Source organism: Lutjanus erythropterus, chromosome 21 (genome assembly GCF_056507025.1).
Source record: "Lutjanus erythropterus isolate fLutEry1 chromosome 21, fLutEry1.hap2, whole genome shotgun sequence".
NCBI classification, from domain to species: Eukaryota; Metazoa; Chordata; class Actinopteri; order Lutjaniformes; family Lutjanidae; genus Lutjanus; species Lutjanus erythropterus.
In genome coordinates, this window is record NC_139337.1 from 23,771,531 (window position 1) to 24,054,164 (window position 282,634).

At 40.4% G+C, this 282,634-nt stretch overlaps 14 protein-coding genes across 51 annotated transcripts; 11 read left to right on the forward strand and 3 right to left on the reverse strand.

The window, feature by feature from the left end:
* Positions 1-4,159: 4,159 nt before the first annotated feature.
* Positions 4,160-11,056, reverse strand: chpf2 (chondroitin polymerizing factor 2). The gene is made up of 4 exons (XM_084747561.1): positions 10,373-11,056; positions 8,712-9,276; positions 7,852-8,034; positions 4,160-6,223 (listed from the first exon to the last, which is right to left on the reverse strand). The coding sequence occupies exons 1-4, from the start codon at positions 10,642-10,644 to the stop codon at positions 4,949-4,951; spliced, it is 2,295 nt and encodes a 764-aa protein (XP_084603687.1). The 5' UTR covers positions 10,645-11,056; the 3' UTR covers positions 4,160-4,948.
* A 1,728-nt stretch (positions 11,057-12,784) lies between these two features.
* Positions 12,785-19,264, forward strand: abcf2b (ATP-binding cassette, sub-family F (GCN20), member 2b). The gene is made up of 15 exons (XM_084746779.1): positions 12,785-12,937; positions 14,064-14,214; positions 14,384-14,596; positions 14,880-15,062; positions 15,301-15,472; positions 16,560-16,655; positions 16,735-16,837; positions 17,072-17,167; positions 17,378-17,497; positions 17,635-17,724; positions 17,810-17,920; positions 18,007-18,069; positions 18,262-18,390; positions 18,668-18,871; positions 18,994-19,264. The coding sequence occupies exons 2-15, from the start codon at positions 14,076-14,078 to the stop codon at positions 19,111-19,113; spliced, it is 1,839 nt and encodes a 612-aa protein (XP_084602905.1). The 5' UTR covers positions 12,785-12,937; positions 14,064-14,075; the 3' UTR covers positions 19,114-19,264.
* A 1,344-nt stretch (positions 19,265-20,608) lies between these two features.
* LOC146307699 (uncharacterized) lies at positions 20,609-33,178 on the reverse strand. The gene is made up of 17 exons (XM_084746780.1): positions 32,850-33,178; positions 31,125-31,231; positions 30,885-31,021; positions 29,936-30,096; positions 29,609-29,767; positions 29,061-29,514; positions 27,844-27,945; positions 27,041-27,131; positions 25,187-25,410; positions 24,835-25,077; positions 24,365-24,463; positions 23,977-24,170; positions 23,163-23,337; positions 22,904-23,060; positions 22,647-22,800; positions 22,254-22,365; positions 20,609-21,916 (listed from the first exon to the last, which is right to left on the reverse strand). Exons 1-17 carry the CDS (start codon positions 32,868-32,870, stop codon positions 21,741-21,743), a joined length of 2,766 nt encoding a protein of 921 aa, XP_084602906.1. The 5' UTR covers positions 32,871-33,178; the 3' UTR covers positions 20,609-21,740.
* A 9,424-nt stretch (positions 33,179-42,602) lies between these two features.
* Positions 42,603-89,141, forward strand: slc4a2b (solute carrier family 4 member 2b). Of its 5 annotated transcripts, XM_084747536.1 has the most exons (25): positions 42,603-42,787; positions 47,929-48,010; positions 57,532-57,706; positions 71,237-71,402; positions 71,533-71,756; positions 72,917-73,041; positions 74,017-74,237; positions 77,150-77,286; positions 78,049-78,138; positions 79,204-79,384; positions 79,478-79,613; positions 80,689-80,890; positions 80,976-81,084; positions 81,197-81,381; positions 82,188-82,401; positions 82,487-82,693; positions 82,873-83,021; positions 83,144-83,338; positions 83,777-83,995; positions 84,176-84,265; positions 84,411-84,577; positions 85,612-85,865; positions 85,961-86,130; positions 86,453-86,626; positions 86,981-89,141. In XM_084747536.1, the coding sequence occupies exons 3-25, from the start codon at positions 57,647-57,649 to the stop codon at positions 87,059-87,061; spliced, it is 3,756 nt and encodes a 1,251-aa protein (XP_084603662.1). In that variant the 5' UTR covers positions 42,603-42,787; positions 47,929-48,010; positions 57,532-57,646; the 3' UTR covers positions 87,062-89,141. The 5 variants fall into 5 exon arrangements, with proteins under 5 accessions (XP_084603662.1, XP_084603661.1, XP_084603663.1 ...); XM_084747535.1 differs by lacking the exon at positions 42,603-42,787 and having other exon boundaries at positions 47,761-48,010; XM_084747537.1 differs by lacking the exon at positions 42,603-42,787 and having other exon boundaries at positions 47,761-48,010; positions 80,979-81,084.
* Positions 89,142-91,252: 2,111 nt separating this feature from the next.
* On the forward strand, positions 91,253-92,610 carry LOC146307701 (uncharacterized). Its single transcript, XM_084747283.1, has 4 exons — positions 91,253-91,483; positions 91,692-91,796; positions 91,903-92,004; positions 92,119-92,610. Exons 1-4 carry the CDS (start codon positions 91,292-91,294, stop codon positions 92,206-92,208), a joined length of 489 nt encoding a protein of 162 aa, XP_084603409.1. The 5' UTR covers positions 91,253-91,291; the 3' UTR covers positions 92,209-92,610.
* A 947-nt stretch (positions 92,611-93,557) lies between these two features.
* LOC146307702 (uncharacterized) lies at positions 93,558-100,123 on the forward strand. Its single transcript, XM_084746869.1, has 4 exons — positions 93,558-93,960; positions 98,223-98,333; positions 98,426-98,527; positions 99,711-100,123. Exons 1-4 carry the CDS (start codon positions 93,769-93,771, stop codon positions 99,795-99,797), a joined length of 492 nt encoding a protein of 163 aa, XP_084602995.1. The 5' UTR covers positions 93,558-93,768; the 3' UTR covers positions 99,798-100,123.
* Positions 100,124-102,617: 2,494 nt separating this feature from the next.
* Positions 102,618-103,828, forward strand: LOC146307703 (B-type lectin plumieribetin-like). The gene is made up of 3 exons (XM_084746871.1): positions 102,618-102,683; positions 103,230-103,323; positions 103,456-103,828. The coding sequence occupies exons 2-3, from the start codon at positions 103,234-103,236 to the stop codon at positions 103,714-103,716; spliced, it is 351 nt and encodes a 116-aa protein (XP_084602997.1). The 5' UTR covers positions 102,618-102,683; positions 103,230-103,233; the 3' UTR covers positions 103,717-103,828.
* Positions 103,829-107,830: 4,002 nt separating this feature from the next.
* On the forward strand, positions 107,831-108,752 carry LOC146307704 (B-type lectin plumieribetin-like). The gene is made up of 3 exons (XM_084746870.1): positions 107,831-107,892; positions 108,123-108,216; positions 108,345-108,752. The coding sequence occupies exons 2-3, from the start codon at positions 108,127-108,129 to the stop codon at positions 108,612-108,614; spliced, it is 360 nt and encodes a 119-aa protein (XP_084602996.1). The 5' UTR covers positions 107,831-107,892; positions 108,123-108,126; the 3' UTR covers positions 108,615-108,752.
* Positions 108,753-114,097: 5,345 nt separating this feature from the next.
* LOC146307705 (B-type lectin plumieribetin-like) lies at positions 114,098-115,498 on the forward strand. The gene is made up of 3 exons (XM_084747016.1): positions 114,098-114,162; positions 114,803-114,896; positions 115,089-115,498. Exons 2-3 carry the CDS (start codon positions 114,807-114,809, stop codon positions 115,353-115,355), a joined length of 357 nt encoding a protein of 118 aa, XP_084603142.1. The 5' UTR covers positions 114,098-114,162; positions 114,803-114,806; the 3' UTR covers positions 115,356-115,498.
* A 3,353-nt stretch (positions 115,499-118,851) lies between these two features.
* Positions 118,852-120,089, forward strand: LOC146307706 (B-type lectin plumieribetin-like). Its single transcript, XM_084747084.1, has 3 exons — positions 118,852-118,982; positions 119,397-119,490; positions 119,683-120,089. The coding sequence occupies exons 2-3, from the start codon at positions 119,401-119,403 to the stop codon at positions 119,944-119,946; spliced, it is 354 nt and encodes a 117-aa protein (XP_084603210.1). The 5' UTR covers positions 118,852-118,982; positions 119,397-119,400; the 3' UTR covers positions 119,947-120,089.
* Positions 120,090-128,859: 8,770 nt separating this feature from the next.
* Positions 128,860-169,907, forward strand: nrbp2b (nuclear receptor binding protein 2b). 3 transcript variants are annotated; one of them, XM_084747285.1, is made up of 18 exons: positions 128,861-129,566; positions 162,437-162,559; positions 163,679-163,780; positions 163,877-163,966; positions 164,304-164,344; positions 164,430-164,524; positions 164,680-164,703; positions 164,814-164,900; positions 165,880-165,935; positions 166,027-166,122; positions 166,410-166,542; positions 167,091-167,193; positions 167,286-167,336; positions 167,426-167,561; positions 167,803-167,856; positions 168,069-168,132; positions 168,654-168,709; positions 169,183-169,907. In XM_084747285.1, the coding sequence occupies exons 1-18, from the start codon at positions 129,447-129,449 to the stop codon at positions 169,267-169,269; spliced, it is 1,518 nt and encodes a 505-aa protein (XP_084603411.1). In that variant the 5' UTR covers positions 128,861-129,446; the 3' UTR covers positions 169,270-169,907. The 3 variants fall into 3 exon arrangements, with proteins under 3 accessions (XP_084603412.1, XP_084603413.1, XP_084603411.1); XM_084747286.1 differs by lacking the exon at positions 164,680-164,703 and having other exon boundaries at positions 128,860-129,566; XM_084747287.1 differs by lacking the exon at positions 164,680-164,703 and having other exon boundaries at positions 128,860-129,566; positions 164,823-164,900.
* A 3,573-nt stretch (positions 169,908-173,480) lies between these two features.
* Positions 173,481-182,915, forward strand: LOC146307708 (poly(U)-binding-splicing factor PUF60-like). 10 transcript variants are annotated; one of them, XM_084747046.1, is made up of 12 exons: positions 173,486-173,546; positions 174,117-174,213; positions 174,446-174,541; positions 175,414-175,503; positions 176,022-176,072; positions 177,161-177,322; positions 178,256-178,348; positions 179,531-179,744; positions 179,826-180,058; positions 180,699-180,831; positions 181,900-182,147; positions 182,238-182,915. In XM_084747046.1, exons 3-12 carry the CDS (start codon positions 174,464-174,466, stop codon positions 182,535-182,537), a joined length of 1,602 nt encoding a protein of 533 aa, XP_084603172.1. In that variant the 5' UTR covers positions 173,486-173,546; positions 174,117-174,213; positions 174,446-174,463; the 3' UTR covers positions 182,538-182,915. The 10 variants fall into 10 exon arrangements, with proteins under 10 accessions (XP_084603174.1, XP_084603177.1, XP_084603169.1 ...); XM_084747047.1 differs by lacking the exon at positions 173,486-173,546 and adding an exon at positions 173,617-173,634; XM_084747048.1 differs by lacking the exon at positions 174,117-174,213 and having other exon boundaries at positions 173,481-173,546; positions 179,826-180,016.
* An 852-nt stretch (positions 182,916-183,767) lies between these two features.
* On the forward strand, positions 183,768-270,651 carry scrib (scribble planar cell polarity protein). 23 transcript variants are annotated; one of them, XR_014772732.1, is made up of 48 exons: positions 183,768-184,849; positions 216,670-216,787; positions 219,835-219,913; positions 220,907-220,996; positions 223,172-223,228; positions 224,182-224,245; positions 225,338-225,412; positions 225,623-225,767; positions 227,568-227,686; positions 227,828-228,027; positions 228,522-228,688; positions 229,303-229,430; positions 229,537-229,662; positions 230,110-230,295; positions 230,393-230,761; positions 233,369-233,431; positions 237,109-237,198; positions 237,290-237,367; positions 237,494-237,811; positions 239,243-239,323; positions 241,932-242,180; positions 242,329-242,349; positions 242,732-242,842; positions 242,930-243,106; positions 243,189-243,305; positions 243,640-243,828; positions 244,705-244,824; positions 245,813-245,869; positions 246,446-246,502; positions 247,468-247,548; positions 251,935-252,381; positions 254,101-254,175; positions 254,333-254,386; positions 255,261-255,314; positions 255,680-255,802; positions 257,287-257,397; positions 257,767-257,817; positions 258,249-258,395; positions 258,759-258,918; positions 259,014-259,233; positions 259,343-259,432; positions 260,678-260,860; positions 262,397-262,546; positions 263,118-263,257; positions 263,404-263,441; positions 263,956-264,030; positions 266,228-266,404; positions 268,521-270,651. XR_014772732.1 is itself a non-coding variant. In XM_084747527.1 (47 exons), the coding sequence occupies exons 1-47, from the start codon at positions 184,691-184,693 to the stop codon at positions 268,655-268,657; spliced, it is 6,180 nt and encodes a 2,059-aa protein (XP_084603653.1). In that variant the 5' UTR covers positions 183,768-184,690; the 3' UTR covers positions 268,658-270,651. The 23 variants fall into 23 exon arrangements, 2 of the variants coding, with proteins under 2 accessions (XP_084603653.1, XP_084603654.1); XR_014772737.1 differs by lacking the exon at positions 263,956-264,030; XR_014772741.1 differs by lacking the exon at positions 262,397-262,546.
* Positions 270,652-270,684: 33 nt separating this feature from the next.
* Positions 270,685-280,462, reverse strand: kif9 (kinesin family member 9). Its single transcript, XM_084747529.1, has 20 exons — positions 280,366-280,462; positions 278,989-279,160; positions 278,423-278,529; positions 278,107-278,337; positions 276,932-277,015; positions 276,708-276,800; positions 276,312-276,459; positions 275,637-275,701; positions 275,464-275,541; positions 275,278-275,346; positions 274,844-274,948; positions 274,691-274,746; positions 274,481-274,568; positions 273,783-273,892; positions 273,343-273,483; positions 273,014-273,222; positions 272,051-272,230; positions 271,885-271,943; positions 271,585-271,668; positions 270,685-270,847 (listed from the first exon to the last, which is right to left on the reverse strand). The coding sequence occupies exons 1-20, from the start codon at positions 280,459-280,461 to the stop codon at positions 270,761-270,763; spliced, it is 2,262 nt and encodes a 753-aa protein (XP_084603655.1). The 5' UTR covers position 280,462; the 3' UTR covers positions 270,685-270,760.
* Positions 280,463-282,634: the final 2,172 nt, after the last annotated feature.

Here is a 282,634-nt window from a genome sequence, read left to right on the forward strand (position 1 = left end):
TCCAGGGAATTTACTCTGAAACATTTGTCTTTTGTAGCCAATCAGAACCCTCAACCTGTTATTGTATTTAAGTCTTAAACCCAGGTCTGGAGGATTGTGCCCATTTCTACACTTTTTATGTTACATGAAGAAGAAAATGAAGTTTTTTTTTTTCTTTTCTAGAGATGTGAATGTAAATATGTTTTTGCCCCTGAAGAGGGCCAGCTGTACAGTATACGACAGACTATCTGTGTGTGTTTGTTTTGGGGCGGGGGGATGTTTGGGGAGAGGGGTGGGATGGAGGGGCTGAGTGTCCATGGTGCATTATGGGAGCTCCATGAGTTTTGCATTAGTAGGGCAGGAATGTTAGTGTTCCTCTGTGTACTATCTTGGGTTGGGGTGGTTTATTTTAGGTCCATCCCGCTAACTATCGTGGGAGCTGCAACAAAGACGACCTCCCTTTGCTTTCAGTCTCAGTAGCTGTACCACATGATATAATCTGCACCCGTCTCCTTTTATTACCCCTATTTTTTTAATGACACTCGACTTGTATGTATATGTTGTAATGTCAGATGGAGGATTTTTGTTCTGTCTCAGCAGTCAGTTTTTAGCTGGAACCTTTTTCTCTGGGTTTCTTTGCACTGTGCTGTTAATTCTGTGTCGGGACTCTCTTTCATCACGGGTGAGACCCTCTTTTTATTATCCCAGCAAACACAAAAAGCGATTGGATGACTTCACGATGACCTATGCATGCTCCATGGACGTAAATTAATACATCTGACGAGACAGTGTGTGTAAATACAAGAAGCTGGCATAGCAGTCTGTGTGACGACGAGAAGAAAAAGACTTGTTGAAATGCCTTCTGGAAACTTTTTTGCCAAAAATGACATGCCCTACCAGCAACTAACTGTAGGTGTGATCTTTTCTGAACTGTGTTTTTGTTACTAAGTTATATTAACTGCACTCATTAGAGGAGAAACAGTAGTCATTGGTAGTATCTTTAGTCCTGTGTCTGACCTGGAGTGATGTGTCTTTGTATGGCCAGGGCATTCACAGTGTTGTCATACAGTCACTGAGTCACTAGCACCCTCTTGTGGAGGAAACTAGAAGCTGCAACTCCTGGGTGACCTCAGCTTTGAGCACTGCAGTTATCAGAAGAATAGCTGATGAAATGTTAACAGACTACTGTGTCTCCTGTTCCCTACAACCCTGACATACTGTTGACATGTTTGTCCCACTCCCTGCATGTGTTTGTGAAGAGTGGGATCTGCTCTTTCTCTCTGTTTACACACTGTTGTCAGAGCGTCACCAACAGGGAGATCATAGTATACATAATACTGTATATCTGTAAAGAGCAAACTCGTTTGGTGATTCTACACAAAAAAAAATAAAGAAATAAAGGGAAAACAGCTGTGACATTGCGAGACAGCCTGGATGTAAATAAAGAAGCGCTTGCCAAAGTTTGTAAATGCCATGAAATCTAAAGTGTCTTTTTTTCCCCCTTTTATCACCACCTTATGTCGATGTGTGGGCATTTTTTGTGCCCATAGTTAGAAACTTGACGTATCACAACTTCCCCCTGTAGGTAAATGTCATGTTTTTGTGTTTTGCTGCAAAAATGTCCATATTAATGTGCTAAACTGAGCCATCTTTAAGCTACATAACTTACAAGTGTTGAACAGGGAAATGCTTAAATATGCTTCAAAGATATAAATTCAGCTGATTATTCAGATATTTTTTGACAGTTTTAGATCCAAAAGCTACAAACTGGAGAACTGAGCCTGCAATCGTTTTGTTTACATGTGCATTAGTATCCTTGTTCTGCTGCATTTCATTATATTTGGGATACGGCCTTTACTTGCAACATGAAAAACTTGGTCAATGATGTCCATGTATACATGATCATAACAGTATCCAGGTTCTGATGGTCTGACAGCAGGTCAGTACTGATTTCTCCACCATGTCAGTCGTTTTAAGATGGTTCAGAAACCTGGATCAGGTGTTCACATGTGCAGAATATAATCTCTTCTCTTACAATCTTAATACTCCAAAAACCCAGTCATAACCATGATACTAGTCAGGGCATAACGGTAATGTTTTACATTTACTCAAGTACTGTACTTAAGTACAATTTTGAAGTACTTATACTTTGATTAAGTAGTTCATTTTTATTTGACTTTATACTTCTACTCCACTATATTTCAGGGGGAAATATTGCACTTTGTGCTCCACGTTTATTTATTAATTGAGTTAGTAGTTTACTGTTTTGAATTAATACAAAATATTATCAACAAATAAGGTATGATGTATTAGATATCAAGCTACACAACAGTGTATAAAGTAATAAATTATCCCCACCTTTACAGCTTCAACATTAAAATCATGCATTAGATTATAATTCAAAATTATATTAAATATGTTACTCTGAAATGAGGTATTTTGCATGATTAGTAAATTTACTTTTGCTATTTTAAATACATTTTGATGCTAAAAATAGTAAGAGAGCATTTTTCCACTGTGGTATTGCTATTTTTACATGAGTAAATGATCTGAGCGTAGCTTCCACCACATGACAAGGGGCCCCAACTTCACAAAAACTGATGAAATGCTGAGATGTAAGCCAACTGTATAATTAAAAAAAAAAAAAAAAAATTAAGCTTTAGCGACCTCTAGTGGGGGTCGGGACCCACAGGTTAGGAGCCAAAATGTCTATACAGTATGACCTGACTTGATATGAGCACACATTCCAGATCTGCAGATAGCTGAGCTTTTATCGCTGCCATGAAAGCAACATATGACCACCTGTGGTGTGGTCAGACAAACCTATGTGGTAATTATAGCTACATGATAAAACTGGTTTTAAAAAATGTTGAATTGGCAAATATTTAAGAGGTGACATTACTCAGATGTGCCCTTTGATATCCAAATCTTTGCTATTTTAAACCACTGCAGCACTCCCCTTCATAAATTAGCCCATTTCCACATTTCTGCTATTAGCTGTGGGTTCTGAGAAAAACTATGTCCATTTATGCAAATAATTGTGCAGCCCTGCTAAATTAGCCTTCACTAAAAGAACACTCTGATTCTCTGCATCAGTGAAGTGTTGATTTTGTGCTCAGGCTCATTGGTGGGTTAAATTTTGTGCATGAGCGAGGCGTTCCTCAGAGGTGGCAGACAGTCATTTTATTGTTCACCGACCTCACCACAAGGAAGCAGGTGGAGGCCTCTCCACGGCGGACTGCAGCGGCGCTCTGACTCTGCTGCCCCGCTCCCACCTCAGAAAGAGCCTCTTTCACTCTGCTGCTGCACTCTTCTCCCCAGCCGGTGGAGAAGTTTAGTGGGTGGGGGAGGTAAGTGGGCCTCAGTGCAATCGTCTCACCCCTTTGGAGAGGAGGAGGAGGAGGCTGCGTGAAGTAGGCCCATTCAGCCTGTTCAACCATCTCGCTGTGAAGGTTAACCGACCACGCCACGACCACGGCGGACCTTGGCTAGGTAGAGGCGACCCTCCCTCTGGGCACTGGGTTCACTTCTCTCCCTAAAGACATGTGTGTACAGAATACTCGCCAAAACCCAAGGAGGCCCGGGCTGGGGTGGAGAATTACTGGCTTAATGTGAGGAGACGAGGCGGGGCAGGCTGCCTCGGAACAAACTGTTCACTGCCTCCAGGCGCTGCAGTAAAGCTTTTAGGCAAACCGGCAGGACTACTACATGTATTATTCTGAGCATGAGCGCACCATCACTGCCATACTGGCTTCTCTTCAGCTCTGCCGAGCAGATGACAAATACCTCCAGGAGCGACTATTCAAGCATGCTGCACACAGATCCTATAAACAGTTGTCTTTTTGTCTAATGAGACTGAATCAAGCATTTTTACACACTGTGAACAGGAGGAATGAAGAAACAACTCTGAGCAGAAATATCACTCTTTAATACCTCTTAAAAAAAGAACATATATTAAAGAAAAGGCAGCCAACGGCTTCAGCTTGTTTCCAGTATTACTTTAAACATCTTCACTGTGGAAGACTTATGGCTCAAGTTTTTTCTCAACTAAACATTAAAGGGATAGTTCAGATTATTTGAAGAGGGGTTACCCGAGGTACTTATCCATGGTCAGTATATTACCCACAGTAGATCACAGTCTCCATTTGGAGAAACGGGAGAGTGCCAGCATGGAAGGTAAGTAATGCAATCAACAAAAGGTATTTTAAACTAACAGACTGAGGCAGCAACAGACCAGCGACTCCAGTGTTCTGCTCGGTAAAATTACTGATTTTGCCTATGGAGTTTGGTTGGTAAGGACATTTCCCCGTCACAAAAGGCTGACTGAAAGCAAAATAAGAAATCTAGCATGCACTTAAACTTACACTGAGTCTTTTAAACAGGCATATTTTAAGTGGCTAAAACACCTTTTGTAACTGACCCTTCACTCAGCACTTCACGGGCTGTTCGACTGCCATCTACTGTAGGTCATTCACTGACAATGGATAAGTACCTCATACAACCCTACATCAAATCAAATAATACAAACTATCCCTTTAACAATGAAGGCCTTTGTTCAAGACACAGACTCTGATATTCTTTTAAAAACTGGAGTATAAATATTTTTGTTCAGCTCCTGTTAGAATACATCAATGGCAGAATACAAGTAGTCCACGTTCAGGGGGTTGTGCCAGAAGACTCCCTGACTCATAATTTATCTAGACATGACAGATTCAAAGATGTACTCTGAAGTACTGAGCAGAGAGATTTTCAGCTGGAGGAAACATGTAAAGACTTATGCATCAGCACACATTTGCTCCGTCAAAGTGTCCGTAAGCATGACGGTGGTGTTCTGTAGCTAATCTTGACCTCTTTCTGCCAGTGTGTGGATACAAAAGTACCATATAACAATTCACATTATTCCTTTATGAGTATCCTTTAGTCCAGGCAGCATGTTTGAGGTCCCAGCACTCTGAAGAGATCCTGACCTCTAGGTGCTGTTGGCCTGCTCTTGTTCAAAAAGCGCCATGGCGAGATGTGAGCGTGACCCAAGACCCTCTAGGTTGCTGAGGACGCAGCGGTGGTAGATATCCTCACTGAAGCGTGGGTTGCACGCTCGTCGCACGTATTTCTGGATCAGCGCCGGCTCTACGGCTCTGAACACATGTAGTCCCGAGTAACGGACAAATATGTCGTACACGTCCATGCTTTCCAGCAGCTCCTCGTTGTCCAGGATGTCAGCGGCCATCTTGGTCCGCGCAGTCATGTAGTCTGCGTTGTAAAAGCAAGCCTCATCAAAGACGTGGCGGTCGAAGTGTCCGTCTCGCAGCGACTCTGAGGCGAAGGAGGAGGAGGCAGCGGAGGGCTGCTGGTCACGGTAGACGACGGCGGGGCTGTACTCCTGGAAGTGGATGGGGAAGAAGACCTGCCAGTTGCTGATGGCGTTCATCCTGCAGCGGTTCAGGAAGTCAGCGTTGACCTCCGTCCACACGCTGGCGAGGAAAAACAGCGTGTCTACTGGGTGCTTCTTAGAGATGATGTCCATCAGCTTGACCTGCGAGGGTACCTCTGTCTTCACACTGATCCAGGGGATCTTCACGTCTCCATAGCGCTTCTCCACCTCGCCAATCATCGCCTTGATGCCAGCGAACACATCAGTCTGGCTGACTCGCTGAGCATCAAACGGGTCGTAGATGAACAGGAAGGTGAGTAAAACGTTGTCGTGGGTGTCCAAAGTGTTCATCACGTACATGTCGAGGAAATTACTAACATAGTCCTGATCCTGGGCGGTGACAGGCAGGATGACCTGCACCCGTGTCGCTTCCGTCACGTATGGCATGGGGATGATCTCAACTGCACTGAGAGGACGCAGCAAGTTGACCCGTTTGGCGATGACTTGACTGTGGTCTTTCTGTGTGTAGGCCTCCAATGCAAGGTCTAGCACATACTCCATACCACGCGTGGGATCAAAGCGTCGGTAACCGTTAAGCAGACGCCGCTTGCGGAAGCGTAGCTGGGGCTGGTAGCGTTCATTTAGACGTTCCACTGCTATCTCCAAAATTGCGTTAACGTCTGCGCGGTCGGCCCCTCTCATTTCACACTTGGGGGAGCTGTCGATGCACGAGTAAATGTGCTCCTCAGTGAAGTACTCCCAGTTTATTACCTCAAAACGGGTCCTTGGCTTGAAGGGAGGGTTGATTCCAATAGGCCACGTGACTCCGGCCTTACCCTCTGGTGTCAGGTCACTCAGGTTGTTGATCTGCATCTGATGAGTAAACACAAAAATCTGTCAGATGTAAAAACTAAAAGAATGCACCTGCGTTCACATTTCACATCAGCACTGGCAAAACAGTTTGAAGGATAAGGAGGAAAAATCCCAGAATTACTTTAAAAGTAAATAACTGAAGCTCCCAGTGTGAATACAGAACAATATGGCAGGTGTTTTTACAGCGGCTTTATGTTTTTCTGACTTTCCATATTCCTCTAATGCCTTATACTCAAAGCTCATAATTTCAGCGTTTTCTTGCACAAGGTGCAATGGGCTTCAAATTCATTATTTTCACAGGCTTAAACCAAGCACTAAATTCACCATTCTCAAGTCAGATCTAGCTTAAGCTGCACTTACATTAGATGGAAGTAATGTTAACAGTTTTAACATATTACTTGTTTCATTTTGTGGTTGTTACAGGATGAGCTATATAATATTTTCCCAAAAACGCATTTAAAAATAAGGCTCAAATGCAACTTTATCATATATATCATATCATCAATTTTTAAGACCTGTCAAAATCATTTCTATTTGCGTTGCTTTCAACTATACCAGTCATGTAAACAGCATATTGTGTTTGCATATTCTGAATGGAGCATTTTCTGTTTAAGATAAGCAGGACAAGCTGGTAGTATTTGGGTTTTAGGAGCATTCTCTGGACATGTATAAAGGCGCACTTGGAAAATGTATGTCAATTGGGGTTTTTAATCACCGTTTGGGAAACGTTGTTTTGCCTGTTTACAGTCTGCTCTGTCTCAGTTTTTAAAGAAACCAACTAACACTTTGCAAGGCTGAGGTAGTGATGCATGTTGAAAAGAAAAGCCCTCATTTCTGGTCAGAAGGAGAAACAACATTAAATATTATCAAAGACTTTTTGGAAATGCACAAATACCACAGCCTTTTCAAGAGGGTAATTGAACAAATGAACAAGGGAGGCTGTGTTCACACAGTCAAACAAGTCCGCCACAATCAGAACATAATGCAGATTGTTTTTATTTGTTAGCTTTACAGATAGCATTTGATGTCATTCTGGACTATAACATTTATTATTAAGCTATATATTCCATATTCTTAATAATAATAACATCACAATCTTTGACTCCCTAATATTGGTCTCAATATCAGCCCCCAAAATCCAGTAACAGTCAGGCCCTATTAAGAATATTGTATTTTTCTGAATAAGGGGGAAAAAAAAGAGAAGATTTCTGCATGTAAACAGTGACTGTCTACACTTTGTAAATATTTCACTTCCTGACATGTCTGATTGCTCTGTGGTGTAGAATTTATTTCAAGTTAAGTCAAAACAGCGCTAATGAACCATCATTAGCAGGTTCTTTAATGACATAATTAGGATTCTCAGGAAAGTCATTTTCACAAGATGATGACGCTGGAATGTAACACTTCATGCCGCAGCAAAACACCCGATCCCTTGTCTTGGCTTTCTGACATGTTTAAATATTGTATCAGTCAGGAATTTCTGCCTCGGCTCAAAAAGTGGGTGTGGTGGAATCAGAAAAGAGAAAGAACAATAATCCCTCACATAACTACCTCCATCATCACAGACGCAGTCCAGATCAGATATGAGTCACACAAGCAAACTTACAGCAGTGTCAAGTATTACAAACCTGCAGCTGTTGAATCTGTTGGTAGGTCCAGTCCAGCTCGATCTGGCTGAAGCGTTTGTGAAGGCGGTACATGAGATTTGGTTCTGATATAGGATGGACCGTGAAGGCGTTTTTAAACTGAATGCTGTCTTCACGCTCTGGGTCTGCATTTTTCCCGAGCTCGAAGTAACGATAAGTCATCTCCTATGAGTCACACAAACACGGACAAAGACAAGAAATAGTATGTATAGTTAGTATGAATATTCTGCCCATAAAACTGTACCAAATATGTTAAATTGATGGCTTTAGATGAAAATAACTGGCAAAACATTTCTGACAAAATTCATTTCCCATTTACGAGTAACAAAATAATGGAAGCTAATTTTAAGTTTATCCATTAATTCTATCTCTCCATCCAGCACCCGTTTGAAAACTGAAAATAGTTTGTGATTAATTTAAAAGTTGCCAAATAATTAATCATCAAAGCTCTACTTATTTAAAAAAAAAGCTGAAAAAAGTTATGGACAGATTAAGTTATTGTCATTTACAATTCTGTCTTGGTTTTTACTTTGTCTTTAGTGCAGTCTCAGAAAACAAAATAATTAAGTACACATTTGGTTGTTTGTTCTTTGGCTTGTTTGTTTTTCTGTTGTTTGTTCGGTTGTTTACCTGGTTGTACGGGGCCGGGGGGAAGGAATGGGAGATAAGAGGAAACTCAGTGTACTCTGTTATGCATCTATTTACCCAGTGGTGCTAGCTTTGTTACACCCTTTGGAAATAAAAAGATTCTGGAAAAAAATGTATAAAACTACTGTTTTGTTTTCTAAGTGTGACGCATATTTCTACTGATGTCCATGCATTAGTCTGTGTTTTTTTTTTACCTGGTGCACCTCCACACAGCTGAGACCCAGGTAGTCAATAATGCAGCGGCCCAGCCACTCATCAGGTCTCACACTGAGGATGTCATTACGGCAGGTGTCAAGGTGGGGCTGCAGACGAGCCAGAAGACTGCGGGACAGAAGATAGCCGTAGCCCCCGTGGCAGTAACGTGCCTTCTCCTCTCCACCAATAAACTCCTCCGCCCTGCCCATGTACAGGTCCTGACCTGCACTGAGGTGTCCCACCAGCTCTGACAGACGATCTGCCTGCATGTACGTGTCATCCTGGGCCAAGAGGAACCAGTCGTAGTCTGAGCCGTAGTGCTGATGGAGGTGACGCACCGTCTCGTACATCAGCCACACGGGACGGTCGTCGCCGTGGGCTACCACGGTCATGCCATGAGGCACCTTTGGGCTGCGCAGGCCCGTGAAGAAGAAGGTGCGGTGGAAGTGGTGGGCGACTGTGCGATTCACCGCCACGGCCAGTGTGTTGAGGGTGGCCCGGGAGGTCAGTACGCCCACCAGCAGGCGCTCTCTGATGCCCAGCTCAGTGTGAATATATCGAGTTCTGGAGAGGTGGACAAGCAGAAATAAATGTTAAGAAAACAAACAGAATAAGGGTGATAATTTCTCACAACGGTCAACTTGTTTCCATCACAAGAAATAGAAACGTCAACAGCCTCAAACTCATTCATATGAAGGTCTAAAACTATTTTATATTTGTATATTATATATTTTATAAACTATATCATAAGACAAACAGTAAAAGACAAGATAAAAGATTCTGATTGTGTGAAGCTTTTTCCAGCCAACACTCTGCTGTAGGGATTAAAATAAGACATGAAAGAGGATGAAATCTGTGGATCAACAGGTCTGATCTCCACAGCTGAGTTACTGTAGATCTGTATGAAGAGATCTGACTTATGCAATCTCTAATCTATAGGCCCCATACACTGTATATCCCACTCGGTGCATTTATCTTGGGGAGATTTAAATGTAATCCTATTAAACAGAGAATTAACATGTAAATCCTCTGGATTCAAACTGTCTCCAGTTTCTTAAAACAAATCTGGTGAGATATAAAGTAATGTGATGCCTCTTTAACATATCTGTCTCTATATTTGCTGACTATAAAGCCTGCATACATGTGTTCTGACAGAAAACTCTCTTTATACCATTGACAGACTTCTCACAAGATTATTTACATCAGAGAGGTTGTTCAACACACTCCTGGATCCACATTCTTTACATACATTTTATAATTGTATGAAATCTCAGAAATGTCATCAAATTTTGTATTTAATGTAATTTTTTGTTCTGTTCTGCACATGCAACATCTATTCCATGTATGTCCATCCTGGCAGAGGGATCCCTCCTCTGTGGCCCTCACTGCCACACTGTACAGATTGTAAAGCCCCCTGAAGCAAATTGTGATTTGTGATACTGTGCTACATGAAAAAAAAATGACTTGACTTAAAGTAAGGTGATTAAACAGCGCAGGCACAGTAGCAGTGCGAGATTAACATATAAGTACAGGAACATGGTAGATAAATACAAAGACAGTAAATCTAAAAATAAACCAGTACAAAAACAATACTGTGATTTGGACAACATAGCTGTGAGTACTGTTGGGTTTTGACAAAGACAATGATTTCAACACTCACCTGAGGACTTTCTTGTGTGGCTTGTTTGGATCCTTGTGATAAGGGACGATACGTGGCTGGAAGTCTTCATCTGCAGCTCCATCTCTTGAGTCTCCCTGGGCATCTCCTCTGCCCAAGAAAAGCCTCCCATTGCCCAGTTCATCTCTACAGGAGTCGTCTGTGTCGCCTTGTGTCCAAGACACCATCAGAAGGCTCAGACTGCACCCCAGTGACAGCCCGAGGATGAGGGGTAATGCAGGCCTGAACAGGGCCAAAAAGGAAGACAGACGCATATCTGGCAGTTATGAGCTACAGTAGTTAGACTTGATGAGGCAGTTCTGGAAAATTTTACTATGTGCCAGCTCTCCTGCCAAGAAAGAGCCTATGTTGAGGGAAAGTGACTTGCTGACACTGACAGAAAATTGCCTTAAATGTCACATAATGTCTCTTTGCTCAGTCCCATCCTGCGAGGTAGTCCTTATGAAGTTTCTAATCAACCTATTAAGAAAGGATTAACCTATATTTGAACGTTACAATGAATTACACATTTGTAAAATGTAAGAAAGGCTGTTTTATCTTTAACTTCATTATTATTGTAATGTGCAGGTCACAGAATTAACTTTTTTTAGAGGTGCAACGACTGACCGATTATTAATCGACTATTAAATTAATCAACAACTGTTTGAGTCATTTTTTTAATTTAAAAGAAATGTCCAAATTCTGAAGTCGACTTCTGAAATGTTAATATTTTTTGGTTTCTTTCATCCTCTTGTGACAGTAAACTGAATATCTTTGTGTTTTTGACATTATAAGATATTTTAGGATGTCACCTTGGGCTTTGGAAAATAGTGATCAACATTTTTCACTATTTTCTGACATTTTATGGATCAAACCACTACTCGATTAATAGAGAAAACAACAACAATAATAAATTAATCGATAATGGAAATAATCGTTAGTTGCAGCCCTAATTGTTTTCCCTTTTTAAAACATATAGCAACAAAATAACAAGAAATAGCTGAATAATTTACCATTTACGTTTATAACATCTTAACAGCTGTCCAACTAACCAAGCTGGTTATGCTAGTCGCTGTCATGGTACCTATCGATCGTTACTCCATGTATTAATTACCTTTTGCGCTAACGCTAAGTTAATTAGCTTAACTAGTTTTGGCTAATAGCCACTTGTAAAGTCAGCTAACTAATGTAGCAAGACGCTAAAAACGCCACCTGATAAAGTTAACCGTTTGAGTGTGGCGTTACGTTAATAGAGTTGTTCATCAACTAATTTAAAAATATCAACGCGCTAAATCTGAATTTATAAACGGAATAGTAAGTTAACGTTATGTGTCGGAGGAACAAACATCAAAGAGCAAGCTAGCATCTTAGCATCTTAGCATCACGTCCGTTGTTTCAGTGCAGATATGTCGCTCCTCCAATCATCTCCACCAGCACCGACTTGAAGGCACAATAGATCCAATTTTTCAGCGTCGTCACATGTAAAAAGCCATCAGGATAGCGGGGCATACATCGTCCATTTTCTTCAGCTTTCACTTGACTTCCTCAAATATTCAGTGCCACACACACGGAGAGAGAGAAGAAACACCGTCCCTCTCCTTCACGTCGTTTCACCCTCATCATCATCACTGAGCGTACAGTCAGCAGCGGTGGAGAGACTACTGAAAATCAGTACTCAAGTACAAGTACTGTTACATTACTAAAATATTAATCGATTTACAAGTAAACGTACTGGTGTCAGGAAACCATTTAAGAGGAAGTGAAGTCAATCAAAAGTTTTTTTTGTTTCTTCAAATATACTCTCAGTGCTCACAGTCAGGACTCTAAATGTTGTGCATTTCATAGCTGAAAATGCTCACAACCGATCAATCATTAATAATTAATAATTTGTATATTTATTTTAAAATGCATTTCTATATTGTGTCATCATTTTCATTTTTTTTTCTAAGTCATTAGCCTATTTTGAGAAAGCTTCCCATTATTTTGAGATTCTAATTCATTATTTTGAGAAAGTTTCTCATTATTTTGGGATACTAAGTCATTCCTTTGAAAAAGTTGCTAATTACTTCAAGGCGCTAAGTCAATATTTTGGGAAAGGTAGTTATTATTTGAAGATACTAAATGATTATTTTGACAAAGTTTCCTATTATTTTGAGAAAGTGTCACATTTAAATGACAAACTGGATCTCTTTGTTTTTCATTACAATGACTGGAATGGGTTTCCATACTTATCAATAATGTAAAATATTATAAGTATGGTTGATCTTATGATGATCATCTACCCATCACACCAGCCTTTCACTGTAATATCATTCTTATTAACTTAGCCCATGATTAAATAGTCCCAGCCAATAATTAAACAGTATTTATATATTAAATGTCCTACTAATTTAGCAGTAAAGGGATATTTTACTGCAGTCCCACGAGAAGGGGCGGGTACCTCAGTTCTCACCGCCCTGTTTGTCCATATATGGTCCGTCTGGCGGTTTGGCGATCGGCTACATCCACCCGGCGAAAAGTGGACACGAGACGTCGGTGTGCTTCAGAGACCAGTAATTCGTTACCAAGGTAAGACCGGCATTTATGGCGTCTGACAACTACGGCTCAAATTGATAACATATACAGGTGTCTGTTAAAATAGATGTAGCCTTGAAAAAGACTCGTTAACCACCGAATTAACCGCCTTCAGACCTTGTCGTATGTAGCTAGTTGGGCCTTGCGTCAAGTTAGCTTTAGCCGGGCTGTGTGTCGAAGGGACCTCTAGATTTGTGAAACTCTCGCGAGATTTATGCGCGTTATTTCTTTATTGTACCCATTGTACAAATTAATTATGTTAATTAGTGTGACAGTCCTGTGGTTGAAAATATGGTTAGGTTTAGTGACAATAAACACTTGGGTAGGAGGGGGGAAATCATGATTTGGTTTAATAAAATAATCACTCTCGCGAGATCTTATGCGCGTCTGGGGTTCTGTTCCAATATCATCCCTTTAGCGGTTCCGGCCTGCCACTAGCTAGCCACCGTTGTTAGCTTAGCTAGCGCGCTAACGCAGTCAGTAGCTACTTTATCAAAATTGATGTGATATCCTTCCTTTTGTATGACATTCTATCTTAATCACTTAACACAACAGTTTGGGTTCTGTCGTCGGCTAATTCACCGTGAAGGGATAAACATGTCGTTAATATAAGAGACATCAGCTACCGTTAGCAACAGCTGGGCTATCAGGCTTTATAATGTTAAGAGCCCAACGTGCAAGCAGGTGGGACTGAAAAGGACCAAAATGCGGTCTTGGTTAGCATTACCACCATCACCCTTCTTCACGTCGACTCTTTGACAGCGTTAGGTATTTAATAACGCGTTAGTACTTCCTTTATAAACAGCTGTTAAGTTAGCGTTACGTCGTGAATTAATTTACCGGCACATTTTTTGTCACTGGTCAGTCGTCAGTTGTTCGATTCAAACGCCACTTTCTGTCAGCGATTAGCTAATTTCACCCAGATAAATTCTCTCATCTATTTGACTGGTGTCATTAAAGTATCCCTAAAATGTAATTAAATTCTCAATCAACTGAGAGTTTGGGTATTGTAATGTCTTTCCTGTTTTTTTTTTTTTTTTTTTTTTTTTTTTTTTGTAATAAAATTATTTATTATTATTGCTTCACATGTGTCCTTTTCTATTTTCTGTTGGTGGTTAAGCCTTACACAACCATGCCATCCGACTTAGCCAAGAAAAAGGCAGCAAAGAAGAAGGAGGCTGCGAAAGCTCGCCAGCGGTCAAAGAAACCTGATGAGATAAATGGGGAGGCTGAACAACCAGAGACCCAGCGTAATGGAGCAGAGAGCAATGGTAAGATGAGGACTCCTCTTTGGCTAAAAGTTAAAGGCTTTGCTGATATTTACTAGGCATTTATCATTCCTGACATCAACTCTGGTGTTTACATGTTACTGTTCTACAGTAGGTTCATGTGTAGCTTAAAATGTGACCAAAATGGTTGACAGGATTTCATTTTCCCCAGGTGTTGCCAGTTTGACAAAGGAGCTGGATGAATTTGAGCTGGCAAAGACAGAGGCACGGGCAGTGACAGGCGTCCTGGCTTCACACCCCAACAGCACTGATGTCCACATTAGCAGTTTGTCACTCACCTTCCATGGCCAAGAGCTTCTAGCAGACACCAGCCTGGAGCTGAACTCAGGCAGACGCTATGGGCTTATTGGCCTTAATGGCACAGGTAATTTCATCTCTTCTCATCAGTGGCCTGTACGTTTCCCCATACTTAATGCTATTTACCTTATTACTGTTACAGAAACTTAAATCCAAAAAGCTGCACTCCTTCAACACAAAAACATCATCCATGTTATTAATTCACTACACTAACACCTGTTTCACCTCACACATTTGCTTTTTTACAGCAGTTCCCTCAAGTAGAAATGGGATGAATGTTGCACATAATGAGTTTTTGATGCCACATATGATGAGCAAAATTAATTGTATTCCCTATTTATATCTGCCAGGAAAATCCATGCTGTTGTCAGCCATTGGGCATCGTGAGATTCCCATTCCAGAGCACATCGATATTTACCACTTGACCCGGGAGATGGCCCCCAGCGACAAGACCGCTCTGCAGTGTGTCATGGAGGTGGATGAACAGAGGATTATGCTGGAGAAGGAGGCAGAGAGACTTGCCCATGAGGACTGTGAGTCATATGTGATGTATTATGCAAGAACTGCAACTGCAGTGGGGAAAATTTATTGTCACAGAGGCAACATAGTTGAGAGATTGCAAACAGAATTCTGAAATAAACAAGACACACCCTTGTTGTAGGTGACTTGAGCAAACAGACTTGCAGCAAAAATTAGGGAACCTGTCTCATCTAGAGCAGTCTGTGTGTATATAGTAAATAATACTAAATATCTTCTCTCTCCCCTGCCTAGCTGAATGTGAGAAACTGATGGAGCTGTATGAGCGTCTGGAGGAGCTGGATGCAGACAAGGCAGAGGTGCGAGCCTCTCGGATCCTCCACGGTTTGGGTTTCACCAGTGCTATGCAGCAAAAGAAACTGAAGGACTTCAGTGGAGGATGGAGGATGCGCGTTGCTCTGGCCAGGTAAAGACAAAGTGCTTAGAATCACACCATTGACACCTCAATTCACACCAGTGACAAAATGTGACGCATACTTCCTCTGTCTCAATGGTTTGAATTTCAAGAGCTTGTCTTGATTAGTTAAATGCTGCATCAGTGCTTGTCCTGTGATGAGTCTAGTTTTGTGGCATTTTTTTTTTTAGGTTGTAGGAATTTTCTGAGTAAAATAAACAGTGTAACTTGTAGCTACAAATTTGTAAATGTGCATTTTGAATAACATCACTACCCAGTCAAATTGTATATAATATGCTGCCAAGTTGAGCTAAAATGGGCTAATAGAATTGCTTCTTAAACGAGATTAATCTGGTTCATGGTTTGCTGTGGAATTAATACATTTTCTCAGTCAGACTGTGAAACCTAATGAAGCTGTTGGTCATAAAAGCTGGTGGCTACAGGTCCTGTTCAAAAAGTCTTAAAGTGTCTTTAATTCACATCTTACTAATGGAAGGCCTTAGCATGTGTTAAATGGGTGTAAATACTGTTTTGGAACATCTAAAATATTTCACTGCTGTAAAGCACAGTCTTAAATTCACTCCAAGCGTAAAAGTGGTATAAATAACTTTTTAGCATAGCAATGGGAAATATAGCCTCATTTCAGACTCTTCGATATCATTAAAGACAATAGAATTTTCATTAAAATATGTTTTGACAAATATTCTTAATCTCGATCAGTAGTCATTTTGCCTTATTCATCATTTTGATCTGACAATATATAATCAATCTTAAAGGTCTGGCTATGTTTTCACATTTGATGTTTAATTTTATCGCAACATTGACTTTAAATTTAATGAAACTGTTGCAGTAAAAAATGTTAAAATGAACTCACTGATACATGTAGACATGCCATAAAAGGCAACGCCACCCATGGAAGAGTAGTAGTCCATATTTGGATAATGTCCCTAATTGTCATGTAAAACTGATTATATTCAGTCACCCATTAGCTTTAGAAGAACGAGAGGATGATGGAGTATGAAATTAAGCTGTTAACCTACTCCAAAAAAAAAAAATTCACAATGAAAATGTAAATTTTTAATGACTATCCTTTGTGCAGAGCTCTGTTCATTAAGCCCTTCATGCTGTTGCTGGATGAACCCACTAACCACTTGGATCTGGATGCCTGTGTGTGGTTGGAGGAGGAGCTCAAGTCGTAAGTTCACATCCTACTTCATCAAAGAAATGAGTCCAAATGGGTGATCTGTGTTGCTCATCCTCCTTTTTGTTGTCAGGTTCAAACGAATCCTCGTGCTCATCTCACACTCTCAAGACTTCCTGAACGGTGTGTGCACCAACATCATACACCTGCATCAGAGAAAGCTGAAATACTACACGGTGAGAACACTTGGCTGAAACCACTGCTGGTGCCTTAAAGCAAAATTAAGCAGCACAGTGCTAGTAAGGAAGTTGGCCTTCACATTCCTTGGAACATCCTTACAGAATACCTCGAATGGACTTTGCCATATGTGATCTCATAAGGCTAAATAAGGAAACCAGGGGTAGGCTGTTACTAATTGTGTCAGTGTGCCGCTGTGTTGCATGACCATGCAAATCTATTTTTGCTTCAAGGGTAACTATGACCAGTATGTGAAGACCAGAGAGGAGCTGGAAGAGAACCAGATGAAGCGCTTCAACTGGGAACAGGACCAGATAGCACATATGAAGGTAAATGAGAGACACCATGTGGTGGAAAGTTTTCACTGCACAGGGTGGATAGTTCAGACTCTTCAGTCCGTGTCATGGCCTAACATGAACCCCCCCCTGTTTTTTTTGTTTTTTTAGCATTAAAGTCTTTTAAGAAGCATTCATTAGTATGCTTTGTCATTAACAGAACCGAGACCTGTGCTTACTGATCTTTTTTACATCCCTCTCTAGAATTACATTGCCAGGTTTGGTCACGGCTCTGCAAAGTTGGCACGACAGGCGCAGAGCAAAGAGAAGACACTGCAGAAGATGGTGGCCTCTGGCTTGACTGAAAAAGTTGTGAATGACAAGGTACTGTGATGTGGTTTGGAAACTGCTTTCAGTAGCCTTGTAGTTTGGCAAGAGTATTTAGACTTCTGGCCCAGTGACCCATATTTTAAGTACATGAATATTGTCGTGGTAATAATGCCTGCCTCTGTCTCCCACAGACTCTGTCATTTTATTTTCCTCCCTGTGGGAAGATTCCTCCTCCTGTTATCATGGTTCAGAACGTGAGCTTCAAGTACAGTGACAACACAGTGAGTATAGTTGATATTACAGCCTGAACTGAGCTGCGGTCACTAAAATATAGACACATACTCAATCAGTTAACCTTTCCCACAGCCGCACATATATAAAAACCTGGAGTTTGGTATTGACTTGGATACACGAGTGGCTCTGGTGGGACCCAATGGAGCAGGGAAGTCCACACTTCTGAAGCTGCTGATGGGAGAGGTAGGTACAGTATATTAGTTTCCTTTTTATAACACAACAACCTGCAATTGCCTTGAGTATTTACACTTATTCTCTTCTTTTTGTAGCTCCTACCCACTGATGGCATGATCCGCAAACATTCTCACGTCAAGATTGGCAGATATCATCAGGTAAAACACAGAGCCTGTTGACAGCAATTCAATCATGCCAGCATGTTTAAAATGTAGTGTGTGACCTGACGCTTCTAACAACTAGAGAGCATTAAAGGGAATCTGCTTGAGGGCAAAAATTATGCTCTGCTAGACCTTGAAGTATGTTTGCTATCAAATTAAATGTCTTCTGTGCATCTGCTTATGTTACAGCATCTGACAGAGCAGCTGGAGCTGGACCTGTCTCCTCTGGAGTACATGATGAAGTGTTTCCCTGAGATCAAGGAAAAAGAGGAGATGAGGAAGATCATCGGTCGCTATGGGCTGACAGGAAAACAGCAGGTAAAATTAATGGGTTTTGTTTCCCATTGGGACAGGAATCTATTTGCCTGAAGTAAAGTTTTACTTGCCCCTGTGCAAATTGGCAGATTTATTAGTTGTTATCAAATAAAAAAGATTCAAGTTAATTGTCATGTTTAGTCTAGGGCTACAGTTTGTATTAAATATCAAAATAGTGGGAAAATGTCATCCAGTTCATTCAGGTACAGGCTGTTTTTTTTTTTTTTTTTGGTCCTTTGTGGCAACTATCCTCTACATTTACACCTGAAATGTCTTGCAGGTCAGTCCAATCAGGAACTTGTCAGATGGTCAGAAGTGCCGGGTGTGTTTTGCCTGGCTGGCCTGGCAGAACCCTCACATGCTGTTCCTTGACGAGCCCACCAATCACTTGGATATTGAGACCATTGATGCACTGGCAGAAGCAGTCAACGAGTTTGAGGGTGGCATGATGCTAGTTAGCCACGACTTCAGGCTAATTCAACAGGTATACATTTAGCATTCAGTAATACTTTTTTTTTGGTTGGAAATGACAAAAACTGTTAAACAGAAGATTTTACTCAACCAGTTGCAGCTAACACCACTGTGACCTTGATCTCTTTTCTCCAGGTGGCACAGGAAATCTGGGTGTGCGAGAATCAAACCATCACAAAGTGGAACAGGGACATCCTGGCTTACAAGGAGCACTTGAAATCAAAGATCGAAAAGCAGCAGGCGCATGACATCTAAAGCAGCATCACACTCTGAGCCACTCCTTTATCTTGCATCATGGATTTGACCTGCGAGCTCCTCCTGAGGGGACGAGCAGCGTTTGCATTGCAGGAAATGTGCTACGTAGAACTGAAACAATCTCTTATGCATCTTATTGGACACGTCTCTTGTACATGTTGTACTGTATTTACAAACCAACTCCCCCCACCCTCTCCCTTCACCTCAGGCTGCACTCTGATTGCCTGATTCACATGAAGCATCTCAGTGCATTTTGGAATGCATTCCATTGGCTGTCCTCATAGAAAAGTTTTATTTTTCCAAATGTTCTGTTTTATCCCAACATGTATGCAGCAGCTTTTAGGTCATAATTCTATGATATTTAAAAGTTGACTTTTGTTTCTGTGTAAAAGAGCAGTTCTGCCTTATTTAACAATGTAATGCAATAAAGGTTTGTCTGAATAAACAGAACATAAAAACACCACATTTAGATTGAGAAGACTTTATTTTAAACGTAATGAATACAACACTCGTATCCAAAAATCAAAAGTTGTTAGGGAAAATAAACTATTTTACATCTCTGTAAACAAGAGAACAAAACTTGAAGTGATTAAAGAAGTTGCTTTGGATTCTGGCTTGTGAGCCCCACGGCTGCATAGATCCATCATCTTACAGCCACTACACTACACTGTGTATGCTGTCCTTCAGGTAACTGAAAATGAGCTGTCCAAAAAATATTGGCATTTTCTTGGTATAACTAACTCTAATAAAAGAAGATAAAATGACAGCCACTCCTAAAAACTACCAACTAAATCCAATACATCTCCAGGATGCATTTAAAAAGGAAAATGACTTTAGGTGAGTTGTGGTTTGCTGTAAACTAATAATATCCAGACAGGTGACATCACAAGTTGGGAAATTCCATTTTGAGCTCTACAGTAAACCTGTGTTCATGTCCCACTGGAACTGTGTCAACATATCTCAGTGTATGTCTGTGTGTTGCTACCACCACGACAAAACAAAATGTAGAGTTTCTCAACAAAATTGTTTTAACAAGGTATTTTTCATGTTTAGCTACCAATATGTCAGGACAATTTAAGTCCGAGTTTACTAATCCTGCTAAAACTCAGATGACCCTTACAGAAGAACCGTAAGCAAAAAAGGCAGACCATGAAAAAAACAAAACAACAGAAATTTAAGAGTGAATGGAAGCAGGAGTTTGAAGCTACTACAAGGAACGTTCATGTTTTGTCGATTTGGGAGGCCCCCTTGGATAAAAGCGTTACTGTAACCAAAAAATAAATATCTAAATAAAAATCTCCTCCTGCTTTTTAATGACTCACATACTTCTCACTAATTTTACTGGGAAAATGTAAACCAGTTTGTTCCATCTGATTTCGAGAAGAACGTGACCTTTTGGCAGCCATTAAGAACATGTGGACCAACAAATTAAAGGGCCAATGCCTAGAAATACTGGCAACTGTCCTTATATATAGCCTACTATTTTTTTCAACCATACAGCAAGAAACCATTTTATCATGTAGCTTGTTATATTGTTATTGAGCTTTGCCGCGACACAAAATCTGCGCATCTCCTAAGACACATTTCTCGTCTTGACAAACTGGTGTGTTCTTGTAACAAGACACTGCCATGTTGTTAAAACGAGAAAAATATACAGTCAATCTGGTATGGAAGTGAGGCAAGTACATAAAAGTAACATTTTGTTAGATTTTCAAGAGATATTTTGTCATGGTGGCAACAATGCCCTGCCTTACAGAAATAATGCATGTTATTTTTATTCTTGTGGATTTAGAAACAATCAAGCTAACAGGATCCGCTATCTCTGGACTAGTATTACAACAAACTGAAATGAGTATTTTCATCATCTTGGTGCACTGACATCTGCAGCAGTGGTTTGCTGCATGATTAATTATGCTCTTGAATACTAATATTTCTTATTCATATAAAAAAAAAAACTACAATAGTTCTAATAAATGTCAGGTGGTTGAATTCAATTTATCCTAATAAATCCAACATGACATGAACACAGCTCAAGATTCAATGTTAGTTTTAATAACTGGTGTCAGAATGATTAATGGAAGACATCTGCCTTCACATCCTCCTAACACTTTTTCTTCAACCATATTTTGCTATTTTAGGTTTTCATTTAATTTCTACATATATCAGTCTGTTAGTCATTACAGTCTGAAAATACATGCTGTGTTATAAGTTACATTTCCAATATTTAATATGTTCCTGCCAGTCAGCTCAAAAAGTGCCAACCAGGTTGAACACAGATAGTTCCAGCCTATAAGGCTGCACATAAAGCTTTAAAGTTTGTTAGCTAGAGTTTTCCAGAGACAAAAGGGCTGCAGGGTATGCAAGTAAATACAGATTGATTATATATACGTAAACATTTGAAATGGCCTAGTTTTCAAACACAAGGCTCCTGTTTAAGGTTTCAACTTGCTTGCGTGCGTGCGTGATTGACTGATTAGTGGCACTAGCTGCAGTTGAAACAGTGCAAGTAGGAGGAGTGTTTTTAAGAGTATCCTGCCGGCAGCATGTTTCAGGGGCTAAAAGGGGACCGCAGCAGTCAGAGGCGTGTTCAGGTGCAGTATGTGGGGACCAACCGAGGGGGTTCGTGCTCACTGGGCTTCCCACTCCTCATCTGACACCTCATCATGGGGAATGGTGCGGGTGTTGCTGGCGCGAATGCTGCTGATGTTGGTGAACGAGAGGAGGTTCGCAATACCCATGAGACTCACGCCGGTGCCGTCCAGATTCACCTGAGCCAGATGCATGTGTTTCAAGAACTTCAGACCTGAAGAAAACATAAAAAATGCAAATGTTCAGGCAAGTAAGAAAATTAATAACAGTGGTTCCCAACCTTTTTTCTTAAGGGGCCTCCTTTCTATCATTGAGTAAACTGATGACCCCTGACAAAGAGACATTTTTATGGATATTTCATATTATATTGAGTGCATAACAATAACTGTCCAGAACAACTGACATACTGTACAATTAACCAAAAGGTTAACGCAGGAATCTTGTGTGAAACAAGTGATTTGGACTTATTTTGAGCCTCCAGGTTGGGAACCAGTGATTTAGGAAAAACACGTTTGTTGTGTTGAGTTGATGATTGTAGATTTTGACCTCACCGTGGTCTGTGATCCGTGTGCGGCTGAGATTAAGTTTAACAAGGTGATTGCAGCGGATCAGACCTCTCCTCACTACTGTGTCTCCCACCTGAGTGCTGGCCAACCCCAACACCTGAAAAACACAGGAAAAACACCGCCATCATCAGCAAATATAATGCAAATAAAATGAAATTATTTCACTGTAACTCATTACTGAAAACTTACATTAACACTACTGGCAGAGGAGTTGCATGTAGACTATTTAAGACATACAAATTAATCTGTACGCAAACACACGTCCAGGGTTAAAATTAAAGAGTAGCACATATAATTTCTCTACAATTTCTTAAACTAACCCTGTGCTGGGCAACTGACAGATGGGGAAAAATACTCGAATGTCACCAGTAAACTCACCTGGAGGTGCGGCAGACAGGTGATGAGTTCGGCCACTCCTCGGCTGGTGACTGCCGTTCGGTCCAAACAGAGCTCCTGCAGCTCCTTCAGGCCACGCAGTGAGGGAAGCCCTACATCTGTCACCTGAGTGTTGCTAAGCGACAGCTTCTTCAACCTACACAAAGCACACACAATTTCATAATCCTGTCAATATCCGTGCCGCAGTCTTACCGGAACAGCTGCATGTATTGTACAGTACTAGAGAACAGTTGAGTGACCTGGTCATGTTGGAGAGCTGGCTGACTCCCTGGTCTGTGACTTGTGTGTAGTCTGTTAGGTCCAGTTCTGAGAGCAGAGACAGTCTAGAGAGGAAGGACAACCCACTGTCTGTCACAGAGTGGCGTCCAGGGAGGGTCAGCTGAGTCAACTTTAGACCTGAGAGGAAAGAAGAAACTTCTGGTAAGCGTTTGATTCACCACAGATTTGTTTCACTGCGCCTACCTGCTTATTTTTGAACATTCCCATCCAGTTACGAACCTGAGATGATCTGCAGAGCTTGATTGCCGTCCGCTACGGGGATTCCTGCCAAACTGAGCGATGACAGGGCGGGGTGGGAGGCAAGGTGCTCCAGAGAGCTTTCTGTCACACCTGTCCCGTCCAGGTTGAGAGTCTGCAGGCCGGACAGCTGTGCCAAAGCTGACACATCCCTGACCTGCCAGAAAAACACCAATCAATACAAAGAAATGTCATGAGAGAATAATAAAAATGATAAACTGTTGAAACTGGCTGTTCTGTGAGTTAAATGAGTAGTTCATACTATGTATTAGAGTAAGTGTATGCTGACAGACAGCCTTTCTTTTTTTTGGGCTTTTTTATTGACTGGACAGCATTAGATAGACAGGAAATAGGGGAGAGAGTGGGGGTAAGACAAACACCAAAGCAACAGCAAAGGGCCAGAGGCAGGAATCCAACCCACAGCTGCAGCTGACAGCCTCTGTACATGGGCCACATGTTCTACCAACTGAGCCATCGGAGCAGCAGTCAGACAACCTTTTCTGACAGGAAACCACTGTTATATAAGACAAACATTGTTTTTCTCCATAGCAACCGGACTCCACTGGCAAAACCAGTAATTTTACTGGTTACTGGAATGCCATCTGCAATCTACTGTAAATAATACACTTACTATACTACTACTTCTAATCTTTTATCAACAATGAAGGTACACTGTTTTCTGTTTTCTTCCTTTCAGGAATCCCTACTATCTAATCATCTAACCTCAGACAAATCCACAGCAAAGAAGCCCAACTATCCCTTTAAGATGTTAGCTATGCCACGAGAGTCGATGTACCTTCGTCTGCTTGATGCTGAGGAGCCGCAGTTGTGGCACGCAGGTGGGCAGGATGACCAGAGTGGCCTCAGTCACAGCCGTCTGGTTCAGGCTGAGCTGAGAGAGGCAGGATGGAGCTGACTGGAGATACAGCACCATCCCAGCATCCGTCACTTTGGTCTGGTCCAGGGACAGGAAACACAGGCCTTTCAGTCCTTGTAGACACAGAAAGAAGGAAAATAATATGTTACTACGTGAAAAAGCCATGAACGCTAAATGCAAGTACTTAATACAGAGCAGCTTATGTTGGGATCTGGTGTTCTTGCATGTAGCTATGATTACTGTACCCATTATCCCCTCTACTAACAGTCAGAAGCTTGTTCATGAGACAGTTTGTAGAAATCCTGACCTGTGATATGCTGCAGACAGGAGTCAGTGAGTTTGCTACAGGAGGCCAGGTTGAGGTACTGGAGTTTGACCAGGCTGGACAGGATTGTCAGCCCAGAGTCTGGACAGAACGAGTTGAGGAGATTGGAATGAAACAGCACAGACAATGACCAAATAACAAAGTTAAAGGGTAAATAAAGTACTTTTTCAACCTGAACCCTTTTCCCCCCCAAGAGTGACTAATGGGGACAACAATTTTTGAAATTGGCCCTGTATTGAGCGTGACTGTTGCAGTCGGTCAGCCACATAACAGCCTGCAAAGCTCGGACACTCAAACACTCCTGCCTCGATTTTTTATTCTAGTATTGTATTGACAATCCTCATCACAAAAACAAAGGGGTCCAGGTTGAAAAATACTGAAATTACCCTTTAAAACATCAAAACTAATACATTAAAATCCTAGACACTTTATCCGGGAATAAATTTAAATACCCGTGATGAGAGGTGAGTTGACCAGACTCAGGTGCTTCAGTGCTGTGAAGGCCCGTAGCTGCCGAAGGAGCTCATTGGTGGAGTAAGGGTAGCAATTTAGGACAAACTTCTGCAGCGGGCAGCCGAAGAAGAGCTCTAGTGTGCGTGGACGTAGGAGCCTCTCACGGGACATGTGGTTGAGCAGAAGCTCCGCGAGCTCCGGGGTGAGGCCTGCCAGACTGCTGCTGTACTGCATGCTGGGAGCTGAGAGAGCAACGACAGAATGACGACAGAGAGTAAATAAACAAAGCATTGAAACGCATTTTCTGGAAAATCTGTGTCTTACAACTGAGTGTTCTACATCGTCTCTTACCAGTCATGAGGTGGACAGTGGCGCGGGTGGCCAAGGCACATAGGGATGGCACGCTGGGTGTCCTGAAGGGTCTTTTAGGGGGTGATGGTTGTCCCTGCGAGGCACGGGGGTCTTCTTGCTGTGCAGCTCTTTGCAGACGCTCTACTGCAGCCAGACCTGCAGCTACAGGCGCCACCCGACCTCCAGCATCCTCAGGCTCTGCTGGGTCATCCTCCGGAGCCTCCCTGAAATATACAAACAAAACTGTCCTTTACACCCATGTAAATCAGGGCTGTTTAATTATTTTAATTATTTAATTATAACTTCAACTGGGCCAGATTTTGAATCCAGAAATTTTCAGCAACTCTGCGAATAGTTGTGACAAGGGTAAATTTTTAATAGCAGATGCTGCTGTAGCTCTCTCTGCAATTTAGTGTCCCTCTCCTCAAAAAATATATTCTACTGAACACACTCATTGCCAGTTAAATACAACAATTTGGCATTTGGAGATGGAAGTAACATTACAATAAACAAGTACTTGCTAGTCCAGGCAGGTTTAAATGGTTTTCATTGTCAAATCGATGTTTTAAGGTTGACACAGATGTATTTTTGGTAGAGCACTTCCCTATTTGTGACTGAAAATAGCCTGAAATTTTGAAATGCTACTAAGCGTGGTAAGAATGATTTGGGAAAGATATGATTGGCATCGACACGACATCCAAAAATATCCTGCTTCATTGGTACTGCATATCTCTCAAAAGAGAAGAGAAGAAAGCAAGATGGGTCACTCGTTAGTTACTTCCATACTTTATATATGTTGTTTACCTATTGTACATTAGATTCAAGTATTTAAGTACTAGTACTTAGGCTGACCACTCCAAGGTTGCTTTTGGGCTGAATGTGGCCCACAGGCTACCAACTGAATAGGCGGAATATAAATCTTCACAGATGCTCTGAGATGCCAGCAAAATATGGTACGTGTTCCATGCCGTATCATATCTAGTTTTCAATTACCAAAAGTCTGTCAGAACAGATTTCTGACGTACAGCTGAGCCACAAGAGCTGAAAATACTTCACCACTCTGTAACTTCAAGACTGTTATTAATCATCTTTCTCAACCTTCCTGTCTAATGACTCACAATGACTCATCATGTCTAACAAGGAGCAAACTTAAAAACAAATTTTTAAAAAAGCAGGTCACTGTTGGTACCAGTTTTTATGGCATTAGTCAGGATAACAATATAATTAAGGCTGTAACTAGCAATTCATTATCACTTCATCTGTCCATTGTAACGATTAGTCGTTACAATAAAAATGCCCATCACAAGCTGCGTTTCCATCCAAATGTATCACAAATTTTAATTGAATTTCAAGTACATCTGCAAAAGAAAATGCAAAGAAATTCTTGTTTCCATGCATCACCTTTAAGCAGTTATTATTAGTTGATCATGGAGATTTAGTAGTGTCAATTCTTCAGTCAGAAAACCATAATACCATGGCAGCAACAAGAAAATGTAATTAATAGCGGCCAGTCGAATCTCAAATGTAAAACAGCCCACGGTGACATCTTCAAATCTTTTGTCCTAAAAGAGACCCAAACCCCAAAATGTTCAATTTACTACGATATAAAGCAGAGAAAAGTGGCAAATCCTCACATTTGAGAAGCTGGAACAATTCAGTTGTCAAAATAGTTGCCAACAGAACTTAACGATAAACCATAATGAATACTTATTCACCATAACTTGCTGCAAAATACTTAAGAATCAATTGCAGTCCTGTGGAAAATTTTGGAACTGTGACAAACATAAAGTTGCATCACATTACATGCATCACAGTTCCTACATTATATTACTGCCAATCTGTGTAGACACCCACCTGAGTCGATTGCCTTGCTCAGGCCAGTGGTGCCTGGGCTCAAATTCTCCTCGGAACCGGTTTTCCGGAAAGAAAGGCAGCCTCGGCATTCCTGCAAAAATGACACAAGCAATCATTGTAATCCATGAGGATATTATAACATCACCGAGCTGAAACTCAAAATAGTCACTGACATCAAATCCAGCCACATATATATAAAGTACAAGTCACTTTTTGAGCATTTATCTAGTCCTATTATCTTAACATTGAAATTGATAGTTGCATTTTCATTTCCCACACCTCTAATCAACATCTTCTGCTCTTGATCTTTGAATCTCTGTTAAAGCTTCAGCTGGATTCAGCTCTGTTCGCTCTCTGCTCTGGCACACATTCAGAATGCTATATCACAACCACATGCTCTGAAAGACAGAATATAATTGGCTGGCTGGCTGTAAGCACCCTGGGAACTCAGTTTTCCGTTGTTCTGACCCTGTGTACTGTATGTTTGACAGAAAAGGGCATTCACCTACTTATTTCCTAATCCTAATCTTTCTTACAAATGACACACATTAGTAGCTCAGTCGGCCTAATGTTCTGTGTCCTGGGAAACTTATGCAACATGCAATATGAAACTCAATGAAAGTGACTCCAACAGCTCGAAGTGAGAAGCCAGCGTCATCTGTTTCTGATGGCAGAACAAAAAGTTCTATGCGGATGAAAAAATGGAGACATATGGAGGGGGGAAAGAGGGGAGGAGGAAGCAAAATGTAGGTCAAATGAGGGACGAGGTGTCTGCAATAGCTCCCAGACACAGAGAGCAGTACCGTCAAGCAAGTGAGGTGGTTCTTCCTCTCCTTCTTGTTCCTCATCAACCTCGATGCCAGCAGCTTCCTCAGCATTTCCAGGAACCAACCTCTGGCCTCGTCCTGTTACACAGCACCAGGAATGTCATCTGATGACTCAACAGCTATTTACAAGGTGTCTACATGTATCACCAAGTTAATGTAAAACTTTTATTGTCACAGTTTAGTTCAATTAATGGCAAATTTTACAATAAAATTAAACACAAACATGAATAGCAAACACCTAAAAGACTTTAACAGGATAACGGAGGCATTCAAATTCAACTCATACTGATTTCTCCAATGATTAAATGTACAGGCATTTTAAGTTTGCAGTGAATTTTACACCACACTCACAGCATTCCATAAATAAATATAAAGACCTCCCCCAAACAGAATTTAAAACTATATAATGCTTTTTAAGGCCTTTTATTATTAAATTGACTTTTAGACTTTTTAAGACTTTTTAAGGACAAGTGGCCACCCTGTATTTATTTCAAATCATTTTTAATATTCTGGTTTGTTAAAATATTGAAAGTATAGAGGTACAATGTGGAAGGAGCTATTTTGCTTATTTATTTCACAGTTGGAGCATTTTCACAACTTGGACTGACATGAAACTCTTCTGGCTGAATCACCAGAACAAAAGATGAACGACTGCATTAGAAAGAATGTTGTTCTTTGATTTCATCTGGAACAGGTTTACTCAGTGTTCCCAACATGAAAAACCAAGCAAGGTGAAGCAGCTTTTAGTTTCTGTGTCCCCCACCTGTGGAACAAACTTCCTGAATATTGAAGGTCTGCTGAAACTGTCAGATCATTCAAATCAGGGCCCAAATCTTTATTGTTTACTCTAGCTTTCAAATAAAGTAAATACATAACATCTTGTGAACATAATTTGTAACTCTATCTGTTTGTTTCGTCTTTTGTTTTGTTTTTTATCTAAATGCAACTTTAGTGTTTGTAATGTCTTATTTTTAATGTATTTCAATGCTACTGTAAAGTACTTTAAATTTCAAAGAAACATTTGAAACGGTGATTCAGATGAGAGAGAAGCTGCAGCTCCTTCAACTTTGCAGCTCTATAAATAATTTGTGTAGGCTGCTGCAGTAATACAACTGTACACAACAAACAGGCTTTGATGTATTAACATTTGTGAGGTACAACAGAAGTATTTTTGCACTGGATTTAATACTTACCCCAGAAGTGAGACGGACCAGACAGGGAAGGACCGACTCCAGGTATCCCTGCATAATTCACTGCCTCTTCCCACAGCTGGTTGGGTAGTGGTGGAGGTGGAACAAGGTCCTGCCCTCCCGGCAGCTCCATTACAGGGATATGAGGCTGAGGAGACACATCACACGGAACCTGCTCATTTTGTCCCGGCGCAGGGGGTGGATCTGCAGGACTCTGAGCATCCTGCGGCGTCTCTGGAGGAGTGGTCTGAATACAAAGAGCAGCGTTGGGTGTGAGGCCGAGAGAGTGCAGCGAGCAAGCGAGCTCTGCCTCCCCGAACCGTTTTCGCGGGAAACCTTGGAGGAGGGAGAAGGAGGGTAGGGAGGGGTGACGTCCGGTGATGTGCTCCACAACGCTGCGCAGAGGAGCGTCAGCTGGGAAGCGTTCACGCATGGACTCACCGGATGGCAGCCGAATCTGCAGCAAAAAACACGAGTTTTAAACAACCGCAATTCTGTAGTTCGTATCGACTTCATGCACGCACAGAAACCTGAATTCTTCATTGTCTCACCATGAGGACGCAGTTGTTATCCACATTAGTCTGAATCTTTCCTCCAAGCTTTTGTCCCTGACCACTGGGAGGAGACATCTTTGTGGCGGCATTGGTCTGGATTTTCTCCTGCACTCTCCTCCGATCCTCAATTATCCGCTTCAACACCAACTCGCGCTCCTGACAGACCAACATACATAAGACAAGATGTTCAGGGTTCTTATCTGAGTTTATAAATCAGGCAACCGACTTAAAATATGTTGTTTTCTGCATGATAACAAACAAACTGCCAGTCCAGCTGAGTTGGCACCGTTTGGCACCATAAATCCTTATTTTCAGCACGCTGACCTGTTTCTTTTGTCTTCTCTCTGCTCGGACCTGCTGAGCAACACGCTGTCTCTGCTGCTTCTCAAAGTCACTCTTGTCCTGTTTGATGCGGGACTCGACCGGTAGAGGGTCTGGGGACACGTCGCAGGGCTCTGATGGTCTCAGCACCAGTGAAGGGGGTTCTGTTAAAGTAAAAAAAACAACAAAAACAAAACATACACTAAATCTTACACCCCAAAACATTTTTTTTACGTGTTATTCAAAATGTCAAGTTCATGTTTACAAAGAATCAAGGTGTAAGGAACATTTCCACTGCATGGTACAGCCCAACTTGACTTGGTTTGTTCTGGTTTTCCAAATTTCTAATCCAGGTAGATTCTGGTACCTGCTACCATTGTGGTATCACCTCTGTCAAGGTTTCAAGTGAACTTAGCTGGTACTTTAAGGTGCCTACACAAAATAGCCAAACTACCATCAACAGAAACTACAACTTTTCTATTCACTCAAAAATGGCAGCCCATCAAACCGTGTTCTATTGACGAAATACCAATATATTAAGAACACTATCCCTTCATACTCTCTGTTTTAAGAGTAGTGTAGTTCCTTTTTGTCTGTGTAGTGAGGGAGTGACTGGCACACAGTGATGGTTAATGCAGCTGAGCAGAGGAAATGGTGAGTCACTGGTCATAAATGTACAGTGTAGGTTACAGTTTCTCAGTGAACGGGAAAGGCTGCAGCTTCTCAAGACCAAAGCACTCGTGTGTGTGTGTGTGTGTGTGTGTGTGTTGTTTCCCAATTCCTGGAATAGTGTCGCTATGACAATCAGCTCCTCCTACACTGAGGGAGTATAATCTACAGTGGAAAATGAAGTATCAAAAGCAATAGAGTAGAGTCAAGCCCTAGTATGCGGTGGAAATTCAGCTTTATATATGATCATCTATCCTTCAAAGCGAAATGTTTGTTGTTCTACCTCTGCTGTCAGGAGATGTATGCGTCTCTGAAGTGCTCGCTGTCTCTTTGGGTGGGTTGAAAGCAGAAAATGCTGTCTCAGCTGGCTGTGATGACTGCTTGACCAACCTGTGCCGTGGATATTGACCCTGTAAGAGCCTGTCGACATATGAGAGAGACACACAGAAGTCATTTACTGAAAGGAGCGGCCTATTAGAAACTGATGGGAAATTCTATTAGTATTTAATGAATGACAACTCACCACTCAGCTGCATCTGGCACAGAAAAATGGCCCGCCTGTACAGCTGCCTGGATCTGTTCCTCTGTGAAACCCATCTCACTGAGGGTGAGGAATAACTCCCCAATAGTCTGCAAAACAATCAAATCAAACAGGCATTAAAACGTCTTGTAAACACTGGTTGACAAAATCACCTTTATGGTTGTTTTTCCCTTATCAGTGTTTGCACAAACAGTGGCTACTGGCGCACAGTTTATCAGATCACAGATAATCAAGATTACTTTATTGTCACTTTACATTTTCACTCAGGTTAACTAACCCAGAGTTAGTGTTGTTGATGTGTTAAAACATTTTAGGCTTGTTTTATTTACTTTTTTCTGCTCATGGTTTCTATTCTACTTTCATTATTGCTTTGAAGATAAAAAATAGGGAGGACTGCACTGGGTCAGAAAGTGGTGTGGGTAATATGAAAATAAAAATCTGAGGCATTCAAATTGTAAGTCTAAAAATCTGTTATTAGGTCATGGATTACTAAATGTTAGTACTTTCCCTTGGGAGTTTTGAGAAGATGGTGAAAAATAGATATCATGTAATAATGCATAGAATAATTGCAACTGAATGACATCTCTTCTGACATACTGTACCCGACTCTCCCTTAAATACCAGTCACCCTCTGAAATCAACAGCATAACCCAATGTATTTTTTAGAGCTGAGAAATGATTATTGATTAAATTAATCAGCAACTATTCTGATAACCAATTAATTGGTTTGAGTAATTTTTTAAGAAAAGAAAAGTCAAAATACTCTGATTCCAACTTGTTAAATGTGAATATTTTCTAATTCATTTACTCCACTTTAGAAAACAGTGATTGACATTTTTCACCATTTTGTGACATTTTATAGACCACAGAACAAATCAATTAATTGAGAAAATATTACTGGCTAAGGTAACCATGTATTAGATTATTATGTGCATAAATTATGTAATTATACATGACTTTTATCATCTTGATATCCGGCATTATATATCGGCCATCGGCTGCCCTGCTCTCCAAATATTATATAATATATATCAGTCGACCATTACTGTCTATCTATTATCTAGCTATCTATCTGCAGTTTGTCAGTGGCATTACCTGACATGCATAGCAGCATTTATAATACCTTTTACAGTCACTTTACACCTATCTATACATTACTTAACTCATTTATATAACAACTTATATATGCCATTACTGTTCAATATGTTACTATTGTTTTAGAAATTAGCTCTGCTTTGATTCAGGTTTAACAACTGCAAGTAAACTTGGTTATAATAGAAATGTTAGCTATGTTGTAGTGTAGATTGGCTACATGTGGACAAATAAATTTGCCTTTGTCCGTCCTTTATTATTACATCTGACTGAATATGACCAGCAGTTTCGACTTCAAAGTCTCTCATTCTGACACTAAGTCTGTGTTGTTTCACAAAGTTTGTAGTTTAGTCAGTCTGTCAGGACAAATGCATTAATTTACAGCAAAGTCAGCGAATTCAAACTAAACAACAGATAAAAAGCTAACCTACAGCTAACGCTAGTATGTTGTTGTGCCTTTGGTACTGTGGCGGCTGTCAATAAACAACGTTAGCATCACAGTTAGCGCTAGCTGATGGAGAACGATAGCGAGGCTAAAGCTAAAGCAGCTAGCAGGCTAACATTAATGTACACTGCAGCGTCGTGTCAACTGCAGCTCGGTCATTTGCAGCTTACCGGAGAGGCAGCAGAACTCATGTCGATGTTTCAGCAGCAACGTAGATGAACCAAAGTCAAACTAATACTAATAATCAACTTTATAGACTTCCTGGTCGGGTCTGTGCGCAGCCTGCTATGCTAGCCACACTGACCTCTCCCCCTTTGACTTGTGGATTGACGGAATATCAACACGAAACCAGCCTATCAACACCGAGGACAGCAGAGATTTCCTCCACAAATCCCATCTACTGCTCGATGATCGACAGACACAAACTCCAACCACTGCCTTAACAGTAATATTAATCACCTAGCTATCTCCGAACATACCACTGTAATCTGTGGAGACAGATTGTTGTTGTTTAGGCATAATTACAGACTAAACTGCGAATAAAAGTGAAAGTTAACTGTGGAAACTCCCAAACATGTGACTCACTGATGAGAACGAAAGAAAGACAGAAAGTAAGAAAGACAGAAAGAAAAAAGAAAGACAGAAGAAAAAAAAAACGCATGTGTGTGATTATTATACACTATTTAACAGGTGACACTCCTGGCTTCAGTAGCAGGAAATCACCAGTAGGTGTCACTCTGTTCATACTGCTGTGACCTTTGCACCATGCACTCTGCACTTATTCTGTAACCAGCAAATCAATGGAGTAAAAACTTTATTGCTCCAGTCAACTCTGGCATTCTGCATACACATGAAAAATGAAATAGAAACAAATATACAAATGGTTCACAAAAGTAAAAATAGAGCTTTTCCTTTAATGTTGCATATGATGATTCTATGACTTTTAAAGGCAAGTGAAAATACTTTAAATTACTTTGAATAGCCCTTTTCAATACCAATACTTAAAATGCACTGCAGGAATATTAGGTGATAGGTTACTATTTGTGAAAACAAATGTCACTATGTGAGATAAGCTTTTCGTAAACTTGCAAATGAATAGAGTACGATGGCAGACTTCACAAATGTATCTGAATAACTAGATCTGAAGTCGGGCCTGTGGGCCCATGTTGGCCTGCCATAAGGTGATTTGGCCTACTAGATTTTTCTAGCAAAAATAAAAAATAAATAATTAAAAATATTACTAATTTATGTTTTTCATTTTTTTGTGAGGTAAAAATACTTCTTAAAGAAACATATGAGACATGTGACCCTTTGTGCAGGTATTCAGTCAATTAAGGATCCTAAAATCATGTTCACTCAACTTGGTCTCACTCCATATTTTTCTTCTGGTCATAACCTCCCTGCACCTGCAGTGGCTATTACATGTGGGGCCCACCCCACAGCTTAAGGTCCACTGCCGTAGGCAGTCAACAAACGCAAGTTTATTCAAAGAGGGAGCAGGAAGGCAGTAAAAAAAAAAACAAAAAAAAACAGGCAGATATCATCTGCAGATAGACTGAACAAGGGGTGGGCCACTGTAGCTAGGAAGCACAATTGCTGATTTAGAAAGAAGCTAGTGGAGTTGTACTGTATACACACAAGTCCATAATGTGACTAATGTGGGGAAATGAGGAGTAGGTGTGCAGACAGGCGATGTCAGCTGACTACAGAGGAACAGGAAGGGTTGAGGACTACTGCTGGTCAAGAGGTGTATGACATGGTTTGGTATGAGAGTAGATAGTTAGCACTGGCAGGCATGAGTAATGACCAGAGAATGTAAAAAATAAATTAAAATGATGCTGTTTATAAAGCTGGGAATATACATGATATAAGCACAACACTGACAAAAAGGTTTTTTGACACACTTCAAAATGTGAACTCAAAACAAGTTGGTAGGACTTAAGAGGCCCAGTGTGTAGGTATCTAGCAGTGAGCTGGCAGATTGCAAATAACTCATCTCAGTCTCCCCTTCTAGGCATAGACAAGAAAGCTATGGTGGCTGCAAAACTAAATGCAAAAAGTTATCTGGCAGGTCTGGGCTACTGTAGAAACATGGCAGCCTCCTTCATCCTCTGTAGGTAAGGGGCTGTAGATATTCTAAGGTAACAAAAACACAACAATTCATCAGGTGATTATACCATATTGAATATTTAATATATGCCATATTCTGCCAATAAATAGTAATAAATCTAAATATTTCACAGTTGATCTTTACTTAATTTACTTCATCTACATTTGTAATCAACTTTTCACAAAACAGTTTATTCTTGCTAAGCTCGATGCTCTGTTGGGTCTTTGTTGCTTGCTTTGACTTGCAATCATCTATTAATTATTGTTAAAAAATAAAAGTTCTTTCTTCACTTTGACAACACAAAACTTTTGAAGACTGTATAGTACACAATCAATCAAAAGCTTCATAGTCAGTATGGGGAAATTTTCCTTTTTTAATTTTTGACTTACTTTAAATATTCAATCCAAACCTCTTTTATTTTTATTTTTGCGCTCTCTCTCTTTATTTCAGAATGTCGACACAAACAATGTGAAAAATAAATATCAGCATTATATAGACAACAATGAGAAGACAATAAAGTCAACACAAGTCAAACAAAGTAAATAAAAGAAATTTGAAGTTAAAATACATAAATTAAATTACTAAGAAAATTTATAAAAGTGAAAACGCGTGACTGTCATAGAAAGTTAATTTAAATACACCAGAGCTCTTGCGAACAATAGTTTTGATAGCTTTTTGTTTTCTGTGGAGTCAATCACAGCTTCACATCGTTTCATTTCCTTTATTTAAACAATAAGCCAAGTTTTCTGCCATTATGTTGCATTTGAACACACACCAAATCACGTTTTCAGCACGTCACTGCGCAATGACGTCATTAAGTAGCCACTCGCAATCATTTATTGATATTTAATATTTTATGTCTGTTCGTGTAGCTGGAGGTCATGTGTGTTATAACGGAACGAGACGCTCCGTCCGGCCTTCATCAGAAATATGATTCATCATTCACGCAGGCGCAGCGATTTCTGTCTGGAGGAAAATGACGACAATTTCCAAGAATTTAAAGAGTGAAGCCGGAAGTTTATCAATCTTGGTTTCAAAATAAAGATATTGAAACAAATCAATATTTGCGTCGTGGTGTAACGTGATGTTTTGGTATCTTTTATTTAATAATAACCTCGTTCTTGAGTTTGATATTATATTTTCACCGTTTTAAATAAAGCATTTGCTTGTTTTTTTGTCACAACGTGTTTTATTTTGAAATTTATACCGGAAATGTAGTTGTTTTTATTTTAGCGCGTTGACACCGGTTGAGCAAGTCATTCACAGAGAGTTTGAGGTGAGTACCAGGCACCGGTGAGTAAATAAGCCAGAATCTGTGTATGATTGTGAGCCTCAGAAGGAATTTGCTTTATGGAAAACGCATTTTTGATTTGAGAAATCGTTATTTTGAAGGTCACGGACTGGTCTTGACTGTTGACTTATTTTCCTGTGAGGAGAGGCGACATTGACAGTTAACTGCCACACATGCACTCAAAGTGTCCGCCGCTGCTGGTGCTGCTGCTGCGGGTGCTGCTGCTGTGCGGCTGACTTCGCTTTGTCCCTCGGCTTGTTACTCAGGTAATGGAGGAGGAAAAAGTCCCGTAAATGTGTTCCGACTTACAGTTCTGTTGTGGTTTAAGGTTTTAGACAGACTGCTGGGACGTAAAGGATGATGTTAGAGGAGTTCCTCATCATAGCAAGCTAGCGGTCACTCCTCCTGACAGCAGCGTCTGGGTGAAAATGTGATGAAGAGTTGTCTGGGTTTGGTCCTCATCGATTTTATCGTGCGGTTTTGTCTCGTGTCTCTATTAACTGGACAAGGCTTTCAAACAGGAGACTGGGAATGTGGGCAGTGTCGCTCGTTCATTCATAATTCATTCATTGCTCAACAGCAGCGTGGCATGTCTTTTGTTCAGAGGGTGACATAATTATTAAGACCTGTCACTGGCAAGTTAGTTTAAAGGGACACTTCGCCGCAAAATAAAAAAATACATGCTGTCTCTCTTTAGAGCTATTTATCCGTCCATTTATCTGTTTTGGTCTGAGTTGCAGAGTTTTGGGGATATCATCTGTACAGGTGTCTCTGCCTTCTGTCATGTATATAATGGAACTAGTTGGCACCTGATTTGTGATGCTCAAAGTGCCAAAAAAGTACATTTGAGAAACTCAGGAGCAATGTCTCTTTCCAGACGTAATGACCCGGTTACTCAAGGTAATCCACAGAACTTGTTGTGAGCAGTTTCCTGTACACTGTAAAAAGTCATACAGGAAGATGTAAAGGGAAATCAAAATTGTTTGTGATGTTTATCAGTATGACTGAAGAGATGTAGATTCAACTTAATATATTCAGCTTATTCGACATGTTTTCTCTGTATTAATACAAGTTTATTTGAGAATAAAAGTTTGTTAAAATTTTAAGGCAGCCCAAACACTATGTGTGGACTGTATTTGATATGAACCTGCAATAAAAAAATATTCTTTTAAAACATTAATTCAATCAGTTACATAAATGACTAATTGTTTCGGCACTAGATGGAATATAACTCAATGCAACCTATGATTCCCAACAAGAAATCCCAGGTTTCATCCCGTTAACCTCCATTTGAGGTTTTTGTTCTCTGCTTCTATTGTACTGAGGAGATAAAAGAGTGCGACAGACTAATGAGCGAGCACAATATAGCATTATGCAATAAAGTGCCCCCATAATCCTAAAATGGCTACAACAATTTACAAAATCCCAGTGTCCTTATTAAAGTGGCATTCCTAGTCTTACTGACCGTCACAAAGATGAAATATTCAATTTCTAATGATAAAAAACAGAAATGCACCCCAACTCAACTCATTTGTGATACTTAAACAAGCAAATATTTGGTGATTGTTGTTTTTAGAGGGTTTGTTTGTTTTTGGTATTCTGTTCCCAAACTGGGGGTTGGGCCCTCACAGGAGGACAGATATAGGCTGAAGTTGATTTCACGTTTGCAGAGCAGACATTCAGACCCGTCAAATGCAGATGAAACTAATGACATTAATTGCAGCCATGGAATAATTACTGGAACGGAGCCATAGTTTGTGTTCCACCTGTGCTTTTCCTGCTGCGTCAAGTCAAAGTGTCTGTTCTGATGAAGGTCTACAGTATGAATCTGATTCTGGGAAGAAAATTAAAGCTGGTGACGCTCATGAAGGAAACATGAGGGTTCACCGTTGATATAGCAGTAGAGACTTTTTATTTTAAACTCTGTCTTGTCAAATTTTGATTTTACGGGATAATTCATATTATTTGAACTGTGGTCACAAGAGGAACTCAGGCTCATTTGTTGTCAGTGTATTGCCTATGATAGATGACAATCAGCATGTCCCCAGTTTGCAGCAGGAATACTGATGTAGGAAGCTAAACAATGCACTGCTCTGGAGTCAGCAGCAAAACTTATTTTAACCACCTAAAAAAAGGCAAATATTTAGAATAATTTCACCACTTAATTTTCCTGTCAGACAGCCTTTTCTGACAAGAAACAACCATTATATTAGCCAAATAATACTCTCTCCAAAACAACCAGGCTCCATTAGCAAAAGCAGTAATTTTACTTTGCAGAATATGGGAGTTGCTGGTCTGCTGTTGCCCCAATCTTGTAGTTCTGCGACTGTTCTTGCTAAAGGAGTCTGGTTGACTGAGAAAGAAAAATATTTGGCTTGTGCAACAGTGGTTTCCCACTGGAAATGCTGTGTGATGATGGCAAGGTAAAGTGGTGAAAATCATCTAAATATAGCGTACACTTAAACTGATGTATGAACTGACATTTTTTGCTGGTATTCCTCTCTGCTTATGGAAAAGTACCTTACCAAACCCCACTTCAAATAATCAGAACTATCCCTTTAATTCATGTCAGCTGATTAATCACTTTAGCACTAGTTGCAACTTTATAAGGAATTAACCCCAAACCCCACCAGGTCCCTGCACCCCAGTTTGGGAACCATGGTCCCAGAATTGTTCAACTGTCACATGGTTAATAGATGTCAGGACCTGCCCTCTGGCAGGATGGAGGAAGGATATGTCTAATCTGCTGACTCACCAGTATCATCTCCATGTGCACTGCACACTGCACTGAACTTTGATGTAAAGCTGAGACACAGGATGAAGTGATTATCTTTTCCTAGACAGTCTTAAATCTAAGTAAATCAAACAACTGTGGCGTTTTTTTTGAGCACTTCAAGGACTCACACAACAGTGGAATCTGAAATGTTTGTCTTGGTGAATCTGACCTTGTTCGATCTTTGGAAAAAAACGAAAGCAGTCAAATTCCAGAGCGGTTCAGTTTCCTTTTGTCACATAATCCTGCGCCGTGCTTGAACACATCAGATAGATCCATCTTATCTGTGTGATCACAATCTCAGCTTTTATTTGTTTTCCTTCGCCTCAGTGGAATACGTCAAACACACTTATTGTAAACTGATTTGTGACAACAGCGGCGTGTTTTGCTGGAGAAGCACAAATAGCTGAGCACAGTGTCTCCACATTCCTGTCGTGAATTGCTTGGTCATGCAGAAGGCAAGGAAGGAAAAGGGGTAGATAATACACTTTTTTGCCATGGCCTCTCTGCTTGCTTTTCATGTTTATTTTACCTTCCCCTCTGAAGATAGACAGACCCTGCATTTTGTCAGTAAACCCATCTAGCCTTAATGTCTGTCAACACTATTGTTTTAAGTCTGTTTACTATTAGAAATTGTTGAGTCACATCATTGTCCACAATCAGTTTGCTTGCTTGGCTTGCTCTGCTCTAGCCTACTAAGTTGCATTTAATTACCAATAAGCGCTTTGGCAATACATCTTGGAACAGCATAGTTTGGGCTACGTCCTCTCACATTAAAACGCATTAAGCTGTCTGGAGTCTGTAGCCTCTTTAGAGCATCTAATTATAACTACACAAGACATGCTGAGGCATCCTTGCCAGTCTCTTCCTTGGCTGGTATCGTCCTCTCCCGTGAGGCTATAAGTTTAAATTCTCATGCCTCATCTCACCCTTTACCAGCAGACACAAAACAAACCGTAATCACATTACGTTGTTTCCCAGGAAATGAATAAGTGGCTGATTTGTATTTGACCGAGTTCTTAGGCCTTTGTTTGGGTTCTGGGAGCCCGGGGGATATTTTATTCCCGTCCCAGTCTGAATCTCATGAGGGTAAATACAGTTATTACAAAGTGCACCGGGTCAAAGCTCCACAATTACCGTGTTTCTGTGAGAACATGGCTTTACCTTTTGTGCAGCTGGTGCAACCCGAGCAGGCCTGGATGCAGTTTTGACAAGAAGGTGCCACACCCTTACACTACTGGACCAGTCACTGGTGTCTGTAAAAAAGGTCTTACTGATCAGTGGAGGTTAAAACAAAAGGTCAGGTTGTGGTTGTGTAAAGAACACACACAGGAGACCTTAGCCAACTATTTAGCATTCCCCTTTTATTTTATTTTCTCTTGGATAGATTGTGATTTCCTTTGGGTGATATGCCAGGGAGTTGTAATTCTTCTGCAGACATGATTATTTATTTTCCATTTACAGAAATAGAGGCCTTTCAGCAGACTTTTGAGGCTGATACTGCAGTTGAAAATTGAGACTTTAAAGCTGTATAAATCAATACCTTTGTATTATCTTAGAATCAAATGACTATATGTAATGTGGACGGGGTCACTTATAAATAAACCCTGAATTGCCACCTAATCTCTAAAAAACATGGCTGTATATGAATGCATCTGCACTGTAGGCAAGGAACAAAATTTTGGTATCGGATGTGTTCTGGCTAGCATTAACCAGTCGTGTTTGAGCGTCGTGGTCGCATGCAGGTAAACAGTCTATGAGGAGAGCAAAAGAGGCAGAAAGCACTGGGCGAAATGCAATCCCGAAATCAGCTATCATCTGATGACAATTTAGTTCATTATTAGCTTTTCTTTAGATATGCCAATATTCATTTGTATAAAAAAATTAGCCTCCAGCTCCATGCTTTTTCACAGCCCTGGAGTATTGGCTGTTGCCCCCAGAGGCTAAATTATCAGACGATATGGGATGAACCAGCGGGTTCTGAAATCACTGCTTAACTCTACAGTTCCTTCCAGCTCTACAGAGTGTTTTAGCATCTTTCAGCTAATTGTTTCGGTTTTATGACTCACACCTTCACTGTTTTGGTTCAGTCTCACTGCTCTTATCCATTTCAGCCACAGCAGGCACCTGTTTTCAGTTGCAAAAAACTGATAATCTCATGGTACACTGCTGCCCAAATGATAGTTGCTCTGTGTCTGCTGGAAATGTAAAGCAGGATGATAAAAGTGGTATGTCAGTGTTGTGTTCACATTTTGCTCTGCAGGCCCTTATTTCTTTGAAGCTCCTTCTGTTGCCATGGTAATCGATGTCCAAATCCATCAACATCAAATGCTGCACGTTCTTTTGTTTGTGTTTTCTTTTGAAGAGTAGAAGGAGACGTTGTGTTGACTGCACTGAAAAGAGGGGTAAGACTGATAAAGATCAAGACATGGAGCAACTCAGTGACTTTTAATTAGTCTCACACACCCCCTCCTCCAAAATAAAAACCTGGTGTATGCTCTTGATACAAGCACACAGAACAGCATCCGTGAGCAGAAAACCATCCTCACAAAGGAGCATTTCTGCTCCACCTGCACAAATGTGGTCCCACAAGCACAGGGCTGTGACAAGCAACCATCAGTGCGGGAAATTGCCACCAGCCATGAGTCCAGTGCTCTTAATACATGAAAGTGGCTGGTAGATTTCAGACACAAAGCTATGATTTACTATTGACTGACAGGCGAATTTGAACTTTTATCTATCAGTCATTTGTAGATGTTCATAGACTAAAAAGTTAATTTCCCACCCTGGCCACTATACCTACAGGCATGAGGCAGCGACTGAATAATAAACAGTGGCTGATGTCCTCTCCTGTTCTTGTCTCTGCATGTTGAAGGAAAGCATGAGAGATATAATGACCACAAATCTGAGGGACTCACTTAAGCTTTACAGCCCTAGAAATAGTATTTGGTACAGCCTTAATTTGAACAACTTGAAGTTGCAGTCTACAGGCACACTCCCACTCGAAAAAAGAGTTCATGTCGCTTTGACTAAGTCCAGTGCAAATTATGTTGACTCGCATTACTTCCCACCCTCAAACTTATAACCAAATAGGAATACAGAATAAACAAATGTGAAATACATTACATTTAGTGGTGCTTAATTTTGGCCTTAGCTGTTTGAACTTGTCGTATTTTAACTCACTGATACAGCTTGTTATTCTGAACTGTCTCAGATGTCCTGTGCAAGGACATTTTTCTCGTCTGCAGGCAGTAAAAAAAATGCTGCAGATTGTTTCCATTTCAAAATGCCTGTTGGCCTCCTACAGTACTTGAAACTCTCTGATCCTCTTCAAGGTATAAAAATGCTTGAGCGGTGACTGTTTTTTCTTTTCTGGAGTGGGGGACAATAGGCAGGCATTATATAAGCAGCCAGGATTTAGTTTCCTCTTCAATCCCTCTTCACCCCAAAGACAGGTGCTGTCCTAGCTTCAGGCACAGCCGCTGCTGCTGGCTGCCGAAGCCTCTGACGACACAAAGACTGAGCGAGATAGAGATGGGCACACATCAACTGAGTGCAGCTGTTAGCTGTGTGAGACTGGAAGTGTTCCAGTGACTGCATGCACATAACTTAGCACAGTCATGCTGAAGTGTTGGACACTGCCAAACCCCGAGCGAAGTTAGTGTGGCCACTGGGCTGTGAAGAGCAGAGCGGGGAGGTAGAGACGTCTGCATGTTGAGAGACTCACGACGTGGCTGGGTGACTTCTAAACTGCTGCTGAGCTATTTCAGGCTTAAACACTCAGAGGCAGCAGAGGCGCAGCTATCAACATACACCACCGCCAAATCCCCATAGAGATCCACAAACAGGGCAGCTATCAGTGGTATACACAGCTACAGCAAGGTCAGTCTTTGCATTGCCAGGCTGCACAGGAGACTTGAGTGGGTGTCTTTGGGTGAGTTTCCGTCAAGTTTTGGATATATGCAGTTTTCGTTTGTAATGGTCACCTGTTTTGTCCTGGCTTGCACCACTTGAGTGTGTTTTATTTTTATGTGGAGGAATATGGCCTGCCTGTCTTAAACTTGAAGGAAGAGAAGAATAACAGGAAGCTGGAGGGAGAATTTCCGAGTCGTGGTAACGCTTTGTATAAAAGCTAGAAAAACTGGAGGCAGCGGGATGTTATTGTGCAAAAGAAATCTCATTAAATATTATTTTTAACTTGCATTTCTTTCAGCAGAAAAGACATGTTTTGACATGTACACGCAATGATTTGGATGCAGTACAGATTGCTCTATTTGACCACATTTAGCCAAAAACATGATTTAAAGGGATAGTTTGGATTATGTGATGTGAGGTTGCCTGAGGTGCTTATCAACAGTCAGTTTATAGATAGCAGTCGACACGCCCCCAATTTGGGAATGCAGAGGGGAGTACTAGCATGGAAACTAAGCAATGTGCTGCTGTGGAGAGGGTCAGCAGCAAAACATATTTAGCCACCTAAAAAAAACGCCACCAGAACAATAAATATCATACTTATAGAGTATTTTCATCACTTTACCTTGCTGTCAGGCAGCCTTTTCTGACAGGAAACGACCATTACATAAGCCAAATGTCACTTTCTCCAAACCAACCGGATGGGAAAAGTCAGCAGTTTTACATCACAGAACACAGGAGGTACTGTGTCATGACCACAGGCATGTTTTCAGGTCATCCCATTATTTTGAACACGATATGTCAACATCAGATGAATGTTCACTTGGACTCGAGGATGAACTGGTTACATTTTAGTGGTCAAAGGTCAAAGGTCACAGTGATGTCACTAAACACATTTTTGGCCAGAACTCAAGAATTCATACACTAAAAATTACACATAAACATCTAACAGGACAAAAAAAAAGACGAGGTAATAACGTTTTAGATCCAAAAGGTCAAAGGTTAGCTTTGCTGTGACATCATAGTGTTCAGCTCTTCATCAGTCCTCTGATCAACACCTGCTTCAGTTGAAATCTTGTGTCTGCTCGGGACAGCGTATGTGAGGGGGTCTTGTTAATGCTTTCAGATCTTAGCAGTTTGCATCTGGCAGTTGTGGTGGCATTGCAGAAGGTGCTTCACCTTCAAATAATCTGAACTATCCCTGTAAAGTGTGACAGAGACGCAAGAATGTGGCCAGTGTTTCTATTCTGTGCAGGTTATGCGATGACAAATAAGCATGTTGTGTGTTGCTCATGTCAAGAAAAAGTTGTCAGTCGACCTTACACACACGGAGTCACACCTCTTTATATAGCCCAGTTGACTTCAGTGGATAATGCTATTATCAGAACACTGTTGGGATTGAGGAAAGCCCCAGACTTTGAAGTGGACTTCAATTTTAGCTGCTTGCGGCTTTGACTGTGTTTCTTTTCCCCCCGCAAGACATGCATGTGACTCCTCCGTGAGCTCACATCCCTGGGGACAAACAATTATATCTCACACAGTCACACACACACACATACACACCGGCTCCTCCTGAGGTTGGGTATTTCTTTAGCCCCAAGGCTCATATATAAGCTGATGTGGAATGCAGTTCTTGATTATTTGGCGAACGGGTAAGCAACTTGTTTAGATCACAGGACTGTTCTTTGTTCGCTGCAAAACACAATTAATCTGGCAGCTTTTCTGACTTTAGGTGGGATTAATTGTGTAATAGTATTGATTCCTCCATGACATGACAAGTTTATTTTTCCACTGCCAAGTACACTAAGAACCTGTAGCATGCCAGGCTGTATTTAAAAAATTACCTTAAAACTGACATATTTTGCCAGCGCAAACATGTGAACTCCAACATTAGTTAAACCCAATATGACAAACATAAGACGCAGTGTGGAAATTTAAGCATCCATTATATCAAGAGTCACTATTGGTTAATAATTAAATATATGTTAGGCAACATGTCATTGCTTTCCCATTAATTTCATACAGAGTGCACACATATTCACAAATGAATAAACATCCTGTGCAAATTTGTAAACATGCCCAAAAACATGTGGTTAATGTGTATTAGTTTTATTTCCAACTTGAGCTGAAAAAGTTTTGACATCTACTGCATGCAGCCCCAGTAATTGTTGGCATTGCTTATTTCAGAATATCGATTATTTTTTCAAACTATTACAAATGCTCAGAAGCTTCCTGGCAACGTTTGCAAGATCCTTTCATGAGAAGTCAAGTTGCCCAATGTTCTAAAGAAAGCCAGTGCACAGTGACTCATTGCCTGTCTTTCAGTCTATTTGGAAGGAGGTTTATTTGCTTGCTTGTAAACAAGGCCTTTGTAGCGCTCCTTTTCATGCCACCCCTGGCATTTTGACGTTGAAAGCCTTTTCTTCACCAGCTGGTCACCTATTGTCTGTGTGTGGCAACATGAACTGATGTCACTCCTGCAGATTTACAAAGAGATGATGTACTTTTTCAGATTACGTACAGCATTGCCATATGGGAAACTGTTTGTAATCCTCTTGTGGTCAAAGGGCCACACAATGTTTTTGCATGTTTTGGCCCATTATTGCTGCCAAGAAGTTTTGAAGCATGTTATTTATGACATTTGAATGCTTTTTTGCGAAATGGAAATAAATATATCAATAACTATAACAGGGATTGTCTGTATCAGAAAAATGAACACTTTATCAACATCAGCATTATAAAAACTACCTAAAAACTGCTTTTTAGTTTGGCCAATTTCCCATCATCTAACTGGAAGGAGGCAGAATTTATGACCTATATTGCAGCCAGCCACCAGGGGGCAATCAAGATGTAGTGGCTTCACCTTTAGGGAGCAGTCATGTTGTCCATCCTCTATATAAAGTCAGTAGTCTAGTGCCACCATAAAGTTGACATTTGAGATTTTGAATGAAATGTCTCAACCACTATTGAAAGGATTACTATGATTTTTTTCCCCCACACATTCAGGACTTTAGATACTGTGCCAATAATGTCCATGTGTCCAATAATTTGGTTTATGATCAAATACCTGCAAAACTAATCATGTTCGCATTAGTCCCAGCTTGCTGTATTTAGAGAAAATTAGCAGGCTAACATGCTAAGCTAACATGGTGAATATCATAAACATTATACTCGCTAAATGTCAGCATTTTTGTCTTTTTATTTTAAGCATGTTAGCACACTGATCATAGCATATAGCTCAGTGGCACAGGGCCTAGGGTCGTAGTGCTAATATCGATGCTAACGTCAGTATGCCAAGTGCTACGTTTAGCAGGTATAATGTTTACCATACAGCCCACATTATGACTTATTTTAGCATGTTAGCATGCTAGTACAGCATCAAACAACTTTTAACATGTAGACTAGTAGTTCTCAATGGGCAGGCCTCTGAAATATTTTGCATGTCTGCCGACATGAAATACATAAATTACATTTTAATCACTGCATTTCAATACTTTCACTTTCAATAGCCTACATTTAATACACTACTTGGCTACTGCGTCAAACTGCACCCCCTAAGCATCTGTTTGGTTAGGAACAGAAACTTGTAGAAAGCTGCTAGTGGCACTTTGAGTGTATTATTTTGGTGAACAACTTGGAGTTTAGTGTGGAAGTGAGATGGAAAAACCACCATGGAAAAACCTGTCCTGTGCAGCCCTCATATGATGGTTCCCTAAATTGTCACTAATCAGGGCCCTTTTCCACCAAATTAGCTCTGATTCTCCGTTTAATATTCTTGGAACCTTGGTGCTATCCAGCCCACACCTCCACCAGTGTTGAGTGGAGCCGTTGTAATCAAGGATGCCATCAACAGATGGCGTTGCACAGTGCACATCAGCCTGTAGAATGTGACACTTTGGTCTCTGAGGAAAAACCTGCTGTTCGGCTTCTGAACCAATTTATTTTTGGTGGAAATGCTCAGAACGGTTCAAAATTGGGTGCTTGAGCTGGGACAGGGCCAGCTTCATCAAAACTCTCCGAACCCCTGATTATTGTAGACCTTCAGGGTCAGGATCCTCACAAGGGGTTGCATAATAACTGGTTTAGAGCTGCAACAATTAATTGATGAATCAATTATTAAATTAATCACCAACTACTTTGATAATCTCTAAATCGGTTTGAGTAATTAAAAAAAGTAATTTTTTCTGGTTCCTGGTTTCTTACTCCTCTCTGACAGTAAACTGAATATCTTTAGGATATGGACAAACAAGACATTTGATGATGTTATTTTGGACTTTGGGAAACACTGATCAATATTTTTCTCCATTTTACTGACCAAACAACTAATTGATTATTGAAGAAAATGATCAAAAGAATGAACGATAATAAATACTTGTTACAGAAACAACTGGAATTCTTCAACTGACAACATTGTGACATGAGTAATTAATTGATTAAATGAAACTGATTGATTCAATCAACTGATTGATCAACTGATTAATCAACAGTGGAAACAGTCGCTAGTTGCAGGCCTAAACTGGTTGTGAGATGATTCACAGAGGGGGGAAAGCAGAAAAATGTATTTCTGCTCCCAAATCTATGCTCATCTTTTTCAAATGTTTCTTTAATCCTTCTTTTTTTGTGAATTACTGGATAGTTGTTCTCCTTCAGGACTGTACAAATTATCCTAATAAAGTCCTGAAAAGCACCTTTGATGACGAGCTGCATGAAGACATTTCTTTTATTTTAGACGTCACAAGCCAAACAGATTGGGACTCTGGTTAGTCTAAAACAACAAAACCATTGTTATGGTTTGGTGAAGACTGATATTGATCATTGGGGTTGAATTTCCACCACAAGCTTGAGGTCGTGTGTGTGTGTGTGTGTGTGTGTGTGTGTGTGTGTGTGTGTGTCTGAGCAGCAGCCTCTGACTCAGTGTTGAATGGGTCCTGGAGTCACATGGCTACTTGTCAGCAGGCTGGAGGAGGAAACATAATCCTGAGGAGGAAGGCTGCTGCTATCAGTCCGTGCATGTTGGTCAGAGAGAGCACTCGGCTTCAGACGAGGGGCCGGACCTGCACACGATCGGCCGAGGCTCACGCTCCACATCTCTAACTCTCGCTCCTTTTGTCTCCCTATCTCTGTTTTCTCCCTCTGTTTGTTTTTGCGCTGCACTCTGACCAGAGCTCCCGGGTCTCTCTTCACGGCAGAGTTCAGAATTGCACTACAATGTCTGCGGTGGCTTCTCTGCTGTAAGCACACGAAGGTATGATATGATTATTGTGGATCTCTTTTTGTATTTCATCACCTATTGTCTTATTTGTCACAGACAATGCTTGTTGTTTTTGCTGTTTCATTTACTATCTATTTAATTCATTCATTATTTATGAGGGCTTGCTCTCAATTAGAGCTGCTATTTGTCAGGTCAAGTGTAATCAAACTTAACAAGACTCTTCCTGTTAGTGCCACACTTTCTTCATATCCAGTCGATGCGAGGAGAGAGTTGATCTGACTCAGACTTCAACCATGATGATCTGCAACCAAACAACTGTAAACACATCCTGCTTAGTTCCACAGGTTGCACACTAGAAAAAAAGAGGCTCAAACAAGCCACTAGAGTTTTAGGAGCACAAGCTTTTCCACTGTTATACAATAAATCCTAAATTAGAGCCTTTAAAAGGCATTTTATTGCAAGTGATGGCCCTATAAATGCTGTGGATGAATCAGAACTGACCGCACACAGCTACAAAAAATATATTGTTTGTCTTCTTAAATCACTGTTTGTTCGACCCGCTTCTGTTAATCACGCCTGTTTGTCTATATCAGATCTTGCATGTTTCTTAAACAGGTGATAACGCTGTTTATTCTGTGAAATTATAGCTGCGTTCAGATCGTCACAGCTTGTTACCGTGATAGATAAAACATTAAGGCCACCTCACGTCACTTGGAGCTATCGCAATCAGTGTTTCAGGGGAAAAAAAAAATGCCTTGAATATGCATCGCCTGCTAAATTGAAACAAATGAACACATACCATCTTGTTTTCTGTAACCTCAGTTCTCTAATGAAACCTTAAACCACTCCTTTCCTCCCTGTCATTGTCCTGCTTTTATAAGTACAGGCCTCTTTTGTCGGTTGAGGTTTGGACATTGTGATCAAGCTCCTATTTCTGAACAGGCATTTTTATTGGCAGCTTGTGCATTTTTTTATTGAACTGTTCTTTAATTATGCCCCTTTTTTTTTTGATAGTTTTGTAGATGAGCGTGCAGTCTGTGGCCGCCGCTCACGTGCCAAACTGGGCCCGGTCGGGGTGTCCTGGCTCAGATCAGCGGGTTAAGAGGCATGTGGGCTCGTGTCGTGAGTTCGAGTGAAGCTCATAACCTCTGTCCTGTCGTCTGACTGTCTCGCTCCTGTCCCGTAATGTCATTATGAGGAGGGACAGCAAAAGATTTTTAACCTATAGTCTATCTTTAACCCCAAAGGTCATATGAGATTACAGTAAAAAAGTGGAGCGAAAAACCTCCTGACAGTTGCTTCTCATACATTTTTGAGAGGGTCAATGTGCATTTTGTGCTGACTCATCACTCCCGTAGGCCCCTAATGCAGAACTCTGTGTCCCAGATTTCTGTACCTTGTCATCGTTCGCTGAAAAAAGTACAGGAGTTCAGTGGAATCAACTGAATGTAAATGTACATGTTTTATTCATTCATTCATTCAAAATTTTAATAATTACAAATTACCTCAAGTTGTCATTTCAAATTCAATCAATTTAAAAATTTAAAGCGTGCTGAAGACTAATTTTTTTTAAGTTAAAACAAATAGTTAATTTAAAGTGAGTGCATGAAAATTAAGAAAGAAATTATGAAAGACATTTAATAGACCGAATTCTGACCATTTTTCCTCACTTTTCATTCTGCAATGTGCTTTTATATTCCTAATAAAAAGGGACGAATGCTCTTCTCAGGAGAATTCAGAGAAGATCTGCGAAGATTAGTCAATCAAAAAGAAATTATTTGCCAACTATTTTGATAAAACGATTAACTAATTTTTTCAGTATATGATAATAAATGAAGAGTCTGAGCTGTTGGTCAGACAAATAAAGCAATTTAAAGATGTTGTCCTGGACTCTGGGAAATTATAATTGGCTTTTTTCACTTTTTTTTTTTTTTTTTTCATATTATAGACTAAACAATTAGTAGATGAATAAAAATAACTGGCAGATTAATCGAAAATAAAAATAATTAGTTAATTTCAGCTTATACAGATGGAGGAGGAGGGATGAGTCACAGATCTTCATAATGACAAATAAAAGCCTGATCTTGAGTTGTCACCTTCCTACAAAGGGACAGGATGACACAAATGTCAACACATTCCGATAAATTTCAGACTAGATCAATTTAAGTAAACCTGATAGAACCGGCACGAAGATAACAGCAAATGAAGTATTAGTTCCTCAGAATTATTGCTTGGTGGCTCAGAAACTGTAAATAACAGGTTACTCCCTATCAGCTGCCGAGTCAGTAAAACAGGAAGTGTAATGATTTTTGACAAACATGTGGTGGAGCCTCTGCTTGAGTCACCCTCTGAAGGAGTTGAGTGTATTTGGCTGATATTTTCATACCTTATAACTGAACTTTGTGACATCTGAGGCTCCTATGCTGGATACATTTACAGTAAGTTAAACAGAAACTGTGCTGTAGTTGGCCTTTTTGTCCTTGGTCAAAGGTAGCATCTTCACCACGTGATCCTGATCGTATACTCTGCTCTTAATGTCTTCTCTCTCTGTAGGAGGGACACATGAAGAAGACGGGCTAAGTTAACGTACAATGTCACAGGGTAGGCATTGAGACATTTTGTATTAACTCAGATTATCTTTGGAATATAGGTCCAGTTTGTGATTTTTCTGTCAACTCTGTCTGACATTGACATTATGGACATTAGAAAGAGTCCAAGAGAACCCTGTTTTTTTTTTTTCTATATATATTTTTATAAGTTTGCAACTCCTCCTGACAGGCGTCAGTCTGTAGCAGTCGCCTTCTTCCTGTTTTCATACTTACTTCCTCCCAGAGGATAGATTTCCCAAAGCCTTGCCTGCCCTCTTACACATTTGAGTGAGCTGTGAGTAAGTCTCGCATGGAAAAGCTTGGGAATGAAAAAAAAAAATAAAAAAATTCCACACTTTGCATCTTCTTTTAGGAACAATTTGCGAGTCAGTGGGCATCTGGATGTCTCTGGGAAGACATGATGAACTTCTTCCAGGGCTGACACGGAGCATCTTGCCCTCACTTCCTTGTGCACTGTCAACACTCATCTCTGTCCTTTTGGTCATTACATAAGAGGCAGCCAGTTCCTTTTTATTCAGTCTCCTGAAAGATTCCACCTGACTACAGACAAAAAAAACATGCAGATCACTGAGGAGCATTCTTTTTTAAAAGTCAAGACAGTTGCAGTTGGTATCATCGACTGTGTGCACGTGCACAAAACATGCAGGTTTTTGCCCTTATTCCAAATTATTTTCCTGCATAGATGTTCACATGGCTAATGAAAATGAATATTCCACTGATGTTCCTGTCGACATGCAGCCGTGCACGCTCCAATTATGGAAAATTGGAGCCGCTTGAGCCATTTTGCATTTTTGTGTCAAAAAAATATTTTTTTTCACAGTTTCCCTCTGTTTGACTGTGAACACAGCCTCCATCTTTGATTTGATTACCACCCTCTTGAAAAAGTCAGCATTTAGTGCCCATATTTAAAAATCACATGATACCCAAGTCTGCCATAATGTTTAAAAGTAGGTGTGTTTCTCCCTCTGACCAGAAATATGCGGCTTTCTATTGTGCATGTATCTCTACCACAGCCATGCAAACTGTTGACTGGTTGGTTTGGTTATAACAGGCAAGAAGCTGTGAACAGACGGGGGTAAAAAAAACTTACAGAGACGGATATTCTGAATGCACTGTAGTATTGGTTTATTTAACAGGGGCTGTTTTTGTCATCTGTAGTCCCTGGACAGATGAGTCACCCTAAACAAACAGAATATATCATTAAAATTACAAAGTTATTCATCATTTGTCATTTATACAAGGAGAGAGAACACTCGTGTTAATAGAAACAGCATTTAGGACACACTTACCATTTAAAACATGCAACACAAAGGCTCAGAAAACAACACATGCAAAGCATAAAAAATAATGTTAATGCAAACATCGACTCCACACAATCCCCCCACCCCTACACCTAAGTAGCTGCACCTGGCTTCTCTGTTTTGCTAGCCATGGTAACCAGCTACATCCGACTTCTACCATGGGCTGGGCATCTCCACTAATGATATGTATGGCGTTCCTCAGGTTTATGACATCATATACCCACCCTGACTGAATGGATTTTTTGAGACTACACTTGCTCACTGCAGTTTCAGAGTACTAAATGCTCAGTGTTTACTGCTTATTTCGCTCCTGATACATCTTGTAACACATGAAAAAGACCACATGGACGTGTTAGATAAAAATGTGATATTCTCCTTTAATTGAAAAAATGAATGACGCTTAATTTACGTTATACAAACAGAATATGCTGTGTACATCACCTGTTTAAAATTCAGTATATATTCTGAATAGCAGTGGGAAGTTATAGTGTATGTATAAATGTGGTCATTGTTTTCTCCTTCTGATCATTATTATCTGTATTATTGCAGACATGCCCTGAGGTAGATAAGCTGGTTCCCATGGTTTCTGCTCAGGATCCCAGGGTTCTGTAACTTTATCCCTGTGTAGCCGGTCCTGCCTCTTCCACAGTGGTGGGGGTCTAGGTTTACTGAGAAAGTAGCCTTCAAACACGCCCGATCTGCCTCCAATAGTCTCCTTTATCGCTGTGACTGTACTGGATTGCAACGTCTCAGTGTAGTCAAAGTTGTTATTATGAATGGACCAGCTGCTGGTATGTAATTAACATGTGGTGCAGTGATTACCATTGTGGCAGAGAAAACAAGGAGCGCTGCCAAAACGTTGTGCAGTCTGCTCAGTGACTCACTTTCAGATCCCTCTGGCAGGTGATGTCTTTGTTCGGTCCAGAGATACAAGCTCATGCCGTCTGCTAAGTACCAAGATTTTTATATTAGACTAAAACTATACCTACAAAACTTACTAAAATAAAAAAAAAGTATACACGAAATGTCTATTTTTAGTATTTTATTACGAGCAGGAGGAGAAATTGATGCTTATTGAGACTGGCAGAACCCTTAAATGGTTTCTGTATCCCGGCAGATTTTGTCATTTCACAGTCTGTGAGGGGGAGGAGCATTACGTGGCTCCACTTTATATCATGAGAAACACTGAAGTGGGGTTGCAGTCAAGTACTCGGTTCATGTGACTTGATGCCAGCAGTCAAATATACACTCATTATTTGTGTCATGATCCAAAATGGCAGCGCAGGGGGACGAGAGAAAAGTGTTGTTTTGGGGATTTTATTTCAGAAAATATTGTTTTTCTTAAGGATGATTTTGTTATGTTCCTGTTTTTTGGTGCAGATGTCGATACTGATGTTAGGGAGTAAAAAATTCTAATAAGAGAATATATTCATAAACACACATTTTTTTGCCATAATCCCTCAAAATTGATTAACACATGTGACAAAGATATGTATTGGAGGACAGTAAACATGCATATAAATCAAAATATATGTAGTTATTAAATCTGAATTAAGATAGAGGATCAAATATACACAGATAAAAGCCTATAAAGTTAACAAATATGAACAATCTGCATTATATTCTGTTAAAAAAAGTTTTAATTTAGAAGCATATCAGTCAACATATTTCCTCATACCAATATAGACCAGTATAGATGTATAGCCAATATCAGCCCGATAATATTGGTCACCCTCTAACTGAAAATAATCAATAAAAACTAAATTTAAACAAGCAAATCCACTCTGGAAACGAACTGAAACTAAACTGAATCGAAAACATAATTAAAAATACAAACTAATGAAAAATACAAAACTATAATAACTCTGCTAAATCCTTCTGCACTGTATTTAATCTCTTGTCATTGATGGTGCTTTAATGAAACATGTAGCCTCTGTACTTTGCTGTCAACAAGGTCATTGATATGATTGTGCTCAGGCATCAGGGAGGCTTATCGCTTCTTTGATATCTGCTGTCAGAGAGCCAGACGGGCTTTGGCAGAAAAATGATTTCTTATTACCGTGACACTGAAAAGTGAACCAAAAGAGGGCCCTCGTTGACTTGTAGAGTGAAGAAAAACCACTGTTCTGTTAGCAGTGCTGCAGGTTAGACCATTCCACTAAGAAGTCTGAAAGGTCGAAGCTGATGACGGCTATCTGGGTGCTTTGTATATTTAACAACTGTAAAATGAGTTTTATCGTTTGCACCAAACCGATTTAAATGTATCATGTTTAGCAATACATCCTCAGTGTTATTTGGACTACACTGACATATACATTATTATTAATTCATGCAAAAGTTGGTTCAGCTTTGAAGCCTTACAATATAGCTTAATTGTATTAAGAACTAGCCTGCCAGTAACCATTTTCTTGATCCAGGGGTCTATAAAAAAATCACATTTCCTGAAACGCAGCAGAGCCAGATAACACAGTCCAACACACCAAGTCTTACTTTGGCTGACTAACAGCCTGAAAACCAAAAATATTCACTTCCAACCATAGAGAACTAAGAAAACCAGCATATATTCACATTTGAGAAGCCAAAACCACTCATTTTGTGGAAGTTTTATAAGGCAAGGCAAGGCAAATTGATTGATAAAGCACAGTTCATACTGACTGGAAAGCCAGAGTGCTCAAGACTAAAGCACGAAACAACACCAAATGATAAAAACAATAAAATCAAGCAAGCAATAGCGATGAAAACACTAAAACAAACAAACAAATCAAATTTATTTAAAAGCTACTAACAAATCAAATTAATCAAAGTTGAAATATGGCCAAGTGCACTGTCCAAATCACACGAGCTGCAGAGCTGTGGTGCTACACAGATTAGCCAATCTACAAATCTTTTTTTTTTTTTGGCACAGACCGCAGCAAAAATCACTTCTACATCATTTTTATATTTTTTCAGTGAAAATAACATGCAAAAATAACCATTTCCTCTAAAATCATGTGATGCAGTATCTGTCAAGATGATTGCAAAATGATTCGTTCAACCCTGATTAAAAGCAATGGTAAACAGGAAGGTCTTTAGCTTGGATTTGAAAGTATTTAGCAGTGCCTATGTCTCAGATTTGTGCAGCATAGAAGCTAAAGGCAGTTTCACCATGTTTAATTTGGACTCTGGGAACAGCCAGTAATTGACCTGAGAAGTCTGCAAGGTTCATACTGGGTCATGAGATTTGAAAAGTATCTTGGACCTAGCCTGTTTAAAAATAGTTGCTGGTTAATCTTCTGTTGGTTGACTGCTCGATTATCAAGATCTATGTCTCTGTAGATGACATTTATGTGTTTTATTGTCCTCTTCATTAACATGTCGTGCAGTCTCTGCAAAGCTCCACTGATTGTGTTTGGATTCCTGTGGTTTTATGTCGTATAACGGAGACTCTAGAGTGACGAAGGTGGAGGTTAGCTGAGACGCGTGCCACCGCTTATCACAGGGTCCTCTGCACAGTAGCACTGTGTTATCTGGCCCTTATCTGGCTCTTAATGGTTAATGACCTTGAATGGCGGCGAGGAAGTGCTGCAGGGCTTTAAATCAAGAATCATAGAACGTGAAAAGAGTCGGATGGTCATTGTTTTTAAAAGCACGTTGGTGTATGTACCTCTACTACTTCTGCTATCGTTGCTCCTCGAGTCTAATATAATTTATGTCTGTTTCCACTCCGTCATAGAAACAACATTCAGTTTAGACCGTTTGTGTTTCTAAAGTGGGTTTGAGGGCTCAGAGGTACTTGAGGGACTTCCAGGAAATCCTGAAACTGTTGATTACTTAGTTAGACCATATGTCAGAGTACAGACAGTGTTAAGACAGTGATGCATGTTGCGTTCTGTTTTGTTGGCTTTGCGCTTGTGATTTGAAAAGCAAAAAAGTCAGCGCTTTATGAGGTCAAAGTGCTGACTTTTAGTTTTAATTTTAGGGTATTCATATCCACAAAGAAATTGTAGCACATTTTAGCCATGCTAGCAGCATGGATCTTGGTGACATTTGTCGCTTGACTGAACATTTTGGTCCAGACTAAAATATCTGTAACTACTGGGTGGATTACCATAACCATTTGTACAGAAATTCATGTATCCCAGAGCAGAGGTTCTCATTCTTTCAGCCAAGGAACCTGTAAAAGATAGAAAAAATTAAAAAATACACTGGGGAGCCCTCATGTATCCCTTGTAGAGGGAGCTGGTTTCCATCCTTAATAGTGTTTGACTGGTGAGAAGAAGATTTGTATTCATAGTTATAAAGAATTATAAATTATTAGAATATGAAAATTAAAATATTAGTAATTGAACTCTGAAGCCTTTTGTTATATATATGTTATGCCTGGGCGATATAGCTGAAAAATGTATCACATGAGTTAAGTTTCATATCGGCTGATGCTGATAATTATTGTTCATGTTGCTCATGACTGACAACATGCTGTGTGCTCCAAAGGGTGAAAGTGGCTTAGGTGGTAAAATAAGTTAACTGATTTATGGGTTTTGGTTGGGACGGTGTTGCTGCACAGTTTACACACAACTGTGCTCTGATAGTTGTCCATCTGTCCGTCCATCCCTTCTTATAAGGAGTCTGGTCACAGTGGCAGCAGGCTGAGCAGACATCCAGATCCCCAGCAGTACGTTCTAGCCAGTAGACATGTAATATATAGACGCCACATTGACCACTTTGGCTCGTTTTTGCAGTACGTCAATGTTGCCGCCAGATTGGCCTGTGAACACACACGTGAATGGGCAGCTGAAGTTTTTCTGCATAAAAAGCTCTACGTTTATATTTCACAGAGGATTTCAGTGAGTCGATTTTATATTCACGGTTCTATGATCCACATGTAGTAGGAAAAGAAAGTTGTTTCCTAACTATATGCACGTATGCATATATGTTGAACGTATGCATATATGTTGAACTACTGTCGATCCCCTGACTTTTCATCTACCACTATCACAGCAAAATGTTTTTTTATCTAATACTTTTATGACAAATTAAGTGAAAAACCAATTAAACTTCCATCGGCCCTAATTGTACTTTGTATTTAGTGTTAATTAGTAAATGTTACAAACCAGCTAAACTAATAGCGAATGTGATAAACATACTTGCATACATCAGCATGTAAGCATTATCATCGTGAGCATGTTAGCTTATGCACATTAGCATCAAACTGCTGTGTAGTACAGCTTCCCAGAGCTGCTAGCATGGCTGCAAACTCTTAAGTCTTGCTACAACTTGAGACACAGTAATTAGGCAACATAACATAATGCCCAGTTGGACAAAGGTCAGGTGACCTACTTGGACAGCCAAAAACAGGCCACTTTTCTGCCAAAACACAACCTGTGAGTTTTTGTCTACATGTTGAAGTATCATAAAACTGAAGGACAGTGTACTAAAATGCTGCACTGCTCATGGATAACTTCATTTTCGTTGTTTCATTTCATCTAAAGTGCTGAGATCAAGAGCCAAACAATGAAAAACACACCACCGTCATTACACTTTCTGACTGCACTTCATATTGCGGGATTACTGGCCCACAGCTACAGAATCTCAGTACCTTGTTTGCCTCATGTTATAAATTTAAAGCTTCATATGGACTAACCCTCAGATCTGTTTCTGTCTCAAGGTTATGCTGCCCAAAAGCTGTCTGAGTCCCAGTGAGAAAGAGAAGGGCTAAAGCCGCACCAATCCAAACCAGCTTTCCACAGCCTCTCCAGCAGCGACTCTTCCACCGTGGAGCCATGAGCAACCCCACCGCTCCCAAACAGATTACAGCTGCTGTGGCATCAGTTATTCACAGTGTAAGTCCGCACGACCACATACAGAAAAGCCTCAGTCTGTCCCGTCAGGTCAGGCTGCAGCGTAGACGGTCACATGATGAAACGCGTGAGGAAGAGTTGATGACCTGGTGACAAACCGGGTTAAATCAGGAGGAGGTGATGCTCACAATTAGCAGTTTATGTTATTGGAACGTTGTGTAAAAACAGACTGCAATGATTTGCAAATCATTTTCAACCAATTTTCAATCGAATACAGTGCAAAGACAAGATATTTAATGTTCAAACTAATAAACTTTTTTTTAGTAAACATATACTCATCTGAAATTGAAGCCTGTAACACATTCCAAAAAAGTTGTGACAAGGTCATCAGTAGACTGTGATTAGGTATGAAAGAGGCATCCACGAAAGGCTGAGTCGTTCACAAGCGTGGATGGGGCAAGGTTCACTACTGTGTAAAAACTGCATGGGCAAACAGTTCAACAGTTTAAGAACAACATTCTCAACACAAAACTGCAAGGAATTAAGGGATTTCAACATCTACAGTCCGTAATATCATTAAAAGATTCAGAGAATCCAAAGAAATCTCTGTATGTGAGGAGCAAGGCCAAAACCCTACACTGAATGCCTGTGACCTCTGACCCCTTCAGGCAGTACTGAATTAAAAATTGCATTTAAAACCCACATAATTGTATACTATGCTACATGTCTCAATAAACAGTTTATTGCTGCATCTACAAATGCAAGTTAAGACTTAAGACAGTTTTGGAGATCGTGGACAACATGACTTTCAGGCTAAAATGGAAAAGGACCATCCAGATTGTTACCAGCACTAACTTCCATAGCTAGCATATGTGATGGTATGGGAATGTGTTGGTGCCCTTGGCATCATAGCTAATTGTCACCTCTGTGAAGGCCCCATTATTGCTGAAAGGTCCATACAGGTTTTGGAGCAACATATGCTGCCATCTAGACACCATCTTTTTTAGGGTCAACCATATTCTGCATGTGTTTCAACCATTTGGCTTCGCAGTAAAAGATGAAAATGTGACAGGGACCCTGGACTGTTGAGCACCTGAAGTTGTATATCAAGCAACTTTCACTTTCAAAACTTCAAATTTATTGTCCTCAGTTCACAAGCACGTACTGAGTGTTGTCAAAAGAAAGGTGATGTATCACAGCGGTAACAGTCTGACTAAGCAGATGCACACTGTGGATGTAAGTCTGCCATTGCTTGCTTGGTTTCAGGTGGAAGGACATCCGCTATCGACGTTTTCAAAGTCACCGGAAAACATTTGAGCTGCAATCTACAGACTGAAAATGACAAAACAAACAAGCTAGCAGCTGCTACTTTTTCCTTTGCGGTGATTTAGCTATTTTGATACCAAAGCTTGCCCCCCGACGTGTAAAAGTTCTGCTGAAACAAGTCCTCCTCAACATTATTTTGCAGTGGCACTGTTGCTGCATCCTGGGCTTAACTCCGCCCAAGATGTTAGTGATTGGCTTAAACAAATGCAAACAAGACAGGGTACATTTCCCTAGTGCTGAGCACTGTGGAAAGAGGTCTGGCAAGCCCCTTTTTTGGAACATGTTGCATGCATCAAATTCAGAATTAAGTGTAAGGTTTATCAGTCTGAAAAATAAATATTTTGTCTTTTACACAGCGTCTCAACTTTTTTAGATTCTGGTTGTATGAGACTGTAGTTACTCAGCTCCTAACTTGCCTCAACTTTGATTCATATTTTCTCTGTGCTGGGTTTATGCTGCATCAGCTCCCTCAGTTGCTCCCTGGCATCGGAATGTGTATTTTGGACAGGGCTGTTCCCTTCAGAGCTATGTGTGTACAAATCTAGTCACATCCCAGGGCCAATTCCCTGGCAACATGCAGCATTTCTGATTGCAAAAATAAAAAATGTTCAGAATAGCTCAAAAACACTTAAGAGAGTTGTTGAGTTTCCCTTTTCATTAGAGGCCTGAAAAATGTTGACGGTTCCACAACTGAAACCGTTTCCTTCCTCTATTCTTTAAATCGATGGGTTGGCAGCGTTGGAAAGACTAAAATAATATTGCTGGCATATAATGAAAAACATAATTGCATGGCTGCTGGAGGGATTGATGTGATAAACATGCTGCCCCGAGGGGTCAGCGGCCAAAGAAAGCAGCATTCCTTAACTTAAGAGGCTCTCATCCAGGTCATCTCAGGATGATTTAGATGCTGCAGCAGAAAATATCCCAAGCTTAAAGGAAAAATCCACCCATGAATAGCCTCATGTTGTTAGATATCATCAGTTAGCAATGGCTCGAGAATTCCAGGAATTATTATTTTCAATTGCATTCCAGAAATTATAAGGATTGCATTTTTTTTTTTTTTACCGATTTACCCATATTTCTCAGCCTTTCATGTGTTCTTTGACTTGAGCTAAGGATTTCTACTTTACTAGAGTGACATTCAACAGCCAAAATTGAAGAGAGCTCTCTGTGCTGTGGGTTGAACATGTAGGTGAGTGGAAATAGTGGTGTTTATAGCTCAGTGGGAGCAAAAAAGAACAGACTTTCAGCACAGCTACAGTGGGACACTTCTGTTGACGGACTTCTGATGAGCTTTACCGTTTATTGGACTGATGAGAGATTATTTCAGACTCAGTTTTATGTCCAAGTAGGTTTAAAAGTACAAGGAATTATGCCTCGGTGTTTTGGTGCTATAAACCTAGTAAGAAAACAAACATAAAGAAATATAAAAAGCAAGGATCACAAGTCAAGAGGAAAGCAAAATATTATAAAAGAGCACATTCTTTAAACTTCTCTATAGACATGGTCATGGTGTTCTTTTACGTTATTCTTCACTGCAACACCAAAGTAGGAAATGCTTGATTCCCCTTAGCTTTGCATTTATGGTCAGCTGCTTCCCTTTTCCAGTTTTGCACAACTATGTGACCATGTCATGCCAACCCTTGTATGTACCTGCATGCAATCTGGAAGGGGGATCCTCGCTGAACATAAACATGAGTGCTGTCCAAGTTTGAAATCCAACTCCACTAGTTCAGGCACAGAATGCAGAGTATTTAGGAGGTGGAAGTGGACATATGACGCTGAACTACTCATCCATGAAGGATGTGGAGAGGGACTGGGAGGCCAGGGATACTGCTACTTCTCATATTTTCTTTTACCATTTGGATGGTTTATTTCTTTGATTCTTTGCCAAGATTTGTATAGTAATGTAATGGACAGTTAGTATTAAATTGTGTAATTTAGTAGTCCAACAAAATTAAATCAGCATCAGTTGAGTATAACACAAACAACTCCTGCAAATTTAATGGCTTTATACCAAATTCACAACACTTCAACTAAATATACTTAATATCTTAAATTAAGTGAGAAGTACAACATTTGAAGCACATTTTTGTCTTTCTGTAAACTATGTGAGGTTTCCAAGAACGCCCATGGCCTATTACACCCACACATTTGATTTCTGTTTCAGTTGCATGCATTGCACAAAACAGTCTTTACACAAGATAAAAGTTGTACTAGCTGTTGTAAAGATGACCCGGCAGAATATTATGTAAAGAGCCATTAGCTTTTTTTTACTGTATCTTTGAACTCCTTGAACTCAAACGCATAGAGTTGACTGACGCATTTTAAGATTTTCTTTAAGGTCCGCTCAGAATCAGTGAGTCTTTATTGCTATTTATAGCCCGTCAGACAGTCAACTGCCATAAAACTTAGTGAGATTGTGGACTGGAGTATGAGTTGGCACTTGCCAGCAGGGAGCCTGGTCACCAAGAAGCTCTCCGAAGATAAAAATGTTTGCTGTATGACAGTGCCTCAGCAGTTATTGGTTGTTCTATTGGGTCCAACTCCCATAGTTAATTATTATCTCCTGAACAATGTGTGTTTGTGTGCGTGTGTGGTCAGGGAGAGTTCAGATAATCCTGTTTGAATTTTTTAAGGGCTAACATTGTGAAACGAAGTAATGTCTTCTTCTTCCTACCCTGAAGATCAGCCCTGGTCATGTGACAGGGGCTAACTGAAATGGGAAACAGGTCGTCTTCCATAAAAGTGTCCGGTGCTTTTTACTTTTACTGTTGACTTTGGAAAAGCAAATACAGCTATCTTGTTGTATTTTGAGCCGCAGCAACACACCTCTGTGTAATTTGATGGACTACCTGTATGCACTTAAGGTGAGTTTGTTCAGTTTGAACACTGAGGACTCAACACGTGAGTCCAGCGCATGGTTTCCTCTCCATTTCTCTGTGTGTGATATTTAGTCTTCTTCTTATCATTCCAGATCATTACACATTATCCTAAATAGTGCAAATAGAGATTTTCTAAGCCTATATGTTGCTTACTTTGGTTCTTTGGGTAAATTTAACCTTTACACGAACTCTGCAGCTGGTTAATGTTCAGTCTTGTTCTTGTGCTTGTGAGATTCATTTTGCCCACAGCTCATTGACTGTTCTCAGGCATTAGAAATCCAGGGTAATAATTACTATGTAATGTCGTCTTAATGGGTCACTAGTTACAGATAGTCACCTCTCTAATGTCAGCAGGTGCATTATGAAAGGTTTCTCAACAGGAGAACACTAGGAACAGTTTTCTTTAATTAACAGGAAGAAGTCATATCAAGAAACATGCTGTGCTGCCATCTCAGTTTAAAACCGTTCCTTTTTGATTTTCCTCTCATACAGAAAGGTCAGGGACAGCTGCAGAACAGAAACACTGGAGCTGGTAGGATTCAGTGTCTAGTCCATGACTTTTAAGCAGTGCAAACAACTGCTGCAACCGTTATGTGAAAACTGTGTAAAACATCAGTGTCCACCATATTCGTTTTTTTTTCTTTAAAGAAATAGTTTCACACACTCAGAAGCATGCCTTTTCACTGTCTTAATGAGAGTTAGATTAGAAGATTTATACCACACTCATGTCAGTACAGCACTGTAAATATGAAGCTAGAGCCCTGTTGGCTTAAAATAGCATAAAGGCTGCAAACGGAGGAAAACAGCTAGCCTTGCACTGGCCAGAGGTAACAAAATCCATCTTTCACCACCTCTAAAGCTCTCATATTAATTTTGTGTCTATGTTGTTTGTTTAATTAATATAAAATATGAAGTGTAAAAACATCAGGTTGCAGTGCTATGGGGGTTAGGTCTATCTGCCAGACAGTTTTTTGGCTGAAAGTCTTTGGTCTCTAATTAAATGATCTATAGCACAGGGTCTAAAGTGCATGGTGCAAATAAGGTGTGTCTGTCTACTTTTGCTGGTTAAACAGCACATAATCTTCAAAGTAAGGCATAAGTTATGTATTTTGTCTCTTAATTAATCATAGGTGTGTTTTTGGCGTAATATGAATTAAACCAATCATAGAGTTACCTTCCATTCCCCTTAAAAGCCAGGTTCTCCTACACCTGGTACATTGCTATTTAAATGCCAGGTTCAGAAAGTTGGTGAAGCAAATGGTTTTCTGCTGAAGAACTGGGTCTGCTTGCATGCAGCAGGAATTCTTCAGGAAAGCTTCCTGAGGTGAAATAGGCAAAGATGTAACGGTGAGTGTGTCCTCGTCTTCTGGCATTACGAGAACTGGCACACACTCCTAAAAACAGTATAATGATATCAGGAGACGGGGATCCTCTGTGTCTTCCATCTCCAGTAGTAGCTTTAAATAGCAGGAAGATATTGCACCATTAACTTTAGGTTTTTGTCGCTCAGTGGCGCGTCAATCTCTACTGCCTCAAGATAACAAGGCATCAACAATGGGCCTGACCACACCTTATTTTAAGACTCACACCTATGGGTGCAAACTACTCACACAATGTGGGGGTGTAAATGACAACTGTGTTGGTCAGAAATGAGCAATGACACATTACACTGTCATGTCATTCAGTTAAATAGGAAGCTACGACCAGCTGTCCTTATCTTAGGACAATTTAACACGTTGTTCTTTGCAAAGACTAAGCAAGCAAGACTTAAGGTGTTAATTAGTGAACTTAAGATATGCTGGTTGGCAGATTTCGTTACCTTTGGACAGAGCTACGCTAGCCGTTTCTGCCCGTTTCTCCAGTTTTTATGCTAAGCTAAGCTAGGCACTGCTGGCTGTAGCTCCATGTCTACCTGAAAATTGTATTAATCTTCTCATCTAACTCTCAGCAAACATACAAAAAGGTATATTTCCCAAAATATTTAACTCCTCCTTAAACCAGACTGTGTCCACAGATGACTCCTCTATGCAGGTTCAATGTCAAAGTAATTTTCCTTACACAGATTGTGTCCTCATAGTTTTCCTGGACCCCCTAGGCTGGGAACTGCTGGTCTAGACCTTGACATGCACCCCAGCTTCGCTGTCATCACGTCTCCATCCATGCGTTTACTGCAGTGGTGAACTTTGACATTATAGTGCTCTTATCGGTGACAGTCAGTGAGACGGCCAGTATCCAGTACTGAGCCATCCAACCTCAAATAGAAGGATGAGTATGTTTCACACCTCCAGCCTATCATCGTGTTTTATTACTAGTTTAACATCATAGTCTTCCTGTGACAAGCAACTAGCAGCCACTGCAGAATCCTCCTAACTCAACAGACAGTTTATCAGCTGATCATCTTTAACTTAGATAAAACAGAGGTGTAAAAAAACACCATCTCAGGCAAATTATATTGGCTACTGAAAACCCTGGTTGCATAACATGAAATGATAAAGATGTTGACTGCTGAAAGCCCAATGTCCAATACAAATATAATCACCAGACAGGAAGCAGAAACAAAGAATATTTTCCAGTCTCAGACTGTCTGGAGGAGCTCTTTATTAAATTCACAGTATATGACGTATACATCTGTATTTGATTTTAAGCAGCGCAAACAAGCCATTTAATTTCTGATGTCATAGGAAGGTTGTGAAAATCAGTGCTTGCATACAAAACTCACAGTTGGCTGATGACAAAACTGGGTTACAACTCACACACTTTCGCAGAATAATCATAAACTAACTCGGGGCGTATTGTGTAGTCGGATCTCCTTGCAAACTCATGCTAAGATATGTAGGAATGCAATGACTCCTCATCAGCCACACGGTATGACATGATCACTGCAACATCCGCCAGCCTTCCCCCCCTTCCCCTCCACAGTGCTGACTGTGTGGGATTTGAGCCTACCTCACGACAGCAGATAATCTCCTCTGCAGCCTCCACACACTGTCGAGTGTCCGCCTCATTACACAACACAACCACTGCACACGCACACTACTTTTTAAAACTTTGCAAACTGTGTTGTTTCACAAACTACTAGCTAATATTTCAACAATAAGTGCACCAATTAATTCAAACATATTTATGCTAAAGAACATTAAATTTGTTTTGTTTTTTTCTTCAGTCTGTTGTGGCTAAAATTCATGCTCACTGGTGAGTTATTTGCGTTTAAACCTCTTTTGTCCAAACTGAAGTATCTCAACAACTATTGGACAGATTGCCATGAAATTTGGTGCAGATGTTTGTGCTTGTTGGTATGTAAAAACTTTGGTGATCCATTAACTTTCCATGTAAAGCCATCATCAGGTCAACATTTTAATTTACTCAGTTACCTGCAAAAGTAATAACACTCCCATCAGCCTCAGATTTACTTTGTGTTTTGTGTTAGCAGATGCTAGCATTGTGATTGTTAGCAAGTTTGCATGCTGTCATTAAAGCATGGGTCTTCAATGTTTTGCAGGGCATGGACCCCTTAGCTGCAGTAGAGCAGGGACCCCCTTCTGCATATATTGCATTGAATATTTCCAGGTCTTCTCTTGTTGGTGACTACCTGTAGCTGCTGAGTCAGCAGTTGTAGCCTGGCTAGTGTTAGGTGTGTTAACGTCACCCTCTGCACTTCCGCCGGTCATTGCTGAGGTGGAGGTTATGTCAGAGTCTCACCCGTGAAGTTGCAAAATGATCCACCAGCATGTCTGTACACTTTGGATACTATGTTGGCCAATACGTTTCAGTAATATGTAGCTAACTAGTTTGCCATTATTGGTAGATCCTGCACAATGACGTAGTAAGTTAGCTAGCTCACATGATTGCAAATGGATTCATGCATAGTCTATTGTTAATGTTGTATAAAAAATATATATACTTTTTTTTTTGCAGTAATTTCTGCAAGTTCAAATGCAATGTAAGCCCATGAAATAAGGTCTGACCCAAACCTGTCGGGTTCTGTTGGGTTCTGTCGGGTCTGGGCACAGATCTCAAGCTCTGAATTCAAAGCATTTAAGCAAAAAAAGACAAAAAATTGTATTACCTGTGTTTCTTTTGTGCCCACTAATATTCATTCTGCTTGGCACACGCTGCAGGCTTAAAATTTCAAATATTTGCTTCTCGGCTACCTGCTAATTCCCATAAGTGAACGTAACTTCTTTTCTGTTGTGGTCTTATTGATTGCTTGTAAAGGATAAGTGTCACTGTTATCAGGAGTGATGAGAGTGCTCTTGTTGCAGGGTACAACACGTCTGCACGAAGGCATTTCAGTGTGCAGATTAAAAGTGAAGTGACTAAAGATGGTGGAATCTTTTCTAAAAAGGTTTCACATATAACCGTTTTTATTTGGTTAATGAATTACTAAGATCAGTTTTTGTTCACCTGTCAAATGATCAACCACAACTATGTTTCTTTCAGTCATTTGTTATATAGGAAGTTGTCATTATTTCTGGCACAAGCAAAACTTTAGTCACTTTTCAGTCCAGCCTGTTACTTAATAACAAGTCCACCATCAATATTAGCCATAAAAAATGCATCCTTTGAAAGTTGCAAGATGTTTAGTTCCTATGCATTTATGTTGCCCTTCAAGGCGCATTTACTAAGAGCACCTTGGTCAATATTTAGGCTTCATGTTGCAAAGGTAAAACGTGGAGATGAATGTCAACGTCAGGTTTTGTTCCTGGCTGTTCAAACACGGCTTGTCCTTTCATTCAGCATTTGTCCTCAAAGGGGGAACGAGAGTCTTGTTTATTCTGCCTTGGCACAATGAGCGGGCTGGTGAAGGTGGCAGGTTGGCCGATAGGGCTCTGATTAAGGCATCACGCGGCTTTGATAAGCAGGGAGGAGAGGGATATCTCCTGCCTGCGGTTCTTAATAGACGTGTTGAGGGTCAGAGCTCCAGTGTTGTCATGGTGGAGGGCACCGCCGCTTGTTGCCACCAAAAACGCTGATTGCGATTAAGCTCACGTTGCCATGAGCGAGGTAAGTCCCTGAAACTGAGAAATACTACTCTTAAAGTGAAAATTTTCTTCATTGTCTGGTCAGTTTTTGTTTTTGCTTGGCTCCCTGGCTGCGGCTTGTTTTTGCACATGGTTTCGGTTGTGGAAATTTCTCTCGCCTCTTTGAGAAATCCCTCACACATCTCTCCCACCTCTAGGGATTCACTGTGAAACCATGATATGAATGAGAGCTCTGTAAAAATAAACTGCCGGATAGGGTAGCAGCGCACATCTGGATAGGATACGTGTGTACTCAAGGGTTTTGGATCAGTCATCTAATTAAATATTGAAGTATTGAGATTCTGACGTGAACATGGGGTGATACCTGATTACAGAAAGGTTCTCTTCTCAATTTGTGACATGCTTTAATGAAAAACTGAACTTGAAAAGAGCAACATTTTACCATTTAGGGACTTTTAATTTGGAAAGAAAGTGAAAGAAATCAGAGCTTTTTATGTCTTTAGTGCTGAATTGTCTTCTTTTGCTGAATTGAACTTTTTTTCTCTGATCTGTCAGGAAAAAAATTTCTATGAGGAATTGAGCTTTGGGTCAATATTCAATGAGTGCCTGGCATGCTGACCTGTCTCTCCTTTTTACTCATGAGTCTCCGCTTGTCCACAGTTCAGTGCAGGGTCTCTGCTTCTTTCTGTCACCTGTGTGTCGGAGAATAGAACTCCACATGGTTTTGTGGGTCATGGGAACCATTTCTTCACACTTCCTTTGGACATTCCTTCATTCATGAACACATGTCGAGCTATGTGCATGATGAACCTTTGAGTTTTCTGCTCATATTTTCGTCTCTTGTCGAACGCATTGTGTTAAAAGTGGAACAATTCAAATGGTACCTTGGTGCACGACAAAGTGCGTATAAGTAACTAACAGTTCTTGTTCTGTATGTGATGTCTTGATTTTTGGTTCTTGATGCAGTTTGTCACGCTTTTTGAAAAGAAAACTTTGCAGTGTTGGGAGAAGTATAGACAGCAAACCACAATGTAAAATTACTCTGCAACAAGTCAAAGTATCATTGATAACGCCTGTGTTTACTCTACTACTACTACTACTACTACTACTTTTTCATATCACAATTGCTGCCATGAAAAAGGTTTGTACTGATGCATTAATCCACAAGCAGCATTTTACTGTGGCTGGTTGAGGGGGATCAAGTTTGAACTAGTTTTAACTACATTGTATATCATTAGATAGTCCAGGAGTTCCCAACATAGGGGATGGGCACCCTCAAAGGGTCACAAGATGAGTCTATGTGGTCATGATGATGAGTGGTGTAGCAAAGAAAACAGTTTTCTGTAATCTATGCTATATTTGTGAAATATTGGATGATTTAAAGGCAGAATAAGTAGGATTTGTCCGTTGCTGTGTGGAAAACCAACCAGAAAGATAGTAGATTGTTGAGTCTCATTTCAAGGATGATAATTTTTGACATTTTGGGTTGGTAAAGCGTCCTGTGCACAGTAAAATAATGAGAAAATAAGAAGGTTTGGGTGGAGGGCGGGGTCTCCATAGATGCAGGCGTCACCACACACTTCTGGTGGGTCGAGGGTGATGATTGGGAGGGATAATTTTTGTTTGACTATACAGTCTTTAACCTCTTAGACCATAAGAACCACTGTGTGGTTCGGGCTTGGCTCCACTCAACTCTGCTCGACCTGTCTTGGTTTTCCAACGTCAAAAATTGTGGAGAGAACCTGATACTTTTTTTGGTACCATCTCAGTTGAGATTCCCAGTGAGCTGAGCTGATATGACATTGGCGTGAAAACACTGCAGACCACTGACTGTTTGTGCCACATTTAAGATCTGTGGCATTTAAAAAATTAAATGTTATCATAATATTAATAATACACATATGCAAACAGTGAGTAAATCATCTGTAATAACTTATGGACTCTCTCTCCACCTCCATAGTTAAAGTTAAAGATGTATTTGACTGACAGCATAATTATTATTATTTTTAAAATTTTCTGTCAATATTGCAATAATATGAATACTCGCCTTGTTAATCATGTAGTGAAAATCTGATATTGTGACAACCATTGTACCACACAGTAGAAACAGTTTAACAGTTATTTCAGTTAAACCATCTAAAATATTTAGAGAGTGATTGTCTCTTTGATGGAACTGTAAACAACTAAAAGACACCTGAAATATAACCAATAAGACACTGTTTTATCATAAGAGATTACAAGCAAATAATCTTTAACAAGCTATTGTAATTTTTTAATCTTATGAAATGTTTCCTCTTAAATCTTAATCTGTAACTAGTAATTTTATCTGTCATTTAAATACAGTGGAGTAAAATGTATATTTCCCCTTTGAAATGTAGGTAAGTACTGTACCATAATTTTGAGGTACATGCTTTTAACTTAAGTGTAGTGCTCGAGTAAATACTACTCTGTAATTTTACATATTTTATATGTCATTTGTGTCCTCTTTTAGCAGCCTGCAGTGTATAAACTGAAAAAGTGTGAGCCAGAAAAATAAGCAGGAGCTGAGGTGGGAGAGGAGTAATTGTATATCATGACGTGCTTTCAGTTACTCCCTGCAGCACTGGAGAAAACTTAATATATGATTGACATGTTGGGTGTCCTGAGAAACATTTGTGGGAGCATCAGATGACTTGTGGCCCCTGAGTTTTGCCACAGGAAGGGTTCACTGCAGGATCTGAGGCCTCTGTGCAGTAGTCATGGCAACATTTACCGTACCGTGAGGTGGCTACACCACGATCCTGTTAGCCAAAGTAGATCCACTTGCTGCATCGCTCCAGCTAATCCTTATCACAACATCCCACCGGCAGAGCCCGGCACAGCAGGGCCCAGCATCCCGCTGCAAGAAAACAGATCTCTTATCACCCACATGATCCCTGTCACACCACCGCAGCGTGGAAAAAGAGAAAATGATCAATGCATATGGCTATTGTTTCCAATTTAAGGCTGGTTTTCAGGAAGGCATGCATGAGAGGACTCGTCATATGATGTCCTGACTGTGGAGCCAGAACTCCCTCTAGTGTCAGTTTGAGTGAAAATCTACACTGCAGACTAAGTAGGTGTTGAGTGTGTACCCAAAACTGTCAGTGTGCAGACGCAAAAACTCTTAGTGTTTGCTTGTGCTGCTGATGGACACTTTTCTCCTACAGTGCAATGCACAAAAGGAAAGTAGAAGATTATCACAGCTGGAAAACAGTAACAACTAATTGGGGCTGGTGAAGAAACGATAGCAGAAACACCCGAGAATACAAAAAATAACTATTTATTTAGTGGGAAAATATTTTCCTCCCTCTCTGTTCGGTTCAGCTGGCAGAAGCATTTTGGCAGTTTTGTCAAGACTGTCTTTGCTTGGTGCACATATTGCATCATTTCCTTTTGGTATATATAAAAAAATAGTATGGGTGTTTTCTTGTATACTAACTGTAGAAACAGTGTATAGCAGGGGGGCCCAACTTTTATTCCTTGGAGGGCCAAAACTGAAACTTAAAGGTGCTTCATGAGCCAAAGCAAACACTTTGTTGTTGTCAAGTTGCAAATACTACTCGGATCCGAAGTTCTCTTAATCTGCCGTGCTCAGATTATGAAATTAATCAATAATTGGGTATACATAGGCCTATTAAAAGAACATCTTTACCTCACAAAGGAATAAAGTCTGTACACAGTTACAAATAATTTGATTTTCTTTAAAGTTTTTGTCTTTTAAGGCAATGTTTCATCTCACCTGAAAATTATCCTTCCAGATCAAAACGTTTCCTTAAAAGAGAATTAAATTATTTATTTGGAGTCTAACAGTGTGCAGACTTTTCTCTTTTGCACCTTGCATTTATAGTACCGATTAAGATGTGATGAGTCTGGAAATTTTGGGCTTTGGTACATTGAAATTGCTTGAAGTCTCTCTTACTGCTGTACAAATCCTGAGTATAAAGATTAATATACTTTATAGAATCTAAAATATATACAACTAGTATGTAGTATGGAATTGGAACATTCTGCATTAAAATGTGTAAAAACGACTAGACTTGTGTGATGAAGTTTTTTGGTTGCGTGTTCAAACCCAGAAAAATTTGTACAAGGTAACAGTGCATGTCATTGTTTGTCTGTCAGTGGCATCTGGGGAAACTCGGCATGTCAGAGAATAAGGAAGGAAGTCATGACTAAACATAACATTAATTATCATCTGTAAAGGTTGTTTAGCAATGAAGAAAACAACTCACGCTCCCATGGTACTTCACAGCATCATCAAACTATATCTTTTGCTGTTGTTTTGATGTAAGAGACCCCTAGCAGCAGAAGTTACATATCATTTTAATTTATTTGTTCATTTATTGTTTGTGTTGCAGCCAGAGGCTCCTGCCGCCTCATCACTACACGGGTCTCCACGGCCTCACGAGGAGGATGATGGGGACCTGAACAAAGCTTTGGGCGTCCAGCGTTTCCAGCAGATCCTCAGCCCTGCTGCTGTACCTGATGAACAGCACCACAACTACCATGAGGAGGATATTGAATGTGAGCACACGGTGGTCTCCTTGTTTTTCAAACATTCAAGCAAGCCTGGGAGTTTATCAGCAGGCACTTTGACCTGTTATACAAGTGTCAAATGTAGTAACCTTTAAACCCTGTATCTTCTTCTGACCAGACCACCGTCACTCCTCTCACCACATCCACCGACCTCTGTCCAAACTGCCCCCCGAGGGACGCAGGAAGAAGAGCAACAAGAAGAGGAGGAAGGACAAAGATCACAAAAGCAGCCATGCTCCCAGCAGCGGCCCCATAGAGGAGGGAGAGGATGAAGAGGAGGAGGAGGAGGAGGGGACGGAGACAACTTCGGCTCCGGAGTCGGAGAAAGTCAAAGATGTGGAGGTAATCAACTCAACTTCATACTTTTACATACTTATAGTAGATTTATAAGTGAGTGTAAAAACACTGAGGAACTGACTTCTGTACTGAAACATGGTCATCTCCTTCATATTGCCTTTTTTTTTTTTTTGAGTACACGAGTTCTGCGTTTTTATTTTGTCCAGCCAATAGTCCAAAACCCCAAAATAACTAGTTTACTGTTACGTAAAGCTAGAAAAAGCTGCAAATCCTCAAATTTTAGATGCTGAAACCAGCTGTTTTCTGATAATTTTCAGTTGCAAATCATTTAATCAACTAATTTTTTCAGCTTCAACATAAATGCACTTTTTTTTTTTTTTTTTTAGCAAGGATCCATTATAACTTGTCAAGAAGTTATGATAAAGGAGGCAAAGTTGCACCATAAATATATTATTCTCAAGAAACTCCCCCAGCATAAAATTTGTCATGACACTAATTTAAGTACTTTTTATGGCAGCATATGCTGTAAAGTACTGTAATCATTAAGCCCATCATAATAAATCAATCACTTTGTAATTATCCTGCACCAGCAGATAAAACCAGCCCTCTGACGTCTTGGTCAGGCCGTGGTCTTGGTTTTATCTTCTTGCAGTCCAGTTAAAATGAGAATCCCTGTTAATTCCGGTGTAAAGGGAGGTCAGACTGTTTTGTATGATTTGCATTAAGATGTGAATGAATGAGCGTTCATTGTTCAATATTCTGATACCCAACCTGCTCACTCGCTGTTGAAGCACCACCATATTTTTCCTCTATGAATATTTCAGTATCGCCTTAATCATTCATCAGCAGGTTTCATGTTTGGTTGTTATTAGTTTTCACTAAACAAGACCAGATTTAACCTGATTATAATCTGACTGAATACTATTTACTACCACTAAATTAGTAGAACATGACTGAGATAACTTGTTTTGTTTTAATTTAATTTAATTCGGGAAACAATACAATATAAAATAACAAGAGGCAATGTAAACAATCCTAGCTTATCCTGACACCTCTAGGTGGATCGATTCTTATAACATGAGCCAACGGGAAGGCAAATCCTGTAAGTTTTGCCGTAATGTCAATAAAAGTGTGCCAGGATGTATTGAGCGTTTTTACTGGTTTTACAGTAAGCAGTGCTCTCACACTCTGTGTTCCCTCCACAGTTCTTTGTTTCGGATGAAGACCATGTGGCCAAACGTGACAAAGAGAGTCCCCACTCAGCTCGCGAGCTGGACATCGTACCGCAGTCTGCGGAGGGAGCAGATCCCGAAGATGCCTCTTCCTCAGAGTGAGTCTTTGACTAGATTAAAAGAAAAAAGATTCTGGTTTGTAATCGTGCTTTACCTGCTGTGATGATTGCATAACGCATGTTTTTGCCATGTTGTTGAAATGTTCTGATTGGGTGAGGCAGCTCAGGCACACGTCTGATTGGTCAGTGAAGCACACACTGTACGTTACCATGTCTCAGGCATCCAGTGGGCCTGCTGGGTTTGATCTGATGGACCTGAGTAATCCCCTCCTCAGAGACACATATATCACCTGTCGCTATAGACGACACAACACACCTCAGTAGCCCCAGGCAGGCTCCCCCTATGACATTTACATGTTCCACTTCATGAGGGTCTCATCTGGGCTCGGATAAAGCTGCGTATACACCTGTTGCTTGTTTTCAGTCGATCGGAGAACAACCTAATAATAACAGAGGATTTGCTTTATAAAAGATTCTGATATATGGGGGAAATAATTGAGTTTTACGGTTGTGAAATGCTGCAGACACCTGACGTTTAAAAGACGGTGAGTTCATTATGCTCATTTCAAAAGTGCTTTGAGGGATTTGTATCGGCTGAGGATCTTTTCTTGGCACATCTGTGTACTTTTTTAATAGTTTTTTTGTGCATTTGAGCAGAGAGGTGCAAACGTATTATATTTGGAGCAGCATTAGAAGAGTCTAATACATGAGTCAGAAGATTATAACCAACCCAAGTGTAGAGATGTTATTCCTGTAGTAACCAAATCACCAAGTATTGGGGGGGAAAAAGAAATTAACTATAAGAGGAGCACAGTAAAGGGGAAATGTTTGTGATTCAGTGGCAATAAGATTTTAAAAGTCTGTATTTTTGTCTGTATGTTTTAAGCGTCACATTTAAAATAATTGTGGGGGAAAGTGTCCAATCAACAAAATAAAAATAACTTAAAAACAATCATTCCTCTCTTAGTTGTCGATTGAGCTACAACTTGGTCTCGTTTTACTCCTTTTATCTAGTAAGCAATCCTCACCCGACGCTCCCAGCCCCACTCTCCAGGCAGCGCCACCTGAACACATACCACTGTCCCGGGTGTCCTCCGCCAGCCGCAGCTACGACCTGCAAGAGCGCCGGCGCACAGGCAACATGACGGGTGCTGAGCAGGCCAAGTACCAGCGCATCCCTACTGACGAGAGCGAGGCTCAGACGCTGGCCTCTGCTGACCTGGACGGCATCAAGAGTGAGTTTATATGAATCCTCACTTTGCAGATTTTTTGTTTAACTTGCTTTGTGGTTTGTGTTTTTTGTTTCTTAAAGGGGCTATAATCCACTAAACTCTGTTTTTGTATCTATTGTTTGGTTTACAACCTACGACTTTTGATTCGCTCTCAACCCAGTCATCAGTGTCAGCTACCTGTCTAACTACCTGTCTAGCACCAAATGGCAGACAGTCACAATTAGAGACTGTTTGGTGAACATAGTAGAGCATTTAGCTGCTAAAAAGTCAGATATTTCCTTCAGGAATTGGTGGAGACTAGTGTGGCATCCCTAGGCTAATTCACAAGATCTCTGTGTTAATTTTTGATTTCCAAAGGGTTTTATCAGTGGGTGCAGACCAAGATGCTTCTGGATCCAATTGCATTGCATGCATGCATGTCTGGTTGCAAACTTTCTCATATTACAGCTAAATGGTTCACCACAATGTGTTTCTTAAATCATTTTCAATGAGAAATAGACAATGCAGTAAGAGAATCTCAATTTATATTTGATCAGCACTGCCTAGTTTTCTCTTGGATTTGTTGATGCTCAGATTCCTCCAGAAACATCAGGGCTGGGGGGCCACTGCGAGTCCCTCCTACTGTACATAGCAGTCGGCTCCCCGCTGCCCTGTGACGTCCCCGGCCCCCCGGCCCAGCACGGGGTCTTGTTCAGGGCCGGGGAGATTTACGTCAGGGAGCCGACCTCTCAGCGGAGAGCAGCAGCTTATCAGAGAGTGTGGCAGACAGGCCCGCATTATTAAATTAGCCGTTCCCGCTGTCAGCTGAGGCCCCTGGACTCGGGCCCGAGCCAACATGGTGGCTAATTGTGAAACCTGGCCCTCAGATCACAACCTTGAATCATTAGTGGACTGAAAGTTAAGTGGACCAGAAGGCTAAATAAGGAGGCTGTGGATGGAGGCATGAGTTTGACATGGGTTTGATATTGTTATGTGACACAGAGTCGAGCCTCCTAACACATTCATCACCAGTTCTTCTCTGCATCTTCTTTTATCTGCTTCCCGCCACCGCAAATCATCCTGGGAAAGTGTCTCTGTCTCTGGCTGCCGGTCAACAATAGGAATTATTAGATCACTGTCCCTCCCCTTTTGTCCGACCTGAGCGATTTAACACCTCCACTCGCTGATGCATTCTGATGGTTTCAGCCCTTGTGGGGTCAGGCGCCGGTCAAGAAATGTCAACTTTTTCCACATTTGTCAAAACTTGCACAGGTCGCATGCAGCAGGTTGAGCAGCGAGGGGGCACGTAGTCAGACAGCCGTGCCAGCGATAAAACCAACGCCCACCACAAACCCTCCTCTTTCCTTCAAGAGCTGTGTGCCAGTCAGGCCTCATTTTACTCCAGGACCTGCCCAAACCTCAGACATCATGGGGGGACAATAAAAGCTAGAATGAACAGGATAGCAGCTCAGTTATCACTTTGTACTTGCAATGACTGCCTAGGCTTTAGATGAGTTGAAACATTGATGAAGAACCGTAAAAGCTTCATTATTTGTTTCATAGGACATACAAGCCCTGATAAAGGTAAGATAACTGGAATTCTTGAAGGGAATCGCACTAATTTCTGTACCTACCTTTATTCTTGATGTAAGATTATTATTTTTCTGTGTAATTGTGGTTTTGGACACAGAAGTTCAGATGCTTGATGCAGCTTTGAGAATTACAGTGAGATTTTTCGAAGCATTTTAACGAGGGCTGGGTACTGAATTTCAATACTTTTATGGCACCAGCCAAATTGCTTCAGTGTTATCAAGTATTGCACAAATGCCTTGTCACTTAATACCAAATATCTGTGCCTAAAGAATAAATCTAATCAGCCTCAGTGAGATATTAAGTATGCAGCATGCTTGTAGCACGATCTAATAATGCTGATGATTGGCTTTCTAACCAGGAAAAACACTTGTTTTTTTTTTTTTTGTCACCAGGTTTTTGAACAACTTCTTTCTTTTAAAATAAGTAATTGTATCGTCACATTATTTTCTTGTTGTTAAAATGGATTTAGTATTGAAAACAGTATTGTTCAGGAGCCAGTATTGAAGCCAAGATATTTATAACCAATTTTTGATCGATACCCAGCCCTAGTTGAAACTAAGTTTTGTGTTCTACTTGAATGAATCAGCAGAGTTTTTGCCAGCCGGTCCATTGATCTTTGAACTCGATTCCTACTCGCAGTGTCGTGTTGTGTCTTTGCCATCCAGCGTCTCTCCACATCCTTTTCAATGCCTGTCGTGCTGCCAGCCTGAGTAACTCTACTCCCTGCTGAGGGACCACAAACAAAAGCAAAGTGGCCTGGCCCTCTGTGACTCGGTGGGCTGAGATTTGAACTTGGGGTGCAAGGTCATCGATGTGTGCACGCCAAGGGCTGCAGAAGCACTAAATGAGATAAATGTACTGTTTATGTACTGGGCTGAGATTTAATTTTCAGATATGTTAAATGGAGAGCATGTTTATTGAGTTATATATGCTGATGATTTGGTTATAATTTACCGTTTGTGACTTAAAGGGACAGTTTGGATTTTTTGAAGTGAGGCTGCATGAGGTGCTTATCCATAGTCAGTATATTTCGTAGAGTAGATGGCGGTCAACATGTCCTCAGTTTGTAGAAGCAGCGGCGCTGTATGAAGCTAAGCACTGGACTGCTGTGTACGCTAAATTTAAAATATTTTCACCTCTTTATCATGCCATTAGACAGCATTTTCTGATGAGAAATTGCTATTATATAAACCAAATATCTGACCCTGTCCACAGCAATACATTACTGACCATCCTACACTTGTAATCTAAGATCCAAATTGTTTCTAATCTGTCTTCTTTGGAATGTATTCTTTAACGAATCTCACCCTTCCGCTTCTTTCCCCCACCTTCTTCGCCATCAGGTCACCGTTTTGAAGATGTTCCCGGCGTGCGCAGACACCTGGTCAGAAAGAGCACCAAGGGACAAGTGGTGCACATCGGCAAAGACCACAAAGAGCCGACCACTCGCAGCCGTAAACAGGACCGAACTCCACATGAGGTGAGACGTCCCAGGGCTCTCATTGTCATCAATCCTCTCTAACTTCAAAGCAGGACACGTGTCAATTAAAGTCCGATGATGTTTGTTTCCTGGTTTTAACTAATTTCTTTTCGGTCTCATCAGTACCTATATTTATTTTGTTAAACATGTCCTTTGTCATTTCACTTTGGTAGATTCACAATACATACAAAGAGCTAGAATCTTTTAGATATTTTCCAGTAGATTATGAAATCAGAAGTTTACAAGTGCTCCTTTCCAGCAACAACAAGTCCTGTGTTTTCATTTTAATTTTCTACTTTAGACTTTGCTTAATTTGCCCCAAAAGTGACTATAAATCGTAGTAAATCCTGGGACATGTTTTCCCTTCTGTCCCTCTCTCAGATGTGGCTCTGCCTCGTCTCTTTTGTGGAAGGGACAGGCAGGGAAGGAGACAATTAAAAATGAATGAATGAGTTCTTTCCTTTCACACATGGAGAGGAAAAAAGAGGGGGGAGAGGAGCTGAGGTAACTGGACACTGGGAGCTCCTGAGAAAGGGAGAGCTATGTTTTATTAACACACTCACACACACACACACATTCTCATACACAGCAGCCCTGAGCCCCCAGCAGCCCCAGTAAACAACAGGTCCCTGTCAGGTGTGTGTGATGGGAGGGAGAGTCACCTGTGGGTATGTGTGTAAACGTGAGGGTCCCGTCCTCTTTGCTGCTGCTGTCGCTGCTGTCAGTGTTTGAGTCCTCTCCTGCACCGTCTTGCTCCTCCAGCCGTTACCGGTGGTTCTGTACCGCTCCGCCTCGCGGCTAGAAGGCGTCCTGCTGGACACGGACACCGGTCAAATGGCTCGGTACCAGAAGGTGAGGCTGGGTGACCGGCCGGAGTCAGGTTTGAGCCGTGTGAGCATGAGTTCACGGGCATGCAGCAGGTGTAGTTTGGCACAGGATGATAAATTAAGGAGCGTTTTTTGAATATTTGACAGCGGATTTGACTGACCAGCATGGTGTTCGTTTAATAACCTGTTAACAGATATTTGATGCTCAGAGATGCAGAACAGATTGCGGTCTCTGCATTCAAATTAAGTTTTTAAGATCTCATTGGCTGTTTTTCTGTGTTTTTATGCAACGTTTTCTAAACTGAACATCTGCTGTAGGGTAATAACATAAGATTTATCTTTTGTGTGTTGAGTGAATTTAAATAAATCACTTGGTATCCTGGTAAGCATGGAGTCTGTTTTCTCTTGTTGACATGCAAAATTTTGCAAAAGTTTGAGTGTATCAACTGGCTAAATACAAAGTGCTTTGAAGAAATTAAAGGGATAGTTCTGATTTTTTTGTAGCAGGGTTTTATGAGGTACTTATCCATAGTCAGTATATTACCTACAATAGACTGCAGTCAGAATCATGTAAGGGATAATCCAGTGATCAGGTCATTATTATGAAGTTAATCCCAAAAGGGCAATGCACGGCGGGGTCTTGAAACATCCGGAAGGGGATTATTTCACAGCTTCTTCAACCTACAGCTACAACCTGCTCACTGTACATTATCCTACTTATTGCACTGCTACTTACCAAAAAAAATGAATAATTTTACAAAAATATTGATTTGAAAAATGATTTTGTTGATTTAAAAATGTTGATTTCAATGACTCATCTTGTATTCATGGGTAATTTTCTGTTTTATGTCTAAAATACATTTTTGTGCTGATCCTGCTCACCGTTGTACAACTTCGGGGCATGTCAACCACCATCTACTATAGATAACACACTGACTATGGATGAGTACAACCCCACTTAAAAAAATCTGAACTATCCCTTCAGGTTGAATATTTGGCACATGCTGAACGGTGCATGTTGTTTTCTGTGGATCTTTTCTGCCGTATCTAACCTCCACCTGCGTGTGCCACTCTGTGACCTTGTTTCCAGGTGTTTGTGGAGCTGAATGAGCTGACCATGGACAAGAACCAGGAGATGCAGTGGAAGGAGACGGCTCGATGGATCAAGTTTGAGGAGGACGTCGAGGAGGAGACCGACCGCTGGGGGAAACCTCACGTGGCCTCGCTGTCTTTCCGCAGTTTGCTGGAGCTCCGAAAGACCATCTCACACGGTAAAAGTTAGAAACCAAGTTAATTGTGGACGTGATGTAAAAGTCAGTGACACGGTTCGTAGAGTGCTGAGCTCAGTACGTGTTTGACCACAGGTGCCGTGCTGCTGGACCTGGACCAGAAGACTCTGCCTGGCATCGCCCACCAGGTGGTGGAGCAGATGATCATTTCTGACCAGATCAAAGCCGAGGACCGAGCCAACGTCCTGAGGGCCCTGCTGCTCAAACACAGGTGACTCACAGCACCAGACTGCAGCAAACAAGCAGGGATTTCTCTTCAAGAGGATATTAAATACCCCCTGCATTCAAAAATGTTTTTCCCCTTGTTCCTTGTTCCTGTTCTTTCAAAGGCCTTTTTATTGATTGTCGATAACAAATACTCACCCATGTCACATTTGCCAGAACAAAAACAAACACACAGACAACCACAGCTAACCTCAGAAGATATAGACTAAATTATGGATAAATAAATTCATAGACAAAAAACACAGAGGAAATATCTATAATATACTTTAATAGTAGCAGAAAAAAGTAAATAAAAGAATATTAAATACTAAGAGATTACTGTCGTGGGGCGCCACACTTTGTAAAATTTGTTGCCCGAGTGGTTTTTCTCCAGATTGATGCAGGACATAACGTCTCTAATCCAGTCTGAGTGGGAAGGAGGGGCAGAATCCCTCCACTTTAGTAAGATGGTACAGAAGTAAAAGCCAACACGTTCAGTTTTGCTTTCTGCAAATCCGAGTCTGGAGCAATGCCAAAACTGGCAGTCAAAGGATTTGGGTTTTCTGGAATAGTTTGAAAGACTAATGTCTAATACTTAACTCTTATTACCCTTTCAATTATTTTTGAATATTTTTGCCTTTTTTGCCCCTGCTTTTAACCATTACAGCGTGCATAATGACACAAGACATTTTGACTTGATTTCGGGAAATTATTGCACCATATTAGATTCTGATTGGTCAATTACAGCATTCTAAGGTATGTTATTTCTGAAAAGCAGGCCATTGCTATGTAGCCATGCAATATGTGGGATAATGTACCGTGAAAACAAACACCTTCAGTGTGATTTAAGACCCCTCCACTTTATGTCAGGTCCTGCACCACCCTGTTGGCATTAATTTTGCAATAATGACTCATTATTCATTATCCCTTATTTTAATGTTTGTTTGTTTGAGTAGCGATTAAACTTTCTCTACTGCTCTCACTGCTGCACACCCCCTGGCTGCTATTAGGTGGCTTCATGCCTGGGCTCTGCCTCTCTTCCTCCTGCTCGCCCTCACTGTTCCTCTCCCTGCTTCCCCTAGTCACCCGAGCGATGAGAAGGAGCACACTAGCCCTTTCCCCAGAAACATCTCCGCAGCCAGTCTGGGCAGTCTGATAGCTCATCACCACAGTGCCAATCACACCCATCAGCCAGAGCCATCGGTGACCGACCCGCTCATGGGCACCACACACACAGTGGGGGACACCGACACTCGCATCGACATGGAGAAGAACGAGGTGCAGGTGAGTTTAGTTCTGAAAGAAAGTCTCAGTTACAAACATTCTTCGCGATCATCATTTCACTTCTTGAACTTCCTTCCATTTGCAGCAGAAGGAGCCAAACTTGGTGACCGGGATGCATCGGTCCAAATCCAAACATGAGCTGAAGCTGCTGGAGAAGATTCCTGAAAATGCCGAAGCCACTGTCGTCCTTGTGGGTGAGTTACCTCACACTAAAGCATCAAAAACCACACACGCTTAAAATACTTTATTTTTCACTGTTGTGTAGTTCTGTCTGTGTGTTGATTGTTCTGTTTCGCCGTCTTCCAGGCAGTGTGGACTTCCTGGAGCAGCCCACCATGGCGTTTGTGCGGCTGCAGGAGGCTGTGGAGCTGGAGTCCGTCCTCGAGGTCCCTGTTCCGGTCAGGTTCCTCTTTGTTCTGCTGGGACCCCCCACCACCAGCATGGACTACCACCAGATAGGACGCTCCATCTCCACACTCATGTCCGACAAGGTGAGCGAGGTGGAGACATCGAAGGATTGACCCAGAAACCCAGATCACATCTTTCATTTCATTTTTATTTTTTTCCACTCATGTAATGCACATTTCCAGGAAAAGTTAAAAATATATAAAGCTGAAAGAGCACTCAGATGCTTTTGAGTGATTTATTTATTTATTTATCAAAGTTTATATAAGATTTCACCTAAATAAAATTTACACACGAGGAAACACACCCTATTGTTGAGAATAAAGCAATAATGTGTATTAGAGGTGGCACTGGCACATTTCAGTTTTTCCATATTATGCCTGGATTACAGTTCATTAGTTCACGTCATTAATCAAGGTAATTTATTCATCATTATAGAAAACACAGAATTTAACAAAGGAATAAAAGTTTGCATTCCCTTCATTTTCATGCACCTTCAACCAGGGCTGGGATGATACACTTATCTCCTGATTCGATCACAATACACAGTTGTTAATTTGATATACATTGCAATTTGATATTACGATTAATTGCAATTTTTGTTGTCATATTTTTGCCAACTTTCGTGGGAAAATAAAATATAATTATCCAGGAGTCAAAAAAGTTGTACAAAAAAAAGAATCATGATACTTAAGTTTGAATCAGCTTCCTTCATTTCTACCTTCTGTCTTATAAAAAGACAATCCTGCATATTGCTTTTGCTCAGTTTCTGTTCATCTGACGTTCAAACAAGAGCTAAACAACAGTAGTTTAGAAGAGAGATATAGACTAGAACCCCCTCGTTAGTTGTTTTATTGGTTAAATTTGTTTTTACATCTGAATCTTCATCCAGCAATTCCACGAGGCAGCGTACCTGGCAGACGACAGGCAGGACCTGCTGAACGCCATCAACAGCTTCCTGGACTGCAGCATCGTGCTGCCGCCGTCAGAGATGGGAGGTGATGAGCTGCTGCGCTCGGTCGCTCGCTTTCAGAGGGAGATGCTGCGCAAGAGGGAGGAGCAGGTCGACAAACTGGCCAAGGAGCCTAAAAGCCTCGAAGAAAAAGGTCAGCGTCTCCTCACATGTCATATCTGTGGCCTTATTAAAGCAAGCTGTCAGGTGATTGCTAACCTGCTCTCTCCGTCACACAGAGGCCCTCCTCACACCTCTGAAGAAGTCAGACGATCCTTTAGAGCGCACCGGACGCCCCTTCGGCGGGCTGATTCGAGACGTGCGGCGCCGTTACCCAAAGTACCTCAGTGACTTCAAGGACGCCCTGAACAGTCAGTGCATGGCTGCAGTTATCTTCATCTACTTCGCTGCCCTCTCTCCAGCCATAACATTCGGAGGCCTGCTGGGTGAGTTGATCATGAGAAAGAAGAGTCGAGTTTCGATGTACTCACAGCTGATCGTCTCACATGTCAAATCCCTTTCACGTTCATGTATTGATTGACAGTTCGCTCTATGATCCATTGATGGACCTTTTAAACACTCTCTGTTGTTATGGTGCTAATTAGTTGTCTTTGTCTGTTGCTAGGTGAGAAGACGGAGGGTCTGATCGGTGTTTCTGAGCTGATTGTGTCGACTGCAGTGCAGGGTGTGATCTTCTGCTTACTCGGAGCGCAGCCGCTGCTCGTTGTGGGCTTCTCTGGACCGCTGCTAGTCTTTGAAGAAGCTTTTTACAGTGTAAGTTTTAGAAAAATCAGCTCAATAAGGACTCAATTAAAAATTCAGATGTGTTTTGATTGATTGCTGCTGTGAAAATTTTCCAGCGGATGAAGAGTTTCTTCTCTCTGTGTCCTGTTCAGTTCTGCAAAGCAAACGACATGGAGTACCTGACGGGCCGCGTCTGGATCGGGTTCTGGCTCGTCATCATCGTGGTCGTCACCGTGGCCTTCGAGGGAAGCTTCCTGGTCCGTTTCGTCTCCCGCTTCACCCAGGAGATCTTCTCCTTCCTCATCTCCCTCATCTTCATCTGCGAGACCTTCATCAAGCTCGGCAGGGTACACCTGAGACTTGAAATAACAACTCCTGATTAGAAAATGTTTTTGTTGGCGCGCTGCAGGTTCACGTCCCCGACACTAAACTGAACAGACTGATCTTTGGACAGTGTTCAAACCTCGGGGTCGAAATGAGTATGTTTTTCTACCAAGTTCACCTGAAGTCTTTTGAGATTGATTGGCCTTGAAAGTTAAATGGATTAAAAGTTTTAACTATTATCCAGGATTATGATTTTGGAAGGTTTGCTATTTTTAGGCTTTTATGGCACAGACTTGAAAGGTGTTTGGCTGCAGGATAATCTCATTTTCCACAAAGTGTGGTTGTGGTATCTAAAAGAGTGATAAATAATAAGATGGTGCACATGTGCGGGTACGCGTTTGTGTGTGTGTTCTGTGGTGAAATGTTGTGCATTGATTTGAACCCTCTGTTTCGTCCTGCAGATTTTCAAGGAGCACCCGCTGAAACGCTGCTCCCTCGACAACGGCACGGCCACGGCAGAGAATATCACGCTGGTCCAGAGCAACATCACGCAGCCGGTGACGGTGACGGTCCGAGGAGAGCCCAACACCGCGCTGCTCTCTCTGGTTCTCATGGCTGGAACGTTTTTCATCGCGTTCTACCTGCGAAAGTTCAAGAACAGCGCGTTCTTCCCAGGGAGGGTGAGGAGATAATAAAGATTTTATTTTTTTTTTTCACTGTTATACAAACAAAAAGTTATACCATTAGTTGACAAAACAGTCTTACAACAAGGTCCATGTAGTTCTGGAGCTTTTCAGCAGAACCTTTTTCTTTATTGTTGTTGTTGCCATTTCTGCTCAAACATATCTTTTGTGGTTCAGTTTCGCAGAGTTATTGGAGATTTCGGTGTACCAATTGCCATCCTCATCATGGTCCTGGTGGATTACAGTATAAATGACACATACACACAGGTAAGATTCAAATACTACCACTTAATCTTATATAAATGTTTGACCTTTAACTTTAACTTGTTTTCCAAATACTGACATCACAGACAATCGTCTTCTTCCTCGTTGCATTTTGTCACTCTCATTCCTGTCGTCGTCCTCTGTGCAGAAACTGAGCGTTCCTCGTGGTTTCTCTGTGACGAGTCCCGGTAAACGTGGCTGGATCATCAGTCCTCTGGGTTCAAATGGTGAATTCCCCATCTGGATGATGTTCGCCTGCTGTTTGCCCGCTCTGCTGGTTTTCATCCTCATCTTCATGGAGACTCAGATCACCACGTGAGTTATTCTGTGATTCGCACCGTGCAGGAACATCATCAGATTATGACACCATTGTGTCCCATAATAATAGTTTGTTTTGATTGAAGGTAAAATATCATTCACCAAATGTCTGCTCTGCAGACTGAGACTGATATAACAAGATTTTAAAGTCTTATGGTAATGTAGCAATTTCCAGAAAAAGGCAGTTTTACAAAACAAAAAATAAGAAGGCAGACAATTTGAACATCAGTAGAAATATTAAAGTACCAGTTGTTGTTTTGCAAGTCGCAAGTCTGAGTCCTAAACTTTGAGATTTTAGTCCTAAACAAATTACAATGTAATGCCATTTTAACAAAGATAATAATATGCTATAAAATTTCTCAAGAAATTTTGATTGTGTGTTTCCCCATAGTAATATAGTATTAATAATAAGTATTACTAGCTGTAGCTGTGCTGTGGAGGTTCTTCTAGGTCCATCCCTAGTTTCCTGTTAACAAACTATGGTAGTTTGGGGCTTTTAATTTGAAAAACAAGCCTCACCCTGAGCTTCCTGTTAAGATAATTCACTTGGGGGCTTTTATTTAGAGTTACTGATGTTGCAACATAAAAAAGATGCAATTTTTTTATGATAGTGTATTTAGTTAATATTTTAAATAATATTTGAAGGACTTAAAAAGGATTTTTCACTATGTTTTTACATATTACGACTGGTTATTCAGTTGCCAATGAAGTGAAAACTGGCTAAATTATTTCTGTATACACTGCTGTAACATTCAGATTCAAAAGTAGAAGTCTAAATTGGGGCAGAGTCACACAGTTTTATAATATCAGTCAACATATTGTCTAGACTTCAGTATTTTGTGTTTCTGAATTACATCGTGCAGAATATAGATGGAAAAGACAGCGTTTGTTGAAGATGTGTTTCTTAAATCAAAGTTTAAAAAAAACCCTCACAGTTGGCTCAGCAGCTGTCTGCTATGAACACATCAACAAACTCGACCTTACGTCTGGTTGACTCATCCAGACCCTGTTGTTTACGTCTGTGTTTGCAGGCTGATAGTGAGTAAGAAGGAGCGGATGCTGGTGAAGGGTTCTGGTTTCCATCTGGACCTGCTGCTCATCGTGGTGCTGGGCGGCTGCTCCGCTCTGTTCGGCCTGCCGTGGATGGCCGCCGCCACCGTTCGTTCGGTGACCCACGTCAACGCTCTGACTGTCATGAGTAAGGCCGTCGCCCCCGGAGACAAGCCTCGCATCCAGGAGGTGAAGGAGCAGAGGGTCACTGGGCTCCTGGTGGCCATCTTGGTTGGTAAGTGACACTGAAATCTCTTTTCTGCTCTTTACAGCTACTGAACATTTTAAAGTGTATTTAACACTTAATTTCCCACTTCTTCGTCTGCACAGGTTTGTCCATTGTGATAGGCGACCTGCTGCGTCAGATCCCCCTGGCCGTGCTGTTTGGTATCTTCCTCTACATGGGTGTGATGTCACTGAATGGTATCCAGTTAACAGAGAGGATGATGCTGCTGCTCATGCCACCAAAGTATCACCCCGACCACACCTACGTACGCAAGGTGAGATAATTCTTCTAGTAATAAGCTAAATTATAAAATCTAAACATGCAGGCAGCGTTTTCAGTCACCCGTAAACATTTTCAAGATCTTTTAAGAAATCTGTCTGTGTGGAATAAAATATATTAAATTATGTTGAACAATTTTAAAGTTCTTGCACGCCAGAGAATCTGACTGACAGGAGCATCAGATCAAAAAACAGATCCATGACTAAATGATGCAAGTCATCTATCTACATCTTAAACCGTCTTAATTATATATAGTGAACAACAAAATCTCTCAACAGTTGTTTCTTTGTATAACTCTGTAAACCTGTCTCCTCCAGGTCCGTACGCTGCGGATGCATCTGTTCACCTGCATCCAAGTGGTGTGTCTGGCGGTCCTGTGGGCTGTTATGTCGACCCAGGCGTCGCTGGCTTTCCCCTTCGTCCTCATCCTCACTGTCCCCGTCAAGATGTTCCTGCTGCGCCGCATCTTCACCCCCAGAGAGATTGCATGTGTAAGTGAACCACAAGAGGGCGCAATGTGCCGCTTTATACACCTGCACCACTGCCTCTGCTGCAGCAGTGTCACAACAGAACTGTGGTTTAAAGTTATAACAGGAGATCATTATTATTAATTAATTAATTATGTTGCAGTTACAGAAGAAGAATCATATTCTATACTTGTGAATGTGTCTTTTAGATACCACAAAGATAATCTTGAACCATCTCACAAATCACACCACAGACCAAAATATATTCATGATGCCTCTGAGTGAGACCAATTCTTTTAAGAAAATGTTCTTATGTAATATGTGAAATGAAAAATATTCAAACCGTTAACCCTCATGTCTCCTCTCTCTCCCCTCCAGCTGGACGCCGACGACGCAGAGCCGAAGTTTGACGAGCGCGACTGTCACGATGAGTACTCGGAGATGCACATGCCTGTGTAACCTGCGACACGCCTTCGTATCACCACTCAGCTCCTGTTAGTGGACACACCAAAAGCTGTCAGTCACGCTACCGACCGTAAAACTGAAACACTCACAATCTAATGCCACATCACTGTGCACCGCTGACACATTAGCGTACAGTATGTCGGAGGCCTGGTTGTTATCTATTTATCAGATTGTTGTTGTTGTTGGGCGACTGAAATCCAACTGAGGAGATCAAACAGATAGTTCACTCATAATATACTTTTTAAAATATATATTTCAGGGGACAAGAGATTCCAAATCAAATAATCTCAAGCTCTAAATTAAATTACCATAGATGATAGATGTGCAAGACTGATTAATTTTTAGCCCTGAAAGGTTGCTCTGATTCACATTGAATATGTGGAGGATAAATGGGATTTATTCTTTTATATTAACATGCCGAGTTATTGCTATTCAAGTGTGTCGCTTTTTTCATGTTTTAAGCTCACTAAGCGCCTTATGAAGGAATTAAAAAGGTATACAGAGAGGTGTTTTTTTCCTCATTCTGTCTTATTTTAGACAGCCGATCACTTTACCCGCCTCCGGAAGCTCGTAGCACTTTTTTTAAAGACACCAAATCTGAACAATGACTGTATTTTATGTGATCATTTTATCTCCTTAGCGTCCTCTTGAATCCATTAAATATCAGTGTTGCTTTAGTTTGCTTCTTGAATGAGCTCCTGTGAGTGATTTTTAGCCTGTTTTTCTTTAAAAATACATTTTTTTTTTGTGCTCAAACGCAGCAGTTGAGTTGATAGCTGGGCTTTTATGTCAAATTATCTGCAGTGAATTAAGGTCACCAGCAGAGGGAGATCATGCAGGACTGTGATGATGATGGCATACCAAATACAAAAAACAAAAAACAAAAACAAAAAAACAGAAAAAATGCAATTTGTCATTACACTAATGCCATGACATCATATTAACACATTTTTAGGAGAAGATTAACACAGTGGCATAATAATAAATATACTCTAAATGTCTCCACGCACATGTTTAGGGCACTAATGTACTAATGTTTTGAGGTCTCACTTGGTGTGGTTGATTTATGGGAATCACTGTAATTTATTGGTTTCTTTGTCTAAGTGCCAAATGTCTCGTGTAAATAACGTTGTGATCAGAATAATAAGCTGCAGTCCAGCCATCTCACATCTCCTAACACTGTTGTTAGCGTAAATTAAGTAAATTTCGTAGTCTAACATTCCTTATTTTATCATGATTTCGCTCTTTTTTTTTTGGCATCGACTAATTGTTTAAGCGTTTCATTCACGTTCATGTGAACATGGTCGACCAAATTTCCACACAAGCTGTGTAGACAATCTCAATATTCATGCATTACTGCTGAGAGGGAAGGATTTTAAAAATATATATATATGTTTTTTTCTTGTTTTGTGTCATGTTGTATCAGTGTGACATGGATTGGTTAAAGCTTTGACTGTGTCAAATACCTTAAATTTTCGGTCCTCTGTTACTCGCGGGTGTGTGTGTGTGTGTGTGTGTTTCAGACACTTACTTTCCCCTCTGAACTGTCCCATCTCAGCCTGACTGTCGTTTGTGATCTTGTGCCTGTTTGGTGTCACAAAATCTCAAGTGCCTGTGGGACCATGAAGTGATCAGCTACAAGTGTCTGTCATGTTTGTAAGGAGATGACACACGTGTTACAATAGTTTGCACTCATGAATCAAACATCTCTCCATTATTTATCTGTTGCAATATGAGGCATTATTGCTGTTTTTGAAGATTTGTTTGTCACAGAACCTTTTGTTTTTTAAATGTACACACACATTTGGCTGCGTCATGGCCATGGACAATGAAGGAGGGTGCTGACGAGAAGTAGGCAGTGTCACTTTTATGTTTGCTTATTGTGCCTGTGGATGGAGTGAAGGTAATCTGTGTGTATGCCAAAGTATCTGTCAAAGTCGTGAAAAATGCTGATACGCTGATAATGTTGTTCCATTTCAAAAGCAATACAAAAGGCAGAGAGGCTATTGCTGATGTTCCCTTGTACATTAATGGTTGAAATATTGATGACAAATAAAAAGTTATTTTCTATTTATCCCGACTGTTTGTTCTGTCGTGTTGTCTTTGGACAGATTAGTTGCACACATGGTTTGCCATTTTGAATTTTGTCTAGATCTTTTTGTTTTTCTGACTCCTCCTACACGTTTTGAGCAACCACCCACGGTACCAAGCTGGAAAAGGTTCTCAAACTTTCTTCACTACTGTATCCCCCTTTGAAATAATTCTAAATAATAATAATAATTCTTTTTCACTCTTCATTTTCACTTCTTTCTCTTTGTTTCCAGTTGTTCTAGGCTCATATCATATCATATCATATCATATCATATCATATCATATCATATCATATCCTGAACACTTTGTGCTTTGCAGCCACATTTGGTGGCCATGTGTAGATATGATGTATGAGTGACAAATTTGGTGCCATTTGGCTGACTTCACACATTTGATTTCACACTTGGTGTGTGTAGCGCAAGAACACTGGAAGCAACATTTCGGGGAATCAAAAAATTGGTACATGCTTCAAATTGGATTTAAACTATGGAAGGCAAGTTTATTTATATATTCAGACACAAGGCAACATTAAAAGAACATTAAAATTGCATTAACAAAAGCTAAAGCTTGGTTTTGAATCTCCAGATGATCTGACGGGTCTTTGTGCTTCATAACGTACAAGCAAATCAGAGATGTATTTAGGCCCAAGACCACAGACAAAATGACTTTAAAGTCTATCCTTTGACACACAGGAAGCCAGTGCAGTGATTTCAGCACTGGTGTGGTGCTCCACTTTCTTGGCGTCGGTGAGGACTTGGCGTTCTGGACGAGCTGCAGCTCTCTGATTGATTTCTGGCTCAGACCTGTGAAGACGCCGTTAACAATAGTCCAGCCTGTTGTTAACAGGCTGGACTATTGTCCAATAGAAAACCTATTAAAGAAGGTTTTCTGCATCTAGTTTAGACAGAAATCATTCAATTTTCGTATGTTTTCAAGGTGGTAATAGGCTTAAAGACTTAGCAACGTAAATGTATAGCATATAAACAACATTAAAAGCAAACATTTTTTCCATGAGGACTTGCTGTACTGCTTCTGACTGGCTTATCCTGATATTCTTACCCTAACTCAAACCTCCTCACGCCTTAACCTAATCAATCCAACCAGCAAAGGCAGCGAGTGCCAGCCAATCAGAGGCAGAGTTGGGCAGGTCATGATTTTCTCTTCCTGGATAAAAAAGTTGTGGTGTGGTCTGTAGCCGTTCACAGTTTAAGGCCAATAAATGTATTTTTTCAAGATAAAACTGCACATTTTAGAGTGTCCTGTATTTGCCACAACGGCCCACTAACATGGATTTTAAAGGGATAGTTCACCCGAAAATGAAAAATCAGTCATTATCTACTAACTCTCGTGCCGATTGAAGGTCAGGTTTAGTTTTTTGGCCCAGAAACAGTTTCCTGAAGGAAAACAGCATTGCAGAATGTCCCAAACAATTTAAGTGAATAGTGAAACTAAGCCTGTTCTTCAGTTAGTATGAGGGTGAGTAGATAATGATCCCTTCAACAAATTTGTGAACATTTGACAGAAATACAATGTCTGTATGCATAAAATTTAACTCATGAAAATGGGAGCAAAGTGTTGCATTTCAACTATAAATTTGGAGTTTTTAGTGGTTCAGGTTTGTGCTCCTCAACAGGGAAAGGCTGATTGCTTAAAGTTACTTTCTAATACCACTTACACTACCTATTAAGTGGGGCCAGACTATGAAAAAATGTATGCACAGGTAAAATATCTGCAAATATGATCGTTTTCCCAGTTTGAGAAATAATATTTAATTAAAATTTTACAATGATGATATGAATTTGACTTTTCAATCAAGAAATGTGCTTCAAATAGACAAAACAGGACCAAATACAGAAATGTGCTGCAATTTGCACAGAATGCAAAGGAAACTAGTTAAAACCTTTTCAGTGTACTGAGCTCTCGGGGCATCACATTAAAATCTCATGTTAAAATCTGCTGTGAATCAAAATAATCAAGTAAAGACAATCAGGGCTTGGAAAAGTGTTTCCAGACTGTTTTCCCCCCAGGAGAAAGAGGGCTGGGTGTTCTCTCCTGCTCAGGAGAACAACACTTAAGTGGGCGGTCCGACGCCCTACCCACTCACCCTCATAGTTGCACACACAAGGGAGAAAGATGGCTGCTTTGTTGCTGCTCTTCAGCGTTGGAGCCTTGTTGTTTTGCTCCAATGCACAGGAGAACAACTACAATCAACTTCCTGCAGGCTTCAAGAAGGGAGTGGACGTGGCCCTGGAGAAGCTGCACTCTCACGCAGGGATCCAGCACCACTTTCTCTTCTTCAGAAGTGTCTTACAGTCAGACATTGAGGTAGTTTCCAGAATTTCTGCTTTTCAGAGTCAGTATGTAGAATTTTGTTGTGCTGTGGCTCACTGTGGGATGTTTTCCCAGAATTTAGTGATTAAAATCCTCAGGGAATAGTCTAATTATCAAAGAATGTGATGACTTTATCAGAGAAAGTCCCTGAAGGCAGTTGAGAATTATTCATCCTCCTTGTTCTCTTTCTTTTCTCTTTCAGCCTGGCTTTGATGTGAAATATATCTACCACCACTTCTACCTTAAACCCACCAACTGTCCAAAAGGAACCGCTGACACCACAGGGTGTCAGTTCAGAAACGACAGAGTAAGTTTTGTCTGATTAGTGAACTCAGTAATATGCAGGATTGAAAGGCGGGTGCCTGTTCTAACTTGCCTTTGTGCTGTTTCTTTGTGTGTGTGCATTCATGCAGCCGCTGATTGACTGTGCAGTCTGTTACAAAACGTTTCAAGACAACATTGAACAGGAGCCCAAACCGTATATTCACTGCGTGCACAAAACGGCCCTCACACAGGTCGGTCTTTTCACCGAGAGCTCACTTTGACCCGTGTTAATGACCGCAAACATGGCGCACAACTTAATGAGACCGTTTCTGTTGTGTTTCCATTTATTTTCCTCTGAACTGCAGGAGATGAAGACGACCAGGGTGAACCACTGCAACAGAATGGCTTACAGCAGTGGAGCTCCAACTCTTCTGGCATCAATAGGAACAGAGTGAATGCTTGGAGGACTCATTTAGTTTCTACTGTGACACCTTTCAGCATTTCTTTGTGCCTTTTTTAAGCTATTCTCATTATGTTTAAAGATAGGATATGCAGGATTTGTCAGTTGTTGTTTATAAATGGACCATAAAATAGCAAAATAATCAGAAAATAAGAAAATACAGGCAGAGTCTCTGCAGATACAGACACCATCACTGACTTCTAATGATAAGTGATGACTAAGAGGGATTATTTTTATTCCTTGCATTGTATACCTTTAACTAAAAGCAGATTACTACTTTAATTGTTAATATTCACACAACCTTATGAGTGTTCTTTCTGTAGTATGGTATGTTTAAATTACATATGAGTGAGATTTTTGTGTCACTAACTATCATTAAAGTTTCATGTGTGCACAATCTGTTTCAGTTTGATGCTGTATGTCAGGTATATTCAACTTGCTCTGCCCATCAGACACTTGACAAAATGACAGGAGGCAACGGGCCAGTCAATAAACAAACATCAGGTCCAAACCCCCGGTTTTTGAACCACTGGTAAACTACTGAACTGTTTACAAAGCAGGTCCATCTAGCTCCACATTGACTTCAAACTAATGAAAAATACAGTCATTAGTGAATAACTTTGATTTGGACAACAGCTGAATAACTTCACGTCTCCTGCGACAGGTTTGCATTTGAGAGAAAATGTGACAAGTTCTCCTAAATCACTTGTCAGTGAAGAACAAATCTGTTTGTACGTGTGATTCTTGCTTGAGGCCCAATGACTTGTTCATCTGTGGTGTTTTTTTCCTTAATCAGGTTCTACCTGTTATAAACTTTGGTCACCAAACAGTTAAGAAACGATCTGCTAGTTAAGAAGTTTCTGTTCCTGTACTTTTACTAAGGATTCAGAATGCAGGACTGTTATTTGTAATGTAGTAATTTACACTGTCTTACTGATAAAATCTTACTTAAGTATATGAACATTTGTCCACATCAATGCCTCTGCTTTATACAGATCAACAAGTGTCGAAACGGTTTGATTTGGTGGTCATAACTGTGACTCAGTGTGACTCAGCATACTCAGTTTCATTTCAGAATGAACTGTTTCTTTACCAGCTACATAGTAAGAAAAACCCCGTTTCCTATAAGTGACCCACTTTCTTGTTAATGCAACAACAAGGGAGCTAATGAAGCGCAGCCAAATGAGTTCAAGCCAAAAGGCTTTTCATGGCACATTGGGTTGTTTCCAGGAATTTGGTGACTAATCCAGGACTCTGTTGTAATAACATTTAAGGGTAGGAGTGTAATTCCTCCTCTGGCAGGCAGTTTCTTCTGTCAAAACTCCCCGTGGAGAATTTGTTTTCTAAGACAAGCTTTAATCTGCGTCCACCGGGGATTTACGGGAAGTTGCAGATAGAAAGTAAACAGCTGGTGCAGAAGGCCTGTTGATGGTCAGCGTGTTACTCACACACCCATAATAGGACTTGTTTTGCATGTGAGTATTGATCCCACAGGGAGAGGCGGGTGTTAACCCTCTGAGCCGAGCTGCTTTCCTCTTCACACAATCGGAAGAAGATGGCTGCTGCGTTGGTGCTGCTGATCTGTGGTGCAGCTTTGCTGTACTCTGCCGAGGCCCAGGATCCATACGATGAGCTGCCTGATAGCTACAAGATGGGAGTGAACCTGGCTTTAGAGCAGCTCAACTCTCATGCCGGGGTGCACCACCATTTTCGCTTTTTGAAGAGTCTGGAGAAGTCAGACATTGAGGTAAAGCTGGCATCTGTGTTTATGACTTAATTCTCAGTTCTTTAAGCAGTTCTTGGCCTGAAGAATGAAGGTGTATGTTTTGATTTATAACATTTTCTGTGTGACAACTTGTTCATAGTAACTTCAGTGAACATTAATGACTCAGCAGATTTTTAAGAAACTTTTTCCTGAAAGTCCTCAGGAGATAAAAAAAAAACATCTAATTAAAACAAAGCATCCAAATCTTTAACTGTAATCTTAATAAGTTAAAAAAAAAAAGTGAATGAAAGTAGGACGAATCTGAAGCAGAAGTCTGGCTTCCTGGAAGCATCTGCGTTTAGGTTTTGGCAGCGTCACTCGGCCTGCAGGAAATTCAAGCGCATACTTGTTTTCACATCTGCTTTAGGTCAAGTGCACTTCAAGTTTCACCATGTTTTCAGCAGGGCTTTAGTACTGGCAAGGAAACTAATGATAAGGTGTGTCTTTGATGGAATGAACAGATTAAATAAATGAACAAAAAAAACAAAAAAAAAAAACACGCCCATTTTCCCACTGGTGTTAATTGGCAGAGTTTCCGATTTTCCTGCTGAAGTGTTTCAGTTGTTTGCTCTGAGAAAATCCCCCGGTGAAATATGAAACAGCCATATGTTTATACTCATCAGTCCGACAAGACTATAGTATCATTTATGAAGCGGTCGAGGCAAATATGAGCTCATATGCAAAGCAGAAACTGTTGGCATAAATAATTTAAACCTGGCATCCTGACAGACAAGATAAACTCTCATGAGAAGAAACGTTCTGCTGGTTGTACAGCAAAACCATGCATCTAAAATGTGGTGATTTTGAATTTTTCTGATAAAGATTAAATAGTTGAATAATCCTTTATGAATATGAGAAGGTTCTCCTACCTCTTAAGCTAAACAAACTATTTAAAACCTCTCTTGAATTAGTTGCAAAAGGTATCACCACACAGCTGAAAGCAGAGATGTTTTTCTTTTAATTAGATACATTTTTGAATGCAGGACTTCTACTTGTGATGGAGTATTTTCACAGTGTAGTATTAGAGATCTGAAAACTTCTTCCACCACTGGATGCTATGAAATTATCACTGTGAGTTGGCAGCGTTTAGGTTTTTTCCTATTAAATGGACACAGCAACTTGGAGAAAATCCACCGCTGACATATGAAACAGCTGCAAATCAGCAACATGTTTCTACGCCTCGGTCCCACGAGATTATCAGATCACAAGTAATTAAGACAAATATGAGCTGATATCCGAATAAGAAACCTCACATAAAGAATTTAAACCAGACATCCTGACAAGATAAACTCTTATGGGAAGAAACGTTCTGCTGGTGTTGCACTGTGCATTTGGTTTACCTGCCATATATTAAAAAAGTTGAATGATTTGATTGTTTAAATGTTTAATATTTTTTCATTTCGGAGCAATTTCTTTTCAGCTGCACAAGGCAACTGTGTACACTATGGGAGCCAAAAGTCAGGGAAAAGCAACTGCATTAAAAGTTTAAACTTGTTTACTCCGAAATCCTGTGACATGATGCCAAAAAATTAAAATGCATTAAAAAAAATTAAATCCATTAAAATGCAGGTGGTACAATTAAAAAAGTTGAAAAGACACCAATTAAAAAGTAAAGACACCTGAAAACGCTGCTTAAGCGCAGTATAATAGTAAAGTAAGTTTTTTCACATTGAATGGTTTCAGTTAGCTTGGAGAAAATCCAAACATGAAACAGCTGCAAATCAGAAATATGTTTCTACTCCTCAGTCCCACAAGACCGTAGTATCAGTTATCAAGCAGTTAAGACAAATATGAGCTGATAATCTGCAGCACAAACTGTTGAAGCATGAAGAATTTAAACATCCTGACAGACAAGATAAACTCTTATGGGAAGAAATGCACTGTCAGTTTATGATATTTTTGCTTGCACTGTGTGTTTGGCCAGGAGTGTCTCTCTGTAACCAATACATCAAGTACAAATCCAAACATTTGCTGCACAACAGCAGTTCTTAAATACAGGAAGGTCTAAGCCTCCCTCATTTGTTGATTCTTGCTGGAGTGCTTTTGTCATGTGATGGGCTTTAAATCCCCAAACAAATGGAAAAACAATGGAATCAAGAAGGATGAAGTGAGGAAGATTGGTAAATTCAGAAATAGATACAAAAACACCTGAATATTGATAGGCCCGATCATATCAAGGGGCAGGACCTTCCACTTTTCTATGTTTAGTTTTAAGTTTGTGACCATATCAACATAGTGGGAAATGTTTGGGATTTTGGGGTATCTTGAGTGTCTGAAATGATACTTTATGACTTTAAAGTGCAGAGCGTTAAGGAAATCTGAGTCTCTACTGTCTGATAGAGGCATAAACTCACTTTTACCTCGTTTGTTTATGTAGCCGAAGAGCTTCCTGAATGATTCAACAAATTCTACTGAGCAAGGTTGCATAGATATAATACTGTATCATCTGCATAGAGGTTAACAAGACTTTCCAGGTTTCCTACCGTAATACCTCTGATATCAGGGTGACCCTTGATTCCTACTGTGAGGGGCTCGTTGGGGAGACAGTAGGTCTCCCTGTCTGAATCCACATTATAGGTAAAAAGGCTTGGATTTATCATTATTAGTGACTGTTTCTTCTTTGCCTTTCTTTAGCAAAATACATATAATTCATTTGCCTCGTGAAGGGAGTCTGGCAATCTGTTGTTGGTGATATAGTGGAGCCGTTAATCATGCCGAATAGAGGGGGCATAGAGCATTTGCCAGAGAGAAATACCTTGATTGCCTCAACCAGCATTATAATATTTGATTCCAGGTCTGACATAGATGTCTCAACGAGCTTTGGCAAACTGGGGGAGTAAAATAAAAAACGGCAGAGCAGTGTCTGCATTTGTGGCTTAGTCAAGTCAAGTCAGTTCATTTCCATAGCACATTTAATAACAGGTGTTGAGCCAAAGTGCTTTCCACCCAAGGCAGATGGGAGAGGATCTGCCTGATAGAGGAAATAAATAATACATTGAAAGTGTTTGTTTGAAACTCTCGCCGGTGAAAGTCCTGTGGTGTTTGTGACTCTCGCGGGTGAAAGTCCTGTGTTTGTTTGAGCCCTCCACCCACCCCACCTCCACCACATGTGGACTTTGTCGTTCCCTATACTTCTCCTGTCATGCGTTCCTTTGCCCACTAAAGATCGCTGCCTAACAAAAAGCGGAAATATAAATTGGAATAAGCTTCTTGCACAGCCGAATGATTTTCCTGGCGAAGATGTGCTGGTGTGGTGGTATCTGTATCTGTAGAAACCCTCTCCTCTGCCTGTATTTTCTTTGGCCTTTTGCCTTTGTTGGATGGACAGGAGGAAGAAGACAGGCCGGAAGGATGGGAGAAAGAGAGGGGACGACATGCAGCAAAGGGTCACAGGCTGGGATCAAACCAGAGTCACTATGCTAAGGACTCATCCTTAGTACATGACGTGGACATTCTACTAAACCAGGGCGCTCCACTGCCTGTGTGTTTTCTTCTTAACCTTTGGGCAGTGGTGTGTAGCCTGCAGCCAATCACAGTACAGGCATTATAGGAACAGAAACTCAACTGCTCTAGTCTCTTAAATGTGTCAGTTATAGCACTATTTATAGCACGTCAGATGCCTGATCAGAAAAATACTGGACCTCAAATTCAAACGAGTTCTTGTGACACATAGATGATGATGATGAGGATGATTGTTATTATTATAATTATTATTATTAGAGTTAACCCTGGGATAACTTCACCCTGTTTCACATGCACTTTGTTAGCCCTTTGCAAATTTAGATTATCAATTAAAAAAAAAATTATAAATCAACAAAAAAATTATTCCATATTATTGTAGGTTAAGCTACCCCTCTACCCTTAAAATTAGTCCCACCTCTACTACCTGCTGCATTAAAATAATTTACACATTAATGCATCAGAAATTATAATCCAGTAATATAATACATATGATTCTGAAATGGGATGTTCTGCATAATGGATACTTTTACTTTTTGTACTTAAAGTATATTTTGATGCTAATACTTCTGTAAGATTTCGATTTTAAATTTATTTACATACTTGTAACAGGGTATTACATCTATACTTACATACTTCTTCCACCACTGCCTGTATGAACTAACCACATTAACCATTTTAACATAATTTGTTTCATTATATGAAAACGACTCTATGCTGACTAGACTAGACTTTACGGTACTGATTTGTGTCTCATGTTAAATTGATCCTGTGTTCTGTTGCAGTCTGGATTCGGTGTGAGGTACCTCTACCACCACTTTCACCTGAAACCCACCAGGTGTCCCAAAGGAACGACTGACTCAAGCCCTCAGACGTGCCCCTTCAGGAACGACAGAGTGAGCGAGAAGCATTCATTTCACATCTGTGCACAGTATTTAAACCCTCATCAGCATCCTCATGTTGTTTTCTGTTTTTGATGACTTCCCAGCCACTGATGGACTGTGCAGTTTGCTACAAAACAACAAATGACCAGATAGAATCGAACCCTAAGCCGTACGTCCACTGCATCCAGAAACCAAGACTCACACAGGTACTGTTATCCAGACTGTCTTGAAATTGTTCATGTGGCAGGATTTTGTTAGAAAATCTAAATTAAAACACAACATATTTCTCTTCCATGTTTGATTTCCTTTATCTTCATCAGCGGTGCCTGAGGTTGTTTCCAGTTTCCTGTATGCTCTCAACCAAATTTACTTTTTAAAAACTTTCAATATACTCAAATCTCTCACGCCTCTTAATGTTTACTCTAGTCTTGGGTAGTATTACCGCTGTGGGGAAAAAAAAAGTTGAGAGTCTGATAAATTCCCTCAAGTGATGTCACTTAAATCAGCTTAAATCATCAGTTATAAAATAAAACAAATCTGAGGGTGTGGAGTTAAAAAGAAGTGAGGGTTGGGTAGCGGTTTGAGGCTGCATTAGCCACCACCAGCTTAACAAATTCCCAACCAAACTGTTGGCGGTGGAGTTGTAGGTAATGTAGGTGCCAGGTTTTGACATGGGAGAATGCGTGAAGATATCTCTGGTTCTGTGGAATCAATGTTGAGCCTGGTTGAGCCTGACAATACTAAATTAGTAGAATACTTCCCCCCCCCCCCCCCCCCCCCGCTTTCCAAGAGTCAGAAACTAATAAATTCCTTTGGACTGTTTTTTTTTTTTGTAAAACTGCTTTAAAAGAGGAATATTAGGCAATCTTGGCTCAATTGTTGAGTGTCTCTGGGATCAAATAACATCATCCGGATCCCATAGACACCCAGGAATTGAGTGAAAACCCATGATTCAGGTCATATAAACTTCCAATTGTTCTCAAAAATCAGGCCTTTGAGAACAAATGTAATCCAGTGGAGTCTTTTTTTTTCCTCATTTAACCCTCTTTGGTTTAAGGTTCCCCAATTTAGAAAAATTTAAAACACCTCCTAAGGAGCAACTTCTCTGCATCTCAGATTTCGTTTGAAAGTTGTTTGAAAAAAAGAAAAAGAAATCACTGACTTGGAAACCCAAAAGTCAAAACAGCAGTTTGGTTCAGTTAATAATATTAATATATTAATAATAATAATAATATCCTGGTTTATTGGAGATGAGATGTGCGACGTGTGTATTTTTAAAGTTAGAAATTATATTAAAAAACAAACAGATAGCCTTGTAGTCTTTGTTGTTTTCTTCACCCCACATAGTGCCTGAAGAGACATTTTAATGGTTATGTGCTCTTGTTTCAGGAGATGAGGACAACCAGGACGGAGCACTGCAAAAAAATGGCGTACAACAGTGGAGCCCCTACGCTGCTGGCTGTGTCTACTGGCTAATAAACATAACATTTCATTGCAGAAATTACCTGCTTCATGACATGTAGCCAAAGCATCTGTAGTTAACCAGTTGCATGCTTGTGTTATTATAGTGTTGTAACTCTGACATGCCGATTTCGTAAAGATGTCTCCCCCAGGCGTCACTTGTAATATAGAAAATGCAAACCAGCCAAGTGTCTCATTGCCAGTAATGCTCTCATCAAACGCTGGTGATTCAACCTCATGTAAAGGTCGTCTTTGTCGTGAGAAATTTATGTCTTCTGTGCTCGTGAGCTCACTGTATTCCAGGTGTAACGTGTAATAAAAGAAGAAAAAATGTTATAGCATTTATCATGTTGTGTTTTGACTTGTTAGAGATCAAGATTGTCAATGGGCCGAATTCTTCATGAGGCACTGCTCCTTTTCCTGCGTGGGATACATGGGTGTTGTGATAACATGACCAGCAATAATAAAACCACAAATTAATACTCTTCAAAATCACACAAACACTATTAATCTGTAACGACTGACATCCACCTCCATTCACAGTATTTGGCATTTAGACACAGGAAATAAGAGCCTGTGAGACACTTTCCAACATAAATTCAGCTGTATCAACATGCAGCAGCCCTTGTGCAGCCCAGAGGGATTTCATTTTCATACCTTTTTTTTTTTTTTTGGATGGCCTCTTGTTGAATCTTCAGAATTTTGACAAACCATAAGTCACATTTTGTAGGATATAATGCTGGTAATTATCAGCTAGTTATAGTTAAAAGTTGGGTTTTTTAGGTTTCATAGAAGATGAACATGAAAACATAGTTTAATAAACACATCTGTGATATTGTCAACACAAACTGAACATTATGAGCTAAAGATAGATGCCATTCAGCTGCATGTTAAATAGCCTACTTTTACTCGGGATGCTTTAAGACCTACGACAAGGAGTTTTTAACTGGTAATGAAAAAGGTTCAATTAAATACCGATGCCTCTCTACGTTCTTGAAGCAAACAAGAACGTCCACGAGGCAGTTGGCTGTTTTGTTGTTCTTAATGCCTGCAACAGGGTTGGCTTCTCCTTGAAATCAGATGAAAACGAGGCTGTGTTGACATTTTAACAAGAAAAATTCATTTGAGTCGCACGTTAGCCAGTTAAGGGGCAGTGGGAGGGATTTGTCTGCAGATAATTTTATTTTTGACGTTATATTTTGTGGTTATGGCAGAGAAAGCATGTGGTCGAGGTAAAGCAACCCTGTCAATCATTTCAATTGGCCTTGTTGAGCATTTTAATTTGACTCGCCATTAACTTCATAAATTTTCATTTCAACCTATATTCAGTTCATTCATGCAATGACAAGGCATTTACTGGTCAAACTGAACTTTTTGTTGTTGTGACAGGGGCATAATTACCACTGTGATACATCACCTTTTCTTTCAACAACAGTCGGTATGCTTTTGGAAACTGATGGCACTGATTTGGAAATTTGGAAAGTGAAATTCTTTCTCATTCTTGCTTAATAAATGACTTGTCCACTCAACAGTCTGGGGTCTCTGTTGTTGTGTTTTGTGCTTCATAAGTCAGTCAGTTTAGTACCTGAACTCTTTTAGTATGATACCACACTATTGTCACACATGCAGAATGTGTCAGCCGTGTTTCTGGATGTTTTTTTATAAATGATTTTGACTTTGCACGGTAGAGTCTCAACTTGTAGATGTTGTGATGAACTGTGTTAACTGTGTTTTCCAAAGCTTTACAGAGCCCATGTAATATCCTTTAATCCCTAAATTCCTTGGCATTGGTTCTTAAACTGTTGGACTATTTGCCCACACAGTTTTTCACCAAGTAGTGCCTCCCATCTCAGTCTTGCTTGTGGACGACTGAGGCTTTTGAGGATGCCTCTTTCATACCATCATCACATTCAAAGTGAGAGTATATTTACTAAAAACAATAAAGTTTATGAGTTTGTGCATTAAATATCTTGACTATATTCAACTGAACGGATGTTAAAGAAGATTTGCAAACCATTGCATTCATGTTTTTATTTATATTTTATATTAGGGTTTATACCATTCTATGAATCTTAAAGAAAATTGACTATACTATGCAAAACTTTGCATACACCTAGATAAGAAAATTTATTCTATAGCATACAAAAACACTTCCCCGGGTTGCATCTGGCACCTGTTGCATTGCAGGAGACACTTCATCAGTATGCTGTGTGCACTCTATTGGAACTTGGAGCCGACACGGTACATAGTGTACTCTACACAATGCACAGACCAAGGGGATGTGGAGGCAGTCAACAAGGGTCTTTTTATAAAGAGAGAGAGAGAAAAAAAGCTCCCTGTTACATAACCACACTGCTACCTCAATTGCTGGTTACTTATTGGATAAAATAGAATAAAACGTAAAGGTCGGGGTAATCAAAATGCAGAGCCTGCACAGAGTTCAACACATTTGATAAACTAAAACCATAACCTATAATTATGACCATAACGATAATTATTTCCTATGCAATAAAAGTATCTCTACTGATCACCATTCATCTGTGGTGACGCCCCTGGAGCGCTTTCTTGTGCAGGCAAGCCTCCATGTAGGTAGCCAAATAAGGTATTGATCACTGATTCATAACCATTTATGACACTCCCCTTCAAAGATCATGGCATGAAAGCCCAAACCCATGAATGCATTGTGTGATGTCTTGGGGGTCAGTTCATCTAACCAGAAGCAGACTATCCATCAACTGGAACGTTGAGTTCTTGTGAGATCATCACAACTCCTCTCTTTGTCACCCCCCCTTTTTTTCTCCACCCCCAGATAAAGTATATAAAAATGCAGTGAATTTAACGTCCTTCCCCTCTCTCCATTTCCTCTCCTCACAGACTGACCAGGGTGGGACACTCAAGCCTGTAAGTAATCTATGCTTTTATGCTGATTCATGCGTTTCTGTGCAGGATTAGTTTATTGCATAAAGGAGACATTGCAGTTTTCAATGCATTTTCAGTGTTTTAGACCAGCAGTTCCCAAACTTTTTCCTCAAAGGACCCCTTGTTTATCATTGAGTAAACTGACTTTTATTAAAGTTTGCATAAAACAAGTGATTTGCATGTCTTTTCTGCAGATTATTTCCTGTGAATTTTGCATCAGAGATGAGTTTTTCTGTTATTTGTAGGAACTTTTCATACAATTAGCTGTATTATATATTGCTTTTATTTAAAAAACAAAAAACAAACTCATACACACTGAATGAGCCTCTTTTATGACAAATTTAGTTTGTTCTCTTCCCTGATGCTTGGCCACAGTTCTTTTAGCTCTTTGGTTGTTTTAACAGAACAAAATCATGAAAAAACGTTATTTTGCAACTCTAAAAATTATGAAGACCTCCAACCCTCCTTTAAGCTTTGGCAACATCAGTTTTTTAGATGGATATAATACAGACTTTCTTCTTGTTGCAGAATCATGAGCAGGAACTACTTGTCCAAGAATGATGAGCTCCGCAAGGGAGACTACCTGATGTCCAACAATGGGGAGTATAAGGCTGTTTTCCAGGTGAGTAACGTAGAAAACGTCTATTTTTTACCAGGATACATACTGATCTGTGTTAAAGTAAATGCAAACGTTAAAAAAAATGTAAAATGAACATTACGATCACAGTCAAATGTCTCTTTTTCATGCCTGCAGGAGGATGGCAACTTTGTCGTCTATGGCTGGAACCCTGTGTGGTCTTCAGACACTGCAGGAATGGACGTTGTGCGCCTGTGCATGCAGGCTGACTGCAACCTGGTCATGTACAACAAGTGTGAGGAGCCCAGGTGGCACACAAACTCCGCCAAATCCAAATGTAACATGTGCCGTCTGCACCTGACCAATGATGGAAAACTGGTGTTGAACAGGGAATGTGACGAGATTTGGAACTCCGCCAGCTCCAACGGCATGAAATAAAGAAGTGATGCTTTTGCTTGTTAAGATCATCTTTGGATGGCAGCGTGAGCTAACAGTAAACCTGCCTGCTTTGTAAACTGAATCAAATAAAAGAAAAATCTGACATAAATAATTTTTTTCCCCCCATCTTTTTGTTGTGAGCTATGCGCAGGATAAAGTGGGTCTCTGCATCTCAGCTCTCTGTACAACTTTTCACATAAAACAGAGTTAATGTTTAACATTTTACACTGATACGCTGCATGATTTTAGCTAATCACTCAATAACACAAATAAATAATGAATACTGGGAAAAGGGTGTGGTTGAAAAAAATTGCAGAGGACAGATGGAAAAAGGGTGTGGCCTCAAACCTAATCCCTGTTTATTCAGTGTTAAGTGCCAAATAGAAGCTACTGGACCCTAAGAAAATGAGCACAAAGTTAAGCTGAGACACAGTGACACCTGCTGGACATGTGTGAAATGTGTCAGCACTCTTGTAGACGTACTTTCATAAAATATATATATATGATATATATATATATATGAGTTACTACTCAATGTTATGTGTGTTTTTCATCATTTCATTTCATCTTCAATGTTAAATAAATACTCTGCAGTTTTACTTTTTACATCCCAATTCCAAAAAAGTGTAAAATGCAAATAAAAACAGAATTCAATGATTTTTTTTAAACTATATTTAGTTGAATATACTACAAAAACAAGAGGTTTTATGTTCAAACTGATAAACTTTATTGTTTTTAGTAAATATACACTCATTTTGAATTTGATGCCTGCAGCATGGGCCTCAAACAATGGGACAGGGCAACACAAAAAACTGGGAATGTTGTGGAATGCTCTAAAAACACACATATGGAACATTCAACAGGTTAATTGATGTCAGATGATAGTATCATGATTGGGTTTTAAAAGGCCATCCATTACAGGCTCAGTCATTTACAAGCATGAACGGCGTGAGGTTCAACACTTTGTGGAAAACTGTGTGGAAAAATATACCAACACTTTAAAGGGCAACATTTCTCAACACAAAACTGCAGGCATTCACAGGAATCTACAATCCATTAATCATTAAAAGATTCAGAGAATCCAGAGGAATCTCTGCACGTAAGGCTGAAAACCAGTCTGTTCTGGGCAACATGGCAGCCTGGTGCAAGAGGATTTGGCGCCCCCTGTGGATAAAAATGGGCCACACAAAGGTAACAGAAACCATGATTCTAATTTTAAGGTGATTATACACTAATGAAACTATACTTATGAATGTTATATTAAGTTTCTGCCATATTCTGCCAATAACCCCCCTAAATCTTACACACTGGACTTTTAAATCGAACATTTTGTTTTGGGGGCTTTTGGTCAGACAAAATAAGGCATCAGCTTAAAAATTTTATGTTAGTTTTCACTAATTTATGACCTTTTTTGAAACTCAAATTAACAGAGAAAATGAAAAATGAAATGAAAATCGCTAATTGGAGTCACGCTTAAAACAAAAATGGCAAGAAACAATAAAGAAGTAAATTAGAGAACATGAGTTTACTTTACTGAAATAACACTAGCTTTATGACTGAATATAGATATTTAATACACAACATGATCTTTGTCTCTTTAGCACTGACAGAAGGAAATACACCTGAAGGGAAACTCAAACCCTCTCTTACTATCAGTGTCTGACAGAGGCACTGGCAAAACAGGTTTACATACATTTTAACTTATCAGAATGTTTCAGACGTTCATTTAAACACATATATCTGATTAACTTGTCCGCCATACAAAAACGACTTGTTGCAGTTATTTGATTATCAGGTATGTTATTAACAAGCCCTTGATGTGCAATTTACTTTCTCTGTACAGCTTATTTACATTTTTCAGACAGAGCCAGACACAGACAGTGGAAATGTTTTACCAGTGTCTGCAGTGCACATGCTTTATGTCAATACACTGATGTCCTCTGAAAAGTACACCAACTACTACTCTCTCCAGCTTTCTTCTACATTATTGTTTGTTTTATGTATCTGATTTATTCTAGATATCCTACCAATATAATTGAAGAGAGGTTTGTGTGTCTGTGTGTCACACCATTCCTCCAATCCCCTCCACACTTTCCCCCCAAAATGTTAAGGAGGCCAGCCTTTCCATTTGGTGTTTTGTATGTGTTGTAGGTGTTTCATATTTAATGTCAAATAAATATTCGCCAATTTTACTTTTTACACCAATTCAGAAAAAGTTGGAACATTGTGTAAAACTACTACTACTACTACTACTACTACTACTACTACTGAGAGCACTCTTCATGATTAGAATTATTTTTACTTTACATTTTTCTATTTTTTTATGGACAAAGTTACAAAGGCAAATCCCTTGTCTGTGAAACCTGATACTGAGTCTGATTATGCCAAAAAATATTTATTTCTCTTCCTGGTATGTAGTGATAAAGCTGCCAAAATCAAATAATAATTTCTCAGATCTGCTTCCTTAAATGATAAGCAGAATACAGGTCACACTGCCCCCGTTTTTCCCCTCAGTGCCGTTTCACCCTTCAGCTGCAAGGCCTTGTCTCTGCTTCATTCACAGCCTCTCGATGATATGTGAAAAAAAAAGGCATGAGTGGATGAAGGAAAGGGGGTCAGGGATGAAGGGATGAGGGAAGGAAAGACGGCCATGGACAGATGGATGGAGAGGTATGATGATGGGAACTGGAGAACCAGATCTGGGAAGTGGAGGGGTTGAGACCCTGATCGGGGGTACTGTCTCTTCATAAGCTCTAATGGTTGAGCATTATAATAAATTATTTGTTCTGTGTTATTCTAAACAATATAGATAATATTTGGATTATTATATGCCTATTTGAGCCCCCTGAACCAACACAAAGTCACGTCCTGTCACTGTCATGTAGCGACACCAAGAAACAATGGTTCTTTTGAGAGAGACTGTGGGATTTTTTAAGAAAGCTGATAATTTCCATAAGTTATATAAATCAGATAAGGACAGATAGTGATGCAGGGAGACAGCCCGGGGTAGAGGAAGTATCAAGACATATTTTGTTTTGTTCCTCCAGCTGTCAAGAAATGGAATTCAGCATTGCCATGGCAAGAATGCTGTGCATCAGACGATACTACAATACTTCTTCCTCATAGTCCTGCTAGCTGTGCTGTGGCTCACATATCTCTAAAGGAAGGTCAAAGTAAGCATGCCATCAATCAAACGACAGTGCAGTACTTCTTCCTCATAGCATTATGTGCATCAGACAACACTATGTTACTTCTTACTAGCTACAAGAAAGCCAGATATGACCTTAGTGACACACTCTCACCAGCCCCTTTTACGCGGCCTGTTCAAAGCAGGACCGTCTGTAGAAAAGTTACGGAGGCAGAATGGGGGGACCGACTCTATTGTGAAGTTTGGCAAAATATTGCTCAGCTCCAGCAAAACCAATCAGCTGATTGCTGATTTGTGGAGAAAGAAACACACCCATGTCTACCATCAGTGGAGCTGAGGTGGAACAGGTTCTGAAAAAAATCAACATCACTGAGAACCTGTAATGGACATCACACATGTCCAACCTGGTAAACAAATGTCAGAAACAGCTGCATGTCTTAAGCAAACTTAAGAAGGCAAAATTCTTCTTATCAACATTTTTGTATGGTGGACAACTGTAGTTCTTATCAACTACAGAGTGGAGCGACTGAAAGCATCCTGGCTGGAAACATCACTGTTCACAACTGCCATCAGGGCATGTTCACGACCCAAGACAGAAAAACTTCAGAACATCATCGGTACCCGTCTACCAAGCAGCAGTGAAATCAGGAAGAGAGGGTGGAGCCCAGAGGACACGAGGGCCATTTTCACACTAGGTTCGATTGATTTGTACCATGTTCACTTGCTCAATAAAGAACACTTTCGATACATAATCCTCTGCACAAGGATGTTCTTTAAGTATATGATATACCTACAGAAGGTGTTTTCCCAGGTGTCTCTTTTTCTTCTTCCTGTTCAAGACACTTCTCAGGTGTGCAAGAGATTTTTTTGACCTTTGCCAAAAAATGAAAAGTCATGCTATGGAGGGAACTCCTCTCCCTCCCCCTGTCCTCCCCCAGCTCAGACGATATAAAGCTAGAGTCGACGGCTGTGAATTTTACCTCCTTCACTTCTGTTCACAGACTGACTGGTGCGCGACATTAAAGACTGTAAGTACTCTACACTTTTGTATTGACTGATAGATTCATGCATTACTGTGCAAGAGTAGTTTATGGAGAGTTGGTGCAGGATGCGGTTAAATCAGTTTGTAATCAGGCTCATTGTGCTTTTAAACTAACATGACCTCATGCAAATTAATTTCAAGCCAACTAAAAATGTGTTATCAATGCATAATATGCGTTTTAGACAGAAATAACATCACAAATGTTCTCTGTTGCAGAATCATGAGCAGGAACGGCCTGTCCAATAATGACGAGCTCCTCGAGGGAGACTATCTGATATCCAACAACGGGGAGTGGAAGGCTGTTTTCCAGGTGTGTAGCCAGATGCTCATCAAAACCCACGTTTACCAGTCATGTGTAAAGTTAAATGCTGAAATACTCTATATTTTGTTGTGATATTGTTTGGATGAAAGTCCAATGTCTCTGTCTCTGCCCCACAGGGCGATGGCAACTTTGTCATCTATGGCTGGAAGCCTGTGTGGGCTTCAGACACTAACGGATCAGATGCTTTACGCCTGATCATGCAGCCTGACAGCAACCTGGTCATGTACAACCGCTACAACCTTCCACTGTGGGCCACCGACACTTACAGTCGTGGGGACTACGCGTGCCATCTTCAGCTGACCAATAACGGCAAACTGATAATTCACCGCAACTCTGAAGAAATCTGGAGCTCTGCTACATCCAAAGGCAGTAAAAAATATAAATAGGTCCAATGTCACAACATGACAAGCCTTTTAAAACTGAATGATCTGCAAATGCAAGTAATCTCATCAGCATAAATTACAGTAAATCTGCTTGCTATGTAATTTGGAATCAAATAAAAGCAAATTTTATCAATGTATAAATGTGTTTTTTCTGTTTTTGTACTGTAAATTGCCTACATGTTGGGTGAATATTTAATTGAGACTAGACTTTTTGACATCTGTATAATTTTACCAACAGCGTGTGAAAATATAATATGAAATTAAACAAAAGTTGGACCACAGCTTTTCAGATAGACAGAGGCATTTTAAACAAGAGAGCTATCAAGTGAAAGCTTGTTGGGGAGATAGACACTGCTCTAAATTAAAGGAACTTTTAGACAAAAGTTTGGGGAAACTATGTTATATTTTCAATATTTTGAAAGCAAGGAAGTTTGTGGAAATATTCTGATGTAGGCTAATGTTTGTGGAGACTGACTGTCTCTTGTTATTGACAACTCATATATAAAAACACATGGAAAAGGCCATTCAAGACCAAGCCTGTAACACTATTGCCAACATTCAGGCAACATTTTGCTCATTTACTTGACATCTAGTAGTGGTGATACACAATCTTATTAGTGTAAAGAGATTTTTTTCCATTTAAAAATTTTACCATTAAAATTAAATGATTGTTAGACCGTTAAAGACGGCATTTTGTATATTTCTTACAGAGAGTATCAGGACAGTCTTACATCAGATAGTGAATTACACTGAATGCATAATGTTTCATACATCATGTCATATTTTCACAGCTCATTGTCAATAAATATTGTAAAATAAGTGTTGTACTACAAGAGACTTACACGCTGGCAAAGGTTGAGTTATGTGAAACTCTGAATGGGTTGAATGGATCCTGGAAGTTTATTTACAGCAACAGCTACTATCACATTCAGAGGAATCTTGTCAACATGAGTTCTTTGAGTGATTTCCAAACTTCTTCCAGCATGCCCCCTTTCAGAAGCCAAAAAAGTTCACACCTCGCCACGCCGTGATTGTTATTTAACGGGCAGATAACATCCCATGATTGTTTACCATGTTTGATTTTAGGCGGATTCTCCTGTTCAACAGGTTACAGCTGTAATGATGCAACAGATAGAGCCTTTCCAAGTTTTCCCAAAACCTGCTATTCATGACATGAATGCCAAACTGCTGTATTACTGTCTGATGCTCGGCCAATCAAATGTCAACTTATTTGTTCCAAGGTCCTTTTTGTGCCCGGGTAAACACAGAGAAGTCATGGGCCTGTTGCAACACCTCCTGCCAAGAGGTCAAACTCAGGAGTATGTTTTGAAACTTAGGTCGTCTCATTTTTGTTTTGTGGCTATGGCAACACCTACTTTTCTTGCAAAACTGATTTGAGTATTAAAATTAATACAATTATGATTTTTCAAATTATGTTAAGACACCTATGTTCCACCAGAATAATTCGCAAACTTCACATGGCACGGAGCTGAGGTGAGTTCACGAAATACCAGCAGGGTGGAGCTCCATTCACAAGATTGTTGCGGGTTTAACATGACAGAGGAACATATTTTATCTTTAACAGATTTGTTTGGAAAATTGCAAAGACATGAAATAGTGAATTCCACTGTATGCAGAATGTTTCATGCATCGCGTCTGCACAGCGTTATATATTTTTGTAGCTCACTGTCAGTAAATATTGTACCATAAGTATTGGACTACAAGAGAGTTACAAGCTGGCAAAGGGCAAGTTATGTAAAGCTTTGAATGGGTTGATTGGGTTCTGGTGGTTTGGTTACAGCAATAGCACAGGGTTGGTGTGGCTTGTGATGCTGGAGCCAATTGCGGTATCTTTTCATGGGGCCCAAAATCCTTGGTCGTGCCTGCCAGGTGTTGAGTTTACCAGCACATTCTGAGGCATCTTGTCAACATGAGTTACAGTATAAGCATGCCCCCTTTTCAGACGAACAATTTTTTATGTTTAACAGTTCCAAAAATAAGGTCAGTCCCGCTGGAAGGAATGATGAAAATGTGAGAATGATCACAGCGTTTTCTTGCACATGGCCGTGAAGTTTAGACAACAAAGGAGATACATTTTTCAGTCTTTTAGAAACACATAGTTTCACGTATGTCTGGTACTGCACAGCATACTGCAACTTCCCAGCCCTCGTCAATGCATGGATGTAGCACAGTCTGTTTTTAGACCTCCTATCAGTGCTTAACAACAACCATAGAAGACTTTGATAAGACTTCTTAAAGACTTCCATCTGACACCCTCTCGCATCTAAAGACAATTTGTCACAGAGGTTCGAGCCACATAGTAAGATTTTGCAATGACTGGGGATCTTGCAGGGTCACCATTTACAGTAATATTAACCATTTGATTTTTATCTGAATGTCAAGATGGGAAAAATACTGGCTAGCAGCTCGGACTGGGTTTTAGAGTCACCTTACACCAAATGATCAGGACAAAAGAAGCACAGCTTTATTGCCAAGAAAAACAGATTCTGATTCTCCTGGGCGGTGCCTGCCAGGTACTGAATTTATAATCACAGTCTGAGGAATTGAGTCAACATGACTTACAGTGTGAGTGGTTCCCACACTTTTTCTGGCGTGCCCCCTTTTCTGAGGAACAGATTTTCATCTTCAACAGAAACAAAGGCAAGTTCAGTCCTGCTGGAAGGAGTGATGAGGAACAACAGTGACACTTACATAAATGATCGTCATGTCCATGTAGAACAAAAGGACTACTGGCACCAAGAGTGCAGTGTGGTGTTACATTTCTTAATCTTTTAGAAGCGCATAGTTTCAACATAAAAAAATAAATGCCTCTGCATTATAGTTAATAAAAGTTCAGTTATAATGTTCTGGAGATCTTGAAAACCATCAATAGATGTAAAATAAATTAAATAGTTCCTTAACCGTTGAATGTAAATAAAGATAGACGACATGGCTTCACTTCCTTCAACTCTACAAAAATTAAGCCAAAATATCCTGGATACAAGTGCTGCCATTATCATGCTGGTGACCTCATTTGGAGCCTAAATCTGTGCAGTAGTGATCAGGGTCAGAGCTGGCAGACATGGTGAAGACCATACATCAGGCAGACTTAAACACAGGCAACGCTCAGCTGTCAATCTTGACACGAATCCCCTTTTTTATAGCATCAGATAACTATTAATAATTAATTATTAAGCCCCCATGGGGAGATCAAGATGCACTGGCATGAGAGACCTGCACAGGCCCAAAACTTCAGCCCTAGCCCGGCCCCATCCCAACAAGGTAAGAAGTTTTTCAACCCAAGCCTCCAGCCCAAGACAGACATCAGGGATAGTTCACCCAGAAATGAAAATCATTATCTACTCGCCCTCATGCTGATTCAAGGTCAGGTTTAGTTTTTTAATCCAGAAAACACTGCAGCAGTCTCACACAAAAACAATGCTGCACAGTCTTCCAAATAATCTAAGTGAATGGTGCCAGTTTTCAAAACTAAAAAAAACAACAGAACAAAAACATAAAATGTCTCCATGGTGCTCGTTTGGTGTAATCCAAGTCTCCTAAAGCTCCAACATGTCAAGTTGATTAAAAAAATGTTATTTACACCACGTTTTTTAGCCTAAATCTTTGCTGTAGATCCAGATTTCAGTTGTTTTTTTTAAGTTTGAAAACTGGTCACACTTCACTTACACTGTTTATGAGATTCTACAACGCTGTTTTCCTGTGAAACTCTTCAACAACTTCACTACAGTTAAGTATAGATAACAATTAAACATGTCTCAGTTCAAGAATTACAGGTTTGGACCCAAATGCAGACGGTGGAGACACTTCACCATGTGACATGGGAAAACTAGCAGCTAAGGAGGAAAAGACACGAGATAAAAACAAATATCTTGGGTGTAAAACCCAGTGACAAGACAGATAAATGAAGAGCAATTTTAAACAACTGTAACTGGCCTATAGGGGCTGATCAAAAACTGGCATTCATAGTTTTGTCTCATCTTAAGGCAGAGCATCTGTAGATTAATTCCACACGCGATATGTTTTGATCCTCTTATGTTAGACACAATATGCGATTCTAAGGGTCTGTGACTGACAGGGGCCCCAAAAAAATAGTAGGATTGGATCAGGTAGGGTAATTTTTTTCTGTATGAAACTGTTATAGTATTTTATTTATAATTAACTAATTAAACTAATGTTTTACTTTTTATCTTGTAAATAATAATAATAATAAAAAATTCAGAGAGCTTCTATTACCCAACACTCCCCTCTATTTATATGAAATGGTTCAGTCCTGACAGTACTGACCAGCAGTGACTTGGGAGTGAGGTGAATGACTTGGAGTGGGGGTAGAGCAGCATCACGTTTCGTATTAAAAATAAATCAACTTTCAAAACTTGAATGCAAGAGCGGAGAGTTAGAAGACGGTGTGTCACCCAGTTCTTTAAAAAGAAAGGTGAGTTTAGGTTGTGAGAAATGGAAATGGATTACTGTTATAGACTGTTGCTACCCTGCTGCCAGGTACCACAGATGTAGATTCAGCTTCAGGCTCAACAGCTCTGTCTCCCCGCCATGATTATTATTTAACGGTCAAATAACCTCCTATGACTCCAGTCTTCACATGGCACAGAGCCAAGGAGAGTTTATGAAATATCAACAGGGCTGAGTTCCACTATTAAGGTTATTGCTGGCTTACCGTAACAGAGGAACAGGTTTTTATCTCTAACGGATTTGTTTTGGAAAATGCAAAGGCAAGTTCAATCCTGCTGGAAGGAGTGAAAATGTGAGAATGATAAGACCACAGCAATTTCTTTAACATGGACATGAAGTGCAGACAACGACAGTGAAATTTACGCAGATGATCTTCATGTCTATTTAGAGAAAGAGAAGAATTGGCCGTGAGATAGCAGTGTGGAGATTTTTTTTCTCTTATCTTTTAGAAAAACATCGTTTCAAACTGTAACTTACCAACCCTCATGCCTTCAATGCATGGATGTGGCACAGTCTGGTTTTAGACCTCTGCGTTTATCATGGGATCATCATTGAGGGAAGGAACGCACTCCAGTGGTGCTTAAAGTGCCATACGTTAAAAATACTAAATTGAGGGTTAAAAAAGCGTAAAGTCCTGTGAATGATGAGTCTCGATCAGCATTTACAAGTTTGAAAGCTGTTTTACAGACTCCCACTCATGAGCAGGGAGGCATTTTCAACCTATGAAATGTATAAGTTTATTAAGAAATGTCAATATTAGCACCAGTATTGATGTGTTTCATCACAGTACAATGATATATATATATTACAGCTCAAAAAATACAGGGCCGAACCATTACATATGCATTGTTGCTATTTAAAGACACATTTCCCAACAGTATAATAAAGGTTTACCGGAACAGCGAACTGCTTGCCATCAGCAATATTGCCAGAAAAGGCATGGGACCTCTCTCCCTCTCCCTTTCAGCACCCAGCTCAGATGATATAAAGATGGAGTGACCAGCTGTGAATTTCACCTCTTCACTTCTGTTCATAGACAGACTGGTGCCCCACATTCAAGACTGTAAGTAGCCGAATCTACGCTCTCTGAACTGACTGATAGATTCATATGAGAATAGTGCAGATTTGTTGCAGGATGCTGTTAAATCTTTGCAGTAGATACAAGATACAGAGATGTCATTTATCATTATGCTATATCAGGGTTGTATGGTGAGTTCCCTCTTTGCTTCTCATAAAAAACAACACAGACTGACTGAACAAATGGATTAAAAATAGAAAACAAACCATTTAACATGGAGGAGTGGTGAGGATGAATAAAGCATCATCATCATGGTTTTAAACTGTTATGGATCATTACCTTGGGCAAATTAAATATGTGTTTTGTACTATTTTGTACTTCAACAACACCACAAATCTCCTCTTTATAAAAATCATACATATAGTACTGATTCTTACTCTGTGTGAGTGAGTCTGGAAGAAGAGACCATTCTCTCAGTGACTCAGACCCATCACTGAGATGGAAAAAGACCTTTGCAAATTCAGAGGAAGGTGGCAATATATTGTTTTGCATTGTACTTTGTCTTTTGCATTGTTTAAAATGATAATAATAATAATAATAATAATAATAATAATAATAATAATAATAATAATAATAATAATAAAATTTAAAAAAATATTATGTATGAAAATGTCCTCTGCTGCAGAATCATGAGCAGGAACTACATGTCCAGAAATGATGAGCTCCGCAAGGGAGACTACCTGGTGTCCAACAACGGCGGGTGGAAAGTTATTTTCCAGGTGAGTAACCAGATGTTGTTCAGTCCAGAAGCTCAACCTTCTTTAAGGGGAATCATGAGCAGTTTTCTAGCTGCAGCTTGTCTCCTGGGGAATCATGCTTTGACGGGGGTGAAGGCATCTTTGTGACACTCCTCTCCTTTTGGTGTGATATCGTCTAGTTAAAAGTCAAACGTCTCTGTCTCTGCCCTGCAGGATGATAGCAACTTTGTCATCTATGGCTGGAAGCCTGTGTGGGCTTCAGACACTTGGGATGCAAACGCTGACCGCCTGTGCATGCAAGCTGACAGCAACCTGGTCATGTACGACAGGTGTGGCAGTCCCAAGTGGAGCACAGACACATACGTCAGTGGTGAATGCGAGACGTGCCATCTTCAACTGACCGATGATGGCAACCTGGTGCTGTACAGGGGAGCTAACGAAGTTTGGAACTCTGCTAACTCCAGGGGCAAAAAGTTATGAAATGATGTCATGACATGACAAACCTCTTGAAATTGAATGCTTTGCAAGTCATCTGCCTTGTCATCTTTTGATGTCAGTGTGAATTAAATCTGCCTGCTTGCTATATAATCTGGAATCAAATAAAAGCTAATTCTCACAATGAATTTTTCATCTCTTTTAACCCCATTAACACCTGGTATTAAAAATGTGATCTGTATTTGGATACATTGTCCAGATAAGGAAAAAATTTGTTAGTGACGGTGTAAATGCTATGTGATCAGAACACAGTCTGTACAACAATCATAACACAAGACCATATGCAGATACAGATCCCATCCATGGGTTGTCCACACCAAGAATTGTATCTATACTAAAAAAAATATACATTTAACTTTAGAGATAACTTTAAAAATAAAAAATATATACCTCTAAATTTTTTCTAACTCATGGATGGTGGTGTCTGGACTGCAGCTTTATAGTTGTGGTGTGAACTCTACCACTCACTTTAGTTAGAACAACTTCACAACTATATTTTTCATAGTTTTAGTTGTAAGCGTTGGTGTGGGCAGAGCTGGTCCTAACCTCATTGGGGCCCTAAGCAAAATTCTGCAAAGAGGCCCTCTCACCTGATCTGTGAGCCATGTAAACCATTTGCCACACAGTCACACCTGACACCCCGGTGTCTTTGTACTCTATTCGATTGAATATAAGTTGAAATTTATTTGCAAATTATTGCATTCTGGTTTTATTTACCTTTTACACAAGGCCCAGCTTTTTTTGGAATTTGGGTTGCACACAGACACGAGGAACGTCATTCGCCTAAACTTCACTTTTGTCTAAGCTTCATGTCCATGTGACAAATTAGGAACAAAATTGCAGTAATGCAGGTTTTTTTTTTTTTTTTTTTTTACTTTATCTCCAGATTATTGTTACACTGCACCAGGAAGCGTTTATGGATGGGCTTTTACCTCTTAGCAAAATGTTATTATGGCAAAACTGTGACCTCATAATTTGTTTACTGATAAGTGAGTAACCAAAACCTTCATTTATATCCACGTATATAGTCTAAGATCAAATAAAGTGTTCCAGAGAAGACAGGAAAAAGTTAAGTCATCCTTACACCTCATTTTTAATCAGTACCCATGTTGATAAGATTCCTCAGAAGAGTCAACTCTCTAATAAACTCTCCTCCTGTTAGGAGTTATGTGATGTTGCTCCACAGAAGCAGAGGGTTCAATGATCACAGTCCACTGTGCAGCCGCATTAGTTCCCCTCTGACTTGATAAAAAAGCTAATCAAGATAAATAGTTTTGATTTTTAACCAGACATGCCCTCATCTTCTTCTGAAAAAATCTATTAAAACAGTCAAAATCACACTCGGACGCAGAGTTTCACTTCTTCCAGTGGGATTGTTCCTTTGCTTTTTTTTTTGAAGAAATGTATTAAACTTGCTAAAATTACGCTCAGTGGCTCCAGTCGGAGCTAAGCCCTGCCAATATTCGATGAGCGTTCCCCAACTGCTCTGTGCAGGACAAACTTTGGAGTGATAGGAGATGATTTGCCCAGTACTACACTGGTTCTGCAAGAACATACACTGCATGTGTCTTCCTGTTTTTCCGCCTGGACAGATGATGCTGTACACTGCACAGACTGTAAAGGCCCTTCAGGTACATTTGTGATTTGTGACCTGGTTTGTCTTGCACATAAAAGGACTTAAGCAGTGTTTGTTCTGAGCCAGGGTCATTTATAGATTATTGTTGTCATTTGCTGCGGTTTCCTCTCTCCTCCCTTCACCTTTTCTCCTGTTTTTCTTGATTTAGGAGCTTAGGTTAGTTAGTTTGGCATTTATTTTGATTTTGTTAGGGTCAAGTTAGAAAGTTTTGTTTGTTGTTTTAGGTAATGTTCTCCCTCTAATCAGACAACAGCCAGGAGCAGCCTTAAAGGAACAGTTCACCCAAAAATGAAAAATCAGTCATCATCTACCCACCCTCATGATGATTGATGACTGGTTTATTTTTTTTCGGTCCACAAAACACTGCTGGAGTTTCACAAGAAAACATGTCTCTTAAAGCCCAGAAATGCCATTCACTTGTGTGTGTGTGTGTGTGTGCAAACACTGTCACACCACACACACCCAGTTCAGATGGTGTGTGACCTTGACTTGGCAGCTTCAACTCCGATCACTACTCTACACTACTATTTCTTTAGAGGAAATGGAGCCACGTCTTCCATCTTTATTTACAGTGGCTAAAAGACTATTTGGTTTATTTACATCTATTGGCAGTTGTTAAGAGCCACACAACATTATTGTTGAATTTTTTATCAACCAATAAGATATGCAGTAGGATGATGTGTCTTTAAAAGATTAAAAAAAATATGTATCTCCACACTGCTTACACCTTCCCAATTCCTCTGTACAGCCCCTGAGATAAATGTGTGATATTATATCAAATAATGCTGATTGGCTTGAGTATGAAAGAAGTTATGGCAGTTTTTGAAACACGGGGACCAACAAAATATTGAAAAATCACAGGAATTTTAATACTCCAGTCAATTTTATAAGAACATATACAGACATTGCCATAGCACACAGCTAAAAATGTTCAGATTATTTTTCAACTGAGCAATATACTGCCTACTTTTATAATAATGGCCTCATAATGTGCATTCACTGCACATTAAATTGCGCACCAGTAGCATTTCCGCACTTGGCACTGAGCTTAACAGATAAAAGATGAAAGTCAGTACGTCGGCAGATAACGACATCACGGATATTTGTGAAGGATTTGTTATTTGGTCATCAGAAACAATGTATCATTTAGTTTATGTTGATAAGATTCCTCATAATACCTCGGCACCTAGTTACAGATTAACTTCTCTCAGAATCAGTTACTCGGAAAATTGATTCCTTAGAACAGACATTAGGGGTGTGTCACATCATGTCAAAGAAAGTAAATACTGAAATCATTATCATTATAAAACACAGAAAGGAAAATTGTAGTTCCTACAATAGAATAGAATATATGATAAAAATATGAAATAAAATAAAGCAATATGTAATTATTCATACACATACACACCCAGGAAATAATTCTGTAGCGCACAAAGCATTATCAGTAAAAACACAGGGTCTTCCTCCACTTGCCGGACTCTTGTGTGTGGAAAGGAAAGGAAAGGAAATGGTCAGCTCTGTCTCAGCACTGGCCTTGCAAGGCTCATGATTGTTTAAAACAGTAGGTGTCATTTTCAACCCACAAAATTTTATAAATTCATCAGAAAATATCAATATTAAGACCAGTGTGATGTATTTCATCACAGTACAATGATATAATCTAATTTACAGCTAAAAAAAAAACATGTTTTAGTGTGCAGTACCTCTGTAAAGTCATACCAAACTTTGATATCATATATGCCTTTGTACTTATTGAAGACACATTGCCGGAGGGTTTAACAGATTCAGTTTAACAGTTTCCTGGGAAAGAGAACTGCTAACCAGCAACAACGTTCAGATGCCAAAAATGGGATTGTGCCCCCCTCCCTCCCTCTCTCCACCCCCAGCTCTTATGATATAAAGGTGGAGTGATGTGCTGTGAATTTCACCTCCTTCACTTCTCTTCACAAACCGACTGGTGCGCAACATTCAAGACCGTGAGTAACCTGCTCTACACTTCTAAACTGGATGCTGTTAAATCTGCTTATAATAGATACAAGATACAAAAGAGTTGGTGAGATGTATGGTGAGATTTTGGAGTTCCCTCTTTGCTACTCATAAAAAACATAAAATTATAAAGGGTAAACTGACTGAACAAAGAGATTAAAAATATAAAACAAACCATTTAGCCTGCTGCCATCTCACTTGATTGCAGCAGGTTGAATGTAAGAGGATATGAAATTAACATAAAGTGAAAATAGATCACTCATCATGGTTTTAACTGTTATGGATCACTACCTTTGGCAAATTAAATGTGTGTTGTCAGTGCATATTTTTTCTTGTGCATTGTTTAAAAAAAATACAAATAAAATTTTAAAAACTATTATGTATGAAAATGTTTTCTGTTGCAGAATCATGAGCAGGAACTACATGTCCAGAAATGATGAGCTCCGCAAGGGAGACTACCTGATGTCCAACAACAGGGAGTGGAAGGTTGTTTTCCAGGTGAGTAACCAGATGTTGTTCAGTCCAGAAGCTCAACCTTCTTTAAGAGGAATCATGAGCAGTTTTCTAGCTGCAGCTTGTCTCCTGGGGAATCATGCTTTGACGGGGGTGAAGGCATCTTTGTGACACTCCTCTCCTTTTGGTGTGATATCGTCTAGTTAAAAGTCAAATGTCTCTGTCTCTGCCCTGCAGAATGATAGCAACTTTGTCATCTATGGCTGGAAGCCTGTGTGGGCCTCAGACACCTGGGATGCAAACGCTGACCGCCTGTGCATGCAAGCTGACAGCAACCTGGTCATGTACAACAGTTCTGGCGATCCCAAGTGGAGCACAGACACATACGTCTGTGGTGAATGCAAGTGCCATCTTCAACTGAACGATGATGGCAACCTGGTGCTGTACAGGGGAGCTGAGGAAGTTTGGAACTCTGCTAACTCCAGGGGCAAAAAGTTATGAAATGATGTCATGACATGACAAACCTCTTGAAATTGAATGCTTTGCAAGTCATCTGCCTTGTCATCTTTTGATGTCAGTGTGAATTAAATCTGCCTGCTTGCTATATAATCTGGAATCAAATAAAAGCTAATTCTCACAATGAATTTTTCATCTCTTTGTACTGTGTTATAGTTGGTTTACTTGCACTCCATTAACACCTGGTATTAAAAATGTGATCTGTATTTGGATACATTGTCCAGATAAGGAAAAATACTGTTAGTGAAGGTGTAAATGCTACATGATCAGAACACAATCTGTACAACAATCTGGTTAACATACTCAGATACAGATCCCATTTATGGGTTGTCAACACCAAAAACTGTCACTACTATAAAACCATATATTTAACTTTAAAGTGAAAGATAACTTCAAAAATAGAAAATATGCTTCTAAAATTTTTCTAACTCAAATGGATGGTGGTGTCTGGACTGCAGCTGGGGATTCAGCTGGTCTAATAACTGAGCCACAACATTTGCCAGCAGAGCTGCTTTGCACAAGTAACAGTTTTATAAGATCTAACATATATAAAGTATGCTTTCAGCTGTGTCAGTAAAAGAATAAAGTGGTGTAAAATTAATTATCAGGACAATGCTGCCATACATGAAAAAATTACTGGGATCTGACTTCTGTTTCACCACATAAAAAAATATAACCTCAATGAAAACAGCATAAAAATACAGTTATCTCTACAAAAGTCAAACTATTGCTCTGCCACAGAGAAATATCTAGACAAGGGAGTTGGAGGGTGTCCACTGCCAGACCAACTCTAGCTTAAGCCAGTATTAAATCTCTTTTTTTCCTGACTGTTCAGATTTTTCAAATGAACTGCAAATTCAGTAAGTTTTTGGTAATTTTACAATGTTGAAACAATGCATTTAATGCTACTTCCCAATCAGCTCAAAAAACTGTAAATTCAACTGTTACCACGTGTTTGGCACCAAATTAAAGGAGTGTACATTGATTGTTTTACCATGTGTGGTACCAGGGGGGAACTCCAGTTAGTTAAAATGAAAGAAATTATTGCAACTGCAACGAGGAACCACAAGATGTCACACTAATCCTACCTTAGTCTTTGTTTCCACACATTCCTCACCTTCTTTGAAGTGAGCAGCTGCACATTAAAAAAGTAAAATCTTCCTCAAATATTAAATTATTCTTCCCTACATGCTGAAAATTTGTTGGTAAAACACGTAAACTAAAATCTGTCGTCATCTTTTCGTATGTCTGCCATCATGTGAACTTGAACTTGATTTACTCAAACTGAAGGATTCAAAGTTGATCTTCAACCGGGAGTCTAATACTAATAGTCTAATTTAAAAAAAGTCTGTGTGACTTTGTGGGAGACAAAGCTTGGAAAAAACCCCTGCCACCATATTTTTTGTTCAATTAATCTATGTGATCATGATTACATTAATTTGTCCAATAGATATGCAACAGTTGAACCAAGATAGTCGTATGCTCAAGGACCTCCTGACCTTTCTTATTGACTGGTCTGTTTTATACTGACTGCGGACTCCTCGCTCGTCTTAATCAGCCAGCAGGGTGAAGTCATCAACTGCTGCAAGACTAAAAACAAGGCTCAAAGGGTCAAAACCCATGACAAAAAACTTGAGTTTAGTTTAATCTTAACCTGGGAGTTCCTCGCGTTTAAAGTGAGGTATGATACAAGAGAAATAAAATCCAGTTTTATTAGTTTCACTACCATCTCCCCCATATGTCTGCATGATCTCCATCATCCACTATAAACAAATGAGATGTAGACTTGTAACTCGCATAATTTTGCACCAATTTGAATTAAATTTGGGTTGTTAAAAAAAATGAAAAATTGAATTTGATACTTGTTACTTGTCGGAATTAAATGCAGTTACTGATGGCAATCTAATCAGCTCTGTGCTGAAACATTAACCCTCTGAATATTATATTGTTCTTGATTTAAAAATGTACTCTTTTTTTGAAGGAGTGTACACATACACCCAGACTATACTATACAAAAACAATTTCTTCAACATTTTGCATACGTCTAGATTAGAAGACTTATACTACACTATATTTTATGAAAAACTTCATTAGAAACTTTGCGTTGGTTGAATCTGGCAGTTGTGGTAGCATTGCAGTAGGTGCTTCACCATCTGTTGCCTGGTAAATTTTTCTACTTCCTGTTCTTTATACATTATAATATCAGAGCAAATTCATGGTCAAAACCTACTTGTCAGTAAACCTATTTCTGATTAGCTGCCAAAATAATAATAATAAAAAAGGTTAATCAATCATTTGTGTTGGATCTGATCCTTATGGTTGGTTTTAGACTGAAACATTGAAATTTTGAAAAACTCCTGAGGAATCTTTTCACAGTGGTTATATTATATATTTAGAGCAGACTTTCACACTTTGTGCCAAATCTGTGCCGACAAAGGGGTCAGTGGTTCTTTATGATGTTGACTACTCGTTGTTATGTTTGCTCCCCCTTGCTACGGCTGCCGCTCCTGAAACACCATTTTGTGCCCCGGACGTGGCTCGTCTAGACAGCGCCATTGTCTGCTCTGCTCCTTGTGCCAAGAGCAAATCTCATTAACAGTGAGAGGAATTGGCAGTACAGGGGCTCACTCACAGGCTGTCTGTGAGCACCGCGCGCTAAAAATAGAGGAGGAGGGTGATTACTATATAGATCTGTGATTATAACTGAACTGTTCACTAGTGAGGAGCTCACGCTGTTTCCACCGAGGTGCCGAGAGCGAGGCTGTGTGAACAGTGAGCCGTAAAACATGAGTTACCCTTAGGTGGGTCACAGGAGATTTTATTTGGGCCCCCAAATAAATAAAACACGAAACACAAGATTTATAAAGCATTTAAAATGCGTACAACTGATGAGAGGAAAGAATTAGCAGAAATGGCAGTAAAACTGGTGAGGAAGTTTCATTTATGCACAGATAAACTCTTCACGGAATTTATTGATGAGGCCTACGTGAACTGGGTCGCAATAGTTATTAGGCAGTTTTAAAAAGTGGATCCTAAAGAATGCTCATGATGGAAGCAGAGCAGTGATACTCAACTGTTCATAAGGTGCTGGATTCTAATTCACAATGAAAATAAATTGATTCACGTTGGAATTTTATTTTTCTGTGTATATATTAGTAAATGTTCAGTAATGTTCCTTGGAAAGTTGCATGCCAGCCTACACACACTAAAGAAAGCTAAAATATACTATATATTCTGTCCCTAGTAGCAACAGTTTATGGTTTATAAATCCAACATTTTTAGTGACTGCATGATGGAAGAACTTCCAGCTATGTTTAATGTTATTAGAGCCACACTGATATATTATCAGTTAGACAATATTATCAGCCCAAGTTGGCTGTGTCACGTACAGCTATATCGATACCGGTATACACGTTATTTGAGTTTATCTTTCTTTATTTTTGCATGAAATAATGCAGATTCCTCTTTTTTATTTGTGTTTATGTATTTTTTTTTTTAATTTAGAATTATTCGTAATTATTATTTCCAGTGCTGTTTAGGTCCAACTGATATCATTTTGGTTATATATAAATAAATAAAGCATATCTGCCAAGATATCAATACTTAATAATTTGGCTTCTGCCCCAAAAATCCAGTATCCGCAAGACTCTGAATGTCATATAACTGTCAAATGTAACTTTAACATGTACAACTAAAATGCAGTTGCAGCCATTTAATGTAGTAAAATATCTAATTTATCATTCATCATGTCATTCATATAGGCCAAGTGTCAATCCTTGTAACAAGTTAATTTAGTTAATAAGTTAAATTAATAAGTAGTAATCTTTTTCTTTTTGTCTTATAAATTGTATTCATGTTTGTTTATTAGCTGCCCCTTGGTCCCGAGGTTGAATATCCCTGATAAAGAATTTGTTAAATAGAAAAAATATATATATTTATTTTAAACAAGCCGTCATATGCAGAAATTATGAAGTAAATGATGTTAGGCTCCTACATGAAGCCTTGTCAGAGGTATTTTCAAACCAGAACCACTAGATGGCAAACAAGATTTATACAAAAAAGAAAAAGAAAAAAACAGTTCTCATGAAGTAATACACACCCCTGTCTGATACTTAGAAATACCGACTGAGTACCGTATTCTTTCTGCATTGGGCTCAGACGGATACAAACTACTGACAGGCAGTGCTGCAGCAGGTTTTATCTTTGAGGCCTCTGATTTTATCGACCGCCTGATGTGTCTGATTAGTTGTGTGATCTTCCTGCTGGGTTTAAGCAATAGCTCTTCAGTCTTAAAGGAGATTGCAGGTACAGTTTTAACATACATAGCAAAGTCATACTGTAACTCAACTCAACATACATCATAAACACAGCAGGGTCACGGCAGATTTTGTGTCAGTGGTCAGTGTGTCAGTGTCAGCAACTTTCTCTTTGACAACTCCATCTTCCTCTTTTCCTTAAATTGGTCAACATCAACGTAGCCAGAATGAACCAGCAGGAACAGAAAGAAGAGCTGCAGTAATTATAGTAACTGCTGTAATAGTAGGAGGGACAATAATAAAAGTTATAGTCACAGTAGCAGTTAGTAAAGAGAGAGACAAACAGACAGGCGGTCTTTTAAAAACCTTGAGCTGTTTCAGGTGTAATTCTCTCTGTATGAGGTTTTAACTGCCAAGAAGCCGCTTTAGATCAGTCCACCAATCAGAAGACAGGACCAAACCGATGTTGGTTTAATTGGCCAATCGCCTGCGTGTAACGGTACAGTGAAACGTAGAATGACTTTGAATACAGAGACAAAGATGCCTCTCAAACTCTTGCTGCTCAATGAAACACCGTAACTGCTACAGCCAAAAAACGGATGTCAGCGAGAGGAGAGGACGCTCAACGCAGTTAGTAGATTTCCGAGTGAAACCGCCATTATATGAGCCAAATATCATGAAAATATTTAAACATAAACAGATATTGATTTTTTTTAGGTGTCCAAGATTGGGAGGACTTTCAGTTTGGATATGGGGCACACTGATAAGAGCAAATACCCAGATTTGAAAGTCTTTGAGCGTCTTCCAGTTCATTCACTTTCCAGCTCTGATACCCTCGTGCTCATTGTCTCCACATCTTGTCTTAAATCCATCGTTGGCTGCATTATTTTTTCATTAACATAATGGCTAGTGAGGTTCCATTGCCTCCTAGCCCGACACCCGCTGATGCTGCATGTCACAAGGGATACTTTCAAGAGAAGAATTACCCAGATTTGTCTTGCACGTCGTTCCCTTCTCTTGATGATGTGCTCAGTTTCATGAGCCTTAGCCAGCTGGCTGTGATTCCACTACCTCCAAGCCGTCCTCCTGCTGAGGCTGTGCTTCACGCTGGAGACACTGATGAGATGAAGTACCCAGATCTCAGATATGAAAATCATAAGGTTTTCTCTTCTGGGTGACACTGGTGATACAAATAATCCCAAACCTCCACTGCCTCCAAACCCTCCTTTTGCTGAGGCTGTGCTTTACTATATGATTGGAGCATCCAAGCCCGTTGCCTCAGGAGCTCGCACTGCCTCCAAACCATCCAGGCCTGCTCAGACAAACTCAATTTGAGTCCAGGAAGTGCTCTACCCAACCAGTTTTTGATTTACACTAGCACCAGGGCTGTCAGGGCGGCATGGTGGCACAGTGGTTAGCACTCATGCTTCTCAACAAGAAGGTCGTCAAGTTCGCATGCCAGTGCGGTCATGGCCTTTCTGTGTGGAGTTTGCATGTTCTAACCGTGCCTGCGTGGGTCTCCTCTGGGTCCTCTGGTTTCCTCCCACCGTCAAAAACATGTATGCTAGGTAATATATTTACTGATATAAATAAAAAAATGACTACAATATGTCATCAGAAGTTAAGGAAACATGTTAAGTTGAAATACTTGAAATTTCCATTTTGGACCACAATAACTGTTTCGTATGTCTGTTTCACATTATTCAGAGTTCAGATGAGTGTCTGTTTATGAGTTGTAAGCAATCATTAATAATCTTGTAGAAGGCGTAGATGTTCATAACTGTTAAATTGAGCAAAATGTTAATGAAGTTTGGCAGGCAGTGACTGAGGCAGCCACTTAACTCATCATCAGTTTTTATTTTTAGAGTTGTGGGCTTTTGTTTTCAGGATATCAGGCTTAACTTTGCATTGACAGACAAGTGACAGTCATAAACAGCTGATCAACTTACAGCGGATGACTCGTTGTCACTGGTTATTGTCTGTTTATGAGCGTGCGCTTCAGTGGCGCTCTTGCAGCCTGCCTGTCTCTGCCCTGTCTGGGAAGGAGGCGGCGGGGGTTAACAACCATCAACCGTAGGGTGTATATTAAACAGGATTACAACCTGTGTCTGTGACTCGCTATTTGGACTGCTGTACTCATTTTCGCTCGTGCAATGGCTACAATTTTTTTTCTGCTATAACCAAAAAATATATCATCAGAAATAGAGAATCTTCTTCAGATACGACCAGGTGACTTTACTGACCAAAAAGAGAAATTAGACGTTTGATAGGCTTCATTCACCAACTGCTCTTAAGAAGAAATTTCTTCTTCACTCCCACTTATGAAGTTTTCACAAAAAGTCTGGTATTCACCACTGTTTTCTTGGGTGGGATTTGTTCTTAGAGAATCTAGGAACATTCAAGAACACACTTACATACATTTGAGTACATGTTTGCACTAAAATGATTGGCTATTGTGTTTTCTTCAATTCCACTGTTACATAATATTGTAGGGTTTAAATTATGGTGGGCGATGAATCTGGAGGTTTTAGTTGTAACTTGCCAGTAGCACCTTCTGCTGAACAACTTGGGCAATCTTAAACTACAGACTAGAAAAAAAACAAACAAGATGTTGCTTTTCCAACACAATAAGTCTGTGAAACATAAACATGAAACACAAAATCAGCCAGTACATTAATTGTGAGACCCTCCAAACAGAGCCACATTAGACCACAGGCCCTCCTTATTAAAGGTACAAAAGGCCCTTTCTCTTTTTATTAACATATTAAACAGCCAGGCCCTTCTGCTGCCCTGTTCTGGTTGAAGATCTGGTTTTACGGTGGTTACTGTTGCAGGGTTCTTGGTTTGAATGGAGATTTTGTTGGTTTGGCTTATGTTGTAATAAAAAAATCTACAATTAATAAACCTGTCCTGGACATGCTGAGACAAAAATGATGATGATAACTATAAATTGCATGTAACACAAACAAGGTGTTAGACATAATGTAATTAACCCAAAGCATAAAAACACTTAAAAGTGAATATACAGTAACTTATTTTCATAGTGGTCCTGGTTGTCCCAAAATCACAATAACAAAGACAGCTGTGTTCGGGGGCAGGGGCTGGAGGAGGAGTGACACATGGATCTGATTGGCCATCTCTGGTTTACTCCCTACGAGAGTCGGGAGGTGACAGGTAGCTGGTTTGTTAATACTGGGGACGGATTACTGAAGGGTCTATGGTGCACAGACCTCAGGGCCCCTGGATCAGAGCCTCCATATGCAGTGACTGCTGACATTTCTTGTTGGTAAGTCAAACAGCCAGACAGATGGAAAATGACCACAAGGATACCCAAAATTACCCCAAACAGACACAAAACAACCACAAAAAGATGAAAAACAACTACTAAAAAAAAGCAAAACTCTCATGAAAGATTCAAAACGGCCACATAGGCACGCCAAAAGACTACATAGAAATGCCAATACAAGTTTTGCAAGGGTCGCTATTGTGCCAACACAGACTATCAATTAAAATTGCTTGGTTAAAAACCAAAGAAACATTTAAAAGCAATATAAAACGGCATAAATCTACAAAGAGACGCTAAACAGCTACAAACACAGAGGCAAAACAGCCCCATAGAGACACAAAATGACTACTAAACCAGGGCAAAACTGCCACAAAGTGACGTAAAATGACCGCAAAGACGAAAACAACTACATAGGGGCATACAGCTATCAGAAAGTGATGCAAATTTGCCACAAGGAAATGTGGAACAGAGTCATGCAGCATGACTGTAAACTGGTTATGTGTCTCTTTCAGTTTTTGCTAAGAACCTGGGACTGTAAACTTCCTGAGGGTCTCTGTCAAATTAAAATGATAACAAAAACAAAAATATAAACCTAACAAAAACATAGTTTTCTGATGTTGTGAAATGCCACGGCATTCTGGTAATTGTTACCTTCACTTTTAAAAAAACATCATAGTTAATGAAAATCTATCTGACACACCTTACACAGATCATGTTCATGGATGAGGTAATATTATAGATTTATTGATGTTATGCATTTGTGCCAACTTTGTTCCTCCCTCTCTAAAATATCTGACATATCCAGTGTTTCCCAATGATTTTTTTTAGTTTCTCTATGGGTTCCCAAAAGTTACTTTTTCAGCTATATCACTCAGGCCTATAGGAAACGTTGCATGTTATATTTTTAAGGTTTAGGGAGGTTAGGATGCTTGTGTAATACACTTTTCCTATCTTAAATTAGGATAGGAACCTTGACTTAGCAAATGTTCAACTACAATGTGTTTTTTCCCCCTATATCAGGTTCTCCTGTCTAATTACTTTAATTACCCTGGTTACCAAACAGGAAGGCTAAGTCAGGAAGTTTCTGTAATATGGCCCCTGAGTTTTTTTCTTTTTCTTTTTTCTTTTTTTTTTTTGACTGAAACACACTTACTACATTTTTCTTTAAAACTGCCTGGTCCGCCCCTTTCAAAAGTTTGTTTTGCTTCAGACTGAGGTGATGGTTTTCTTTATACCGTTTATAGTTTTGCTACAGCCTCCGGACAGGCTCGGTTTCTATGCCTACCTAAAAACACTGTGCGCACATACGGGCGACTTTACGGTACTCCATCCCTCTGCGCACCGTGCCTGGCAGGAGCCCCACGGCTTCAGATCCAGCAACGCCGACAATGACGCGCGTGGAAGATGGTCGAAAAATGAACTCTCAGCGATAAAACAGATCATCTGAGGCGAGCGGTGGACGCTGGGAACTCACTGGGAATAATTTCGCTTCACCGACCGAGTTTTTGCGCCTGCGGTAATTTCACTGTGAAGACACAGACGAGCAGAAAGCCATTTCGCGAGCTGTTTTGCATGCAGCCTACGGGGCGCATGAAGTCTGGGATATATTTTTCCACCCTGTTCGGCTCGTCCAGCGACCTTGCAATGTGTGCGCTGGTAGTTTTTATCTGAAGGAGGAGGGGGAGGTTTTATCTCTGACTGGGGAGTGTCTGTTTTGAGCAGCACCTTTTTTTTCCCTCTGCAAGATGTTTTGAGCGCCAAGGGGGCTGAGAGAGCGGCTGGTGTCGTCGGGGGGGGTTCTTCATTGCGCAGACAAGCGGCGGAGCGTCTCTCTGCGCTACCGCTCGTCTCGTCTGATCCACACAACAGACAGCTCAGGAGGAGGCAGGCAGGGAGGCGGAGGAGGTCTGCAAGGTGGAAATCTGGAATTATACGGCGTGAAAATGACGATGTCCGTCCCGGAGAGGAAATCAGGATCGGAGGGGAAAGAGGAGGAGAGCGAGGATGAGAGTGAAATCCTGGAGGAGAGCCCCTGCGGCCGCTGGCAGAAACGGAAAGAGCAGGTTGGTCGGTTTGTCAGTGTGTGTCTGTGTGCGTGCGTCCTGAAAATGCAATCAATCAGCTGTTTGATCAATGAAGTTGCCCTCTCCGATGGACATCCTCTGTTATGCATTTCTTGAGCCAGGCCGAGGTATTACTGTATTATTGCCCCTGCACCAACATCCCACCATAAACCTACCACAGTGACATATCCCTTGATCTGCTTAGCCCACATACAGCCTGTTTCAGTGGGACGGGAATAGTTTGGTTATTTAACGCCACCACTTCAGTGTCTGGAGGATTTCTGTCTGATCTTGACACTGAACCTGGAGTTTATGGCAGACCGGCTCTTAATTCATGGCTGCACATCACTCTAACACACCGTGGGCGTGTGATACAGGTCCGACTCCTTCACTTCATGACGAGGAGTGAGGCTGAAATTACACGTTTCATTTTAAAAGCACAGCAGGATTATTGCATTGTTGAAACTATAGCAAATATAAAGGGCATGTCATCATTTATAGAAAAATTACAACTCGGTTTTATTCAGGGACCCACCTAATACCACCTGTCAAACATTTGCTTGAGTATTTTTTTAGTCTATATCATCATAAATCGCATATTTCTAGGTTTTAGACTGCTGGTTTGACAAAACAGGCAATTTGAAGGTGTTACCCTTTGTGTACAGAAATTATGATGGACGTGTTTCATAATTTCATAACATTTCACAACATTTGATGATCCTAAGCAATGATAAATCAGTTGAACCGTGATCCAACAGCTGGCATAATAATAATAGAAATAATTGTTAGTTGCAGTCTGAGACCTAACTATATTTTTGCCTGTTATAAATTTTATAATTATTGTCTTATTGTTAATTATTTGGTCTAGGGCTGCACCATGTGGTACAAAAATCATATTGTGATTATTTTCTCATCCCAGTTTTTATTTTCACTGTAAAAGTCCTATTAAAATGTGACATTTGTTGGGGCCTGTACAAGGGCCCGATCAATACTGGATATTTGTGCTGATATTCAGAAATTCAAAAATTCCGATATTGATATATTGGCCAATATTCTGAATAAAAAAATAGAATATGCAGAAAATAGAATACATAAACACACATTTTTGCAATGATCCCTTAAACGTGGTTAAGGACACTGAAACATTATACTTTCACTGGTATTTTAAATAATCCTCAATAATTATTAAAAAAAAAAACCACAAACTGAATAAATATATTAAACCTGAACTGAGAAAAATGATCAAATATACAGAGAATGCTGCCTTTAAATCTATCAAATAAAAACAATCTGTATTATATTAAAAAAAAAGTACATACATAAATGCTGATGCTGATACAGACTGATGCAGCCTTGATAGGCCAATATTTGGCCATAATATCAGTCAGGCACCAATCATAAAGATGATACTTAGAGGTTTTGGGCCGTTGGTTGGACAAAAAATGCAGTAATGGCGATGATGATGATGATGAATGCATCTCTTAAAATCATGATGATGTGACATATGTTATATAATAATCTTTTTAATTTCTGCTTGTTATTTTCTTGATTATTTGATGAATTGTTTTTTGTCTGACTGATAGTCTGAAACCCTAAAATTATTCAGTTAACAATCAACAAAGAAAAAGAAAGTCTGCAAAATCTCAAGAAGAAGAAGGAGCTGGGACACAGGTATGTCTGGAATTTTTGATTGGAAAAAAAAGATTAATTAAATATCAAAATAGCTGCTGATCAATTTTCTCTCAATGCACTAATTAATATTTATTTGATTTATGTAGCATAGCAATTAGACAATCAATAGGCTACAACTTTTGAGGCCCTCTGTCCGTAGACCTTTGATTCTGAGAAGGAAACTCAACAGAAATTATTTAACGAAGAAAGTCATTAAGAGCAGATTGTTATTTTCAGTGGCGGCCTGGTAAAAGTGTTCAGACTACGTGAGGAGGGGTTTATTTGCAGGATGAGCAGCTGAAGGCGTCTGTGTTTGTGGCAGAAATAATTCTAGGACAGTTCAGTCTGTTTTTAATATTACTGAGGGGTGCACGTCCCTGTGTGTCCCAGATCTACAGCTGTATTTATACCATCTCTCCATGTGAGGGTCAGGGTTGGACTGTCCAGACATCAGCAGTAAAAGAACTCAGTGGCCTTTGTTGAAGTTTCTTCTCCCATAAATAATCCCGTGTTTGTTTTTCACGTCGACATCAAAGACATGAAACGCAGCGCTGTGACACTTAACTGAGACTAAAACTTGTCTCCATGCTACTCCATGTGAGGAATATGAGACATGTAGAAACAAAAAACAAAACCATGAGTGTGAGTGTCTCAGTAATTGTGCAGCGGTGGGCGTCGTCTCCTCTAACAGCTGCTGATAAGGCTGAGCGAGAATTAAACTTGAAGGTTATCTCTCCAACACACACACAGCGTGAACGCCGCGACCACCTGACCTCACTGCTCTTTCTGTGCCATTGAGCATCATTCATTGTACCACATGGCCCTGGTGTTTTTCCACCCATTGATTATCCATCTGTGTGTTTATCGGGGCTTCCTCTACTGTCACATTTCCATTAACCCTCCACTGAGAGCATCGCTCATTTAGGCTGCTATGGTAAAAATCCATATCACAGTGTTAGTAGCTATAGTTTTCTTTTATGTCATATGGCATGAAATGAAAAATGTATGTTAAGTAACAAAATAATCAACTCTGTTCCACTGCTTTACAGTAGACTAGACAAAACTTATTCCATAGCTTTAAGAACTAATTTCATTTACTTTTAATCACAATTTGTTTGGAATCCTTAAAGGTAGGAGTCTCATTTTCAGGTTGTCAAATACGGACGTTTTGGGTTGGGAAGGCGTCCCGAGCACAGCAGAATAATGAGGAGATAAGAAGGTGACAGCGGAGGTTTGGGGTCTTTGCAGATGCAGATGCCATCGCACACCTCTGGTGGTTCATAGATGATTATTTTTGTAACAGTTTGTGTGCTGTTTTTGGGAAAATTCTGCCCTGTTTGCCTTTAATATGGGAAGCGTCATTTTTTAAATAAAACTGAGCTCCCAGTAACTGATTCTGATGACTTTTTCTGCTCATGTTTCTGTCAAGTCTGGTCATTTTTTGCCTATGAAATGTCAGAAAATAGCTAAAATGGCCATCATAAGACCCTAAACACCACGGTGGCACCGTCAAATTGCTCATTTTGTCCAACCAGCAATCCAAAAATTAAAAGGTGTTCATTTTACAATGACATAAAATAGTTGTTGATTATTTTGCTGTCGATAAACAAATCAGTTAATCAGCTAACTGTCTCAGCTCTAATGCTGCAAATCCTCACATTTGAGGAGCTGGAACTGGCAAACGTTCAGCATTTTTACTTGATGAAATTACTATTTATCAGTGATCAGCATTTTTTGTAGATTAATTGACTGACTTATCATCATGATACAAACCATCAAAAGTCGATAAACAATAATATTGTGTCTGTATTACTGTTACTGTTGGTGATGTTGTTTGAGCCGCATTTATTCACAAAACTCACAGTTCGTTCACATGATGCCTCAGTCTTTCACCTCGATGTATCTCAGAGTGATTGTTCAGATTTGGCCTTGAACAGACATTTTATAATAACAGACAAGAAGAAGCAGAGCCCTTTATCAGTTGCCAGGCTTCAGTACCTGTTTGATCCAGACGGTCACAAACAAAATGAGCCCATGCGACATCATCATCTCCTTGTGCCAGTACCTGTTGGCTGTTTCTGCTCCGACAGGTTAAAACCAATCTGCCGGTAACCGAATCGTGTCTTTAAAGTTGCCGTTGTGTTGACAGAACAATGAGTTTGCAATGACTCTTAATGGTACAGTAGTTACAGACAATAATTAATGAAAAAACGTTGACATTTTTAAAAGGAACGTGTCTGTTCTGGATGGCTCCTGTGTCCGTCCAGCAGGCCGGGGTGTGTCTGAGCGGCAGGCTTGAAATGCACATGAATACCCAGTAAATATGTTAGTGGGTGAAAGTTCAGAATTCGTGCTGCTGCCATATCTGTTATTCAGCTCAGGATTTAAAATAAACACGGGCCACGGTCACATGGTCAGCACATGGTATTGTTGCCTTGTGTTCTCAGCAGGCGGGAATGGTTTTACATTTTTAAACTGGATGAATGTGCTGCCTTCAAAGTCAGCTCATCCCTCTCGATTCAACACACAGAGCATTGATTTTTTATTTTTTTTTCGGAGGGACTGAGCGTTGCTGGTGTGATTGGAAGGAAAAATGGTGTGAGCTACACCATGAGATGACACAAGAAATTAAACTGAAGTGGGTGGTTTGTCAAATTATGTTTTTTCCAAATTAATTAGAATGGGTGGAGAGTTGTTACACATAGTGTTGAAATCTTGCTCTCTTTGTGAACATGACGTACGAGCAAAGCTTCATGTAAGCAGCGACATGATTCACAGGTCCATGATTTCTGACTGGTGGCACGTATTCTTTGATTGAGTCATCTGAATGGCGACATTCAGGTTATCACAAGACATTTTGCACATGCAAGTGAAGTAGTGACTCACACAATATTGCTGTTGAGACATGAAAAAATGGTCCTCTTCTTTTCAGTTTCTATGATCTTTACAGGATAAGAAGTCTTACTAATCTTTCTGTTAAGAAATGTTGCACAAAATGTCCAGAGGTCAGACTCTAAAGCAGTGGTTTTCTAACTATAATGCAAGATGTGAATCAAAGACTCTGTGCAAGATGAAAGGGACACGCCCACCTAAAAAAAAAAATTCAGTATCAGTGTACACTACTGTTAGAATATTTTCACCACTTTACCTTGGTGTGAGACAGCCTTTTCCAACAGGAAACTGTTGCTATATAAGACAAAAATCACTCTCCAAACCAACCAAACTCCATTAACAAAATCAGTAATTTTATGTTGCATGCTCCTTATAACTACAGAACTGAAGTTTCCTTCCGGCGTACTTTTACATGGTGTCACTCAACCCAAATGAAAAAAAAAAAAAAGCGCTCAAGTTGCACTGACTCCATGGCAACCTTATAGTTCCTGTCTCAATTTTGTCTTTGCCCACAGTGTACTCTAAAGACTGACTGTCATAACAGCACAGTGGGAGTCACATCCATCAGAGACAAAGCCCAGCCCAAACCTGTCACAATGGGCTTTTTTTCAGAAGATTAACACTGCCGCCCCTGTGATTCTGGCTCGATATTGACCTCCTGAAGCGAGTCCACCACACCCTTCCCTGCGCGGTGGTGCACCAGCGGCACCACAGCACTCATTCCAGTAATTGCTCCATCTTCTATTTCGAGGACCCGTCTCCATCTGCTCACAGAAAGATGAAAATGAGGCAGTCTGGTTCGGGCACGACTGCATTAATTTGTTGTGGTGTTAATTCACAAGCGCGGATGAATATGTGAGGTTGAATGTGATGGGCAGATGCTGTTTTCTGCACTTGCGTGTTAACTGAAATCCTATGCATGTGTTAGTGCTCACATGCATGTGTCAGGACTGAGAAGCTGATAGGCAGACAGGGGTAAGCAACATGGAAAGAAATAATATTGCAAGATGCCCTTTTCACAGAAACATTTTCAAAAAGGCCTGTTGCAACTGGCAATAGGTTGAAGTGGAGCAGGTGAAAAACACAGGTGTATATAATAGTTATTGATAGCTGAATTCTGTTGCATGTGCACGTTGGCACAAATGAATGGAACAGATCCTCTGTTGATTACAGGATTATTGTTGTTTATGATGTAATTATGTAATTCAGGGTTTTCCCCAGGAAACTGCACAACAGATGTGGAGCAGTATGTCGCCCAGACACATCTGACGCATCTCAGCTCTTGATCAATTTACTGTCTGAGTAGATGATGGCCTAAACACGCGCTTCACTCATTAATGAGACAGCATTTGTGGTGTGAAATATCATCGCAGCTTTGAATGTTAATTTGTTCTTTCATAAAAATTTACATAATGTAAAAAAGAGATGTTGTAGTGATGGTGAGAAGTAAAAAGTCATTTCATAAAAAAATGTTTTGCTGGAATTAACTCTTTTCTTTTAGCACTGTTGTGCTCGGGGTCACATGATTTTAGGGCTGCACAATTAATTAATCAATTAATCACAATTAATTGGTGGGCCAATCACATATCACATTAAAACGAAGAACACTTGCACTGATTGGCTGTCAGGAAAACCATATAAATAGTATGTTTTTGTAGATGTGGGTATAAAAAAAGGTCAAATGCATCACAGAATTATACTGGTTACGTAATTTTCTCATGTAATAACGCCGGCCGCACACATGGGTATAATTTTATTACAGTGAAAAATCATGACCTCACAGTATCCCTGAAGCATGTGGCGCAGTAAACCTGCAGTGGTTTTTGGATGTTTTCCATGTGTGAGGTTGTTAAGACGAGCCATTAAACCGAACAAGCGCACACTCAGTATGCAGCGCTGCCCCTCATAAGCTCATGTCAAGTTGTGGCTTGCAGTAAGCGCTGCATGTCCAGAGGGGATATTCCTAATGACTTATGCTCAGTAGTAATCCAGCAGTGCCGGCATGTTTCCTGGTTTGACAGCTGCCCTATGAGGAATGACATCCACTCAGATTTCCCTGGAGGGGAAACAGAGCAGGGACAGTCAGCTTTGATCCACCTGTTAACATGGTCGCTGTGCCAACCGAGGTCCTCCCCACCTGTTGCTCAGGGCTCAGGGCTTTACTAGGAAACCCATTCACACCCATTCATTATTAGCATACAAAAGTAATGATTTCTGCAGATGAGTTCATTGATTTTTGGTTATTTTTAGCCACGCTAGCAGCAGGGCTCGAGTGATAGAGATGTTAATTTGTCTGCTGGTCAGTCTGTCTACTTTGGTCCAGACTAAAATATCTGTGATTGATTGATATGAAACTTTGTACAGACATTCATGGTCACCAGAGGAAGAATCCTGCTGATTTTGGGGATCCCTCGACTTTTTCTGTAGCATCACCAACAGTTTTAACTCGCTCTGCTAGATGTCTCAATGTCTGCTTGCTGGATTGGTGCAAATTTTAGTCTAGACATTCGTGATTCGAGGATGAATCCTCCTGACTTTGGAGATCCCCAGACTTTTCTTCTAGTGCCATTGTGACCTTGACTTTTTTTAGTTTTTAGTGAAATATCTCAACAACGATAGAATGGATTTCCATGAAATTAGCTTCATATATCCATGGTGTCCTGGGGATGAACCTTGATGACTTAAGAGCCTCCCTGACTTTTTCTGTAGCACCACCTTCACGTAATTTTTTATTTGTCCTTGCGAATATTTCAATTTCTATGTGAAGCGTTGGCGCAAAGTTTTGTACAGATATTTGTTATTCCCAGATGATGAATCATATCCAGTTTAGTTTCTAATTATCAATTGTTAACATGTTTTCATGCTACATTTAAATGTGAAACAGCATTGTCATTGTTAGCATACAGACATTAGTATTTATCGTGAGGCCTCTCTGTGGCTTCAGCCAAATTTTATTTCCACCAGGGTCCTCATGACGTAAATTTCATCATCAGAGGATGTTCGCATAGGTGCTGTGTGGACATCCGCAAACCCCCAGTTTGTACCAGACTGTAAACAAGTTTATTTCTGCTGTAAAGTTGGACATTTTAATATGCAGCTCCATGGGGATTGACTCACTTTTGGAGCCAGCCTCAAGTGGCCATTCGAAGACTGCAGTTTTTGGCAGTTCCACATTGGCTTCGTTTTTCAGTCCTGGAGGTTGCTGCTTTTGTGGAAAAGCGCACTCCAAAAACCAGCATAAACAGCTGTCTGCAGCTGTCTGTGTATGTGTTCATTTGGGAGTATATTCAGGCCTTTAGTAGCCTAAAACAGTGCGTAGCTTCCACCATGAAATGTGGATTGAGAAAATTTAATTCTGGAAGGTAATTGCCCTTGTAAATCTGTAGTCTAAACCACAATCATCTGACAAAATAATTTGTATAATCAGGCGAGAGACGACCTGATATTCTTGTTGCATGTTTATTGAGGTGTGCCTCTGAAAGGGAAGTGTAATGTCATGTCTGTGTGACTGTTTATTAAAGGTAATTCCAGTTGAACTTGTTGTCTGTATGGGAATAGTAGAGCCCTGCAGCTCCGCCTCCTCTGAGCACATGAATGATTTAACAACACTGTAATTTACCTTCTCATGTGTGATGACATACTGTATTTTACTGCCTGGGCGTCTCTGACCCGGCCTGCCAGGTTACATTAGCGATACCATGCTGTTTTCATCTGTGTTTTATGGCTGTCATTGTTCAGCAGCTCTCAGTCAGCAGCGGGGGTGTTTAAAATGAAATTGCAAATTAATGGTGTCTTGCTGCTGTTCACATGAGCTAATTGCAGTCTTTTGTACTTTTGAACATATGAAAAGACGAGCTCTTACTCTCAGGGAAAAGCTGAATACTCTCTGGTGTTTACATGCTGCTATTTCACAGGCAGCCGTGCACGGAGGAGGACTGTTTATACAAAAACAGCAGCACCTGCATGAGGGTTTTAACTGCTGATTACTCATTGGTCAGCAGCATTGAGACAAGGAAGTTTTCTAACCTCCACCTCGCTAATGGCTTGTGGGAAATGTCCACCCTCGGGTAGATGTATGCTGTTATCATCAGCTTGTGATATTGAGTGCATTCCAGGAGGTCATGTGTGGTAGCTGCAGCTGGCATCCAAACTTTATTGCAGGTGAACAGGGGGAAGGGGAGGAAGGAGCGGGCTGTCCTCTTCATGCACCTGGGTGCCAAAGTTTCAAGACAGCATGTCCTCTGTCTGCAGAGCTGAGTAGATCAATCATTTCCGCAGATTATTAGTTTATGGCCACAAATTACCAAATCATGTGCCTCATAAAGTTATTGCATTCCATTCATTTAATTTGTGCGCTTCAAATACTTAATTTGACCTCGTTCCCTTGAACCACATCTAGATCATATCATGCAGACCGTAAACACAAACAGCCAAGTCAGATAAACCATTTACATCAACCTCTAAGTTGTAGGTAGTGGGTAGGAGAGATTTTTCCCACTTGGCACAAAGAATAGCATAAGTGTCAACAAACCAGTCCCAAATTTGTCATGAGGCAGTGTAGTGCAAATACAGATAATACCCAATGAAAAGCTGCACGTCGGACACTTCTGGCCTGCCTGTCAACGTCGGCTGGCATTATTCCACTTATACTACTACTGTCAGTGGAGAAAGTTTTCTATCTCCATCTTCTGCAACAGTGTTGTCACGATACTGCAGTTTCTAACTTTGATTAAATACCTTGAAAGATATCAGCATTCAGTACCATTGATGATACCAGTGGGAAAACTGATACAACACTGAGGGCATAAAATAGCAGATTTTTATTAAAATATAAATGTTACAAGGCTTTAACATGACAAGAAAATACCTAACCCTTTTAGAAACATTTTTTTCTCTTTACATCACGCCTTTAAAAGTAAATGAATGATCTAATTAACTAATCTTAGAAATTAAAGAGAAACTTATGTACTTTTAATGTGCGTGTCCAGTCAGAGTTGATAGTAAATCGACTGAAACAATAAATTCCTCAGTGTTTGCTATACTGGCAAAGAAAACTGAGCTGGGCAGCAGCGCCTACATGTACCAGGATGCATTGCCAACGCCCGTGTTGCTGTGTGTCACCACCCCAGCTGATAGCTATTACTTTGTTGGCTTAAACATAACCTTAGGTGACAAAATGCTGGACAGTTAAGAATGACAAATACACCAAAGAAGTAGTCATGTTCTGAATACAAGTTGCAAAGCCAATAGTTTGAGTATGTTAAGATTTTTTGCTTTTTTATCTAAATCAGTTGCTGTTTCTGTGGTCCTACGTGAACAAAAACCTTCCACAGGCTAAGATTAAGTTGGCTGTGTGTCAGGTCCACTGAGGTTTGAACTGTGGTGTTCAACATATGAACAGGCCTGATACGAGACCTGCCGCTTGATGCTTTTATACCTGAACTCTTTGGCCTTTTCATGTTACAATCTGAAAAAAAGTTGTTGGATCATGTGATCTTGAGGGATCCCATCACCTGGTTGTGAAATGTGAGCCCGCCGGGCGTCATCAGACCTGGAGGGATGCACGGAGAGGTATCTGTCAGCGTTTTCCACTCCAGCCGGGAGAAATGGAGCTGCCCGGATCTTCTCGGACGGGGAAGCCGGCATGAAAAGGAATTCTCTAGGAATGGCTGACATGTCTGCGGGCTTTCACGGAGCTGTCAGAGCAGTTCTCATCACATGACATGTACGGCTCTGAGAAATGCCTTGCACCTACTCAAGCGTGCCCTACATGCAGTCTGCAAGACCTTTGAGAGACGGCAGTTTCCTACAGTCATCATTTGGGAATGAATCAAAATGTTGGCATATTAGTAGAACAAACTTCATTTTTCTTGCATCCTTGAAATACAAGAAACACAAGTCATAACAGTTTCATTTGTATTTGCATAATTGAAATGCATAATGCCATTATTCATATCAGAATATACTGTTAGAGCCTCTATTTGCAGTTAAATGAAATTCACTGAAGGAAAAACTTTACTGAAAGGCTGTGCTTAATATTTCTAGATTTTTTTTCTTTTGTGGTGTGTTGGTCTATTTCTCGTCCTCTCTCTCTGTAAACATTGTGACTTCACATCAAGATATTTCCAGCAACAGTGGAGCTTACGTAAATTCAAGAACATTGTTTTTGTTTCCGCTCCTCAGACTTAAAGAGCATCTGTTTAGATTAACTGCACAGAGATTCAACGATCTTGGAGAAAGAAATCCATTGTGCTGGGAAAAAAAAAACATAAAGAGACAGAAGCCTCCACAGTCCATGATCCAGAACCTGAACCACAGCAGGATGAGAAGGCATGCTGGGAAATTATGGATATTACTGTAAAATACATAAATAAATAAGGTAGGCTGAGAGAAAAGGTTGAGCGATATACTTGCATGATCAAGAAATTGGGCTTCTTCAGCAGAAATCATTCAGTCAGATCAAGGAGAACTGGTTTCTGTAAAAAGCTGTCAATAAGCAGCTGATTGATTTTCTAATCAGAACTGCAGTGTTGTTCACTTTTTATTTGATCAGATGGTTCCTAAGTCAAAGTTCTGCCAATGTTAGATTGTGTTTTACTGAGACAAAGTTCCTCTTTGGCTGCTTGTGCTAAAATGTGAGAACGTATTTTGTTGAATGGAATGAAATATTTTTGTAGCTCACTTGCCTTAGACGTTGTATTTTCCAGCTCACTTTGTTTTTCCGTCTACCATGTGACACCCCAGTCTCCACACTTACTTCCCTACATCCTAATAGGTAACACATTCTTACTCACAACCAGTCAAATATGGCAGTTGGGTCATTGACTCCACCCTTCAAATTATGAAGTGCAGGGCTCTGCAGTCAGTAATAAATATGCAACGTCTAGGCAGACTGTCAAAATAAAAGCATAAAAACCACTTGGTTAGCTTTGGAAAAAGATGATTTGGATTAAAATGTTTGTTAGTTGTGTAAGTTAACACTTGTAATCTAATTTAAGTAATTCAAGTAACATGAGTAACTTCCGATTCTTAAGTTGTGAATTCGTCAGTGTTGACTCGGTTTCAGCCCTGTGGTCTGAAACATCCACTGACCCCACCTCCTCCATACTGGGGGTTGGAGGGAAAAATCAATTCTTAAATGCATTGTGATTCTCTCTTGAAAGGTTGTGAATCGATACACAAAAGTCAACTGGAAGTTGGAACCTAATTCTCTACATTATGATCACCTGTATTAATTTTGTAACTTTGGATGGTAAAACATACCAGATGTAAACATGTGCATTGTGTTTACATTATAAACAAGTTTGGTATGGATGGCTGAGTATGAACAACTGCAGATGGAGTCAATCTGACTGTTTGGAAGCTCTTTGACTTCTATGAAGTACTACACCAATTATGGGTCATATAAAACATGCTTTCTTTAAAAGTAGCAAGTGCTCACATAGTGAGAAAAAACAAATCTTGTAGAAATAATTTTATAATCGCATCGTAGCGCTGTGGATCAGAATTGGAATCAAACTGTGTTGCCAAAAGACTTTCTCTCTTTATACTCGGCGCATCAAAACATAACAGAAGGGGCACCTTCAGAAACGACGCTAGGGGGCTTCCTAGTTTGAAGAACGGGGGCAGTGACGAAGCTGCAGTATTTGATGCACTGGGAATGAGAACAGGGTGCAACAGGAAGTGGCTGCAATTGCAACAAGCTTTAAAGTTACAATCACAGACTTAATATAATAATATATCTTTATGTGCAGTTTATGATTTCAGCCCATGCACTACATTTACATGCACACCCTAAACCTGAGAAATCCTGTTGAGGCAGGAAAGGTGAGGCAGCCGTCTGTTCTGTTGTATGTGCCCTTTCTTATCAAGAAATATACCAACATCTGACGTGAGACATAACTTTGGGGTTTTTCCTGCAGAGCTTTTTAAATATAGTCTTGTGATTCTGATGCACACACACATTAGGTTATAATAATAGTCTCAGGCTCAGTCTAGTTCCTGTTATGTATTGTAATGTGAAGACTTTAATAGAGCACTGTGAGGCTTCTACTCTCTAAGTGCTGACTGATTCCCGTAACGTCTGAGGCTGCTCATTTAAAAGGCTTGATGCACAGAGCAGAGAGACCGTAAAGACATTATAGATGCAGTCATGGTGATGTTGCTGTATTGTTATTGACTGTGTTTCACCCTCCCCCTGCTTCAAGGCAAAGGTCAAGGTCCACCTCCTTACATCTGGGTTATAAGTGACTTTGATCAAGGAACATGTGTGTGAATATTGGCCCTAAAAACATTACACAAATCCTTTAGAGTGCTGCAGCCGCTGCAGGCAGGTGAGGAGAGGTTGCGTAAATCCTCTATAAACACAAGTATCTCTCCGCGGCAAGACCTCTGTGTTTTAACTATCAATAAAGCAGGGATACTACCTGAAGTCCTATATACACACGCTTTTATGGCTTCAAAGGGAGCTTTCTTCACTTTGTTGACCAGCTGATATGAAAACTGTGTGTGCGCAGGTTTCAAAGTGTTGATTTGTTTCTCTGAACCTCAGTTTATATCTTGACCTTTGAAACCAAATATGGATATCTTTGTGTGTATGCCAAGTATGCACATAAAAAGGGACATAATGACAAGGGGACCTTGAGGAAGAACATTAATATGGTTTATATGTTTAGGGAACTTATTATAGGGAACTTATTGTTCAAAGAGTCTGGCATTTGTCAAGTTAAACTTTGCACTTTCACTTATCTCAGGGCTGTGTGTCAAAAGCCACACGTTTTGTAGCTTATCAATTATTAGTGATTAATAGATTGTTTACTGTTCAGGAAATTTGCACAAATTTGCAACCCTAGTTGTCACCTGTTCAGTCCAGCTAGTGACCTTTGTTGCATAACACTCCATCTCCCCATTTCCTGTCTGTCTCTTTGCCCATTGCTGTCAAATGCTTCACAAAAAATCTTTTTAAAAAAAGACCCTCTTCAGCGTTATTATAGCATCCACCCCTCAATATTGCAAAGCAAAGTATTACCGGTACAACTGGGTAATTCATTTTACCATTATTAACTGACAGTGTACAAAGAATTTAAGATGGTTAACTGGAATTTTAACTTTCACATGGCCTCCAAATACAACAGAGACCAGCAGTTGTCAGAATTATGGTCAAAATATCAAAATGATATGACCTGTTTACTAATTAGATCAGCAGTTATTCAGTAAGTAAAGTACTGTAACTTTATTTGACACATTTTACTTTATCTGCTGCAGTATAGTCAAATTAGGGCCCCTGTGTAGAGACGCAGTTTAAACACTAAAAGCTCCTCTCACGCAAATGTAGACTAGTCTCCCTGCATTAAAAAGAAAGAAAAGCCTCCCCCTTTTCTGAACTGCCACTCTGCATAATATTTTCCATACAGTCCCTAAAGCAATAAGAAAATGGCTGTGGGAGAACTTCAATAACTTCTGCATTTGTTTAAACACCTGAAAACAAAATTATGCTCTCGTAGGTCAGGTGGAAATCTGTCTATGAATGTAAACCATCTCTCATGTTATGAAAATGAAGAAGCAGCACAAACACACACTCGCGCATGAAATATACACACAAATATGAACAAAACCATCAGTTGCTGAGCTGCTTGAATGTTTATAGTCGAGTGTTGTTGCTCGAGGCCTCATCATTTACCGACAGCTCTTCTCCACCTGAGCTGGAATAACATCATGTGCTTCACAAGCTGAAATCAGACTTCCTGTGCCTCATAAATCTGCTGCTGTGCCTCCCTGTGTGACAGATGAGATCTGATTTGCATTCGCGATTTGAATGTGTCTGCCTGCGTTGTTTGTGCAGCTCAGGCGGCTGAAAGTAAAGCAGGTTACTCTCATGCAGGAGCCACAGTTGAATTAGAAGTGCATCCCAGCAGCCATCAATCAGGAAGATGGCTGATGAATTAAATATGGAGCCAGTGAATAAAAGACCCCCACCCTGCGCCACACAGTGACAATCAGGGCTGGAGCTCTCAGTGAGACACTGTCTCTGTCTCTGTGTCTTTCTAGGAATAAAGGGGTCTGTAATGTAGCTCACATACTATTATTTAAATGCTATGCTTGTTGTCAATTTTGTTGCCATTTTTTCTGTTTTTGGCACAGAAATGATGACATTCCCATTCTTTGAATTTCTGCAAAAATCTTTCATGTTAGCAGGTATTCAGACATTGAAAACCAGGCTGGTCAACTGGTGCATACAGCTGTTTTTAATCTTTTCAACTCCGTGAGGACACCTACGTCCACGGCTGATTATATTATAGATTTATGATGAGAAAACTTGATGCAAAGTACTGAACTGCATCTCAAATTAATCTTCAGGTTCTCAGCTTTCAGATGATGTAACCACTTCTATTTGGCATATGACTGACCTGGTGTCTCCTCCTGAAGAAGGTAATAGAATATTTGAATTATTACAAAACATGCAATCTTAAAAAAATTACTTTGACTTTCATTTTTAATGCATCTTTTTTTTTAAAAGCTCCCGGCTGTTTTTGGTCTGAGGACCTGCTCAGTGTTTTTAAAATCCTCTCTCCAGCCCTGGTGATGACAACACACACTGTTGCTCTTGATGTGTTGTGCAGAAACTGTGGTCAGGTAGGTGGGGGTTGGATAAACGCATTCTATCCCCCACGTTGTGCTTTCTTTCACAGACACTCCTATTGAGCTTTGTCTGTAATGTTACGTAAGAGCAACAAGCACAGAAAAAGCAGCTCGCCGTCTCCATGCACGTCTGCCAACAGGCTTTTGTTTGAACACGCGCTGGAGAGCCAGCTCAGGTTGACTTTCGCTGCTCAGCTTAATCCCCCTGGAAGATAAACGCTGCATGATAAACACAACACTTTCTGCTCCGTCATCTTTTTCATATCTCTTTACTGTGTTTCGCCACATGGGGCCGTCTTAACAAGCTCAATATCAGCTACTAGACTAATTGAGGCCGATAATAGCTGTGAGAGAGAACTTAACGGATTCTCACACCCATCTAAAGTGTTTTCTTCTGCCTGACAGTGTTGTTTTCCTGCTCCTGCCTCCAGTAATGGGAGTGTTTAGAGCTAATGTCAGTCCCAACATGCACGAGCATGCCGCCGCTGCCACGCTCAAACTGAGCTTTCAGCTGCTGCTGGCTGGCTACTGTGGCAAATACTCAATAAGCCTTAGCGCTGTTTGCCAAGTCTTTTGAGGTTTTACCCTGAGTCACCTCTTCTGCTTGCTGGAAAGCTGTACTGCAGTAACCTCTGCTGGAGATGCAGTAGAGGAGGAGGGGTGGGGGTGCGGTCGGTGCCGCTCACATAACATATTGCTCTTCCGCTGGGTTTGTAGTAGCGATGAAGCAAGCTGTGTGTGTGGATTTACGAGCATGAATTGGGTAATCCAGTGGGCAGAAATTACCCCGCTTTATGGAGAACTTTAATTCTGGTGTGGACCCTGCCAGAGCCTGTTAAGCTTCTCCAAGAACAAACTCAATTGCACATGTTTTTAAAGCAACGGGACGGGGGCCAGTTTCAGGTTGAGGCAAACGGCCTAGTCAGAACTGCTGCTTCTATTCCAAGAACCAGACCATTCGTGAAAAAAAAAAGGCAATTGCAAAACACTCCTTGATTTGTAAACCTTCTCCTCTCTGTGAAAGTTTCCTTTGATGCCAAAACTGTGGATGAGTGACTGAGTGAGTTTGTGGATGAAACTAAGCGATTGTAGTTTGGAATTTGAAGGTTCAGCGAATCAGCAGCCCACTCCCAGTGTCCACCCCACGCCCGAGCTCTGAAACCTCGCAAACTTAGATTGACGTCAACGCGAGGAATGAAACAGCACTTTCACAACAAGCATTTCTGTGGCCAGTACAGCATGAGGCTCAAAGTGTTTCTTTTTTTCACTTTCTGGATCGAAATCATTAGTGGTGTCGTCTCATAAAAATGGACTGAAATGCATCATGCCTTCGTGGAATAAAGAAGTACAGTTTTTGATTTTGGACTTGTCTGTCTACCAACCCAGATCGTCATTATTTGAATGAGACACAATGAAAACCCTTTTTTAATGCATTTACGAACAGCTCAGACAAATCCAACTGATTCTACCTTTTACAGCACTCTAGTTAAGGCCCTGAATTCAAAATCCTACTTGAAGCTGCAATAATCAAGTTTATATTAGCAAAAGATAAATCTCTTTAAACCGATATCAGCTTGAAAGCAGAATCTGTTGGCAAGGGACAAGATTTTGGTATTAGAAGCATTCTGGACTCTGTTTGGAGTCTAGGTATTATTGACCAATCATGCTTTGGTGGCATGCTCACAAGTGTTTCTTCTGATGCAATGTGCAGCTATTTTCAGCCAAAAACCTCAGATTAACCAACTGTACGCCGCCTGTCCATGATGACCAAACAGCTGACAGACAGAGTTAGTCGGACAAAGTGGAGCATTTAGCAACTAAAGAACCAGATATCTATTTCAGGAGCTGGGGGAGACCAAAAACAGAGCTAAAATACGGAGCGTGAATATCGAAATTACACTCATCAAGTGCAGAGAAACACAATTCCAAATTGTAATGTTGCTCCATGATTGCTGGATGTGTAAATATGCAACTTTTTGCATACACAAAAGCAGCTTTATAAGGTGATGATAATGTCAGTCTTGTGTACACTGCTGAGTACAGAAATATTAGTAGAAAAATAAACTTGGAAAAAGTTCATGCAGAAAATGTGTTATATATAAGCAGTGTGTAACAGGTACAGTGTTTGCCTCTGAAATGTCGAGGAGTAAAAGTGTAACGTTTCATAACACAGAAATTTTAAGGTCTGGGTCAGTTAAAATTACCTGTAGGTGCACTACTTGCGTAAATGCACATATTAGGTACATTCCACCACTGACCACAGACTAATGGAAAGAAAGCATAGAGAGCCAAATAAGTGCGAGAGAGCCTTTAATAACTTGTGTTGTTTTCACTGTGGGAAAACCCGGAGCCATCCTGGACTTGAGTCAGAGCCTGTGAGTCTGCAGGGCCGGACACTGGGACCGAGCCAGGATTTAAAGAGCATCTTCCTGTTCAAAACAGACGCTGGAAAGCAGACGTCACACACAGGTTTATGAGAGGGACGTTTTACCCGAATCCGCCTGTGCAATTCATCGATGAGTCGTCCTTTCTTTACCGTGTGAATGTCGCATGAATTGAGAGTATGGAAAGCAGCTGTGTCATCAATCAGTCGCTCAGAGGGGAGACAGCCTTTGATGTTTCATGCAGATTTTCTACAATTATGACTCAGCATGGATGTCTAACTCTACAGGGGCTGTGAAATTAGTGAATCGGGGTAATCACTGCAGCGTTACGTAACAATGTCTGAAGGAATTTTCCTGCACTTTGCTGCTGCAGGAGATAAAATCTTAGAGTGAGGGTCAGACTGTTTCGACTTATCTGATCAGTTCACTGCAGCATTGACACACAAAGTACACTCTTAAGTAGCTAACTAGAACCATACAGGGTTCTTCGGCTGGTGCTCATAGAACACTGCTGGTTATAGGTACAATTGGAATCCTCTTAGGGGGTTCTACCTAGAGCCCAACATAGAGTTACCTAGAACCATGTGTGAAAGGCTCCACTCAGAACCCCCAGTGAAAGATTCTACAGAGAACCCCTGCAGGGTGTAATGGTTCCACCCAGAATCCTCTCCTGGGATTTTGTCCAGAATTGTTGCACCTTCTAAGGGTGCCAACAAGAACCCACCCAGGTGGTTCTACCAAGAAACACTTTTATATTCCAAGTGTTTCATCTAGAACCTACCCTGGAGGTTTTACCAAGAACCATTTTATATTGAAAGGGTTTCATCTAGAACCTACCCAAGGCCTTTTGTATTCCAAGGGTTTTATCTAGAACTTACCCAGGGGGTTCTACAAAGAACCATTTTATATTAAAAAGGCTTCATCTATAACCTAGCCAGGGGGTTCTACCAAGAACCGCTTTATATTCAAATCTAGAACCCACCCAGGGGGCTCTAAAAATAGCCTTTGTATAAGGGTGTCAACTACAACTCACTTGTCTCCTGAGGGTTCTACAAAGAACCATGTTATATTCTACAGATGAGGCAAAAACACAAGAACACAAAAATACCATTTGAAACATGGGTATACATTAGAATATTTGAGGTTCTTAACATCCATGCTTTTAACAATGCTTGAGTAACTCTGTCCTCCAAAAAGGGTTCTTTAGAAGCAAATGATTCTGGGTAGAACCCCGGCCCTTCAGGAAGAACCCCTTTAGAGCACTTATTTCTAAGACTGTGGACAAAATGCTTTTAAACACAAATGGCTGCTGTTAGGAATGTTTGTCCCATCAGCGTCTTTTGTTTGAAACAATAAATGATTAGAACCAATAAATAAGAATAAAATAATCATAACATGCCAAGGGATGTGCGATAATGTAAAAGCTTTTCATGCTGCTTTTCTTTCTGCACAAACTAATTTTAAGTGGCGACTGCAGGGCCTTGTTTCTCTAAGTCCGGACCCCCTTTTGCTCTGAGCTCTGTTTGTGTTATTAAAAATGACGTGCACAACAGGCCAGCCTTGTTAACCTTGGACTCCCCCATAGAGGAGGAAGAGAAGCCTTGCCACAGGATCCAGTGTGTTCATCCCAACATGTAATTCAATGTTTTATTCAGGCATGAAATTTTATTTGAGTATTTTATCAAATGGAGCCTGAATTATTTTAAGGATTAATGTGAAATGAAGCACAAATATTTACTTGATAGATTATATTTTATAGTTTTGATGATGTTGATGTAGACATGAGAAGCCTTGATTGATAATAATTACAGGGAAATATCTGACTCTTTAGCTGCTAAATCGCCCACTGTGATTTTTTTTTAACTGAAAATAGGTGCTTGCTGTGGTAAAAAATGGTGCTATAAGAGCCAAAACAGCAAAAAATGTGGTTCGGACAGTTAAACAATGAGCTGAAACTCACTATAAATCTCGGTTAAGCCAATGTTTTTACTTTGTCATACATTGTTATTATTAAAAAACATAAAACAAATAAATTTATTAGAATAATAGGATTTTTTTTATCTGTCAAATATTGGTATCACCCACTAAAACTCAATATCAATATCATATTATTGCAGATTCCCTTTGATATTGTAATAAATGTTGTCAAGCATAAAATAATTTCAATCCACCGTTTTGAGAGAGTTAGCAACACAGAGGATTTCCAGTGACAGATTATGTATGTATTTTTTAGCTGCCAATAGGATTAAATATATACATATATATCTTTTATTATTTGAATTCTGAATCCCTTGTCTAATAGTATCAACCAAACAGATTTGAGGATTTAAAGATATAAATGTGCAGGGATAAAACATCTGACTATAAAGGTGACATGATCAAAACACATGCAAGAAAAACTAACCTCATGCTTCACACAGTGGCATCAGAAAAGTGATAATCCTGTTTGTGAGTTAGTGATTTCAGCTGTCGACCTTTGCTGCACGCCTCTGTCTCTCATATTTGTCCTGTAAAATCAGCATAACTCCCATCAGATAAATGATGAATGACCGCAGTGTTGCGATAACTTCCAGTGATTCTTTGAAGGGTAAAATGCCAGAATCCTGCAGTGATAACGGAGCCAGATAACGATTTATCTTGCTACTTTGCAGTTTTAACCTCTTACAATAGAGCGGAGACAAACAGAGCCACGTGGTTGCAGAGGTGTGATAATAAGACAGGGTGTTATTTCTCCCACATAAGCCTTTCCATATTCTCTCCTGATAGTTATTTCTCTCTCTCTTTTTTTAATTTTTGTAAAACATTTACTTCACCAGGAGATTCCCATTGAGAATCTACTTTTCAAGAGCCGGCAAAGACAGTCAGCAGCATAAATAAAAAAAAAAACATCATTACAGACAAAAAATAAACTAAACAAGCATGGGGAAAAGAGAAATTTCTCAGAGTCAGTTGCATAATCAGCTAATTTAAAAACCTTAACAACCTAAGGACTCTGCCGCTAATTCTTTCACGAAATTAATCCATTGAGTTTCCAGTCATTCTGCCCCCAAATACCCCTCTTTCCAATTTCCGTTCAAGCATTTTGGGACAGAGAGCATAAAGAAGTCATGAGAATGCAGAGAGTCCTCTGTGGTACTTTTCTGTGTGATAAAGACATCAAGATAGTCGGGGGGGGAAACCAAGATTTGCTTTTATAAATAAAGGCGTACCAATGGAGAAGCCATCCTACCGGAGAGTGCAGCTCATGGTGGTGAGTCAGAAATATTACATCCATATTACAATTTGGAATAAACGTGGAAAGCTTGGGGTCATGTATATGCAGGTAAACCCACTAAAAATAGGCTATTGACCTTTTTCCTATTTCCTGTTTGCCTTTCTGTTTTTTACTTCTGAAGTGCGCTGAGAATCCGCTCATGTGTGCAGGAGAGCAGAGACAAAGGTGTTTTTAAAACTGTCTGTGCGTTCAGCTCTCAGTACTTTTGTAGCTTTGTACTGAATCTCCGCGGCTTGAAATTTAGCGTCTCTCCTGTGTCCCTGTTTGTACTTTCAGATGTTATTTACCGTCTCACGTTTGCTTTCAGCTTTTGCTTTCAAATTACTGTTCCTGAAAACACTTTTACCTGATTTTGTTGCTTCATAATTAAAGCTTTTAAATAACAAAATTGCACAGGTCTTTTATTGCGAAGTATTTATATAAAGTAAAATGTTTATACGCTGTTCAGCTGCTGACTATGGATGAGCAGCCATGGGTTCGACTCCCACCTGCAGCCCTTTGCTCTGTGTCATTCCCCTGTTCTCTTTTCCCCTTTCCTGTCATGTCTTCAGCTGCCCCATCAATAGAAGCATAAAAGGCCAAAAAAAGTGGGAAAAAAAGAGATGAACTCTTCACCAGTAAACGCACACCTTCACCTTCATTGCCTCCTCAGAAAAACAGGTTAGAATAGCACGTTCATCTGGGTGTTATGTTCCCATCAGAGCTCGAGACAATAAATACCCACGACTACAGAAAGTCATTCAGCCTGGAAGTAAATGCAGATTGTACCCTTTTCTACTGAAAACCAAAGCCAGATGTTAGTGAGTGTTAACTGTTTTTTTTTGTCCAGTGTTTAAGTGGTTTTAGTGGGATATCATGCTGACCTTATTTCACTAGAATTCAACTTGGATCCTTTTTTTTGTGTGTGTTGCTTCCGTAATTGCTGTATTGATTTATTAAAAACACTGTGGAGTTTGGGACGTGAACTTGTGTCATCTTCTGAAGGAGAGCATGCCACAGAAAGTTGGAGAACCGCTGCTCTAAGCCAAGATGCTGGTTCAGATCTTATCAGATAATCCTTGCTACTCATCCTGGTTCTGCCAGATTGGCAGAGACAGACAGGCATCTCAACAGAACCAAAAACAAAAAAGATAAGTGTCTTGCATCAGCTGCTGAACTTCTATTTTGTAAACTTACTTTCAGTCCAAGCAATGTAAAGTTTATTAATGGCAAGAAAATTAAACTTCCTGGCCCACTTTTACCCTGAAAATATTGAAGACAGAAGAACATTTAGCACATCTGTTTCATGGTACAGGCGCATGGGCAAGGGACAAGAAGATCAAAAGTTTCAAGTAAATTTGCAATAATAAAATTATTTGTGACCAAAATTATGCATTTGCGATCACAAATAAGTTTATAATGCAGATTAGACAGTCTGTGGAAGTTGATCTGCAACCTTTGACCTTGTTAATGTGACAAACGTCATTTCTTATCTTCTCTGTCTTAAGAGGCCGAGCAGGAAAATGACTAAACATACTTGTGCAGATAAAGTGGCCCCTGAGTGCCCTGACTGACCTTGTGCTGTGTCTTTCCCCTTGAACACAGGAATGTTTGATTGGTGTAAGTAGGCGGGAGTGTGTTTGAAGGGCAGCGGGGCTTTTTCAGCTCACTGACTTGACGGCTCCGGGAAGGTTCAGAGGTCTGACACAGACAAATTATTGCTCAGCAGGATGCACAGATGTGTCACACAGGAGTGATGCTCTGACTGAAGTACAGCCAGATTCTGATTAATGCTGAAATGATTAGTGATCAATTAGTCAAACAAAGGAGAATTAACTGTTAACGATAAATCACTGAAGTCATTTATTCAGTAAGTTTTCCTGAAGTGAGAGGATCTGGATCCACTTAAAAGTTAAAATAGAATACAAAGATTTGTTAAGTTTAGAGTCTAACAATTCTCACAACAAATCTTTTATCCTTTTCCAATTTTTAATTTGCAAGTGTAATACACAAAACACTGAGGCAGCAATTGAACTAAACAGCAAATATGCATTATATATGGAAAATGAGATACTGGAGTACCTTTTTATTAATACGTGGGTCTAAAAAATGTTGATCAGTGTTTCACAAATCCCTCCAGTTTCTTGTTTTATTTCCACAGCCCAACGTTATTCTGTTTGCTATCAAAGAGGAGTGAAGAAACCAGAAAATATTCACATTTAAGAAGCTGAAACAAGCCAGACTTGACTTTGTTTTGCTGTTGAGACCTAACTTTAGACTCAAGGATTGTTAATTATCAGCTCTAGCTTGCAGTGTAAATTGGTGTGAAAACTACTCTCGATCACACGTGCACAGACACATGCAGGCACATGTACTGAATATAGTATAAATCTCTCATCCACCTACTTCTGTCCTGCAGGTAGTCGCAGGATCAGAGCTTCATTTCTGGGGAATTACTGCCCAACACTTCCCATGCTTATCACATCCCAGTCTGCACAGCTTCTTCCGTCTTGAATGCAGCTGTGGTTTTGCCATCTCTCCCCCGCTGGTCTTATAAATCTGCAGCTTTGTCACTGTGACAATGGGAGCGAGGACAGCGTGGCTAGTGTCATCTTGAAGGCCTGGTACAGACTGAAACACAGACAGAGACAACTGCAAAAACAGATGCTTAATTTGAAACACACAGCATCTGCAGAAACCAAACATTTTGTAATCTTTTGTGGAGGCTTCACAATGCTCATCATGTTCCAGTTACGTAAAATTAAAGTTCAGGATTTGGTTAAGGCTGGCTCTCTTTGTTGAATTGTTTTTTTGTTTTTTAAGTGGGACTAATTTGACTTTTTCCAAGCCTTTTTGTTAGAATGAGTCATATTTTTTACAGCACAACAGGACGTATAATTCACTTTATTTGAAGCAGTGTTCATTAGACTGTCATTACACTATCATAACCATGTCATGACATCTGCGATCAACATGAAGGAGTCTTTATGAATGTTAATGACTGTTGTCAGTATCACAAAATTAATTGGCGTTCATCAATTATGTCATTTTTAATGCAAAGTTGACACTGAGATGTCTGGCATGTCTTTGTTATGACAACTTGACATAACTTAGTATTAATTAACTGTCATATGTGGTTGGTTTTGACACTAGCTGTCATGAGACCATTATGTGTCATGAATATTTACATTGACAGGTTATGTTGTCAGGTTGTCTTTAACACAGAGATTATTCGCTTGTATAATGTCAAGTTGTCATAACAAAGACATTATTGGCTTGATGTCAGTAACACTTAATGACAGCAGTCATCAACATTCATAAAGACTTCATGTTCATGACAGGTGTCACAACATGTTAAAACAGTGTAATGACAGTCTTATGCACAACTTATGCAACTTTTCCAACTTTAGCAACAAGTAAACTAGGTATCTTGTCATAACAAAGACATCTCAAACAATATCAACTTTGCATTAAAGATGACATAAATGACTGAATGACACCAGTCATAAACATCCATAAAGACTCCCTCATATTAATGACAGGTGTCATGACATGGTTATGATGGTGTTATGGCCATCTTATGCACACACCGTCAAATAAAGTTTTACCTTTGTCTACTTTAGCAAAAAGTAAACTACTTTCTGTCCATCATGTCAAGTTGTCATAACAAAGACATCTTGAACAATGCTTTAAACTTTGCATTGACATGTTAATGATAGGAATCATGACATGCTTATGACAGTCTAATGCACACCCCTTGAATTTTTTTTTTTTTGTCAGCAGATCTTCAGGAAAGTGTCTGAGTAACTTTCCCTGCAGACCTTCACTGTGTTTTGACTATATTGTGTCCTGTTTCTGTTTGTTTTGTATCCATCTGCTCTGATAACCCGCCATGCTGTCCTACATTCCTCTTAGCGGGGAGCTTTATAACTGCTCCATGAGAAAATGAATAAGTGAGACGTGATGGGAGCTGATGTGTCTGATGTCTGCTCGTGAGCCTGTGTGACCTTGTGTGTCCTTTGAAAGAGAGGCTGATCATTTTACGCTGTATAAAGTCGAGCAGTTTAATTTAGATAATGTGTGGGATATGAAGGGAATTAATCTGAGAGAAAAACGCTCCAGACAAGTAAACATTAATATCTGTCTGATGATTAAAAATCTCTCATCTCAAGTAGACATACGCTGTCATCTAATTGGGAACTTAGATGGTTGAGTCGCACATTTCCTGTCCCCTGCTTGACTCGTCTCGGCTGGTGCCATCACGTTGTTCTTCACGCTGAGCACACACACACACACACACGCTCAATATCCGAGACGCTGACCTGATTGTGTGCTGCACATGTGACATCCTGGGGCGACAGAAAGAGAAAGAGAGAGACGTGGGAGGTGGACTGTGGAGCAGCGTGAAGGTCAGCAGACGGTCAGTGGCTCGAGGCCCCCAGCACTGACCGGACTCTGACAGACTGGTGTTTACTCATTAGCATGTCTGTGTGACACAGCAGTGTTTTATAGATGGAAAAGGAAGGTAGATAAGGAAACATTTATGGTTAAAATTCAGTTTTAAAGGTACACTCCGCTGATTATACTTGTCTTGAGGAGCACTTTACAACCTAAGAGACCAGGTGTACGATGTCCTCTGTGGTTCCACAAGGAGCTGAAAAAAAAGTTTAACACTACAGCAAACTTTGCAGTTTGCAAACCAGCAGCATAGTATAAAAACTCAAGGTGAAATGTTACGACAAAGTACTAAGTCTCAGTTGTATGCATACTGTACACAGCAGCATCCAGGCAGCTGTAGTACTTAGGCCTATGAAAATTAAAAGGACAAAGTTTGTTATTTGCAAACTCAGCTTAATTATAGAGTTTGAAACAAGTGAACATGTAGGAGTCAGTGAGGGTCTGTTTAAAGATGTGACGGCCTCCTTGATCTGGCTGCCCACCAGGTCAGATGTTGTGCCTGGTTTTGGTCTGGTGTCTACAGTTAACTTTAAAATTTTGTGGCTATGAACAAATCTGTTTAATCCTAACAAAACATATTTGTCACTGTGCATGTAACAGTTCATTAATTCATTGATTTAAAAAATATATATATATTACTATAGCAAGTTTAGATTCTCACTGATATCAGAGCCGCAAATAATTATTTTATTGTCGATCAATCTGCTGTTTTAACAATTAATCGGTAGATCATTTAGACTATAAAGTGTCAAAACTTGTGAAAATGCTCATCACAGTTTCCCAGAGGTCAAAGAGAAGCCTTTTAATTGCTTCTTTTGACCAACCAACAGTGCAAAACCTAACGACTTTTCATTTTCTGTCGTAAATGACAAAGAAAAGCAGCAAATTCTGACATTTAACCAAAACAATCCATTACTTTCCTTCAACCGACTACTTGATAAATCAAGTTTAATGATTTATATTTATTTAAGACAAAAAACACCTACATCAAATTGTTAACAAGAGACTTATCATCAGATTACCTGTATTCATAATTATCTGTAATTTGAGTACATTATTCTTTAGGTAATGGCAGTATGAAGTCATTTTTTCATCAGATTTACAGTGTTTGAACTGAAGAGGGTGTGTCCTTTTCCCTTATTCACACATCCACACTGCAGACTTAGAAATGATTTTTTTTTTACCTCTTGCTTTTCGCACAACTCTTTGATCGCGCTGCTGTTTGATGCCGGTGAAATCTCAGAGAGAGAAAGCACAAAGAGAAGCCTGCACTCTCATTTACATACAATACAGACACCTAGTGACTATCTGGTACAGCGTCATGCAGATTACTTGGGTGTAGCCTTTTGCCGTACAGAATCGACTTATTAAATATTAATGTGGTGCGGCGTATCAGCTCATCGTCGAGGTATGAGGCGAGATACGGACGTGTAGGAGAGACAAAGCTCTTTGTCACTGTGAGACTTGGACCCACACAAAGTGTGTACAAAGACGCTCTTTCATATAAGAAGCCTCTGCAGGGAGAATTGCACTCAAAGAGCCGCCGTACTGTAGTTCCTCTCTTCTGCGTCTCTGTAATCCTCCCTCCGGCCGACTCATCACTCACCTTTTCTCATTTTCAGTTAATTCCCCGGCCAAATGTAAAAGGGATCCTGCTCTGATTCTGGCCGATGAAACTGTCACTGTGAACTGTCCAGACGACGTTTCTAATCATGTTGTAGAGGTGAAGATTTGCACTTCCCTCTGCTGGGACTTTGGCTTCCAGTCTACCCTAGTTTATATAAATGAGGTGGAGAAAAAGTACAGTTCAACAGCAGACTACAGCGTCCAAAATGACCGGTTGAGTTACAACACCTGTCTTAAACACTTCCAACTAAGACTGAACATTATAACCTTCCTGAAGTTAGGATTTATTGTCATGCTGTTGTATAACACTGAATTATTGGAGTGGAGTTTGAGAATATTTTTTTCAGAATACTCTTTTTAATTCCATTTTTTTCCAGTTTCTGTTGTAAATACAAGTAAACAAAATGCACACATGTATCACTTATGCCTTCGTACTGTACAGTTAGTGTGCACTTGTGTGTTATTGTCAACAGAGACTGGTAGCTTTGAGGAGAGCGATATAACAGCTGTTTCTGGTTAGACAAAAAGGATCTTACTCTTTAACAAAAAGGTCTACCTATGTTGTGATCCTTTCCATAGCAGTCAGACCATGGAGACTTAAATAACAGTGGGTCAGAATAAAAATATGAGTCTGTCAGTGGGAGAAATGATCACTTTCAGTGGACATACTTTGACAGGCGTTTTTGCCCCCAGCTCTTGCAGCCGTTGCAGCCTGTTTCGTGGCTGCTGACTGACATGATCTACTGGACCAGTCCCAAAACTTTTTGTACCTATTAGTCAACAACAAGAATGTAAAGCTGCGGTTTCAAAATCAAAGAATACATCTATTAATTGGAGCAACAAACAAGAAACAAAGTTTTTCTGCTTTTTATCCACACATCTTCAGAAATCGCAGTCTGCATCACACATTGTGCGGCAAACTTGTGTTTTTAACTACAGAAAAGTACAAACACTTCTTGCATTTTTCAAGGCACAGACTCGTAGACACAGCTGTTTTTCAGCTTGCATCTGTCTCTCTCACTGACTGCATCTTCACATCATTTCCACTCTGTCTGTGGATTGTTATAATCAGGGGAAGAATTGAATTAGGGCTGAAAGCTCTTTTTACAACCGTGAAAAGCATGCCTTAACCAAACTAAGTGGCGTGTTGTGTCTGTCAGTCTGTCTGTCTGTCTCTCTATCGATCTTCTCCGCTCCGTGTCAGAACCATGGACAGCTAGGCTGCCACGGTTGGGAAATTCTAATGTAATGAGCAAACACACAACATTGACATATTTTTACTTTTATCATTTAGTTCAGGAACATCATGTTTTAGAGCTCCTCCTTAATGTCTCCCTTAGCTTGGCCATAATTCGAATCATGAGAGCTACATAATGTTATGCACCTTACCTGTAGTGGTTAGTAATTCTTTAATCATGGCAGAGTGATACGCTGCAAGTAGGAAGGGATATTTTCTTTCTTGAAATAACTTTGCATTTTCCCTTTACTTATAAAAATAAATAAATCATCATACCAGGAATGCCGTCATGTGAGTGAGGAACACACAGGAATAAATTGTGTGGCGAAGTAATGAGAGGTTTGTGTGACAGCTTTTAAGAACCAGTTCTACCCGGCTCAGATGTCGAGTTAACAAACATCAGAATAGAAGTTGTTTTGACATGAACACTCGATCCCCATATCCTTCTTCCACACCCTGAACCCGCCTCCCTTCCACCGGCCAATTGCAGCTCAGCATCCAGTCTGCTGTTTACGAGTCTCACGCTACCACGACCAAGCAACAGACCCCTGGGACCCAGACGCTGGGACTGGGGACCGAGGGTTTCTCAACATCTAGAGGAAATAAACAACAGCCAGGCCCTGACCGCCATCAGAGGGAAACTGACATGGTGGCTGTAGAAGTGAAGGAATTCCCTCAGTCAGTCAGTCAGTCAGTCAGAGCATTGTGTTCCAGCTCAGTAATACCAGTAATCAGATTATCAACTCTTGTAGGGTGGGAGGTGTGAGATTATATGTCATGTCTCCTCTGCTGGCTGCAAAGAAAACCCTGCAGCTGCACTGTGCCGAAGCCTGAGCGATAAACAAACCACAGTGGCTGAAAAACATTCTTCCACTTGATCCTAAATGAAAATCAAAGTATTTATAGCTGCATTTGTGGCCTCTCTGATTGCTGTTTGTCCTCTGCTTGTTTGGTTCGGCGGTGGTTAACAGACCTTCTCCTGTTGAGCCGGATACAGAGTTTTTGACTCCATTCACGATGATGTCATGCAGCGTGGTACAAGTGGCGCCCTGTAGAATATGTCAATGGTTAGCATTTAGCAGTAATAAGTGGTAATTGAGGTGGAAGATTGAAGCCTAAATAATGGTCGTTCAGTCGCTTCCCGTCATCATCAAGCTCCATGTCAGATCTCAGCTGTTCATCAGAGACGCCTCGCTGACATTTAAGACCACAGACATGATGATGGTGATGATGATAGAGGCGTGTCAGGTGTGTTTCCTTATTTTCTAGATGTCTATAATGTTTGAATGCAGCTCGGATTACAAGATGCAAATTCAGGCTCAAGTTAGAGCAGAGTGAACAAATCAGGAGGAAAATATTACAGAGCAGGTTTCCACAAGGAAAATGTTGTAGATTGGCTTTACAGCTGTATGGTTTTCAAATGAATAAACCCACTGAACTTCTTTCACTTGAGGGAAACTTTAAAGAGCAACTTAACATCCTTGTCTGGTTTCTGTTGACGTCCAGTCATATAAAAGGTACCCTGTGGAGTTGTTGAGCGCCAGTAACACAATGGAGCAAAGTGTTTATGAATGGGTCCCATTTTTGCTTTTGGGCATACAGTACATGAATGGACAGAAGCAAAGCAGTAAAAAGAAAACTGCAAGGTAGCAAATATGGATGTCGACAGTGCACAAGTCAAAATGCAAAAAAAGGCTTTTTAAATGATTTATGTGTGGGGAAATGCATTCAACATGATGCATCACCCCATATTGTGGTTTGTGTATAGTCACGAAATGTAGTATATAGATTTGTGTCAATATTTTTTGTAACAGTCAGCACGATTTTCAAAGTAATTAGGAGTCTGTATGGGTAGGAGGAAAGTCAGGGTGGATGAGTAGGTCAGACACCGGACTTTGACACAGGAGACCAAGGTTTGGTTGCTGTGTGCAACCAATAATCGATTTTAATTGTTTAATTGACATGGTGATGTCCTGACACCAGCAATGAGAACTGCCTCGTCAAGGTGTGGTAGGAAAGTTCAGTACACACATTAATTTCCTGATGATTTGATTTTCATAAAAAAACAACTCAGATCTCCAAGATCTCAGTAACACTGTTACTGCCAGTAAATACTAATGAAGGTCAATAAATCTTTAAACTTTGATTAAAAAAATAACTAAGAACTGGTTGTCAGGCTTCTGATCAAAGACCATCTCAAAAGACTTGCAAGAGCTCACACAATCATGTACAACGCTATCTGTGACGTAATCTCTGATATGTCTAAAATAAGTGATTAACTCTGTAGTTTTGGGTGCATTCATCACCAAAAAAGTGTCAAGATAGCTTTGATGAGAATGCTTTGATCCTCTTATGTACAATGAAGGAGAGAGAGCAGTTCACTGTTATCAGATTTAATAAGCCTGCCTTCTGCTGCTGTTTGTGTACACACAATAAAATCAACCAACATCAGCCGCCGACTGATGGGTTTTGGTAACAAAGTCTTTTGCAGAATATGTGCAATTTAAGAGGAAAGAATGAAATCAAAAATAAGCAAAAATTCCATTTTGTTTTGTTAGTATTTCATTGTGATTTCTTATTGAATTACTTATTTATTTCGCCTTTATTTAGCGAGGAGAGTACAAGATCTCCTCCTCCAGGGAGTCCCGGTGAAGACGGCCGCATGAGCAGTTTCACATAAAACAGTTTGACAATACATACAAAACATAAAAGCAACACGAGGGAAATAGTAAAAGAAGAGAGGCATGTGGGTCATAAAGTCAAAGATTTTGTAAAAGAGCAACAACTTTCCTTTATTGCTTATTGCTGAAAGGTGGTGATGACAGACTGGTTACCAGACTTCCTTCAGTTAAAAAATAAGAATATTGTTGTGAAAGCCACATGATAATTACAGCAAAAACAGCTCATAAAGCTCGATATCTAAGATTTTTTTTGTTGATGCGTATCGTTTCCCTGAGGCCTGGCAGCAAATGTTGTGTGCTGTTTGGGATTCACTGATTTATTTCTCTTATTTATACTTTATTGATCCTTGTGAGGAATTCTGAAAGAGGTCAGAGGTCAGAGGTCAGCGTCCTGGAGTTGGTAAAGATTTTGTTCCTGCAAACCTTAATCTCGTGTTGTGTGGAAAAATCCTGACACAGCAACACAGGGCCACTATTAAACAGAGTGTTTGGAAACTGCCATCCTCTGGAAATGATGCAAATTCTCCAATAATTTCAAAAGATGCAGGATTAATGGCAACTGGGGGTCTTGTGTCATGATTAACAGTCATTAACGATGAACTTTTGACCCGTATCCAGTCTCCTTACTCATTGCAGCACCACCTCTGCTGCATAAAAGTATCCGGCGGTTACATCAGGTCAGCTGAGGCAGCAATATCCTGTGATGAGCAGTCCGTAGCTCTGTTGCATAAACGCTGATTTCACCCCGGAGCTGTCTGCGTCTGCCGGATTATAGACCCAGCCACAGCCTCTTCACTCTGCTGCCTTCGTTCCTTTATAGTTCTCGGTGCCTCCTCCTCCATCTTGTGTCCCGTGTCTCATCTCTGTAAATCCCTCATCCACAATCCCCCCTCACTTCTCCCTGTCTCTCTGTCTCCTGTTAATCCATCTCTTTCCTCTTTACACAAGCTGCTGCTCATCCTATCGCTCCTCTTTGCTCTTCATCGTACGGCTGGCAGCGTTTAACACAACCTCAGTACGGGGAATTATCCTCCATCTATCCACGCTGGTGCCTCCTCGTGCACTAATGGATGGGAAACTGAATTTGATGGCGTTCAAACAGGAATTCCGCCTCATAGAGCTCAACTTTCTTTTATTAATGGAGCTGCCATTGTCAGATCTCTGTGAATGGATTATATGGAGCTTTTAGCAGATATTACAGTCACAGCAGGGGTGACGTCTAATCATAATTTTTAGACATGCTTTAGTGAGGGCTCTGTAATGCTCTGCTGCTTTGTTTTTACAGTACAGAGTTTAAAGGCACAATCAGCTGTGAGTCCTTGGGGGACACCAGCTGGCTATAAATACCTCAGCTATGATGGCAGTCCTAGCTCAATTATACTTTGATAAGAAACTGTAGCTGCAGAATTTGAATGTGCAGTTGACCAGGTTTTTCTTAAAGTTGCGATTATTTGTTTTATTTAATCTATTAACAATGGAGAAAGTGGCTACAGCTATATAAAAATGCTGCGTTCCATTTACTGGGATGCTCTTTCACTCTCTTGAGGTGTTTTGCATACAGAAGGAAGCAGAGACGAAAAGAAGTTGGACAGTAATAAAAAAAAAATGACTAGGCATTATGAAATGGAGGAGGGTAGTGTTGTTTCATTGTGTTATCCCCACAAATGCCCCTGCATTGAAACACTTCTGGTAAAAAGACGTCTGCAGCTCCATGCAGGCTCAACTTTCCAACGTGCAAATTTTACTTTCTGTTCGTGTTTGTCATCACGTGGCTGTTACATCTCTTGACACCAGCTGTTTGCTGCAAATTCACACACTTGAACCCCCCACACATCCCCTCTGAAAGGGATCCAGCACCAATGATAACGTAGTACTTGACACAGTAAAAGTAATATTACTGACATCCTGTTACTAATGTGCTATATTACTTCATTATAGCTGTAATATATTACTACTGTACTGCGTTACTATTGTTACCCCCAGCGCTGATTATGCTTAATTCCATATCTGTTTCTGTCTGCCCCCTGCAGGTGAGCCAAGGAAATGTCCCCGGTGTGGAAAGCGCCTCTCTGGCCATGGACACGGAGGAGGGCGTGGAGGTGGTGTGGAACGAGGTGATCTTCTCTGACAAGAAGGTCTTCAAAACACAAGAGGTATTGTTGCTCTTATCCCCTACAGCCAAGACAGGCCGTATGCGCTGTTATTTAATTAAACTCTGTGTTTTAGATGAGAATTTAGTAATTAGGACTCCAACTAATCATTGTTCATATCTTAGTCTCAAGATAAAAGTCACTTTCTCCGTATAATTCATTTCATTGCCAGTTGCAATCTAAATCGGACTTGTTTGCCTGCAGCGATCTCTGTGATGGTTTTCTTGCTGGCAGCAAAAAGTATTTTAATGAGATTTTCATTCTGTGCTTTAAGCCCTTTAGGGATTTTAACCAGATTATAATGTGACAAAAGAGCAATCAATCTCTCTCCTAATTTTTTCATGTTCCATTTAACTGCCCTGTGCCAGTATGAAGAAATTAAACAACAAATCTGAGAATAAAATATAAAAATACCTTTTTTTCCAATTACATTTCCTCCAGCATTTGTTCTGTCCCTGAAAACCTCTAAAAAATTTAAATATAGGTATAATATAGGGATAGGATTTTTTTCATTATTGTTGTTAGTTATGTATGTATGTATGTACAGTAACCCATAATTACCTGATTACCTAATTTGTTGTGCCTCCTTTGATGCATCTGTTGATTATTTTCTTGTTTAACCATTTGGTGAGAAGAAATAGTGAAAAATGCTCTAAAATGTCTACATTGACATATTAAAGTTGTTCATTGCATTGCGTTGTTGCTATGTCTGACCAAGATGCTGAAACCTGAAAAAATATTCTGTTAATTAACCTAGAAGACTAAGAAAAAACAAGTTTGAGAATTTTGAAATAGAGGATTTTTGCTGCTGATTAATTTACTGATCCTGTACAGCGTTTTAAAAAAACAAAGACTTCAGTAAATAATAAATCTGATTTGTACACAGTTTTTTGTTCATATAAAATTAGTTTTACATCATATAACTTTGTGATATCATGGTCAATATCGTCAGTCTGGTACGGTATTAAAACATGTTTTTATTGCCACATTCAAATTCCTTGTCCTGTATGTGTAAACTTTGCTTTACTGGTGAAGGCCGAGTGATTGAATTGTCCTTATTTGGTCCGTGATGTAATTTGAAGAATAAAGATGTGAACCACCTGCATGTTGTTTGTTTTTCAGGAGAAGATTAAGGAGATGTTCGAGAACCTCATGCAGGTCGAACACCCCAATATTGTCAAGTTCCACAAATACTGGCTGGACATGAAGGAGAGTCAAGCACGGGTACAGTTTGTTTTCTTTATCCCCTCTGTTGGCCTCTTTCTCTCTCTCTCCCCCTTTTTCATACGCTTGTTAACAGTTCTCCCTCGTCCATCGCAGGTTATCTTCATCACGGAGTACATGTCGTCGGGCAGCCTCAAGCAGTTTCTGAAGAAAACCAAGAAGAACCACAAGACCATGAATGTGAAGGTCAGTGATAGCCTCATGCTGTACTGTGCTGCGGTGGTGACACACGGTACTGCAGTCCAATCACTATTCAGATCCATATTTCACACAGGATTATAGATTATGTAACAGGACACCCTGGTGACTCAGTTTGCTCAGACAGACTGTATATGTCATCCTCGCTCTTTTTTTCTTCTGTCTGCATCATCACTGTATTTGGTGTTTTTCACGTATACTCCAGAGAATAATGGGGAATTGTCTTTTCATGTATTACAGTGCAGTATAAATTTCCATATGCCCTCATATGGCGCAGATTTGTGTCTTTAGAGGATTCATGTTGCTCTGTTACGCTACATTTTAGGCCTGGAAGAGATGGTGCACCCAGATTCTCTCTGCCCTCAGGTAATGCTTCCACAGGATTTCATCATGAGAGATTCATATTATCAAATCCATCACATTAACCAGAATACTTATTATCTGCTGGCAGTTATCTGCACTCTTGTGACCCACCGATAATCCATGGCAACCTGACGTGCGACACCATCTTCATTCAGCACAATGGCCTCATCAAGATTGGCTCAGGTCTGCTCCCAGCAGGGCTTTTTATGTTACTACACCCGGCGTTGGCCACACATGTTGTGGAGACTGTGGATTTCTTCTTGGTTTACTAACTGAATCTCTGCATTTTTAATAAAACAGAATAAATATCTCAATTATGCTTAATTTTCTTTCCACAGTGTGGCATCGACTATTTGTTAATGGTAAGGAATAGATAATTTTGTTGTAGATATGTTTTCGTTGGTGTCGTATCTGTCCATCAGTTTGTCCCAGCTAATCTGTCCGTGTTCTCTGTGTCCTCGCTTCTGACCAGTGTTTCCAGATGTCAGCATCCACGGGAAAGGGAGGCAGCTTCGTGACGAGCAGAGGAATCTTCATTTTTTCGCTCCAGAATATGAAGGTGAGTGTGACGGAAACGTCCAGCTTTCTGTGGCTTGTTTTCGAATTAAATCTGCCTTAATTCATTCTTAACTGAAAGATTCACCCCAAAGTTAAAATTCAGTCATTACCTCCTTTGTATGATTTGACTTTCTGAAGCTTTTAAAATGACCAGATTTACAAAGATAGTTACTTTTATATCTAAATGTGCTCAAGTTTTCACAGAAATGAAAAAGTCAAATTAAGACGCATAATTTCAATGGCCAGCTACATTTTAATATCACATCTTCAAGTAGAGACAAATGTGCATTAAATTTAGATTGATAATGACAGGCAGTTTTATTCTTGTTCTTAATAAGAAGAAATGCCTAATAGTTTATTGTTTTCAGAATAGACAAAATCATGTTTAGTCACAATCTTGGGAAGTGGGCCTTCACTTACAAAGGTTTGAGAACCCCTGCTGTAAAATAAAGATTTTCAGCAAAATCCAAATGTTGTTGTTGACAACAGAGCGCAGAATCAGAGACCTGTGGGAAGTCTGTGTACTAAAGACTGTAACTGTAGGAGATAATGAGCTAAATGTCAGGATTATCGGTGCCAAAGTAAAATCGACTGGCCACAAAACATTTGTTATTATTCCACACTATTTGGAGTCATTTGAAAGAATGTTTTGTGCAGCTTTAGAGCTGCAAAAAGATAGACTGCTGTATTTTTTGTGTTAATTTTTTCCACTTTTTATGAATTGATATCTTTTATACAAACTTTACTTATTAATTATTGACTTTTGTCTGTTTATGCATGGGCTCAGTGCTGCTTGATTACATGATCCTATGTTCATAATTTTTGTATTTCACACAGGGGATTGGTTGGACTGCATGGGTTTCTGAAGTTCTGTAAATCTCTTAAGCAAGAAAGCACTTTGCATTTAACCTCAGTCTTTAAAATTCATCTACTGTGTGTCTCACCTCCCTCGTCTTTTGCTCCTCCTTTTCTGTCTCCAGCTGGTGAAGATGATTACGCCATAGACATTTTCTCCTTTGGTATCTGTGCTCTAGAGGTGAGACAAACTGTTCTGCAACACACCCCTCCATGTGTGTCTGTGTGTGTGTTCATGTGTGATTGTGTTAACAGATTATTTGTGCCCCTAGATGGCAGTACTGGAGATCCAGGCCAACGGAGATACTGCTGTGTCCAAGGAGGCCATCGTCAATGCAGGTCAATCTCTGGAAGACCCTCTCATGAGAGTGAGTGTCAAAAATACTTCATGTCCTAAATACACAGCAGGGCAACAGAGGAAACATGGAGACAAACTGTCCCACTCTGCTCTGTTAACACTCGCCTACACACACCACCTTTCCTCTACAGGTTTATTTCATACCACCTGCAGAGACTTTGGACAGTTTTAGAGTAAAACATGCCAGTAATCACATCCAGAACACGTTGTGATGCTCAGTAAACTGGGTCATACTGTACAGTCCTGTAGTTGGACGTGTTGGACGTGTTGGACTCAGTGTCTCTTTGCTTCCTGCAGGAGTTCACCCAGTCTTGTTTGCGTCACGATGCCAAGCTCCGTCCTACGGCTCACGACCTTCTGTTCCACCGAGTCTTGTTCGAGGTCCACTCCCTCAAACTGCTCGCCGCCCACTGCCTCATCAACAACCAGTGTGAGTTTCTCACCTCCACACACCGAGCTCGCAGCATCAAAGTCTCCTCTTTCAGTCCCCAGGAGGGGATTTACTTGTTCCTCTGTGCTGCAGATCAATTTTTATTGCTAAGTGTTTGCCAAGAACTGAGCCAAAGTATGTTTCTGATCCATGTAGAATTTTGAATTCACATGAGGAGCTAGTGTCTTAAATCCTGAGTTATTCAATATATACAGACAAACATCTACATACAAATACACACAGCCATATGCTTATCCATATACACATACACAGACATACGTATTTGTTTTATTTACAGATAAAAACTGAATAAATTATGCATGCATACGTCCAAAAATTATAGGTCTGGAATGGTTGTGTCTGGAAGTGCAGGTGCACTTTGACTCTGCAGGTTGTTGATGTTGGATAAATCTGAGCAATCAGTCTATTCTGAACAGCCATGTTTTCAGCGAGCACTGCACCTCGTTGAAAACAATAATAAAAAAAAAAAAGAAAATGCACTGTATCATATCAGATAACTAATGTCCAAATCTGTATTATCTCTACAGACTTGCTTCCAGAAAACTGTGTGGAGGAGAAAACCAAGTCCTTTGACCCCAATGCTGTCATGGCTGAGATTAAACACGAAGATAGACAGGGAGTTCAGCTCAAGTAAAAATCACACAAAAAGCACCTCATATTTGTGGTTACTGTCAGACACAACACTCACTGTCCTCTTCTGTGTGTTTCCTCGTGTCCTGCAGATATTCCCATGTGTCCCCTTTGGAACTTGACAAGTTTCTGGAGGATGTCAAGTGAGTGGAAGTACAGTTTAAGACTCATTTTGTATCAGTGTTTACTTTGTGGCTGCAGCGTGAAGTTCAACATCCTTTCCTCTCCTCAGGAATGGGATTTACCCCCTGATGAACTTCGCCTCGTCTCGGCCTCACCCCGTCCCCCGAGCCCTATCCTTGTCTCAGGAGCAGGTTGAGACAGTCAAGACGCCAACACCCGAACCCCAAGAGACAGAAACCAGGAAGGTTAGACTCTCAGACATGAGATACACAACCTGACTGCATGTCTGAGATTATATAATTTGGTTATTTCTCTTTTAGCAGCATTTAGTGCCCCTGCATTAAATAAGTGTTGCTGCATGACCTGTGTGTGTTTGCTGTCATGTCTGTTTATTTTCACCCAAAACAAATTCAAAATATTTTTTCTGTGTCCTCATTTCTCTGTGCTTTTTACCTTCTGAGCGTGTTTTGTCTGTTGATGTTGCAGGTCATTCAGATGCACTGTAATTTGGAGTCAAATGAAGAAGGGACCAAAACTCATGTGAGTCACATAGTGTTACAGGTACTTTGCCCATTTTAGTTTAAAACACTTTAATTTGGGCTCCTTACTAATAAAGCATGTTGCTCTTTTTGCCAGAAGCATCTCTGTAGCAATGGAGTTGAATGAGAAGTTGGAATGAGAAGTTCTGTCGGTTAGTGTGGCTAAACATAAATCCAGCTTGATTTAAATTTGACTTTTTGATCTCTCCGCAGCTCTCTTTGTTTCTGAAGATGGATGACAAACTTCATAGGCAGCTTAGCTGTGACATCCTCCCGAGTAAGTAAGATAAGGCCAGCATTGTTCTATATTTTTGTTGCCGTCTACAGATTCCATGAAAAGACCAAAACCACCGAAGCGCCAGTCTGTCTCTTATTACTTCCCAACTTCCCCACGCTTTCTGTGGCTCACAGACCCAATTAAAATCAATGAAAAAATATTTTTAAATACCACTTCTAATCTAGGAAAACAAAGTTGCATTGTTTTTCCTGTGTTTTTGTTTTTAAAAAAGCTTATTTTCCAGTTGTGAAAATTTATAAAATGGAGAAAAAATGAAAAGGTACATTGTTTTACTTTATTCATAAATTTACAGGTCAGACATAAGAAATGTAAACATTGACCCCTTTGGCACTTTACTGTTTTTCAGATCTGAACCATTGAAAAAAGTTACTGATTGAGTTTTTCAGGATTTGGATACACCTCTGAGTTCATTGCTGGTTTGGTCTTTTTGTGGAATTTGTCGACAATAAGGAAAAAGAGAATTCCTTCCTCACTGAAATATTTTTTTTTTAAACATTCAGCTGACACCTCCAAAGACCTTGCCAGTGAACTTGTTCACTATGCCTTCATAAATGAGGTAGATATAAAAGGCTTTTGTTCTTGATCAATAACAATGTACAATCTTACTGTGGTTTTTGTATTTTTAACTAATTAAAGGTTCTGTGTGTAAGGTTTATGGGTGTCTATCGGCAGAATATGGCAGAAATTTAATATATAAGTATGTTTTTATTAGTGTGTAATCACCTGAAAATAAGAATAGTTGTGTTTTTGTTACCTTATATCTACAGAGGGTGTGTTGCACCGTCATGTTTCTACAGTAGCCCAGAACAGACAAACCAAACACTGGCTCTAGATACATTACAGCCTTTAGCATATCTCATAAGTTTTGTGGCCACCGTAGGTTGGAAGGGGAGGGTGAGGCAAGCAGTATTCAGTTGGTTGCAGTCTACAATCTTACTGTTAGATACCACTAAATCTTACACACTGGTCCTTTAAGTAGTGTTAGGATTTAATATCTATTCTTTAACATGCCCTGTGTTGCTTGTGTAGGAGGACAGTGAGAAGGTAGCAGGATTCCTGGAGGACGCCATCAGCCGACACCGGGTCCGAGCGCTCGCCTCGGGGAGCACGCAGTGAGGAGGGGTCACAACAGTGGCTGGCCCAGACAGGCGTGGGCGTTTACCACGCGGATCAAGAAAGGGAGAGGGCAGCGGGCAGGGTGACACAGCCGGGAACTGAGAGAGAGAGCGATGGGAGCTGGGACCCAGCTGGGGACAAAAAAAGGGGGACTAATACAGAAGGAAGCTGGGCCTTAACAGTTCGTAAATCATCCCAGAGAGAAGGAGGAAACGCCAGCGCTGAGAAAGGAACCCTCTGGTTGGAGGGCCAGAGGCATCATGGCTGTGTTCAGCAATCCCTCAATGCAGTGGAAGATTGACAAACTCCCTGCCTAAAAGGGCTATCATGCCTTAAGATATGTTGACAGCTTAGGTTCTCCATAATGCCACTATTCAGAAGAACGGATATGTTTCACTTAAACGCAGCAGCTATGTTTCCAGAAGGACATTTTATTGCTCTTAAGCCTCGTTTGCACTCCAGTGTCCACTCTGATTGGTGATCATTTACTAAAACTTCTCTCCCTTAAAATCCAGATCCTTCAGTTTGTTATTAAGTTTTAGGAATTTGAATATTCCGTCCATCATGCACTGTTAATACTCATTCAGTTGACTTATTTATTTCTGTTTAACTGTGAACAATAGAAGCTTTGCACAAGACTGTTTTTTTTTTATTTTTTTATGACCCGTAAAGTTAACACACCTCTCTGCACTCTTGGGTTAAAGGCTACTCCTCCCAGAGCTAATCACGCCATGCCTCAATGTGGTGACGAGCAATGAGATGATGCCTCTCTCTTAGCCTGTAGTGCTCTTAAAGGGTTTTCCCTGTGAAAGTGTTCTGAATGCCAAAGACTTGCAAAGTGCCTGATACGGCAATGTACTTTGGACAGAATTTACTAATGAAATGGCATCGTACCCGACTCAAAAGTTAAAACTCAAATTAGAATTTAGCTCAATCAGGCTGACTTACACAGTTTTAAATCCACACGTCTTATCATGAGTCCAGACAGTCAGCCTGTGTGAATGTGAAGATGACAGCGAGTAATGGCAGCTTCGTTAAGAGCTGCAGCCACCTTATATTTGATATATGGATCAGGCAATAATGCTCTCTGCTGCAGTCAATATTAGTTTGGAAACAGCTGCAGCTCATGTACAAAAATTGGAATAAATCATGTGACACTTGTGAAATAAAATCATAGTCCTATATAAATGGGAAGAGGGTGTTGGTGACTTAAAGGGATAATTCAGGGCTTTTGAACTGGGGTTGTTTGAGGCACTTATTCATAGTGTATTGCCTACAGTAGATCAAGACACCCCCAGGTGGAGGAAACTAAGCAATCTTCTGCTGTGGACAGAGTCAGAGGGAAAACATATTTTAGCCACCTAAAAAAGACCATTAAAAAAAAATCAGTATCAGTTTATGTTTATGCTATATTCAGAATATTTTCACCACTTTATCTTGCTGTGAGTCAGCCTTTCTGATGGGAACATGCTGCTACAACTCCAGTGTTCTGCAAGTTAAAATGACTATCTTTGCTAGAGGTGGGACCGGTCCAATCCAGACTAAGATCTAGATCAAATAGAGTAAAAAAAGACAAAACAAAAACTGATAAAACAGATAAAAAGTATAACAACAAAACAATAATGATAATATAATTAATGTGTCTAAGCCATTGTTAATCAAAAGCGAGACTGAAGAAGTATGTTTTAAGATTGTGTTCAAAAAAATTTGAACAAACACATTACAAACACTGACAAAAAGGAACATTTGGGACCATAACATAAAAACCTCCTAGCATTGCTTCATGGGAAATGAGGGCCATCTGTCACAAGCTGGAATCCTACAGTGCCCCACAATGATTGGAGGACGCCACTTACACAAGTTACACTACACAAACTACACAAGCTTTCCAGGTGGCGAAAACTCTGCTCATCAACATCAAGTGACACTGAACTTTTCACTGCAAACTGAAATTCAGTTTCAGCCTCTTGTAATCTTACTAATACCAATAATAATAATTAATAATAATAATAATAATAATACAATAAATTGTTTAGCGTCCTACACCAGTACTCCTGCTGCTTCTCCAAACTGAGTAATACACTGACTATGGATAAGCACGTTGTACAACCTCATTTCAAAAAATAAGAACTATCCCTGTAAGTCTTGTTAATAAAAATTGCCATATTGTCAATAAATATTACTACTATACTTATTTTTACAGTATTTCCCAAACCATCTGAGGATATTTTTTGTTAATGTGTCTAGAGGTGTTTTAAAGGAACAATCTACCCCAAAATCTTCAAGAATGTATGGTTTTTGTAATCAGTAATAATGCTAAACTATGGAAGTTTCCATTGGCTGCAGATGATGAGAGTATTTTGCTTTGAACACATTAATTTTCCAGTATCACATCCACTGTAGTTTTATTTCAGACAATACCGGCATGAACTTTGGAACTGATTGCACTGCAGCCCACACAAACACAAAAATAGAAAACATGCCTTCAGCGCTGCCAGGTTTTCTTGTCAAGAACTAAGTCTTGGCACCGTAAAAGCATTTGGGTGGATTTTTCCTTTACAAAACTGGACCGCAAAAAACAATAGTGAATTGTCCGATTGATCTTCAGCAGTATACTCTCGTTTGTTGGACTCACTCAGCTCTGCTTCATTTGTTTAAGGTCATGGTTTCATAACTGCTGTACAGTCATTGCTTACAGTACTTACTCTACTCTGTGTCAAGCCTTCTTATCAGTGTGTCTCTGAAGACGGGAATCGTGGACACTCACATACCAGAGGCTGTGGTGTACATATTTGTTTGTTGCTATCGAAGGGGTTTACTTTTAGACAAAGTTTCAATGCAAAGCAGTGCCACTATTGCTCTCATCTGATCTAATAAGCTGCATGTCTTAATAGCCTGCAACCATTCAAGACTTTGCATTTTGCCTTTTGTCAGTCACAGTTCAGCTCCACAGGGGACCTGACCAAGAAAATGAATGTTTAGACTGTGCAAACATGAAAAGAAAACATCCATATCAGTCTTATTTTATGTCAGATGACTTTTCTTCCCGTGAATCTGTTGAATGAAACTTGCCTTTGGATGTGTTCTACTTAAAATCTTTGTTAAATATTGTAGCTACAATTAAATACATGACAATAAACAATGTGTGAAATGCTGGTGATGTGTGAAATTATTAAGAGTTGTTTATTTATAGGATTCCCTGTGAGTAGTATTAATTTTTTTTTTTATTTAGTAGCAGTCTCCAGTTTCTTAACAATACAAATTGTGATGATAGAAAAAAAATAATTCTACTCACTTCTTCAAGTCATGACACAATAAAAATATCAGAGCTATCTTTACATTAAACAAAGGAGCAAAGGGAACAGTAGATTTAGATGTTTTTTGTTTGTGCACAGCCTTAATAAATGTGGAAATGGGTATTAGAAAAGACTCCATCTATAAGAACAGGAAATTATTATTTAAAAAAAAAAATGAGAGGGTGTTTTTTTAATTTGACATTTTGAAAATATATGACTTGTCTGAATAAAGATTAAACTGAAACAGAAAAACTTTCAGCATAAGAAAAAAGTTGCAATGTTGAAAATTAAGTCAAAATGCCAGCAGGAAATTCCGCCTCTGATTTATTTTCCTCAGTGCTTGCACTAATACTGAAAGTCTGACTTTATTCTTGACATTTTGATTTTATTCTCAACATTTCCACTTTATTTTTGAAATGCAAAATTAAAAAAAAAAAAATCTTCCTCCTCTCATATTTTCCCCTTATGCCTGGGTTTTAAAAAAGTACAAAGACTGGAAAGTTCCCCAAATTCTTTTTGGCTAATGTATTAGAAACCTGTCATTATTTATAACACATAACCGTAAAAGGTGAACAGAAGAAAGGTTGTATTCAAACCATGTCGTGTCTAGAAGGGAACCCTTGATTTGTGAAACTCTCGCGAGATTTGTACGTGTTTTTTCTTTATTGTGCACTTTGTACCATCTAATTATGTTTAATAATGTTACAACACTGTGGTTAAGCTCTGGGTATGCTTGAAAACAAAATCACTTGGTTACGGTTTGATAAAGATCATGGTTTGGGCTAAAATGGTCGTGCTCACGAGATCTTTCGCAGGTCTGGGTTTCCCTTTAGACACTCTCCAGAACACTCTAGCCCTCTTCGTCATCGCGAGCGTTCAACTATCGCGACACCTTTCATTGAAAACGCGAAAAGCTCGCGAGTGTAGTGCTGTGTGGGCCTCTCCAAGAAGGTGTGCTTCATGGCGGTTACGGAGACTGCGGTAAATAAATTCCTCGATAAAGAGAAACATTTACATTTTTCAGCTACATTGGTCGTTGTATTAGTAATACGCACTGCCTGGTAGAAATGTAAATGTTCTACATTTTTCTGTAAATCCACGATATATCTCACTGGGGAAAATACAGTTTGCTTCGCGCGCCACAGTAATGAATGCCTAACATTTGCTAATACCAGCTAGCTCCAAGCTAGCAACAAAGATAACGTTGTCGCACACCGAATAGAAAATAGGCCTTGCTAATTGTGTAGCCTATTTGTAATAATTATGCAGTTAAGTTCATTGGGGTGTTATTAGGATATATTAGTTAATGCACATATCGACTTTAGGTGAACTCATAAGGTTTAACCTTAGTAGCTACTTTACCTAGCTAACGTAACGTTATGTTAGGCTCTAAACCGTCATTAGCATTCATGTGCATCACGCTAACGTTAGCCGACTAGATCCTGAGGAAAGACGGGCTGACTCTGTGTGGGTTGCAATGTAAAATAATGCTAGCTGCCTGTTTTTCTTATTGTTAACGTTAGTCTGAAGGCATTTTTTATTTCCCCATAGAATTTGTTGAATTGTTAAAGCTTCCCCATCAGTCCTCTTCCCCTTGGGGGCTTTCCTGCCTCAGTCTGGTGGACCCAGCGATTAGCGGGTTGCGTAGGTAAGGAGTTCGTCTGGTCTCACCTGGTTTAAATCCGGGTGTATGTCCTGTTTATGCCAGCATATTAATTATATCTTTTGCTATATGAGGTGATGTCACTTTTGCAATGCAGGATTTTTTCTTTACTGGGAAAATGTAGTCATGGATGTACATACAGGCAGGTGTTTATGCTCCTAACTGTTTCTTTGTTATTGATGTATCTTTTGAATAAGTTGCTGTTTCTGAATTGCAGGGAGGTGAAGCTCTGACGATGGAGAATGGACAGGGCACAGGCTCCAAGCTTGGCCTTCCGCCTCTCACCCCAGAGCAGCAGGAGGCACTTCAGAGGGTAGGAATCCCGTCTGTCTTATTGTACCCTTTGTAATAATGTAATTACTGGTGTTGTTATAAATCAAGTTTGTTGTAAATTAAACCAGTACTTAAGTTACCTAGATACTCTGTTAGGGCGGCAAGATATGGAAAATGTAAATCATGTTGCAAATAATTTACCATATTATGTTAGATGTATGAAACACGATTAGTAGGAATGATTTTTGCATCACAATGTTAATTTTCATTGAGAAAACTGTTACAGTCATGTTTATATGACATTGTTGGGGTCTTTACCAAATAAACATTTTTTGCTTCTAGAGGACAAGTTTTATTGGCCAGAGTATCTCTGCAGCACTGCTATATTTCACTTTAATGTTCTGTCATGTTCTGTTACTATTTTGATTAATTGTGCAGCCCTACTTTCTGTAGTAACCAAATTTTGACAATGTCATGTATATGAGAAATCTGGCCTCCCTCGTTGGGGATTTCGATGAAAGAATCCTGATTTCTTCTGGAGAAAGCCATTTCTTTTGGCTCTTTGTATGTACAATAAGGTGTTTAAATGGCTTTTAACTGGTATGGATGTGCAAAGACTGCACTCAGAAAAAGTAACAACTGCATGCCTCCACTTAAAATGAGTAAGGCATTACTTTCAAAATATTGACTTACTGCATTTTTGCATCAATTAACAGTAATCAGGTTACTTCCAAGCATGTAAACACAGTGTCCAAATTCCTGCATAACCTGATTCCTCTGAGTAGCCTCATTTCTTGTCTGCACGTAAATATGCTGATGGGGTAAAAAAGTAGTCTTAGTAATAGTAATAATGTTATGACAAGTGTTCTTTATATGAGAAATTTAAAGGTAATGACTTTTCCTCCTTCCCAGGCAAAGAAGTATGCCATGGAACAAAGCATTAAGAGTGTGTTGGTGAAGCAGACCATCGCCCATCAGCAACAACAGCTCACCAACCTGCAGGTGAGATGTGTAAAATATTTTGGTACACTTCCAAACAAAGTTTGTACTGCGCGTGTCGTCTGTGAGTCTTGATTCTAGACAGAATATCTTAGCATTTTCATACATTAGTAAATCAGACATCTCTCGACTCAGGTGTCGGTTTTGGTAGAACTCACTTGGAAGTCTTATTCCCTTCCCCACCATGCTGTGAAAAAGACCACATGTGTAGACCATGTGCCCTTGCTTTTGCCTCTGCTCTTTTTCAGATGGAGAAGATCATCATGAAGCCATTGGTTGTCATGTTAAATGCTTTGCACTTTTAAAGGCCACTTGTTTATGTTTATTGCTGTGTGGTAATTTGTAATTTAGATAGGGGAGGCAACTCCCCAAACTGTATGTTGTTTAGAGGGAGTGTCTGAATATAGTGTTAGCCTAACCGCTTTTGTCTATCTAGCAAAGCAATTACAGTTTTTGAAAAGCAAAGCTAAGGGATATCTAACCTACTTTTCAGCACTTTTTTCATCTTTACTGTCTTTCAGATGGCAGCAGTGACAATGGGCTTTGGAGATCCTCTCTCACCTTTACAATCGGTCAATAGATTATTAAATTTTTTTTCTGTGCGCATTCCCAATGGAAAAGGACTGTTACCCTTCTTTTACTGGTTGCTTTGGCAACAACCCCTGCCTTTTTAACTAACCAAATAATGCATATTTTGTAAGAAAACATGGCTTTCTGCTGCTAGCGAACCTGCGACCATGTCCGTAATCCCTTGTGAGATGAATAACAGTTGTCAATACTTGAAGCACTTGCTTTTTTGAGTCGCAATGCGATCTTTTGCATTAGTAATTTTTAAGAAGTTTGCCAGACCTGTCTGGCTGTTAACTGGCTTTTTAAGGGGTTTAGAAATGTCAGTAAAGTCATTTCTCTTTGAAAAATATGCATTTGCTCGATTTTAAAACAGAAACTTCTTGGCATGGGACGAAAGAGGGATAGCAATCCCTTTAATGGACCAAAATGAGAGAACTGCTGGAACAGGGATCTTTTTGGCCATCTCAAAGTCAAGTTTTTTCTGTCTATGAACAAGTCAACTTTCCATTATGTCATGTATTATATTTTGTTGGTAATAGAATGAAATTAGCAGAAGCAGACTGATTAATGGCATCAGTAAAACACAGCAACGTTTGGTGGTTAAACCATCCCTCCCCTTAGACTTGAGAAGAAAGTGTGAAATGCTTTCATCAAGACTTTGTATGGATTTCGTTTGAACTCCACGATTACTTTTGTTACCTTACTTGCATCCCTGGACTACAGGTCAGTTACTGAAGCCAAATATTTGTGAGGGCTGTGCATGTCAATCACTTCAGTGTGTTTTCCTCCATATGTCTGTTCAGTAGTAACAGAATAGAGGCCATATTGTAATTACAAGTGGTGACATCAATATTTTATAACTGTTATACATGTTAGCATTTCTTTCACAAAGTTCTGTCCATTGATTATCCCATTATTACCCTATTTACCTATCCAGACCCCCCTAACATGGAATTGGCCTCTAACTATTTTTGGGGAAAGCAAGCACAGTAGAAAATACACATTTATTATTAGTGTGTGTGTGTGTGTGTTTGTCTTCCTTTCTTTTACTCTCTAATGCTTATCATGTGTTGTTTTCTCCGATTGGCAGGTGGCAGCTCAACGGCAACGTGCTCTAGCCATCATGTGTCGGGTGTATGTGGGCTCCATATACTATGAGCTTGGTGAGGACACCATCAGACAGGCCTTTGCCCCCTTCGGCCCAATCAAGAGCATTGACATGTCTTGGGATTCTGTTACAATGAAACACAAGGTCAGTGTCATTTAAAGAATCAGTGTGTAGGATTTAAGAGGGATCTCTGGGGTTTGACATTATCCATGGCCAAGAAAAGTTACTCTGTAGGTTTCGCTCTGTGGCCATGAGGTTTCATCCCCAAACTGCGAGCCTTCACCAGCACAATGTTACAGTTCCATAGACATCCAATTCCTTGACATGTTTTAGTTCAACACCAAAAAAAACCCGCTAACAGTCAGTCTCGCCAGCTAGCTACTGATATATCAGGGCTTCACATCTAAGGATCTAATATACTGTGGTATATACCTTCAGTTTCCTCAACTAGCCATGAAGCCTAGACTGTTTTTCATCAGGCCTTCAGGAAACACCACATCACAGTTCTTGGGAAAAGTGGACAACACAAGTGTTACAGTTAAGGAAAGCTGTGTTAAGATGTGTTAAATGTCCTTTTCTGTATTATTTTGACAGGAGCTGCAACGATTATTTGATTAGTTGCCAACTATTCAATGAATCATCACCTGTCTTTTTTTTTTTTTTTTTTGAAGAAAACATGGACAAATTCTCTCATATCAGCTTATTATTTTGAAAATTTTCTTGTTTCTTTACTTCTTACCATCTATCTCTGATCTAATGCTGAGCGTATGAATTGTAAACACCTTGACTCACACCCTTGCCAAGTTTTGTAAGAGAACCTATGGTAGTCACAGAGAATGTGAAAGGGCCCTCTGTAGAGCCAGTGTGTGGTTTGTCCGTTTTGGGCTACTGTAGGAACATGGTGGTGCAACATTGTGACCTCCATGGAATATATAGATTTCATTTCTCCATATTGTACCAATAATAAAAAATAAATTGAACAAGGTATAAATGTCTTTCTTGGTTGAAACGATTTAAGGCTGCCTGTGTCTTCAAGTGTTTATCTTCAATTTTCTTCCATTTTGTCGGACTGTGCAGGGGTTTGCCTTTGTGGAATATGATGTGCCAGAGGCTGCTCAGCTGGCACTGGAGCAGATGAACTCAGTCATGTTGGGGGGGAGAAACATCAAGGTAAGATGTCTGGAGATGAACAGCTCCGTACAGCGTACAGTACGAGCACATGGATTGAAAAACAATTAAATATTTCCCTTTTCCATGTATTTTTGGTGGAGCTTGATTAAACCGGAATTTGGATTCCTTCCTGGCATTTGGGATACTGAGTCTATGTATAAATGAACTACTTTCATCATTCTTAAATGACTTGTGGAATTTATGATTAATTATTCTCTCTCTTTGCTTTTCTGTGTCTGTTGATTTCCAGGTGCGTGTGTTGTGTGTATGTTTAGTGTTGTCTGTCTGCCTGTGTGTTATGCTTCCATGATTTCATCAAAGATATTTTAGTGACCAGTTCCAGTAGGATGCCCAGCGGCGCGTGGCGTCGCTCTGTGTCCATGATGTGCTGATGATGGGCTGCGCCTGGTTGGTGTTGCTTGGCCGCCCCATCTGTAGTACAGATCCCAGTCCCACTTAGATGCTCGTCTTAGCATAGGGAGATCAGTCCTTTTGTAAATGAGAGGAAGTAGTTAGGGTGCGTGGTCATAGCATAAGACATTTAATGCGTTCACCTTTCGGTGTTGCCACCAGCTCAGCTTGTCACACTTTACTTTGGTATTTTGAAACAAAGCTGCAGTTTGTTGTTTGACAGTGTCAGTTATTTACAAAATATGCTTTCTAATTTTAGTGCAAATTGTGAGTGATATTTATTACATGAAAGGTTCTATTTTTCATTCATTTAATTAGAGATAACAATTTGTCTGTTTTGCACAACTCAAGTGTTATTACAGTGATCAGAGCTTTTTGTTAGTCTGAGTGAACTTCTAAAAGGTGCATGTGATCTCCATAGGACTTACACAGTTTAGTTTATAGGTCATGTATTGAAAAGATGGAATTTAAGTATTAGAGTATTTTGGTGGTAGAGTATTTTGACAGGCTAGAAATGTTGAGTTCTTTTCAGATCTCAGAACTGCTTCATTTGATTGTTTAAAGAGTGTGGTGAATGACATGCACCTAAGCATTAACAGAGAACACTACACAGGATAGCATTGAGTTGTGATTATAGGAGGAGTGGCTTTGACTGAACTTGGTGGCTGCCGAAAGTCAGCACTGCAGGGATTTAGTTTTTCGGTAGTGCGTTCTCGGTTGTCACTGTAAACCCCTTACTCAGTAGCCCTGCTGGTATGATCTGTGCTATAGGTTGGGCGGCCAAGTAACATCGGTCAGGCGCAACCCATCATTGACCAACTGGCAGAGGAGGCGCGCGCCTTTAACCGGATCTATGTGGCATCTGTCCACCCTGACCTGTCAGACGATGACATCAAGAGCGTGTTTGAAGCCTTTGGAAGGATCAAGTCTTGCACGTTAGCCAGAGACCCCACCACAGGGCGACACAGAGGCTTTGGCTTCATTGGTGAGCTGGAGGGCCCTCATTCGCTGGTGCTCTTCATGTTATTATCGCTCCGCTATTAACTACGATTTCATTCACTTACAGAGTATGAAAAGCCTCAGTCAGCCCTGGACGCTGTGTCTTCTATGAACCTCTTTGACCTGGGGGGTCAGTACCTACGGGTGGGCAAAGCAGTGACGCCGCCCATGCCCCTACTGACCCCCACGACCCCTGGTGGTCTGCCGCCTGCTGCAGCCGTGGCTGCAGCGGCAGCCACTGCTAAGATAACGGCCCAGGCAAGTATGAATCCCTTCCAAAGGGATTTAATGGCCTTCCAGGTAAATATAACCCAGATCTAGCTAGAATTAACACCAAAAGCACAGATAACATGGACATAGATTTTTTTTTTTTATTGAGGTGACTGGGAGAAGGCCAGTTTTGAAGGGATCACATAAAAATAGTAGTTACCCTGACACAGTATCAATTTAACAGTCCTGAAACATTCTGGGCTTAATCTTTTTTTATTCAGTTTAATGTGCTCAAGACACAAACAGACAATAAAGATTTAATTTCCTTTTGTGTAGTATAAATTGTTCCATTATATAGTAATGTAAGTAATAAAAGCTCCTCCCATTCACTGATTGGGTGTGTACGCTAAGAGTCTTCTCTCTTAGTTATCACAAACACATTGACAGCTATTTTTAAGTCACAGTGATAACCAGAGAGTTTGTTCCTTGTAGATTGTTAAACTATTGAAAAGTTTCTTAACATGATTGTGTATATTTATGACTTACTAAGAATAGTCAATGATTTTGTTAGTTAATCTGTACTGAAATGTTGTAGGTGACCTTGATTCTCACTTAAGAGAGGCGAGGTTGAGCTCACTCTGTGCCATGCTGTGTGATCGTTGACTGTGCTGCCTTGTGCTGTGCTCTGTGTGTTTCCCTTACCTAATGTCTTCGGCCCCCCTCTCTTAAGGAGGCTGTAGCCGGCGCATCAGTCCTGGGGGCGTTAGCTGCGCCCCAACTTCTCGGTCAACAAATGGGAATACCTCAGGCTGTTATGGCTGCCCAGGCACCAGGGGTCATCACAGGTGTGTACCAAGACATGAGTGAGTTCTCATTTTTTATAAAAGCAGAAGTTAAATAAATGTTAATTGTGCTTTATAGTACTGTTTACATGCAATGCAACTTTGCAGACCACTTTTCAACCGATTGCTTTGATTTGCAATGAATAATACTCAAGAGAATCGTTTGTTGTCTTTAGATAAATTACTGTGTCTAGATTGCAAGCATGTCAGAAGTGTTTTTCACTTGCATGTCTCATATTGCAGATGCGCTCTTATTATAATCTATTCAGCTGTCTGCACCAGCTCTGTGCAGGCTCGCATCTCAGCTGCATCTCGTGGCCATAACTGCATTTATATTTTTAGCATTTATTCAAACACTAGGTTTATGTCCAATAAAAAGGCAGTAAATAAATATTACAATTGGCAGCCTAGACAGAAGAAAGTGACTCTGCCTTCACTTTACCCAGCAACTGAGAAGCAAGACATTGAAACTTCTTTAATTTCTTTTGCAGTGTTGATGTGTGGATTAACTGTAACCATCACTAAATTTACTGTCACTAGACAACTTCACTGCTAAACTTTGGATGGATTGAGCCAATCACCAGTAGGCTATATATTTATACAATCACCCAACACTGACATGAAAAGAGCATATATTTTATTATTATTCTTGCTTAAATAAATGTAATTTTTTTCCCTAAATTTTGGATTTAGCTTTGTTTTCATCACATTTAGTAAAGCGAGTCCACACTTTTGAACAATTTTTCCTGTCAGTTGTTTGTGTAATGTTATAAAAATACAGATAGAAGTATTGATTATTCAGGAGCTTATTGGTATTTCTGTAACAGTAGCGATTCTTGATACCCATCCCTACTCCTAGTCCACTGTTATGCTAAAATCACTCATAGGTTGATATCACATTGTACAACATTTCTTTAACAGCATGATTGATATTCAGTTAAAATGTTGCCATAGTGAGTGTGGTTCATTGTCAGCCCAAATTGACACATGCTCTTAAGTAATTACTTGGCCACTGTTGTTTGTTTTTAAGAGTCTTTATCTTTTTATACGTTTGACGTCACTGACTGCATGTCTGCCTTTCCCTGAAAGGTGTGACTCCAGTGCGTCCTCCCATACCAGTGCTTCCCCAGGTTGGTCTTGTGAACCCTGTGCTCGCATCGCCGCCAGTCCTGTCTAATCAAGCTGGTGGCTCCAACCAACAAGAGAGGAAAGAAGAGAAAGAAGAGATGCTGCAGGACGGTACAGGGCAGGAGATGTTGAGTGACCAAGAGCACATGAGCATCTCAGGCAGCAGTGCCAGACACATGGTGATGCAGAAACTGCTTAGAAAATCGGAGGTGAGATTCTGGAAAAGAACGGTGATGAAAGCTTTTGTTTACTGCCTTGGGATTTCTCACTCATTCAATTCTTGCTTTGTTCCGCTCCAGTCCACAGTGATGGTGCTTCGAAATATGGTTGGACCAGAGGACATTGATGATGACCTGGAGGGTGAGGTGACAGAAGAGTGCGGGAAGTTTGGCTCCGTCAACAGAGTCATCATCTACCAAGAAAAGCAAGGCGAAGAGGAGGATGCAGATATCATTGTCAAAATCTTTGTAGAGTTTTCCATGGCCTCAGAGATGAACAAAGCCATCCAGGCCCTCAATGACCGCTGGTTCGGAGGTCGCAAAGTTGTCGCAGAGGTGTACGACCAAGACCGTTTCAACAGCAGTGACCTCTCTGCATAAAGTATCTGAAATGGTTCACCAGCACCCATCCCCATACCTGTTGCCCAAAACCATTTCAGCCACAGTCACTGCAGCTAGAGATGCGGGCCTCTGAAACTTGTAATTATGTTTTTATTTTCCTTTTTTTAAAAATTGCTGTTGATATTAATGTTAACCGCCCCATTGGGGGAATTCATGAAAAATATTTACGTGTAAGATTTTGCTTTGTGATCCGTGAAGACTCCTTTTTTGGTGCAAGTTTCAATTTTTTGTAATCCAACCTTGTAAAACATTTAGGTTTTCTTGCTTTAGCTCCTTTTTTTTCTTTCATGAAATTGCCGGGACATGTAAACACTTTTTTTCTTTCTACAATTAAAGGTTATTGTTTGTCCACAAAAAGTGTGATGCATTTTTTATGAGTGGTTGTGAATGAAGAATCCTTTGATTTTGATAGTGTAAACAGTTTAATGTTTGGATTGTAGAACATAACAGTTGACTCATAAGTGAACACGTGCACTGAAAACATTTGTTCACATTATATTGGTTACTCAAATTTATTAGTTGCAGCCCTGCAAGACAGTGTACACAGGCAAAAGTAAAATCAAGCCCCCCAAAAGAAAATAAATGACATCACACTCAGTTTTTATTTATGTTTTAGACAGCATCATAATTTTAGGGGCTTGTAATATTCCCAAACACTGGGTTGGGAGCCACAGTTAGGTCACAAGAAATTTCATTTGGGTCACCAAATAAATAAAAGACTATGGAAGAAATTGAAGATTTTAAAATGTGCATATGCACTTATTTTATCTAATTTATGAGGCAGGCTAAAATGTCCTACTTTTTCCTGATGAGAGGTAATAAAGAAGCAATAAGATGACCTCATGATTTAGCCTAAATATATATGTATTTCTCATTTATTAAGTATTTAAATATGTATGATTTCAATAAAATGTGTCATGATAATACAAGGTGATGCAGAAATGGCAGTGAAGGAATATTCATGCACTAATTAACTCTTCCCAAGATTTGTTGTTAGAGCCTAAATTGGGTTGCGATGATTTGCCATTTTTCAAAAAGTTGGCTCCCAGAAAAAAAAAGTTTGGTAGCATGAGATCTGAAACAGCTAGTTGAAGCTAACTGGTATCCGCCGCTAGGTGGCGCTATGAAGTAACACTTGGTTTGCGCTACAGAGGCGCCAGCAGTAATGTGTGGCCTCTGCTCCTCCAGCTCAAACCGAGCCCAGCCCCCCACACGCCAACCGGCCTGCCTCGGCTGTACGAGGGGAGGGATGCGCGGCTGTTGCTGAAGCTCCTGCACTCGCTGCTGGCGGTTTACCTACGTCGCATTGAAACAACAGTCACTGGGCTATTTCCTTGACGTCTTTTGGGATGTTGCTACTACACACAACTGGCCTGTTAAGAAGGTGTTTCCGTAGCATTCGTTGTACTAGTGTTAGCTAACGCCAGCTAGGCACAAAGGCGTTCAGTCAGCTACTAGTTAGCCGATGTTAGCTAACCGTAACTAGCCTGCTAACAACACAGCCGGTTAGGACGCAGCCGTACTCGGGTTAATCTCTGCTGACTCGCTCCGTGGGCCATGTAAGCTGCTGTGTTGTAGTAATTTATCTGTAACCTGAGTCAAGTATCTGTGTTAGCAGTCGCCACTCATGACTGGGATACTTGAAGCGCCGTTTCTGTATAGCTGGGTCGTTGTTGGCTGCATGTTTGTGAGCTAGCCACGGCGGAGCTTCGGTCTCATACACGGGGATGGTGGTGGTAGCAAAACAAGCTAACGTTACTCTGTGAAGAAGTGAGTACAAGAAGTGAGGAAACACTTCAGCCAAAAGTGGGAGATCTGAGTTTTGTTTATGTTGATTGTTAATTCCGGGGTGGATGAGGTGGAGAAGAGGACGGACCTGACGATCAGTGAGCCACGGCGGGACTGAAACTGGGAATATCGCTAACAGATCGAAGAAGGGATTATTTTTGTGCCTCTTAAGTGGATTTCGGCCTCCTGTTCTGTTCAGGATTCGTCGTGGGAACACAGTAAGTGATTTGACATTGAGTGAGCCCACTCCCACAAAATAGCTATCCTCTCTCCCCGCCGACCTTCACCCTCCGATGCGGAGATTTCAGTAGCACCGGCAACCAAATCCCCCCCGGCGGCCGGACATGCTGAAGTGTATCCCCCTGTGGCGCTGCAACCGCCACGTCGAGTCGGTGGACAAGCGGCACTGCAGCCTGCAGACAGTCCCTGATGAGGTGTTCCGCTACAGCCGCAGCCTGGAGGAGCTTCTCCTCGATGCCAACCAACTCAAAGAGCTACCAAAGGTATGCAGGGTCCACAGACCAAGAATGACCCCTCTGTGTCAGACAGAAATGTGTGCATGACTTATATGAAGGTCCTATGTGGCTGGTTTGCTGGGCTTAACTAAGCCAGATTCACTCTGTCCCTATACAGTTACACACAGTTAAGTGTTTAATTCACCCATTTGAAAAGCTAAGTTTACTGCCAGGTGACATAAGCATTAAATAGCCTGCATTTTATCACCTGCTCAGGTACTTCACTCTTTGCAAGTGTACCCCCCCACACACACACACACACTTGGTTTGGGTTTGGTAATTCTGCCTTGCAGGGGTGTTACAGTGTAAGATAAGGAAATCAAAAAAATCCTTCTGTTTTAACCATAACAGAGTTGTTTTTTTTGCACATATATCAATAGATAACAGCTAGGGCTGCGTATTTGCAAGAATCTGGTGATGCAGTATGAATCACAATACAGGGGGTTCAGATTCAGTGTAGTACTGTGTATTGCATTTTTATATTATGCATATAAGTCAGATGATATATTTCTATTTTTAAATATAATTTCATGAAGAATGTTAAAGTTTTTTATACAATCAGAGCAGTAAAGATCTTTTACAGGTTTAAACATAACACAGAATGAACCACTGCCACAAATCTTTGCATGTATCACAACAGTTTTTGAGAACCAATACAGTATCACAAATTATAATACTACACTATTCATGTGTATCTATAATCTATTACAGTCCTAATAAGTTGGAAAGTAGTTTGCATGATATCACCTGCTCGGGTACTTCCCTCTCAGCAAGGATGCTTCCTTGGAAATGGGTTTGGTTATTCTGCCTGCGGTGCTGTAACAGCATGAGATAATGAAAGCAAAAAAGTACCTCCTGTTTCAACCATGCATTCCAGAGTTGTGTTTGTTGCACATATATCAGTAGATAAGAACAGTGTCTAACAATCCAATGATCAGTTAGGGCTGCAGCTAATGATTATTTTAATTATTGCTTAATCTGCTTCTTTAAGTCTAGTATCAAAATTGTGAAAAATGCTCATCACAGTTTCCCAGAGTCCAAAGTGACATCCTCAAATTGCTTCTTTTGTCCAACCAGCAGTCCAAAACCCAAAGACTCTTCGTTTATCAACATACATGACACAGTACAGCAGAAAATCCCTACATTTAATAAGGTGGAACCAGCAAATGTTTGACATTTTTGCTTGAAAATGATGGAAACCATAAATCGATTATCAAAATAGCTAGCGATTAATTTTCTTTTGATCAACTGATAGATTAATTGGGTGATCACTGCAGCTCTATGATCAGTGTCTAGCAGTTTTTGCATGGTAGTATATTCCAAGTGCAGAGGGTTATGGTGGATATGCTGCATTTTCAGAGGGACTATCCCTAACTGAAAGAGCTGGCACACAACACGTTGCCTGAAGTAATGATATCAGTGGCCAGTTGGATTGCATGCAGTGTGGATGGTTTGCTGTGTTTAATTAAGCCAAATTCACCCTGTACCACTATGTGCTTGCACAAAATTGGTGTATGATTCACCTATTTAAAAAGCAAACGTCATGACGAGATGACATAAGCGGTGAAGAAGTGTTCATGATGTCACCTGCTCAGGTACTTCCTTCTCAGCGAGGGTACCTCTTTGAAAATAGGTTTGGTCATTCTGCCCTGCAGTGCTTTAACAGCATTAGATAATGAGTGCAAAAAAGTACCCCCTGTTTCAACCATGCATGGCAGAGATGTTTTTTGCACATATATCAGTTAAGAACAACTACAGCTGCAATAATTATTCGATTAGTTGTCAACCTTTAATTTATTTTTTCCACATTTTATGTTGATAATTGTTTTGAGTCATTTCTAGAGAAAAAAAGTCAAATTCTTGGTTTCCAGTTTCTCAAATGTAAATATTTTCTGGTTTATTTAGTCTTTTATGCAAGTAAACTGAATATTTTTGGGTTGTGGACAAATCAAGACATGAGGATGTCACCTTGGGCTTTGGGCAACAACGATCAACATTTTTCACCATTTTCTGACATTTTATGAACCAAACAACTGATTGATTAATGGAGAAAATAATCAACAGATTAATCGATAATGAAGATAAGTTAGTTGCAGCCTTGACAATAATAGCAGTGTCAAACAATTCAACGATATGGCAGTTGATTTCCAAGAACACAGGGACCTTAATTAACCTAAGATTTAACAGCAGTTATTGTCATAGTGCAAGCACAACAGAATTGCAGTCGTATAATTCTCAAATACTATGTTACATTAAGATCCACACATATTGACAAATCATAAATAGGCAGAATGAAAGAAGATATTAGCATAAAAGTACACAAAAATCTAAAAATTAGCAAGTATAATATACAAGTGACAAGTACGCAAAACCATTCAACAGCAAAATACAGTATAAGGTATGCTGTGATACATATGGACTGATGTTGTATTGGGGGGTGTTGGATAACTTGAGTCAAAGAAAATGAATTGTGAAGATAAGTGGACCAGGGTGGTGGGATGTTAGGCAGTCAATAGGAGTGCAGAGGGTTATGGTGGATATGCTAACCATGACCAAAACAGCTGGCACACACAACATGTTGCCTGTAGTAATGGCATCAGTGGCCAGTTGGATTGGATGCAGTGTGGGAAGGCATGCGTGGAATGAATTGCAAAGCTGTCCCCACCCACACGCCCACTATTTGAAATATGACAAAAGTTCTCTTTGCACGGCCAAAGAGTTTATTTTAAGGGGAGCAGGAGGATTGTTGTTGGTCTGTACTCCCTATAGCTTTCCAGAGCTGTGGAACAAAGCACTTGCTTGCTCGACTTTCTCCTTGTTTTATTCAGTTCAAGGCTTTGTTCATTATGAGGACAAGGCAGTGGTTGTAATTGTGATGGAGCAGAGAGTTGGTATGAATAGACTAGTGAGTTGTAGACATCGTCAGTCTCTTACATTTCATAGCTTTAGCTTAGTGGTGAAAGGGACAAGTGACACATTCACTGATTATTGTTAACAAGCCAGGGTCAACAAAGGCTAAGGTGTTGACATTACTGCCTGTTACCCTCTGGGAATCATAAACAATAGAACTTTTTTTGTTCATCTTCCAGAAATGGATGCATTTGTGCTTTTGAACAATCCGTCTGCTTTAACATGTTTTAATTTTTACACATAAGAGGGTTTATTTTAGATCAGTCCTCCTTGAGTTTGATAAAAGATGGCCTTGTGCAGAACTACTCCAGGGACACAAACTTGGCTCTTGCCTTCACTCTTCTGGCACAGATGGACAGAGAGCTACTCATAATGACACACAGAAAGTAGTTGCTGAATATTTAACCCGTCTGGTGTGTAATTAGGGCCTTTTCTTGGCGCAAAATCTGAGGCCTGCATTGCCTGATGAGGCTTAACTGCATGCACACAATCCGTTTCCTCCACTTAGTCCATACCTGTCACATATCCACTGTGTACCTGGTGCATGGTCCCTGAAACACTGAGTGACAGATACACACAGATATTCCGGTGCAGACGGCTAACCGACACAGTCTCTCTGTGTGGTGCTGGCTTCATCGAGGAGACATAAATGGGTGGTGACAGAATGTCTCGTGTGGTCTTGGTGAATGCGTAGCGTGCAGACACAAAGCATATGGGCCCTCTCTGGTCCTCAGAGTCAGCGGGGCTTCAGCGAGGGAGCAGTGTGAGAGGTCAGGCCCATACAGGGTTGGGAACAAGGGCACTGACTGTATGATGAATGGCATTACCATAATGAGCTCATAAGTGAGTAAGAGACTGAATGCCTTTATGTATTTGTGTGCTCCTTCCCTGTCACTGTGTATTCAAGTCAGAGATGAGTCTGTGGATGTTGGCTATTTTTAGATATCAGTCTAACATCTCGGGTCAGTTTTGCTCTTCAGTTCATCCCATGCGTCTGTGAAGTAGCCCGCCTTTCTACAGAAACAGGGCTCAACAATAACGATTCCTCGGGGCCAGTAAAATTCCATGTCGGGATAGTAAATCTAGCAACTCAGTTGCCTGACGTTAAACACAGTTTGTGTGATTCTTCAGCAAAAACAATTACAGTTCCCATGAAATGGCTAGCGGACTGCTTATTGGTTCTGTGTTTCCTGTAAGACAGGCAGCTAGGGAGGGACTTGTTGTGGACATTGATTAGAGTTTGCATTAGTCAATGGTGCTGAATGTGCGTTATGCCCCCCTGCCATTTAGGTAAGGGGTCCATGGATATACAAAGGGGAGTGATCATATTAGGTGATTAGGTGAAAATCCAACCATGTATTGCACAGTTTGGTGCAAGGCGGATAAAACATTTTTCCATGGCACGCCAAGTTTCCATTGGAGTGCCATAACAAGAGCCGAAAGCATCTCACTTCCATAGCAGCTGAAAGGGCAGCTGACAATCCCTCCTGCAGGGCCTTACCGGTTAAAAACATGAACATAGAACAATTCAGGTAATCGCAAAACTGCTAAAATGCTAGTTAATAGTTCCACTTATTACTGTTGTTGCATTTGATGAGTGCTAATAAATAAATCTATTTGTATAGGAGCAAGCAAGAATTGACTTTGGACAACAAGATTTCTGATGCACTTGCCAGACTGGGCAAACAAACAAAATAATAATGTTGAACCCTGACAAGTAGTATGGAGGAATTATGGCAGGCTTACTGGCTGCACCAACATGTCCAACATATGCCATAGATGGAGAATAATCCGCTCAGAGGTGAAACCTTCACAAACTGTCACTGGTTTTAAAGGAGGGCCGCAGACTGTCCTGGGACACAGACCAGTCCAGCAGTTTCAGTCAGGTGAAATAATATGAGCGGTACCATTTTGAAACAACCAAAAAATGACATAATCAATACAGCCATGACATAATCAATACAGCCATTAAATTGTTTCCTTATAAATTAATAAAGAACATTAAAGTAATTGTGATGTATAGAGGTATTTAGTGTGGCGCTGTTGGGGGTGTATAGGTCCAGATCGTGTTGGTAGGGGTTTAACATGGTGAACAGATGGAGATTTAGACGTCCTGACAGTTTCTTAAGTTTGCTGTGACTCACCCCCACCACTCTGCCCACCAATCTTAGATTATGCTCTCTGTGGTAATGATGTTTCCATTTGCCACATCAAGAACGTCTTCGGTTGCTTAAGTTTAAAGGGACTGTTTTTGTCTGTTTTAGGGCAAGATCTTATTCGGGCAGTAATTATACTGCACGTAGTAGCATCATGCTGCAAGTAGTAGCATCTAGTATGACCTGTCTGTATGGAATGAGTTTAGAGAACCTGTTAAGTAGGCAGCTGGTCAGGAATTCCCCTCATGCCCATACATCCTTAGCCCTTAATGCCGTGTTGCAGCTCTTGGTTTCTCATTGCACAAAAACTAATCTCACGTAGTTGGTAATGAGTCTTTTGTTTTGCTGTTAGGATGTTTACTTGTTTTATTGTAGCCACATTGATCAGTAAAACGTCAGAGAAGAAATTAAGAAAACCTTGATCACATAGTTTCTGTAAAGTGGGTGGGTGAAGTTTTTGTGTTGCTTTAGTTTTCTAAATTGCTTGTGACAGCCTTGTTAAATGTAATATACATGCCCCAGAATCTGTTTTTCCTTAGACTTATTCTGTGTTTTCAGCAGGGTAATGTTGCACCAAAGTAATCTGAATTTCTTTTTGCTGCTTTGACAAACTTGCCCTGCCTCAAAAGATCATGTTGAGGAAGAGGGAATTATCTTTTTAGCCATTCTCCAGTCCCATGACAGGTTACAAAGAAGTCCATTCACAAGTCCAATTGCCCCCCTTCCCTCCTCATATCCAATGTCATGGCTCTTTGTGTTGCTTGTGCGCACTGCACTGCCCCTGATCAGGGGTACATTAAGTCTGCAAGCATATCATGACCCTAATGATCACTTTTGAGATTTATTGTAGGTCAGTTCCACCTGCTGAAAAGCACAAGAAGTACGTCCCTTTTTGGTGGAGCTAGGTGGGCTGCAGGTGTAGTCAGCCACAGCCCAAGCAGCAGCTCTAATATACATGTACACGGCAGAGTATATCTACTTATTCTTGCCACTGCTTTTCCATTGTTGAAATAGGGAACAATCCCTAATGGGTGTGTCCCTATCAGTGGTTTGCAAAACAGGTTTTAAGCATGTTGCTCCCAGTATTATTACCTAATAGAACCTTCCAGGTGCATTTGATACGTTATAGTACGGATTTCCTGCCTTGCCACAACCAGATATATGACAACTTTTTCATTCTGTAACTGGGCTGGGAAGAAATCTATAAATCTTACCAGCGTCAAAGTCTAAGTTACACTGTCAATTAGAGGTCAGGTTTTGTCTGCAAAGGGAAAATACATTTCGTAGATGTTTTGTTTAAATAAAGGGGAAATATATGTGCATGATAAATAGGAAGGATGACTATGCAATCTTTTTAAATCCTCAGCTGTCACCAGTGCCCTCTCTGTGTGTGTGTCTGTGTGTCTGTGTGCGCTAACAGATCTGTGGCTAAAGGGCAGATTAGGGCTTCACCCGGCCGTAAAAATGCCCCTCAGCACCTCAGTTTTGACCCCCCACCCCCCTTCATACACGCCAGTGCGTCTCAGTGTTCGCTTCCTCTGGGATCTGCTTTTCTGCCATTTGGGTCTCTTTTCGAGCACATAAATGCACAGATAAAAATCAGAGTCCTTTTCTCCCGAGTCCCTTGTGAATGTTCAGCCTCGGGTCAAGAGAAACCCAATTGAGGCCCATTCAGTCAGCTCTTGCTGATTATGAAATGGTCTACAATTGTTTGCCCACGCTTGAATTGTCAAGTGTTTTGTTCTTTGTTTTATTATTATGCTAAGAAGATTGATGGCTCAGTCTAATTGAGAATGAATGGTGCTCCACCCATCTACTGTATAATTTCTAATTAAGGTGTGAGAGAAATGCAGCCTGGCTGGATTTTAAAGTCAAAAGTTTGGTGAACTGGGAGAAGTTCGGTTTAAAAATCTAGGACGTGTACGCTTCACATCGTGTTCTTAATATTGAGGTCTGCTATCCGTCTTTTCCCCTCCCTGAGTCTCCAGTTAACTCTTCAGGAGAGTCCTGGTTTGTCTCTCCCCAGCGACTGGCTGAACTAGGCTAGGAGCGAAGATAAATTACACCTGCCACTGGCCTCTCTGCGGTAAAACCACATCGTTCCTCTGGCTCAGCTCTTTCTCACTCTTCTTTCCTGCTTTGGCGAAACATGTTGAAGCCAAAGTTAATAGTGTCAAAAAGGATCTAACGTATGCTTTGTCACATGAATGTTTTGGTCACACTGTAAGATTTCCTCACTTTGTGGCTGTAATTGACCCTACCCCCACCCTGATTGTAGAGGACTATATCCGTTAGAAAAACAGAAGTAGAGGTTTTTTACAAAAATTCGTAATCAGGCAGCCCCTGCTCACACAGGATTGGGTTGGCTGAAAAGCGAAAGAGATCTAAAACTTGTGGGGCCATGAAGAAACAGCAGTGTGAGAGATTTGAAATTCTTTTTTGATGCAAGAGCACATTCAGCAGGTTTCTTTGTTTGAGCTGAAGACCAGCTGGTCTCACATCCTGCCTGCCCCCCTCCCCCAATCTGGTGGGACAGAGGGGTAATGGGAGGTGTGTGAGAGTGAGCATGTAGTGGTGGTGGGGGTGTATTTTATTCCGGAGATGGATTAACAGGAGAAGGGAGGGGACTCTGGCACCTACACTGGAGGAAGTGATCGGAGAGCTGAGCTCCACTGATCCCTGCTCCTCTGGGACTCTGTGTTGGGGCCATCCATCCGTCCATGAACAGTGGAGTCTGAGCTGACATGCAGTGTCAGGTGGGAAAGAAGCAGCCAGAGAAGTGGTCACAGAGCTAACAGCCGCTCCCCTGGAGACTTCTGCATGGTGTAGATGGATCTTATGCTTTGCTCTCTCTGACAGGCACATACACACCCTCCCTCCTTCCCTCCCTTTCACTTTGAGAAATCATGCATTTTTCCTTGGAAACGGAAGCAGTGTTAACTGGGAACTTAAGTATTTTTGATGTAAATCTGCACAACAGTGGTCAGAAGTTGCATGTGGACTGGCTGTGCTGCTTCTGTGCATGCCACAGACCTGTTCCTCAATGTCAGGGACCCTGAAATGCAGCATTTTTTGAGGGGTCTCGACTCTCTATTTGACAATAGAGCTGCAACGATCAGTAAATTAATCTAGCAGTCTGTCAAAGGCTACTGATCAAGTCAGTTATTCAGTCATTCTTCAAGCAAAAATGCCAAACAATTGCTTTTTCTAGCTCCTTAAATGTAAAGATTTGCTGCTTTTCTTTGTTATTTATAATAGCAAATGAAGTGTTTGGGTTTTGGATTGTTGCTTGAACCAAAGATGCAATTTCAAGATGTCGGTTTGGAATCTGGTAAATTGTGATGAATAAAATTGTCGTTTTTTTTTTTTTTTTGGACATTAAGATTAAATTTTTTTTTCAGGATTGAACTACCCGAAAGGATGTAACATAAACACTGTTACAACATTAAACACAAATAAAACAAGAATAAATTGGCGATTACTAATAAAAGCTGGCAAATTAATCGATAATGGAAATAAGATAGAGAAACACTGCTATACAGCTCACACTTCCATTATAATAATGTTGTTGGTTCCACCCTGTTTGGTCCTGTTGACTTTCAGCACAGTAGCATTTCCTGTTCGGGCTGTGGCTGTCACATGACATGCAACCAATAATTCCCTGCCTTTCTTTGGGCAGTGTGATTTGGACCTAACACTCTGGCCTTGGTCACAGGCCTCAAAGGTAAACAAGGAGGCAAGGCTCCGGTGAATAATTGATGGCTGTGGTGGTGGTGGCAGCTGTTTGCGATAGGGGAGAGTCTGTGGCAGGGCTGCGTGCCCTGCTGGAGTGCTGTGATAGGACGGGAGCTCTGTTGGCCCACAGGCATTAAGTACACACACAGACAAGATGTGCAAGGTGACGCCATTTTCTCAGCTTTTGCTCCACTGTATTTATGTGTTGATTTCATCCTCTCAGCAGCAGCCAGTGTTTAAAACCTCAGGCGTACAGGGCAGAGTGTCCGGGGAGTGGCACACTTAAATCCTTATTATAAACACACTGAAATGCAAAGCAAGAAGCAAACTCAGTAGTGTGCTAGATGGGCAGAGTGGCTGGTGGCCACTTTTTACATTAGCTAAATTCTCCAATGGGTGTTAAAGAGCAAAGAGTTTTTAATCTTAATTGAGCAAAACTAGTTGATTTTATTTGTATATCTACTATCTATGTACATCTACTGTAGGTTGATAAAATGACCATGACTCATACAATCCTGCAATGTAAATAATCTGAACTACCTCTTTGAGAAGTTTAGTTTTTTGGGGATATTTTAATTAATAAATGTGGGAGACTTTTAGCATTAACATTTAACTTTAAATATGATAACCAAATCATAAATAAATAATAAATACACTACTTTGTTCTGAGAATTACATAGTACGGCTTAAGTTCTGCCTTAAAGGGGAAAAGTCCTGAAAACACAGTATTTGTTAGCTCTCAATACGGCTTTGTAAACACAGACAAAGTTATTAGCCAGTTGTAATTGCCTCGTAAGATGCTGGTTATTTCCCATCCTGTTAGCAGTACAGATTGAGGTCATCTTCTGCCAGATGTTTATTCTGTTTGAGTAAACTGTCTGAGGCTTTTGCACATTTTCAGCAAGTTATGTTTATAGGCAACAGACTCAAAAACAGACAGCTGCCTTCGATTTGAAGTTTGGAGTGGTTAAATTCAGCAGTGACATTTTCTTTGGGATAGGATGCTGTTTCTGAACCTTTTGATCATACTGCGGCTCAGGAACTCCACTCTCAGTCACACAAATGGCCCTTTGAGGCTAATCTCTCAGGGTGCTGATGTCCCTGTGGGGGAAAAGGTCGCTCGGGGTGGCATTAAAACCAACCACAAACAAATGCTGCCCTTTATCTGCTGGCCACACACGGCCATTGAAGGCCTCTATCTATCACTCTGAAACCTGATAGCCCTTACATCCTCCACTCAGTGCACTGTCTGTACCAGTGGCTGTGGATGGGTCACCGTCGTCACCTTCATCTCTCTTATCTCCATCACATTTAGATTTTACAGCACAATCTGTGTTTTACCACTTAAGACAAATGCAATTTTAATGTATATTCAGCAGGAGTAGTGGGGCTGGTAGCAACCACTTCATCCGCACAACAGCTACCACAACAGAGCCGCTGTGCTTTTATATGTGTTTTGAAACAGGTGGCTGGTTCAGAATGACTTTCTGCTTGGGCAAGAGCTGCTCCAGGGTGCACACAAAGCCCCTTAGTTTGTTTTTTTCTGTGGGGCAACTCAGGCACTCAGTCAGCATCTAGGTCTGGGCCAGGCTGATTTGTTGTTGACGCCTGTGTTTTTCTTGTTGATTCCTTTTTGTTGGGAGCGTCTCTGTGAGCAGGAAGTGGGAATAATCAAGTGAGCCATGGAATGCCCTGTTTTTGTGAGACCATCTCCATTCTGGACATTGTTTTGTAGAGCATTCAGTGAACTTTAGGTCCAAGCCTAAAAACAGGAGGTTTGGGAAAATTCAGCTCATGTTTTATTGTTGTTTACTCTGGTGCCACCCCTCCTAGTACAGCAGTGTTTCTGTTTTGTTTCCTGCCCCTAGCTCCCTCCCTCCCTCCCTCCCATACACACACTCAAGACACTTACAGTGTCTCTGACTGATAGAGTTTATGATAAGTGATGTAAAGCACCTTGTTTCTCTGTAATCTTACAAGTTGTGGCAGCAACCCATGAAGGAATGTTAAGCCCAAGAGCTCAAGAGTCATGATAAAGCAGTATGGTAACACACTTGTGGCTGCAGCAATGTTTACTACCACGATGGCAAGAGACGGCACCACTTGAATACTCCTCACTTGACTCACTATCTCACCGTCTGTCATCCACAGCGCTCCAGAGAGCACACATTTGGTTCCATTTGGGGAATATTTTTTCCCAACCCAGCCAATTTTGATTGATGACTGTCTCCAAACTACTATAGTGTGCATTTCTGAATAACAGAAATGTTTTGGACTCCATTGAAGCTGCAGTCTCTATGCTTGTAAACTTAAACGTCTTTTAAAACTGCTGCAAATTACCAATATATCAGCTGACACATTGCCATTTTTCAATCAAAAAAACATTTGCTGGTTCCAGCTTCTTAAATATAAGGGTTTGTTCCCTTTCTTTGTCATTTATAATATATTATTTAATTGGTTAGTCTTTGCAGCTTTATTTGCCTGAAAATAAACCCCTGATGCTAATATGTGTCTTTCTTTACCATGTACTGAAGACATTTAAAATTTGCTTGTGTACTAATCAGCGATACTGAGAATTTGCTTGTGGTTTTGTTGAAAAACCTTTGTGAGGCTGCTGGGTAGCTATTTAGGTGTGGCCATCCATACATTTTCTGCACACAAACACACACATTATTTCTAAAACAAATTTGTCTTCCAGTGCATGCACTACAGTATTTACCTGCTGACTGATTAAATACGAATATGTGTACTTTGCAGTAACAGCTTTATTGCAAAGCTCAGTGTTTTGAGTTTCCTGATCACTCATGTTATCATTGACTGAATAATAATGCACAACTTATCTAAATTGCTGTGTTGTCTACTTATCCTCCTTATTGATCACACTATTGATTTTGTCTACCATTAGCCAGTATCACTGAATTACTTGCTATGGAAACTAGTCATCTTTATATGCGAGGAAGGTGCCATTTTGTATTTGATTATAATGACTTTTGAGCTGCATATGTTGGATTAATGCTTTTAGGGGTGTCTTCAGCTGTAATGCCAGTACTGATTAAGGTTGTATGACTGTGTTTTAATTCACAGATGAAACCACTAGTACTCATTTTATTTCCAAACATTTTATTTAGCTTTTATCATATTTGTCTTCCTTTCACCAACAAATTCCAACATGTTTATCCCGAGAAGTACTGTAAAAGGGCATTCGTGTGATCACCTTTGCCCACATGGAAGAATGTTGGAAAAAGTTCACAAAGTATGGTCATTGTAATGATTTTAAGTGTGATGTCTTTGAAAGATTTGATTGTTTTATTGTAGCCCCTTTATTAGGCCTGGGACAATATGCTTATCCCCTGATTCAATACTATCTTGATACTTGGGCACCGATTTGATATGTAGGTCTATCGCGATTCAATATTATGATTTATTGTGATTTTTGTTTCCTTTTTTAACACTAGACCACGGGAAAATGTTGAATCATACACTTTGAGAGACTATATCATGATTCATATTTCAGAAAACGATGCAAATCACATGTCAGCCAGACTTTTTGAGTTTTATTTCTGCAGCATTATACTGCATGTAAATATTGCATATAAAAGTGGTAAATAAAAAAAGCTTTTAGTTGTTTCTGCTCAGATAGTGCCAAAAGAAAATAGTGAATAATAGAACATATGTGAGCCTTTAACATCCTTCACATATGTAATTGAACTTTAATTGTCCTTTCGAAACCCCGGACTTGACTGCATATGAAAGTGATAAATAAAATGTCCAATAGAATGAATAAAAAGTAGATACTTTCTCATGTAGTGTGTTTGTGTATATAGTGAATGGTGTTTTACTGTCTTGCTGTGATGGATTCTCCTCTCACCTTTGCATATCAGTTCTATATGGATGATTATTATTATTATTGATAAATTTAGTTTGATAGACAAGTGTAAACGTGAAGGTATTTTTCTGTCAATTTAAGTTGAAATGAGGACAGTCAAAATTAAGCAATCCACGTGTAAAGAATAAAAATAGATAAATAGTAGTAGTCTCAATATTGTACAAAACAGTTCAGCCACTTTCTTGCAGCCCTGCTACAATCATAAACTGACAGATAAAAATTAGATCTTGAATAATTACACCCTAAACCCCCCAGCTGCTTAAAAGTAGAAACAAAACATTTGTGAAGCATGTGAATTGCTATATGAGGCCGTCTGCAGGCTAATATATTGTTGCTGTTACTAAAGATGTAAGTGGGTCAGGGCCACCTGTGTGGAATAAGTCTATAGTTCTGATTTGGGAACATCTTATTCACTTGGAAATTAACAATGATAGACAGTCATGGTTGGCTAATTGATTACTGAGCAAACACAATATAAGGCAGGTTGAATGTGTGGGTTGTTCCACATGGCCCGTTTGAGGCTTCTAATAGAGGTGCTGATGGGTGACTGTTTGTATGTATGACAGAGAATAGATGAGAGAGGTCAGTAGAAAGCACAGCAGGGTTCTTTTGAGACAACAAAGCGGTACGCACGCATGTATGTGTCATGCTCATACCAACGACGAATAACAAACAAAGCAGTCACAGGTCTGTAGAAAAGAAGATGGCAGCAGTTCGTGTCCACTATGAGAGCATGTGTGTGCGCACATCAGCGTGTCTACCAGTTGGCCCCCCAAGCACATCTATTCATCTCTAGTTCAGCTAGAATGCCCTGATTTTCTGCTCACCATTTTTTTTTTCATGTGAATATATTTCTCAGTACTTAACCCTTTCCTTTGCTTTTCCTGGTGTTGATGTCTTTGCTTTTAAGACAGTCAACAGAACAGCCAAATCTGATGACTGATTCAGCAAGTGTTGACAGTTAGGGCATTGTTTACAGCTAAAGGTCAGTTATTTTAACTCGAAGAATTGCAGCAGTTCACAATGCAACTCTTTGTGTTCGTTCTCTTTGCTTTATTCTCCCATCAGGCGGCTTTCTAATAATAATTCTTCCATCACTGCTGCTGCGTGAGAGTTGAGTCAAACGTCACAAAACCATATTTAGTAAATCTTTTGAGCTTGGGGTTGAACTTCTCTTTGTTTGTTGTCTTTAATTTAAAGAGACTGAGTCATTTTACTCCTATTTTGATGTAATGTGACTCTGAAAGCAGAGTGAGGGCTTAACCACAGTGTGGAATAATCAAAATTCATATTGTATGGCAAAGTCATACTGGTGTACTTTCTATAACGTTTATACCGTCCACCCCTAATAGGTGTCTTTATTTTCAGCAACTTAACCATAACTTTCCCTCAATAATGGTTTTGCTTGAGTATGAAACATTTGGGAAAGAGTGCAAAGCTTGGTGTGCTCTGTGTAATTAACTCAACATAGCTGTGTTTGCACTGCAGCACGTGACATCCGAGGAAACACAGGCATGCCTGGAATCTCCAGGAGTTTGCCCTGCCCTCCTGAAGCTGCTCTGACTCCCTTCGCTGTTCGCTCTCACACACACTTGAACTTTACTCAATTCGCATTCCTGTCGGTGAAGCCCACACACAGGCACTATACTTAGACAAACACTGAAGCATGCATGATGCACATGCACATCTTGCTTCAGTTAAATTTGCGAGTTAATCAAGCTTAATTTCTGTCTCCTAGTGTTTAAGAATCAGTTTCCACTCAGTTTTAATTAAGCTAGCCAAGAAACTTCTGGGACTAATAACGCAGATGGGAATACTGAGCAGGAGCCTTGCTGAAAGAATGTATCACACATCAGTAGCACTTCTCAATGAATTGCATGTGTATTCATATTAGGACTGCAAAATTAATCACAATATTATTTAAATCACTCTGTGGCCAAGTGAAATATCCAAATTGCAGAACCAGAACCAAATTGCAATTTTTTGAAAAAAGAAAAATATGTGAAGCATTATGAAGAAGTACTGTAGAGTAGCATAGATATCCTTGGTTAAAAAGACCCCAACAAATGTCACATCATCACAATTTTATTATTATTATTATTTTTTTGTAAAAATGAAAATTGTAATGCAAAAATGATTTCCACTTACTGTATCAGATTTTGCAATTTCAGTCAAAATAATAGCAGTATGATTTTTTTTAACCATATCATGCAGCCCTAATTTATTAGCCTATTTTGTCAGGTTTCAATAAGGTGATTTAGGTCATTTAACAGTCATAGGCATAAACTTTCAGATGGGCTAGGATGATTTATGGGCTAATATTATCTTACTGTAGATATTTTGGTTATTGGTGTGGGTTTTCAAAAAGCAACAAGAAGTTGCAGGACAGAGATGCCAAGGACATATTTGATGTAGGTAGGGATGCACAATTAATTGTAATATTATGGCAGTGAAGGTGCAATATCAAGGGCAATATCCAATTTTTTGATAAAGGGAAAATGTGTGACAAAACAGCATTTTAATGAAGTACTGCAGTGCTGCAGAAATGCCCTGGCATACAAATCTTGTTTTCCAGCTGTCAAAAACATGCCCAACAAATGTCACATCATCATGATTTTTTCCCCCCTGAAAATAAAAATTGTGATGCAAAAATGATCATCTCCACTAATCATGAATTATATTGCCTTTGCAGTATCTGTCAAAATAATCTCAATGTGATTTTTAACATATTAGGCGTTAGGATTAGGTGATGTCTACCCAGTAGGCATATGATGATGTCTCTGCACCACATGCTTGTAACTTAGTTGTATTTAATAAGAGAATAATAAATGGGCCATCGAGACATAGTGCAGTGATCACCAGCAACAGCTTGTTTTATTTTTTTGTCCTGCATGTTAAACAGGGAACTTAGGCAGGGATTTTAAATCACAATGTTACGATAGTAAAGGCCTTTGAGGTTTGATGACTGTCACCTATCGAGATTGATGATGGCATCGTCCATCGGCCCAACCTTAATGAGCAGGCCTAGCTGTAGTTTAGACACAGTGATGCCATCACATAGTATGCTTGTCCTAAAACATTTATTTTTCCACTGCAAAATGTCCTGCTCAGTGTTTTTGCCTTTTGTGTGTCTTCGCTCCTAAAAAAACAATTCATGTTTCCTCCTGAACTTGGCAGTACAGATGTTTGCCAGAACAACATGCATAGACTTTTGCTGAACTGTATTATGCAAATTGTTAAGGATGAGTGGACACATTTCCACCTCACTTCACCTTTTCTTTGCTTTATTTCCACTTTGCGGTTTACAAAAAGGAGAACTATTGCAGTTGCTTTTAGAGCTTTAATAAGATAAATGATACGAAAGTTTCAATGTTGGGATTCAAGTGTACAACTCTGCAGTTTTCAGCTTTAGCCTGCTAAATTCACGACCAGTGTGTGTGTGAGTGTTAAAATGTCATGGCACATCAGCTTAAAGTTGTGAGCATTTGCAACTCATGGTTGCAAGTAGAACCTTTTTATATTTCCTATTATCTACAACTGACAACTCACAAAATCACTTCTGTTTAATTTTGCATGACTGATAGCAAAGAGTTTGCAGACTGCAGGAGGACTGCTTGGACAGGCTGCAAAGTGTCGTATTATCACATGTTAGTCTGTGAGCAGTGATCTTGTGTGTGACATTTGCTGCAGCTCAGCAGTCTAACGACTCTTTTGAGCACAGGAACATGTCATCTAAGGTCAAGGACAAGTGCTGATTGAGTGTACGTGTACCATGTGTGTTCAGACTCCGTTACCTCTTATGCTTTGTCAGACGAGGAACATGGCACGCTGGCAAAGGTACAAAATGTGCTATCTATCTGTGCTGTAAAGTACAGTGTGATTCCTTTCATGTGCATCATCACGTTCCCCCATCGTGTATTTTTAGATCTGCTATCACAAACCTGGTTCATGATGCCGGGTGTGTGGAAGAGCAGTGTTTCAGACGGCCATGGGGGATCAGCATGTGCTTGCCTGTGGGCTTAGGGCTAGTGTTTTGGTTGTTCCTGACGTTGATCCTCTCTGGAGTCGTGTGGGAGGGGTGTGCAGACAGCTCTGTAATTATGCTGTCTCCATGACATATTAATGGGGTTTGGCTTGTAATCTTAAGTAACGGCATCCTTGTCTTGTATTGAAGATAAGCATTTGTGCCAAAGTGTTGAGTGCTCTTCTGGCCCAGCGTTTATAGATTCGCAAACACAGAAATGAAATGATAACAGACGTAAAGCCAGATTATATCAGAGTAATGGTTCTTGTGATGACACAGTGCAGATGTTCAGATACTGTGTTTTATTTTCGAGCAGATACGAGTGTGCCTGCATCAAGTGTGGCTTAGTTTTCATTTCGCCGTCAGTCGAGCGTCACTAGGGAGGTTTCTGCTTCCTTGTTCCCTTGGTAAATTCATTGAACAAACGCCTGTCTCCAAGGTAATGGATCTCCCAGGGCCAGTGGTTTGCCTGATGCGGGGGTGCGTTCGCCCTGTGTTGTCAAGGAGAGACACCAGATGGGCTGGGGCTTCCCTGTCACTGCAGACCTACTGTACCTTCCGTGTGTGTGTGTGTGTGTGTACACTGAGGCCCTGGCGATAGATCGTTGTGCCAAATCTGCTTGCAACACCGCAACCTTGGCCCCTGCCCGAGCCAAAAACGTCATACAGAAGCAGAGAAGAGGAGCAGACCTGCTCATCTCAAAGCCACACTTTGTCCTTGGGCTTTGAAAAAGCCGCAGCATCGAGGCAGAGATACTTTATAGCAACACCTAAAGTGGAGCAGTTATTTTTCCACTGGGGCTGGGTTGCTCCATCAGTGAACTACATAGAAGTGACTTTGTGCTGCACTTGTGAAGTTTCACTTATTGAAGTTTGTGTTTAAGGCTTATGTTTTTCTGATCTGTACTAACACTACAAATTTCAAAGCTTAGAATTATACATATATGTCATGAATTAAAAACAAGCTTCATGCCATAGATTAAGCAGGTTAACTGAATTATTTGTTTTCTGTTTTGCCTTTTGGTGGCTTATGAGTTGGACATTTTGACCTTTTTAATCTATGTAGTAAAAACAGTGAGGGTCCTTGTGTAATCCAGATTTGTTGGATCCTGGCAAAACTGGCAGTTGTTTGTCAGCTCATGTCTGTGCAGCACACGGCCAGCTGCTGATGCCACCTGATAGGGTTACTTTCATTCCAGCCTGAGTGAGTCATTAAATGATATGAAGGACTGTTATCTGTTAAAACTACCTCTTGTTTAAAGTTTTTCTACGAATCTGTACCTAGTAGTGTTCCTTATGTATCTAAATACGAGCAATCAAATTCTGGTTAAAGTACATATGTTTTAGCTTCAAAATACTATTTTACCCTGCTGTTCTGAAAACGTTTCTCATGTGACCTGACATAGGTTTCTGTATGATGTTGTTGCTACATGTAAACCCCCTGTTGACGGAGGTGAGGGGAGGCAGGGCCCAGCGTTAATGTGTTTTTTTCTTCACCAGCCCAGTCAGGGAAGTGGGTCAGAAATGTACTTGCCCAAAGTCAGTATTTACTTGCCCCTGTGCAAATTGTTTTACTAGCTGGTGTGAAATAACAACAAGACTAAAGTTAGTTATTACATTTAACACCTGTAAAATGTCAGAAAGTAGTGACAAATGTCAGAAAGTAGTGTCAAATGTCCATCCCAGTTTTCCAAAGTCCGAGGTTATGTCTTAAAATGTTTCATGTTGTCAGTCTAAGACACAAAGATATTCAGTTTAATGTGATGATAATTGAATAAAAGCGGGAAATATCTGTATTGGAGAAGCTCAAAACAGCATTTTCCGACATATTGCATTAAAGATTACTTTAACGATTAACAGATTTACTTACCCGACAGGGCATTGTACTTGCCCTGGGCAAGCAGGCAATCTTCATTGTTGAATCCTGGGAGGGCATCAGCATTATAACCTACATCACCACTTTTTGCTAATGGCCTAGCATTTCCATTTGAAAACCCTGGAAACAAATGCAGATGGAGCTGCCCTTTAAAATTGCTCAATCGAGAGCGGCTGTGGGCCGTATTTTGCGCTAAATGACCCAAGTAAATTAATGTGACCACTGAGTTTTACACAGGTTAATTTTTAAGTTTGGTAGATGGGGTGGGATTGATAACTGGTTATTGCATTTGATTTCCCATGCTCAAAATTTCAAGAAGAATGTTTCAAGCACCAAAATCACTCTCACTGTAGAATAATACAGTGGTAATTACAACATTAGCCATTATAATTCCTAGTGATTATCAATCCTTGCCATCAGACTCTCTCGCCATTTGGTCTGTCAGCAGAGACTTGAAACAATGCTCTAATAAATGTTGTGTGAATAATGATCTTAGTGCTGTGTGTCAAAATTTGGCAGCATTAAATTGTGATTGTTTGGAAAACTATGTCACTTAAAACCTCTAAATTTCAAAATAAACTCATACTTGGCAGGCTGTCAATTTACCTGCCCGGGTCAACCAAATATTAGCAAAGTATGGGAGGAAAAACAAGTGAAGCTATGGTATGTCCACGGCTGTTCTTTCCATGTCGGTTTCAAACGGTCAGGGAACATTCCTGAGAGAGAATTATATGAAGGCAGAGACCTGTGTGAAGCCTGCTGCAGGAGGGAGAATGCCAAGACCGTTACTGGAAAACGATAGACACTGAGCCACATGATCCTGTGAGGGAGGCCACAACCTGGACACATACAAAGCATCAATTGTACCAAGGCTGTTCGTGCACTCACAACACATACAAGCACTTTCAGTACGCTTTTTAAGGTGTAACATTGTCCCCACAGAAAAAGATCTAGCTTCATGAAGAGAAGTTTTGATGGTATTTCTCACTTACTTGTTTCCAGTAGATGAGTAGTTTCACATATTGTATTGCACTTGGGGACCAGATCCTCTATTTTTGTCTGAGAGTCTTGATGTGAAAGCTGGAGTTGAGTGTTTATCATCATAAGCATCTCGGCACCATCTTTGTTTGCCTGTGTATTTATGTATGCACATCCTCCACAGATGCTGTTCAGTGCCCCTCTTTCTATTTGTGCTGAATCAAGCAGCTGTAAAGCCAGAGTTCTCCTCTTACTCTTGCTCATGTGTTTGATCGTGTTATATGTTGACATTATACTAACTTAGCCAGCAAATTACTTGTATATACAATGTCTGGGGCCATGCAGTGCCAGAGGCCCTGGTTGCCATGTTGGTCCCCTGCTGCAGAGCCTCACTGTGGGACAAAACGGAGAGCTGGCAGACATGCAGGCAGCACATACCGGATCCAGCCCATCCAGGAAAGAGCCAAACGTCCTCTGTGGACTATAAACAATAGAGCTTCTGGTTTTGTGTCATGTTTGTGGGAACACAGAAAGAGAATGAGAGAACACGTGATGAAGTCCGGCAGAGGGGGTGGAGGTGGAGGTGGAGGGCCTCCTCTACAGTTTCTGAATTTCCCTGTGAACTCATTCATTCCTGCTGTGTGAGAGCATGGCTGGAGAATCTCAGGCCACTAGTTCAACCAAATAGAAAAGTCTGAATGGGAGTAGTGTGTGCTTGCTTGACCATAGAGTGCTGCAAGGTTGATGGATTTTTGTAGGCCAACCCACACGTTGCCATTACTCTGGTTCCATCCTCAAAAAGCCATTTAGCCAGTTGTTAGCAACTGCCTTTTTAAGAAACATAAAAGCTTTAAAATTCACGAGTGGAGGATTTACTGACACATGTGATGTCGTAGAACAAAGGATGAAAATCTCTTAAGCTTGTGTTAAGCACATGCCTTATCAGATCCACCTGACCACATCTGGAGGTAGTCTGGTTTGCATTGTGTTTGGATCTCATATAGATGTGAATACAATCTGTACAACAATCTGGACAACCTATCCAGATACAGATTGCATGTTTATACCACATGTGAATGGAATGATTTTAAGCATCTAGGCCAAACCAAAAATCCATTGACTTAGAGATGAGGGCACTGGAAGTGCTAATATGCCAAATCATTTGTTGATTGTAGGGCTCATTCTTGCAGCAAACTATTACCATATCAGCAAAAGCTGAACTTGACGTACATCCCTTGATGTTCATTTTGTGGTCATGATCTGTGGCTTTCCAGACACCTGCAGGACCTGTTGTCATTTACATTTTCAGGCAGTGTTGGTGTTTATTATGCTGCACTCTCTTTGGACAGAGGCCTTTAGATTTGCTTCATCACTACAGGAACCCTCCAACATGTCTGGTCAGTCATTACCTCTGGCAGATTGTAGCTTTAAGTTGTTATATTGTTTCCTGCTTTCTCTAATGCGTGTTGTCAATACCAGCCTATTGATCATATTTAAGTGTTCTGATTGTTTTAGTCAGCTGGAAGATGGGCTTTATGAAACCTGAAACGGAAGCAAGCTGCAGGCAGGTGTAAGAGCTTTGAAAAGATCAAGTTCACTGCTTTCAGCCGGGCTGCTGCTTTGAATTTGGTTTGGATTGCAAATCTGTACTGGGACTGCAGTGCTAACTCCCTTTCACCATCTTTCTGTGTGTTTGTGTTAATCAAGTTATGCATGTGGTGTCCCAGGACTGGTGTTGCAAGCTTCTCCACCTCTGGGATAGTTTTAGTAACCAAAGCAGTGATTAGCCCACCAATATGGCAACAGTGGAGGGATTACTTATCTATTTTTAAAAGGCTGACTGGAAATCGGTTTACTGCACCAAGCTAACGCTGTTCTTTGGTGCAGAAATCATATGCAAGAGTACCACCAAATTTAACCCTATTATACATCTGTCTTTGGGAAGTTAATATAGTTTATTGCATTTACACAGATGGAAAACTGTCTCTGTTTTTAGTACTGAATTAACTTAAACTCAGAATCCCACTGTGGCACATGTGCCTGTGTCACAGCAGTACCCTTAAGCCATGTACTATATATTTTGTCAGTGGAAGAGCCTCTTAGCCACACAGGGCCATGTCCACCTGTTCTCTCTCAATCTTCCTCCTTCAGCCCTCTGGAGTCTACATAAACAGACACAAGTGTGATATAGGCTTTCTGTTTATTTTACAGTGTGCGCAGACATCGTATATACAGCTGTCAATTAGGAATCTATAAGCTCGACATTCCAGGCTGCTCATTTGGCTGCACTGAAACATAATAGTATCGGTGTCAACTCAACAGCATTCCCAGGAGGCAAAGGGGGAAAAGCCCTTGTTGTCACTGCGGTTGTTTATTAACCGTGTTGACTTTGGGAAGAAGTTTTTTGGCACTCATAGTAAGTTAGTGGAAACTCTATCTGGCTGTTCTGCATTTTCAGTGGGTAGTTTGACGTGTTCATCATAGACCACATTTTTGTTCTTTCACTTGGTTTGCCCTGAATCAAGGATTTCCTCTTTTCCTCAGCAGGTCTTATTTTCCTCCACAAAAGTCTTCCCCGTGTTTATCCAGACGTGGATCCTGTAAACCAGCCAGCATATATAAGTTCACTCTCATATACACAATCATAAACACACATACCTAAACTGTGTACATGTTCAGCCCTTTCAGCCCCCTGTTTCAGCTAGGACCATCCAGCCATTCCTCACTGACTCATGCTCATCAAGGAAAACATGCAACAAGTTACTATCTATGCCACCAAGTTTATAACTTACTACCATGTTGCCCTAGGTGTTTCAAATGTCTTACTTGAGGATGCAAATTTAAGTCTGTGTCCTTACTAATGTTATAAATACAAGATTTTTTAATTTCAATACCATACTAGTGTTTAATCTCTTTCCCTATCTCAACAAAGAGTTCTAGTGACACAAAATAAGTTCCTACCAGCATATAGAGCAAAAAGTCAATGAACGCTGCCTTATTTTGCTATACTGCAAACCAAATAAAGCTGGAACGATAAGTCGATTAATTGATAAGCCAGTCCAAAGAAAAATAGTTTTTTGGCTATACTGACAAGAACCAAAATGTGTTTTTATGAGTTAGCTGCAGCTTTTATCTCCCCCCAGTGTTTCATCTTCAGAGCTGGGTTTGGCTGCTGTAGTTCAGAACCGCGAACATGCAGTCGTAGACTCAGACGTTGCCTGGCCTGACTTTCTGCTGTGTTTGCTCTCTGCACAGATCAAAGTTAGCGGGACAGGTGTAAGTAGATGGGAGCTGGCTCTGCTGTCAGTCATACCGGCTTTACCACGCCCTTCTCTCTGTGTGGCCTGTTGAGGGACTGGAGCCGGATAAGGGTAGTCACGGTTGAAAGTACCACTTAAGTAAAACACAAACACACATGCCTACTTTTCTTTATGTGCAAGCATGTTTGATTGAAGTTAATTGAATTAGCTGTCTTAAATGAAACACATGACACCACTAACGCAGTTTAGCAGTGTTCAGGGTTCTGTGGTTCTTTAAAAAGTCTTCAAAAGTCTGTTGGAGTTTATTTTGTAGCAATGACCTGTTTACTGTGCATTATTATTGCTATTGCATGGCTACTGAAAAATAGTTTGACACAAAATAGTAATGTAAAAATTATTTTTTGCTCCTCCAGAGTCTATGATCAGAACTGCGTCCATGGCAAATTGCTTCTTTATTGCAATGGTCTGTTATTCATAACAACAGTTATAGAAGTTTATTACAAAACAAAACCAGGGAAAAGGGGATCGACATTTTTCACCTTTTTCTGACATTTTTTGATCAAACAATTTTTATTGTTAGTTGTGGCCCTAGTTCATAATTGTGTTAAAAAGATCTTAAAAAGTCTTGAAATTAATTTTATGAAACCTGCAGAAACCCTGTAGTTTGCATTTGTGGATCTGGTAGTTCTATCTTGTTTCTTTCTCAAAATCACACCTTAGCTGTAGTAGAGGGGCGAGTGTGTGGGAGACAGTGGATGAATGCAGAGGAAGTGGGATGTAGGCTTATAGTTGTAGGTGGGTGGATGGTTGTATTGTCGGTCTGTGTTTAGGTTTTCTGATGAGGCCGGTGGGAGGATTGTACTCCACACTGCATTATAGGCAGCAGTGGACCAGTCTAAACCGCACATTAATGACGGTCTGTTGATTTGCTGTGTGTTTTGATTAATAAATGACATTATTCATCTGCAAGAGAGAAGGTCAGTGAGTCTGTAGTCCATTGAGATAATTTGTTGGTCAGTAGCTGAAGTCTCTGTCCCCATTAGCGGTGCAGAGTGTCCAGAGCACTGTGGGAATCCATTGTTTACCCTCAGTTCTCCATTAATAATCCACCGTCACTCCCTTTCTCTCAGCTCTCTCCTCTCTACATCATACACAATCTTCCTTTTCTTCTCTCTGTTCTCTAGTCATTCCTGCCTTTTGTTATCCCTTGCCACATTCCTCTTTCAAGTCTTCATCCTTCCATTTCCAGCCCTCTCTCCCTCTCTCTCAGTCTCCTCCGCGGTGCCCTCTCGGACAATGGAGGAATCCCCGGCCTGGGCTGCCAGGAGGGGGGGGCAATGAGAGCGGGCCTGTGAGTGACAGCCCTGTGTGGGGCTGGCTGCTTGGCCTTTGTCCTTCTGCCAAGGAAAATGGAGGGAACTCAGAGAGGTGGAGCAGGGAGGAGGAGGAGGGGAAGAGGACCAGTTAGGGTGTCATTCATGTGTAGAAGTTTTGGTAACTTTGGGTTTCATACAGTGCTCTGCAGGGGGAAGGGACGCACTCCTCAGCCCATGGTACTCGATTAGCTTTGGCCCTGAAATGCCTGAGCATTAGTCTTGCTGGTGCCTTAAGTCTGCACTGAAGATATTGAGTTTAGTAAGAGCAAGAAGACTGAGTTTAAAAGCAGAGCTGTCTTGTGTCTCTGGCCACTCATGTCCTGAGTTTATACCACAACAAAGACTGCAGCTATCTATAGAAATGAGTGCACAGTAATGAGGCTCGCCATTCGAGTGACCGACCAAGTTACTCAGTCAACCAAATCCTCTCTGCTTTTTATTTCCCCGGACACTGAAAGAGTCCAGGCCAGCACAAAAGCATGCGCTCTCCTTTGCCCTCCCCTCTCTTTGAGCCCCTCACCCCAGTAGTGTGCGTGAAGCAGTGTGTGTAGTTTGTGTGCGTTGTGAGGGAATTGATATTGGGAAGAGTGGGGACATGCAGACTAGGCCTACTGGGCCGACTTGGCACAAGATTAAGAGGCTCTGGAATGTGTGAATAGGAATTCCACTTACAGAGGAAAGGAAGTGTGTTAGAGTAAAACAGAAAAACGAGGGTTATGGGAAGAATAGATGAGAGGTTTAGTGATGGTGTGTAGTTTGACTTCCTCTTTCTAGCAAATGGGGAGTTGTGTGGGTCCATTGATTAAATGCCTCTGTAGGCGAGCTAAGACCTGATCAAGTTGGCTTAGCCCTTTTTGTTTTTGTTTCAGTAAATACCAAGACTTGTCTTTAGGCCTTTGGACTTTTTACCTTTATCCATTCAATGCAACCTTTCACATCAATGACAAGATTATGTTGTGGCTTTTTATTTATTTTTTGAACCAAGGTCATCTCACTGAGAGAGCTGTGCCTCGCCATTAGGCCCAGAAGATTCTTTCAACATGGACCCTTACTTTCACTGTAGTCACTGGTTTACTGCTGCTAACTGCTGTAGCTGCCATTAGCTAATTAGCTCAGTTAATGTTCCCACTAGCCTGGGACTCAGCCTCTGAGACCAAAGGAGACCGGTTTGATGAATACAGTGAAATTACCACGGTGATGGACAGGATTCTGAGGTCGATGAAGACGTGGCAGTTTAAGGTGCTGTCAAATGGTTGGCGAGTGAATTTGTTGATCATGTTGATAACTGTACGTGTTTTTGTGAAGTTGGAAGTTATTTGGCCCAGTAGGACTTGTGCGGTTATACAGTGTTAAATAAATTAACAAAATGTCCAGTCTTCTTGCTGATTGTTCCGACACATTCAGAGTCGTTACCACTTTTTCCATTCGCATTTAATATGTGGCTCACTTTATGCACCAAAAATATGATTTTTTAATAATTAAATTTATCATAAACATGCAACAGCTTGTTGAAACTTGGCTTGAACTAACAACTACTAGTCGACTGACTCTGAAATTACTCCTCTGCTTCTTCAAGCTTGATGCAGCTGTTGCAGCAGTGAAATACATCCTGAAGTGGCTGTGATACAGTTTCACCTCCTAAACCAAGTCATGAAACTTACCAAGTTCTCCTCTCTTTCTCAATATTGTGCAATTTTTTTATTAAGTAAAATGAGCACCAGGTCATCATTGATTAGGCTAGATATTTTTTCTCATGGTGAGATTTTGTTTTTTCAAGAAACTTAATAAATTCTTCAGAAAGCTGTGTCACACTTGATGTGAATAATCAGACATTTCGAAATTTGCCTCCAAATTATTCGTAATTTCGTGCAGTCAATTGCGTCGCTGTATGTGTGTAAAGGCCTTTTGTCTCTGCACAAATTATACCAGCAGTTTTAAACAATGAACCTGGCCTCAGGTTAATGATTAAGGGAAAACATGGAGTTGAGCGTCTGGGCTTTTTCTACGGTCTCCTGCACACTAAATGTGGTTTGTAAGAAGAGGGTTGAATGTAGTGTGTGAGTGAGTGTTTGCAGGGCAGGAGGAGCCTGCTCCATCTGTAGTCTGATGGCATGATTGGAGGGAAACTGTAAGCTAAATGGAGTCACTTGACTGGAACACTGCAGCCTCTGTGAACATCAAGCTTCGGCTCACTGCACCGAACGTTACTCTTACACAGAACATACAGTTTACTCACATGTCTCACAAACACACACACTTTGCCTCTTGGATATCTGTAGTCACATTTTAATTGGTTTCTGTAGAGTTATGTGAGGTCCACAAACATTAACATTCCACCCTGTGAATTTACAGTCTCTTCCAGTGCACATAAACACACTCGTAAACACTCTTAAACAAACACCCACCGCTGCTAATACACATGAACACACAAATATGCTGCGCGTTAACATACTGTGCTATCCCCCTGACACTCACACACATGCTGAGTCCTACTACTGCAGCCAGAGGTCTTGGCAACCATAAGGAAAGTAAAACTAAGACTATGTAAGCAGTGGTGTGTGCTGACTTTAAGACCTACAGCACAGGATCGACTTAAAGACGAGCACACGTACAAACACACATCCTTAGGCACATTAACACACTGCCTAAGCTAAACAGGGCGATGTAGATAAGACAAAGCAGAGTGTTTTACAAGGCTCCGCACACACGCACATGCTGCTCTGTGTCACAGGTTGCTCATGGGTGACGAGGCTTCATTCACTGTGTAATAATGGGGGATATCTCACCCATTTCACACTAGCTTAAGTTGGTGACACTGTGGATGTTACACAGACCCAGTCCTCCCTGGTGTGAAACCTTATCGTAGTCTAGCAGAATCTGTGCAGCTGTGTCAGTGTGGTGGTCGTCTTAACCACCATTAATGTAATTTACATACTTTTCTTGACTGGAATTCAAAGCAGTTTTAGAGGGAACATGTTGGCAGTCTTGACACTACATTTTTATTCAAATGGTCACACACAATTTGATGTTTCAGTTGCCAAAGCTGTTCATAAAAGTAGTCAAACAGTGCCTACTGCTTTCGACAGACTTACAGTTATCAAGTGGTCAGTGTTGATTTCTAGTTTTGATGCTTGCTTTACTCCAATTTCTTTAAAAACATGCTTTTAATTATATCTTTAAGGACTAGTTGATTAATTTACTAGTTGTTGTATGTAATTGCCAACTATTTTGATAATCTCTTAGTCATTTTGAGATTTTTTGGATTATTGACAAAACAAGACATTTGAGGACATCATTTTGGGCTTTGTTTTTCCATTAGTTTCACAATAAATAGATAAAGAAACAAAATACATTGAAAAGAGCTTAATTCCCTTTGTATTTTGCACAAAATGAGGCTGTCTGCACTTAGGGTGATCTGTCGTATAACTACACTGAACAATCATTTTCATTTTAGTTGTTCAGGCTATAAAATGTCATAAAGTTGTGAAAAATGTCAATCAGAATTTCCCAAAGCCCAAGATGATGTCCTCAGATGTCTTGTTTTGTCCACAACCCTGACAGACATGCCAGGAGGTTGCTGTTTCAATGAGCCTTGGCTTGAAAATGAAAAATGACAGAAAAATGACAGAGATTTAATTGAAATTGAATGTATTTCTCCTGTTGTTGGTTCATATGGTACATATGATGCCTAGTCTATTTACAGACATGTGACACATTTGGAACATGAAACTTTGTTTTGTTTTCCCTACTTATATTTCTGAGTACTGTGGCTTTGAATTAGATTATCCACTTTCATTTGGCGTGAGCAAAACTAGTTCATAATGGTAGTTTCATGGGCTGTGCTGTCTGGTGTACTGTATAACAGTGTAAGTGCTCTTGAGACCCCACACTGCCCTCTGCTGATATGGCTATCATTTACCCACCTTTACTATCACTGCTCTCTGCACTGTACTAAATCCTCCTCATAGCTTCACTCCCTTCCTTAAGCAAACAGCTCTCACAAGGGCTCATTAAAACATCCAAGTTGCAAAGTTATAAAGGAAATGTAACACACTGGTTCACACCGACGTGGTGCTGTAAATGGCTACACACACACACACACACACACACACACACACACACACACACACACACACACACACACACACACACAAGCACTGTCCTATTGTGAAAGCTGCCTGAGTGACTGTGCAGCCTGCTGTGGCTCACTAATACAATGAGGAGACGGTGGCGGTACACTAAATCCCACTGCTCCCACTTGTTATTCCAAATGACCCATTGACCCGTATAACACTGTTGGTTCTCCATTGTTTAATTTGAAAGTACACCAGTCGGTGGGAAATGGCAGGGACACCAGGTCCAGTATTTATGGATTGAATTAGCAGTTATTGACCGCTCTAAAAATAATGGGACTCATCACAGAACAGATTTTCTCAATGCTACTTCTGTAAAATGTCAGTATTTGATTGAACAAGTTATTTTGCATCTTACAGTTTCTCAGGAAGACGTTAGACGGATAAACATGTTGCTAATCAAGTCTCTGGGGTCTTATTTAATGCAGGAGTAAAGCTGGTTCTAGAACGGGGTACAGCAACACTGTTGTTTGCTAGAAAAACAGTGGCGCGCCTGTCTGCGAGCGGCCACTCAGGAGTGAATGGCCATCTTTGTGAGTGTTCATAACTGCTTGTTCACAGGCATGATTGCATTACCGTCTACTGCTTCCCCCCTCATCACTGATCGAGCTCTGGACGATATCAAGAGAGGAGAGGAATGCACTGATGCAAAAGCTTGTATTAGGTGATCGGTTTAGTCTGAGTAGAGGAATTGCTGGTTGACCATTAGCAGTAATATGGCTTCACATACTTTGATATGAGAAGAAGCTGATGTCTCATCAGCATTTTTGGAGAGTTAACATAATGTTTTTAAAGCATGTTTAGGGGGGATACCAAACTTTGATATATTTATGGCACCGATTGAATTGCTTCATTACCATCATGTACCAAATTTCGATACCTTAGAGTAAATCTCCAAATTATGCTTGTTTTTTTGTTGTTGTAAAACTTCTGAGTGGAAAAATCCAAAGTTGGTGAAACAGCAAACCAAAGAGTTCAAACAGACAAAAACTTGTTACCTGTACCCAGCCCTAAGCACGATAGGGACGTCTGATAATATTACCATATAAAATTAAAAATTTGATATTTATCACAAAATCGAAAAGCAAACACTTTTTTCGATTTGATTGCTGAAGTTGAAAGTTCATTTCGATCAATTTCAATTTCATATTGAAATTATGACACCCCTGTGACTTATGTATGACTAACTGCAAAACAAAAACAATGCATCAGTCATTAGCAGTCCTTTTTTGAAATAAAATAAAAAATAAAAATTTGGGCGCTCCTATAGCTCAGTTGGTAGGGCGTGCGCACCATGTATTGAGGCTGTTGGTCCTCTGCAGCGGCCGCTGGTTCGAATCCTGCCTGCGGCTCATTTGCTGCATGTCATCCCCTGTCTCTTCACCCCCCTTTCCTGTCATACCTTCAGCTGTCACTGTCAATAAAGGCAAAAATGCCAAAAAAAAAAAATAAATAAAAAATAAAAAAAATAAAAATTCAAAATAATTAATCATGCAATATCATGGTAGATATCTTGACAGTCTGGTACGTATTGAGACTTTGTTTAATTGTGAAATTCAATATATTGTTAGATCCCTACAGCATGAGTTTTCAGGTGTGTGTTTTTAAACACACCCTTTCTCTCAGAGGCTCTTGATCTCCGAGTGTCACCTGTTCTGCCTGCAAGGTTGCCTCCCCTCCTGGGGGCCGGCTCCCATCTGGGCTTGGCCCTGGGTCACATGGTCACCCTCAGCTCCTGTTTCCTGCTCTGGCCATCTGATACCTGCTGTCACCTGCTAGTCAGGGAGCCAACACCCTCTTTGTCTGTGGCTCTGTCCTTTCCTGTACTCTTGTCCTGCCCACTCTGTCACACTCTCCATCAGGTGCGGACACTCGTATGAACTCTCAGTCAGATTCTGGGAAATGTTTGAAAGTACTAACAAGCTCTGTCTTGCACTGCCAGCAATCCCCCGAACAGATTCTGGCGAAAAGAAAAACCTTGTTGTAGACGCCTCTCTCTCGATCCAAACACAATACACATAACCAGTTAAGAGCAGGAAATGTCTGTCATCGAGGAACAGAGTGGAGCTGAACTGCAGCATTCTTCTCTTTGGCAGGATAATTGTAGAGCTGTCTCCCAGCATTTGAGTGTGTAGAGTGTGTACATGTGTGTTTTCACACTTTTGTCAAGCAGAAAACCTGACAATACACACATCAAAGAAGGTTTTGTGTTGTCTGATTTGCTACATGTCTATGCAACAGTTTGGAAACAGGAGTGTAACAGCGCTGCATTTTTAAAATGTTAGTCCCAGAGATGAAGGAGGAGCTTAGACATTGTCTGAATTTTTCAATTTAGTGTATTAATCTCTGCTAATTGACACACAATGGTTGTTTTCAGCTGCTGGCCTTGCCGACGGCCCGAGGTTTAATTTGAATTAAGGTTTAGGCTCCAAGCTTGCAGACGTCTGTGCACTCTATGTTCAAAAATCATCCCTGAATAATGAGTTTACTCAAATTCCTGCCCCAGAAAGCACAAGTCGGCAAGTTCCTCTAGAGTCTTCCTCCCCGAGAGCGCCTGAGAAGTGAACTGGCTTTTAACAGGGCAGACAGTGGATCCTCTGTGGGCTGCAGGACCAGGGACTGATTGAGGGGTTAATAACTGCATAGTTTTGGCCTGTTACTCTTGCTGTTCCCCCGCCAGCCTGTCTTGTCTGTCCATCCTAACAGCAGATGACACACAGACACACACAGAGCGCGGCTGGCGGAGGAATGTTTCTGAACGCTGGCCCGTCCAACAACCAGGCTCTTGTGAAAGCACTTGGCATGGCCACAGCCGCAGCACTCTGCTCAGCCCCACTATCGAAAAGCCACTTTGTTTGGTTGGCGTTGCTATGGTGAAGAGGAGTTTTTGGGAATATGACGATGGAATGTTTTTAAAACCACTTCTTGAGACGGCTTTCATATGAATAAACAGGATGTTTTGTGTGTTCACTTACATTTGTGGTTTAGGCAGAGAGAAATGTCTGCAACATTTAAAACAGGAATCTTAAAATATTATGTTTAAAAGCATAATGCACTCCCTCTATGTGGACTTCCAGGCAGTGTTGATGGTAAATGTAGTCAACTGAAGCAATAATTGCTCAATGCATGTTATATTGACTGAGAAAGCTGTGCTCATACTCAAATCTTTTGGGGGGTTTTTCAGCACCAGCACCATCACAGTTACATATTTTGTGTTAAGGAAGAACAGATTTTGCAGCACGATGATGTGATTTTTGCTGATGTCTGTAGCAAACAAGCAAGTTCCTTAATGTCTGGAGAAAATCATTTGTAGGCTGGAGCATCTCTGTTGCACCACATTGCTTGCTACTTATTTATTAGGTTTTATAGATTTGATAACATTATTGGCAAAGTTTGATTGTTGAACATTGCCCCCCGATGCATCCTGGCAGGTTTGGATGAGTTTGTTTAACATAGTCTCACTTGTTTCCACAGCCTTTCTTCAGACTACTGAACCTCCGGAAGCTCGGCCTGAGTGACAATGAGATCCAGAGACTCCCTCCTGAGGTGGCCAACTTCATGCAGCTGGTGGAACTGGACATCTCCAGAAACGGTACATGAACATAAATCCAACAAGTTCAGTGTCCACTTGTGCCAGTTGCTCCATGATCTCTGCTTGTAGAACCACCCATTAACCCACAATTACTTTAATGGCTTGTTTTTAAAATAACCTTCCGCTCTCGTCTCGACCACCCCCAAAAACAACAAACAACAAAGGGTGATATGTCTGTAAAGATGATATCTGGTATGTGGTGTTGAGCAGCAGGAGCATAGCTAAATCGGTTGGAGAACCAACACGCTAGCAGCAGCCTTTAGATAAATATTTGCTGGCCCTCTTTGCCAGATTATTCAGCCTACCCCCAGGCACAGCAGACATTCATACATGAATCTCCATGTCCTTGAAATATGCTATAAGACAAGTGAAATTCAGCACCACAATGCAGCCTTAGGTAACATTACATACATGTCACTTCATTTGATGCAGCTATTTAATATCTGCAACTCATCAGCTGTGACACAACACATGAAAGTCTTGCCCTCTCTGTGTCCTTGCATGCTGCACACACGTACACTGATACTCCGTGGCAGGAAGGGCCTATATGGTAGATATGAGACATCTGCTCTGCTACATACTGCATCAAGTGCTGTGGGAGCGATGTGCATTGGCCTGTAAGGGCCTCTCCCATCTGTCTGCTTTCCTGCTCCTGCAGCAGGACAACGCTGAGCCTGATAAGCGTCACAGGCTGCTCGGCTCAGTAGGGATTTCTTAACCTGCACCTGCAGGATCCAGTGGTAGAAGTAGCTCTTTACCTGGTCAAGCCAGCAGGTCACATTTCCTCCTGTGCTTTATACTGTATATGTGCACCAGACTGAGCTGGCAAACAAGTTGAGTTCATAGCTCCTTCTTTTAAAGGGATAGTTCAGATTATTTGATGTGGGGTTGTTTGAGATACTTATTGATAGTCAGTGCATAAGCTGCAGGAGATGCCGGATGGCACGCCCCCAGTTGTAGGTGTACAGGCACAGAAGCTAAGCAATGCACTGCTTTACTGAGCTGACAGAAACTCTGCATTTAGAAAGCATTACATTTGTTCTGAAAAACAAATTTTGGTTTTGGACCAGTAACTCCTGTGCTCTGTGAGGTCAAATTACGGTGTTTGTTTATGAAGTTTGGTTGTTTTGGATAGAGCGATATTTGGCTTGCATAACCACATTTTCCCATCACAACAGGATGTCTGACAGCAAAGTAAAGTGGTGAAAATATTTTAAATACCTTGTTGTTGCTAATCCCATCCATAGTAGTTCTTTGCTCAGCTTTTGTGCTGGTGTCCCTTTAAACTATTAGTTACAGGGCTGCAGGCCAACTTTCCATTAATAGCACTGGTGCTCCCTGCTGAAAATTTCAAGAGTACCCCTTAAATCGACATGCAGCACAGCATATTTAGAATGTTTTCCATCTGAACTGTATTACCGTTAAATTCTTTGTTAATATATATAATGTACAGAAATGACAATATCCTGTTTTATTTTAAAGGACAAAGTCACAAAGTGAAGTAGTGCTTTATGATAAAAAATGCTTAAGTTAAGTGGTGCTTTTTAAAACATGTAATCCTTCAAAATGCTGTTGGCAGAGCCACTGCAGTCCCATCAGTGCATCGGTTCCCACATAGTTTATGCTTCAAGCTGTTCTTGTGCTTTATGAGTGTTTCATGTTTGAAGTGTGCGGTCGGATGGGTTGTCAAACTTAGTTTTCCCTGCAAATGTTGGGCTTCGTGGAGAGGAGTATATACATATAATCCATTTTATTCTTTTCATTGCAACATCTATCCACTCTAATCTCTCTATCTTGCACACAAACACACAGATTTTTGCTCCCCCCGATGTTTCACATTATGTGCAATGATAAATTAAAAAAAAACAAAAAAATAGGGTGCATATTTGTAGCACTGTCATCACAAATGGCTTCAAAATGCAACTAAATCGTCACAGTGTGGAGCCCAGTACTAACTAATAAAGGTGTAAGATGCAGTTGTCTACCTGCCTCGTAATGAGTGAGTAAAGAAATTATAAATTTTACACAAAAGTAAATCATGTCTGTCGTTTCTTTGCATTGCAGTACTTTCTTTGCTTTGCAGTACAATATACTTATTGTCACACAGACCACTGACGAATCTGTATCATTTGAAAATGCAGTGAAACTATGAAGGACAGAAAAGAGGCAAAATAGATAAACAGCCCTATAATCAAAAAAGCCTGAAGCCATCCAGCTGTAGACTTATCTATTTTATTTATCTCTCAGAAATATCTTTTCCTCCTTTTTTCTTTCTATTTGACACCAGGGCTGCTCAATTATGGCAAAAATCCTAATCAAGATTATTTTGGTCAATACATGATTATTTACGATCACAATTATATAACACAACTGAATTGGAAATATCGTCCTGTGTCGCTTTCGCCATTTTGGACGCTCCAAGCACCAGTACCGTAACGGCACGAATAGAAGTACTTCAAAATCTAAGTGAAGGTGCTGTGACCATGTTTTCACAAATGGCTTACTTGACTGCAGTTAAATGCAATGCGTCACAATATTGTTTTATCTTGATTATGTTACTTTCATAAACCTTGGAAGCCAAAATCATAATTAAAAATCAACTTGCCCAGCATTATTTGACCTTCCCTTAATTTATCAATTTTTACAAATAATTTGAACACCTTCCTGTTAAGACTAAAGCAATGAAATAACAGCTCAGATGCTTTTATATACAGACACAGGGGTCCCATAAGCTTTATTATGACTTGGTTGAAAGCACATAACTATAAATGTATGATTGCTCTGTAAATTTTATGAGAGATGTAATAGTACACTTAGACCACATCCTCCCTGGTACGAATTCCATCTCTTTCTCTCTTCAATTTTCCCTTCCATTTCTCTCACTTTCCTGCTTCTGGCCATCTGGTTGTGATTACAAGCAACTTTAAATGATTCGCTCTGTAGAATACGACCCCCCCCCCCCCACTCTACATCTGTATCTGTGTGTCCATGGTGCTGACTGCTGTCTCCCCCCCACCACCTCCTCCTCCTCCTCTTCTCTCCTGCAGACATTTCTGAACTCCCCGAGAGCATTAAATTTTGCAGGGCTTTGGAGATCGCAGACTTCAGTGGAAACCCCCTGTCCAGGTAAGCGAATGGGAACAGGCCATGAGTCTATTCATCATCACTGTGAGAAAATGTGATGTTTGGCCAAATGCAACAAAGAAGGAGAGAAACTGTACAAATGAAACAAAGCATGATAAGTGCCATTTGTGTGCTCTAATTACTTTGCTCTCCTGTCTTAAATGTGCCATGAAACGACTGTGTGTATGTGTGTGTGTGTGTGTGTGTGTGTGTGTGTGTGTGTGTGTGTGTGTTTGAACGTACAGTCTGCACTTTATGCTGATCACCTGGAAGAGATCATGCTTTGTATGAAAACATGCTTCTGCTCAAACAAGCATATGTGTCACATTAATTTTTAACCTAATCCTTATAACAGGCCTGTTCTATTACTGTTTTTTTTATTTTAAAGTAAAATTTTTAGTTGTAGGTTGTTGTTTTCATAAACATAATGTTGCAATATTTTTTCATTCAGTTTGACTCTTGTATATTCCCTCTGCTTAAAACCTGTAAAAAATAGGGTTAGGGTTAATGGGTTAATTAGCTCACAAATGAAATGGTGATCAAATAAACAATGTAAACACTTTTAAATGTATAATGTTAGCAGGTTATTTAAGTAAAACTACAACAACAAACTTTTTTCATATTTCTAAATTACGAAAGGGTCATATTTAGGTTGTTAAACAGACAGATTTGGGCTGCCAGTTGAATGGGCCTGCCGTATGATGTCCCTGTATAATGTCAGCGTTGCACTGCTCTCTTGTCACATCACCAATCAGTGATGTCTAAGTTTATATTTCACTTTTTAACTTCCTTCTATAGAAAAGCAATGAAATGACTGACAGGAGTTTTGATGCTGAATGCTTTAACAGATGGGAATATATAAAGGGTTGATAGTCTCCTGTGTGTGTGTGTGTGTGTGTGTGTGGGAGAGAGAGAGAGAGAGAGAGTCAAGTGATCCCATGCGTTGTACAACAAGAGTCTCTCTCCACTATTTTCCCTGCTGTGTCTCTGCCTCAGATTGCCAGATGGCTTCACTCAACTCCGAGCGCTGGCTCACTTGGCACTCAACGACGTGTCATTGCAGACGTTGCCCAACGACATTGGAAAGTATGTACACACACACAGCGGCTCATAGTGGATCATTTGATGGTATAAAATGTGCTTTTTAAAGAAACTGTTGTATCTTCATAAGTGTAAAATGTCAGATTTTGATTATGGTACCGATTTTTTTCACATTAAATTTGCAATTCTGCTCTCAAATCATTCAGAATGATTAATCTTTAATCTTCTGTGAATAGAGCTGAAATGATTAGTCAATTTATCGATGGGTTGATCAACAGAAATTAATTAGAAATATTTTTGATTAATTGGTTAAGTCAGTTATGAAGCAAATACAATAAACTTTCTCTTGTTCCAGTTTTTAACATGAGAGGATTTGCTGTGTTACATATTACCTAATTAAATATTTTTTGGATTTTAACCAGGATTGCAAGTATCACATTTTTTTTGTTTGTTTTAATTATTATGTCGATTAATCGAGTCGTTGTTTGGTCTATAAAATAGCTAAAAATGTAGGTATGTGTTTCCTAAAGCTCACTAGTTAGTTCACTTTAATAGAAAAGTAAAGAAAACAGAAAATTTCCACATCAAAATAGTTGGAGATTAATTTAATAATTTACAACCAATCAATTAATCACAGTTGCTCTATTTCTGACTGCTGGTTGGACAAAACAGTTAATTTGAAATTGTCATGTGGGGTCTGGAAAACTGCAAAAGGCCTTTTACACTATATTCAGATGTTTGCAGACTAAGCAGTTAGTTGATTAATTGAAAGAATAAAGCAATAGATTAATTGATAATCAAAGAAATTGTTAGTTGCAGCCTAGGGAAGCAGACAAGAACATTTCATGTCCGAAAAGGAAGAAGCAACATACTTGTCTGGGTCTACCTTTCATCTATACTTATCCATCAATAATCAATCAACTATATAAAACCCTCTGTCGTCCCCAGCCTTTATCCCCACAGTCACACCACTAAGTCCGTCCTCTTCATATCTAATCAACAACACTCCATAATCAAGAATGTGAAGAAAGACAAGAACCAATAACCACATTATTACCATTAACATGCTTTACATTCCCCTTCTTCATCACTGTACCGCGTAAAAATAATTTCTGCCAGATCCCTGAATTTCAGTGTGACTTTAAAACAGATATTTTGTGTGTTCCCAATACCAAATATCGTTAACCATCTTTGTGCCACTTTTTTGTAGTATGTAGAATTGTTGTAGGTTGTTTTTGTAGCTGTTGGCCCATACGTCAGCAGAATATTCAAATATACTAGAGAGCCCAGAACTGCAGTGCTCGCCCCCAACTTGCATGTGCATATATATTTTCATTTACTCTTTCAATAATTTGTACTTGTGTATTTATTTTACTATTTCCAACAGAAGTTTGATTTTGTTCAAATTGAATTAATTTAATCATTTCTTTGAATCTTTATTAATTTTTCTCATGACCACCTCCAAAAGCTGCTGTAAATTTACCCCAGAAAAGAGAATATTTGTGTCATGTAGAGCTGCAACGATTAATCGACTATTAATCAATTATTCAATTATCTGTCAACTATTTTGGTAATTAATTGGTTTGAGACATTTATTTAAGGAAATATAGTCAATATTCTCTGATTTCAGCTTCTTAAATGTGATACTTTGCCCCTTTATAGACCAAACAACTATTTATGGATTAATCAAGAAAATTATCGACCCATTAATTGAATATGAAAATAATTGTTAGTTGCAGCCCCAGTATCATCCACAAATGCAAAAAAATTCTTATTATATCTCCAGCCAAGTGTTGATCCCTGTGCGACTCCACAAGTAGTGTCCAAACATGTAGATTTGCATTCACCTATTTTCACAAATTGTTGTGCATTATTATTTTTGTAAAAATTGAGCCATTACACTGGTTAGATCCTTGTAACAACATGAAACTGAGCAGGTTTTTAAGGAGTGTAATTCTGCTGGCCGGTGGGCTCTGAGGCAGCCAGTCTCTGGGCTCCGGGCCACTGCTGCGCTCAGACAGATGGAGAAGCCCCTCAACATGCCAGGCAGCCCAGACGAACAGACCTGCCATCTGACTAACCAACCTGCCTCTCCTCTCCTCTCCTCTCCTCTCCTCTCCCCTCTCTTACTCCCCCATCCTCTCTTTTCGGTGCCTGCCAACTCCCACCCGTCTTTCTCTCTTACTCACCTCCTTCTCACTGCCACTCCTCCTCTTACAGCCTCGCCAACCTGGTGACGTTGGAGCTCAGGGAGAACCTGCTGAAGTCTCTGCCCACGTAAGACATTTCCCTCCAGCACACACGCAGCAGGGCTCTGCCTCTTATCTGATTCCTCACCATCACCATTAAGCACATTATGCGCCTGTTGTCAATGTATGAGGAACTGTTGCTGCTTTTTTTAAAAATTACTTTTATATTTGTTAATCAGTTTCATACTCTTACACCAGTTAGTTGAGCCTGACTGATTTTCAGGGTTGATATTGATTTCAGGGAGTAAAAAAATGTTGATATATTGGACAGTTTTCTTTATATGGAATATTCTGCATACACAAACGAACAGCAGATTTTTTCCAGTGATCCCTCAAATATGGTTACTATATATTAAACATGAATTAATTTATCAAATGATAAATGTGAATGATAAAATGCTGCCCATAAAATAGGGTGGAGTGTCGAAGCTGCAGTGTGAAGTCGGCAGCTATTAGTTTGTTTCCACAGAGTAGAGGACATAAATACCTGAAAGCATGAGCTCACATATTATTTTATGTTAAACGTGAAGTAAACGAGATCAGTTTCAAGTAATGTAACTGCTAGCTCAATGCTAATTTCTGTTTGTGCATTAATAGTAATTGCAATTATGTGCTAGCATTGAGCATGCTAGCACATGCTCATGCACTAGTTATTAATGTATATTAGAAATCAATTCAGCAATTAAAAATAGATCCAGGAATTGAAAAAAGGCTTTTTATTCGGGCATATCAGTTGGCTGATATATTGGTCGGGCTCTATGAGTTAGAACCTCTTGTACAAATGTAACCTTTTTAGGAAAAATTTATGACAGGGTTAAAGAAGGTGACAGAAACTGTGAGTTACATGTAGTGACGTATGTTTAAAGACATTCTTTTCAGACGTCAGCATGTGTGAATGAATGGTATGTCTGCTCTTTGGGCTTTCAGGGCGCATTTTTGAGTGACTTACAGCATCATGTGCTGTTTTGTGTGTGTGTTCAGGTCGCTCTCTTTCCTGGTGAAACTGGAACAGCTGGACCTGGGCAGCAATGAACTGGAAGTTTTGGTGAGTCAACAACTCGTCTCATCCTCTTTAACTATATAATATAATATACAGTAGACAATTTTACTGTCATGTGCTCAAACAACGCCTACGTTTGTGCCTTCAAATAACCTATTTTGCAGCACACACACAGTGACATGTACCATAAATAGCCATCTCACATTCTCACCACAATAATTATGACCCAAACCACATGTTTATCTCACCACGCGCCACAGAGACGGTCTGTCACACCTGAGGCCCTGTGTGCACTGTACCCTACAGTAATCCTGGGTACACCCACCTGTCTCAATAGGACAGTGTAAACAATGCCTCATGACTTGACAAGGGCGGAGGCTGAACAAATGGTTGACATTGTGATGAAACCTCACCTGCCTGCATGCCTGTCACAAGCAGCTGCTACAATAACATCTTCCTTAAAGTCCTGTATCACTTGAGACTGAAATTTGAGGCGGTTGAGGTCTTTAACCCTGTTATCCCATGGTTATAAATAAAGTTTCTTTGTTGAATGGATTTAAAGATTCTGTTTCTTGAATGTCCTTAGAGGTGGGAGAAAAAATGAATTCTCTTTAGTGTTGTTTCTTTTTTTTCCTTTTTTTAATGATTCCTGAATCAATTTTTGGATTGCTGAGTCTGTTAGCTCGATGCTAACAGATAATGGGAATTCACATTGATGCGCTTACAAGAATCAGAATTGTGTTCGCAATAATTCTTATCAAATGGATCCATTTTTTCTTCAAATGCTTAACATAAATGAACGTGTGCTCAGACTTTCAGGCATATATATTCTCTGATCTGTAGACACAACAATGTTACAGCAACATAAACGGGCCAAAACTCAAACTAATATTCATTTTGACTTAATATCTTATTTCATTTTATTTATTAGTTTCTTGTGGCACCAGCTTGATGAGCAAGACCAGTTAAATGTGTCCTCTGACACTTATCAAATGGAGCAGATTTCCTCCCTCAGATGCAGTCCCTGGCTTTGCACTTTAAACCTTTAACAAAAATAATCAATTTTCCTTTTCCCAATAACCAACCTGTCTTATGTGCTGCCTCCTCTCCTTCTCTCTACTTCTTCTAATCTCTTAGCCGGACACCCTCGGTGCTCTCCCCAACCTGAGGGAGCTGTGGCTGGATCGTAACCAGTTGTCCTCATTACCACCAGTAAGTACACTTTAGTACAAATGTTTTTTTAAAGCAAGAACTCTGTGTGTTTTCATTTTATTTTTTTTTATAAATCTAGTTTACACATATGCAGAATTAACTCCCACTAGTAGATTTCTTTCCCTTGGTTTTTGCTGTGACGGTAATGGTTGTATTGTGCCTCTTTGGCTGACTGTAAGTGGTATTTATTGTGTGTGTGTGTGTGTGTAGGAGCTGGGGAACCTCCGGAGACTGGTGTGTCTGGATGTGTCAGAGAATCGTCTGGAGGAGCTTCCCTCAGAGCTAAATGGCCTCCTGGCTCTCACTGACCTGCTGCTCACACAGAACCTGCTGGACGTCGTCCCAGACAGCATAGGTGAGAAACACAGGGGGAAAGAGAGGAACAGTGACTTAGCAGGGATGCAGACAGAAAAAAAAGTGTTGATGAGGTGTTGTTTAAGGCACCAGTGAGACATGAAGTAGGATCCAGGAAGTTTGATGGCATATCATGTGCCAAAACACTTCACACCAGTTAATAATACTCACATACAGGATTTTACAACTCAGGAAAGTTATCATGCCAACAACTATTTTAATTTCATCACCACGATTGCAAGATAAACAGTAGAAATGTGGCGTTCATGTTCGATAGTGATCCACCAGAATGTGTGCTTACATCTATTTGACTGGCCAACACATCACACTGCCAGACGATGCTGCCTTGTGTTGCAGCAAAAGTTGAACCAGGTTTAACTTTTTTGAAGGGTTGACATCTTGTGGTTGTTTTTCCAATTGGTCACTTGAGAAGAAGAGAGGCACTTCTTACTCCTTTATTGTCGGGGGTGGGACATACACAGACCTGATGTATTTTATTTTCGAGTGAGAAGCTATTTACTGAACATTTCCTCTACTCAGAACTAGGGCTGCATGATTCTGGCTAAACTATGAATCACAATTTTTCTCCCTAAGACCTTAGATCATAATTCTCTCACATGATTCTTATTTATTCATCAAAAACATTATTGCGCTCTTAGACGCTCGAGTAAAAAAAAAATCCATCTGTGATGTTTGCTGTCTAGACAGCTTTAAATAGACAACATGAACATAACATGTATCAGAGTGCTGGACTTAAACTTTAGTCTCTTGTAACAAAAAACACCCCAAGTCTCTTTTCTTCTTTTACTTTAGAACACTTAATTAACATGATTAACTTAAATGTTGCTGAACATAAAAAAAGAATAATGGCGATGCAATGTATAGTGTTTGCATTTTTGAGGTTTATGTGGTTTGCACTGGGACTTTGTGATGTGGTTTGTTTGTCCTTTAGGAGCAAGTGAATTGTCATCATTTACAAATGAGATTGCATAGAAGAAAAGCTGACTGCATTGTCAACGAGGGCCAGCAACTGTTAAAGCTCAGTGATAGATCGATGCCAGCTTTTTGCCATGTTTTGTATTGTTTTAGTGTTTATTTTGTAGAGTATCCCGTTGCATTTGGCATTAGCATGTTACTAATGTGGCTTTGTTTTCGATAGACTGCCTCCATTCAAATGAGTGAGAGGGCTCTAGTTGAACATGGCATTTAGGATAGAAATGACAGTAAAAATATGTCGGGTAAACCATCATACACAATTAAATTAATTAATAAATGATGTGGCCGCATATTTGCTGATAGCTCTCTATTGTAACCACATTTCATAACCTCAGTTGCACACCCATGAAAGTGCCATACCAACGCACCGAAATAATATATAATATTAGGTGACATGAAAGAACAGCAACAATTTTCCTGATAATAATTTGTTTGGTAGAAGATTTTTTCCCCCTTGTGCTTTCTGTGCTGTGAACAAAGTGTGTTTTCTTGGGAACGGAGGGGAAGTTTGCCATTTAATTAGGCAGCACAAGATTAAGTAAACCCTGGGGCAGGCCCGCTGAGTTTAGGAGACAGTGCTCTGTTAAATAAGAACAGGACTGCCCTCTACTGGAAATATAATGCCAGTGAGGAGTAGACCAGGCAACAACAGTAACTGCTGTCATTTTAATATTTATAACTGAATTTATTTTATTCCAGAGCATGAGCCCATTTAAAAAAAGTGATGCCAACATGCCACATCTAGTGTCTAATTGCTGCAGTTTGTAAAGTGGTGTTGTGTTTTTTTTGTGTGTTTTGTGCACAGGCTGTCTGAAACAGCTGTCCATCTTAAAGGTGGACCAGAACAGACTGACCCACCTGACCGATTCAATAGGAGAGTGTGAAAACCTCACAGAACTCGTCTTGACAGAGAACCTTTTACAGGTAGGCAGATATAAACCACCTACAGCACTGACCCAGCTGGGATGAAAGTATGACCATTAATACTTTAGACCAGTTAACGGCTGTTAAGCTTCATTATCATTTTTGCTGATTACTAATGGCGTCTGTCTCACTCCCTCAAAGTCACTTCCTCGCTCGCTGGGCAAGCTGAAGAAGCTGACCAACCTGAATGTAGACCGCAACCGTTTGGGCAGCGTGCCCAAAGAGCTGGGCGGCTGCGCCAGCCTCAACGTCCTCTCGCTGAGAGACAACCGCCTGGGCAAACTGCCTGCTGAGCTTGCAGATGCCACTGAGCTGCATGTGCTGGATGTGGCTGGAAACAGGTAACCTTACTCAACGCCCTGAACTGTAAATAATACACAGCAGCTCATGGTGCTAAGGTTAAACATTTAAATAGGACGACTTTGCCAAAATTAGCTTTTAGTGTCACAAGCATGCTGCAGAGGCATTGCTCTTCCAATTTTGCCCTTTTAATGTGACAAACATATACAGTGCTAGGTTATGGAAATTGTATTATTATATTATTATTATATTATCGGAAAACCACAAGCAAATGCATCATTGTTGAAAGGTCATTTCCAAAAAGTTATAGAGGGAGCAAGGTTTCAGCAGGATAATGGAGGTTATTCCAGTGATTTATTTTTTTCCATCAGTACACTTAATGTATGAATGCTTATTGACTACATCCAATTTTAGAGTTTCTTTGAACTACTTTGGGCAAGAAAGTTTTGTGATTACCAATTTAACTATTTAAGATCCTAGAACACTGAAAAGGTAATGTTGTGGCACATCTTAACTCATCTTTTCTTTTGTCCAGATTACAAAACCTGCCTTTTGCCCTGACAAACCTCAATCTGAAGGCCATGTGGCTCGCAGAGAACCAGTCACAGCCAATGCTCAAGTTCCAGACCGAGGATGACGAGCGCACAGGAGAGAAGGTTTTGACCTGCTATTTACTGCCGCAGCAGCCTTCTCCGAGCCTAGGTGAGCACTACTCACATCAGACACATGCAGGAAACATCTTTTACACCATGTCCTAACAGAATACGAGCGTCTGACTATTGCACCACTTTCCAGAACATGTGATTCTGTCCGCTCTGAATCTGTTAAATATCTACTTGTGGTACATCATTTAATCAAACCACCTCCCTGTCAGCTGTGTGCTTGAGATGATTGTGGTGATGTAACCACTCAAGAAAAAGATGGCTGCATATGTGCTGTCTTCCTATGTTTGTACTTTTTTAGACAGGTGATACTTAGATGTTGTAAATGATGTACAATATAGCCAGCAGCAAACAGGTTGTTATTAGCAATGGTCAATTACCTTGATAAGCCAGCTCCCTCATGATCTCCTCCCAGGCAGCTGCCACCTTGTTAAGGTTTTTGTAATTAAATGAGGAGGGTTAGTGTAGGTACACTCTCATTCCACCTTCATGGGTCAACCATTTTGCAACGCTTTCAATGCAAGCGACAGTAATAAATAGAAACAGGGTGTGCGACCGAAGTCAGCTCAAGCTGTCCATTTAAAAGTAAAGTACAGCTATAAGCTCAATTTGACATCTTTGTCTCCTCTGCACTTTTCCTTCATTTTTCCACAGAGAACTTGCTGCAGAACAGTGTGGATGACAGTTGGACAGACAGCAACCTGAACCGAGTGTCAGTCATCCAGTTCCAGGAGGAGACCAAAGCAGAAGAGGAGGACGATGAGGCTGCTGCAGAGCGCAGAGTGAGAAAACACAACAACGCTGTCACTTCGCTCAGATTTTCGTGTTTTGCCCTCCAGCCTAGCAGGACTTTGATTCATGTTTTGAACCGGTTTTTCTTTGTTTCAGGGCCTTCAGCGCAGAGCCACACCGCACCCCAGTGAGTTGAAGGTAATGAAGAAGGTGATCGAGGAGAGGAGGAATGAAGCTTACACATCCAGACCTGACGGAGAGGAAGAGGCCCTTGATCCACAGGTACATACATCAAACTGTGTAATGATTATCATGTCAAGTTGTCATTTAGATACTAATTTTGTTGTCATAATCTATCTGGTTCGTGACAGGAAATTACTGTAGGCAGTGTTGTACAAGTTCACACTTTACAAGAGCAGCTCACTGAGATTAAAAATTAACTAGGTCACGTCTGGAGTCTCGTTATGATAAACTTGAGCACCAACATACTGTTGAATTTTCCAACCAGGAATTCTGACTTCCAGTTCAAATAGAATCCACCATAATGCATGAGAACTGCACAGAGATGAAGATGTAGATGAAATACAGGAGAGGAGTGTGTATAACATATGAGGCTGTAGTCTGCGATGTATCCTAGGTGATTTGAAAAAAATTTAGGCTCTAGTTTTGCATCATTATTCACTGGTGCACTTGATCCTGAATTAATCAAACTGATGCTTTTGGTTTTAGGAGAAGCGGCTCAGTGACCTGTCCAATCAGAGCCATGACTCTCAGGTGTCCAATAGCACATTGTCTGCCACCTCCCATGAGGACAGGCACAATGTGACTGCGGTCTCGCAGAGGGAGGACCTTGTAGATGGTCACTCCCCTCAGGAGGAGGAAGAGCTGGATGAGATGGAGGTTGAGTACATTGAGGTGAATATTCAAAACATCTTCTATAAAAAACATAAAATTCTCCTTTTGATGGTCCTTCTAACAGAAAGAAAATTCACTGTATGTCTTTTTTTTCTAGCCCACTGTGCACTTTGCAGAGGAGCCCATCATCCGTGGTGGGGATGAGGACGATGAGGAGGACGGGGAAGACGGTGAGAGGAGTGAGGAGGAGGACGAGAGGCCAGCTTTTCCCGCAGAGAAACAGCGTCTGATCAGAAAGGACACGCCACACTACAAGAAGCACTTCAAGATCACCAAGCTGCCCAAGCCCGAGGCGGTGGCTGCGCTGCTGCAGGGCTTCAGTCCCGACGGCCTCAACTCTCCGACACAAGCCGCTGAGGACGAGGAGGATGAGGAGGAAGAGCAAAATCTATGCACCCCTCAGCACCATCACAGGATGGAGGAGCTTGAGGACAGCCGGCAGCAGGTCAACTCCAGTCAAGTAAAGGTAAACGAGAGATCCCAGCACCGTGCAGAAATGTGGAGGGTAGCTGGGTAGAAATTTTTACAAACTGTATTTTCCTCATCTGCATATGTAGAAAATATGTACAGATAAGTAGCACAACAGGACATATAGTATGCAGAAAAGTTGTAAGCTCACACATCAAATAAGTTTATTAGCTTATTTTATGCTTAAAATCTTCTATTTGAATGAATATATTTGTTGCTTGCTTGTTGCTTCTATGCAAACACTTACTGTATGCATAGAGTGCCCTTATCACCTTGCAAGTTGCATTCAGTTTGGAGCACTTAAGGATGTGGCATTGCATGCAGGGTCAATGTGGAAATGAAGACGTCTACGCTTGAGCTGTAAATCAACAAGAGTGTTTTTCACAGGAGTTGATTTTGTGGTGTACCCGCAAACTCGCCAACAGTCTCGCCTCACACTTTGCTTTGTCTTTGGTCTACCCCAAAGACGAGAGATGTCCTTTAGCACCTACAAACACTCATGTCTTCTCTGATAATCCTCTCAAATATCTCATGTGTGTTTAGAAACTGTTTAGGCCTGGTGTTAACATGTGTCCTTGGTGATCTGATCGCAAGTGGACAGCTTTAAGTACATGAGTTCACACCTGCCGTTAAAATGCGTCTCAAATAACCGCGTGGGATTAGCTCTCACTTCCCCTCTTTATATGCAGATAAACGCGAGCGCTGGTTTGTCAGTTGAATGTCCATTACTGCTCATTTCTCCGTTCAATACGAAGGTTCTACTATTCGTTCCTTTTGTTTTCACATCATAGATGACAAAGACGGGTATAAACGATGGAATCAGAGACATTAAAAGTGTGACACTTAGGGCATGACAGTCTTTAAAAAGCGATTGAAATGAGCCAGAATCAATGATTCTTCCAATATTTGTCTTTTCTCTCTACTTCTGCCTCCTTGTGGCATCTAGCCACTGAAGAAAAAAACAAAAAATGTCAACGCCAACATGACATAGCTTACTGGCCGTTATCATACTTGATACCGTGTAGACTGTCTTTTTAAAGAAGGATTTGAAAATGTAAATGAAAATTATCAGGACATAAAAGACATTTGAAAAATGAGTTGTTTTTAACCAGTGGCTCAATAGTTGCCTTTGAGGCAAATGGACACAGCGTTTTTTTTTTTTGTTTTTTTTTTAAGACAAAAAAAACTTAATAGGCAACATTTGCAGCATTTGCAAGGCCGAAGTAATTAAAGCATTTCAACTCTCAAAATAGCTTTTTTTTTTTTTTTAAGGGAGACTATGGATATTGCGATGACTGGTAACAACTGAATGTAAGAAAACCAAAAGACTTAATTTGAATTACACTGAACCACTGGATGACTTTCAGTGTGGTCACACCTGTATTTACTTAGAGCTGTCCACTCAGGATGCGTGTTAATACCAGGTCTGAACAGGACGTTTGCCTCACATGAAAGAAGTTTTACTTGAAGTCTTTGCTTAGACGAGGTAGCTCCGTGATCTTTGTTTATGTACAAATAACATATCAGATAGGATTTCTTTGAAGTCAAATGATTATATCTTCCACACAAGCAGCTGCAGGCCTTTCTTGCACAACACTGGCCCAGTTCACCGCTAAATTTCTCATCATTTTTATCAGCCATCTCCTGATTTAATCGAATAATGACATTTTCACACTCTGCTCTTATAACATTACACGTGTGTGTGCTTGTAAGTGTGAATGGAGTGAGTGAAGTCTGCTCCGTTGCCGCTTATAAAAATGAATCTCCTTATTGATCAGTAGTATTTGTGGAGATTTAATGAGAGATATTGATTTATCACGGTGATTGTAGAAGTCCTTTTTAACACTGAGATCAAACATCATCATCTCACCAAATCTGTGCTGTGTGTGTGTGTGTGTGCGTGCGTGTGTGTGTGTTTATGAATGTGTTTCTGTTTGTGTGGCTGACCTCAGACCAACCAGAACATATATGGGCAGAGCTGGAATGTGAGATTCAACATTTGTGTCATATGATAATAATGACCTTTTATGGGAATTTGAAATTATTGTAGAGATGAAGATTTTTTTTTATTCTTGCAGATCAAATTCAGCAAGACAAAAATTCTTTGATTTTCTTAAACCTTTTTTTGTTGAACTTTCTGTAAATGACTTTTGGGAAGTCATCTTGTAGATATCTCAGCTTTTTGTAGGCTGAAATTGTACTGTAACCTTGCACAGGTTTTCTTTTTACAAAACTAAACGAAAGCTTGCTACTGGAGGAGTTTGTTTTCTGTGGTGTGGAGGCTGGGCTTATTCTGGTATGGGAGCTTCTGCCTTCTCTTGTCCGCTCTCTCTACAATGTGTGTTTTGCACTGTAGCTCCTTGGTCTTGTCTTTCCGTCTCTGCCTGTATTTGCTTCTGGTGGCTGGGGAGCGAGTGTGGGATCGCTACTGCTTCAAGGTGGTCCATCCTTGGAAGTCCCCACAACCTGCAAGCAGACAGTGGAGTGTTGGATGTGTGTTTGGTGAAGTTTATGGAAAGTGTGAGTTTTGAGCGTACGTGTGTGAGCATATTTTTAGTTTGGCCTGACTAATCCGCATGCCTCTCGCTGGTTCCTGTCCTAACAGGGGGTGTCATTTGATCAAGTCAATAATCTGCTGATTGAACCTGCTCGAATTGAGGAGGAAGAGGTCTGTACATACTCTTTCCCGTCCGGTCTGTCTCTCTGTGTCCCTCACTCACCCACTCATTCATCCACCTGTGTTCAGAGGTAGAGAAAAGTACCCACAGAAAATCAGTGGTTAATCCAAGCCAATCACTAGGGACCCCCTAACCACCCGCTCATTTATGAGACGGCCAGTGTGGCAGAAATTGATGCAGGAATGAAGTAGCCATGTTTTATTACATTCAGTTTTTTTTCCAATGGACAGCAGAGGTTTAAACACTTGTGATGAGGTTTGAATTCACGAATGTGCTGTGTCTTAATGCATGCTGGGAAATTTGACTAGTTTTCCAGACATTTTACAAATGAACATGAACCCCGTTTGATTCTGACTGAAGACCTTTTTGCAACTCTTGTCTCCCTGGATTCTCCCTCATACCTTGTAGACTTAATCTCAGACCTAGCCTGCTTATTTAGTAAGTTAATGATGCCATTAAAGGCCATAATTAGGGATGTGAATCTAGGACCGGTTCTGAATTGTTCCTATTCAACATCTTATCAAATCCCTTTATTAATCCCAGCCTGTTTTTCATGCATTTCAAGCATGTTTTTTTTTGACAGTTGTGACAATGATGTCAAACTAATGCGTCTGCTCTGCTGCAGACTTGCAACAAGAAGTCATGGGAAGGAGGAATAAATGGTCCAAAGCATGACCTCATTTTACGAAGACAGATGACAACAGTGTCTGTAAAATGATACTTTCAAGTAAGGATGGATAATCTGCACCTAATCCAGATACCTAATCTGCAATCAGAAATGTGCTGAAACATCATTCTGCTTCCTAACCGAGCAGCACGTCCATTACTGTGGATAAATATCCTATGCTATAATAACATTAGTGCCATGCAGGCAGGTTTAGTAGATTTTTTTCCTTTGACTCAGAACTGTAAATGAAAATGAATGCTGTACAAATATTCTCTCATTTAATCCACTTTAGATGATGACAGACAGACTGTTGCTGCAGGTAGCTCTCAGGCTGCATCTGGCTTGATCAAAACTGATCAGGAATCAACAATGAAATCACCAAAGAATTGGACATGAAAGCTTAATTGATAATGGCATCAGTTCTCATTGTTGTTCATAATAACCGCAAGTTGATAAGCTATCAATTGCCTTTAATATTTTGATCCATTAGGACCGTATTTGTGCATCTGTGGTAAGTCTGTCCTATTCGTGTGGGTGTTCTCAGTCACAGGACTGCCGTGTGTACCACCAACGACTTTGTAAGGAGCAGCTCTTCATCTTGCAAGTTCACCCCAGCAGCTGCTTCTTTTATCGTACCGCCCTCGCAACATTATCCATTTCAAAAGTGATCCACCATATTTCTTAACCAGAAAGACTCACAGTGAACATATAACTTACCCATGATTATAGCATTTTAATATAACAACCAGTGAGACTTACTTATCAGGAATTTAAATATTTAATCTTGTATAGGCTTTTGTTCAGAATTATTATGTTTAATCTTTGAGTTTTGTTTGGCCGTTCACTGACTAAAGCGTCCACAGTAAATATCAACTGCATCTTATCTGATCTTACCTTATCTGACAAAAACACCTTCTGTAATGGGCCATGAGTTTGTATTATATCCCTATCATTGCATATAATGTAAAATCGACCACCCGTGTTCTTGCAGTGTTATACCAGATTCAACTTGAACAGCAGCCTTGCACATGACACAGCACTTGTAACGAGAAAAACTTTGTTTTTGGGGCGTACTGCCAAATACTATCAATTAATTGGAAACTCTGACCTTCCCAAGTAATTATTAGTCCTCTGCATTCCCACAGTTGTGTTGTCCCACTCAAGCTGCACCATATCTCTAAAATGTTTACACATTTTAGGCAGCATATTTATCATCCAGCCATATTTTTTTTCCCAAATGCTGGCAATGCACCAAAAGAGCATAAACTTGGTCTGTAGACAAATTAGCATAAACCCAGTCCAGCATCAGGTTCTGCCACACTACGTCTCTGCTGCTGTACCTTTCCTCTGCTTCTGCTGCTTCGCTCCTTTTCATCCATTGTCCACGCTGTGTTGCCCTGGAATGAATGGGCTGGTTGCACTGTGATGTGATGAGGCAAGTCTGCTTCATCTGCTTCCTTCAGGCGTTTCTTTTGGTACATAGCAGGTAACTCAACTGCCAACCAGAGGAGGAGCTCCAGTTCAATGAAGATGGATGAAGTTTACTTCTTATTAGTCTAACTTGAAAGGGAAACTTTTCATGTTGATATCAAATCAGTGTTGACGGTAAATGTAGTCAGTTGAAGCAATAAGTTCCTCAGCGCTGCTGTATTTACCAAGAAAACTTGATTTAATGGCCACCTATTTTGATAATTGATTAATCAATTTGAGTAATTGCTAAAGAAAAAAGTCACAAGTCTTAAGTTTTTTGGTTTCTTTACTCCTTGATGATGGTAAAGTGAATATCTTTGGGTTGTTGGCAAACGAGACATTTGAGGACGTCACCCCGTGCTTTGGAAAACACTGATTAATCAAGAAAATAATCGACCAGTTTATCTACTATGAAAATAATTGTTAGTTGCAGCCCTACAGTTTAGCACATACTGAGGAATTTATTGCTTCATTTGACTACATTTACTATCAACACTGACTGACATCCACATGAAAAGTGCCAAAGTTTCCCCTTAAGATTATAAACCTGTATAAATTGCATATGACTGTCATGACTTAAATTTTTAAATGTTATGAAATGACACTTGTTATTTGCATTGTTAATCTTCTGTAGATTGTTTTCTTTTCATTTTCAAAATCTTTTTTAGCGTGCTTTTGTTCATAGTTTTGTATAAGAATACTCTCCTATGCTGTTTAGTCTTGGTGAAGGAAACTTATTCCACTGAATGTACTGAAACATGTCATAAGAAACATGTAAGTGTCATTTATCATCATATGAACTTTGTCTGCAATGTTTATTATGACAACAAATGTTGGAGTATCTGCACTACAGTTCCAAAACCGTCTCCACATCCAGGACACAGCACAGTCCCTTCATCTGTTACTCTTCACATTTCCCTTTTTCCTTCCACCTGTCCCTCATTTGTCTCCATTCCAACCCCTTTTGCATGGCTTGTTGCAAGTGTACAGAATATATATAGTGTTTTATTTAGAGTTTACCTCACATTTTTTTAAGTACCTCCTTCCATACATACACAAACACATCTTCAGTAAGGTTGAAGCCTCTGTGAGTCCAGTTAAAGAGGCCTTCAGACAGTTTGTATTAGTTCACTTTATGTCTAAAGTCTACTGTCAGTTAAGTGGTCACTGATACCTGTAGATGACAAATGATTTTCATCTACAGGTAAGATTCAAGGCACAAAATGATCCACTTAAATTGACATTAGGCTCCAGACAGGTCAAAGTGTCTCCATCCATCTGTTGGCATGTTGTCAGGATGATGCTGCTGCGATAGGATTGACGCCACCTTCTGGCAGAAGGAGGGAGGTCACCCGTAACTTTTATTATAAAGTTTAAGAAGTGAAAATATAATATGATCAACTTTATAAAAAAAAAAAAAAAATGAACGAATAACAAGATTGTGGGCTCACCTCCCTCTCTGTCTGTCCTGAGATGAGTGGCGTGTAGAGGGGTCTCACTTGTGCTGACTCCCCACTCCTTAACTTGCAGCACACCCTGACCATTCAGCGACAAACGGGCGGCCTGGGAATCAGCATCGCTGGAGGGAAAGGATCGACACCTTACAAGGGAGATGACGAGGTAAAATGTGTACCAGGAATCAGAACAGGAGCAAGAAATCTAAGAAATTTGATTATATAGATAAATTGTTTATTTTTGTTTGTGTGTTCAGGGGATCTTTATCTCCAGAGTATCTGAGGAGGGTCCTGCAGCCAGAGCAGGAGTGAAAGTGGGAGACAAACTTCTAGAGGTAAAACATTTTCTGCTCACTTTGTCTTTTTGTTTTTAGTAACGGTTTCCTCTGTTTTGTTATAAGATCTAGTAAGAGTCTACAATCACTGAACGTCAGTCATTCCCTCCATCATCTTTGTCTCAGGTGAATGGCGTGGACCTCCACGAAGCAGAGCATCACACAGCAGTCGAAGCCCTACGTAGCTCCGGCGCCACAGTTTCCATGACGGTGCTGAGGGAGCGTATGGTGGAGCCAGAGAACGCCATCACCACCACGCCACTGAGGCCTGAGGACGACTATTTCCCGCGGGAGAGGCGGAGCAGCGGCCTCGCCTTCAACCTGGAGACATCTCCAAGCGGGCCTCAACAGCGGCTCTCCACCTGCCTCATCCGAAACGACAAGGGGCTGGGATTCAGCATCGCCGGGGGAAAAGGCTCCACGCCATACCGCACAGGAGACACGGTGAGATTGACACACCCAGAATGCAAGACTTTAGCTGTTAAACTGTTTTGCAAAAATGACAGAAAATGTTGTTTTCAGCCTCTCAAATATGGAGATTTCCTGCTTTTCCTGCTGTTATGTTAAACTGAATGTCTGATGATGGACAAACAAACCAAGACAATTTAACACATCGCCTTGGACTTTAAAAGACTGGGAAGGATATTTTTCACTATTTTCTGACATTTTATGAATAATGCAGCTCTAAATTAAACATGATGATTAACTTTAGTCTTTATTTTTACTTGACTAACTGGGCAAGTGGGAAAAAAACTTTAATGTTAAACCCTGCTTTCCATCAAAGTGACAAACCTGACAAAGTCTTTAGTCGAATGAGATCGCAGGTTTCGGTTACAAGAGAAAGATGATGCTGAGAGATAATCTAAAGCTAAAGACACAATCTACCATACAATCACTAAATGGCAGATGGAAGTTGGGTCACAGAGTGTTTGCAGTAACTGTCTCAGTCACTGGAATCTGTCTTTTAACAGTGTCTATTCTAGCCGCAGCGTTTACCGTCATCACCAGGGAGACGGAGATATGAATAGCCAGCCTTGACACCTGATAGGTTCACTGTAATTGGACGGGGTGAGGTGCATATTTGGGCCAGCGCAATGCTGCACTGCAACTCATGCAGCTCAACGAGCCCACAAAGAGGGGAAGGACTCATAAACTTTAGGATTTAGGCGTGTCGGACTGTAAGTCTTGCCTCTCTTTCAAATGCTCTTTGAAATGGATGCAGTGACTTGGCTGGTTGTCAGTTGATGTGAGGAGGAGGTGCAGTTATTAAGACACTGCTCCTGCATGTGTTTACACATAGAGAGTAGGAGTTTTTATTTTGTTAATCAAATTGTGGTAATTTGTCCGAGCAAAGGGACAATATGTCTCAGCGGTCACGATTTTTTAATTAGCTGCTTGTGCTAAAGATTCCTAATGCGTCTTAATGATCAAATGGTGTTAATCAGTCGTAATGTATCTGTGGATTTGGTTGTTCATGTGTCAGAATATGTGACATAGTGGCCTGGCAATGTCACAGAACTGCCTTTTTCTAAAAGTAATCAATAAAGGAATTCTATTTTTGGCTCAGATCCACACTGTGGAGTATCACACACTGACTGAGTGACTGCTGACTCCCCTTCAGACATTTCACAGTTAACACACTGATTCATCGCAGGATTGCAGCCTGTTGCACCAGTTTACAACCGTCCTTTTCTAATTTGTTACACAGGCAGAGGAGGCCAGAATAGTTTTGTGGAATAATTAGATAACGTCTAGTTTTATTTACAGCACAATAATAAAATCTCTTTTCTTTGTACTTCTTAAAAACAGAGTTCATAGTAATTTGGCGTCATTTATCCTGAAACTTACATAAAAGTGTATCTCATCTCTTTTCAGGGAATCTATATCTCACGAATCGCAGAAGGCGGTGCGGCACACAGAGACAGCACACTGCGTGTCGGTGACAGGGTGATCTCTGTGAGTACTACACATCCCCTCCACATCGCCATTTGGCACTCAAAGTATTCAGTATGATCAAAACAGGGTTTCCTTTACAATCTTTTCATGGATGTGAGAATGGGAATCATTTAGTTTTCCCTCTTTTCTCTTCCATAATTACCTCCAATAGGGATTTAAGAATTAAAGACAAAGCGCAATTAAGTTCTGCCCACACCGGAAGGGAAAACAATTTATTGTTTGACGTTGACTTTGTATTGTGTGAAGGTGCCTCTTTGTTATTTCTGTCTGGTAGCAAAAAACAGAAAATACCTAAAAGTTGCTGTCTGGTGGACAGATGTGAAGTTATCAGCAGCATGAATGGGAAAACTGGGATTTTCACTCAGTATGTCTAAATTACGGTTGCTAGTTTGATCAAACTGTCTGAAGCTAACTACGCTATGAAAGTTTAGATCTTTGTTAGATTTGAGCAAATACTTATACATTTCAAAGTATTTCTTTTGTTGAGTTTTTCAATATAACTTTTGCTCTCTGGTAGACTTAAAATGCTAAAATACTCCTTTGACATGCTGATATCTCATGTTTTTAGCTAGTTACAGGCATTTGTTAGTGTTTCAGCCTATGCCTGCATATTTTGGAGCTGATTGTTCTCCTCTCCAGTGGGTGTGGTTTTTGGAGGACAGTGCATTGTACTCTGCCTCTGTGGGTTGAAAGAGGATACACTATATCCCAATAAAGGGACATTTCTGTTATTACTGCTGTTACAGCTTTAAGTTTTGGATCTGTCCGCTCTTATGCATTGTAAAGGAAACCTTCATGCACTGTATGTCATCATTGTCTTAATATTTCCATTGTAAATGTGCCCACATCTCTGCTCTCATCACTCAAGATCGATCAGACTAACCTGTGTTAGGTCCCATGCAGAAAATTAACTTATCAGCTGAGACAGAATACTAACACACTAATTCTCACCTTCCTCAGGTGCAAACTGTGTAGCTGTTCTGTTTAAATAGTGCAGCACTTAGATTAAATGTTTCACTGCTTAAGGGTTCCTGCATGATGCTTTTATGTTTCCTCTGCTGATCACACTCCACGCTTGGCTTTGCTCTCCTTTATCTGTTAGCATATTAGCAGCATTAGTTGCATGTTATTATCCACTTTTTATCACACACTATTGCAATGAACCGACTGATGATGGTTGATATTGATGCCTCCTGAGCTTCTCTTCCCAGTATGCTGAATGTGAAACTACTCCTACTTTTAACTGCTCTCTTGAAATCACAGAGAAGCTTCCTTTGCTTTCTTTCCTGGGTTCCTCTCTACTATGGCAGTTGTTCAGCTCTCTTTTCTACCTGCAGACAGCCTCTTTTTTCCTCTCTTTCTCATATTCTCTTCGTCTGCATGCTCACTAATGCATTAAATGCATCTCCCTGTCTGCGTGGTGGTGGGTACGGTGTTGGGGTGGAGTGGGCTGAGTCTGTCGCCCCGCTGACATGCACAACACGTATGAGTGTTACTATGGCAGTGGGCGCGGCAGCTTATCAGCCAATGGTAAGAGCTGGTACTGTCGGGTCAGCGCTGACCTCTGCTTGTCACTTGGGACCAGAGTACAGTTTTTAAGATTGTGCATGCCTGAAAGATTCCCCCTAATCTAAAACTCAAGCTTAGAAACACTAATGAATAAACTACTCTCTATAACAATGTTTTCTCAGGACTTCCCTGCTTGCTTTTGTGGACTTAAGATCAAACTTTTTGGAGAAACCACACACTTCCACTTGTGTTTTAAGTAAACAAAGGCAAGAAAAGGAGGAAAACTATTGAACTGATTACATTAAAAGATAGCAACACATGCAGTCTGACTTCAGGGAATTTTATTACTTTTTTGAATAATAAAAATAGCTTTGCTTGCTCGTAGTCTCTCTCTCCCTCAGGGAAGCTCTGCCAGCTTAAATTGCCTGCAGCAGCCCGCTGTTACCCCTGCTCCCCCTTCTTCTGCCTGTTCCTGTTGCTCTGTATAGGTGTTTGGTTCTTTCTCAAATAACAGTACTCACTGTGGTGCACTCACAAACTCAACAACTTAAATAACAGAATGATTGAGATGTTAAAGGGCTAGTTCGGATTGTTTCAGGTGGGGTTGTATGAGGTACTTATTGATAGCTGGTGTATTACCTACAATAGATGGTGGTCGGCAAACCCCCAGTTCGCTATATTAAGAATATCTTCACCACTTTACCGTGCCATAAACCTTTTCCAGCATGAAACCGCCATTATATAAGTAAAATATTGCTCTGTTTCTGACTCTACAGTCCACACTAGTAAAATGCATAGGTATTCCACTCTGCTTCTCCAAAACTGGGGGCGTGTCAACTGCCATCTGCTGTAGTCAATGCACTGACTATGGATAAGTACCTCATACAACTCCACTTCAAAAAATCCAAGCTATGCCTTTAAATAAATATTTAATTTTGAGTGATGAGGTGTAGAATTAGATGAGAGAAGAGTGATGGCAGCTTGCTGTCTCCAGCATGTATTGTTTATTACTGTTCATCGTGCCCGAGTGTGGCCCGTTGTCGTTGGGAGTGTCCTGGTGGGCTGACACCCTGCGTGGTTGGTTTTACTGTCGATCCAGATCAATGGTGTAGACATGACAGAGGCCAGGCATGACCAGGCAGTAGCGCTCCTTACCGGCACCTCCCCCACCATCGCCCTCGTGGTGGAGCGAGACCCAAACGCACCAGGGGGCTCTCCAGGTCAGTCCCGGGCACGAGCCCACTCCCCTCCGCCCCCAGAACCCTCAGATTCACCAGACCAGGAAGAGGAGGGCCTCTCCCTCCACGGGAACCACCTGAGCCAAATGGAGGATGAATATCCCATTGAGGTGAGGCCTGTTAAGAGCCACTTCAGCACTTCTTCAATATGTTGAGTAGCTTTTTAGTTCTATTAGACCGAGCTGTAGAAGCCTCATTAAGGCATCCATCGTTAATGTTTGTTCATTTGGCCCCCACATTATCCTTAATGCTGTCCAGTTCCAGAGAAGATGGTGCATGGTATGAAGGCTTGGTCTAATTTAAATAGTGGTGTTCTGTAGAGTAGCCTGATAATAACAACTCTTGTCAATAATGCAAAGATAGTGCTTTATACTAAATAGTGGCTTATGCCTGTAAACAGTAGAATATGTTGGTGCAATAGGTTGGTTTGTGTTTATTAGACAAATTCTAGATGTAGATATGACTTTTATAACCTGTGCCTGGTTGCATAAAACACCTTTAGTTTGTCCCTCGGTAAGGGGTTCATGTATAAAGCCTCAATGATTGTCTCCTTCCCTTGGTGTTTGGATGAAGGCTTTCATGTTTTCAGTTACAACATACCAAGGATTCACCTTTATTAGATTTAGGCTTGAACTATTTGCAAACTCTCTGATGTTAACAGGAAGTGACCCTGGTGAAGTCAGGTGGTCCTCTAGGCCTGAGCATCGTGGGAGGCAGTGATCATGCCAGTCACCCGTTCGGCATCAATGAGCCTGGAGTTTTCATCTCAAAGGTAACACTTGTGTGAAATTCCTGGGGTTTTTTGTGACTCCTAATATGAGCTCTGTGTCTCACTGTCCACGGTCCGTCTCATCACCAGGTGATTCCTCACGGTCTAGCGTGTCAAAGTGGACTGCGTGTTGGAGACAGGATATTAGAAGTGAACTCAATCGACCTTCGTCACGCCACACACCAGGAAGCCGTGCGAGCGCTGCTGGCCAACAAGCAGGAGATCCGTATGTTGGTACGGAGGGACCCTTCACCACCTGGGATGCAGGTTAGACCGTCAGCTGAAACAAATATACTAACGTTGGCAAATACTGACCTTACCCTGCCTGACAAGCTGTGTATCATTGCAGGAGATTGTGATCCAGAAGCAGCCAGGAGAGAAACTTGGCATCAGTATTCGTGGAGGGGCCAAGGGTCATGCAGGAAACCCCTTTGATGCCACAGATGAAGGCATCTTCATTTCTAAGGTTCTCAAATAATATATATTAGACACCACAACTTTGCAATACAGTAATTTCTTTGTACATGTTAATCCTTTTTCACCACATTTGAAGGAATCAGAGCCTATCTCCTTTTAGCTTTAACTAAAGCTAAAAGCATAAGAGTTATGAAGCAATCCACTTTATTTAAAGCCACATCCCATCTTACTGAAAACTATGAGCATGCTCAGTCTTGACTGCTGTCTGCAGAGGAGTAAAATGATGCAAATTGCTACTGAGAAAAAGTGGTACTAAGTTTTATGAATGAGGACGACGTTTAAGCGTCATCAACTAACCCGTACTTTGGTTGACATTCCGACAGGTGAGTTCGACCGGTGCAGCAGCAAGAGACGGCAGGCTGCAGGTCGGTATGCGTATCCTGGAGGTGAACAACCACAGCCTGCTGGGGATGACGCACACGGAGGCGGTGCGAGTGCTACGTGCAGTAGGAGACTCCCTCAGCATGTTGGTGTGTGACGGCTTCGACCCACGAAAAGTGGCTGCCGTGGAGGTAAGACAATATGAGCAAGCGGATTTGGACAAAATGTTTTTTTCACTTAAAAGTAAATAATACTCTAACTGTGGGTTAACGTGCTTATAGAATGGATGCTAGCTGTACAGAGTGAATTTAAATAACTTTAAATAAAGTACTGAAGCTTTTATTTGTGTTTTTATCCTTTGTTTTGCTTTCTATTGCTGCTGGTCTCTGAGAGCTATGAAACATAATTTCATTTTATGCCTACAATTACAAATAAAGTGTTGTATCATTTGTATGTATGTATATACTTAGTCAGAATATCTACAAAATAATTGACCTGGTCAATAAATTGCCAGTGGTGTGCTCCAATCAGGAAATTAGGGGCCGATCACTGATCGCTGAAATAAGTTACCGATACAGATCATCAAGCCATCTGTTTATCATGTAGCATTATTTATTCATTTAACTATATTAAGTATAAAACAACTTTAAAACTATCACAGAGGTGGTTGGGGACCTGTTGTAAATGAATGTAGCTGAATTTGCTAATAACAATATTTTCTGTAGAAAGGGATATTGTTATGATTTTAGCATCTAGTTATTAAAAATGCAGTGATGAAAGAACAAAAAAGTAATGGCAGATGTAAGCCTGTGTATTCCCACAAAGAAAAATACCAAAAGAATATCACACTTTACACAACCTTTGTGGCCATTCTAGTATAGATTTTTGAGTTTACGAGGTGCACCTGAATGCACCATGAGGTCTCTGACCCTGTGTTGCCTCTTCTGATTGGCTTTTCTAAAAAAAAAACACTGATCAAACTTTTTAGAACGAATATGAGTGGGTTATGATCGATGAATTTAGATCAAATTCTTAAACAAAACTCTGTTTCTTTGTTTCATTTCCAGTCGTCTCCTGGCATCATCGCCAACCCGTTTGCAACAGGCATCGTCCGTAAGAACAGCATGGAAAGCATCTCCTCTATAGACCGAGACCTGAGCCCAGAGGAGATGGACATCATGCAGAAGGTGCAGTACAGATTATACATTGTATTATAGACTGATCATTTATCTGCACTGATTATAAATCTTTATTCACAGGTTTTTAAAGTGAGACTGTGAGCCTCTCCTCAGACAAAGCTTGGAAAAAGGCACCCCCTGAGTTTAATTACTTAGTTTGCTCAATTTCTGTATGTCTATGCGATCATGATTGTGTAATTTGATCCCATAGACAAACTACAGCACATTGATAGAAGTCTGTCCAAAGGCATCTATTAGTTAATGGGTTTGAGAAAGTGGGGAAAAAAGGTCTCCAAAACTAGTATGTCTGTGGACTGTTGTTTTAACCAAATCACACACATTTAGGCTATGCGATCTCCTTTTTCAAAACTAGTGTAATAACTAATGTGGTAATTTGCTGTTTGCCTCCCACTTTGAAAACCTATGTCCTAATTATTTATCATGATCTGTGCCGTTAAGGTCAGGTTATTGTCCATATTACAATTATGCACTGTTTAGGACATACAAAACCAACGAGTCCTGCATAATAAATATGAACACTGTTGGTTTGTGTACCAGGAAGCACAGTGCACGCCATTCATCTACATACCAGGAATCGGTTTGGCGATTTTGTTGTCAGATGTTTTGTTCAGCGATTCTGTCACAGCAGCACTCAGCAGTTTGGTGTCAGCAGGTGGAGTTTTGAACCACCGACTGTGGAGTTTCATTCACTCCAGCCATGCACAGCACCACACATACCCATCTTTTCACTACAGCACCCAGAAAGCGCCAGCACAGTTGTTTATTTTGTCCAGATTAGCTTTTGGGAGACTGCCCGTTCCAAAGGAATGTAGCAGCTTGTTGAATGCTTGTTTCTGTTGTTCCTCTGCAGACAAAATAATTCACATAGAGATTGCATTGGTTTAAATGACTCAGGCAGGCAGTGTTTGTGCTAAGATTTACAGGATGAATAGTAACCATTTACTGGAATTGTAAGGATGTTAAATCTCTCCTCCAGGAGTCTGAGATGGTGAGAGAGACGTCACAGTGGGAGCGAGAAGAGATGGAAAAAGTGGTAAGTGAAACGGAAAAATCCACTTCTGTTTTGGGAAGGCTAGAAGTCGCGTCTGTAAGATCAGCAGATAAATGGCAGTACAGCGAGAGAAGAAGAAAATTAAATTTTTAGCTCAGAAAAATTCAGAACTCAAGTCAGAGTGGAGCTTGAGAGGGAGAAGCTCAGGTTGGTTTGTTATTGGGTGAATGAAGCTTCTCCTCTGTACCCCGTGTGGGTATCGTGTTTGAGAACCGTTCCTACAATGTCCCGCCTTGCATGCTTTTTTTTCTGCTCCTATAGCTAATGATTAGAGAACTTTCTAATGTGTGCGGATTCTATCCTTTCTTTCCCTTCTGTTTTTCCCTCACCTCTCCTTTACCTTCGGTGTGTTTGGTGTGATACAAACTCATCCAATCATCTCCATACCACTTCCCCACTGTTGTTTTTCCCCACTTCTTCTCACCTCCTGTAACACTTCTTTTCCTCCTTCATCACCTCTCATCGCATTATTGTGTGGCTGTGTGTGGTTGGGTGTCTTCCATCCTGTACTCTCCTCCTCCTCCTCCTCCTCTTCCTCCCCTTCCTTTCTTGGTGAAGGAGCGTATGCGATTGGAGCGAGAGGAGGCAACTCGCCTGCTAGAAGAGGAGACTGAGGTGAGACACTCCTCCTCATCAGCAGGTCTGCAGACAACCTTCCTGTCTGCGCATAAGGGCCACAAAAATACCACAGCACCACCTCCACAGGATTTTATCTTGTTATGCTCATCCTCAGTCTTGAGCCAGACTCAAACTGCCTTAGTTTTACTGGAAAAAGTCAAATCCAGGTAAACACAGACTGATTTACTCAGTTTGTGACAAACCAGCAGGGTGGCACTTCCTTACAGGTTAGTCCAGGCTAAAGGTGGGCAAGAGGATCCGGAACAGGTAGCTCAGAGTTTCATGAACATTATGCTCTGATAATAAACTCCTCACAAACAGTTGGAAATTGTAACTCTGTGTATTTGGTGGACACACAACACACTGTAGGCTACTTTCAGCCTCGGCTAACTTGAGTGTACACACACGAGGTACTGGGAAGGATTAAATTGGGGGCACTATTTTCAGCCATGGACTTTGTGGTATGTAGTTGAATCAAAGTAAACTACACTGCCCATGTTCATTGTCACGAAGGGACGTGTCACCGAGTGGAACGGTCAGTGTTCTTGATTGGTTTTTGGATAACAATGAAGCTCTGCGACACAGCAGAATAACCTGCATCAGGGATAGGATCTATTACAACAGCGCATTAGGGCCACTTTTTTTGTCAGAATATTAACCCCTTTCCCAACTTTCTGTCTTTTTGCTGAATTTGTTGACAGTACAAAAAAAATGTAGAATATCACCAGTCTTATCCTTAAATATAACAACATATCAAATATTGGGCGTTAGGGAATTTCTCTACCCAGTTGACGTTTACAATATAAGTGTGGATCCTTTGCTTCATATGAATGGTTCTCCACAAGTCTATTAGTAGACTCCTCCAGTAAAACTAAGTCACTTTGAATAGTTTTGTGCTTGTTGTGTAATAAACCTCAGCCTTGCCCCCTCCTCACCTCTGTTGTCTATTTATTTCTCTGTAGAACATTGGCACTGGACCTCTAAAACTTGACTACAAAACCCTGGCGGCACTGCCCACCACCAGTCTGCAGAAGCTCAACAGGGTAAGCCTCTGTTTATGTTCTCAGATACACTTAATGTTACAAATCGTGTTACTTTTCACCTTGTTCGAAACAAGAGTGTGCTGCCCTCGTGTTGTAAATTACCCGTATTTCTGCGCGGGCTATGTTGGAAAATGGCCTTCATGGCTCAGAATAGACCTCTTCATGGAACGTTGTTTTTATGTCCTGGGAAACCGAGTGACCCAGTGTCGACCAGTTGCCCCTCCAGGAGCAGGAATGTTAACCTCCCTCCATGTGCATAACCCCCAAGTCAACGTGACAGACAGTGGCTACAAGGCTAAACCCATTCAGTATGTCAGTATGATGTAACCGTGTCCTACATCAATTAACAAGAGTCAATGCGACCCGCCTGGATTGAAGAAATAACATGAAGACGATGGACTGATCAGGAAGTTTGGGAAAAGATCAAACGCATCCAGAGAAACATACGCATTCAAGAAGAAATGAAAGAAGTTGTGGAAGAAAGACTGGAGGGATTTCTGAAGTACAAAAGGAGGTGGAAATGAAAGAAGCCATGGCCGGAGGGCAGGCACTCTCCTGGTTGATAAATAAAGTGTGTGAGTGTGTGTGAAGGAAGTGGCGAGATGGGGGAAGGGGACAGCTGCCCACTATCAAACGGCCTATCCTCTGTGGTATTTTAAACCTGCATCTGGCTCTGAATTGGATGGAGTCTCTTGGGTGGGTGGGGTGGCAGACGAGGAGGGAGGGTATCGTCTAAGAGAAACAGACAAGTGTTTCAGTTCCCAAAGTCCTCGGAGGAGTAAGTTTGAGTGGACATACAGAACTGTCCTGTTACCATCCTACAGGTAGTAGCTTTATTATTTTTCTGTCTTCTGTTTGTTCTTAGTTCTGTCATGGTTCATTCTTTCTCTGTTTTATTTTTATCCAACTGTGTGTCTGCATTAGAAGATATGATTTTGGTTTGGTTGAAGATATTTCTAGACGTAGTACTTAACTTTAAATAGATGGCTATTATGACTTTGTTTTTCTGCCCTACTTTAGATCTCTGGCCTGTTAGATTGTCTGGAAGAAGTTAACCTACATTTCATGTGCAGCTGTTCTTGCTTGGTGTGTTAAGGAGCTGGATTTGCTGCTCCAGCACACGTGGTCCTGTTCAAACTGTATCACAGTGACCCTTTATAACTGCCTGTAAGTTGTTACCAAAGGCTTAGCTAAAAAATAGACGGTTCTTTTTTGAAACGGTGGTTTAGAAATGTTGATAAGTAAACTAAATCGAATGTTTTAGTGATTTTTAGTATAAACAGGCCAAGGTTTATTGTCATTTATTAGAATTGAGGTGTCAGTCAGAGTTTATGCTAATGTAGCCATTAATATTTCTGCATTTCAGGCATATAGAACAAATATCAGAATAAACATATGTCAAGTTCGTTTCTTTCATATATGTGACAAAACAAAAGATTAATTTCTAATTCAACAATTAAATTGCTTAGCCAGTGTGCAGCAAAATTCAGTAATAAATAGAAAATAATCACAAATAATTAACTTAATATATGCTATTTTTATTTTAGATGTTTTATATGATCTGTGTGGCATATTTCCTGTCAAACATCTGCTGTTCAACTATTCGTGATTCTGGCAAAAAACAGCATATGCTGGCTAACCTGGTGTCAGCTATGATTTATAACATTACTGGAAAGGAGCAGGTTGGTACTGTAGTATTGTTTTGGAAGGAACTTTTAGTTTGGTTTATTAAAACATTGTCATTTTTTTTGCATAAAATACAACATATCTTTACTGTAATGACAAGGTTAATGGAGTTCTGGACTTCTTTCCATTGTTCTCTTTACAATCCATCAACCTTTTATTGAGACGGAGAAGGCGTTCAGTGTCTGCAGGGTTCGTAAAAAGTCTTCAAAGTGCGTTTTCAAGGTTGGCAATATGTTTGAATTTGAGTACACTCCTTGAAAGAAAAATGCTTTGTTTTCAATCCAATCTGGTGTTTCATTTACGCTACTCCTCATGAAAACCCAAAATCTTCTAATATTTGAAATTAAATGATCCTGTCGATGTATTTGTCATTCATAGATTCGTCCTCAGTTGATCCCTTACTCTGGAAAATAGCAAGCATTAAATAATCATGATCAAAACAAACAATCGTAGCTCATATGAACAGCTGGTAAAATAAACAAAGTGACGATATTGATTGCTGTAGAAATCCTTTAAAGTCTTTTTTTTACCAATGCATTTATAGTTACAATTTAGATGTCATGGATTTTGGGTTTAAGTACATTTAAAGTGCTTGAATTTTACTCTTAAGAATCTGTAGAAATCCTGTGTCTGACATTAAGAGATATCATATAAGAACCATAAAACTAGAGCATTTAATCATAAAAATAGATAGTTAATACATTTTTTTTGCAGGGACAAGATCACAGAACTTCCTTTTCATGCTTATATTATCTATTCTGCTGATTAAATAGTCTTAGAAGCAATTACTACACCATTGTATGAGTATAAAGTAAAAACGGTTGAGTTCCTGGTTCCTTAGACTCACAGCCCTTCCCAGCATGTCCAGCTCAGCGTGTTGGCATGCTGTCGAACCAGCAGCCTCGCACCAAAACCCCAGCTGTCCCTCACAGTCTGTCGGAGCCAAAAGGGCACTCGTTCACATTCCATCCCAGTGACCCTCATCACACCACCGACTCTTAATAGTCAGCATGTAGAGAGCCACATTACTGCCCCACAATGCTCGTTGTATTCTTAGTCCGGCTATTTTGATTTTCAGCAGATATGTCCAGGTCACGTGTAATAAATTCCAAAGCGATGTTAGTTATCTCGGTTGATTTGAGGTATTTTTCAGCGTTGGGGTTGTAAAAACATCACACTTCTATGGCTGCACTTGCAGTATCAGGTCTCTTTAAATGGGTTAGGTTAAACATTGCATATTATATAGCATTTCCTCTCCTACATTGACATTAACTGCCCTCTGTGCTGAGTACAGTAGAAGCTGAAGGTGTGTTGGAGCCTGAATGTCTCACTGATCTGATAATGTGGTTATTTAAGGCAGAGAGGCTGGGCTGTAGTAATGTGTCTGGTAGCAGCAAACAGCAGCAGTTAACAAGTCTTGAATGATGGACACCGAGAAACTTATCTTTAAAGGCTTCAGGAAAGATTTAGTGATGTGAGGAACTCTTTTTAGCAGCTGTAGGCTTCTGTGTCAAGTGTCTATTTACAGAAGCACAGCAGAAGACATGGAGAGTTCAATCCTCTTCTTATTTCAGAATTTCTTTCATTGGGGGATTGTAATCGGATACTTGTATTTTTGAATTTACCAAATATTTTACGTTGTTGTTGCTCTATTTTTTCCAGTAGACTGACAAAGAAGTATAAATGATTTGAGATCTATTTTAGTCACTATTTCCTCACCGTTTACGACTGCTCTTGAAAAATAACTTGAAACTTGATTCTGTAGGTTTGGCTATCAGTTATGATAACACTGCACTCACCATCTTAAATTAATTGCTGAGGCAGAGGTGTGGACTCGAGTCATGTCCTTAATGCTGTTAATGTTATTCATTTTCAGCAAGCTGACATGTAATCCCCGAGACCTGCTTTGTTTTGAACCAGTCCAAACAGCATCCAATCAAGTTGTAGCAGAGAACCAGTAAGAACTAACGTTATGTTACTGAGCTCCAGTTTGGGGGAAAAAAATGAGGCCAAAGATAATTTTTTTCAGGTACAAAGACTATGAGTTGGTCAACAAAAACCCAATTGCAGTATGCAACAACATCCAACCTTGTTTCACATTTGAAGTTGCACAAAGAACAGAAGTCGCGGCTCTGTTGTTAAAATGGGATTACATTTGGCTCAGAGTGGATTATTACTTGTTTGTGACTTAAAACTTCTCAGTTTTGACCTGGGATCTGACTCAGAACTCGCCTGTCTTGACTTGAAACTTGAGTGCAAAGACTTGAGACTTGCGTGCCACTTGCAGAAGTGAGACACGACAAAAAACACAAGCAGTAAGAAGATCAGACTGGTTGTAAACAAAACCACGGGTTAGTCAAGCTTATTTGGAAATGAAGACACGATTATTACACAACAGACCAGCTTCCTTCTTTAATTTTGACTCACTGCACAAGAATGGTTGGCATAAACAGTTTTTGCTGTGCAAGGAGGAATTAAACTGAGCACAGCGTTGATATAACTGATAGAAATATTGACCAAATCCATGAAAAAAGAATAAAAGTTGTGATCCTTTCTCAGTTTCTCCTCTATTCTATTTTTAAAACTTTAATTCTTTTAAACTTCACCAGCATAAATTTCCTTTGAGTTCAGTTTTTCCTGACACTCCTTTCTATCTCTGTTTACTGTATCTGTCCTCCCTCTTTCTTTGCTCCTGTCCAGTTTTCTACTTCTGTAAGTCTGACTGCTCCCATGGAGGCCCCGATGCAGGCCCAGTACGGAGCCCCTTTAGAGCCTCTGGGCATCAGCTTAGTCCACCCCGCGAACCCCCTCAGCCACGTGGACCCTGAGTCCTGCCCCAGTCTGACCACAGAGCAGGTGCTCCAGTCTGAACACACAGATTATCTTCATGGATCCCAGTTCCCTCCTAATGGGACGTCCACTACTGACAGCACCAGCTCCTCGACAACCATAAATTCATCAACACTTGTAGCAGAAGAAGAAGAAGAGGAATGCCTGGTGGATTCTCAGCCCATCTGCTTCAAAGAGAACCCTTTCTTGGTGGCCAATCGCAAAGGAAAGGGCCGTCCGCCTGGAGAGCAGATCCTGTCTGGGCCTCCTGTGGGCTACGGGCGACACGGCCAACTGCAGCCCTGGTTGTTCAGCAAGGCAAGAGTGTGGTTTGGAGGCAGCATGGTGTGTTACTGCGCACTGTTTGTTGTTTGGCTCACTGCTGTCACTTGAAATGGACTTTGTGGAGGTTTTAACTCAACTTTAAACCGAAGAAATGTCTTTCACTTGAAACATGGCATTCGTTTTTTGTCTGTGTGCATCTAAAGCACCAGACGGTAACAAATGTGCATGTTCTTGTTTTTTAAATGGCTGGTTCCAGTCACAGTTTTGGTTCACCCTCGCTGCTCTTATAGCATCATTGATATAGCATGATCCAAATGCAGGCTAGTTGCTGGAATGGCCTCGAGCAACCTACGACCCCTACATTTTTTCAAGGACACAACTTATCAGAAACAACACTCTGCCCCTCAGTCTTCTCAGATGTAAACATAGACATATCATACATAGATGCTGCATTAACTGCTTTGGCTTGTTGCTGTGTTTCTGCCATATTGAAAAGGTAACCTATAAACACATACATCTAAACTGGGGAGCTTAGAACATAGGGGAACATAGGTTTATGATCTATGTGGAGTAAAAAAAAAAGTTTTGTTTTTTAACTTATTCCACAGAGATCATAAACCAAATGTGAAGGGTCGCCATGAAGACATTGGATTGGTTCTGCAATGGAGGGTTTTTTCAAACTCTTGTTTCCACACAGTTCTTGCAACAACAGCTAGGAGACTCTCCCCAGTCTCTATTGAGCAAAGTGTCCAGAGACTGACTCGTGAGTCAGCCAGCTGTACACTGCCTGCTCAGCACTTAACAGCAGACAAACAAAGTTAATGTCTACCAGGTGAACATAGTGGAGTGTTTAGCGGCTAAAGAGGCAGATATTTCCTTTGGAGTTGGAGACCAAAAATGGAGCTAAAAGAGACTGAAAATTGGACTTGCATTGATTGGGTGGCCAGTAATAATGTTGCTCTGTAGCTACTGGATGTGTAAGTAAGCAACAGTTTGATAACAAGTTCATCATCAGCTTAAACCTGGATTATACTTTATGTATCTGTGAGTGCACGAGGCTTTACTAGTCACCGTCTCCGGGATGGAAAATTTGTCATCAGAGGGTGTATGCAGAGGCACGGTGCATAACAGACCTACTACCCGTCTGTGGTGTCGCATCTATTTGGGAGTATGATCCAGGCTTTTAAAGGCGGTTTTATATCAGTGTTGCGTTCATAATTTGTTTCTTCTGACCACAAGAGGCTCAAAATTCTTTACTCCAGGTTTAACAATATCCTCTTGGGCTCTGGCTAACTGGGTCAGACGTTTTCATCAGTTTTGGCCCTACTGGACATTAAATGCCCCACACTTGGGTGTTTTTTGCGCATGTCCAGAGGTTGTGTGCATTACGGTGAGTGCTACAACCAGCTGAAGTGGTGCATGTTTTTGCTGTGAGCTCTGAGCTTGTGGCACCTCGTGAGGTATTCATGCACATCGCCTGTACATAGTCAGGATCGACTGGAATGTCTGTCCCAACAGCTGCGAGGGGGGTCATAAGTCAGGAAGGACCACAACCTGCAAGACGCACCGAAACGTGCATGTTTATCAGCAGGAGCTTGTTGTTGGTTGAGTTTACTGGAAGATCGATTCTCTACGGCACTAACCAGTGAATCTTGTTTTGGTGTTTCTTCACTACACTGCGTTTTCACTGCACTGATGAAAGTAAGAGCAGCTGTTAAGTGTGTTTCTGGTGTTTGATCTTTGTTTTTCCAGGCGCCTCCCTCTGATTTCACCACCAGGACGGACAGCCCGATCAGGGAAGCACCGTACTCCCCCACGATTCAACCGGTGAGCAGCCACAACACCCAGCACTCCTCTTCAGTATCCACCATCTCCTCTCCTACCATCTTTTTACTTTATTTCCTCCTTTTCCATGAGTCATTTCTTCCACTGTAGAGGAGGTATTTTACAGTTTGACCCTTCTGACCTCTCCTCCCACCCTTAGCCCAGCCACCACTCTTCCAACAGCTCTCCATGTGCAGGCAGGGAGACCCGCTTCGTAAGTGGGTCTTGTGGCCCTGTCTGCTCTGGCCTGGATTTTTTTTAGCATATTCGTCGGCTGCTCTGAGCCTTCTTTCTGTTAATAAAACATAACTAGTTCAGCCTCTGTGTCTGCCACAGTCCTGCCGGTCTGAAAAGCATGTGACTGCTTCTCCATGGCCAGCTGATTACTGATGCTTTGCCTCGTGCAGACTGGATGTGCATTCATTGGAGAATTGTTAATGTCTCTACTGACCGGCTGTGGCTTCACATTCTCTCACAGGACAATAACAAGAGAGTTAAGTCTGGCAAAATGTGACGAAGGGCCTACAATTGGTCAAACTGGGTTAAAGTAAAACTGAGTGGTGTTGCATTGTAGAGTTTCGACTCGAGTCACAAATTTGATGACTTTAGACTCGCCTTGACAAAATCACAAACATTTGCAACTCCACTTGCACTTTTAAACACTAGTGACTTCACTTGAACTTGAGCCTTTTGAATTGAAATTCTTGATACCTTAAGGGACTTCATGGTGCATTCAAGTGCACCTTGTAAACTCAGAAATCTGTATTCAAATAAAAATAAAAAAAATACTTATATATAAAAAGGAGGCAGAAAATGGCCTTAGATTCGGTGTTGATTGTTGTTTAGGACTTGGGATTTGTCAGTCTTGATTTGGTACTTGACTTGGGACTTGAGTGGAAAGAAAAACATTGACTTGGTCCGCCTATGTTGCATTGTTTGAAAGTGTCTTTATTTGGCCTGGCATCATCCTGAAGAAGCCAGTAGTTAAGATTTTGTGACTGTATGCACTCACTCAGGTAGATGTTGCAGATTCATGCATTTTATTTCACTGTCATTGTTTTATTTTCATTTTTTTTTTTTTTTTGCAGGCAAACATTCATTACTCCTCCACTCCCATTGCCAAGGATGACACTTCATCATCAGTGAGTGTCTGTGGACCTTGAAAACAAACAAGCTGTTCACAAAATAACAATTAAAGTTGGATCAATCACACTGGTTTTACTAATATGTCGAGTCAGTATACTCGACTTTTTGTTATCAGACAGATATGCCAAAGTGATTAGAGTACATAATCTACATTATTTTTTTAAAGTCATTTAGAAATTTCTGTCAGAAAAAAAATAGGTGTAAAGAAACAATTGATTGGATTTTAAGTATTGTTTTTGGTACAGAAACAGCTTCCATTCATTTTGAGTTGTCATTCATCCTAAAGTTTCATGTCTGAATGAAAGAAAAAACAAAACTGACATAACTTGTGAAAATAAAATGTAACTTATTTTCTCTCCAGACGCGACCGGGTGCCATCCAGCCAGTTGGGCGCGTGCGTCAGAGTCCCTCCCCCGCCACCCCGGACGGCCACAGCCCCAACCCCTTCCAGCATGGCCCCTCCCCCTTCAACTCCCAGACCTCTGTAAGACCCCTCACCACCACATAGCGCTGTTGTTCTCTCCACTCTCAGCTCTGTGCTGCCCGCTCAGACTGCGCAGCCCAGAAACACCCAGCCGGTGTCTCACAGCAGTACAGCAGAGATGCAGATCATTAAGACACGAGAACGATTTTAGAACCAAAGACAGGAACATTTATACCTGAATGCACAGGGGAGTCGAGTCTGTGCAGGAGATGCTGTCTGTGACCCCCGGGCACACCTGGAGGTCGACCGTCTTTGAGCCACACCTGCAAACGGAGCACCCAGCTCCTGAATCAGACATAATTTCTCATAATTGCAGCTTTCTGAAATGTTCCGCTTATTTCTTCCTTTGGCAAGCAGCATAGCTGGATTGGTAAACACCAAAGAAGCTGTGATTTCATCTCACGTCTCATACAGAAAAATCTAGGGCTGTGACGGTATGAATTTTTTTCTTACCGCAGTGACAAAACAAGATGGTGGTTTAAAACAACTGCCTTAATAATTAAGTTTTATTGGGCTTAATTGAAGCACAGTGTCATTAGCATAGCTACAGCATAGGGCAGTGTGTGCAAGTGAGGGAGGGAGAGCAGCAGACTGCCTGTGTTTCTCACAGCAGAGGAGAAACTTAGCAGTAAGTTGTCAGTGTGGCAGAAAATGTACAGTTCAGGTTACATTTGTCAATTTATAAACGCTGCACCTTCTCAAGACCAAGAAAAGTCTTGTCTGTTATTTCCCTAATGTTAAGAAAAAGTGAGGGGTTAGCCTCTATGTAAGCTGGGCAGGAAAGGCTCACGTTTAATTAATGCTAATGTTATGTAACCTGTACAACATCGGCTTCTGTGCGATCGTATCCCTTTCAGAAGCTTTGTAATCAGCCTTGAACTGCTCTGTCTTTTTGGAGACATCGTAAAATAATTCTGTAATTATAAACCAAACACTGAATTTTTTCTGATTTTTTTTTTTTTTATCTGGAAAAGTTGTTGTTGTTAGCATGCTGTTAGCTGCCTTCCCAAGATGCCTTGTGTAGTTGCTGTCAACTAATCAGAGGCTGTGTTCCTGACTTGTGTCCTTAGACATATTAATAGATCCATGCTCTCACCATGAGATTGACCCTTCAAAATATAATTTGCCGTTATGACGATAATGAGCTCAGCCCTGCAGTAGGCATCAAATGACCACAGTATTGTGGTAATGCGGTTATCGTCACAGCCCTAGAGAAATCTGTCATGGCTTTGAACTTTCCAGGCCCTACTGTGTGTCTCTCTCTGGCATACTCCCCTCCTCCGTCACATGAAACCAGCCGCCATGCTGTTCACCTGTTCTCCTCCACAGTCTTCTTCAACTTTGCTGGTTTTTTTCATCGTCTGCCCTCTCCTCCATCTCTCTGTCTGTCCGTCCTTCCCACCTCCTCTACTTCCCCTCGGCTCCTTCTACCATATGAACCCTCCATGCCCCACCCAACCCCACCCCCTCCCCCCCTCCTGCAGCCTCGCGCCCCTTCCCCCACCTCGCCCGACGAGTTCCCCATGAATGTCAAGCAGGCATACAAGGCGTTTGCCGCCGTGCCTCGCTCACTGGCAGTGCTGGAGCCGCCGCAGGTAGGCCGTGCTGCCCGGACTCGCCCGGGTCACAACGACAAAAAAGCATGCTGTGCTGATTGGTTGGTCTCGCCCCCCCCTCCCTTCGCCCACTCCTGACTGGAGCAGGCTGTCCTATCAGAAGCCTGCGCTGTGTCGGTGGGCCTGTGACGTGCTGTGACGTGTGGAATGCGTTCATCGTTGTACTCCAGTGCCATCATCTGTCATACTGGTGTTGAGTCTTGATCCATTCGTCCATCCATGTGTGGCTCGTGTACTAATATTCAATCCCCCTTTTTTTCTGCTAATCAGTCTGCCTGCTCTGTATCTCTGTCTCTGTCCTCTGTCTGTCTTTACTGAGATTTATTAACACTCCGCTGTGTTCAACAGGATCTGTATGGTGTGAGGAACAACTTTCACCCAAAGCAGCCTTCTCCAGAGGTGAGTGAACACACTGACTGACCCAAAGAATATTAAAAGCAAAGCTGTCTGTTGGCAAGAAAGCAAACTCATGTGTGTCACTTTAAAAATAAAGGTACACATTTTAAGAATGTTTATATCTGAAATAGTTATCGGATTGCATTTCACGAAAAACATGACTTTGAGAAAGATGCTATTTTAACAAAATGTAACTGCAGGAGTAGAATTTTATGAAGATATGTGGGGAAAGTGACTGCCCAGTAAAGACGGGTGTCTTATAATCCGGCCAATACAGTGTTTAAGAAGGGAATATCGACTCTCAAGCTGCAAGAGCAAAATATCAAATCATGTTTAGATCTGTTCCCAGCTTACTGAGGGAAAAAACAAAACAAAAACTGGCTCTGAGTTCTCTCAGTCCGACAGTCTGGTGACGACCTCTGTGGCCTTTTCAGCCTGAGTTGAACAACGAGGTGTTTGATGATGACATAGATGGTCAGGAGGGAGCTGGTAAGGGTCTGACCAACAAGCTCTCCCCCCGTCTGGAGTACATGAGCCTGGCAGCAGTGCCTCGCCGCTCCAGGCCGTCGGCAGAGCTGCAGGTACCCACCGCCTCCGCCATGTCTAGAGCTGAGCGGCCCCGCTCTTAACCTGGGCTGCGGTGTGCTTGGCTTGACCGGTGGTGGTGTCTCTGCTCCCAAAGACTGGGAGAAAGTCTGTCAATAATAGGAATGCCAGTTAATTGATCTTAAATCTGTAAAATGGTGCTGGGTTCTGGTTTAATGGCTCATCGTTTCCTTTTTCTTCTGGCCTGTCAAACCTTTCCCCACTGACATTTCTTGTGATAACCTGCGCTCCTTTTAGCTTTTTAGCAACAAATATCGACCTTTATTGTGCCGTTGTGTCATCTGTCACATTCTGCTATGATCTTATAAATTGTAATCTGTTTTTTTTTTAATTTACAGAGTCCTTCTCCTGGTGGTAAGGACAGCCCAGAGCAGCGTTCTTTCAGGGACCGACAGAAGTATTTTGAGATTGACGTGAAGCAGCAGACGCCAGACAAACCCAAACCTCGAGTCTCTCTCGTTGGAGAGGATGACCTCAAGAAAATGAGAGAGGAAGAAGGTTTGCTTGTTTCTCCTTGAGCATCCTTTAACAATCACTAATAAAAACATCCGACTCAACTAACCTGCCCTCGAAATCTGATCTTGTCGCCCCAGAGAGGAAGTTCGAGCAGCGGGCGCGGGAGTACCTGCTGGATGAAGACGATGAGGATGAGGAGGAGGACCTGGCTAAGCAGGTGGCACAGATGAAGGTCACTGGTAAAGTGCTGTTGGACGGAGTGGAGTACAAGGTGGAGCCTGTAAACACTCCATCGCAGCACTGCTCCACGCCGCCCAGCTACAACGTCACACCACCCAGCTACTGTGGCAGCTCAGGGTAACAAGTCACATATCACTGTTGCTCTGTATGTGTTTTTTTTTTTAATTTTTTTTTTATTTCTTCAGCTAATTGTTGTGTGTGTGTTTGTGTGTGTGCGTGTGTGTAGGCCTTCCTCTGTTGATGGTAAGGGAGACTCTCAGAGGAATTCACTGGAGGACAGCTTCAGGCTGGAGCAGAGGCCTAACTCCATGACAGGGTAATTACATCAGACAAATCATGTTCAAATGTCTCTTAATCTTCATTTCTAACAATTTCCCCCCCGGGCATCAGTAAACTGATTCTGATTTGCACAGGACTGCTCTTACCTGGGGACGTCTAGGGTTTTTGTAATAACTGTGGAGATCATCTGTGATCTTAATCCCATTCAAATCTGTCATGCCCGAAAGTTGTAAAGTAAAAATTCCTCTGTTAATTATCTGCCATATTTTTTCCCCAACACTGAGGTCCTGTTATAATATTAGTCCTGTTCGAATCGGCATCTTTGTGACTTGGGGTATATATTTTTTTCTTTTCTGTGGTCGGGCAACTGAACACGAATGAAAGTTGATCGTGGCCAATAATATGTTAAACAGCAGTCAACAGCTGTGCTGTGAGATTGACTATATTTTTATGTTTAAAATGAGTAATGATGATGACAAGGTTAGTTGCAAATATGTATTTATGCTTATAACACATACAGAACGTGGGCAAAGGAACGCTTAACTACTCTACCAATAGCGATGCGCCCAAATCTGATTATGTTATTCAGGAAAGCACAAATAAGGCAGTGGAGACATTTCTGCTCATTATTATTTGTGAAAAAATAATTTCCAAAATGTACAGCAGTAATGTTAATAGTAGTTTTTTACTTTTATCTTAGTACATTTTTACACAAGCACTTAATTGTAATATTGAATGCAATGCAATAAATCTAGAATATTAAACTGTACATACACATTAATGTTACATTACAATGTAAATATGTGTCATTGCAATTTGAGAGTATTCAACTGAAAGATATTTTCTATATCTGCAGTTAATAAAACTTTCTTTAAAACATAAAAAAGAGAGATGAAAAGTACAGTATGAGGATGGTGAAATATATTTCATAATTTATTGTATGCTGATTAAATCAACTTCATGCTTTGAAGGCACTGCCAATGAATGTTAGCACAGAACAATACAGTGTTTTGATTTAGTGTGACTTCTGGCACATACCACGCCCTCTCTGCTTTCCAGCCAAATACAGAGACAGATCATTTAGTTGTGCACCTCTACTACATTATTAATGTAGCTGCAGAAGAACAATCTGTTTCTGATTTTATTTTGTTACACAGCAATTTCAAGGAAAATACAGACTTCTCTTCTCAGACATGGGATGATTTCTAAATCACATGATGTCTCCATGTAATATTAGTCCCGTTTTCACTCATCGTCATCGCTGCTGCCTGTGTGTCATTAGTCTGATCCCAGTGTACCAAGGGGAGTCAGCGGCTCCCATCCGCACGGCCAAAGCAGAGCGCAGACATCAAGAGAGGCTTCGTATGCAGAGCCCCGAGCTGGCTGTGGCCCTTGACAAGGACCTGTCCCCTGCTGAGAAACGAGCTCTGGAGGCTGAGAAGAGAGCCATGTGGAGGGCAGCACGGTAAATATGACACGCAACACACTCTGACCAGGGTGATAAAAGGTCTTTTTAGCTTTTTACTTTACATTTTGTTTTTGCATTTCTTGTATTACTAGTACAATGATATTAACAGGGATGTGACAAAGAAAAAAAAAAGAAAAAAATTAAATTCTTCGTTATTATTATTGTCATTATTATTAAATTGTTTGTAAATGCAGTGTAATCCAGTGTGATAGCTGTTTAGAAGAAAAATCCAGTAAAGTCAGAAACAAGTTTATATCAAAGTGGCTTCCTTGACATTTATGATCATTTCTTATCTTAATACACATAATAAAAAATGAGACCTGTTGCAACAACTTATTTTTATTTTTCACTGATCTGTAAATCATTTGATGAATCATCGTTTTCAAAATGTTTCAAATTTACAATTTACTTGAACCAAAACTGTTTGTGTGATGAAACATTTCAAAGTCCCTCTAAGTTAAAGTTCTTCTGCTTTCCTACTTTAATAAAATAAAAGTAGCCAGCCATGACCTAAGAATTTGCAAAAAATTAGCCTTAATTGTTTTGTGGCAATGAATTCTTGATTTCTGTATGTACAACTGCAAAACAAAAAATTAAATAAAAATAAGAAAATAAAATACTTAATCATGTAATATTACAGTAGATATTGTCACAGTTTGGTACAGACGTTTTTATTTCAATATTCAGTATATTGTTTCATCCATGTTGTTTACTGAAATACTGACTTAATTAAAAGTTTATTTAAAAACCTAGCCAGTTGACTAAACCTCTAATTAATTAATCTGGCAGTTCAGAATTAATGTTATCTGGAGACACTTTTTGCAAACAAACTTTTATGGCTTTGAGTAACTTTCTGGCTAATGAACAAGAGCAAACTGTAACGTCGTCCACAGTGTCTCCTGCAGAGGCTCACGTTGGTTGTGGTACCTGATCGTTTTATGGCTTTGCATCTTTCCACGCTAATATAAATATTTTCAGCCTTTTCTGTTGCTCTGCATTAATTTTTGCCAAAGCGGGAGTCAGTTACGGGAAGAGAGGGGTGACAGTTTGTTTTCTTTGAGCAGCACGTGACATAAACCTTGACTGGGCTGATAACACTGACACGTGTTGATGATGAACTAAAACTAAAGCTTAGCTCACATAGTGTATATTCCTGATGAAGGATAATGAGGGTTAGTGACACTTGTGTCCCAGATTTCCTGTCATACTGGTCAATAACAGGGTTCAGGTTTTTGCCCAGATGTCACAGTTTACTTTGTGTTGTGACATCATCCTGAGTTTGTGTGTGGATAGTGCGTCTCCTTTCATATTGTTTTCATGTCTACAAATGGGATCTTATTTATTATTCCTGGCTCTCTAAATGTGTTGGTGTTTTACCTTCCATTCTTTGGTTTTCTTCTCTTTTTTCTGTCTGTATGCCTTTCTTTCCTCCTCATTCCTCCTCCACCCTGGTGTACCTGTCATCCTCGTCCCTCCTCCTCCTCCTCCTCCTCCTCCTCTCTGTCACCCTCTCCTTGGCCCTGTGGGGCCCAGGCCCTATGGCCTAGAGGAGGATGTTAGGCAGTATGAGCAGGACCTGGCTAAGAGGCTCTACCAGGCCCGAGTGAGGGCGTCTCAGGGCACGCCCGAGGCCCCCCAGCCCCCCACCTCCTCTACCTCCTCCTCTGCAGCCTCCCAGCTCAGGTCTGCTCCTCGGCCCCAGCCACCAGGGCCAGACGCACGGCATCGTGGGGGTGTGCTGGGGTGCTTTTGGGTATTTTTGCTAGAGGCTGAGTTCAGAAAGGTCCAAGCAAGCACTCGCAGCAGCGACTCTGTGACAGTGCTTCACTGCCTTTCTAGTGCTGTCTTGCTTCTGCACGTCTTTGCTGTTTCTAGCTTCCTCTCGTCCCCCTCCTCTCTATTCTGTGTTGTCTCCACCCTCTCTGCAGCGCTCTTTTCATTTGCGCCTTGCTGTTCTCTTGAGTTTCATCTATTCTTTGTACTAACACACAGTTTGCAAGCTGTTTGTGAGTTGAGGGTAAGCCTACTAGCAGTAGGCAGTCCTTTTCCTGGAATGCCTCTTATTGTGCGATGAAATGAAACCAGTCGTTTGTCACAGCAAACCAGGACAAGGAGCACCCAGCATTAGTAGTGATGGCTACCACACCCACCTACAGCGGTGTGTGTGCCTCCATCAGTCTTTGTTTCTGTATGTATGTAAGTCTTCGCTTATTTTCTACCGTCATTTATCTGATGGTGGTGGTTCCTCTTGCAGAATGAAGTCTCTGGAGCAGGATGCACTGAAAGCTCAGATGGTCATCGCCAAGTCTCGGGACGGGAAGAAACGCGGCACACTAGACCAGCTGACGGAGTCGCCCTCACCCGCCCCCACGCCCTCTCCCACACCTATGGAAGGTAGGAAGCTACTGTCACTAAAGCCGCAGAGGCCTCTTTTTTATTTTTTTAATTACATGACTGTGTTTGATGACATGTTGATGTTTCATTCCTATCTCCCTTGGCCGTTCTGTTCTAATTTCACATTTTATTTTTTCCTCTAACAGAGCTCAGTCCACGAGCACTAACCTCTCCAGGCAGACTGGTAAGCACTGAACCTTTTTTTAATTTCCCACTTTGCTTTTGACTGAAGTTTCCACTGGCTTTTGTGTCAGTGTGAACGTTTTATGGACCTGAAGAGCTCGAATCATCAAATATTTGAACAATGCTGTAACACTGACTTTGCAGTTTTGATTTTAGGAGCTTTATTTGAGAACGGCAACAAGTAAGATTGTTGGTTTAGAAGCTGGAAAGGGGGAAAAGTGCATAAGCTTCAAAACACATTGGCATTAATCCACCATCTTGCCCATTGTCACTCTAACCAATCAGCTACAGCTGGCCACAGCTAGCTGTTTGAATCACCCATTAGCCTCTCTGCCTCCCACCTCTCTCTGTTTTCTTTTTCCCCTCATCCTTTTGTTATTCATTTTCCTTTTCTTGACATTTCACCTCTCCACCCTTTCTCCTCCATTGTTTACTTTCTCCCACTCTCCTTCTTTCTCTCTGTCCTTGTTTTTCCCTCCTCGACCTCTGCTCATTCCTGTTTGCTATCCTTCTAGTCCCTGTCGTCAAAGAAGTTTGACTACCGACAGTTTGCCGCCATTCCTTCTTCCAAACCCGTATACGACATCCAGGTATTGGCTGCATGCTGAGCTCCCGGGGCCCCCGGCCTCCTCCCCTCCCCCTGGCTTTCCCTGCTGCCTCCCCACCTCTAGTTTCTCTGTTAATCAAGAGGCATCAGTGCGACTCAAGACTAGGTTTTGGCTCAGTGATTGATCAGCACCTCTTGCTCTGCACTATAGTGGTGTGGCTCACTAACTCTCACTCGCACAATGAAGGTAGACTTAAATGACACCAAAAAATCAGCCCTGGGTCTCCCTCACGTTCTCACGTTCTGCCTCCCACTTATCACTCACAAATGTAAAAGCAACTACAGCAATAACCATTCACAGCCATCGACCTCTCAGCTAACTAATCAATCACAGACAGGTTCTTGATCCCACTAACTAACCAGAATTGGTTCCGGGGGAAAATGGCCACAAACTCTGCATCTCATCCACTCTCACATTCACTTCCATCGGCTGTCTTGTTCCACGCATGGGTCACATGTCAGGCAGAGGGGTAACTTCAGGCTCCGGTTCTGCTGAAGGGTCTCCTCCTCCTGCGCTGACATTAGGCTAGACGTTTTGTGTAGGTTTGTGTGAAGTAGTTGAGACGGGAGGGGAAGCAGGGGAATCCTGGAGGGGTGCTGGAGTGAGCAGAGCTTGTCCGGAAGTGGTCTTTTCATTTGATGGGGTCCAGTATCTGTGGTCGTCTGTGTCACTGTCAGTCTGTGCTCCTCTGAGCGTGGGATCTTGTGTGGTTTGGTTGTTGCACATTGACCTCCTCTCCTTGTTTGTATTCTCCCTTTGGTGGGTGTAATTTAATTGACATCTCTGTGTTTGCAGAATGTTTCAGACTGCGTATGAACCTAGAAAAACAGTGTTTAAATGCTGTGTTGATGTCAGTAAGGTGACTAAAAACCGTAATTATGCAGAAAAGGAGAATCAAGCAACCACTATGATCTGCAAGGTGAAGGTCACATGACAGCAGAATTTATCACACAATTGCTGCCTTCAAATGGAACTACTGAGCCTGTGGTCGTGACATGGGTCGATACACAATATGCTTGGCGTTTCAAGTGGTTAGGTCATGAGAACACTGCTGCTAGTCAACCGCAACATAGACATCAAGCTGTCAATACGTAGAAGCCACAGAGGCTAATATTTTAGCAAGTGACTTGTCCCTGTTCCTGGAAGAATGACTCCTGTCCCGTCCTGTTTCTGTCAATCCACAGTCGAAAAACATAATGCATGGATCTGGTGGTGTTTTTATTTTTTAATCTCTACAGTCAATCTAATCAATCAAAGACTGAATTACACCAAAATCTCCCTATACAACTTAATTGTATAATGATGAATAAATATCCTGTATCTTGTATCCTGTCAGCTTCCGGTGAGCTGGTAAGATTAATGAAAAGATGAAGTAGAAGAAGCTATTTATACAATTAACAATTTTTGCATCAGTTCTGTAATCAAAGAATTGCCATCAGATTGTTGTCGCCCAAAAACATTAAAAATAAGTCTGGAGAAATATCAGTTAATAAAGAGGATACAGTTCAATGCTGTTCTAGGAAAAAGACGACAAATGTTATTTTCTTTCATTCTTGTTGAAATCTTTCAGTTACAACATTTTGTGGCAACTCAACACTGTTAAATCAGCAGCTAGTGTCTCTTGTGTCGTACAGTTAACAAGCTAGCAGACGTTGGTCACATGATCTTCAGCTTGCAGGTCATAGCAGCCCCTTGAGAGTGTCCCCATGTAGAATAAACAGCTCAACACTGGTAACGATAAAGAGTAAAGGGGAATTTATTTGGTATATAGCATCATCAGCACACATACAGAACATTTCAACATGCTGCTTGGTTTTTCCGTTGTGCGTCGGTGACTCTTGTTGGTGCTGTACTGTTGCCCTATTTGCTGTCTCTTTGTGGATGTGCCTACACTACACAACCAACCCCGGAACTGATGACCTAACTTAACCTCCCTTTCCTTTAACATGCCAATCTCTCCTGGGGGAGTAGTCGAGTAGATATACTCTGGCTTTAGTGGCTCTGACAGATTGGGAGCTTCAGTGCTGTCTGCTAAACCGGCAGTGAGCGGCTGGCACGTCTTCTCACAGTCTCCCTCGCTGCCAGCTCCCCTGCTCACATGGTGACGGCTTCCCCTGGGACGCAGGTGACTAAAACACCTCTGTTGCTTAGTTATTGACTGTCTCCTCTTGCCTTCCAGTCCCCAGACACAGCTGATGACACGCAGTTCATCGACGACGGTTCCACCAACCCAGGTGAGTACTAGAGCTATTCGGTGTGTTACTGCATTAGAACAGGCTTTGAGAAAAATATATTATCTCAATTTCTTCTGTCCCTTTTGATTCAGGTGACTACCTGGGATAAGCAGCTCTTATTGGTAGGATCCTGTGTGCATGTGTCTTTGGGTCTATTTGTGATTGTATTTATGGGGAGAGCGTGTGTTGGTTTGTGCATTTATACTCTAACCTGCTGGTTGTGTGACAAATTGATTTAATTGTGGGTTCAGGTATGAAAACGGGTGTCTAGCTGGACGTGCTTTCGCCTGCTGCTGCCCGCAAAATACAAAGTCTAAAGTGGAGGAGAAATTTGCTGTCCAAACTAACAATCTCACAAAAAAACGTGATCCAGATTGTGCATGAATGTTTAAAGCTTTGACTGAAAGTAGTGATTACAGGGAGCTCTAAGTGTTTCTAATCATCTTGTTAGGTAATGTTCAGAACAGCATAAATTGCACAGGTTTTGTTTTGACTGCCAGTTCAAATCCAATTTTTGGCATATCCAGACAGATTTTATGAAGCCTTGACAGAAAAAAAAACAGTTGGTTTGAAATGCACTTCAAATTGGATTTCTACAAATGTGTCTCAGTCCAGATGTTCCAATCAGATTAACTTTTGTGTCAACTGCTACACAACACACAACGATAACATCAAATCCAGACTGACAGAAGTGCATCAGAGCAACTGCAATTCATACCTTTCAATCCTGCACTGTGACTTGACAGTGACTGATTGATAACAACATGATGGATCTGTTTCTCATGCTTCCATGTTGGAAAGCCATGTCACTATTGTAAGCAGTTACTGACACCTGTGTCCTTAGAACAACCCATACAGATAGGTTGGTGATGTCATGAGATACAAATTTGATCTGGTCACTTGCAAATAATAGTGTGTACAGTCTGTCTTAAAGATCCGATTTTAGAAATAAATTTGATTTGCCTGCAGTCTAAACAAAGCCATAGAATCTGGTCTTTTCAAACTGAATTTGGGCAACTTTCATATTTCTAAATCAGATAGTTCTTTTTAATCCAACTCAGTGTAAACAGTCATCTGAATTCATGTGACTTTTACATCACTTTAAATCTTGCCATGAGTTTCTTAAAGAGTCACAGACAGATGTAGTTAAACGTGGCCCTTGACATCCTGAAATTTTGGATTCATTGGTGTCATTCATGTCACAATCCTACCACTCCTAGCTCTTACTCAACATCCACACACACACACACACCCACCTCTGTCGCAGAAGTAGCAGCCATTGCTGCACAAAAAGCGATAATTTAAAGAATTGTCTCTTTCTCCTTGTCCTTGTTATCATCTGCTCACAAACTTGCTGGCTTCCACTGCACTTTAACTTACAAATCAAACTCCAACTTCAGTGACATCTGTTGACGTTGTGTCACATGTTACCGTTCTTTTGTGCATTCCAAAAGAACCAAATTCAGGACTATGTCCAGCTCACACTGGAGTCTGGTACTGGCCACATTTAAAAAAAAAGATAACATGAACAGCCAAACAATTGGATCTCAGCAGTGAGTGTTGCAGTGTGTAAGTAGCCTGTCAGTAAGTGTGTTTACAAGCACACAAGAAACCGGGTCATGCAGGTGCTGGGAAATGTAGTCATGCAACAACCAAAGGTTCGCCTTCCCTGACCTTATTTTGGAAGCGTGGTTTACTGATGTTAACTGTTGTAGTGATGCAATAGAAGACACAAGTTGCACTTCAGACGGAGAATGTATTGCTATGCCAGCAGAGCAGGTGGATCAAAGAATTGAACTGTGTAGAAGTTTTTGTCTTGCATATGTTAAGGATGTCACAATACCAGAAATTTAGTCCATACCAATACAAGTTAAATTCTACATTTCTCACTCAAAATTAAGCCATTGTTATTTTTCTTTGACACCTAAAGTAGAAATGCTTCTGAGCTTCCAGGACAAAAGACTGAGGAGGATATTTATTAAGTGTGACTACAGAGCTCATTGAGGTGGCTGGTTTAAACACGCAGTAATTTATGCTTCAGTTTTCTGCGACACTTTTGGGTCCTGCTTTTTTTCCCAGCTGCTGATCTGAATGTGGGGCTTCTCTCGCAGGTTTAGGGGATCAACCCGCTTTCTCATCAGTCAGATACTCCACAGCTGCTGTTATGGAGTGATTACAGTAGCATGATGGATGTGTTGCAGTGACTTAAGTTGACCTGTCTCTTTTGTTGTTGTCTAGGGCCCGCTGCAAGCCCCGAGGCCGAGGTACCCACCGCGCTGCCTGCCACCTCAGCCTTGGAGGAGATGGCTCTGTACAGCAACAAGCGCAAACTGAGGCAGGGCCGCCGCAGCCTGGAAACCGCCGTGCCCACGTAACATCTCACACTGAGATAAGAAATCCGGATACAAAATGCAAACACACACACACACAATCATTGAAACACACTGTGGAACACTGGTAACACATGGGCGCATCCATAAGAGGTGCAGAGTCACTAAAACACTACACACAGTGTGAGTAGAGTGAGATTTAACTCTCCTATATATAACCACTGAGGAGACTACAATAGTCACCACACATACACACTCACTTATATCCTGCGTGCCAGTCTTGCCTAAACAGTCTGTGGATGAGTTGGCAAGTTGATCAACAGTCCCTGAAGGGCAAGAAAGAGCTAGTGTGGTTAGCTAGGATCGCTACTTACAGACCATTCTTTTCTTTTTTTTTGTTCTACGCTCGGTTTACCTAGTAGAAGCTATTTTAAAAAGGTGACCGAAGTTTTTAGTTTTTTATTTTTCACACCTCCAATGATTTTGCTGTTTTAAAAAACATACTGGAAAACAAAAGAAATGGGTCATAGCTATACTAACGATATTTTTAGGCTTTCAGTGACTCGATTGTAAAATGTCAGGGGTTTCTTGAGACTTGGACGGACAGGAGTGTATATATTAATTGAGGAGGGAACATCCTGCTACCTTCACAGTCACAGTGTGGAGAGAGTTTGTTTTTTTAAATAGAAACAGTACATATCTTTTTTTTGCACTGCCACTCATCAGCTTTTTAAAAAAACATATCTTAAGTAATTTATTGTTTTATCATTGAAATTGAAGGCCTTCTATTTTACACTGTTTTAACCCATCCACTTCTTTTGGACATTAAGAGCATGATTAAGGCTTATTATAGCTTATCATAAAAACAACAAAACAATGATTGTTATGGCTCACTAAATCAAAGCTTTCATCTTATGAACTGCATATCACTTTATATCATTGAATCTACTTTATATACGATTATGAATCCCCCAGGGGGGTTTGAGAGAAGTTAATTAGATTGCTAGGACAACAGATAGCTGTTGCACATCATCATGGGTTAAACTGAAATGTTGGTGACTGCCCAGACTTACTGACTGTGTTACATTCCCCTTGTAGATAATAACTACACTGGAGGCAGCAGCATTGACCTGACAGAAAACAGTTCACATTATCAAATATATAATACATTTGGCAACATTTTTAGCATCATTTACTAATTAACGGTACTTACCCTGCCCTGATATGGGTTTTTTTTTTGTTTTTTTTTAGCAATGTGAATCATTCATATCTATCCTTGAATTATCTGGAGGTATTCCAGAGTGGCGTGAAGGTAGCAGGTGTTTTATTTTTCTGTCTATGGTTAATTTAAATCTGATGCCACTGAAAAGAATCATTTATTATTGTGTGAATAATGTACAAATACTGAAAGGAAAGCAAACTTTGGGTTTGAAACTGAGCCGGTCTTGACCTAGACCCAAGCGAGTGTCTGGACTGCTGATGCGTCTGGGTTTGGACAGGCTTGGCATTGGGACGCTCTCTGCATGTATATTGGTTTGTTAATGGGAGAGCCAGTTAGAAATCCCTCTCAAGACATTGATCTCATTTCAGTTCATTGCTCGACATACTGTCAGTCTATGTATCTGATGGGTATTTTTGCAGAATCACAGTATAGTAGCATTTGTGTTAATTTAATGTAGGGTCTTCTAATAATAGCTTTCCATGTTGCTCTCACTGACTGAAATTCAGTTTGTTTGATAACATTTGCAATGGCTGATATCCTTTTTTTTTTTTTTTTTAACTTACAGTAGGTAAATCTTTTTTTCCAGGTGGGTTTCACTACATTATTAATGCAGTGTTTCAAGTTTTTGTGTTTATTCTTTTGTCTTGAGTTCTCTTTGGGGGCTTTTACTTGCAAATAGGTCGGAGGGAAGGGATCAGAAGTCCTAGGGTCGAGGGTTAGAGCTCATACAAGACTGTAACTAGTGAATTTGTACAACCAAAGAAGTCTATTTTGTGGTTCAGGAATAATAAATTTTACTTTTCATTTAAGAAGCTGATTCATTGTGTTGTGTCTTTTGTGCTTGAATGAAAATTACATTTCATCACATTTAGCACGTGGACGCCGTAGTTCACAAACTTCGGTTTGTACGTAAAACTCACTTCACTTTAGGTAACAGGTGGAATTGGAGGAAGTCTCCTCTGTCCAGACGAGTTCCTCTGCACTGGAGTGAAGACCAGCGCTCTGCTGTTCCTCTGTACAGACAGAAAAATCAAAAAGGTTAATTGTAGACGGAATATTGATTATTAATATATATCTACTTAGATAGTAGTATGGCAGTGAATTAAGGGTTTATTTCAACCAAACCAGACTTGCTGATTGTTGGAACAGTGCTAAAGTGAACCAATAGGTTTTTGTTGAGTTTTATTTTGTTTCTGTTAATTTCCATAAAGAAATCTGGTTAGTTCAGCGAGAGCAATAAAACAGCTGTCTGGTTAAACAAAAAGGTGATTCTCTGTAGTGATCCTTTCTGTAATGTTGTCAGACACTTAAAGTAACAATCTGATCCTGTTATCAGCAAAAAATAAGCACTTTTTGTGGATGTGTTTGATAGTGCACAGTTGCCCAGAGGGATTAAGATGCAACTCAAGTTTCACTTCTGCCGGCTACAGCACTCTCCCTCAACACTGAATCAGTTTCAACAACTGTTGTCCACATTAGTCAAACACATGAAAATAGTGTCCAATAAGCAATCGATAAGTGATTGGTGAGGTGACATGGCCAAATAAGCAAGTAAAGATGTTTCCACCACCACCATCATTCACTTCATGTTCTTTGATTTTTTTTTTTTTGGTTCAAGTATACAGTCATTCATTAGAATATAGAGCAGAGTGGGTGGCATCCTGGATTTGTTACCATTTATTCTCTATAAAATTGGTTGTAAAATCAGTAAAAAGATTTCAACAATAATAAAACAGAATGGGACACTCACCCTTTTCATAGTTCTGTAGTGAGCATTGTAGAAGGACTCGGAGCTGGGGCTGTCAGGAAGAAGCTGTTCCTCTGCATCCTCCTCCTAAGATCAGCAGATAATAACTCATGACCACATGTCAAACAAAAAAAAGATTTCCTTTCCATTGCTTATAGCTGGCTGGGACTTGTTAGAAAATATATAATTCCCTGTATTCATGAGTCTTGCACTTGTTCTTTCTTTATGTCTTGGAGTTATTATGTGAAACTATACATAATCATTATTTAGCTTAAACGTGTTGTAAATGTGAGGCAGACTTACGTCTCTAAGGGGCTCCTTCTCAGGCATCAGGAAAAACTTCTCATACCAGTTCTCAAATTCTGCAACATGAACAATTAATTATGTCTCATCTTTCTAAGGTACAGGTTGTTTCAGCTATGAGAGCTCAAAACTGTGTCAGGAAGACGTAGATATTTGGAGGACTGACCAGAGAGCAGGCGCACCCGGCACTGATCCACCAGGTGCTGACAGTAGTTGACCTCTGCCTTGATGTCCCGCAGCACCTCATATCTCTGGCGGTACAGGACTTTCAGCTCTCTGAGCTGCATCAATAAAGTAGCATCTGGCTCCTGCAGCAGTGGCTCCCCCTCCATGACCAAATACTGACCTTCACACAAAAGCACACAATGAAAAATACATTAAACTCTTAGATCTCACAGACCTTTTGGCAGGACCATCAGGACAAACCCACACTGTGCAGACCAGTTCTGACTGTCAGGGTTTCTGCGCAGTATAATAAAGCATAAGATTTGATCTTATAATTTCCATGTCTGGATAAAGAAATAAATAAATAAAACTGTTGGGAAAAAAATACTTTTCCAAGGGTTATGTTTTCTAAAATATAAAAATCAGAATTTATAAGGAATCAATTGGTCATACAAGCAGTGTTTTTCATTTCACTTGGAGCAGGCAGCGAGCGCGGAAAAATGTTTACCGCTGTGTGAGCTGCCTCTACTCCTGTACGTCACGGCCTGCAACATTTTCATTTACATCTACTTATGTTCATGCAGTGATGTAGATATCAGAAAAGTAACGAGACTATCTTTTCTGCATCAGAAAACCAAATCAGACACAGTCAATCAACAAGGCTGCACAGATGCCAGGAAAATTTAAGTATTTAACTCATCTTTGGTTCTTAATTCTAAAAGACAAAATATGCGGTGAAACAATACTACATTTATTCAATATGTTAAGGGAAAATAATAAATGAGTATAGGTAGCACCGCTTAGTTTACTTTGTCTTTGGGCGGATTGAAGCAAAGTTAATTTGTGGCAGACTTTGTGATATCAGCAAATCGTGATGAAACTTGTATATATAATGGGAAATGCAAGAGCAGCAAAGCAAAAATCAAATCTAGTTTTCAGAAGTATTACTTGATATAAACAGTACCTTGGGCTCCTCTCTGCTCCTTTTGCTGCTGTATGGTGGCTGTGGTGCAGTCGATATCTCTCTTGACAGCGTTTACCTCCTCAGCGAGCTGTCGAAGAAGGCTGCGGCGTTCCAGCAGCACGGCCTTGTTCTCCTTCAGGATGCAGTTGATCTTGCTGCCTTGTCCCGCCTTGAAATCCTCGAAGGCCTCTTCTTTTGGTGGAGGAGAGCTGAGCAGAGACAGCAAGCCTTTCAGCAGTAATAACAGTGTGCACATTACAGTTATAGGCCCGCCGCAGACATCTCAGCAGACCATTTAATAGACAAGGCTATATTCATGTCATACTCACTCAGGGTGTAAGAACTCATTGCCAGGCAGTTGTGATTCATGGGTGTCCTGGCTCTCAGTGTCTGGTTCTTGTGACTCCTGTTCCCTCTCAGGTGTCCGGACAGAATTCAGCTTTGATTTGGAGGCGCTCTCCAAATGCTTCCTTGAAAAACCAAATTGATGCATTTAACTTAATCCAGTCCTGCAGGCTTCAATCAGTACACTATTGGCCCTTTTCTATAGACAGAGCTGGCCTGGCCCGACTCAGGTTGACTTGGCTCATCAGCCTAGCACGGCAGAGGTTTGTATATACATCTACAAACAGCAGTTTCCTTAAATTTTTCACAATAAAAGTCCTGTGTTTTGTTATTTAAATGCTTTTATTATGGCAAACATGACAAAAACCGACAAATGAACAGGTGGGACTACAATAACAAACTAGAAACTAGAACATTCACTTACCTCTGTTTTTCCCGGGACTTCTTAGTTTTGGCTTTAGTCGAAGTTGGGCGATAGGCATTTTTTGATGACTGAGACTCTCCATCTTCAGTGTTGCCTCTGGTATCCCACTCCTCAACAGTTCACAAAGCAACATCTTATGATTCAACGCTTGGTCATTATGAACTGGTCACTATATGGACTGTTACCGCTACAACAGACAAACCAAACTGCAACTGCTAGTTCCAATGATGAGCCCTTAAAGGGACAGTTCACCCCAAAATCAAAAATAGATATTTTCTCCTTGGCCTGTAGTGCTGTTTATCCATCTAGATTTTTTTTTGTTGAGTTTTGAGATATGGGCCACAGAGGTGTCAGCCTTCTCTACAACATAATGGCACTCAGTTTGAAAAAATTCATGACACAGTTACTCAAGATAATCCACACACCATATTTTGAACAGTTTGATGTAGGAACAACTTTCTTTCTATTAGAAAGAACGTAGTACCAAGGTTTTCTTTTTTGGTGCTTTGAGCACCACATGACAAATGCCATCTAGTTCTATTACACTGGAGAGAAGACAGACACCTCTACCCCCAGTATCTCCAAAACTAGGAAACTCACGCCAAAATAGATGGATAAATACCATTACAGAAGAAAAATATCTGTTTTGAATTTTGGGGTGAACTGTCCCTTTAACTATGAATCAGAGATGGACTGACCTTGATAGCAGCTGTGCTAGCACGATGGTCTTTCTTCACCAGCTTGGAGGTCTGGCACAGCTGAGCCTTCACCTTCCGCTCTTGTTCTCTGCTTATACACATCACTCACACCAATCAGTCACCATTAACAAATAAAACCTTGTTCCAAATTTAGTTTGACTCAAAACTGCATTTTGAAGTTGCACATTACAAAAGGAAGGTAACACTCACTGCACAGCAAGCTTGAACTGGGCAAACACTGCTTGGACCTGCCTGACGCTTAGGATCTGTAATTAGATGACATGCAGAGAGAAATTCAAGCCAAAATTGTTGCTATATTGGCAGAGGAAGTATTAATGACTGTGATCTTTGCGATGTTCTCACACTGATTTCCTCGAGGCTCCCCTTCAAGTACCTCTGAACCTGACTGTTGATCTCAGCAAGCTGTGCTTCAGACAATGTCTCGCCTGTGATGCTCGACCGGTTTGTCTTATGATGGGAGAATAATAGGCATTTAAACTTCTGTATTAACACATTCAGCTGTTTCGTATCACATTACAAAGCACTATCTGGTATTGACAGTTGCATTCACTTTAATACAGGTGGAATTCCAATATCTTCCTTTTCTTTCAATAAGAACTGTCATGACATATTTTGAATTTACATATTTTCTCCTGAAAATAAAATGAGCAACACCTTGGAAACTTATTAAAATGTGAATTTTGATCTGCGATACAAGTTCAACAGTAAACCAAAACAAACTAAAACACTATAATAAAATACGTACAGTCTCTCATTTTTCTGCTAGCTCTACTCACCAATGCATTGCAGAGGGACAGTTCCTCTTTCAGCATCTCTACATCCTTCTGAAGTTTCTTGATCTGAGCCTAATCACAACAGAACATTTCATGACTCACACAGAGAGTACAACACAATGCAGACTATAACCCAGTAACTCTTGATCTTGTCATTTATGTAGTATGTGCAACATCATGTGAACTCACTGCTGGATCCAAGTGTTCATTAACAACAGGGTCAGTCTGGATGCACTTCATTCTTCCAGCAAACCGCAGAGTAGAGAGCTGCAAAGAACATCAATTATTTTACAGAACTGAAATGACACCATGTACAGTTAGAAAGAGACTTTTTGGTTCATGTTATATATTCCACTCCTTACTGTTTCTTCTATCTGTGCAGCCTCACCGTAGATGTTGGCCACAAGCACAGTGTTACAGTTCCCTCCTACAGACACAGACAAATGCATTATGTTTCAGAGTATTACTACACAGCTAGACTTACCCCTGTCTAGATCACAAACGTCACATCAACATGCTTGTGTGACGACAGCATTCACGGCACACTAAGTTATCCGTCTATACAGGATCTTTCTTGTCTGCACATTTCAAAGCATCAGCAGTAAATGAGCAGCCAAACTTTCTGTGCATTCTGGCTTCCTTGGATGTGTGAATATTCCTGTTCTATTTCCACAAAACACAATGCATATGATTGTGGCATAATCACAGCAGTATGGTTGCATGGTGGGTTTGGATGAGCAAAGGAAAGAATGGAAAAGAGCAGAAGCAGTGAAGTTGTCTAGTGGCAGTAAATGTTCAGAAAGTTCAGAAAGTTCCCATGTCTTGATTCTCAGCTCCAGGGTAAAGCCAAAGGAGAGTCAAGCCATAGCAGAATAAGCTGCTCTCTCTAGAGCACTCTGACCCACAAAGGTTACAACATTGATAAAAATATGTCTTCAATTATTAGGCACCAACCTTGCATTTACAAGCACATTGTTACAAAAACTGACTTGAAATAAAAGCTTAAGGCTGAGTTTACGCAAACCTGGCAGCCTCACCCAGTGAGTCTTTGAGGGCATGTGTGAGTTTACTCTGTCTGAAGGGAACATGGTCTCTACGACGGTCTGCCAGGGCCAGGATGGCCTGCTCCAAGAACGACAAGGACCTATTGATGTACACGGCTTCCTTTAACATCTGACCCTCTGACTGGAAGAAGAGGTAGTGACATTAAGTGGGAAAAGTTTAAGTGACTTGAGACATTGTAGAGAAATGTGATATATGTATTCTTTTTTCACTTTTACTAAAGAATTTAAAAAAAATCAAAAAGAACTTGTAATAAAAGCAGCCACATTTGCACTCTACAGTGATATCATACCCTGACTTTGCCTTACTCAAACGGTGTAACATGTTTTATGAGCAGTAAAGTGAAGTGAAGTTGGACATCTCAATCTCACCCCTGTCTTTCCCAGCCTTTCTGACCCAGCCAAATCTACCAGATTCAGCTTGGAAGTGACGTACTTGGTGTCAGATAGAGTCCGTGAGTGAGACTGTGAAGGAGAAAATATATTTTGTCCAGTGTTTTGTCTTACTGAAAATTGCACACAGGAAAAGGCACGTTTGAGCACCGAGACCACAGCAAACATTATAGCAAACCATAAAGGTTGGATTGGACTCGTACCTCCATATGCACAGTGAAGATACAGTGAGACCTGGAGGAGTTCCTGTTCAAAGCATGAGATCCAATAACGCGATTCATCTCACCCTGAGTAAAGAAGGAACAGCTCTGTCAAACTTTCAATTTATACATCAAGAAGGGTGCTCCCACCCTATTGCACCCAATTAAATAGGCACAAAATAAAAGGCACATATAAAAACAACTGTATTTCATAATAAGCAAAAAAAACTAAGATAAAAATTAAAAGGATGGTTTGGATTATTTGAAGTGGGGTAGATGGGGTGAGCAACATAGGGTAGTTTAGCCACTTAAAAAAAAGGTCCAACTAAAGAACACGAGAAAAAAAATATATATATATCAACATCAGTTTAAGTATAAATTACATTTAGAATATTTTCATGGTTTCAACTTGCTGTCAGACAGCCTTTTCTGACAGGAAACTGCCATTATAGCAGCCAAATATTGCCTTCTCCAAACCAACAAAACTCCATAGGTTATATCAATTATTTTCTCTCACATCAAGTGAGTTGCTTGTCAACACCTGCCTCAGTTGGATTTGTTTGTTTGTTTTACTGTGTGAATTTGATGCTTTAAAAGGTTATTTTAGATTCACCAAAGACACACAATAACAAAAACTAACAGATCAAGGCAGCAGTAGTAACTTCCTTGATCTTTGAGGTAAAATTACATTTTCATCTATGGAGTTCAGTTGATTTGGAGAGAGCAATATTTGTCTTATATAATGGTGGTTTTGTCAGACACGGCTATCTGACAGTAAAATAAGGCAATGAAAATATTCTAAATATAGTGTTCACTTAAATGTATATTTTTTAAAAATATTTTTCAAGATAAACCTCTTATAAGTGGCTAAAATACCTTTTGTTGATGACCTGTCCACAGTACATTGTTATGTGTTGGTACTTCTCTTTGCTTCTTCAAACTAGGGGACTGCCAACTGGCAATCAAAACTATCCCTTCAAATTAAAACTGCAGTTTACAGATGTACAAATTTCTGCTTTATTTTCTTGACTCCTGAGGGGTAAAAAAGAAAAAAAAAAAACACGTGGTCTGCAACATGAGCAGGGGGCCCTTAACGGGAGCAATACAGAAATGTATAAACTTTGCCTTAAATTAAAATTTTTATTAGGTATTTATTTATTTAGTCAAAAACCACACACCTCAAACAGCAGGTTGAGAGCCTCCTCCTCGCTGTGGACAGGGTGAAGAGACAGACCTTTGATGAATACCCCTCTGCCTGGCTCCTCCATCACCACCATACTGTGAGGAGACGGGTGTGGTGAGCCTTGCAGCGATGACAGCAGGTCCACCATTGTCTCATTGTAGATCTCCAGGTAAGACAGGTGTACAGTGAAGGCCTGCTCTGTCCTTTTCTTTACCTCCTGAAACACCTGAAGAACATGTTATAGATGTAAATAAAAAAACATATTTTCTAAAGTGGAGCAGTCTGTTTCACAGGAAAAAAATTTCAGTTACCTCCTGAAGGGCCCGAGGAATGATGCCTCTTTGCTTATATGATTCTGTGGATCCTGTCATGGTGTAGGTCTTTCCTGCACCTGTCTGCCCAAAGCACATCACAGTACCTGAAAAACACACAACAGAAGAATAAAAATACTATAAACAATACACTAAAGTCTTGGGGGATAAATGATGAAAATCTCCAAAAGAAAATACTTTGATCAATATTATCAAGGGTATTGGGTCCCTTTAACCAGCTATGATAAGTGTCACAACACAACTGGAAAATAACAAACATACAATGTGTTGTAGAGATGAGCAAATAACTGAAATATTATCAGCAAGAGACACCCCAGCCTACAAATCATATTGTCCAGACTCCAACAAAAATTTTCATTTATTTTAATTTTCTTTACTGAAAATTAACATTCCCACTACAATCATGACTCAACACAATGGCAATATTGGTCAAAATAATCACAATATGATTTTTTTTTTTTTTTTTGCATATCATTCTGCCCTAGTGTGTTGACATTAAATTGGGTACCGCTATCTGTCAGTTTTATGTAAGTAAACAGATCTACCATTATAACCATCCAGTGCTCCCAGTACCACCTGCCGGCACACTTGGGCATAAAACTCCTCCTGGGATACATCCTGCAGGACGCCTTCCAGTCGGAATGACCAGGAGCTCACATAACTTTTCCTGGGGTCCAGAGGCTTCTTGGAGATTTTCCTGTGATAGATATTCACTGTCTGAGGACACAAAAATATGTTTTGAGTCATTGAAAAACTGTAATAACTGTCCATAACAAAGTCCCAGAGCTTAATGTGGTGTCTTCAAATTGCTTGCTTTGCCCAACCAACAGTAAAAACCTAGGGCTGTGAGATTTTCCTCAGCCAATATATTAACTTCTAATTACCTGCTTCTCATACTGATAGCTGATAATTTCACACTGTTGTATTTTAAAAAACGTCATGTAACGTGATTTAAGCAAACCTGACTGTAAGAAAGGTTAAGACAGTGCCTGTCATCCCTATTACAACAAAAACAAAGAAGAGGGGTGACTCTTTACATCGTCACTTTTTCAAGTAAAGTATAAAAAAATTCACATATACGTTGGCCTTCACAGAGCATTTTGCCTAAGAATTACAAGTTAAATGCTTTGCTATAATCTGTCAAATCAAATACAGTAACCAATAACCATTATTTATCACCTATAGTTTAATCATTAGAATAATAAATTAATTTCTCGTTTTCAGCCAAAAATTCATCAGCTCCAATATTTGTTGTGCATCAAAGAAAAACAAACAAAATAACAACAAACAAAACAACAAAAAAGATATTAATTTACTGTTTTAAAAAAAAACTACGAAAACAGCACATAAGAATAACTGATGTAATAAATAGCATCTGTGCCTTTTCTGTTGTAACATGTCAAAATGTCGACCCTGAAAAGGGTCTTTTAGGAAAAGGTTAGAAAAGTCGGATATGTGCAAATTTTCATAAAGTCACACAGTAAAGCATGGATTTAGTGCTTTGAAGGTCAAAAGAAATCCTGATAGAAACTCGGCAAATGTTTGCGGCTAAGTACAGCTTACCATTTATCCCTGTTATATATACAGTAGCCTGAAAACCATAACTGTTATATATACAGTATATATACAGTAGCCTCAAAACCACAAATTTTCAATCGGATTAAACCAGTTTTCACCAGTTAATCACCTTTAAACTATAGACAACTGAACTGTTTTGACTTGCAAATGACCCAAATCATTCATGTTTGCTGGCAAAGGATGGCTAACGTTAGCTTAAAGTTTAATTTTTAACCAAAGAAAACAGAAACTGACTGATTCAGCGAAAACTCAACGTTACAATCACCTGTGAGTTACCCGGATTTGTATGTGGCTGTAGCTGCTGGTGAGTGTTGTCAAAACGTTTCAAAGTTATAGCTAGTTACCTGTCCGTCTGGAAGACACTGAATGAGGTCTTTGGCGAAGTTTGCCGTTGGTCTGATTCGGACAAACACTCTGACCTCAGTGCTGTGACCCTTCATACTGAAACACCTCCGTCATTAACACGACGACAACATCACTTAACTCAAGTCAACTGCTCCAGACTGTACAGATAAATTAAATAAATCCACCCGCACAACTTTAACGAGGTGTTCTCACGCGAAAATGGATCATTTCAGCTCGATTCATCAGCTCCTTAGCTCAGCTCCTCGGCTCACCTCTTGTCTACTCTTTCATCGTCATGGCAACGACCGAGACCGCGCGCGCACGGCTACGGAGGCAGAGCGCGTGGCCGCATTGTGCCACCTGACTAACTTTTTCGAATTAATCTCAAATTAATGATATATTATCTCAAAATAATGAGAACATTATCAAAATAATGACTTATCAAAAAATGCATCAGTTTTTTAAAATAATGACAAACTAATGAAAGTCATTATTTTGAGAGTTTCTCATGGTAATGACTAACGAGGTCCTTTTTTCCCCATCAGTGGACATGTGCTTCCATATACTGCCTATAGGGAATGTTTTCATTAAATGGTTAATTATAAGTGATATATTTAACTTTGAATTTGAAAGAACACAAAACAACTGCAACTGCATTTCTTTGTGCAACCATGTTGGTTATTGTATGGCAAAAGAGCTAACCCCTGAACAATTTGTGCATTTCAGAATATTTTTATTGATTTTTTTTTTTAAATATTCTTTCAGTTATTTATTACTTTTATTTGGATAAAATAATAAATAGATCTAAAAATAACGTAAAAGCTACAGTAAGAACTAAAAATTCATTAAATGAAGCAATAGAAAAGTTGTTTTTGATATTTTGTCTATATATTATGAAACATCTTCACAGCAGACGTTGCGTGCATCCTGTGCTCCTGCAGAGCCTATCTGGGAAGGAAGGGATGCGAGAAAACAACTTGCTTCAACCATAGATCACATATTAAACAGCCTATTTAATGTACAGTCTTTGGCTCCAACTTTCTATTTGGACTGCTGTACTCATGTTTGCACACACAATAGGTACACATTGCTCTTTTAATATACTTCTTATTTAACTAATATGATTTACATATAGGGGTGTTGTGATATACCAGTATTAACAATAACAGTGATATTTTAAAATGAAATATTGACATGTTAATAACACACATATGATAACATCATGTAAATAATCCAGTGCCTCTTAAACATACTGTATATTCATATATCAGTGAGTTATGGTAACAGACTCTCTTTCCACCTCCCTACACAAAAACAGACAAAATGTACAATAAACAAAGTTAAAAATGTTAAGTGTCCTTTCGCGAGCAGATAAAATATCAGAAAAGTTTAAAAAACAAACAAAGTTGGACTTTGATGTTAAGCTGCAAGTGAAGCATGAAACATGTGCATACAAGGATTGTAACAAACTCCTCCTACTGACATAGAAACTATAAAGTAGGTGTATGTGCAGATATGAGACTAATTTAATTTTCAAGATGAGAGGACTCATACTGCTCTGTTTGGCTGGATTTATTCTAGCAGTTGCAGGAAGATCTGCGGGACCTACACCAAAACCAACAATGGTACTGAAAAGGACATAACTTTAATTGATTAGAAATGCTGCTAATGTTCTGTAATTTTCATTTCTGTTTACTTTTTCATTTTACTACAAAATTGATTATTCTCATTCTAAATCAACTTTAATTACTTTCGAGGCCTCAGATTTATGGAAGCAAAACACAGCTGTAAAGATCTGAATACTGCAAACTAATGGATACCTAATTGTTAAATTTTAATTCACAACTGCACAGTTAATGTCAATGCTAATGCTGAAATTTAACAACTACTGAACCTACAACAAATATTTCACTTTGAAAACCCTCTGTCTTCATTTATGTGGTCTCAAATTTTGAAATCAAATCCCTGAAATGTGATTTTCAAGTTGTGCACTTTGAAAAAAGAAGATTTCAATTATTTTTTAAGGTTCATGAATTCAGAGAATAGAAAAGAACTGTATTCAAGTTCATCAAATCACATGCTCATTTTTCATCTAATAATTCAAACTGTTTAAATGACATTCTGACAGATAAATTCAAAATGAGAAATTCAAAATTGAACATCCAAACTGTCAATGATCAGTCCCATCGATCTGTCTGATCAGGTTATGTTCTATCAGTCATGTGATCCAAGAAACAAAATATTTTAGTGTTAGAAAGGAAGACTTTA

Excerpts from the sequence above, each read along its gene's own strand:
- LOC146307703 (XM_084746871.1), top strand. The coding sequence starts at position 103,234 with ATGAGCAGGAACTACTTGTCCAAGAATGATGAGCTCCGCAAGGGAGAC. Across the intron at positions 103,324-103,455 it reads AGTATAAGGCTGTTTTCCAG|GAGGATGGCAACTTTGTCGT; the intron begins GTGAGTAACGTA and ends TCATGCCTGCAG.
- scrib (XM_084747527.1), top strand. The coding sequence starts at position 184,691 with ATGCTGAAGTGTATCCCCCTGTGGCGCTGCAACCGCCACGTCGAGTCG. Across the intron at positions 227,687-227,827 it reads TGACAGAGAACCTTTTACAG|TCACTTCCTCGCTCGCTGGG; the intron begins GTAGGCAGATAT and ends ACTCCCTCAAAG. Across the intron at positions 258,919-259,013 it reads GAAAATGAGAGAGGAAGAAG|AGAGGAAGTTCGAGCAGCGG; the intron begins GTTTGCTTGTTT and ends TTGTCGCCCCAG.
- LOC146307704 (XM_084746870.1), top strand. The coding sequence starts at position 108,127 with ATGAGCAGGAACGGCCTGTCCAATAATGACGAGCTCCTCGAGGGAGAC. Across the intron at positions 108,217-108,344 it reads AGTGGAAGGCTGTTTTCCAG|GGCGATGGCAACTTTGTCAT; the intron begins GTGTGTAGCCAG and ends TCTGCCCCACAG.
- nrbp2b (XM_084747285.1), top strand. The coding sequence starts at position 129,447 with ATGACGATGTCCGTCCCGGAGAGGAAATCAGGATCGGAGGGGAAAGAG. Across the intron at positions 163,967-164,303 it reads ACAAGACCATGAATGTGAAG|GCCTGGAAGAGATGGTGCAC; the intron begins GTCAGTGATAGC and ends GCTACATTTTAG. Across the intron at positions 167,857-168,068 it reads AAGAAGGGACCAAAACTCAT|CTCTCTTTGTTTCTGAAGAT; the intron begins GTGAGTCACATA and ends ATCTCTCCGCAG.
- chpf2 (XM_084747561.1), bottom strand. The coding sequence starts at position 10,644 with ATGCGTCTGTCTTCCTTTTTGGCCCTGTTCAGGCCTGCATTACCCCTC. Across the intron at positions 9,277-10,372 it reads CCACACAAGAAAGTCCTCAG|AACTCGATATATTCACACTG; the intron begins GTGAGTGTTGAA and ends CCACCTCTCCAG. Across the intron at positions 8,035-8,711 it reads GCTGTGTGGAGGTGCACCAG|GAGATGACTTATCGTTACTT; the intron begins GTAAAAAAAAAA and ends TGTGACTCATAG.
- LOC146307702 (XM_084746869.1), top strand. The coding sequence starts at position 93,769 with ATGGCTGCTGCGTTGGTGCTGCTGATCTGTGGTGCAGCTTTGCTGTAC. Across the intron at positions 98,334-98,425 it reads GCCCCTTCAGGAACGACAGA|CCACTGATGGACTGTGCAGT; the intron begins GTGAGCGAGAAG and ends ATGACTTCCCAG. Across the intron at positions 98,528-99,710 it reads AGAAACCAAGACTCACACAG|GAGATGAGGACAACCAGGAC; the intron begins GTACTGTTATCC and ends CTCTTGTTTCAG.
- kif9 (XM_084747529.1), bottom strand. The coding sequence starts at position 280,461 with ATGAAGGGTCACAGCACTGAGGTCAGAGTGTTTGTCCGAATCAGACCA. Across the intron at positions 276,460-276,707 it reads AAAGGCTGGGAAAGACAGGG|TCAGAGGGTCAGATGTTAAA; the intron begins GTGAGATTGAGA and ends CTCTTCTTCCAG. Across the intron at positions 272,231-273,013 it reads GGAGCAGAGAGGAGCCCAAG|GTCAGTATTTGGTCATGGAG; the intron begins GTACTGTTTATA and ends TTTTGTGTGAAG.
- slc4a2b (XM_084747536.1), top strand. The coding sequence starts at position 57,647 with ATGAGCAACCCCACCGCTCCCAAACAGATTACAGCTGCTGTGGCATCA. Across the intron at positions 83,996-84,175 it reads GCGCGTTCTTCCCAGGGAGG|TTTCGCAGAGTTATTGGAGA; the intron begins GTGAGGAGATAA and ends TTTGTGGTTCAG. Across the intron at positions 86,131-86,452 it reads ACCACACCTACGTACGCAAG|GTCCGTACGCTGCGGATGCA; the intron begins GTGAGATAATTC and ends TGTCTCCTCCAG.
- LOC146307706 (XM_084747084.1), top strand. The coding sequence starts at position 119,401 with ATGAGCAGGAACTACATGTCCAGAAATGATGAGCTCCGCAAGGGAGAC. Across the intron at positions 119,491-119,682 it reads AGTGGAAGGTTGTTTTCCAG|AATGATAGCAACTTTGTCAT; the intron begins GTGAGTAACCAG and ends TCTGCCCTGCAG.
- LOC146307708 (XM_084747043.1), top strand. The coding sequence starts at position 173,526 with ATGGCGGTTACGGAGACTGCG. Across the intron at positions 173,547-174,445 it reads TGGCGGTTACGGAGACTGCG|GGAGGTGAAGCTCTGACGAT; the intron begins GTAAATAAATTC and ends TCTGAATTGCAG. Across the intron at positions 175,504-176,021 it reads AACAGCTCACCAACCTGCAG|ATGGCAGCAGTGACAATGGG; the intron begins GTGAGATGTGTA and ends ACTGTCTTTCAG.
- abcf2b (XM_084746779.1), top strand. The coding sequence starts at position 14,076 with ATGCCATCCGACTTAGCCAAGAAAAAGGCAGCAAAGAAGAAGGAGGCT. Across the intron at positions 17,725-17,809 it reads TCAAGTACAGTGACAACACA|CCGCACATATATAAAAACCT; the intron begins GTGAGTATAGTT and ends CCTTTCCCACAG. Across the intron at positions 18,872-18,993 it reads ACTTCAGGCTAATTCAACAG|GTGGCACAGGAAATCTGGGT; the intron begins GTATACATTTAG and ends TCTTTTCTCCAG.
- LOC146307705 (XM_084747016.1), top strand. The coding sequence starts at position 114,807 with ATGAGCAGGAACTACATGTCCAGAAATGATGAGCTCCGCAAGGGAGAC. Across the intron at positions 114,897-115,088 it reads GGTGGAAAGTTATTTTCCAG|GATGATAGCAACTTTGTCAT; the intron begins GTGAGTAACCAG and ends TCTGCCCTGCAG.
- LOC146307701 (XM_084747283.1), top strand. The coding sequence starts at position 91,292 with ATGGCTGCTTTGTTGCTGCTCTTCAGCGTTGGAGCCTTGTTGTTTTGC. Across the intron at positions 91,484-91,691 it reads TCTTACAGTCAGACATTGAG|CCTGGCTTTGATGTGAAATA; the intron begins GTAGTTTCCAGA and ends TTTCTCTTTCAG. Across the intron at positions 92,005-92,118 it reads ACAAAACGGCCCTCACACAG|GAGATGAAGACGACCAGGGT; the intron begins GTCGGTCTTTTC and ends TCTGAACTGCAG.
- LOC146307699 (XM_084746780.1), bottom strand. The coding sequence starts at position 32,870 with ATGAGTTCTGCTGCCTCTCCG. Across the intron at positions 31,022-31,124 it reads GTGCCAGATGCAGCTGAGTG|GCTCTTACAGGGTCAATATC; the intron begins GTGAGTTGTCAT and ends ATATGTCGACAG. Across the intron at positions 23,338-23,976 it reads TCAGCATCAAGCAGACGAAG|GTCAGGGATGTGTCAGCTTT; the intron begins GTACATCGACTC and ends TTTTTCTGGCAG.